Source organism: Myiozetetes cayanensis, unplaced genomic scaffold (genome assembly GCF_022539395.1).
Source record: "Myiozetetes cayanensis isolate MyiCay16 unplaced genomic scaffold, myiCay2020 scf6-25, whole genome shotgun sequence".
Lineage (NCBI taxonomy): Eukaryota > Metazoa > Chordata > Aves > Passeriformes > Tyrannidae > Myiozetetes > Myiozetetes cayanensis.
The window spans coordinates 8,043,615-8,305,262 of record NW_026087853.1 but is presented as its reverse complement, the minus strand read 5'-3'; the positions used below and the strand labels follow the sequence as shown (position 1 = coordinate 8,305,262).

Genomic DNA, 261,648 nt, shown 5'->3' with positions numbered 1-261,648 from the left:
CTTTATTCAGTACCAAACAGCACAAAGTCAAATTCAGCCTTGGCTCAAGAAAAAAAATAATCCATGGGATTCTACCTGATTATTCTGTGCAAGGAAAAAAGCCACCCTTGAGAGGATCCTGAATTTGCAGCACTGGTCAGAATCTCAGAGGGGCTGTGGTACCTTCCCAGGCTGGGTGTGCCCTTGGCACAGCAGCACTTGGTGTTGCAGTGAAGGCTGTGGTACAACATGGCAAGAGAGGCTCTGCCAGGAGCCTCCATGGGGGAGTCCCACATGTGGTATTTCAGGACTGCCTGTGGGGAGGGGGCTGAACCTGAACACAACATTTCCTCTGGTTTTGGCTCCAACACTTGGGTCTGGGATTTCTTACTTCCCTCAAAATACCTTTTGCAAGTGATTAAATACTGAAACAGCTCAAGGTTATGTCTTCTGAATGAATCAAAAAAAAAAAAAAAAAGGATTTATTTGATTTGCAACAGGGCAGGAATACTTGAATGGATGCCTACTTTTGTTTTATTAAACATCCAAAGCAGGAAAAAATTTTGAGTTAACCAAACTGCCTACAGACAGGCAGCAAAACTCACAGCAATATTGTTCTATTTCCCAGAGTTATTCACAATCTGTTGCAAACAACAACTGCTATGTCTCCACAATCATTTAACCTTCGGCCTTAGTGTGTGGATTTAAATGCCATTGTTTTAGTCACAAGAAGAAAAATTAATTGCATTGTTGCTGTTACAGCTGTATTTCTGGGAAAATGCTTGCATGGGGTGTACCAAACAGAATCCTCAAGTGAATATTATTTTCCACAGTTAAAAAAACCCTCCAAAACTTTAATACTATATGTAACTGCCCTTTCAACCTCTTATGAGTGAAGCAGCTTCTTTCTAATGCAGGTGGATAGAAGCCTGAAGGAGTTAAAAGTGCAAACACGAGGCTTACCTTTACATCCAATTACACTGGCATTGCAATATAAGGTTTAATATTGTCCACTTATATTTACTTACTTTAGAGATTTTCCTCTATTCCATAAAGGAGATGTTAGGAATAATTATGACAACTCCAACCATTTAGGAGGTGGTTTAGGAAGGATCCAAGTCTGGCTGCTGTGCTACTGGAAAAACTCCTAGGAGAGCAAATATGTACAAAGCACCTCAACCAACCCCAAGGGCATGCTCTGCCAGGGAGCAGTGTGACATGTGATTCCAGCTCTGGCCTCTGGAAAGGAATGTGGAGAAGTTTGCTTACCATGCCTCAGTTTCCCCTGCAGAAAAGCCTTATTTGGAAGCTGTTTTGTGCTTTCTAGATAAAGGAGAAAATCTGAATTAAAATCTACATGGCTTTTAAATCCCCCTAGGCAAAGAAATAGGATATTGTTCTGAAGAGCCAGCAGGATTGCTCAGATATTTGTTGAGAAAAGGGGAATATTTTATTGCCAGATCAGTGGAAATTTCAGTGCTTGGGAGATCTGTAAATCTCATTCAGAAATATGCCACTCTTGACAAAGAAATGAAGGGCCTTTCTCTACAGCCAGTAAATTTGGCAGCAACAACTCTGTTGATTTCAAATGCCCAATGAGCTCCTTATTGAGTCAGAGGTTTTGAAACACAGGCTATTGAGTCCTCATGGATTTTCCCTGGAAACTTCCCTCTGTGCCACTCACTAAGCCCAAATTTGCTTGGACACAAGAGGGTCATGCAGCAGGAGAGAGGCCAGGAACAGCTGGGGCAAACCTGAGGACCCACAAGGAAGTTCAAAACAGAAGAACTTCTTGGTGTCTAGCCTTCAAGACCTCCAACAGAAGTACTGCTTTCACAGTTTCCCAGGTGCTTTCCCCCAGTACTTTCTACCATCCAGTGATGCTGAATTCATGGGCAGCCTTTCCTGCTGAGTAAAAAGAGATACTCCAAGGCAGGTAGTCCTGGGGCAGGGCAGGTGTCTGGGCTGGGGTAAAACAACTGCATTGAAAAGGCACCCTGAGTAGTTTCACCAGGTCTAAACACGACGCCAGTACCATCGCGAGGGCCGGTTGGGATTTGTTCCCATCCAGTGACCTTTCCAGTGTTTCATTCCCTGATCTAAAATTAGGCCTCTCATCCCCTGTAAACAAGTCATGTGCCAGCAGGGCACAGCCATGTGCCTGGAGAGCACTAGTGAGGAGAGGCAGGTCCCAGCCCCAGCTTTTAAACATGGATGGGCACATTCCTCTCACACCACGGCCAGCAAGTGTGTGAGCAGCTCTGCTGACACGGCTTACGCAGCTCTGCCTGCCACAGGGCGGTTTGGGCAGTCCCAGGGTTCAGCTGAGCAGGTCAGGCTCCAGAGTTCAGAGCAGGTCTGTCAGGACACCCAGCCCCGTGCTGCACAGCACAGCTGTGCTCTCACATCTGGAAGCACCGAGCCACACTGCAGAGAACACGGATGTCCGATGCTGCCCCGGGTGTGCCTCCTTGCACCATTTCTTGTAGCTTCACTGGTGAGGCAGTTCCCTTTTGCCTTCCCTCAGCCCCTGGCTGTGCTGACCTCTGAAGGCACTCAAGTCAGAAGTGGCCCCATCTTAGTAACCCCTATTTAATGCAGGAGCACTGCAAGAAAAGCAGCATGCATCCTGTAGGAACACACACATGCACTTCTCTAGCTGCAGAGACCTTGTCCTTGTGTGTTCATGCTGAACCCCGAAGGCATTAGGAAGCTGTAATCAGAGAAGCAGTGTTAAATAAAGAAGCAAGAGTAAGCTGGGAAAAAGAAAGAACTACTGGGTAACAAGTGCTGGAGTATCTTAAAAACAGGGTGCTAAATGCAACGGTGCTTTTCTGTCAGAGGATCCCTGAGGCTTCTCCGAAGCAGCACTGCTTTCCAGAACATCTGTGCTACAGGCAGATGTGAATCCCCCACAATTTTCCCAGCCCAGCGCTCTTCCAGGTCTGATCTGAATGCCTTGTTTAGCCCCACCCCAGACCTGAGCCTTGTGCTGTGACCCTACAACATGCCCTTCATTTCCCAGTGGGAGTGGGAAAGCAGGGAAGTGTGAATTCCCACTCCACTGGAGTGAGTTGGACTCTGAGATGACTGGATTTCCACACTAGGAAAAACCACTTCTGGTTTCCTTCAGATGAGAAGGGAAAAGCTACACCCTTCCTTCAGCACCTGTTGTTCCTCCCCAGGTCACCGCATGGCAGATATTGAGGGTGCCCATCAGACTATAAGTAGCTCCAAGCACAGGAACAATATCCCTGCCTCCATTCTCTGGGGGAGGATGACTTGTCCCAGGCTATGAAGACTCCTGGCTGAAAGTCCAGAGGCAACAAACTGGGAATGGCTGGCTGCCACTCCTGTCGGGTCAAGAGGACTCTTCCAGCACGTGGTGTCTGCTGCCCACTGTGAACATGTCAGGGACAGCTGGGCCCAGGCAGAAATCTCTGATATGGATCCCTCCTCCTTCTTCATATCAGGTGGAGGGGGGCATGGCAACCACAGAAATGCACACCTCCCTTGCTCAAATACCAGGAGGGGGTTCCAGGGCAGCCTCAGGCACAGATGCCTCCTCCACCAGAATATCACAGGAAAGGTGTCATCAGCCTCAGCTATGGACCACTCCTCAAGCACAAATACCAGGATGGGGATGCAGACCATGCTTGCATACAAGCCCTTCCTTTGATGAAGATTTAGGACATTCCTGTCAGGTTTGAACTCCTGCCTTATTACTCAGACATGTAGGATCTCCAATGCCAAAAACAACCAAAATTGGGAGAGCTCTCTGTCTTTAGCTTGACTAGAGAGGGCAAAAGTATCATCACGTGGGGTTGGTACCACTAATAGTAAAGTTCTCAAATGAGTTCACACTTTTGAAGCTACCAAATCACAGCTTTGCAGCAGGTCAGACCTCTGACATCAACCTCCCTCAAAGGGACCTGGAAACTACTTGAAGAGGAAGAAAACAGAGCCAGAAGTCTGGCTGCTGGATCTACATGACCCTGGTTTTCCAATCTAACCCACACACTGAGAACATTTTCTGACTCTCTCAAGCACTAACTCAGGCAACCTCTGCTTGGGCTTGTGCCCCCCCAGCTCCAGGAGATGGCCCCCATATTCCCAGTAATAAGTGGCAGGGTAGTGTCTGCTTACCCAGAGGGTTGCTGCCAGCCACCTGCACCCAAAACTGCTGCTTTTCTACCCTGAAACATGCACAATTGGAACTACTTAGTACAAATAAGTTGAGCTCAAGGGAAGTTCCACAAGAAAATTGGTAGTTTCCCTGTCTGGTAATAAAGGTAATGAAAACAAGTTTGAACAGAAATCTCAAATATCGCTCAATGAGTAAGCATATTGAATTAATAGATTCCGGAAGGAAAACCTTTACCCTCGTAACAATCTGCTTCTTGACACACCGTTAGCTGGCAGTGAGGACAACAGCTTTTCAGCATCATGAAAGAAGAAATTAGGACTGCACTTTAAAAATAATCTCCTTATCAACACTTGTTTATTGCATCTTCATTTTTACAGGTAAGGAAATATTTCATTGTCTAGTGCAAAGAATTCACAGCTGTTTTTTCAGTAGAGACATATCCTATCTGTAGGCTCCTGCTCAGCTAAATTCGGATATTAGGATTGCTACCGAGATTGACTTTGATGCTGAATATAGAAAATGGGAATGATCCCATGCAAGTTCGATGTTCAAATGTAGGGAAGCATCTGCAGAACTAAGTTACAAATCTCTGAAATACATCTTGCTTATAAGTGTAAATTGCAGCTGAGAAATATATCACATATATTGGGAAAGTCAAGTGTAAAATTCGATTCCTCAAATTTGCAGACTTTAGATATCTCCTTAGATGGCACAAACTATAAACACAGAGTATCAGTGTAGCCCTATGCAATACATATGAGTAGTTCCAGAGCACAGAAAAATCCCTGCGCAGCACTGAAGATGTGCAGCCCAGTATAACTTGGTTACTCACTACCCAACATTATTTAGGTAAATACAAGATGCCTGTCTCAGAAATGAGGGTACATAGATAAGCAATGTCAGGCTGGTGTATCAGCAGAAGGTCCAAGTGCAGGGATGGGTTTGGTTTACGTAAATAGGGGCACCCAGAGGATGCCACCTAAGCTCCAGGTTTTTAGTTTAAGACCCAGTTACAAGATGCTCTTTGTTCCCCTGTCTGCTGGCTGAATTGCCCTGACCCCAATGAAGTTCACTTACAGCAGATAAAGGTGAGGCCCAGCAACAGAGCCCACTACCTGAATCTAATTTGGATCTCACATAAATCATTTCATACAAACATTTATCCAAGAAAGCAACCCAGGATGCCAACAGATTTGCAGCTACATTTGCTAACACCAGCTGAGCGTCAGACTCCCTTGGGCTTTCCCATATTGCTTGCTGCAGGAGTCTCCTACAGTCAGGGCCTCCAGTGCAAAGCTGGGGATGAGACATTGGCCTGAGAGAAATGCAAAGACCACTTGAATATTTAAAGAGAGGTTTCAGTGTGTCTGAGACACTTGTCCTTGAGCCACTTCCTGATGCAGATTCACAGCACACCTGGGATCACATAACTGAGGATCTGAGCAGTGAGCCAACCCCAGGTCCTCCCTGCATCCAGAACAGCATCCTCGGCTTTCAGACAGTCACAAACACTGCCTTTCCAGCCATGCCCAGAGCTATGTGTGTGTGTAACCCTCAGACAACACCAGCCTCCCTGGTTCCTCGCAGGGACCATATCCCTCAGCCTCCTGCACAAAAAGGTCACTGGATGCAGCACCAAGCTCACCTCCAGCTGCACTGTGCTGCCCCCAAACTGGCTCTAACTGCAGATGTCAAACCTTGCCTCCTTCTCTCCCCTTCACATTGGCATTGGAGGAGGTGATGAAACATAAAGTTACTGCACTCCAGGACCAAATCTCATGCTGTTTCACATTTCCAATGATTTTCAGACCGACGTGGCAACCCAGCATTTCTGTCCCATGACAGTGGTTGTTTCATGTCACTTGTTGTCAATTAGTAAGGGGACCCAACCCTGGGGCAATCCCAGAGGGGAACCCTCAGCCCAGCTCAGCCAAAGGCTGGCCTGAGATGAATCAGTGTTTTCCAGAGGCCGGAGATCATGGGTTTGCCCAACAGGGCGGCCCCTCTGTTTCTGCTTCCTGTTTTGGCAGGCATTGTTGGGGGTGAGGTTTTTCCCTGTTACTATGGACTTTTAGGGAAAAGAGTCCCTGAGAGGAAAGCAGCAGCCCCCGTGGGCAGGACGCAGGCCCAGTGGGCAGGAAGCATCTGCTCTCCAGCACTGTGCCAGCTCAACTGGGCGCCTCCTTCCAGCACAAACATTGGTCTCAGACCATGTCTGCTGCTGGGGGATGTCCCCACGCTGGACTGCGTAGATTTATATCCCCTCCAAAAGTTGTGCAGCTACACAGGTGGGGGCATTAGCAGCACCAGGAAAGCTCAGGGTTCACACTCAGCTTTAAATCTCAGGATCATTTTTTTACATTTTTCATTAGACCACAACTGTCCAATGTAAAACAGAAATCACCCCAGGCACAATAACCTGCTACTCTCCCTGCCCACTGCAGCTTCCCAGAAAAGGAGGGAGGAGGTAGGCTCTGCAAGACCACAATATTTTGATTTTGTGCCTGCAGGGCAACTGCTTCAGCCCAAATCTCATCCAGATGTTTGCTGAAGATGCTTCACATGAAGGCTAAGCAAGGGACAGCACAGCCCTCACAGCCTCCACAGACCCTCTGCAATAGTCCCACACAACCATTGCTGTCACCCAGACACGCCCTGGCTGCCCTCCAACCATCCCTGCTGTGGCAGCACACAACTTCCACAGTGTAACAGGCTCACCACAGCTCCATGGCCAGGGATGGAGGTTTCTAGACATCAAGAAGAGAAATCAGGAAAACAAACCCCAGAATCATAGAATAGTTTGTGTTGAAAGACATCTTTAAAGGTCATCTAGTCTAAACCACCTGCACTGAGCAGGAACATCTTCAACTCGATCATGTTGCTCAGAGTCCTGTTCAGCTTGACCTTGAATGTATCCAGGGATGGAGCAACTATCACCTCTCTGGGCAACCAGTGTTTTACCACCCTCATCATAAAACATGTCTCCCTTATCTATAATCTAAATTGACTCTTCTTCAGTTAAAAAACCACTATCCTTGTCCCATCACGAGGTCCTGCTGAAATGTTTGTCTCCTTCAAGTACTGACAGGCTCAGTAAGGTCACACACCCACAAGTGGAAGACTGAGTTTGGGAGATGTTGGGGTGAGGAAGGAAGCCATTCTCTCCCAGTACCTTCAGTACACAGCGCTGAAGGTTCTGGACAAGAATAATATCTTCTGGGAGTGGTGTGAGCCCTGCTCTGGGGAAGGTGTTTCACTGTGGCCACAGTGCAGGACCCAGATACAGGCAGCTGTACTTTCAGGCACACACCTCACTCCCACCAGCCTGCTGGTGGCAGGCAATGCCCTGCTCAGGGAGTAAAGCTTTCACAGAATCAATGAACATCCAGAATTAGAAGGGATCTACAGGGATCATCAAGTCCAACAGCTGGTTCTGCACTGGACAACCTCAAAAGTCACACCATGTGTCTGAGAGTATTGTCCAAAGGCTTCTTGAGATTTGGCAGGCTTGATGCCATGATCACATCCCAAGGGAGCCTGTTGCAGTGCCCTATCTGGGTGAAGAACCTTTCCCTTATATCCAATCTAAACCTCCCCTGACACAACTTCATGTCATTCCCTCAGGTTCTATCACTGGTCACCAGAGAGAAGAGATCTGTCCCTGCTCCTCCGCTTTTCCTTGTGAGAAGACTGCAGACCATGATGAGGTCTCCCCTCGGTGTCCTCTTCTCCAGGCTGAACAAGCCAAGTGACCTCAGCTACTCTCCATACAACTTCACTTCAAGGCCCTTCACCATCTTCGTTGCCCTCCTTTGGATGCTCTGTAATAGCTTAATGTTTTTCTTATATTGTGGTGCCTAGAGCTGCCCACAATATTCAAGATGAGGCTGTCCCAGTGCAGAGCAGAGTGGGACAATCCCCTCCCTCCACCAGCTGGTGATGCTTTGCCTGATGTCCCACAGGATATGGTTGGCCCTCCTGGCTGCCAGGGCACTGCTGACTCATATTTGACTTGTCACCGACCAGGACCCCCAGGTCCCATTCCTCATTCCCCAGTCTGTACATCCAGGGTTGACCATCCCAGATACAGAATATGGCACGTTCGGCGGCACCTGCTCAATCCCGAATGCGGAATTTCCAAGCCTACAACGGGACACATCGCACAGACAAAGCCCTCGGGGCAGCGAGCCCAAGGTGCCTGTGCCTCAATCACCGGTCTGTCAGGACAGGGCTCGGGGGTCAGTTCCTCTGCAGAGATCAACCCCCGGGGCAGCCATCCCCCGTCCGTGTCACCTTCCCCGCCGGAGGGGATTTCTCGGTTCCCTTTGGCTCGACCCACGGGCCGGGGGGGGCGTAGCCGGGAATTCCCGCTCGGTCCCGCCCCAAGCCCTTATAGCCGGGCTGCCCCGGCTCCGCTGCCAGCTCCGCCGACAGTACTGGTGACTCCAGCCCGCATCCAGCCCCGCATCCAGCCCCGCCGCCGCCCGGGAGCCGCCGCAGAGTAAGTCCTTCGTGCCAATTGCCCAGAGCTCGGGTCTTTCCCTTTCCCCGTGTCTCCCGCTTCTCCCGAGCCGGTGCCCGGCTCCCAGCTCGCCTGCTGCGAGTCTGGGGAGCTCCGGAGCTCTCTGCCGTTCCTGAGAGGGGGGGAACAAGTGGTAAAGGCTGGGTTCCCGGACACAGCAACAAGTTTCAGTCTCATCGGGTAGTTATCAGAATGGAGAATAAGTCGGACTGCTGTGAGAAGGACAGCAGCTCCAGGCACACCTCAGAGCTAGGCACCACAAGGGTATGTGTCTAGTAATTCCATTTTGACAGCTAGGTCTGATTTCTGTTGCTTCTCCCCAAAATTTCAGGGCACGGGCTGCAAGCGGCGACTAACTCCCCCACACTCCAACTCCTTCCCCAAAAATCTGGATGTAGGTCTTGGACACCCAAGACATCCTAAACCCATATCAGGCACTGGGATCTGGATCCAGCGTGGCATTTCCCACCTTCTCTTTGTTCAAAGGCAGTGGTTTTCTCCAAAACGACATAAAAGTAATTGGATTATGAGTCGCTCAGCCTGGCTGCACTGGAAAAACACCATTTCAGTGCCTGAATCCTGGATAGTCCAGGGCAGCCTGCATGGTCTGCGCCTTGCCAGGGTCAGTGTGCAAAGCTGGCACATTTCTGCATTGCCATGCTTTCCATTTTGTGACTGTAGTTTTTCCTAGTCAGGGAAGTACCACTGCCCCTAGGACCTGCCCTTTCCCTGAGCACTGAAAAACCTGGCAAAATTCCCTTCTATCCTTAGGCAGGAGCCCCATATCCACTGTGTCAGCTCCTTGGGCACAAATTGAAAGGTTCAACCCCAAGCTTAGGATCCTAGGTGTGTTTAAAGAAGGATTTCTTTTTGAGGCTGCCACTAATTAAGGAAGATACTTTCTGTGGTTGGAGCATACGGCTGATCTAGAAGCCATGGTCCCTCGCCGTCACACCCAAGTTCAGAGCAGAAAACCTGAAGAAACTCTCATTTTTCAAAGCATTCAGCTGCCTGTCCCCACCAAAGGACTTTGAGGCTTGCCAGTTCCAATTGAACCAATCAAACGGGAGCAGAGAGCTTTGGAAAACTCAGGTTTGGGTTTGCTTCAGTTGTGCTCTCTATAAAAAGATGCCTGAAAAGCCAAAGAATTTGAAAGTGCAGAGAGAGGCTCCCAGGGAATAATATGTGTGTTTCTTCTCAGTTACTCTTAGCTCAAGCAGTGAACTTTGCCAGCTCCAGGCCTGAAAGCAGGATTTGGCTTTGGGAACCGTAATATGAAAACAAAATTCCAGACAGCAGCAGCTGGTTTCTCTTTCAGAAGCAACAGTTTAAAATGATGCTGCCCAGACTTGAAGAAAGATGAAAAAGGAGGGTATTACAGTGCATTCTCTCTGTTTCTTCCCAATAACAATATCTGTATAATTTTATCTTTCTGTGTTTGAAAATTCTCACTAACAGCAGGAGATGCTGGTTTACAGAACCATTTTCAGTTGTGCTTCAGTAATTTAGGAAAACAAAATTCTCATCTAAAAATTACTTAGGCACAGCATAGCTATATCTGTACTATTCCCTAGACAGATGATAAAAAGTTTAATGCTGATTTAAAGCATCTCAGGCCAGGTGACATGCTGTGGGATACTCTGCCAGCTCTGCCACTGCCATTCCTCTGAGTCCCTCATCACCCCCAGCCCTATGGGGGTGCCCAGAACTGCTGAGGCACATGGACTGAGTCCCCTGGGAAGCTCTGCTCCTGCCTTGGCTTCTTTACTGGAGACATAAGTTTTATTCCCCCTCAGCTTTTGACTCCACTAAAAGCAGAGCGTGGCCACCCTCAGGATGGTGCTGGACTGCACTGTGTGGTGAGTGTCTCACGGGGGTCTGCAGACAGGAGCATGAATGTGAGCAGCACAGTGAAATGTCAAGGTGGGGCTCTGGGTGGCCCAGTTTGTTTATAGGCTGTGATTTCCCAGGCAGAGCCAAGTGGAAACCAGTGGTGTCTCCACTCAATCCACCTACCCAAAACTGTAGGAAAGAACCCCACCTCCTAGGAGGGCTTCCCAGCTTGTAAAGATTGGGGCTGGCATCTACATATACTCTTTGCTTTGAGTAATTATCAGCTTATATAGGAGTCACCACGTAGTCTGAGGTTCCCTAAACTCAGTGTCTGCACCACTCTGCTGCTTCAAAAGATGGTTTGACCCAGTAAAAATTTCTTGTGTGGGCAGGAGTGACCCAGCTTCCACAGGGAACAGGTCAGGAAGGAATGGCTGATGCAAATGCAGAGAATAAACTTTGTTAAACAACTCTGGATTTCTGGGAGGCTCTGGGAGAGTGGGGAATTTCCACTAAAATGAGAGATAAATCCTTCTGACCTAGGATGTCAGTCCGCTTGAGAGGACCAAAAATCCAAACAAATGTTTGTTAATACTGGCAGCAGCTCAGGAAAAAGAAGTTTAAAAAAAAAAAAAAAAAAAGGGATCAGCAAAAAATTTCAGAGTAGGGGTAATTAGTCAGTCTCTTCCCCAAGTCTCTCTGGCACGCCATGAACTACCCCTCACGAATGAGCTCGTTCCCAAGTGTGCTGCATGAAAGCTGTCTCCTTTGAGGAGGAAAAGGAGAAAATGGGAAGTCACTGTGCCAAGAGTCTGGCCTGGGTCCTTCTATGTCAGGGCTGTGCTTCAAGAGTTCCATTTTCCTTGCTGCCCACGCCAGAAAAGCTCTAACTCAGAGGCAGGTGCTCTGATCAGCATCCTGGGGAGAGCTCACTCTATCCCACTGCAGCTACACCAGCAGGCACAGCACCACTGTTCTGATGCTGCAGGACCTCTGTACAGCACAGCAGAGGATGCTGTGTAAGCTGTACTACTCTCTTCTGGCTGGAAATTGTAAGCTGAATATACTGTGTCAAAAATAATTGGAGCTAAAGACTCCCCTGGCACAAACCATAGTGCCACATAACAATTATGGCGATGATGATGATGATAACAGTAAATTAATAATAATAGTAAATTGGGAACAATGTCAACTCTTGACCTTAAATCATCACATTTCCCAAGACTTGAATTGGAGCTCTCTGCCTGGGAAGTGATTCAGCATTTCCCTGTTGTTAACTGCTGAAAGAGTTAGGAGCTTGCTGGAGTTTTAAGTCTTTGATTTGCGAGCAGAACACAGGCACAGAGGAGCAGCCCATGGCCCTCTGATCCAGAGCCAAGTTCTTAGTGTGTCCTGACTGCCACAGAGAGCAGGAGCAGATGCTGATGGAGGCAGAAGGTGCAGTGCTAACACAGCGTTTCCTGCCTGTGGCCCCCAGATGTAGCAAGCACCACCTCCTTTTATCTGAGTATTTCTTGTAGAAACTGTGGGGTTTTCTTCCATAAGAAAGTTTCCTATAGGAAGTTTCTTATAGGTGTTTCTTACAGTAAGTGCATGGCTATCTAACAATAAAGAGAAGAGGTGGAGGGAGGAGTTTCTGATACTTGCCATTAAGGCTGAGGCTGCATTTCAAGGCAAGAGTGGGAGCTGAGGTTTACTGCTGGTATTTCCTGCTGCAGATACAAACATAGGTCAACCAGCAGTGGCACTGATAATCACTGGGCAAGCATTCAAACTGGCCAAATGTGAGTGAGCATGGCAGCTATTGTGGCCTTGCTTAGATGCTTAAGGCTGTCTCTTTCAGATCTTTACCAGGACAAAGTTCTGACAGATGTTAAAAAGTTTTAACCAGCTTAATTTTTCTGTTATGGACTCTCTTTTGTGTAGTGTCACTTAAGTGGTTTTCAAAGATACATTGCATTCACCTTGGCATCGAAGAAGAGCCAAAGGTGTTTTGAAATCCTCCTTTCTGATCATCATTCATCAAAAGATCTTAGGTTTTTGGAAAGGGAGAGGTACTTTCTTTGGTTAGAAAACAAATAAAAAGGAACAATAAATGCTTTGTTTGAAATAATAAGAGACAGACAAAGAACTCGGCTGAGTCTGTGCTTGAAAAACAGGAAGGAAGGGATTTGGCAAAAATAATCTAAACACAGTGCTGTATTGGGAAATGCAGGATGGGAAAAGAGCCCTACAAAAACTAAGCAAGCCCAAATCACTTACAGACCATCCCTCTTGCCATGATTTTTTTTTCCCCAGTGGAAATGTGTCAAAAAGGAGCTCTTATACACTGTCTCTAGGATTCCAGTGGGGCATCCTGGAGTGAAATGCAAGGGGTTTCCTCCCTTCCCCCCTTCTCAGTACATGTGTTGAGCACAGCTTCAGCCATGGCACACTGCTGCTGGCACACTGAGATTAGCTCAGTTTGTTAAAGTGTGGTGCTAATCATGCCTGGGATGTGGTTCAATCCCATTATGGGCCATTCACTTGAAAACTGGAATTGATGATCTCTGATGGTCCTTTGTAACACAGAATATTCTATAATTTGTGTCTGCGGAGCTCTGGTGCTCAGGCCCCCTTTCCTTCTTCATTCAACTGGCCCTGGAGCACGAGGGCTCTGCTGAGCAGCCGCCTGACACCGAAACCTGAAGCCTCTGGCAGCCCCTGTCATCCCACCTGTCCATAGCAGCACCTGAGGTTCAGCTTTTCACTCTGCTGCAAGTCACAGAAAACCAGTTTAGCTGAGAACCACCCAGATCTTGCACACTACTCCCCTTAATCTCCTTCCCAAATGAGGTTTCATATTCGTTGTGTTTTAAAGGCAACAGCATTACTAATCCTGAACATGACCTGGCATCCAAAGCGGGGAGAAGGAAAGCTCTCAAGTGATACCAGGCTCTAACTGCACCCTGTACCTTCCAGCTGCTACCACTGACTTGCTGTTTCAAAGCTCTACAAGCTGCTGGGAGCCAGTAGGAGGAAACACAATTAAAATGAAAAGCCACAATCTTCCAACCAGTTTGCCTAGAAATAAGTGTCGTGGTTTGTATCAGTGTGATACATATCAACAGTATGAACTTAACAAGGGTATTTGTAGATCACCATTTTCTGGCCTTACAACTGAAGCCAAATTCTTCCTTTATTTAAAACCTAATTCTTCTGCCCTTACTCAGTACAAGTAAGCCCAAACTTTTGTGCCTGAGAGTTCTCCATACAGAAGTGTTCTGGTCTCCTAGAAAGTCACTTTATTTATTAGAATGTTATTAGAATAAGGATTGGAAACTATGAGTCACTTTATTTATTTGCAGTAATGACATAATTATAATCATTATACAGATTTTTATAGTTGTGCAAATAAATATTTAGCAATATATTACATTATACAGGAACATAACTTGAACTATGAATTCTGAAATTATGCTGTAACAATAACAAATTCCTGTTATTAATTATTTGTAGTGCAGGAGTGTTGGTGGTAGAGTGGGACAATGGCAGGATAATGTCTGTTTGAACAAAGCTAAACCACTCTGATCCTCATGCCTTGTTCCTGTTTTCCCTTAGCAGAGATCAGCAAAAAAAGGGCCTGAGGAAGGTAGGAATTGATCCCAATGCCATATAACAGTATGAGAGTTTTGTGGTTGCTCTGAAGAGGCACAGGACACTTGTCCTGCCCATCCACATTCACGTGCAGTATCCATGCTCACGTCCGTAGCTGTGGAAAGCTCTGCTCTCCTGTATCCTTACAAGCTCAAGGTTTCAAATGAGGCCATCTGAATCACCCTTAAAATGACTCTTTGATTTTCTCTAGGTTCTTTATTAGACCAGAGAGGTGCTTCCATTTGCTGAGTTACCTGGGGTGACATTGCTCAGGAGCTCCCCTGCAGAGCTGTGCTCCTTCCAGACGTGCAGCATTCTCCACATTGCCCACATGTATGCCTTGCCACACTGTTCCATGGAATTTTGCTGGCTAACTGTTAAAATCTGATCAACTCTTTTTCTGAAATTTACAGGCTAGAAGAAAAATGATGAAAATGTTACCCTTTTTCCAAAGTGGTCCTATTGGAATACGCCGTGGATCAGAGGGTTGCATTGGTCCAAATGGGCAGTTTGAAAACCCTTCTGCATCAGTAGCTGAGCAAGTCCCTGCCTGTTCTGAACCTTCTGTAGATGAGATCTGGTCCAGGAACCAGGAGAAGATGAGTGAAAGGCCAGAGGCAGCCTGCAGAGCTTCACGTGCCTCTTCCATCACGAGCAATGAGAGTTGCATCTCTGCTGGAGACAGCCCTGAAAAGGGAAGAGGAATAACGGGAATCCTTAGAAGTGCATTTAAGAAAATTAAAAAGACCAAGCCACCCAGTGGTAAGTGCTCTTCCATCCTCCTTGTGCCACTTCAAGGGCCATAGTTAGTTCTAGAGGGGCTGGTCAAGGTGGAGAATTGTCCCCTAGAGAAGCAAGGGCACCGATAGATTGAAGTGACTTTTCCAAGAAGCCTGGGAAAACACGGGCTGAGGGAGACATGACTTCCAGTTGTAGACCTTTGGTACCAAGGGCACAGTCCACTGGGATCTGTCAGTTTGCAGGTTTTCTGTCCAAAACTTGTTTCTACCTCTCATGGGGGCACAGAGTTCTGAGGGTGGATGAGAAACCAAGGCATACCTCTCAACTCTGTTTCTCCGTGAAATCACCACCCTGTGAAATCCCAGAATGGTTTGGATTGGAAGGGACCTTAAAAATCATCTATTTCCAACCCCTCTGCTCTCCCAGTCTCCTCTTCTTCCAGGGACAGGAGTAAGCATCACATGTAGGTCTTTCCTGGGATTGATATATGAACATAGAGTTTCTCCAGTTGCAGGCACTGGTCCTGCAGGATGCTTGGGGAGGCACTGAAATACCTGCTTAGAGAAATCCAGAATTGGAGAGGAAACTGTCCCTTGTTACCTCATTCATAAACTTTGCAAGCTGTACCTTAAAATAAGTTCATTTTGTAGCGCTGCCTCCTTTATTGTGGGGGTCTTACAAAGTCTTATTGTTTTAGTACAAATTATCTCATTTCCAGACAAGCCTTTACCTGTCTAATTGGTCTCTCCTTCTCCATGTGTCAAACGTTTCCCCTAACTGGTGGTTTTCCTTCTTGGCCTTGAATTTGCTGCTGAAAACAGGCCTTTTGTGCCTTTGTTCTTATCACGGCATTGCCCCATTCCGAGTGTCTGCAACCAGAACTGCAGAAAATATTTCAGATGAGGTACCACCAATGCCTGGTACAATATGTTACCATTTTTCTATCTCAGCTGGGTATTCCTCACTGGATTCATCCTGGGGTCATAACTGACATTTTCACCATCCCCTCCCAGTAACGATTTACAAATTCTCCAGGCATCTCTCTTCCTCCTCCATCTCAAGCTGATTCACATCCATCTTGAAGCAGAAAATCCTATTTGTTGCTAAGTAACTTTTGTTCTATTGGATTTGTATCTTGTAATTTGTGTTATTAAATGTCAGCCCATTTACTATTCAAGTTATCCCATTGTTCCTGTAAAATGCACCAAGCCCTCAGTTTCGATAATGTCTCTCTGTAATCAGAAGATGCCAGTAGGGCACTCCCAGCTTTTGTGCCACAGCCTCTAATGAGAATATGAAGTAATATGAGTTTCATGGATCATGTAAGCTTTCTCCACCCAGGGTCCTCCATGGAAACTTTACACACCTAACAAAACTTATTTTGGGATAACATTTCTCCAGTTTAACAAATAATTTCCCAAATCGCATTATCTCAAGCAACTGGCTGTAGTTCAGATAAGACACTTCAATTCTATCTATCTTGCCCGCTAAATGTGTCCTTCAAAACAATTTCACAGGTCAGGTTGTGCCAATCTATTTGTGGAAAAGCCATGTGGTGTTTCCTCTAGCACATCTTTTTTAGCTACATCTTTCCATCTACATTTTTTCTAAAGCCATGCTTCTGACAGGAGATCATATTAATGGGAAGGGGATAATCAATCAATCAATAAATAAATGTCTTCACAAAGCTAAATGCTGGAAAAATTTATAGGTATCTCATGAATAGCTCTCTACATGCAACACACTGGTGATGGGTGTTCCAATTGCCACTGCCCCAGTTAAAAGCAAGCTAGGAATAATCTGATCTTTAAATAAACAGATTCTCTATATGGTGAAGGAACCCAAGATCTAGCATTTTAGAAATATAAACATTTTTAAAAAGTATTCCAGAACTATGTTTTTTATAAAACAGAAATTTAAGTTTTCACTTGTGGGTAAAGAAAGGCTGTTCTTTTTTCACCAGTCAAACAAGTCATGGTTCTCCTTGGAGAGCAAAAGCTTTGTGATGCCACTCAGCATCTGATTGTCCTGGAGAAGAGCCTATCTAGCAAAAGTGAGGAGGGGCTGAACACCAGCCAGGAAGATATTGAGTCTGTCTACGAAATTCTGAAGCACAAAGTCTTCAGTGTCTTGAAAGACTCCATGCTGCTAGTGAAAACAAACCCAGACCTGCTGCAGCAGGCAGTGGAGGCTCTGAAAGAGCAGGAGAGAGAAGATCAGAACTACATGTCAGAGAATCCACCTGACCAAAATACGCAATTTAGACCTAGAAAATGGAAAGAGCTTTGGATGGCTACAGTAAAGGAGTCAGTAGAGGCTCGAATGAAAGACACAAGCCGTACTCCTATAAATGAGAACCTCTCTGCAGTTGGCCAAAACCTCCTGCACATGGGAAAGACAATGAAAGAAGATTTGACAGTGGTTGTAAAGTACATTAAGCAGCTTTATCCTCCCGAGTTTAACGTGTTCAGCGTATATGCAGAATTCTACCACAATTATTTTGCCTCCCAGGCAAAGAAAAGTGCTGAGTCTCATCTGGAAGACAAGGATATTTACCTTCTTCTCTCCTGGGTGCACAACTTTTATCCAAAGTAAGTGAGACTTTTACATGTGTTTATCCCAACACAGGTTCACTGGCTGCAAAACCAGGCATTTGCTGGATTTATGGATTACTATCACTGTGAGGCAGTCCAGTACCTGGCTAGGTTCTGGTATGACTGGTGATGTTCTGATTTACACTAGCTGGCCAGGACACCTGGAAGGGGCACACTCAAGACTGCTAGTCTGTAACTGAAGGGCTGATCCCACTGTACAGGCTTCTGGGCAACATACATGGATTTTTAGAGCTTTACTTGTGAGGTAAATTGGTCAGGTTGATTGCCTTGATATCTATTCCAGTTGCACATTTGAACTCACTGTTAGAGAATTTGGAAATTTCAGCTCTCTGGACCACAGGGAAGACAATAAATTGAACAACCTGAGGTACACTTATCCTGGGCATGGAGGATGTTGCTTAGGTATTACCCATAGTCTATGCTCTCCTCCCAGTTAGGAGACCCAGGCATGCACCCCTGAGAGAGGACATCATCAGCCAAGGGTCACCCTTCATCCTCACAAACCCTGTATGTTACAGAATTGAAAGTATTCCTTGTTGTGGCTTATAGTACTGGATGGAGAATTGAGGGCTCTTATTTCTTAGGTGAAAATCAGTAATGTTTCTTCTATTCTAAAGTCGTTCAACCTTCACCTCCATTTTTTTTCATTGATAGGATATAATGAGTCAGTGTTGATCCTGGAAATCTTCCAGAGCCAGTGTTATGCACTAGGTCAGGATATTCAGGCCCGAACCAGCATGTGTTTGGAAATCAGTAGCTGTGAGGAGGAGGGCTCAGCCAGAGCAGCGCAGCCCAGCACCGGGGACGGTGTTGGCCAGGGTAGCATTGTGGGGTGTTCCCAGAGGTCACATCCAGGTGTTCACTGAGGGATCACCTCTCTCCATGGCCAGCAGCAAAGGGAGCAATGAGGAGAAGGAGGAGGGCTGCACAACAGCCTGGCCCCAGCTTCTGTCGTACCAGAAATGGCCCGTGCGTGGGAAGCAGGGCAGTGTACCCCTGTGGAGCTGGGTGATGTGCAAACACGGGACCTGGGAGACGTTCAGGGTTTTTCTCTTTAGCTTCAGAAAGAGAGGCTGCTTCCACATCAGCTCCCACAAGTGTTGTCCTGAGCTCCCCAAGGCTGGCAGGTCTCTTTCCTCACAGCTGCTCAGGAGCAGCTGGCTCAGCCAGCACATGGTGGGAACATGACAGCAGGGTATGAAACCACCCACTGTGTTCCCAACCAGCCAGAAAGCACCAGCTTTTCATCTCCTCCTGTCTCTGTATGGATGGAGAGAAACCATGTTCAAGGGCTAGACCCTCCTGCTTGCTTCAGGTACCCCATGCCCACCAGAGCACAGTGAGTGGTGCTCAGGAATTCAGAAGACCATGACTCCCTTCCCAGGGTTGCTTGTGGTTCCACCCTCGCAGGTTCCACCCCTGGTACATATTCAGCTCCCCCAAGTCCTGGCCAGACAAAGGACAATGTAAGTTTCCATTTGTTTTTTTTCACTGATATCCTCAAAAAGCGTTAGTGATTTACATCAACAGCTGTCTTCAACTACACTGCCCTTGGAAAATGTGATTGTTTGGCTCTTTTCCTTCCAGAGATATGAGAAAAGATCATGCTTTAGCCAAGGAGCTGGATAAAGTTAAGCTTGGAAGCCTTTTGCCATCAAGTCTGAGCAAAGAGCTTGAAAAGAAATACCTTGACAGTGAAGAGGTAAGAATCTGTTCAGTCATCTCCTCTTCCCTTTACTGCTCCCATATGACTTCTTGGAGAAGCTGTGACTTGTCCTGCACACACAGTTCTCACCTGTAAACCATACACCCTACACGCCCTTCCAGAGAGAAGTAAAAGCTTTTGTTTGGTCAGCTTTCTGCTAGATGGGACTTGCAGAGCAAACTTCTGCTTAGCCCTGGGAGCCATCAGAAAAGAACTGTTCTGTTCTTGTAAACTGCATGGTAGGAAGGGGGGGGGGAATCCAACAACTGATCTTTATGGGCAACTTTCCAATTGCCTGTTAAACCTCCAGAGGGATTTTTAATCCCTCTCATAGTAATATCGAAAGGATCCCAAATTCCTCCTGGTCTCTGCAGAGATCCCAGACCATGGGTGAGTGCAAAGCATGGAGATCTGGTCTTGAAAAGTCTGCTCCTTTGATGTAGAATTTCTTGGTCTGCAGATGATAAAAGTGGCTCTGTTTTTTGTATCACTTAATAGAAACAAGAAGCAACTTCTACAGTACTCCCACAGCTCAGTGCTTTTGGCATTTGGGGCTGGAATTTCTGGAAAATGAGAAGACAAGTTCCAGGTTTAGATGTAGCTGTGATGGTTTGCATATGGGAGAGGTGGTGTGAGGTCTGCAAAGCCCATGAGCTAGGCACTGGGAGATCAGCAATATGTACCAGACACTGTGCAGACCATTTCCAAAGCCTCACTGCAGTGTGCACTCAGAGGGGTCAGAGCAGAGAAAACCTGAGAGCATTTCATTTCACTTTCCAGAGCTTGTAAGGCATCAGAAGTGCTCATGAAAAAGGATTGCAAAACCAGGTAGCACTAAGTGTGACACACAGGCGACGTGTGGTTGGGGGAATTCAGGCTCTGGCACGTGCAGCTGTCCGCAACCTTCCTACTCACCGCTCCCCTCCCTGCCCTCCTAATCCCCACTGATGTGGTGGGGTGATGGGCAGGGACATAGACCTCCATCTTCATTCCTACCTTGAAATACTCAGCTCACTGTTGCATTGGTGGATATTGTGAGGGGGTTGTCCTTGTTGCTGTTTTGTAGTGGTGGGTTAAGCATCTTGTAACAAGGAGCCTTTACTTCCCTGCCCGAGCCAAGGACAAAGTCTGCTGAGCCAGGCAAGAGGTGGGTGGGCAAGTAAGACCTGCATAGGGCAGGAGCTGCTGCATCCATGTTATGGTAAAGGCTGTTGTTCTTTCTTCCTTAAAGGTTACAGTCAAAAATTCTCTGAGCAAGTGTTTAGATAAAGAAATCCAAAGATGGAAAGAAGACAAAGAACCAGAGAAGCTAAATGGGCATTTTCAGAGTGAACTCCTAGGAATCTTTGTTATCCAGGTAATACAGAGCTATCTTAAAAATAAAGAATCTCATCCTTTACCTACTTGGGATTTGAGACCAACTGTGGTCAGTATGGGAAAGCAAAAGGCTAAGTCCCTTCTGTGGGGCAGTAGCAGAGATGGGTGGTACTGGAGAGCCCAAACCCCCATGGTCCAGCATGGCCCTGGTATATCCCATGCTGCAGGCAAACTCCTCTACAGGCAAAATGAGCAGGAATGCTGCCTTCATTCTCCCTGTGCAGTCTTTTCTGCATCCCCAGCAGCAGAGAGACAAAGGTTCCTTGCCAAGCAAGGAATCTGTTGCTTGCTCTCAGGGAGACTTTCACAGGCAGAGCTGCCCTTTTCCAAGCTCAACGCTCTCCCTCCTCTGCCTGCAGAGAATTAGTCAAGAGTATTTTTAAAAAACTAAACCTTTCATATGATGAGGTTGTTGTGATTAAGTTGTATTTTAATGCCATCATATGACATTCAAAAAAGAAAAAAAAAAAAGAAACAAGTGTAACTTTCTCTACTTCCTCAGCTACTTTACAGAGTTTCTTTCATGCTTCTTTCTTCTATGCCTCTCCCCATTTGAAAATTAAGTTCAAAACCAGCTTGAACCCACTAAGTGTAGCTGCTCTGTATGGTCCCTGGCTCAGTCACAGGGGGAGATGTGGGAGTGCTGGGTACAGTTACCTCAGTCAAGGATCTGCAGCCTCTTTGACCAGCCAACCTGGCTTTTCCAGAGCAGGCAGCATTTAATATGGGTCTTGCTTGTTCCTTCATTTTATAGAGCATCTACAGTGGCCAGAAGCGAGCCCAGGACATCAGCAGTGCTATAGGGGAGGAGCTGTCTCAGCGCCTGTTGAAGGAGCTGCCTGCCTTCCTGAGGAGGTGCGGTAAGGCAGCCGTGGGCAGCGGGGCTGGCAGAGACACCCGGGCACGCACTCACCCACCTCTCCTCTTCCCATCTCCCCTCCAGCTACAGGGATGCTTTCGAAGACTTTAAGGAGAAAAGTAAGAAGCACACACACTACAAGCCTATACTGATTGCAAATATAAACAACTGCTGGAATTTTAGGTAAGGGACCAAAAGAAAAAGTTTTCTCCTTCCTCTGCAGGCAACGTGTAATGGTGTGATAGAGGGGAGGTACTTCAGAATGAGCAGAGATAGATCCATCTGCCTGCAGAGGAAGGTTTGGAGACCTCTGAATTTCTCTATCATTTGAGGATATTCTGACATTGCTGATATTTCCTTGCAGAGAATATACAGAGAAAAACATGGCAGAAAAGGACGACAATAGGGCTGATATCCTCAGCATTCTTGGTGATATTGAAAACAGCGCCTTTGACGTGCTGCTTCAACAGCTGTTTGCCCAGCTGAAGGTACTGTTTCCATGCCCCACACCCTCCTGCCCCATGGCTCAGCTGGTGCCAGGGCAGGGCATGTTCTCCTGCTCTGCTATCTGTTCCTCACATCTCTGATTCAAATCAGCAAAGTTTAGAAGGCTCTGGGCCAGGGTACAGTGTCAGTCCCAACCCACACTGCTGCTGGAAAACTCCCACTAACCTCTCCTTGAGCTGGTCTTCAAGCCTGAAGGCAGAATGGGGCGCAGTGACACAGGCATGACTGTGCAGGTGACATAACTCGTGCTGATCGCATCTGAGACAACGGGCTGCAGGAGGGAGAGCCTCAGCCTGCAGCTGTTTACTCTCCAAACTGTAGGAAGCCATCACAAATGGCATAAACTGCAATTACACAGCTTTCGGCTTCTTCGTAAAGGTGGCCTAAAGGGCAAATTAGGCTTCTTCCTTTTTTTTTTTTTTTAGTGTATATAACACAAGCTTTTTAAGTTACACAATTTGGGTGGAGGGGAAGGAGGCGTAGGAGTTGGGAATGTTCAGCCACAATCCCTCCTGCTTTCTCTGTAGAGCCTTTTGGAATGCATGACAGAGCAAAGCTGCTTTACTTTTTTTTTTTTTTTTTAATGTTCATGTTTATTTACTGTGGCTGAGAAAAATTGAAAATGTCTCATAATGATTCATTTTTTCCCCCTGATGGTTCCATAATTCTCTAATCAGACAAGATGGTGTGGACAAAACATTAAAAATGTGGAAATAAAAAAGAACAACTCCAATGTGAGCCTTTTGAGCCTTTGGTCTTTTCCATCATGAGGAATCAAGAAGGGGACACAGTCCCCTCTTCCCCAGTGCCTGTAAGCCATTGTCACACACCCCTGCACAGGACTGCACGCTGCCCTCTCGCTATGTAGGATACTGTACATATAGAAATGCTAAATATAAATGTGCATAGGATTTGCTTTGGTGCAACTTAACAAATTTTCCTTTTTTCAGCCAATGTATAAGAAGTTCACAGAAAATAAGTGGGACTCCAGCAACGAAATTATGGATGAGATCATTAAAACCACCAGCAAACATATTTCAGATTTCCGGACATTAAGGGACCCTTTTTACCACGTAAGTCCAAGAGAAATACTGGAGGGATTCTGGGGTGCTGAGGCTGCATTTTCAGCTCTGATGCTCTGCGACTCAATTTGTCTTGACCAACACTGAGCTGGTGAGCCAGCCTGGCATCTGATTGCTGCTCAGGCAGCATGCAGTTTACCTAGATTAGGCATATAAATCTTACTCTTCTCTGACAGAAGCAGACTCCTGTAGCTCTGCTGCAGTGTTTGCAGAGGAAATCAACCCTGATGTAAAGAAAGTGCTTTAGAGACCACCCAGCATATGGCTTTATTTATGGATTTGGTTTAGCAGTCTTGAAACACAGATGCAGTTGCATGGTTCAGTCTCATTGCTCCTTTGATTGTCCTAAGGACTGGAGGATATGGATGCAACTGGAACAAATCCCTGATAACTGAGCCAGAACCACATCTTCAGTGGTGCTGGAGTATATATGAAACATGATTGTATAAAACAATATTTGATTTCCTGCCTTTGTCTTTTTAGTAGCCGAAACAAATTGATGATGTTTTGTGTATTAGAGAGAAGAACAGGAAGAGCAGCATGAATTCCTGTTTCTCTCTAATACTATTACCTCTCAAGCCCATGGAGATCTTTCCTTCACTTTAAACTCTTCCCAGAAGGAAACAACATTTGGAAATTCCCATAGTTCATTAGAGTACAAAGAAATTCTCGGCATCTAGGATGTGGCGTAACCAGCCTTGGGAGGCTGGCAACCAGCACTGTTCTGACATGTAATCAGCAGCAGGCACTGGTGGGGCACGTCTTAGAGCACCCAAGGTGATTTTGTCCCCCATCCAACCTCATGGTTTGTCTTGTCCCCAAGCACAAGAGAGATGGATGATTCCCTCCTCTCCTTCCCAACAGGCTATTGTTGAGAAGATCCACACTCGTTTGGTTAAAGAGTACATCGTGAGGCTGCTCAAGAGGAAAGTCAGCCTGAAAACTCCAGCACAGCAGCAAAATCTGGCCCAGCAGATCTCCAAGAATGCTGCTGACTTGGAAGCCTTCTGCATGAGCAATGTATGTGAGTGCTTGCTATGAACACAAGAGCACAGGGCATAGACACACTAAAAACCAAGGAAATCAATTTTCTGGGGCCACTCATTAACCTTTCCAACTCAGTTTAACTTCCTGGAAGCCAGGACCTTAGGCAGAAAGAGGTCTCCAAATGCCTACAGGCAGGAAGGCTCCCCTGACACCACCCTGCCCCTCCCTGGTTGGAGAGACAGGATTTCATCCTCCTTTGACCCACTGGCAGTTTCCTTTAGAACATTTATATTAATAGGACCAGAAGATGTACATAATCTTTTCAGGTTTCAGTGCAACTTCCGTGAAGTCTGGGTTTCGGCTGTGTTGTGATCCAGTTACTGAGATATGCCTCTGCCTGAATGAAGGTGCAAACAAGACCATATGCTGAAGTCAATAATACACAGTAAATGTGAGGTAGAGCAATAGAAAAAAATAGAAAAGAGTGGGGGGAGAGAGAGAAGGACAGACAGATCAAGCAGAAGATAGTCACCACTCATGGATGCAGTGCTGTCCCATTGGTCCCTCTTAACCCTGGGCTTCTCAGTGGTGGGGGTACCAGGGTCATTTTCTGGAGGTATCACCTGTATACCATCCAAGTTCCCGGTATCTACAGGGTAGTGGCAGATGCTGTTCCCAAAACTTGGGGTGATATGTGTATGAACAGTTGCTTCCTTTCCCACAGTTTGCCATAGTGGGAGTTTTTGTCCGGATACCTTAGGCAGGATGCGCTAACCAGATCTCCCCTCGCGAGGCCTCAAATTAGCACCTTCCTGTCATAATTGTCTCCTTCTGTGCTTATCTCAAGTTCCTACTGTGGTGGCTTATCTTATGGCAAGTTCCTTCAGTGGCCTTGACAGTGTTTTGAGACGGGCAACTGTGCTCTTTAAGTCCTTACAGATTCTTCCCCTCACCCCTGATTTCCCTCTCTCTGCTGCTTTTTAGTCAGGCAGAGGCTAAAGTAGGCAGCACAGGGTCTCTGGTACACCAGGGATTCCTCCACAGGAGCCGTGGCTGAACACCCCTCTTTGTCCTCTGAGATCACTTCCTTCCTTCCATGCCTCTAAATTTGCCCGAAAAAGAGCCTAAAAGCTAAGCCAAACCCAGTCCTCCACCACCCCTTGAGCGTTTAACTAGAGAAGGAACAAGCCCAAGCTTCACACAGTGTGGGTGGGAGGTCAGGCAGCTGCATCTTGGGAATTCCAATGGTCAGGAAAAAGGTCCAGCTGGGGCTTTTACCTGAGAGGGCAGGGAGTGGATTTTGGCAGTGCCTGGAGATGCTAAAGTCAGGGTTGTGTGCGGAGCTGGGAGAAAGCAGCACGTGGCAGTGCGTTACATTGCCTGTCAGACCCTGTGCACACACTGGGCAGTGGAGAAACCCAAAGAAAAGAAAACGTGGAGGGAGGGAAGAGCAGAGAGAATCTGTGGAGGTGGATGTGGAAATCTCAGTCGAATGGCAAACCCCACACCTCTTGTGTAAGAGGATTAAAAGCCATCAAAAAAGCTAACCCAATGTTTCCGTGGCTGGCCCACCCAGGCAAAAAAAAAAATCACTGAAAACAATTGAGAGACCTCAAATCACTGACATGTCCTATCTTGCCAGGAAACAGCCCCACGATGCCCTGCTAACCACTTTCTCTTCTCCAGGGATCTCAAGCTACGTGGCTGAATTCAGTGCTCCCCAAACTGGCTGAAATAATCCGACTTCAGGATTTAGGTGCTATTAAAATTGAAGTTGCAACACTCGCCACAACATACCCAGATATCCGGTAAGAGATGATAAAAGAGATTTGCTAATATTCTATGGAATTTTAATTGAGCCAGGAAACAGTCAAATAGGGATATAGGTGACATTTGTATAGCCTGAGCCTATGGAAATGGGTGGGGGCTGCCTGCCAGGCTGTGGCAATCCTGGTGCCAAATGGACAACAAAGGAAAATATGAATAAAAGCCTATTTACATATTCCAAATTCTGACCTCATTTTCTCCTTTGCCTTGGAGATTCCCTTCTCTACCCCAAACATCCCAGAATAGTGCTGGGTCTTGTGTAGGGCTGATCTGGGCCCCACCAGGAACCTCAGTGCCTGCTGCAGGGTGGGGGGCCGCATCCTGATGTGATGTGTGGAAGGAGATAACACCTGCCCCTTTCTCTTTCACAGCAAAAGGCACCTGGAAGCGTTCCTGCACATCAAAGCCAATTTGTCCCGCAGTGAACAAAAAAGCATCCTGGGCTACCTGGCAGACAACAAAGCCTCCACACCACCCAGGGCCACGCTCTTCTCCAGCATAAACGTGTCCTAGGCCAAGGCAACCCCTGCCACCACTTTGTGCTGGACTGTCAGGAGAGCCAGGGATGGAGACCGTCGCCTGGACCAATGCACAGCACACACTGACACCTTTTCCTATGGAAAGTGCTTTGTCTTAACCTGGTGCTCAGCACCTCTGTGGGAATCGTTGTTCTCCGTGTGGAGATGGGCGGAGGGTGCGCTCATGAGAGATGCAGTGCCCTCAAGAACTGGGGCTGCTCCTCACAGCAACCATGGATTCCCCCCAGAGTCTCCTTGGTGCCACCACGTTCTCTGCCTGGACACTGCCCTGGTGCTCTGACCTCCATTTACCTCTCAGGGTGCCACGAAGGCCGCGTTGCTGACTCCCCATCTAGCCCAGACCAAGCAGGCACCTCCTGTGTAGATTTTTTTGTCTTCTAAAGAAATGGAGGGAAACAAAAACTCAAGCCAAAATTCAGAGATGTTGGAAAAGTCCCATGTGAGCATGTTTGCACCCCATTTGCCTTCTCAGAGCCATGCAGGGCAGCTGTGTTAGGCTAAAGGGAGAGGTCCCAGGTTTCTGGTGAGGAGGAGCTGTGGTTCAGCCATGGAGGGCTCTTGTCATCCCCCCACACTCCTGGACCCAGGACTTAAGAGTGGCCACAGCTGCACACTCTGACTCAGCGGCACCACTGCCCAGGGGCATCAGGATTTCTGAACCGGCCCTGGAGAGCATGTGCTTCCTTCACCTCTGTGAGGTGGGACCACCAGACCCCCTGGCAGAGGACCCCTCTGCAGTGACCCCATGCAGTGCATGTGCACAGAGTGGCACCCTGCTAATTGAGGTTGGGAGCAAGCTGCCTGTTGCAATGGATTGTGTGGGCTTAGTATCTAGTGCATCTAGTAATGCACTTTGGATATTACCAAAGCCCTTCCTTTTCAAGGCGAGGACTTTTCCAGACCCTGTTAACAACACAGTCTTTGAATGGGGTGTGGAACTGGTCTCAAATGCCATCAAAATATACTGAGCACCCTGTTTGCAGTGCCATTCTCTTGCTGCTCTTTCCCCTCTTGATGTGAAAACACAAATGGGTCTCTTGTGAAACTGTGTTTTGTTTTTTTTAACAGCCCAGCTTTTCTGGGAAGCTAATCCCTTGCCAAAACAACAGTGTGTTTAGTTGGAGACCTTTCCCTTCTGTTTTTTTTTTTCTGTTTCAACTTTTGTACCAGTCTGTGAAAAGTCAGTCCGGAAGGAAGACGCATGATGACTGTGCAAACTATATCATGTATTTATATCCATATGCAGTATACCTACCACTGGTGTATTTTTGCACCCAATTTTATTTTTTTTCTCAGTTAGAGATATTAATTTGCAATGTTTATATTTAAACAGTATTCAAACTTGCTAGAAAGCTGACTCATTTATTCTGTCTCTGGCTGTTGCTTACCGTGCTGCCACATGTAGTTCTATGTCCTTCTTCGAAGGGCAGAGCCTTCCACTACTCCCAGCCTGCTCTGGTGAATATCACCCACTGGTTCCAAACAGGAAGAGTCTTGCTGGACTATAGAAAGGCTGGTAGAGGCACCCTCTGTGTGTACTGTGTATGGGTCTCACAGCCTGGCTTTCCTTGCTCTCTGGAGCAAGGGCTGCCATGTACACCGTGTTTGTGGTATCTGGTATAACAAGTCCCAAAATGTCAGCCTCTAAGCACTAGCACAGCCTCAATGTTGAACAATAAAAAGATATGCATTTGACATACCTCTCATCCTTACTGCTCTGGCGCTGCCTTCCTCCCTCTCTGTTGTCTCCTCCTGTTCATATGAGCCTTCAGGAGATGCAGCCCGTCAGGATTTGTCCCCAGCTCTCCCTGCTCACTCCCTTTTACCCTCCTCACAGTTGCTGTCAGCCCCATGGCATTGCTGCTGCCCCTGTGAGACAGACAGAGCACTGCAGGCTGCTCACTAGCAGTGGCCAGTGCCACAAGCTGGGAGAAGGAGTCCTTTGCCAACAGGTTTTGTGGCAAAATTGTAGCCTGAGTGAAGAACACTGTTTTGGTTTTAGTTTGCTGCCTGGTCACGGGCAGCACAAAACACTTTCCTCTCTCCTTACATAAACATACTCACACAAAACTCATTTAGACACATAATTAAAAAAATATTATTTTAACACTTAGCTACAGTTTAAAGCCAAATGCCAAAATGACTTCTGACAGTGCTGAGCACTCAAGACAACTGTCACCTATTGGGCAACATTTTCTTTCCCAATTAGTGAAAGGTCATTTCATTGCTATAAAAAAAAAATGGATTTTGATTTAGAGATCTGTTAAGGGCCTACAGAAATGCATAATAGAAGTATTGTGCTGATCTTTAAAAAAAAAAAATATATTCCAGCTAAGTAAGTGCTTGAAGGAAAACACTGTATCTATTTATATATCATAATTAGGATGGGTAGGAGAAAATCATTTTCATACACATTTCATAAGCCATATGGAACTGCACTGTGCAATTCTCCTCCTCCTCCTATAAACCCCCAGCTTTCGGCTCTAATGAGCCCAGGAAACTAATTTATTTATCTTCCCGTATGACTCAACATTTACAATGGCATTTGCTTATATTTGGCATATTACACATAGCCTAGTAGTTTCAGGACGTTGCATGAATGTCTTCTGATAACAGTGTTAGTTTAATATGATAAATAACACTCCTATAAACTAGGTAAAATTTTCTGAGGTCAGTGTGGCTGGATTCTCTTTATCATGCAACCTCTGCTGATGCTTATGCCTGCCTCTCCTTGAAGGCAGAGCAGATAGCCAAGATTAAAAAAAATAAAATCAGTTTTACAGAACAGTTAAGAAAGTTGGTTGCTGGGCATAGACAACTCTCCCAGCTGACTGTCATCAGTGCCACCAGGACATCAGCCTACAGCAGCCACTGAATTGGGCATGGGCTGAGCTCACACATGCACTCACACACACTACTGGCTCCCAACCCACCAGGCACTTCCATCATTTGGCAGCAGACTTGTAATTTTCAGTGCAAAAGACACAAGGACACAAACCACAGCAGAGGTGGATGGAGGCATTACTCACCTCCTTTACTCCCACAGGAGCCACCTGTGGTGTGCCAAGTCCCCATTGACACCCAGGGAACCTTTGCCCTTGCTCAGGGGAAGCCAAAACATCCAGAATGCTCACAGACTCCTCTCAGAGTGAGCAGGAGTGTTCTTTTAGAGCCTCTCTTCTGAGAAATTTTGCATTCTGCTGACCTGGAAATGAAGCTTTAAGAAACCAGAACACCTGCAATTCCTCCCCTTTGAGCCTGGGTCTTCTCTCTAGAATCCCTGAGAGATAACAGCACTAGACTAAAGGCCACAGGATTTATTGATGTGCTGATTTTGAGAGACACACTAAAGCAAAGAGCTTTGGTAGTTGAGCCTTCACAAATTCAGCCTGCATCTCCAGGTGGACAGTCCTGGCTTCAGTGACATGCACAGTGACATGCCTGGGTGACACAGTTGCTCACCCATGAATTGTTGTAAAGCAGGAGGAATACGTGCAATTACATCTTCACAAAGGATGTGGCAACAGTTTGCCAACATCCATTTTCAAATCTCATATTTAGCTTAGCTAGTATGAACTTTAATAGGAGAAAACCTGGAAACCTCAATCCACTGGGATGAGACCTGAAGCCTGGCAATGCATGGAGCATCCCAAAGGAAAGGTGCACCTGCAGTGAGTGGGACAGCAGAGCCTCCTTCCCCAGGGGAATTAGGGCACACAGGCTGCAGGTCCTGAATCTCCCAGGATGGTTTCACTTGCTGCCCCACCATCTGCCTCTGCTTCGTGCAGTTTGGGTCAAAAGCCAGTGCTGGGGAACAAATGGGCATGAGCCAACATCCCTGAGAATCAGGAAGGAAGAATATTTTGGGAATGGGCTAGAGGCCAGTGACCTTGAGCGTGACACCAGCAAAATCACATTTTGCCACGCTGTAGATTGAAAACCAGGAGAGTAATTTCTGCCTTCCTGCATGACTTAAAAGAGGAAGTGGCCAAACCACCCACACTGATATTCCTAAAACACAAAATAGCTCTTCTGTAGCCACAACAATAAAGATGGAAGTTAATGCTGGGGGATTTTGAGAATTACTCATCAGTGCAGGAACCACAGATTTCCCCCTTAGCAAAGATGCAAATCCACAGTGACAGGAAGGGAGGTGAATCCCACCTGAGAGGAAACCAGAGGAAATGTGATGGAGCAGAGGCACACATCAGGCTGTTCAGGTGATGTTACTAAAGGAAAGTTAATTGTGTTTTTCAAAGCAATACAAAGTTTTTTATGTTACTATGAAGTGAATGTTTGTACCTGCTGGACACAATCTCTCCTTTCTACCAGGGCTTTCTTTTTTCAAAATCATGTTTTAAAAATCCCTTTTGAACTGACCAGCTTGGAGACTTCCCTATAGAGCCATTTTTCTTTTGTCTGGGTCTTGTCCCCAGGTTTTCAGTTCCTTCTTTCACCTCTCCATAAGTCTCCTGATATCTCCCAACACTACCCAGTAGTCCCCTTGGACCATGTTCTCCCAATCTTCTCACCCTTCATCCACCAGATGGGACACAAAAAGGCACATTATGTACCAGCACCCAAAAAAAACCACCATTTGAGGTCGAGGAATTCATTGCTATTTATCCAAGTAGTTTTCATCCAAATAAGACAGAGCATTTGAGCTGTAATAACTCTCCTAATGGGCTAATAAAAGAGGAAAACTTATCACTTAGCAGAAAAGCTGAGCTCTCAAAAGTACTCATTAATGTTGGAACGGCTGTGAAGGGGAAAGATTAGCTCTGAAAGGGAGGAGGTTATAACAAGCTCCTACGTAGAACAATATTGGTCCTGGAGTCTTCCAGAGATTTTGAGTCCTATCCCAAAGGCTGGAGGCCAACCCCCAAGTCCCACTGGCAAGAGCAGAGCAGCCTGAGAGTTCAACCAAGCACAGAGTTTAGAGAAAATAGCAGGATAAAGTTAACAGTGCTGTGTGCTGGTTAACAGAGGGCTGTTGCTGCTCTTTGGTGTCATTGCAGTCCCTTTTACTTTACACCAAGGCTATAAGAAGTGGTGACAACCACCTGAGCTGTGGGGCAGGGACTGTTATCTTCATGTTCCTGCACAGCAGACCCCTTGTCTCTGGCAAGGTCCCAAATTCACTCACTGTGACACAGCCCCCCCACAATCTGCATGGGGTCTATGCAGACCCAAAAATGTTGGTTGAAGCTACCCACTCCCCCTATGGGGAGTGACAGAGGTATTTCCAATTCTCCAGAAGAAGCATCGAGCACAGCAGGATCCTGGCAGCCACCTGCTTGTGACAAGCTTGTGCAGACACTCCTGGACCACACCAGCCTTGAGGCCAGTATGTGTGACGGGAATGTCACCTGCAGAGGTCACACTTCATTCAGGGGTGTCATTGCTGTCCCACCTGGGCATGGGTGGTTTGCAGAAACCATCTCTGAGCAGCCTGGTGTCCATCCCTCAGGATGCTCAGGCATCATAGAATCACAGAATATCTTGAACTGGAAGGGACCCATCAGGATTATCAAGTCCAATTCCCTGCTCCTCACAGGACTACCTGAAACTAAACCATTTGACTAAGAGTATCATCCAGGTGCTTCGTGAACTCTTGGCAGGCTTGGTGCCATGACCACTTCCCTGGGGAACCTGTTCCAGTGACCAACCACCCTCTGGGTGAAGAATCTTCTCCTGACGTCCAACCTGAACATTCCCTGAAGCAGATGAGGAAAGGGCACCCTATTCCACCTCTGAGGGACCACAGGTCTAGGGTAACTAAAGAGAGGCAGGTAGGACCCACAGACCACTCCTGTGATCTCGTAGGGCAAAAAGACCCATAAAAGTTACTGGAAAAAGGGGGAAAATTTTTGCACACTTTGGGTGAGCTAGACCTGCTCCTGGAGGAACCTTGGCAGTTTGTAAAAGATATGACAGGTTAGATCTCCAGGTAAGTCCTTGACAAAACACAGTATGAGAAGTAATCCAGATAGCCTTTGATGTGTATCAGTAAGAGAAATATAGGAGGCTGCAGAAGTAGAGAGTGAAGGGGGAGAGCAGCCTTCAGGTACCCGCCATGCCTCTGGCTGTGCTCAAATATCTTCTGTTGGTCTTTGTTTAACTGCCCAGCTCAGCGTCCCTTTTCAGATCCATTAAAAATATCACCAAGACTAAAGTATTACTGTGGAATGCATGAACTGCCCAAGCTCCCATTTTTGTTTGATTTGATTTCTCTACGAAGCCTCTCTCGAAGAGCTCAGGTTGCATTTACTTGGGGAACATTTTGTCGGATCAGCACGTACAGCATGAAATCAATAGCGGCTTTTGAAGAAAGAGCAGATTCATCCGTCAACCAGAACAACCTCTCTAGCCAACTTTTCTTGGGCGGAAACCATGCTCAAGAAAAGGAAAAGTTCTACCTTCCTTCCATCTACCTCAAAACCTCACCCTCCACATTCCCTGTGGGCAAGGAGTAAAACCCCACCTCTCCATGTAACACTATCTCCGTATAAAACCCTTTTTCTGTACAAAATAACACTATATCTATCCAGGTATAATTTCTTGTGTCATTTTCTACTGTCTCATAAAAACAACTCTGTACTGCAAGCTTCAGCTTATTACTCAAAATGATACTAATTGCCCATTTTCATGCATTTCAATATAGCTTGACTTGAAAAGCAAATTTCTGCTTTCAGTTGTACATGAGAGATGCTTCCACATTAATATGCAAATTATCATGAAGAAAATCAATGCACAGCAGACTTCTGCAATCTGTTTACCTTTCTATACACAGAAAAAAATTCTTCATAGAGGTGTCTTCCAGACAGAAATGGAGGCAATAAAATTTATAGGCTTTTGAGAGCAGGAGGTGTGATGAATATATAGATCATTTCTTAATCAAAAGCTCCCGCATCACACATGCACACAGTGCCCCCACACAGATGCTACTACCATAGCAACTATTTTTCTTACAGACACTCTTCATCCAGCCTTTTGCCCAGTTTCAGCCCTTCGAAGAACAGGTTTTTGCAAATTCAGTATTTTTTCTCCTCAGAAGGTGGGCAAATCAGGGTATTTTTTTTTTGGCAACTCAAACTGTGAAGTCTGGGACTCGAGAGCTGCTTGTGCTGATGTGTGAAACTCCCTTCCTCTTCCCATGCTCTGCCACAGTGTGGGCTCAAATGGGTTTTGGTCATCATTACTTCTGTTAACCTTCTCTGCAAGGGAAACATCAGAAAATTCAGGCCATGCAAGTTCACAATGTTGTAGGAGCTTTACCATATTATGGCAGAAATACAAACAATGTGCAGAGGACTTCTCTGTCTTCTCCAGGTCTGTGAGCCACCACAAATCTGTGTTTCGGTTGTGCAATTCCCACCTAATGTATAAAGCAGTTCAATAATGACAAATCATCAGTCCTGAAATTCTGAATTCTCTGCATTCTGAAGCTTTTGGTATACATACATATCCCCCACCTCGCGGCATCTCATGGCCCCCAGAGAGACCAGGACGCCAGCAGCAAGCAGGGAGAGAGATTTATTGTTCTGGTAATTGCTTAAATAGCTCTTGGGGGAATTACAAAGTGACCATTAGGAGTCCAGGAGCTCTTACAAACAACCAATTACAAGAAAGGGTTAACAACCAATAGATGAGCTTCCAGTTATCTCTTAGACATTCCAAAGATACAGGTAAGGGATCTTGGAAAGGAGAAAGGTTTACACAGAGAGTTACACCACCATTTTGGAAGCATGTTCACTTTAACAACATTACAATTTCTACATCCTTTCATATACTGCAACAGTGCAAGAGGTGTTCTTTCTCTCTAGGACACGCTGAGGAGTCACCCCAGGGCCAGGGGCAATGTCACCTCTCCTGGCAGCAGAGCTGTTTGTCAGATAATTGTTCCATGAGGGAAGTTCCTGCCTACATACGTAAGGATGGGAGACAACCAGCGCTGCAGCCAAGTGGCTGTGCATCTCCTGGATAAGGAGGGAACAGGAAGAGTTCCCAGGAGGGAGGTGATACATGTCTGCATGTCCTGGGACAGTGTCACAGGAGGACAGCTGATCTATGGAAGGAAAGGGTGACCTAGCACCAGCACCAGGAAAGGGACCCAGAGCTGATCTGTGAGCAAAGCTCTTTAAATACTGGCTCTGTCAGAGGCTTCTCATGGGCACAAGCCAGAAAGCAGGAGCAGGAAGAGGAAGGAGGCCTTGCTGATGGAGAATTAGTGTAGGTGGTGACATTTGCCTGTCTTTCCTGCCTTCATTTACATCCCTCATGAGTATGTGCCATGGTGTTCTCAGGTGGAACAACAGATGGTGCACACCTGGCTGTGCTTTTGCTCCTACTTTCACCTGGCTTGGGTGGCTGCAGCACGAGGTGACCGGGTAGCAGTGGGCTATCACCAAAGACCATGGTATTCCGTCTCCAAAGACACAAAGAAACCACAGTCAGGGGCTGAAGCACCGTGACACAGCAGCCCAGCTCCCCCAAATACTCGTAGCCAAGGGCATGACATGTGAGCTCAGCAAAGACATCTCCTGGGTGCCTGGGGGGTGGGTCTCGTACACAGGCAGAGCCACAGGAGGGACATCAGAAGAGTGAGTGAAAGCCAGAGAGACACAGTCTTCAAGGTCAGAGGATGACCAGCCTAGGACATGTGGCTCTATATTTGGCAGTGACGCAATTAGCTACAAGCAAATACTCATTTTCCCTTGAACCATAGGCAGGGCAACGGCTGCCAAAGCTAACATGAGCACCATTAGTGACAGATGAGACATTGTCAATGTTCAGACCATCTGACTCTCCTGTGTTTTTGTGTTTCTGTTTCAGTTCCTTAATGCATTTTCATTTCTCTTGGAAAAAAAACAAGTGGAGAACAGGTTATTTCCCTCCCCCTATGTAGTACCAAGCATGCCAAGAAATGGTGTGGTGTATTCACACCCTGAGGCAGAGGTTTCTTTTTCCAGAAAGGATTTCTTTGTTGATGTGTAAAGCTTCAGTGCTCTCAGTTGCAGCTGTGTTGCACACAGAAGTCAGTCTGAGGCCAAAACTCTTTTGAGGGTGAAGATTCAGGCAGCAGTGTGTGCTGAGCCCAAATTTAGCTAAGCAGCAGGAGGAACATGGAGGAAGGCAGGCCCTACCCTGCCCTCCACTGGCCCTCCGCTGCAGGAACCACAGCCCTGCAGATACACCTTCCAGTCTGTAAGTGGCCAGTCCCACAAACAGCATCTTGTTCTAAACTCAGCCCCACCTTCAGTCACAGCATCCAGAAAACAGAGGCCCTTCTTGAGTTTCTTGCCCAAAGCTTTTTCCTAGCCCTGATTTTACCTGCCACCTGCCCAGATCAAAGCATTTTCTTTAAGGCAGAGGAGTGTGTTGCTCAGCATATGTCTGCTCTCCCATATTATCTGTCCTTCATCGAGTTGAATTAAAGTAGTGCCATTAATGAAGAACATCAAGCATCCCTTTTCACCTCTTATAGCCAGACCAAACTGTCTGAATGCTGCACATTATGAAGATCAGTTGAGAGGGGAGCAGAAAGGAGATGACCACAGAACAAAAGCCATGGGACAGAAAGGTCTCTGGTTTACACCAAGTTAGAAATATCTTAAGCTGTATCTGCTGGGGTCTCAAGGCACTGCTTCCCTGAAGCAGCTCAACATCCCTCACACCAGCAGCTGGATAATTGCTGTCCTCAGCCTCCCTCCAGCCTCTGTGGCATTGTGGGTGCTGTGTTTACCCTGCACAGAAGCAAGACAGATGGCAATTTCATCAGCCCAGGAATGCATATGCCCTCTCAGTCCTCGGTCTCAGTTTTCCTCTGCTCTCTCACTTTCCTTTCCTGTCCAACAGGCTCCTTAGCTGTATCTCTTTGGGGAAGAGGTTGTCGTGTGTGAGGCTGGCTTGGTCCCCAGCCAAACCCGCTTTCTGAACACTTTCCAAGTGGAGCTGTCAAGCGTCTCCGTCAGAGCAGTACACACAGATATCATCGTGCTCTGGTCCAGCTGACACAGACACAATTGTATGTCCACCAGGTCAGCCCACATCAAGCAAAAAAAATTAGGATATCAGGCATTATTTTTATTGGCTTTCCTCCACACAGTTGAATTGTGTTTGCTTCACTTCGGGTTTGTTTGCTTTAATTTGTCCTTCATTACAGGAAAGCACTGGCAAGAGAACTTTGAGCAATCTCAAGTCTCATTAATAATGGCTGGGACAAATAAAATGCAAACAGCCTGTATAGCTCAGTCAAAAACCTGCAAGTTTAGTTTATATAATACAGTCCATATTGTTACACTTATATTTGCTGTTAGCTACACAAATGATTTAGTGTATTTAGTGTCTTTTTTTTTTTTTTTTGCATAGATTTAAGCATACAGATAATTTGGACAGGACTGGCCTCAACATCCTTTGCTATGGTTTGCTGCCTGCTTCATACCTCCAGTACAAAGCCCTTGCCTGCTACCACTGCAATATGCTTCAGCTGGGAATGTAAGTGGAATCAAGTCAAGTCAAAAAATTCTTCAAGAAGTGGACAACACTTTTTTTCAGACCAAATGCACAGCAATAGCCCTGCAGAAATCACACTGTGCCCTGACTGACTTAAACTACACTGATGTTTCACTGGGAGAAGAGGTATTTGCCCTCATTTCTCCTTGGAACAAACATCTATCTAGATGGTCCCTTGTGCCCAGGATGACAGATCGGTGATGAGTATTTATTCTCTCTGTGCACTGGAGGAAAGAGCTGTGCTGCATTTTACAGACCAGATGATTTTACAACAAACAGATGTGACTGGCCCTGGGACACATGTTGTGGTCTTGCAGCAGATTACAGATTCAAGCCCAGGCCCAAAGGTCCCTGTGCATTCTTTGGCCATCAGACCAGCACAGATTTTCAATCAGGCTGAAGCAGTGAGTTTGGAAATGGAGAGAAGTCTCCCTCCCACCCTACCTTCTGATATCTACTGTGCAATATTTAGGGCACTGCGATGCAAAAGGCACCAGCAAGGAGATGCAAGCTGGCTCAGGAAATCCCTGGGGCCACCATGAATGGCTGGAGTTTGTTTGGTTTTTACTTTAACATTTGCAAAGCTGATGTGGCAGGGATAGCAGTGCACATGAGGAATGGACACCTCATGAATAGTGCAAACCAGTTTAATCACACTTCGTGGATGGTTTCAGCTGGAACATAGCCATTCCAGGACTCCCGTCAGACGATGCTGTTACCATATATTGCCACCATATATTGCCACCATCCCTGTTCATATCCTGCCCTCCAGCACCTCTATCATCATCTGTGGCCAGATGCATGACAGAATCTGTGTGCAAAATGAAGAGTCCACCTGAAAGAGCAGTATCTGCTCTGGCATGATCAGCCTCATCTCACTGCCCTTGCAGGAGGACATGCATTTCCTTCTGCACTTGCTGGCCCCCCCCCCACCACCAATGCACACTTGGGGCCAGTCTTCCCCCTTAAAAACAGTCATATCCAAGGAATAACAAAAACGATGGACACAGGAATCAGAAACGTAAAAAGGTCTTGCAATATCTCCTTAGCAGAGCGAGTCCACAGTTCTGCCACAACAGCTGACTTCCCCTGCACTTTCCCTGTGTCACTGATTTCTCAGTGGACAACTCCAAGTTCTCCTCCTTCTTGCACAGTTTGGTTTCACTTCTTCCACTTCTTTATCTGAAAGTTTCCAACCTTGAGCGAAGTCAGTGAACTCTTACCACAGGATTTAACAGCAGATTTTCCGTTCTCCCTGACCATGTCTGTTCATGTTGAGCTGGGGTGGCTGAGGTATCCCCTGTGCTGCTGGACACAAGCTCGGCCTACATCTCAATCAACACAGGTTAATTGGACACATGGGCCAGGAAATACACACCAGCTGTCTGTGCCTCCCTGCCGGTAAAGGACCAGGGTGTGGAAGGCCATTAGGTCAGGAAACACTGTCTTTTTCCTCAGATGGTTAGCTCCAGGAAGTCAATGTTTTGGGACAGAATTTTCTTCCCAGAGCTCTTTAGTGTATTCCAGTAAGGGGTTAGTCTTGCTGAGGCTGGGTATCACAGCCCTACAGGTTTTACTGTATTTGTAAATTAGCTTTTGCAGCCTGGAACAAGCAAGTTTTTAACTACCCTTCAGAAAGGAACGGGTAGGGAAAGTTCATCATATTCTTAGCCCAGGAGAACACACCAGCAAGCCAGGCTAGGCAATATGTGGAAGGAATAACCCAAACTCCACCCCATACCTCAGAGCAGCTGCCCACCTCCACGCCTGCCCAGGCCTCCCTGTCCCACGTAAAGAAACTACAGCTTTGAGACAATTTTTGGGGAGTTCATGGAAATCTGACAATTTAAATCCCTTTCCTGTATCCAGAGTTGTCTATGTCTTGCTCTGGAGGGTCTCCCTGGAACACAGGGACTTTGGACTGCTGTAAGCCAACAGCAGTCAGGGGCCAGCCCCACGCAGGACACACTAGGAGAGAATGACTGTCATGTGAATGGCATCCCCAAACACGTGCACTTCCTTCCACTCACAAATGGGTCATTTCCCCATCACAATGAAAATGATTGTTTTTACCCCTAAGTAATCCCAGAAAATAATCCAAGTAATTTCCTCAGTTGAGGAGGAAAGTTTCCATGTCTCCCTTCCACAGACACTCCTACTGTCTGCCACAATATAGCCCTCATATATTGACTTTCCAATTTTAAAAAAAGGATCTACAGCTGGGGCCCCTCTCTGTGCTCCCATCTTTAGCTTCAAATCCTGTTTGCTTGAAACTGAGTGAACAACCTCCAGGGTTATCAGAAGGAAGGAGGAATGCCATTGTCACGGGTGCCATGGACTCTCCCAGACCACATCTGGGACAACCCCGGTGTAAGGCAGCACCTTACACTCACCAGCAAGTCCCCATCTGCCTCTCTATGATTCTCATAAAGCAAAATACAAAACACTGGAGACAACAAGGAGGGACCCCTGTGCCTGAGATGCAAAGCTCAAATCTAATGTGTGGATGGAGAAAGAGCCGCGATGTGCTTGGAGAGACACATGTCAGAGCCACAGGAAACCTGGCAGATCTGTTTCTTTTTGCAGCAGATTCAAGTGGGAAGGACATAAAACTGTTGGGTGAGGCTTGGAGAAGCATGAAGCAGCAGTATCCCCTTTGCACCGTGGCCCCATGCCCAGAAAGTGCCCTTGACCGGGGCAGGGACAGGCAAGCTCCCTCCAGCTCAGGGTCTTTAGGGTGACAGGCACCCTACAGCAAGGGTAGCCATGGGGTGTCTTCAAATAACCTGGAAGACACCCACAGTTTCTGGGCCCCTCTGTGGCAATGGATTTACCCTATGTAGGATGGAAGAAGTCCTGTCAGAGATGGACTGGTGAAGGAAAAGAAGAAAACAGCTCAAATATTATAGAAACAGAAGGTTTTAGTGTTGTTTAAACAGATCTTAAAATGGCTTTTCTGTATTTTTGCAAAAGCCACTGCTTCTCCTTCCTGACACCCCCTGTAAAGAACCCTTATGCAGGAATGTCCTGGGAAGATATCCTGAGGTCTTCTCATTGGCCTTTGTTAACCCCTTTCTATTGGCTATTAACTCTTTACCTGATTGGGTTTTTCTGTAGTACCCTGACTCTGTAATTGGTTCTTTTTTAATCCCCCTGAAAGCCTTATAACACCCAGCCTCACAATAAACTCTCTCTTTCGTCTGTCCCTCAGCCATGGTTTGTGTGAGCCTCTTACGGGCTCATAGAGCCACAGCTAGGGGGGCAGTTGGGAGAGCATCACACCTCCAGAGAATGGCTTAACATCCAAGACCTGAAGGTGCCCCCTCCAAATCAGCCCTCATACCTCTCCCATCAGGTGTCACCAGCACCTGTCTCATGGTGAGGCACCAGGGAAGAACCAGCCCAACTTTGGACCTTGCCAACCCACAGGTGTTCTGGGAGGGGATGAGCAGGAGGGCACAGGGGAGAGGTTTGTAGCCTACTGAGGTTTCCAAATGGCATTTGGTAAGTTCTTGCCATGGGCTCAGAGAGAAACTGGGAAGAAATAGGATTAATGAGAAGTTCTCACAGGGACAAGTAACAGAGCAAAGATGGGAAATAAGGAGCAACTTTCATATTGTAGGGCTGTCCTCCCATGCAGGGTTGTGATGGGATCTCTGCAGAAACCTGGGTAAGGTGAACAGGCAGGTGGCAGCTGTTGCAGGTGACACCAAATGACTCATGGCTGTAAAGGTGACCTTATGGTGCTGAACAAGCAGGTGTTCAAGTGAGAGATTCATGATTTATGTTCAAGAGAAGAGATTTATGCAAAGGGCTGCAAAATTCTTGTTTTACATACAAAACAGGGGAGCCAAATGAGACCCTGGGCAGATGGCTCTGTGAAAATGTTACCTAATGCAAGGAAGAGAGAAGAAACCTCAAATTAATTGTGAGGAGTTAATAAGAGGGGAAAAAAGTGAACAAATCAGGAAGAGAAAATCATGCCATGATAAAAACTCTTGGCAGCCCCAACTCAAGAATTGTTCACCGTTTGGGTCCCTACACCTTAAAGAGATGCAAGCAGAGGAGAAGGTCCAGAGCAGAGACACAGCAGAGCTTCTGTATGAGCAGGGTAGGACTCCTCAGGCTGGAAACGGGTCAAGTGGGGATGAGAATTTGCAGAATAGTGGAGGACTAAAGACCGTGGAAAGAGGAAAACTGTCTCTTCCCACACATGAGGTGTCAGAGGAAGGCAGTAGGTGCACAGCCCAAAAAAAGAAAACTGAAGCTTTTTTTGCACAAGGTGTAATTAGGCTGCAGCAGCTCCTGCTGTAGGATTCTGTGGTTACTAAAAGCTCAGTTGTACACAGAATACAGCCAGTCAGGGAAGGAGAGGGGGCAAAAGAAACAAAACAACATCAAGGACTCATAAATCCACACACTGCTCTGGCTCAGGAAATGTGTAAACCACAAAGTTTGGGGTCTGGAAGAGTACAAGGGAGTGGATTATGCCTCTCCAACCACTCCTGCTTTCCCTGGGCATCTATCCTTGAGACTGTTGTGGAGAGGATGTTGGGCTGGAGAGGTGTTTGGCTTGACCCATGCAGTTATCCTGCACCCACTCCCAGACACCCCAAAATGTTTGAGGTTTGTGGATTGGGTCATTTGGCTCCATACTATATGAATTTTGTGTTTATTTGAATAATTTTGATGTAGTTCCCAGAGATTCAGGAGAAGCAGTCAGTGCTGCTATGAAAGGTCACACTCAGACTCTGCCAAACCTCAGTTGCACTCATTTTTGATTCCAAAAGCAGTGTGGGAAGTCAGATTGTTAAATCAGCCTTCTCATACTTCTTCCCAAAAAATATCTTCTGTTCTCTTTCTTCTTGTCACCCAGCAGAAAAACAAAACAAAGCTGATACTATGTTAAATATAGAAAATGTCTTTACAAGAGAGCATTTATAAGTTCTATAAATTGCATTTTTAAATTCTAGTCAACTTTACCTCATAAAAAACTCCCTAATCTTTTAACTCTGGAGTTCTGATTTTATGGGAGCCTGGAGCTCTGCCTCACATCCTTATGTGCAGCTGGGACATGTGTTTATGCTTTAGTCATGTCAACAAGAACAAACATCCCAAGCAAACATCACTTCTTAGTTCAATGACTTGAGAAAACAGGGCCTTGTGGGAAATTCCACCCTTGTCACGATCTCTTGGAAGGCCTTGCTTCCCAGGAAGCAATGCAGAAATGTAGGTCCTTGATGCCAACAGGCTACAGAATGGGAAGGACCATCCAGTGATCCAGGGAAATTCCCACTCTTCTACTCTGCTCTCATCTGGTCCCTGGCAGGGATTTTGCTTTCTCATCTGGTCCCTGGCAGGGACTTTTTCTTTCCCATCTGGTCCCATCCTGGCATGGTATGTGGTGACAAAAAATACTCCTGCCTTTGAGGAGATGCAAACCCCTCTAGTCAACTCTTAGTTATATTTTCCATCTCTTTGTTTGTCCTTTCTCCTAGTACAATAGGTCAATGTTACAAAATTACAGATGGATAGAAGTGTTCTTCACCCCAACCCTCCGCTCCATCAACCTCCCTGTTGCACCATGGTTGGGAACAAACTTTCCAGACAAAGTCTCCACAGAGCTTTCACCTCCTGTTTATTTTCAGGCAGGTGAGAAGTGATGCTCCATTACACATAAGCACTCAGACAAACTCTAAGTGAGTTTGGCATGGCAACAGGGCTCACAGGATGACACCAGTGCTAGAAGGGAGCTCTGCAGGCCTCCAGTTCACCTTCCCATCTGGAGCAGGACCACTGCCAATACTAGATCAGGTCATCCTATGGTTTGGCCTAGAGAAGTCTTGAAAAACCTCCAAGTGGAGAGTCTACCACCCCTTTGGGCTGCGTCATCTCCTGAGGAAGAAGTTTTCCTTGATGTTGAACCTGAACTTTCCAAACTACAGCTTGGGCCTGTTTTCCCTTAGTCTATCTCCTGCTGATACTGAGAAGAGTTTGACTCTGTTACCATCATAACCACCCTATCAAACTGTCCTTTATCTTCCTCTTTGTCAGGTTAAGCAAGCCCAGCTTCTCCAACCTCTGTTCACTGGCCACATGATCTAGACCCATCCTCTGGATCCTCTATTGACCACACATCCATTAGTGGGGCAAGTCTCTCCTGCCTGGAGGATTTCAGTGGAAATCCTTCTGGATAACAACTGTGTCTTTCCAAAACTGGTGGCTGTTGGAGAACAGTCTGCTGGTCCTGTCTCAAAGCCCCCTGACATCAGCTCCCAGCACAGTCCTGGCAGAGATGCTGGAGGTGTCAGCCCAGGCTGGAGGGCAGCCTTTGCTCTCAGTGTCCGAGAGCCAGCACCCTGGAGGTGCCCCAGGAGAACCTGGCCAGCACAGGAATTGTCCCCAGCCCTCACTAATGGCCAGGAGAGAGGTGCCCAGCTGCATCCCAGCTGAGGTGACAGGGGAATTTCATCGATACTGAAACCATAGGAGACCAGCATTGCGCAAAACATTCGAGCCTAACACAAACATCTCTGCTTTTATGAAAATCAGATAGTGTCTAAATGAACCCAGAGTGCTGTTCCTTTGGGGCAGCACTCTGTCATTTCTCCATGGATGGAGGAGCTGCTCTTTTTGAAGCCGCTGGGATCTGGATTTTCCAACCAAATGAGTAATGCCACGCTGTGCCTTTGTTGGTAGCTACAGCCCTGCTTTGACTCAGTCCTTAAAGCAAGCTGAAATATGAGCTTGTGTCATGTCTGGCAGCCTAGACAGTTTCCCGAGCCTTGAAGAGACACGTGATTTACCAGAATCTCTTCTTTTCCTGCATCCTTACACCCAGGCCAGCCCTTACATAAAGCCCTGGCATATTCCTGGTATAGAGGAGAGGGAAAACCCCAAACACACACGCAGCTCAGTCTCTGCTGAAAAACAGGACACACACAAGCCAGGCACCAGCTTGGGCTTGCCCACAGGACCTTGCAGTGAGACAGGACAGACAAACCCCCTGCACCTTCCCCCAGCTGGGACATGCCTGACAAAGCACGGCCGGGCATGCAGCAGCAGCACTGCAGCTTTGAAATGGAAACTGAGGCACAGCACTGAGTGTGGCAGCTCTTCCCAGGGCCATGTGCCTCAGTCTCCCCAGGCATGCTGCAGACTTTTCAGCCCAACACTCAGTTGCAGAAGTGATTTATCTGGAGTTCACCCACTCAGAGTGGTTCCCATTCCCAAAACAGCCCCGTGCTGGACAGAGGCCGGCAGCATCAAAGGCACCCATGTGTGTGAGGCAGCCTGGCTGCCTTCAGTCTCCAGGCTATCCACCTCCTCAAATCTGTTTTATCCCCTAGACTGCTATTCTGGAGAGACCACATTTTCCTTCCAGGGTCCTCCGCTCTGCTGTCATCCCCTTGACTCCTTCCAGAAATGTTTGACCTAGCTGCACCTGTGGGCTGCCCTGCTTCAACTCCAAGGATGCCTCTTGTGAGCCTGAAGCCTCCATGGATGCCTTGGGAAGTGCTCCTCAACCCTGCACTGAGTGTGCAGGGTGCAGTACTGCATTCCTGATCCCCTTCTTCATGGGTGGGAGAAAGGATCCAGCTCTGGGCAGAGGAAGATAAGACCAGCTATGGGGAGACCAGAGAAATGCTGGTTCTTGGGACAGGAGGAACTGGAACAATGAAGTCAGTGGGGCAGGCTGCAGCAGACACGGATACATCAGGAAAGGCGCCGGAGCAGGTCAGTCTAAGGGGAAAGAGGAATTTAGAGGAGGAGGCGGCTCCTCAGGACATAATATTAAAGGCATGAAGAAACCTCCCAGCGCAAGAGAAGAATGCGTTGCATGATGGCTATTCAGCTGAATCATAAATTGCTTTATCCCTTCAAGTTCAAGAAGGAATTACAGAAAGAAAACAAGCTATTTGAATTTCAGGAGATGACTGTAAAACTGTGGCACAGGCATCTGGGGGAGAAACTGGAAAGCTGAAGCAGAGATGCCGGTACCAAGGGATGAGGAAACACCAGGGGAACACAACTGCAAGTGCTCGGAGGCACATCTGCTCCAGCAGCAACCTTGGCTCAAGCAGCCTCTGTCATCCCCATCGCCACTTCCCCAACCCCCAAGAGCTGCACCAGGACTGGAGGGGGACACACACGCTGAGAGGGCTGCTTGTGCTGGTGATGCTGCCAAAAAGTAAATTAAATAAGATAATGCTAACAAACTGTGCATCCAACTGCAGCCTAAATAAACCAGAGGCTTCCAGAGGTGGATTTCATCCACCCAACATGGCCCAGCACGCTTGGAAAATTGATCAAAGCCATCCTACAGCCACCCACCACAATGGCCGAGAGGGAGGTGGCTCCCTGGGCAAGAGCAAGCAGTGTTGATCCTAAAAGAGAGGGAGGAATAAGACCTGGGCTTATTTGGCTTATATTGGTAGAATTAAAGAGTTTTAAGCATGAGAATGATACCAAGTCAATATACCAAGACTGTTTTAATCAAATTTTTTTCTGCATAAATCTATTTGTTTTTCTTCCATGGCAGGAGTTTCTCCTCCCTGAAAGCAGAGCAGCTGCAGATCACAGAATCATGGAATGGATAAGGTTGAAAGGGACCTCAAGAAGTCACCTAGTCTGACCTCCCTGCTCAGGCAGGGTCCCCAGGAGTATATTACTCATGTTTTTGTCTAGGTGGTTTTTGAAAATCTCCTGGGAAGAAGAATCCACAAACTCTCTGGGCAGCCTATTCCAGTGCTTAGTCACCCTCACGGTAAAGAGGCTCTTGCTCATAGTCAGGTGGGATGATTTGGATTGTTGACTTTAATAAGGCTCTTAACACTGTCTCAAGTACCTTTCATGTAAAGAAGAGAGGTAGGGATGGCTACTGGCCATGGCTTGGCACAGATCTGGGGACCACTGCACCTCCTTCTGGGCATACAAACCTCAAGTTGGGGGTCTGCTTTTGCAGGGCTTCTAGGATGCAGACACAGAACTGGGTAGAGATCCATGGCCAGAGCAAAACTGCTTGGGGTGTTGAGTACAAGTCCAGAGGAATCTGGTCTGAGCTGGCTTCACTAACGATTTGGATGCTGAAAAGCAAAGAATGCTTAGGAGAGATTCAGGGACTGCAAGTATGGTGGCCAGAGAGAGGGGACAGGAAAGAACAGTACAAACACAGGGAGGAAATTGACCATTCAGTAATGACTCTGCAAAAATTCAAACACTCTTGAGTATCAACAGGTCATGAAGAGGTTGTGTCAGCACATTGCTATGAAAAAGGGAGCCTCTAGCTGGAACTTGCAAAAAAGGGGTAACACTAGGACAACACAGAAAAAAACTCCTCTGCTCAAACTCAGCTCCTGTGCAATGTCCAATCTTGGCATTCCAGAGTCCAAAAGACAAGAAGAATAACTGACAGACTAGAATCGTAATGTCTGAGTAAGCATTGAAGGAACCAAGACAGATTAATTTAGGAAAGAAAGTAGGGCTAAACAAGATGTTGGCCCTCAAAGAGGTAAAAATTGCTTCTATAAAAGAAATGCAGTAGTGGGAAGGGAAGGCAAGGCAAAGCAGGAAGGCAAAGCAGTCTTCAGGGAAATTCAGCTCCACACTGGCTTTGATACCAAGCCCTGGTTTCATGACTGGGCAGTTCTTTCCTGATCAACCTCAGGAAACTGCTCACTCAATTCTTTCTCATATGTTGTGAATACACAAGGTTTGCTGACAGCTCCACATTCCTTCAGGGCCCTGCTTTTTAAATAGGCAATAGGGGAGGCAGTGCCAGAGCTCTGCTTCTCGATCCCCAATCTGCCTCGCAGGACATGGGCACTTGGCTCCTGCAGTCACTGTCACCTCTCTCCCCTCCCTGTGACAAATGTTGGATATGCAGAGATATTTCCCACTGTGCCCACAGTAGTCCCAGTCCATGTGGCTATCAGGCAGTCTTGGGAAAACATTTCAGGCGTGACTATTTTTGATTATGATCTTGCAGCCTGAGCTCCACCTGCCTGGACTTGTTTGATTTCAGAAGGAGCCAAGAAGTAGCATCTGACAAGGCAGTTACCAATGACCGTGCAGGCCATAAAACTGCAGGAAGCTCCCCATTAAATCCCCACCTGTCTGGGACAGCCTCTATAAAGAAACCACCAGAGGTTTGGGCTTCAACTTAGTGTACCCTGTTTCTCACGGCATTTCTGCCTTTGCAGTGCAGAGTCCTGCTAGAGGACTCCCCCCAGGACTGCAGCACCAGCAGCATCCGCCATGCACTGGGCAGGGGGCTGAGCCAGGGCCAAGGGACAACCAGGATAGCTGCAGCTCCAGGATGAACAAACACTGTTGCGGCTGAGCATTTTGGCTGCAGGGCTTTCCCCAGGGCAGGGAAGTAACAGGCTCCAGCTGGGAGCCTCTGGTGAGATTTGGCCAGCAGGTAGAGCAGGGATGGGCACAGCCCTGGGGCAGCACTTTTGCCAGGCTGAGGTCCCAGGGAGGAAGGATGAGTGAGCTGGTGGAAATTTTATGGGAGACTTAAGTGTCAGCACGACAGGAGAAGGGAGCACATCCACATGGCCCCTCCGCCATGGCACAGAGCTGCTCCCGGTGCTCAGCCCCGCCCTGTATTACCGGGGGTGGAGGGAGCGGGGTGATCCTGCCAGGGAGGGGCTTTGCAGCCCCCAGGGCTGGGGTTCCGCCCCAAGGCCCAGCTGGTGTTAGGGCAAGACTCAAGCGTGTATCGGTCTGGCGGTGTCCGACGAGGAGGCGGATTTGCCTCTGCAAGTGAGTCCAGCTCCTCTGTCCTGAGTTTTTAGGCTGGAAATCGGCGGGACTGGGCTTAAGAACATCAGATACCAATTGCCAGCTGGCGAGAGTCGGCACTGTTCCTGAGTCCGTGTTTGGGAGTAGACAGACACCCTCCCCATCTTAGCCCCGGGTGTCGGGCATCCCCCGCGGAGCACAGCCTTGAGCCCCCGTCTCGCCCTCCCGGGGGGACCCGCCCGCTCCCCGCCGCCCCACGCGTGGGCTCGGGTGTTTACCCCCATCTAGTGGTGGACCCCGGCTCCACACGGGCGCTCGGCAGAGAGGAGAGGGTATCCCGGGGATCCTCAGCTTGGCTTGGGCTGAGGCACTCAGACTCTCTCGCTGTTGAGGGGTCGAGGTGACACAGGCAGGGCTGGGGCTGGGGCTGCCCTGAGAGCGGCCCCTCTGCCGGGGGACCTGCTGCTGCAGTGCCAAGGGTCACATCAGACCCTATTGACAGCTGGATCAGTGACAGGGGAGGGGAGGCGGCAGCACCTCTGCCCAGGGTCGCACCTTGGCAGTGGAGATCTCCGTCTCTGTAATTCCCTTCGTGCTGCTGCTCCAAAGAAGACCCGGCAGAGCCCATCCCCTGTGGATCCCAACAAGCAGCCCAAGACCACATTCCAGGCACCTGTACCACCTGCCACTGACAATTCATCCTGAAAGGGCCATGAACCATGGCTATAATAAGGCCCCTGAGGCCATCCCCTCATGGGTTTGGGCTGAATCAGCCCTTCATCAGCAGTGCACACTCAGGGGTACACACTGTCAGGGAGGCCAGATGTCCAGCTGCCCCAGCAGCTGAGGTGTCTCTGAGGGCGGGCAGGCCACAGTACAGAGTGGAGGGATGGGCACTTTCCTGTCCCCTACTCTGCACAGGACCAAGCTGCAGACAAGTGCTGCACTTGTGGCTGTGTCCTGCCTGTTGCAGTGAGTGCTTCAGCCTCCTGCCCACGTACCATCACCGTCACCACAGCAGCACCAGGGCAGGCAGCAGCCCCCAGGCATCCAGCTCCACTGACAGACCAGCCCCACACAAACTTCTGGGTGTCTGGACCAAACAGCCCTGCCTGGAGCCGCAGAGGGGACACCCGTGAGAAGCTCAGACCTGAGAGGATGAGGGTGCCCTTGATGGCCACGGCCCAGTGCTGCACAGTGGCTGCCATCCACATCAGTACACTCCTGGTATGTTGTTACCTGTGGAGCAAGGGCAAGGCCACAGACATGTGTCAGGATTGCAAAATGCTGTCCTGTGCAGTGACAAAGCTTCCTCCACACTGATCTCTATGTGGGTGCTTCACAGCAGGCAGAGCACAGCCCTCAGCCTGTGCACAGAAGTGTTCTCCCCCTTCTCCACAGAGCTTTTAATGAAGAGCTCATGCTTAGCATCTACCCCAACTCCTTTCTGAGCTGCAGCACCTCAGCATGGGCTCATCCTTCCTGTTCTCAGACCCTCCTCTCTCTCCAAAGTTTGGTTCATGCCAAATGAGACCCCAGCAGACATGAACAAAGTGGGCCACAGACCACGTGGCAGCATCAGGAGCTGCAGCAAGTGTCTGGGAATGGAGATCTGGATCTTTCTCAGCAGTGGGCAGTATGGAAGTGAATAAAATTACATCATTCATCATAGTACAAGCCCATTTTGTTAGGCACAAAAGATCAGCATGGAGAAGTTTAGACTGTAGAATCCAGTGAAGGAAAAAAATCTGATACTCATTTGTGAACCAAGAGTTGCCTTTTATTTTTAACAAAACCCTGAAAGGATGTATGATATAACAAACCACTCCAGACAGTCTGCTCTTGCAAATACTTTGTCCCAGCTCTGAAAAAAGGGGTTTTCCCAGCAGCTTCTTTAAACCCAGTCCATTTATTTTAATTGCTGGCAGACTGGCATCCCTTTTAGAACAGACCATTGGGACAATATGCAATGGCCTTGCACAGGCTGCGTGAGCCAAGTTGGACGGGACAGGCAGGCACAGGCAGCACCACAACCCATGGAGTGGGCAACGGGACAGCTCAGGGAGGGCAGCTGGAATGAGGCTGAAAACCAGGAGACAGAGAGTCAGCAGACATGGAGCTCAGGGGGAGGGAATAGCACCAGAGCTCCTGAGAAGTAAAGAGGAGAGGCAAACCCATGCAGAACTGTTTATTTTGGCTGTTAATTTTCTGTCACACAGGTGGAACTGACCCCAACAGCCAATACAATGAAAGTGGTGGGGAGGCACCCAGGGGTGAGAGCAGAAACCTGTCTTCTGGTGCTCATATGGCCTTAGTTTAGATTCAACCAACTAAAACCTTATTCTAAAGCCCTTTACTCCACACAGCAGGAATCCTGGATGCTGTGGAGCAGGAAGAAATCAGGTTCTTGGGTCCTGGCTCTTCAGTGCTGCCTCCTGACCTCTCCTCTGGTCTCACAAGCTCCAGCAGTTTCTATAAAGCACAGGGCACATCCTGACAACTCTGTTCATCACTCTCTTTTGCAATCTTCCCATAAAACTGCTGGTTGTTTGGATGGAATAAACATCTACATGGTCTGTGCATCCTACTTACACCAGAATTCCCAACCTTTTGTTGTCCTGCAAGTCTCACACCCTGGTAAGGGGCCTCTCACAGCCCACAGAGCTGATAGGCCACGCAGGCATATTACCCTGTAATACCCCATAATAATAACACAAATAAGAAGTATAAAAGAGCCATCGCCCTCTTCATGTCCCGGTGCCACTAGATGGCACCAGTTGTGTACCCTTCCCAATCCGGGTGTCCCCAGGGCCACTGAGGGAACCTGGGGGGATCCAGCCCAGCCCATGCTACAGAGCCAGAGACTGCAGCACAGGCAGATGCCTCCTCCTCCTCCTCCTTTCCACACGGACCATGGGCTGCTGGGGTAAAGGAAGACATTTAAGACTTAAAATCAAACCTTCACTGTTGTGCTGGGGGGAATTACCTGTGATGGCTTTTGTCATGCTGCCTATCCCACACACGCCCTTCCCCACTCGTGGATTGGGCATCACTCCCAGCTGGGTGCTGGAGAGGAAACTCTCAAAGGTGGGTGAAAGTTATTCTGATCAATATTGGGATCAGTGGTTGAGCTTCCAGCACGGACAGGCTTCTCTTGGGAGGAGGGAGAAAAGGGAATAAAACACAATTTACCATATAATTTATAGTCAGCAAGTGGCTTGCCTTCCCTGAGGTCTCACAGTTTTAGGGATTGATTCTCCTCATGCACATTTGATATCCAGCAGAGCTCAGCATGTCCCAGAGTATTTATTACCTGCGTTTTTTACCATCAAGCCCTCCCTACCCTGTCACATCCTTGGCAAAGACACTAAGTAAAACCAGGAAAGCGCAGGTGGCACCTCAGCAAATGTCAGGTCTTTCCTCAGACCTTGCAGCATAATTAAGGAGCATCTGTTTTCTACTGTCTTCGGCATCGAGCACTGAAGGTGACCCTCAGAGACAGGAGCTCAAATGACAGGAGTGGCTGGCGAGGCTTTTCTGCACTTCAAAGCAGCCAGACAAACCCTGGCCCCAAGCAGTGTGGGGGACATGGGTAACAAATCATTGCTCACCACACAACCAGCCCAGTGCAGAGCCAGAGAGGTGATAGACAGAGCACAGCTCCCAAAAAAGCCAGAGCATTAAACCACCAAGAGCAACATGTAAGTCCTTGATGCCCACATCACCAAGGCTGGCACATCTGGATGACTGCTGAGCATAGCAGTGGCATGACCCTTGTGCCAAGGGGATCCCAGTGAAACCTTGGGTGCCAAAGGAATGGGAGGAGAACTTTATGCAGGGATTCTCTGAGTGCTGAGCTCTGAGCAACCCTGTCCTGCTGGCAGAGGTGGAGTCACTGGGTGCAGGGCTAAATGGGAGATACGCAGGACAGCTCCATGGTGGCCCTGGCAGGCTGATGGCAATGGCAGGACTGCCCCTGCCCACATCCCAAGGCCACAAGGTAATCCTGCAGAAGGACCCTGAGTGTGACCCTGCTTCCCAGCCCTCTGCAGAGAGCGGCACAAATCCCACACAAGCGCTTTAACCCCAGCCTAAGGTAAAGGCTAGAAAGTAGGAGGCTGGATCACTTAGGAAGGTCAGGTCACACAACAGAGTGGGTTAAAATCCCCCCAAACAAGGAAAATCCCTCATCCTCCTTCCCCACAGCCCTTCCTCCCCTCCCTGATCACCTCAGACAGTCCTAGGGAGTGACCCAGTGTCCCCTTGCCACAGCTTCCCCTCCTGGGGATCCACTAGGAAACTCCCCACACACCATCTGCTCTCCTCAGGTGACTCACGGGTGGCAGAGGACATCCTTCCCACACCATCTGCCTCCATGCCAGGCCACCTCTCCCCATCACTGCCCATGCCCCATCCCAGCCAACATCTCTGAGCCCTCTGGCTCTGGAAAACTTCACGTATGCCACCAGCACTAAGCCTCATGGACAAACTCAGGTCTTTATTTGGTCTCTCCATGACTGGATGCTACACACAGTGTGCAGAAGCTTGCTGCTACAAAGGGGTGTTTCTCCACACACAGCAGTGGCCAGCCCAGCGTCCCTCACAGCTCCCAGCTGCTGCTTCCAAGTGGAATATACCCTCGTCTGCCTGTGGATGTCAAATGGCAGAGACATACATAGACATTGACATGAACGTGGTCAGAGCCATCCACATGCTGTGGCATTATTTTTAGCCCGACGGTGACTGAAATGTCAGAGGGGATTTTATTTATTTTCTCTGGAAGGCTTGTTGCTTGAAATTGCCATAGGTAGAGGCTGACCCTGATCCTGCTGTCACAATAGGTTCTGTCATCCAGGTCTGTCACCCTTTCCCACCTTTGAAAAAATGTGCAATTTGTCAGGAGGGGAGGGTGACTGGCTCAGTGTGCCTGGCAGGGCTGGCACCCTTTGGAGGACAGGTGCCCACCCAGCCACACAGCCCAGCTGTGCCCACCTGTCCAGGCTGCAGCTTCCTCAGCTCCCCCAGCCTTCCCACATCCCAGGAAAGGTCTCACTGAAGCTGCAATGCACAGCTGTGAAATGTGAGGGACACCATGGCTGGCCTTTGGAGCAGCCTTGCAGTCAGGAAGGGCAGGCAGGCCACGGGACGCTCTCGCTGCCCTTTAGTGACGTGAGGGACGGAGTGTAACCATGCCAAGGTCTCATGGGGCCCTGAAAGCACACAGAGGACTCCCTGGAGACGGAGCAGCCTGTTCCTTCCTGCTTCTCTGCCACTCTCCCCACGCTCAGCACTGCACCAGGTGCAAAGCTGGTGACAATTACAAACCTGCCTGGCTCCTGAAGAGCTCACAGGACCCCGTCTGCCCCAGGACTCCGGGCAGAGAAGCTGCCCCTGAGCTGGGACATCTGTGCCCCTGGGATGGTGGCACAGCACCACAGAATGTGGCAGAACCACCAGGTCTGTGCTTTCCCAGGGTCCCAGGGCATGACACATTTGCTGCCTCACACATTGACAGGTTATGCATAAATTTTCCCCTTTACTTATTAGGGAAGGGCATTCGAGGGAGAATGGCAATTCAGGAAAACACTGGCACCTATGAGGTAGAGTTTTTTTGCTTGTTTACATTGTCAGAGAGGAGCAGTAACAGCCTATTTTCACACAATAGCAAAGGAGGGCCTTGAACCACATCCAGCTAGGAGGTTGTGACCAGTCCATAGATAACTGGGAAGAAAAGTCAGTGTTTTCCTGTCGGAACTGCCTATTTACATCTGAAAAAGCAGAGACCTTGCCCGGAGGCTCGGACAAACAACTCCTTTCACTGCCTGCTTCCCATGAGGCTTTCCCTCCCTCTCCAAGAGGAAATTTCCAGTAACTGAGGTATAAAAATGAATGCAAGACTGTGCTCTGGAGCCAACTGTAAAATTCATTCGGGAAGCGCTCCCCATCCCACAGCCCCCCCATGGCAGGCTGACCCCAAAATGGGTCACAGGCTTTGTGAGAGAGCAAAGAGGCAGCTCTGTCTGCACCCCACCTGCTGCAGGTCAGGCTTTGGGGGAGTGGATCAAGGTGCCCAGAGCAGCAGGCACCCCCAGCACAATGGGCTAGGCAAGGATTCCCTCAGAGGGTCCTTGGTCCCTCAGGAGGTTGCAGTGCTAGGACAACGCGTGCTGCAGCAGTCCCTGGTTTCACACGAGAGATTGCAGGAAACAAGGGATGGAAACAAAGAGAAATTTGGTGAGGGTGAACCTTCCCCCTTCACACATGCCACCATGCCACATCCTGAGAATAACCACTAGCACTCAGATAAGTGGCAATCTCCAGGAAATTTTGGAGCAATGTCTTTCTGCCATATCCCACCCATCTTCCTCCTGGACTTTGCATAGAAGATTAGGACTTGAGCCACGTGGTTTTCCTGCAAAAATGCAGGAATTGTGTCTTCCATAGCTGACAGGCTTCTCCATGCATCCAGCTGCATAGGTCCCTGATGCTTTCAAGGAGATGGGATTGCAGATGCTGCCACATGGGATTCTCACAGCAGGCCTGAGGGGAGGCAAGAAAAAAGCTGGGTAATAAAATACCACTTGTCAGAACATGGGTGAGAGTCAAACAGTTGGAAGATCCCTCCTATACACAGACTCTTGCATGGCAATGTGTCGACATTTACCTGCTGAAATTCTCCAGTTCCTGGGCTACACAGTCCATAGTCATGGGCAGCAACCCTGCTGCCTGCCCCATCTAGACAAACCTTCTCACTCCTCTTCTGGAAGGACATTTCATGATAACATGAAACAACCAAACCTAGTACTTTTTCCAAGTCCTCCCACTTCCATATACAGAAGGGACAAATGTGTTCCTGGTGAGGAGAAAGCCACTGGTTCTCAAAGTACCTACAGGTCACACCCCAGAGCATGGCAGCAAAATCCCAGGGCTGCAATGGAAGGAGGAAGGTGGCACATCCCATAATTTTAACATTTCTGGTATCCCTGAGCTCAGGTGAGGTGACCAACCTGTGCTACACATGTGCTTCCACTGCGGTGCAGACTCAGCCTGGTCTGCTGGGATCTGGGAGCCTATTTGCCCAGGGCATTTCAGCAAATAGGAGATTAAGTGACTTAGATTGTTTTAAAAACATGTTCCTGGATATCTTTACTAAAGCAAAGGTGACAGCATGGGTAATTTCTTTAAAGGAGGGTATAAAAATGGGTGGCTGATAGCCAGTTCATTGTATCAGAATCAGTTTTCATTAAGAAGGGGAAGCTTGTGTGCTTATTAATTGTTTCCCTAATTGCTTTCTCTCCCTGCTACCAGGACAGCCTGCTGTCTGCCTGTGCCTGGAGGCCCCAGGTCAGAGCCCTGCATAACTCATCCCTGATCTGCTATCATGGGTAACTATAAATAAACTGTGACACCTGAGAGCGTAGGAGGCGGAGAGGGACTGTGCTTCTCAACCTGAGATACTCAAACTAGTCAGCTTATCCAACAGAAGGTGACTGGTGGCAATCTGTAGATATTAAAGTGAGACTGACTATTTCTGATAGCCAAGGGATCTGACCCGGCCAAGATAAAACAAAATTCTCTGGCTCTGAGCTGCATAAATTTGGACTAAGAAGAAGTTGCTGATTATTCAAAGTGAAGAAAATATCTGCATTTTCTCCACTAGGAAGTATTTTAAAACCATGAGGAACTGCTCAGCTTTGAAACCTGCTGCAACTTACCCCTCCAAAAAATAAAAAACCCAGTTTGTGACTATGAAGGAGTCTCTTGGGAGACTGAAAGGCAATTGCAGGTGCTTCAAATGAGCATTGGCAACTCACACCAGGGGATTTAACACCTCCCAGTAACAGTCATCCCTCTGATTTAACTCTCCTCCCTTCTGCCACCAGCTGCTGCTGCCAGCATGGAGCGAGCACACTTCCCTCTGGTTTTCACAGCATGGCAGTCACTTACACAGGGCCAAGACTGGTTCAATTAATGTAGCTGTCATAGAGGGGGCAGGGGTGGGTGGGGCTCCCATATCCATCCCTCTGGCACCAGGGAAGCAGGAGGACCACTGAGAAGAAGATCCCTTGGTGTGCCCTACCAGGACGCATCAGCACTTGCCTGGAAGACCCTGTCCATGAAGAGGGTAAGAGCTGGGAGGGAGAGGATGCTGCAGAGAGACCTTGCTGCAGGAACACCCAGACAGGAGTGAAAGATGGGGAGGAAGAGCCCTGTCTTCTCCTCTGTCTCTTCTGTAACCTGAATCACAAATCTAAGCATTCAGCACCCTCCACTGCCTACAACACGATCCTCCATGACGTGGAAGTCTGCAGGTGGAGAGGGGTAAGTAGAGCCAGTGTATAGAGCAGTGAGGACCTTGGGGAGGTGCTGCTACAGCCATCATTGCTCCACTTCCCTGTAAGCAGGAATGCCTACACCTGTGCAGGTATTCACGTTACACATAAGCACACACACACCCCCTACCTTTGCTAACAGCAGAGGCAGCCACAGAGTCCATATCTTCCAGGTTTTACTTCTATATCTGCAAAAAGTAAGTTTGCTTCTGTTTCTGATTCCCTGCAATTATCTTCGAATGCCTTCAAGAGAGCAGTTCTGTCTTCTTGGCTGAGCGAGTCTTTGATGTCCAGCACCGCTCTCAGATGTTCCTTCCTTTCAAAAAGAGTAAGAGGGCAGGTCAGCAAATGGGTCAAGGAAAAAAACCTTTCCTTCCTATTACTCAGTTTTGCTGGACCAGACCAAAGACTGGAAGCTGCTGAGCTGCTTTCTGACGCCTGCTGGCTACCTAAGAAGGAGGAGGCTGTAACACAAGAGCTGCGTGGGATGTGGCTGAGCTCATGGGTCCCAAGCCCAGGGGCACACAGCATCCCTGTGAAGTTGTGGAAACCTTCTACTCAGGTTATTCCGAGAAAAAGATTTGTACCTACCATAATAGGTTTCAGATAACTCTGCATTTGACCATTTGGAAGCATTTTTTATATCTTTTCTCACCTCGAATGGCGCTAATTCTTGTTCACCTGGAAGGTTATAGGATTTTTGTTCTACAGAGCATTGCTTCTCTGAGCAGCACCATATTAGATATAAAGCAAATGTATCCAAGCCAAACAGTTCTAAACATACAGAAATCTGTTGTAATGAAGAACAGTACATCCACTCACACCAGAATGACCTCCTCTGAGAGCTGGGTCTTCTGAGTACTTCTTATGCCCTCTTCCTATACTATACATATACAACTACTTACATGTGTATGTATATACATAGTGAGAGAGTGAGAATTGCTATGCTGTATCAGATAAACAGCTTTTTAGCTCAATAGCATCTTCAAAAGTAGTAAATATTCAGGAAAAGAATACAGAGACCAGATGAAGCTTAACATGATCTCTCTTTGTCTTTCTCCTTTTTTTTTTCCCTTTGCTTCTGGCAGTCTACAACTTAGAGACTTCCCTTGCTGGGGGTTATGTCATGATTGTCATGTTGAATAGGCACTGAAATAATTATCTACCACGAATTGTCTGCTCCCCATTTGAAGCTATTCACACTTTTGGCCTTCACAGCATCCTGTGACAGAGAGCTCTTCACTGCAATCATGTTAGGTTGGAAAAACACAATCACTAGCACAGCACATCAGAAAAAAAGATAGATGTAATAAAACATAGACCTTGGAACAAATGCAGTTAGCTAAGATCTCAACCTTCCTATTAAAAGCTTGTTTCATTTCTGTTAACAGCTTCCTGTAAGAAATGGAAGTGTATATTCTTGCTGAATACACCTAGAATTTTGTGAAAATAGTTATACAAGGATTGGTAAGGTGTTGAAGCCAAAAGCCAAGTGCTTAGAAGTTATGAAATGTCTGAGTTAAGAATGTTCTTGAAACCTACATTTGACACACATGCCCCTGTAAATTCTCCATTCAGGTAGCGCTTTTCCACAGCATTTCTGCTTTGTTGACAGCCATTTCATCCATCATTCACCTTTACAGAAGTACATCTCAACCAGTTCATGTCTGGCTAAGTTATAAACCACGTTAATCAGCATCTGCAAAGAGGCAGCACCGAGTGCACTCAGAGGTGACCATTGTGCCCGGCCCAGCGCACTGCAAAAATTATCACAGGACTAATACTGCTGTAGGTTGTCTGGTGTCAGCTAATCATGCCAGAAGGTACAGAAGTCAGACCAACAAAAGACATTACCTGAGCTCAGGAAATTCTTTGAGAATGGGCAGAAGAGCTATTTTCATCCCCTCAGCATTGGAAGCTTGAATAAGTTCTAAAATTGCTTTTATGGGATCCTTGAGGGTACCAGCTGCAGGACCCTGAGGAGAGAAGCAAAGGTGTGTTCAGTGCAAGAGGAACAGCACACGATGTTAAGAGCTGCACTCATATCAGACTGGGTATCTCTCTGTGTGAGTTAGGAACTTTGCAGGACTGTCTGTGCATGTATAGAAACCTGTTTTGCCCCCAGGGCAGGAGAAGAGAAACTGGGGAGCAGTCATGGACTGCTTCCAGGGTGGCTGGGCAACTACCTTCAGCAGTGCAGAATCCCCTCCTGCATTTACTTTGGCAAAGGAAATGTACCTCATTTTTCCCTAAATTGCCTGTCCTTTCAAGACCATTTCATTCTTTGGGGAGTGTTTTGCTTCCAGAGGTAAGCACAGCCCTCTGCTTGGCCTACGTGAAAACAAGCTCTGTTGGCCAAACATGCTGGCATTTCTGCTGTCCCAAAGCAAGCCCAGGGACAGAAAAGAGACCTTAGGGAGAGGATGAGGGAACACAGATCCTCCAACAGAAAAAAGGGAAGCAGGGCTGGAGAGTGTAAATAATATGATATGGTTGGTAGATGCTGCATATGATCAGCTCCCTCTAACCTGGAGCACACAGGAGAAAAAAAACCCTCAGCAAAAACCATACCGCATTTTCAGCAAAGCTGGAGGAGCAGAATGCAGATGAACTGCCAAGAGAGAGCTTCAGATCTTGCTCACATTTTTCATCAGTGCAGTAATACAATTAAATTGCTTCCCTGAATTATTGATGCCACCACGTCAACAGAGACTCTGTGACAAAGCAAACCTGGAGAATGGGATGCCAAACTGGGGCAGGAGAAGCCCAGGTTCCCCTGATCTCCACAGGGCACTGGAAGCAGCAGGTCACATTCTCCACGCGGCACCTCCGCACCGAACATAAATTAAAAATAATAGTAATATTTGAAGACAGCCTTCCCCCTCTTCCTCTGCACTGCAGACACACAGCATGCCTAGCTCAGCTCAGTGCACAAGCTGTGCTCAGCTCCTGAGGCACCGGTACTGTACAGCTTCATACTTGGCAAGCTCACTATTACAAAATGCTAATTAATTTGAAGGCGTCAGATTTAGTTAAGCACTATATAGACAGGCAAGGTCAGAGGTAAACAGCCTGCAGTCTAAAAGGAAAAAAAAAAAAAGAGAGGTGTCTTGTCAGCAGTGTTTAAGTGCCTTTGACATGTACTGCTCTTAGGAGAGAAGGAAGGTGTTTTCTAATGTGTTTTGAGGATGGAGGGGAAGGAAGAGCCTGAAGAGAGGGCAGAGCAGGGCAGGGAGCAGGTGCAGCCTGTGCAGCAACTGCACGATAAATTCAGTCTGCAGCAGAGTACATATTTTGCATGCATAACCGTGTGCCTCATTCGACTGAGGATCAGCCTGTCCCCTGCAAATCGCTTATGCATTTCATTCCCAAGGTTTTCGGTGCTCCCACCTCAAGTAAGAAAGTGCACAGACTGGGGACACAGGGCTAATCAGATGCAGACTTTTTTCACCCAAGCTGAATGTAGGGTCTTAGTAGATAATTAGATTTCCTATATTTCCTCTGTGCTATAAAACCAGCTTTCTGGGTATATTACAGCCAAAGCTGATGCTGAGCACAGCATTACTGGTAAACTTCAGAGTTAAGATTAGAGAACCCTCCTGCTATTCCCTATAGCTTGATTGCTCAAAGCACTGCCTCATTTGTGATTGATCACTACAGGAGAGGTGGGTCTTCAGCTAAAAGCACTGTCAGCTTCCAGCTTTCCACCATGAAACTAGTGCATTAATTGTAATGGCTCTGAGAGGTTTTTAGAGAAGCCTATAGATGATCATTTTGATTTAATTTTATTATTTGTTGGACAAAGCAAGAATTGCTGACAAACTACTTCAGAGGACTCATCTGTGAGAAAATAGATTTTCAGTCCCTAGCACTTAAATTGACAAGTTGTGAGAATTACTCAGAATTTGTGAAATTATTAAAACCAGTATAGCCAAGGGGGTTTATAAGCTCTGTCACATCTGAGTCCTGTTACCAGACTGACTTTGCAACCAGTACCCCTGTGCTGCTCAGCCCAGCCTCTTACGAAGCACTGCGCTTGGGCACTCTCAGCCTGCACTTGCTAATGAGCCATGCCAGGGACATTGCACGGCAGTGATTCTCCAACTGGACCAGCTGCAGAGGGGATGCTGCTGCCGTTGCAGTCCTTGCCCTTGGGTAATCAAGGGACCCATGTGACAGCCTGGTGGCATCCACAGATGCCGTGTGTGGCACTGCCAATTACACCAGATTATGAATTGAGCAAAGAGGCTTTTTTGAGCTTCTGAAGCTGTTTCTGTAAATCAGACCTAGCACTTTTCCACAGGTTTACTTCAGAGGTGTGGCTCTGCTTTTACACCTAATCTATCCCTTCTGCAAGGCACCTTTACCTCCTAATGCTGTGACGTGTTAACGCTGCAGGAAGACTCGTTCCTCCCCACAGCTGTCACCAACCACAACAGCATCAACATGTTTTTGCCTGTGGGGAAATGCCACAGTGGGGGAAATGGCTCACACAGCCATCATCCCAGATCTGAGGGGCTGGGAAGGGCCTGGGGGTGGGAAGAGGCTGGATGGAGGGATAACAATGCACACCCCATGTCCAGGGAGGAGCAGCCATGAAGGGCAATCCATGGAGCAGGTAAAGATGTGGAGCAGCCACTTTGGTTCATCACTCCAGAGGCTCAAGGAAAGTGCTGCCCCTCCATGCCATGTACCCATGGCTTGCTGGGGGGAGCTGACATCTTTGGAGCTGTCTCACCAGCTCAGAAGAGCATGCCTCATTCTTATGTCAGTGGCAGGAGTGCAAAACTTGCCTCCTCCAGTCACACATTTCAAAACCATGAACTAACAGCTTCTGGCAGATCAGAAGGGCCGTCAGCACATCTGACTGTCATTTCTGTGAAGCTAGATACCCCTGCAGTAAAAATCTTAAGCTTTTTTTTGTTGCTTTCAGAGTCTTTTCCTCTGCTGGTACTGTTCTTGATGACAAGAGAGCAAAACTGTAACCATATCAAAGACTTACTAAGCACTCTTTAAAGATGGCTTGCATCATCTTATGATCTTCTTCTATCTTGTTGACAACCCTCCTCCTCTGCACAGAAGATGGTTTCCTGGGAGTGGTCAGGAGAGCCTGCACATATTCTGTAATAACAATGGCATTGACAGCCTGGACGAGAGCCTGTTCCAGAGCAAAGACACCCAGATTAACTTCCCTGGACTAAGCAAGGACCAAACCATACCTATAGGGCTCTGAGCAGTGTAGACAGTGGATATAGTGTCCATGCAGATGGCTGTCCCATCTCTTTGCTTAAGTATTCCTTTAAAATTCTTGGTCTAAACACGTGGAGTAGCTCCAAGCTGCATGCAGATGACATAAAAATTGATGGTAAGTGTGAAGTCATCCAAGCAAAAGCAATGGAACCAGTTACCTTAGCCAGAGGTCACTCACACTCCAGAGCTGCAGTGATACTTGGCATGGCTAACAAACACATCACCTGGTGAGAGCTTGGACTACAGGCAAAGCCAGACCCAGCCTCCCTGGAGCATCTACACTGGACACAGGGCCATACCCTTGGCAAACAGTTGTGGCTGGGCACAGGGAAGTCACCTGGATATCTCTCTCTCAGCCACCCTGAGAACTCCAGTGTGGAGGAACTCCAGTAGGCTGAGGAACTCCAGTGTGGAGGTCATGCAGTGCCTGAAAGGGCTGAAGAGCATTTCTGAGGGGAGAGGGGCTGCCGCACAGAAACCACATTTCATTAGCAATTGAAATCAGAGCAGTTTTAGGCTGCAGTCCAAAGGTACAGGAAATCCCCAGCCCTGTCCAGAACAGACAAAGCAAGAGACAGAGAGCTCTGGCACAGTGTTTTGCCACCAAGCTGCTGCTTGCCCCAGCACTAATGTGACATAATGTCCAGTGACAGGCTCTGAACAACAGCAGAATAGCTGCTATTTTTTATCTTCTATTACCTTTTTCCATATTGCAAAATGCTAACTAAAATCACTGTCAAAGGGACTGCAGACCTGGGAGCCAACTGCTTTGAGAGGGACATATGTGGCACAGGTAGCAGCAGCAAATCTAGCCTGAATAGAAAAGAGGGTTCCCCAGGTACCAATCTCATTGCTGAAGAGATGAAGTCAAAGGGTGTTGTAAGATCCTAGGCAAATTATTTAGGCTACTGTAAAGGTGAAAAATCTCAGGGTCTTTGTGATGTTTTTCTTTGTCAACCCTCTGTGTCCTTTAGGAATCTGGACCTTTCACCTCTCTGTGTCCTCTCTCCATCAAAGGGACAAATATTCCTTACAAACAAGGTTGAGCCACATTAGAAGCTGAGAAAGTTTCCAACATAATGGTATTGTGGCAATGGTAGGATCAGAGACAGCCAAATGCTCTCCCTTTGTATTTAGGAGGTACATTCAGTTTCCACATTTCTTCACTTGTGGGTTTCTCTGCTGTGATTACAGAAAGGTCTCAGGTGTCACTATCCAACTGTTGGATAGAGGAACTGGACTGAGACCACTAGATAGTTAAAAGCCCTTCTGACAACAGTCAAAACTGCAGTTTGGGTTAATGTTCAAATATTGTGCCATCCAGAGTTTCAAGGACTAGTTTTAGTGATTTCCTGAGTAACATCTTTTTCTCACTTTCTTACTGCTTTCTTACCTCGTACATATCTGTTTTTTTCTTCCCAAAGGCCAGAAAACTTTGCTTTAAGGATTCAAGAACGTGGTCAAAACCACTGTCACACTTTTTGAAGTGGTCCTTCAGTGTTCCCTGAGGAAAAGGCACAGACAGAGTCAAAGGGTGCACATGTAGAGACACCACAGTCAACAGACATGGATTATTGTGCATTTGCTCTTTCTGCTCTCAGAAACAGACTCCTCCACAAGCTGCAGCATCCTGTGCCTTTACTTCAAAGAAAAGCAAAACATGAAAGAAAGAAACAATTCAAACTCAGGAAGGATGTACGAAGTTCTTAAGCCCAAACCTGGAAGACTGAAAACCTGAGCCCCAGCTCTCCTGTTTCTTCCCAGGGTTGTCCAAGCTTCCTGTCAGAACCACCTCCAGTTCCCATCTCAATGTGTGGGCCCCTTGGGACAAGCTGGCAATGAGCTCTGGAGACCAAAACTGCCCAGTGCAGCCAGGGTTTCTTTTGTCATTTTCCTTTTATTGCCTCCAGGCTGCTCAAGAGAGCCTGTTCAGTGAACCTGAAGATGCTCAGGGGAGCTTCCCAAGGAAACACACACCACCACACACTGAGGAGCCTGCAACTGTGTGTTACCAAGACACAGAGCCCAGGACAGGAAGGGTGTCTGGGCTAATGGGCTGATACTGGCAAGAGTGAAGGGAGGGAAACTTATCTCAAGGGAGGGACATATTTGTGGTCAGTCTTCTCTGCCTCCTGACTACTCACCACAGCCTTGGGCTCTGTGAGTTATCACTTTCCTGAGAAGATGTCCAGCTGCTGGGGATGAATAGGTACTCAGTAAAATTCAACCCTTGGGGTCTGGATTCCTAGAGGCACCACAGGGTGCCTACTTGTAGCACAACAGCAACACTACAAACAGTGGAACTGGGATCCCAAAACTGGAAAAGTGAAGAATCTGTCCATACACAGATTCTGACAAAGCAGAGGAGCACTAGGGACTGGAAGATCAAACTATGGTTTCACCCTGTCCAAATCAGGATATGAGAGTGAAGAGCACATCTGCCCTACAGTCTTAAAATAGTCAGTGTTAAAAAATGTCTCCCCTACCTTGACTTTAGAAGTGATGGTCTGCAGAAAACACTCTGTAATGTCATCTTCCATCCTGTCTAGAAATCCATTTACCTTAACATCCTGGCCAGTGCTGGCACTGCAAATATATGTTAGCTTAAGCCAGACAGTCCTGTTAAAAAAAAAAAAAAAAAAAAGGAAAGTATAGATCAGATAAAATCAGGCTATTCTCTCAGATCAAAACTCTACCTATTACTGGGTAAGTAAATGGACATATGCTCAGGTTCAGGGCTAGCTCAGTGACCCACATTCATGCACCCATCTCTTGGATGGCTCTCATTAAGACACTGCCACAAGGACAGGAAACCTCAGTGCACACAAATGCCACTTGTACTCATCACTAGTGAGATCAGATCAGTAAAAATTCTAGTATTTTCAAAAATGAGTAGGCACGAAATGGCCTTGACAAACAGAGACTGGATGAGCATCCTGTGTGCCTCAGACAACCTACAAATACAAGGCAGTTATTTTCCATCAGAACAGTCTTCAAATCAGCAAATCCTGGTTAAAATTATCACCAACTTGAAAATAGACATTTTACATTCTGGAAAAATTCAGTGTACAACTTCAGTCTTAGGATCATTGTAAAGAGTTACATAAAAGAGACTCATAAGTATTCAGTCTGGGATCCAGCATCAGCAACATGCAAATACAACAAACAAAACAGCTACCTAGGCTCAACACAAGGCTCTGATGTCAAGTAATCACGATGCATATGCTGGATTTTGGCATTTTGCTGACTCCAGAGATCCCCAGATAACTTTACGCAGGAAAAAGTGAAGCAACTTTGTTTTCTCCATTGCTGCGAGTGCTTCTGAAATTAGCTCATAGGTGGAAACAGCCTCCTCCACCCTTCTGTGCTTTATTGCTTCCCTCCTTCCTAGCAACCCCAGGGAGAGCCTGGCATGGTCCATGGGGCTTCATTCAGCAGAGCACTGAAGCTTGTGCTTACCAAGTGCATTGGCACACACATCTCAGCACAATCTTTATAAGGCTTTCGTGCTGAAGAACGATCAGGCCAGTGAAAGGAACCATAGCACAACACGGACAGGGGTAGCCAGGATACTGCTCCCACATGTGACACAGCGCTGCTGCCAGCCTCCTGCTCAGTATACCATGGGTACCAGGAAGGGGGAGATAGTGGACCACCAGCTACAGCCCCTGCCCCTGCAGGGCCTGGGAGCAGGCAAGCAGTAGCAGCACAGCGCTGCCAGTGCAGCAGTCATGGCCCTCTGACCAAGGTCACAGCCCCCATCTGAGCCTCCCTCTCTCTGGAGCAGCCAGGGCACCTCTGAAAGGGTCTCGCTGGCAGCAGCTGGTTCCCTCTGTGCTTCAGGGTTGGTGTGCACAGGGTTGGATGCCCAGATCCAGCTGGAGGCAAGATTGGCCTCAGAGCAGATTCAGAAGGAGATCAGACAGCAGAAAACTCATTTTTCTCCCCAGGCTCTGGTTTCTAACCTTAGAAGGCAGCAATTCTCTAGGATTCGTAAGCTGCTGCAGATTGGTGGGTAGCCATCAAGCTGGAGAAAGCTTCTCACTTCATCTTCATAGCTAAATTAAAACAGGAAGACATATCTTTAATCTGGCATGCTCCATAATGCATCTGACAGCAGTAGCCTGTCAGCAAACTGGAGAAATACTCTGTGATTATTTGTCTTTTCACTGTGCGTTTTCACTCTGCAAGTGGGATCTACAGCATGACAAAGGCAGTCTCTGCCCTGCCCAGCTGCTGGGGAAGGAGAGCATAGGGATGGCACAAGGAGAGCCCTCGAGCTGCCCGAGTGCCACCGCTATGGACCAAGAGGCAGGAGGTTCATTTTACACCATTGCTGCTGCTGCAAAACCTGCTTCTGGGAAGCAGCTCAGGCTTTGCTGATGGAGCTGTGGAACAAAGACTCAGCATGTATGAATAACCCACAAAGTCTATCGGCTGCTTTGTTGCAGCTTCCGTCTCATGAGTGGCTCCCAGACAACTTTGTTTTACAGGAATTTCTTTTCTCTCATCGTGTGGAGGGCCAAGGATCTTAAATGAAACCTCCTTCTGAAACATTCACCTAGAACCAGCATTTTCTGGGTATACACAGGGCAAGAGATGCACAAGTACGAAAAGAAGACAAAGGGAGTCAGAAGAAGTGGTGAGAGGGCAGGAGATGAGAAGAAGACATTCATCCTCCTATGAAACCAGGACAGAGAAGAGCTCCTCATACCCCACGCGCACACACACACACCCATGGAGCCAGCAGGAACCACTGTGCCTGGGAAGCACAGCCAGGGTAGGAAGGGCCAAGCCTGGACAATGGCTACATGGCTGCCCCTCTTCCTGGCTGTGTTTAAGGTCTAAGTCTCTCCAGAACATCCTTCAAGGCTTTAACCCGTCCTGGATAGTCCAGATGCACTTTGTCCCCTCAGCTTTAACCTAACAGCAAATGCTGGCACATTGAACAGAAGTGAAGCTCTGTCTCTCCAGAGATAGTTTGACAGGAAACAGCCATCAAACTAAAGATCCAGGTGAATACAGCATCCCCAGTTGCTACATAAGGATTTCTTTCTTTTGAGCACTCAGGATGTTATCCAGGAGGAAAAGAAGCATCCTTCCTACCTCTCCAGGAACCTCAGGCACTCCTCCAGGCACACAGCTTCCACCTTCTCACTCAGGCTCTTGCTGACACGCCTGGCAGCCTCTGTCTTCTCTGTCAGTATCTGTGGATGTCAATGTGTGAGAGGAGGGCAGGCCAAAGCCATTTGTTCCCTATGCAGTTAACAGGAATACATCCCATCACTCACCTGCTCCAAATCCCTCTGCCCTCTGGGCAGCAACTTCTGCTTAAGTTTTGAGAACCCTTAAGGCTACAGTGGAAATAAAAGTATTTTTCAGGAGCCAGATTATAATGCCTGACCCTACATCTTTGCTACCATGCCTTTTGTTGTGGTCAGCAGGCTGGAGTCCAGGAGAAAGCCTTTCTCTGCAGATGTTCTCTGCTGGCAACACCCAGCCTGGTAGCTCAGCTCAAAGAAAGATCTGACATCTGCAGGAGCACCTGTGCTTCTACCTGACTCACCCTCACAGATAAATCTGCTAAAAAAGAGGTTAGGCAGCTGTAAATGTGTGCCCTGCCCCTCTGCCAGGGTCTCTACTAGGGATGTTTGAAGAGGGCACCTATCACCTTCCCAGCCACCACTGCTCACACCTGACACAGCAGCATGTGTTAAACCCTATGGCATTATATCCTGCCCCACTGACCCCAGCTGGGTGGCCCAGGTGTCTGCAGGAGGTGGGCTGTGCCAGACAGCTCGAAATTCACCCCATATCGGGCAGGCTTGAGCAGGTGGCAACTTAATGCTGCCCATTAGTTGCTCTGTGGAAACAAAAGCTTGCAAGGGAAGGAGAGCCAGATGGATAAAAGGAGACAGATGGCCTCATAGGCTGCGCTCTCCCAGTGCTCGTCATCCAGAGACAAAGGGTGGCTCACATCATGAATGGGTTTTTCCACTGCTCACAACAGATGTAAAAGCTCACCCAAAGGGACAGGATAAAATATGCCACCCCAAAGTGTCAGGAAGTCATGGCTGATGAGTTTTCATGACACCCTGTTCATTTTTTATCTGATCTTCAGTGTCAGCTTGTGAAAATTGAGGAGGCAGTAATTTCATAAGGGTTTCCTATTTATCCAGGCTTTTCCATCACCCACCCCAGAGCATTCAAACCTGTCAGTTTTATACACAACAGAGAAAACCACTCATGCTGAAGCATGGCCAGATGTTGCAGATATGAGGACCACAGGATTCAAACCAGACTTTGTCCTAATTCCTGTTAGAAACCTTTGCTCTCTAAGCCAGGAGCAGGAAAACAAATCAGCTTGGTGGCTAAAAGTCATCCTAAAACAGGTACATCACTGGGTACATCACTGCTCCACCATTCCAGGGGGCTCAAGGCAAGGCGAGGAGGAAACAGCCCCTGCTGTGAACTCTGCACTTGGTGTCTGGGTTTGAGTTGGGCCAGAAAAGCTAGTTTTTGCAAGCTAAAGCTGTGCTCACAAGGAAGGACAGCTGCTGTTGATCTGCAATGCCTCCAATGGGGTGCCTGAGCTTGTCTGCAGCCCCAAAGGACCATGGAGCTATTTTCCTCTTCCATGACCTGAAAGAGGACTGCCACTGGGGTGCTGCTAGTGGAGAAGAAAGATACAGTCGTGGCAGCCCAAATCCTACCCCTGATCTCCAGCATCACTTGAGCCTACATGTGAACTCCAGGATTTATTTTAATCCTTCTGCAGGTCTTGATCCAAATGCCCTCTGGCCATGTTATGTGCTGCTCTTAAATCAGCAGAGTGTGCTTCTGCAGTGCCCTTTGAGCACTCATCTTCACTGTGCTCTGCAGTGTCCCCTCTCACCGCCCAACCCACGAGGGCAGCAGTCGCAGCTGTACCCAGCACAGGAGCAGGGAGCAGCCTGTCTGCATTTGCGCTGCCAGATATGGGGCCCTGCCACAGCTTGGCAACCCTTGTTGCTTTTATAGAAGTGCTCTGCTCACACAGAGCAGAGGGGTTAACACACACCACGACTTTCCAGAACATTACAGGAAGATCCAGGTGCCTATATGAAAATGCAACTTCAGTTTGAATTAGCTAATCTCAGGCTCATTTTTATTTTAGTTAGTTTTTTTTCTTTGCCTATGCACAGAACAAAAACAGGTCTGGGAGCAAAGAGGCACAGTTTGAGTATGGCAGCTAACTTGCAAGCTTTTAACACATCCAGCTTAGCCCGAGACATGCAAAACTGGGTCTTCCCAAATACCCACATACTTGTGTGCAAAAACAGGACTGCCCCTGAGTGGGAGAGCTTTTTGTGGTTCCCCCCAGTTTACCTGAATGACTGCGGCATCTGTACAAGGGGGTTTCCCAATATCAAAGGCTTCTTTCAGGGCTTTCCCTACTTCTTTCTAAATATTAAAAGAAAAGAAAAGAAAAACGAACAGTTGAGATACAATGGCATTCATAATGAGTTAGGTTTCCCAGCCTCTCATTATGCGTTTGAGCTAGATGAATTTCTGCCTCTATTTTTTTTGGCTGTCTCATTTAACCCAAAGCCTGGCTACTTTCCATCTGACCTAATAACATTGTTCTGTTTTGTTCTACATTGTTTGTTTGAGTTTAAATGATTTGCAGCTTCCTTTCATCCCAGTGTCAGCTTGGGTTATCTACAGTCTTCCCTAGTTAGCTTAGCTCAAATGAAGGCGCCCACACAGCAAAACAACGCTTAGACACCCAACTCCATGCTGCCAGCTACTGTAGCTGAGATTTTCCACTCTCCCCAGCTCCAACCGGCACCCACACAAACCAGCCAGCACTAATTAAAAGCATTCCCTCGCTTGAGCCAGGGACTTGTGAGTGCAAAGAGGATTCGGGTTAGTGTTTAAAGCTACTGTCATGATGAGATGAGCCCCATGAGGCTGCACAATGGGAAATTTCCCAAGACTTGGCTGGTTTACAGTAGTTTGAATGGGCTGTAAAAACAAAACCAACACTGCAGAGAAAGGGCTTGTTGCTTAAAACATGATCTGACCTTTATAGAAGCTTTAAACTCAAAAGCCTGGCTCGTTTATTTATTCTTTCATTCCTGCATCTTCCTCCAAGGAATGTAAAGTCTGATCTTCCATTTTTTTCTTTGTTCTTTTCTGGCTGATGAATTAGGAAATTTGTGGCTGTCAACTGAAGAATTTCATCAAAAGTATATTTAAAACAACTGCTCTCCCATACTCACTGAAAAGTGTTAATCAAAGGCAAATAAGTAGTTGTAAACAACCCGAGAAAAATTCTTTTCCTCTAGAGTGTCATCACCTGACTGTGAGCAATTGTGTGAACACGATGTGCTGAGATAACACATCCCAGCCGAGTTGCACAAACACTTCCAGCCTGCCCCAGCTGCACACTAAAATGAACCAGCTTAAGCCAACATGAAGATCTTGCTCCCCAGTGGGACAAAGCATGGTTTAGTGAGTAACTGCAAGGCAATAGCCATGTTGAGCCATAGTACTTAGTTGCTTTGGGTCAGATGATGTGTCTGAATTAACACGAGCTTTTTTGTTTGTAGCTCTGCATTGATACCAGCACCTAAGGCACCAAGGCTCTGAGCTGGAGATGACCAGAATTTGTGCTGTAACAAACAAGCCCAGTTTCCTTCTTGTTCCTCTCTCTCTGGCCAAGATATGGCACTCCATATTGCAAAGCCTTAGATCCATGGATGGTCAGTCCACCTGTGCTGACTGCCCAGCCAACTGCTTCCTCTCAGAAAATGCAGAGGGCTGAGCTATATCTTGGGTCCCTCTTCTCTCTGGCTGCTGTTTTAAAACATGCAAGAACTTAACATCCTTGAGACCCCCACATTGCTATCAAGTGTGGTCCAAATTGGCTAAGATGGGTGGGAGTGCACTGCTGCTGACACACGGTCAGGAAAGTGGGCAGAATGACTGCACAGCCTTATTCGTTTGGGCAGCAGTAGGTCCTCAGCCCAAATTCTCCAAAGCACATGAACTGCTCAGTCCTCTATCTGTCTATTTGAAAAGACAGAGGTGTCAGAGGGGAGAAGACACAGACCCAAGTGATCCTTTGCAGGTCATTGTAAATCCTCCTCATTTTCCACCTGTCGGTATCGGAATGAATGCTGGCATCGTGCTGGAAGGTTTGCCTTCCACTCATGTCAGGTTCCCCAGTACAGCAGGGGCAGACGTGACAGACTGACCACCCAATCTATGGCACCATCATTTTCACTTCACCAACCTTGCAACCTCAAAAGCACAAAGCTCCCTTGGCCCTAGACATGTCCAGGCTGAAGGAATGCCACCTGCATGCAGAGCTGACCGAGTTCCCCACAGAGGTTTTTGCAAGTGGTTTTGAACCCCACATGGCACCTGAGCTCTCATCACCTTCAGATGCGGTCACAGTTCTCACCGCTCATTTCTGTTTAAAGTGCTTTTAGTATGCATAAGTATCAGGCTGGCACTCCCAGTGATAAGCCAGGTATTTAGAGGCAAAGCAGGCCAAGGCTTATTCTGGTCAGGCTCTTTTAATTTAGAAAAATTTAGTCATCCACCGAAGTGGCAAAACGCACAGCATGTGATTTAATCACAATTACATGTGATAATTGTTCAAACATAACTGACAGGAATTTTGCTCAATAGCAACTTGCTGTATATTTGGAATAATGAAGGGCTAGAGTATCCTGGAGCCAGAAACAGGGGGACAAAGCAGGTTTTATAAGCTATGCCACTGAGCTGAGTGAAGCGACATTCATAATTTTTCCATATGGAATCAGCTTATGTCCACTTAAGCTCATTAGCTTGAATCTGGAGCTGGTCCCAAGCTGGCCAGGTCTGAAATAAGCTGGGGCAATGCTGTGCTACACTCGCCAGCACTTCCAGCTCTGTTCTCTATGTATAATGCAGCACCGTGTAGAGCTGCAATGATTCCAGATCCAAGGTGGCATGAAAAAAAGCAGCCAGCTCAGGGTAGCATGGCACAAATGCTCGTAACCACTGCCACATTGAGGTGAACCTGCTCAGATCTTTGTGCATCACAAAAGCAGAAAGGCCATGGTTAAGCAAAAGCTTTCTCCAGCTATTATGCTAGAGGGAAATTAAAAAAAAAAAATTTTAAATTCTCTATCACTGTTAGTCAGCATCTTTGAGGGCTTGTCAATGACCCAGAGACGTGCTCTAAAATAACCTCAGTGGCATTACCCTGAGTAAAGTAATTTCCTTCATTGAAACAAGTGCTAAAAAAAGGCTTTAAGAACATGTGGTCTTTCCCAGGGTAATGATGAGAAACAGTCCATAAAGATGCCTAATGTTAAACACTGAAACCAGTAGGCTTTAAACATATTGTCACCAGCTGGCACTTCTACTCCCATGTTTGTGACTACTTTCGTGTTCTCCTTCAGGGATTAGGTCTTGAGGAAAATCTCTGCAATTTAGAGTACTTTCCCTGGGATGATTCAGCAGTTTACCATAGAATTTCCCCTCTGCTCCCCAGGGGCTGGTGAAAATGGAAAGCCAGAGATATGAGTGTGGTAACTCCTGCTGCTGCATTTCAGCTTCAGCTGAATATGAAAGGCCCCGCTGAGTTTTGCAAACAACATCGTTTCCTCTGGAATTCCCCGTTGCTACAACACATCTTCCCTGCTTCATTTGTATTCCACGTGTCTCAACAGAATTCTTCAAAGGCGGAGCTTAACTGAGAAAAGAACGCGGCACTGCAGCCCTAGGGCTGGCATCACCTGTGGGATCGCATGGCAGGATGCCCTGCTCCAGCCTTACAGGAGAGCTGCTGGCTGTGCACCAGCTGCTTGTTTCCTTGTGCTGAACTCTGGAAATAGTCTTTGCTATAACCTCAGCAGTGTCAATCCAGCAGGCTGGAGAGGGCTGTGAGGGGTCCACATACAGACAAACCCAGCAGCCTCAATATCCTGCACAGCTGTAAAAAACCCCAACCATTGCACACAATGGTCTCAGTAACAGAGAGAAGATTAACAGCATCCTGAAATGGCTCTCAATAAGGAAGTGAGCTTCACCCATAGTCTTCCTTTCCTCCAGATTCATGGGCTTCTAAGCAGAGCAGATTGCAACTCTGTAGAGGTGCAACAATGGGTTAAGAGAGATTTGCAAATGTCCCAGCATTTTCCCTGCTAAAGAACAAGGACATGGCTGCATCCCTTTGGCAACAGACAATCATGGATCTTCACACCTGGGCTCTGCAATGAAACTTGGTCAAGACCTCGGAGCTTACTCATAGCTAAGCAGAACTGGCTCAGCTTGCAAGGCAGCAGCTAATTTATAAGGGCACTTAAAATCATGGGAATGGAACAGGCAGGTTGGGGTAAAACCCTTGAGTTCTTACCTGTGTGAGTGCAAGTAACCTTTCCTCAGTCTTCAAAACAATCCACACAAGATACTGTCCATCAAGGGAAAGGTTGTGCTGGGGGATCTCGCAGGGTCTCAGACAGGCCTCGCTGCCACTGCATACAGAAACAAGAGCTCAGCCAGAGGGGCAGCTTCCCATGGGTCCACAGCCCATCACCTGCCTGGCACCCCCTGCTTGGTACCACAGCCTCATGGTAAGAAAACAGGGTGTCCTGCAAGAACCCAGCTGTATTTGCCATGTTTGGGCAGCCACACCATGTAGATGATCTTTGTCATGTCCTTTTGCCAGCTATTCTTACGTGCTGTTTCTTTTCCTTCTTCCTATATTTGCTGACCAAATTACACTTTTATTTTGTTGTTTCCTTCTCCCCTTCCCTCATTGCTCCTGCTGAATTCCTTTTTAGGCCTGGGCAGAGTCACCCAAGCACACTTGCACGAATGCACAATTTTACAAGTGTCACATATTCTGTCTGAGTGGAATAAAAAGCAGCTATATACCCAGACAACTGCATCTATGCATGAGCTTTCACTGAGGTTGTAACAGTATTCAGAGAGTAAAATTCAAATAGTTAAGGCTGGCACCTGTGCTCTTCTCATTTCCACTTTCTTCACTACCTCATGACTAATACAGTCACGTGCTGCTCTTGCTTAGTTGGTTTGCTTTTTGAAGGGATTCAGCATTTACATAATACATTTTTCCTATATTTGACTTTTCTTAATATACTTAAACATTTATATTTTCTTTATAAATTCAAATTACATAATTTTTTGCCTCCAATTGCATGCAAGTTTTCAATATTTCATCAATACATTACTCTAAAGCTTTACCATTTCAAAAGCAGCAGTCAAAGGGATGCATCCTAACCACTTCTCCCCTGTGTCAGACTATGGCCAATGTGTACCCACACAGTTTCCCTCCTTTGGGAGCTGGCTGGGGGAAGAGCCCACCTGATGAACGGCTCATCGGATAATCGAGGGTTTATAAGTGTAATTAATACAAGGATCAGAGAAGCTGTAGGCTTGGATGGAAGCAATCAAATAACCCCAAAGGGCTGAAAACTATTAGGGCATGAGCAGAGTGGAGCTGTCAAGTAGCAATGAAACCATGGACACGGAGAATCAAACACCACATCTACATAATAAATAATGGCCAGTCTTCGCGAGCGAAGATCCGGGGAAGGTCTTTACACCTTCCAGCCTGCGCATTGGATTTTTTAGGTGAGACACAGTGTGCGCGGAACTGAGCCCACCCTTTAATCCTAAGGTTCATCTGCCGGGGCCAAGCGAGCTTGGACGGTGGCAGCGAGGTCCTTAGGACGTAGGTGGGTTGCCTTTAAGGGCTGACGAGCCCCACCTACCCGGGAGTGGCCCTGACCGGGAATCGAACCCGGAGACCACATCTACAATACAAAAAGAAATCACAAGAAAGCTTTAGGCTTTGATGGCACCCACAGACTTTGAATTCACATTGGGCCAAAAGGTCCCAGATGTGCTATTCTTCAGATCATGGGGAAAACCACATCTGTTTTCCCAAAGTTGGGCAGGAATTTAATTATCTGCTACATGTTCTTCCTGTGATGCGAACACTAATGCAGGAAACACAGAAACAACTGGGCAAGCTACAAGCCCCATAAAGCAGCAATAAGGTCCAAGGACACAACAAGAGAAATTACCAGAGCACCATGCTGACAGAAAGGCTGGAGTAATTGAAGTATTATGGACCTTGCTAAAAAAGGCTTAACGAGAGGAAAGAAATTGTTCAGTAAAGTAGAAAACTGTGCAGGTCCAACAGGAGTCCAGTGGAGAAATACCTGCCTACCTCAGGTAAGCCCCTAAGCCTGCTACTAAGGATTTAGAAAAAGGCAGTACGGCAATGAAAAAAGGCTCTGATTCTGAGAGCACAGAAGATCAAAGAGGCAGTGGGCAAGCCTAAACTCAGCAACAATCCTGAACATTGCTGTGCTATCAGGAAGCAGGGATCGTGCTCAGAACTGAAGAACAGAGACATAAAAAAAATGTAGATAAAAAGTCCTTCAGACATACCTTTTGTATATTTTAAGGCCCCATTCATAAATTAAAAGACATTGGCTGAAGCTGAAATGGTTACTGTCAGTAAGCGTGGAAAGGTGAGAACACAAAGAGGCATGACAGCAGTGGGCGTAGGTGACGAGCAGTCCTGCTTCCTTGAAGACATCACTTCTGTGCTCCAGGCTGGGGAGAAATGTCATTTCCAGATGACTCAGATGCTGTTTTAGTGCAGTATCATCTGTGTTAGCAGAGGAACCAAACAGGGGAATCTGGGCTGTCACATACTGTATCAGTTTTTCCTCCAGATCTTTCCTCCAGAAGTTTGGACTCCAGGTGGAAACAGACTCCATTTCTTGGCTGTTGCCAAGCCACTCTGCTTCCTTCTGCTTCTGCCACTTCAGTGATTCCCCCACTGACTGCAATGGCTCCAGGAACATCCTACCACTTCCACTGAGAGCTTCTTCCACCACAGTCCACATTCGTTCAGCCAGTAGCGCATAAAGTGATTCAGACTTTCGCACACCATCATTTCCAGAATGCTTCAGATTATAAATATGATCACAAGCTTCCAAAAATTTTCCTTGCTCAATGCATCTGCAGATCGTTTCCTCTGCAACAGAGAAAGAACACAACTTGCTGTTTGTTCACTTGTCTATAGGACTCATTGCTTTAATATCCAAGTTATCAAGTATGTAGTTTATATGTATGTAGTTAAGATAAACTCACTTAAGGTCTAGCATTAGCACCTCTCAGTTTCTTCAAGACAAGCACTTTTTTCCCCTCTTTCTTTCTTTCTTTCATCCTTCCTCCTCCAGGCTAACCAAGCCTGCAGACTATTCTGCAGTTTTCAGAGAAATCATCCCAGAGACCTTCTCATGTGGGCTATGCAAGCTCATTAAAGACAATCTTTCCTTAAGGAATGCACCTTCTGTCCAGAAGAAAAACATTAGAGAAAGGACATCTTCTGAGTAAGTCAACAGTTGAAAGTCAAGCCTAGAAGGAATCCTCTGTCTCCTCTACAGAAAACTTTGGCAGGACCAAAGTGCTGCAAGCTCTCTTGGAAAGTCCCTCCCACCCGCTCAAGCCTGACATAGCTACACAGAGGGTGTCACTCCTGCCAGCGAGCTCTTGCCTTAGGCTGAGACTGCTCACTGCAGTCCAGGGCCCTCTCTTTATCAGGATGTTTTAACTAGATCAAATGATTAGGCATGCTATTTTGCCCAAAACTGAAACTTAGAAGGGGATTCCCATAACTGCCCGTGACCTCTGCATCTGCACGAAGCTGTGGTGACTGAGCCACTGCCCTAATCACCAGACACATCATCATCAAGGCATTATGGAACCTTAAAAGTTCAGAAGTTGGAAGGAGAAGTTTTTCATTGCTGCTTGTTTCTAAAATGTCTTACCCATCACATCCAGCCCACCGAAAAGAGTTAAATGTAAGCTCACAACAGTTGCACAGAGTGCATTTTACAGATGACAAAATTGAGCAACAAAGAGTTGGAAGTTGTCCAAAGGTGTCTGGAGCAGAGTCCAGAGTAAAAATCAAACTTGATGAAATGCAGGGAAATTTAGACAAAACCAGAAGCATTGGGACTCTGAAATAATTCAGGATACAGTTTTGGGTGTAGAGCAAAGAATGAAAAAGCATGAGCTTCCATTACTTTCACCTGAATCCTAACTTGCCTCTATGAAAAAATCTCATATGTGTAGTAAGAATTAAACCAAACAGGACTAGAGGGAGGAACATGAAAGGAACTGGAAAAGGGTTGATGCAAGGATCTTCAACAAAGCAATGGGCAAACTGTTCAGGAGCGGTCTACAAGCTGCACTCATCCTGCCTTGATACATGCAACACATAGGAAATGCTTAATTGGCACAACTAGCCCATGTACAACCCATCTGCCCCTCCCATCTGTGCAAGAACAGCACAGTCACACCAACAGAGTGTCACTCACACATACATCATCTTTCTCACAACACATATCAGGAGTCTTTGCAGGGAAAACGAAAACAGTAAAGAGAAACACTTTTGAGGCAAAATGAAATACACAGCTTTCCAGAGGAGCAAGAGTACAGTTCAGAAAGATCAAGAATTCAGGTGAAGGATGGGGAGGAGAAGAGTGTAAAGCACCTAATCCAGAAGCTGATGAAAACAAGAGCCTGCAGGGCTGAGTGAGGCAGGCAAGATCCAGGCCTGGACCCAAAGATAACTTCAAGGTTACCTGCAGGTGTTCCTCTCTCTGCTCTCTTCCTACTGGTTTGCTTCTTTAGCAAAGTCCCTGCCACATCCTCACCGCCAGCCTTCTTCATTGTCTCCTTCCCACCAACCACAGTCTTTAGCAATTTGCCTGCCAAGGTTTTCAGTGTCCCTTTCCTCTTTGCCTCCTGCTTCTTTCTCTCCTCATGTGTGGCCTTGGGCAGTATTCTTGCATTTTCCTCAGCCATTTTCTCCCCCTTGTTGCCTCCTCCCACGAAGGCTGCCCAGGAATGCTTTGTCTTCCTCATGATCCAAGCAGATTCACAGGCTTTCTGTCCAACTGGGAATACTATCAGAAGAAACCATCAGAAACACTTCTATGCAAGGTGATCTTAGCATCTGTTTCCCAGAAAAGTTCTCTCGTCTTCTGATTTTTTTTTCCTGTGCAGCTACAGTCTTCAGCTGCCTTTGAAGAAGTCTAACCTGGTTCCTGTTCGTGCCAAGTGAGGACATTTTTATAGGCTGCCAGCCCTCTTATGTAATCTCTCTCTCTTCCAGGAAAATAATGTCAAAAACCTCATACATAATCTAACCACAAGCAGTAGGGGAAAGCCAGTGGAATTTTTGGCATTTTCTAAATGACTAAAACATCCCTGCACTGCCAGTTGTTTTAATGACAATCCTATCAGTGTAAGGGAGTTGATTATTAACAGTTTCTATGAAGAACACACCCTTTTCCATCCACCCCACGTGCCCAGGCTGCACCTGAGCTTTTCTTTGGCAGAGAAATCGTGTTTGGATTTGGAGCCAATTTTTTCCCCACCTCCCAGCAAGCCTCGTGGTAGCCAACAGGGATGTAAAGCCCCAGAAAAAGGGCATTGGTTTCCACATTTTGACAGCACCATTCAGAGGAGATAAGAGTGATCTCAGCCTTCTGGAATGTGCAATATTCCAGCAACTATTATAAATTGTTTTATATTTTTAGACACACACATGGATATAAATGGCATAACGCTGCAGCAATCCACCATCAATGTGTGTGTGTCCATATGTGTAATGCACACACAGAGATCTGTTCACCAGCCAGTGCCCACAGTGAAGAAAAAGGAGATGTATGTCTGCTCAGCTGCTAAAGTGTCTGACCATAAACCTCAGGACAAATTCCTACATAGAAAGTATCCTTGAACTCCAGGAACTCATGTTTAAAATAGATTTTATAAAGTCTCTGCACTTCTGTGAGAAAGGCAATACACTCGGAGAGAAGCTGAAATGCTGTCCTTACCACTCTTCCCTTGCTAGAGAGTTGCAAACTGGGTTTAATTCTCCATTCCACTATTATAAAAATTAAACTGAGAACTTGAGGATTTTGATCAGCTGAGAACAGTTTGTATTAGTCATTACAAGCTGTAATTATTCAAAACCAAATACTATGCAAAAATTATTTTCAGGGTATGAATTTAAAGGATATTTTTTCCACAGCATCTAGATTATTCCAAACATGTGATATCATATTTCTGGATTTAATGCCTGCAGTATCTTCCAAAATTTTCTACATTTTCATGACAGTAAAATTCCACTAGTTTCCTACTTGGAAACCAAGTAAATGTTATGTTGTTCTGGCTCTTTTACTCAGTGCTTAATTCCACCAGCATGTTATCACAGAGCCATTTGATTCATTAGTAACAATAGGCAAGAGGACATAAATACATTTCATTTGGAAGGGCAAACAGAAATTCCAGCAGTGGTCATACATTTGAGCTGCTGCCAGTAGGAAATACTGAGGTTGCAAAACTCAGTGTTTTCCCAGGTTGTGAAAAAAGTTAAAAATCGAGAGACTTTACACACATTCCATTTTTACCTTAATTTTTAATCAGCTGAAGTTAAAATGTTTTGTTTAGAATATTATAGCTGCACAGTATATGAATACAAGATGGAGTGAAGGGGTCAGTACTGCAGAGATGCATTCCAGTCATGCTGAAACCCTTCGGCAATGTTTTCCCATGAAAATTCCAACACAACATGTTTATGTTTCACTTCATCAGCGTTTTTCCAGCCAGCCTGGCTCTAACAAAAAGCATTTCCCTAGACTTCTCTGTGGAAGGAAATTGGATGTCAAAGTGCCAGCCCTGAAGGCAAGATTCTCTGCAGTATACAGATTTTGAACACACAACAGTTGCAGATCGTGCCCTAAACTGTGGCAACATGATGTGTGGGAATTGCTGTGTTTTCCCAGAAAGCTTCTTTCAAGGGAATACAATATGAGCCTGAGGAAAGCAAGGAGTGAATGCACAGAGATGGATAGACTTCCCGAGGCTAGGAGCATCTCTTACTCCATGGACCACTGGATCCACTCAGTCAAGGCTTTGGCAAACATTCCATGAGATGAGAGTGCCCTCAGGTCACAGCCCACCCGAGCACTGCAGCACCAACAACCCAGAGGGTTGCTCTGTCCTACCTTCCCCTCTCTCACAAACCAGGACAACCAGTGTGTGAAGGCAAAGCAGGCCATAGCTTTGGGGAGCAGACAGCTGTGAGCATCCTTCCAAGGGACAGCAGCATGGGGATGGTCATTCTGACCAAGGGTGCTGAGCCCATCAGCAGCAGGAGATGATTCCCCATTCCCCTGGCTACAGTGGGAGTGGCAATCCATGGTCAGCCTCTCTGCATCCCCCTGCCCACAACTACTTTGGGTTGAAGGACAGTGTCACTGAGGGGAATGCACTGTACCAGGAGAGGACATGCCACAAAGGAGCTGCCCAAAAGCTACCAAGCAGTCTGCTTTCCTGAGTCCATGTGCCTTAATAGCACATGCAGGGTGCACAGGTCTCTCCCCTCTGTCTATAATGCTATTTTACTGCTCAGGCTGAAGTTCTGCAGCTAAAACATGGGGACCATTTGAATTTCTAGTAAAATCTTCCTCCACAGTGCTTCCATGAATGGTGTTATGCCTAAACAAGCAAAACTCCCAGGGAAGCTTCACCTTTACAGCAGAGGAGCTGAAAAGTGCCAAGATCAAACTAGAACAAAGGTCTTTCAAAGAGTTAACATAATGCAAAGAGTTAACATAATGCAAAGGGATTGTTTGCTTTCCAAACCTGTTGTTTTGGGCAGGGAAATCGAGGCACTGCCACATTTTATCTGCCCCTTTCGTGGGCTCTTGAGCTGCCCACCCAAGGGGAGACGTTTCATGGAAAGAAGGGCAGTAGGAAACCACTAGGACAAAGGACCAAGAACAAGCACAGTTCTGCTTCTGAACAAATTCCTTTGTCAGGTGTACCAAATTACTTCCTTCTTCCTCAAAAGCCACTTCTTGGAAGTCTGCCCCTCCTTCTTACTGGTGTTTCAATGCCTCTATTTATCCACAGTGGGATGTTCTCTAGCTGGGTCGTTCTTCTCCCTGCCCTGACCATTGCTATGCTCACTGTGAAAGAAAAGCAATTTGTCTCCCAGGGACATCCCCAGCATTTAGGACTTTTCCTCATTGCCCGGAGCTTCTGGAAAAGCCCACAGCCTCTCCACGTCACTATGACTCTGGTTTTTTATCTCAGAAAAACTGTACCTCCTTTGTCTTTGGGATCTTTCATTAAACAAGGGAATATATTGCATAATTTTTTATATTGCTTCTCTGTTGACTTAACTCTTTATCTTGCTGTTTCCCATTTCTTTTGCCTAGATAGATAAAATCTCTTCATAATAAGTGGACTGTGTGCCTGACTTGGACAATAGCTGTTTGGTCTGGATGCTAATCGGATGAAGTCAGACTATTAGCACTACAAATTAAATGACTTTGCAAGAGTCCAGTTACATTAATATTCCAATTCCAGCAATGCAGTGATGCCCCTGCTTGCTTTGCAGGGACGCTGCATGAATGCAGTCAGGCATGTACAATGGAAACTTTGTGCTCAGTAGCATCTGTTATAGGAAATACACTTGGCCCTAACAGGCAGGTGGATCTGCAGTATCTGGAGAGAGAGGTTTTTCATCTCCTCTTTGTTTCCAGAAGATGCTAGTACTCTCCACCACTTTGAACCAAAGGCATGAAAGATAGCAGAAAGGAATATAATTCTGATGATAAAACATGCAGAGTATGGCACAGAAAGATGTTGGTTCCCTAGGATATAAATCCATGCAAAACCACTCTGAGAAGCTAAGCTGTAGTCTGACAATGTGTTCCCCCACCCACACACAGCATCTTTGATTTCATCAGCAATCAAAGAACAGCCAGTCTCCATTCCAAGCAAGGTAGGCTTTTTGGAGAGAGAGAAAACAAAACAACAAAGAAACAAAACAAAAACACCTTCCCCTCTAGTTCGACATTGCAGCTGGCATTGCCATAATGGTCATATGCAAGAGGTGACTTTGTCAGTTGTGGACAATTAGCTATTATCCAGTGAAAGCATACATTCATTATTTTTTCCTAAGGATAACCCCCTTTCCTAAAGAAACAAGACAATGTAGCCACAGGTTGCAGGTATCTCTGTATTCATCTGATCCCCTCCCTGAAGGCACTTCAGTGGATTTTAAGTCAGTTTTAACTAATTTTAAAGCCAGTTTTAACCAAACTGACAGAAGGTGGCTGACAAAAACAGTACATCCTTACACACATCATGGACACACATATCTGAGAGGAGAGGGTAGACCTTCATTGCTCCTGCTGAGGAACAGAACATGGAATGAACTCAGCCTTTATTACTCATCAGAATCCACCTGGCAGCTCAATCTGAAAGTACACAAACATGGTTTCCCTGACTCTGTTGCTCACCAAATCTGCTGTTTACTCTCCAGCTAAGCCATGTGTGTGCAAGAGCAAACAAAGCAGCACAAATATTTAATACAGGCAGCTTTTCCTACAGCAACAGATGAAATGAAGTTGCTTCCCTGTTGTGGCTCCTGGCACCAGGCTGCACCCCCTCTCCTCCCTGAGATTTGTGCTACCCCAAACAGGCCACAGATCTATGATTTTGGAGCTAATTTGGAGCTGCCCTTCAGACACAGCTGAAGTAAAAAAGAAAGAAGGAATCTTGTTCCTTTCTCTTCTCAAGTGTGTTCACTTGAGTAGCTCTTCTCTCCTCAGCCACTGATTTTTATTCCATTTTGCAGAAATTAATCTGAGACTTCCGTCCTTCTCTGGGTTTGTCTGAAACTAGAGGAATTCAGTGTATGAGGGGAGGACAGAAAGATGGATTGACAGAGAGGCTGCATGGTCCCAGCAGTTCCAGCAACCACATTAAATTCCTAAGGACAAGAATTTAATACTGCCACCTTCCCCCGCCCTGAACACCGAAACATGTTTGGGTGTGATATAAAATTTGCACTGCCTCTGTTTTCCTTCTGATTGTGAGAACTCCATTCTGAAATGACCTCAATTTTCATTTAATTAGTAACCTACTTTGCTGATCCTTTAGAACATTTTTAGCTAATTCCTGTGGGTTTTGCCTAATTCTATTTTTTTGTTTTCAGTATTGCTTTAAGGAAGCCCCTTTTCACAACAACAATAGTAGTAATAATAAATAAATAAATCACAAAATCCCCAAGATTTTAAAGATAAACTGTAGAGAGTGAAGCAATAGGGATCTTTGAAGTGCCTCTAAAAATCCCTGCATTGAGAACATCATCATCCACATAGTAAGAGAAGAATAAAGCAAAACTTCCTGGAGTGGCAACTAGGTTTCAGTAAAGAAACTGGTATCAAGCTTGGAATTCCCACTTCCTGGTTTTGTCCCAGAGGCCTCCAGCAAGGACTGGATGCTGTATTAATTGCAACTTCCTTCTGTTTTCCTTCAGCATCAGTGGAAGAGGGAGAAAAATTTACCCATCAGACAGAGTACATAGTACACAATATAGACTGGCTTAAAAAAAGCTTCTCCAGAACACAGAAATGGGCAGTTAGGTTCAATCAAATGCTGAGGTAATAGAATATTTCAAAGCAAATTCGTTAGTTTTCACGTATGTTATGGACCTGAGGCCGAGTTTGGAGGTAGGTTATATTTATCAGTGGGGAGGCGCAGCAAGAGCTGCCAGCAGGAGGAGCGGGAGACAGCGTCCGTGCCCCTTCAGCTCTGCTGGGAGGCCAGGAGCTGGGGCTGCATTACTGGTGAGGAGGGGTGGGGGCTGCAGCCCTCAGCATGGCACTGGCACCTGAAGAGGGAGAGGAGGGGGCCCACAGACCCAGGTGGGAGAGAGGATGAAGCCGACAGGCTTGCCCCATGCACCCTGCTTTGGTAAAAGCCTGCCGATGCTTGCGGCAGTGTGGACTGGGCATGACGTCGAGATTCTGTGAAGATTTGAAGGCTGTTTTCCAATTTCTCCATAGACAACGACTTATCAGGGAAAGCAGCCAGCATGGAAAGCATGAGGGCTGGGAAGTGAGGCAGGCTGATGAAATCTGTGTTTGCCCAGGGCCTCTCAAGTCCTGCGTGGGCAGCAGCTGAAGAAGAGATACCACCTGACCTTGTTCCCCCTTCCATGTATAACTCTGTGTAAACAATGTAGGCAATATATACCCCCTGCCAAACTGCAGAGTATGCTCTGCCACAAAGGAGTTTGAAGGACAGATGACCCGGCCTCTCTGCCTCAAAAGGGATCAGAAAAATATGAAGATAAAACATCCCAAAGGCAGTTCTTCGCACCTGATCTCCTATCACTCAGGATCCACCCTTGTCGCTTCAGCATTCAGAAAGCCCAAATCCTGAACAGCAGCTGAGGGCAGTGCTTCTGCCACAGAAAACATCACAGTGCTGCAGGCTGCCACTCTGGTCGTGTCCCTGCAAGAACAGCCACCCAACAGCTTGATTTCTAATACTACAAGTTCTCTGAAGAGTTATCCAAGGAAGAATCAAAGGGTTGGTTTTCCAGAGAACATCTACAACTTCGATGCTGCTTGCTCTCCTAAAGATGGAAAGACCTTTTTAAAAAAATATATTATGGATATTGTTTGCTAGTGTGGTGAAGAATGCATTACCTCAACCACTACCATGTCTCATTTCAAGATGCTCCATGATTTTATCCAGATGGGCTTTTTTTGGAAAGCTTGTATTATGAATGTTCCATCTCCGGTTGGACAGACAAGCCTAAAATTTTATTTGAGTCTCTTAATTTTGGCTTAGATTGACAGGATTCCTCTGTGCATTTTTACATTGATTCTTTCCAGCAGTAAAAACTTTAAGTTCAACTTTGCAGGAAACTTCCTACACACATCTGTACCCACAACCCTACACAGAGCAGCATATGCAGAGATTTGGGACTGAAAATCCACATGACATCATTTGCATGTTTTTTCTGTTGCCACGAGAGGCCAGTGATTGTGTAAATTCCAGTCTCTAGTGTTTCACCTCCACTGTACTCCACAGGCGCATCTGCCAGACACCATCTGGAGGCTAAAAGTCATAACTACAAATTGGCTGCTGGGACATCCCAAGACTTCTCTGGCAGGAGCCAGGAATGTTTAAATATTAACAAAATATTGAAACTCAACCATTTCTCCACTTAAAATTCACCACAGATATCTCTGGGTACAATTTAAGGCAGGAATTCCCCATGCACCTGAAACGGCAGCTACTGGATGGGGTATATTGATATCTGAATATAGATAAATAAACAGATATTCAAATATATCAATATATTTATATATAATGTAGTAATAGATTGATATATTAATATAATCATAAATAAACAACACAACTCAGGGCCCTTATCTTCATTGCTGAATATGTTATTTAGGAGAAGAGGTAGGAGAAAAGGGATAAGCTTTTGTATAGACACCTAATCTTCAGAAATGCTCAGCACCAAGCATCTTCTGTTGTCTCTTCTGGACAGTCTGAGGAAGCTGATTCAGCCACTAGCCCTGGTAAAGCTCAGGATATCAAAGAGGATGTCAAATCACACTGTTAAAAGGCCAGTTTTAAAAGATTATTGCAATCTCTAAACATTGGAGCTAGATAGCTACAGTGAGGGACTTGCAAAAGGAACTCAAAGGCACCTACGAGAGAGCTAATCATCCTCTGAAACTGTTTCAGAAAAACACCCAGGGGAGGAACTCTGCATGAGCACAGAGAAGCATTAAATTTTTATCAGCATCAGTTCAGGCTGAATAAAGCAGGCCTCCCAAATACATGGTGATAAAACATTTACATTGCTTCACTGTGTTTTCCTCCAAAACCAGAAAAGCATTTAGAAGACACATGGCACTAGAAAAGTCATCACTGCTACATGATGTGGAAACTCCCTGAGAGTCTTCAACAGTTTCTGACCCATTCTTGTCTTACAGGAATGAAAGAAATATGAAGAAAGCAAGAGGCGGGCAAAAGCTTGGGGAGGGAGGTATCGGGAACAGGCAAGGTAAAGGAAAAGGAAGAGTATTTGTAATGCATTCATCTGCTGCCAGTATCAGGATGTATCTTATCTTTCCATTGCTTCCCACTTCTCAGCAAAGTGGAGGCAGTGCTATATAAAGATTCAGAGACATAACCCAGCTCCTGAGAGCTGCACAGCACCAGCTGCCAGCACATTGGCAGAGTTCCTCTGCCGCCTCCATTGCAACCGCTCTGCCACCATTCATCGCTCATAGCAAGTTTTTCCCTGCAAAGAAGAAAGATGTGGTCCTCAAGGAACCAAAATTAAGTAATTCCTAAGGATGTCTCTAAATTATCAAGCAAATTAAAAAAGGAATCACTATTTTTTTTCCCATCCTGAACAAGCATGTTATCTGCACTGTTCTGAACTTAGATCTCCAGCACATGTTACTTACCGGCTGTCAAGAGTCAAGACTCTTGAAAACTAATAAGAAGGGGCATTAAGACCACATTAAGGATTTAAGTAAGTGACTATTTCCTTTAGTTTCAAAGAGAATATTCAGCCTCTTAACCGTACACATCTGTTTAGTGAGCAGGAAATAGTGGTGCACAGTGGTGTTTGTATGCTCCATGACTACGTGACAACAAATGCCTTGGAATCAACAACATCTGAAAATCACACAAACTGCAGACCAAGTTAATACAGCTGATCTTGACACACCACAGAATCACTGGATTTTAAGGCAGCCGCCTTGGAGCTTGTTTGTTTAAATGACTGAGTCATTAATGGTATTTTCTGCACAAGGTTTTAATGTGGAGTTTCTAAGCCAAGTAATGGTTAAATGTTCACTGAGGTCTCCTTGGCTGTTACCACACTCTTCACAGTTCAGTATAGCTTAGGTGGGCAAAATGGGTCAAATGGCAACAAAAATATAAGCTGTCATGCTCAAAACCTGTTTTACATCAGAAAAAATATGACTGCACTGATTTTTTTGATGAGGATAAGAAGATGTACTGGGCACTCCCCAGGCCTGATTCCCACTAACCTCACCCTGCTTAACCATTTAGGTTTACACAAAGGGAAGCACAGAGAGCTGTGAAATACCTGCTGGATAGAAATGTCTATAGATCCCACTTTGTGCAAGTGGGACTTGAGTCCTTCATATCAGCAACTGCCTTCCCCCACCCTTTGCATGCGTAAACTGAGAAAAAGCATATTAACATTTTCTTTCCTCTTCCTTCCCAGTCTCAGGGGGGTCATCACACCCAGATAAACCAGGAACTCCAGGCTGGACTGTCATTTTACATAAAATATACAACACAAGAAATCTTCCGTGGTACAATTAGTTCCAAGAAGAAGCAGATGCATCTTGTGATTATTAATTTATTCTAATATTTTTGAAGGGAAGAGATGGGGAGAGGTATTGATATGTATGGCAGGTACTGACTGATATTTAAAACCTTTAGCATTACCATATGTGCCTGGAAATAACTGCCAGTGCTATTAGTTGCTGTCACTGATGACAGTATGTAAATGACTATCTAATCTGCATATACAATTAAATAATTAGATGCCATATGTATGGGCAATTATTTATAGGTCTGGAAACAGAGAAAAAGTTTTAATCCCTTCTTTATAATGTATGTTCTCAAGAATCAGATCCTCTTGACCATAGATACAGATCTTTGTTACTGAGTGCCCTACTGTAGGTTAAAAAAATAAATTGAAAAATCACAATTAATATCTCATAGTATTGATTTTTCCCCTGTGATACACTGCCTCTAGCCTGCTGGCAGGATGTTATAGCTGCTGTCCACAAAATGCCTGGCAACTTTTGGAGCTCACTATGAACAAAACAAGCCAGGACAGAACCCGTCCCACTGAAGGTCCATCCACTGCATTCAATGAAGGCTTGATCTATTCTTACGAACAGCTGACCTAGATTCTCTGCCTGAATGAGAGCATTTCCCAGCATCAAGGCTTCTCAGAGAGTTGGAAATTCATGTATCCCTTATCATGAGAGAAGGGGAAAAAAGCAGGAGGATATAATCTTAAGAGAAAGCAATGGCATGCGTTTGTCATAAAAGCTTTATCCGTATCCCCACAAAGCACTCCCCCGACACACTTCTGCTCTCATTTCAGAGTCTGGAAAGGATTGCAGCCCTCCTTTCAGCACACACAGCAGGCCAGGCAGCCCTGGCTCCACGGAGAGGCTGAGCTGTGCCAAAGCTGTGGGGGACACGGCTGCACAGCGGGGTGGCCAGCTTGCCACTCCGGAGCCACCCGCAGCTTTCCGGCAGCTCGGAGGCAGCTCCGGCCCGAGGCTGTGCTGGATCAAGGACTGCTGGTTCCCATCATGCCAGGAGGATATGATCCAGCGAGGTCTGCTGAGTCCCACACTGCCAGATTGTGGTGGGATCCAGCTGCAGACACAGTGCCCCTGGGAAGCTGGGGGGCCCCAACGAGGCTATGCTATGTCCTACTGGTGAGCCGTGCAGGACACTTCCCCATCTGCCAGTTCTCCAAGAGATGGGAAGTGCATCACGTGGCACTCAGTAATGTAAAGATGGTGGTATGTGGCTCAGAAGGACAGAAAGGTGGGTCAGCCCGGGAGCTTTTCTTCCTGCCTCTGCTACTGACGTCAGCTCCCTGAGATCCTATCAGGCCCCTCCATACACCCGGCTCAGTAACCTTGCATATTAACCAGTAATACTCACAAGACCAGTGATCTCCGAGGATGATCTCCAGGAAATCCAAGGATGTCCATTGCTGCGAGGGATGCCAGCTTGACACTAGCCCTTGAAGGCTGCTGTCCCTGTTGTCACTGGTGCTGAGCAGTTCCAGGTCAAGGCCAGCAACACCTGAGCAGCATCTCCTCAGGCAGGATGAGAAGGAGCTGGCAGGGAGGGGCAACTCTCTCATGTCCCCCAAGGTATAGCTCTTACCCCAGGGCTATGCTGCAGTTCTGACCACAGGGACAAGGATAGGAACACAGCCTGAGTCCCTGGGGCGGGCAGGAGCTGGGCAGTCAAGAGTGGTTTCTGTCAATACCAATATGTTTTGATCTGCCCCACGCATGAAGACAGAAAACTAAATTCATACACACAAATTCAGGTCCACTGATCATAGAGATATCCTACCCATTCTCCAGACATGAACAGCCTGGACTGAGGCTACAGAAGAGGATTTCTGCTCATGTGGACCCTCTCTGGCTGTACCACACAGGCATAACCCACACATCCAGCCCATGCAGATGGCAAGCAACTGCTGTGGGCCACGCTACCAGTGAGCATTGCCCTATCCCGTCTCCTCTGAAACCTGCAAAGGGGCCTGCCAAGAAGAGACTATATGTTTAACCACCTCTCAATTAAGATCTGGTTCAGTAAATGCAAACACTTCATCAGGACTCTAGGTTTTTCTAACCATCTTTTCTTTTTTTTTTTTTTTGCATGTGGACAACATGCAAACTTGGTCAGTATTATTCCTACCAAAACACTTGCTATGGATGTTATTTTTAGGAAACCATGTGATAGTCTGACTTTTATTTATGAGCACACAGAAAGATCCACTGTATATTTTTCTGTCTGTCTTATTGAGGGTAGTTTGTTTTTTTTAGTTCTTTGGGTAGATTTCTGGGATCTCGGGCTGACTTTTTAAAATGCAAAATCAGACTCAATCGAGAGACCTTGCAGGTCACATTCCTTAGCGGTCAACAAAGCAAAGCACAGGCAGCAGTGAGCAAATCAAACCAGACATGGGCACAGAGATACTATGAAAAGGCAAGACAGTGATATAGGTAACGAGACAAGGATATGGAGCACAGAAGATGCCAGGTGGCTATAGGAGATGGGAAATCAGGCAGAGTTTGAAGGATGATAGAAAACACAGATATTCACAACTCCTGAAGTTACCCAAGACCTCAGCAACCAGACAAAAGTCAGCAGAAAAGCCCAGTTCACCAATAGAAAACTTGTCCAGAGATTCAAGTTTATTTTCTGAGAGCTTTTTTTAACTCTTTGACACAAACAAAATAAATGGAGGCAATGCAATGCTGTACCAGATTTCATTCAGCAGGTTAGTTAGTGGTCACAAACCCAAAGGATATCCATAAGATAAACGAGTCAGGGTGGATCCCCATGACAGGGGGAGGCCCCTACAGCAAGGATCAAACAGAGACCCTCCATAAAGAGGTCTCTACCTTCTTGGCTTTCACCTGGTCTATCTGGGGAATCCAGTCTTTGCCCAGTGCTCAAGTCAAGCCCAGGCTCTTCAAATTGTGGGGATTTGAATCCTTTCACTAGCTGTACATGGCAAGAGGGAAGAAGTTTACATCTCTGTGGATAGCCCAGACAGCTTTTTTAAGCAGAAACTGCCCATAGGCATAGGCAGTGCCCTTCCTCTCAAGTGAATGCAGACATCTAAAATAGGCCAGTCAACCAGCATACCAGCACTGCCTAATTCTCTCCATCTGCAATAGAAGGAATTCAGAATGAGTAGCTCAGACATAGATATATCTATGTCAGAGCAGTGAACCACAGCCTTAATATCCAGAAATTAATGACAACAAAGAGTGTCAGAAACTGGTCTCCAGGCCTACAGGTCTTCTGACTTTCCACTCACATGAAAAAAACAGATGTATGGGGTCTGTGGGGGCACAGGGTCAGCTGTGTGGCTGATGAATCACTTGCAATGATGGGCTGCATATCTGGCAATGGAACCAGCAGAAGTTGCTTGCTAGGCCTTGTTATCTCAGCAGGAGGGAAGTTCCACATGGGAATCCTGCTTTCCCACCTCCCCAGGACATCACCACTAGCCCAAAGCTTCTGCACATCTGGGAAACACCCCTGTCTCTTGGCTTCAAAACTGAGCAGGAACATCAGAATTTGCTGCTGAAATGATGAAAGCATGGGGACAGGCTGCTCCTGCCACAGGGAAAGGAAGGGGTTGAGCTGGCTGGGAGAGCCTGGTGCTTGCTGATACCTTTTCTGCCTCTGTCTCTTCCTCTGCCCAGGATCTGCTGGCCCAGAACTAGGGTCCTTTTGGGGTCTCAAGTGCCTCTTTGGCAATCCACCAACACATTGCAGACACTCAAATTCAGAAAAGTTGTTTTCATGTCTCCTTTGTAATTGATCTCAAGCCCTGAAGCTCCCATGCCAGGATCCTGCCTCCCTGAGCTAACCGCTGCTATCGTCTAGGTATCTGCAAAAGGAAACGAGAACTTCAAAAGAAACAACACAGGCAGAGGCAAAGACAACCGGATCAGACCCAACTCAACTTCCAAACTACAAATAACACTGCTTTCTCCAGCAAGACCACGCTGCCACACAGCATTAGGTACACACTGCAGATGGAGCTACACAAACTACATCCTCCATGCAGGGCAGGCAACTGCAGATTCTCCTGCAAACAGAAACAGCACAAATGGACAGGGAAAGGGTAGGCCCTCTTACACATGGCACAGCATGAGAACTCAGCTCTGTGTTTAAGAGGCAGACAGTAAGAATGATATTCAGGGATGCCCAGGGGTGTTTTAAGAACATGAGACGTATCCTGCAATCTTGCGCAAATGGCGTGGGTGATACAAGCTGCCTGGAGGGTTAGCCATGTGCAACTGTGTCATCATCTAACAACGATATGTCACATGATACTAAGATTGCTCTCAGGAAAACCAGTGGTATGGAATAAACATCATGAAGACAGCTTCTTATACCCCAAATTTTCCTTTTTTTTCCCATCCTCCATGTAATACACACAGGTCACTTCTGTTACCTATAACCTGCAACACCTTGCATGTGATGTTGAACTGAATTTTCTATAACTAATTTTTTTTATCAATTAATGCATAAATAAAGTATAGTTCATCTGTCACTGACACATTTTCTATCTCATTTTTTAAAACCAGCAAGCTAATACTGCCTCAAAAAAGAACTGAAAGCAGCAATTATTCAGTGTACTCATTAGTAGGAAAATGGACTTCCAACCATTTCAGTTACCCTCCTGAAATTATGCAGTTAATGGTTGTTGCCAGATTCCCATTTAGCTCAATAGTCTCTTGTAACAGCAACAAACAATAGCATCTTCTTCATTTATCAGGCTTCCCATGTGACGGAGAACTCATGTTACAAAGGAAGGGCTGCACAATCACGCCTTACTAGCTCAAGGTACATGGGACTTTCACAGGTCCCTTAGAAATGTCAGTATACACAACACCCAGGAAAATTATGAGTGGCCCAAGAAAAACAGTCTGATCTTGGTAACAGAAGAAGTACTAATGAGTGCAGGACAATAGGCACAGGCAGGCAGGCCAACAAAAAGCAGAAGTGTAATGGGAACCAGGTTATCAGCTGAGCCGTAACACGAGAGCTGGTGCAGGTCTGCTCTGTTGCCCACCAGCACCATGCCCTGTGTCACTGAAGCTCATGGAGCTGCACAGAAGCTGAGGCTGCTGCAGAGGTTAGAAATGCAACTTCTCTGTTCCTGCTAAACAGAAAGAACCAGTCCTCACCTCCTCTCACAAATGTGATGTTCCCCTCCTGCTACGTTTCCTCATGGGAACGTGCATGTGTCATTCCAGTGCAGAGTTGCTGGGAGAGCAAATTCAAGGTCACATCAGACTCATTCTTTAAATATCCTTTTTTCTTTTTTTTTTACAAGCATGAAATGAAGACTTTGTGTCTTTTTCAGAGAGGGTGATGTTTTATTTAAAATGGCCTGCCAGTGCCATGAATTTTACATGACAGAAGCTCCATCCCACACATCTTTAAACCCTTCCTCGTTAGTCATCAGAGCTCTAATCCTTCATCCAGAAGATATGGCACATCCCACAAGGAGCCCTGGCACAGGGCCTGACTCATGTTTTTCACAGGCCTATTCTTCTCCCTACTGACCACCCCTGAAATACAATCTGCCCTGAAGCATCGCCTTAGAGGAGACTGATCTGCTGCACCAGCTCCTCCCCACGTGTCCCACAGAAATCCGCCCCACGCAGGCTGTTTGGAGATACACAGATGTGAGCAGAGAGCTGGCAGGTCTAGTAGAGCATCTTATCTGCTGCAAGGCCTCTGGAGGTCACAGATAAGCAAATTCAGGCAAGGGCAATGCTAAGGCCATAGATATACAAGCAAAACAAGACAGGCAGCAAATCAGACACATCTTCCCATGATTTTGGGTCTAGTGCAGGACTCAGTTGACGTCTGTGGTAACGGGTGTTCAGAAAGGCCAGCTTTTGCAGTAAAACAAATGTATTCAACTCTCAATTAGCCATGGAAGATTACTGGGCTTGGGGATTAACTAGACACTCCCTCCCCACAGCAACCATGGCTACACAACCACACCACCACACATGGGGAGCACAGGCTTCTGGGCCATGCCCCACTTTCACCCCAGCAGGTTAAAGCTGTCCCTGCTCAGCACAGAAACTGGAAGGTTTCTTACATGTCTTTCACATGCAGAATACCTGAATAAGTTCTTATCCCCTGACTGACGTATAGCCTGTAATAGCCAGGATCCAGTTTTATCCAGGTTACCCCAGCCCCACCTTTTCTTCAATGGCTGAAAGCTGACAATATTTAAATGAACCAGCCAACACTAAAACAAGGACACACCACGTAGTCTGCAAAAGCTGTCCCAAGCGTTAGGCAGCTGGTGTGCTGACACCGTTGCCTATGTGCTGAGTAATGATATCTCACTATTTCTTTGTGCTCCCTTACCCATCTCTTTCCATCTGTTGTTCTTGGCATCCACTTGGATCATATGCTGCTGAAAGGAGAGCTTTCTGTTAGCACCTAGGAGATAATCTGTGACAGGGCACCGCAAAATCAGTCTGATCAATTCACATGAGGAATTAGTGAACTGGAGTCGACGCTGTACAGGGACGTGTATATGAATGGGTTAAGGATGGTGTATCTGCATGGAAAATGTGACTCAGAAGTGTTACTAACACTATTCTTTCTTGTGTCCATAAACCTAAGTAAGAAATGGGAGACATGGAGTGGGTAGAAAAAGACAGCAGGCTGGCGGGCAAGCATCTCTCAAATACAAATGCACTAAATTACGGGTACACAGATCAGATGCTGAGAAGAGCAGAGCATTTGCAACTCCTACACACATTCCCATTTCTTGTCTTATAGCTATTAACTTTGCATGATTCTCTGTTTTGTTTTCGCCTCATTTTTCACACACATAGCCCAAGACTTGGATCTTATCTTCGTGTATCCCAGCGACTTCCTGGCACATCATGCGCATGCACAGCTACACCCACAGGTTGAGGCATCTCTTTCCCTGCCTTCTGTACATGATGATAGTGCAGCTATGCCGGTCACCAGGACAACAGTCACAGCCTGTCAAACTGATAAGAAGTTGGTTGGTTGGGTTCATGCTCTGAAAGAGAGAAAGACAGGGGCAATAAATGTAATACATGGCAGTGAACTGCAAATGACATTTGGTTTTCCCCTTAGGGAGCCGGAATGAGAACAAACATGAGAGTAACAAAGAAAGAAGAGAGTCTGAAGAAGCTTGCTGTTTAACTTTTAAAGCTGTACAGTTAATGGGAAATGGGAAAGATTCAAGGTTTGGAGCTCAGACATGGGGTTCATCTCTGCCCTCCCATGCAAAGGGAACAGTTTTGAACATACATAGTCAAAATTTCCAAAAGTAACCAAAACCAATGGGCTCAGAGGTTGTCACTGCTGGACACCAGAACAGTGGGCAACTAAAAGAAATAAGCATTTACATTACTAGAATTGCCTCTCACTAAAAGCAGCCAGGACTGCTAAAGAACTGGCTCAGGACAACACCCAGTCTCTCGGCTGGACATGAACACACTGCGGGAGGAGGAAGCTATGTCTTCCTGCAAAACAGCCCCACCAAACAGCACCAAGATGAATCCAGAATCAGGGCATGCCACTCAGGAAAACTATTTTGCCAAGCAGGCATTCAGTAGATAGGGAAGTCAAGTTGTAAATCCGAACTTTTGAATGCTGCCAAAGTTCAGGGAAGCACAGACATCATATCTCTCATGTTCAGTCTTACAGCTTCAAGGTCTACAGTCTAACCATTTTGTCAGTGCAGAAATAGATATGAAAGACAGTCTGAAAAGAAAACCAGTGGTAACTGGAATTGAAGTCCATTTTGTCATGTTTCCTATAGCTTATAGTAGGAGTAATGGTATAAACAGAATTAGTCAAAGCAGCAAAGCCTTCTCAGAACAAAAAGGAACTGTGCATATCCAAGCGAAATACAAGAATTCTGATAAGACTATCTCTCTAAAACTGATAAGAAACACTGTCCTGTCTTTTTGAGAGATACTCATGGACACACAGCAGAGTTTCCACCAGAGCAAGACTTGCATTAGCTGTGTTCAAACAAAGGTCTGGAAACACAGGTCACACTGGTCAATCTCTAATCTAAATGGGAACAGGGAAGCAATACAAACACCATCATGTTGTATGACATGGGATCAGGCAGACAACAGCCAGGGATAAAGGGGTAGGTGATGGTTAAAGGTCTCCTCCCCACCTTTGCTCCCCACTCCTTCCCAAACACAGGTGAAGAGCTTGAGTCTCTGCATCCTGTGCCTCAGCTGTGATTCAGCAGTGAATTCTCTTGATAGAAAGGTGCCCCAGCATTCAGACACCATCTCCATTCCCTAGCCTGCACATTAGGGAGAGGGGAACTGCAAACCAGCTGCACAAATATCTCTGTTTGGCTAGGGATGAGATACACACTATGGTACAACACATTCGAGGTCTTTCTAAGCACAACAAAGCAATGCCAAAAAAACCAGAAAAATGTCATCAAGGCCATACAGTTGGATTTCTTGCATTTGTTGTGCATCTCACTCAAATCAGGCAGACATAACGCAGGGAGACAAAGAGGCCTTTCTCAGCAAACAGCGTGGTGTGCACTGCTGGGTCACCTCAGGCGGCTGTCTGTCTGCTCAGTTCCCTTTACCCTGTTTTGATTGTAGCTGCATCCTTTCTGTATCAAGATGTGGATACCTAATGCACGCTCACCTCTGCCCCCAGCTACACACTGTTTCTGCTTAGCTAATGCTTTTCTTGGCAGGCTCAGCCAGGCAAGTCAGAGTTCAGCTTGCACCCCGGTCAGCTGAAGCACAGATGACTGGCTCTGGGAAATGCTGCAGAGACATGGCCAAAATGAACTGAAGTCGCTTACAAGGAACTGCAAATTGCCCTGTGTTGGTACTCAGCCAGTTTGATTCTGGCCCATGACCGGGCATCCAGCCACAGCCAAAGGACAAATCAACAGGAGTTTCTGCTGGGACATATTATGAGGAGATTTTTCAAAGCAGGATTTAAGAACAGAATACTGTCTGTCCATGCCTTAGCAGCATGGAAGCACAATGACAGGCCCTCTAAAAACGTTTAAATGCAGTTAATGTAAGTGAGAAATGGACAAGATAAAAGACACAGAACAAGAGTTAAAACATATGGCTTTTCATAGCTCTGGCACAGCTCTCCCATGCAAGTGATCCATGCCAAGACTTCAAAAGTGCTCAGAGCAAATGGCTGAAGCCTAGTTGGTCCTGAGTAAAGCTTACGAATTTGACTTCATTTTATCTGATATTTTATTTATTTGTTGAGAAGCAGTCATTAATTATTGCCCGATGAAAGAGACCACTGTGGGAAACCCATGATTAGTAACTCTCCTTTGTTTCACGTGTTCTCATTAGCAGGTATTTTTGCAAGAATATATTGCACAGCCTCTTGTGCAACAGCCCTGTGCAGAGTTCACAGATGCAGGGAGACAGACCTCCCCAACACCGATCACATCTTCCAAAGACCTCTCAGCCGATATACGTAGGTTGGAATCACTACAGCACACACAGCACTATTTGCAGACCTGGAGCACAAACAGGCAAAAATCAGGCAAATCTACCACAACCTGAAGTTAAACTACAGAGCTGCCTCTTTAGGACCTTTGCCAGGGTAAGAGAAGACCTGAGTGGTTTACTCCATAGCAGGGGACAAGGAGGTTTGTGCTGACTCTCAAGCAACCTAACCAGCAGGCTGGGACTTGGCAGCCCACCACGACTTTGCCTGCATCCCTGCTGCTCCAGGAACAGAGTAAGCAGTGAATGATCTGCCTGCACAAACCACAGTATATGTCTCCCATGCACCAGAATTAGCACAGTGCCAACCAGGGGCAGGGGCCAAACTATTCACCCTCCTGCCTACCTGAATGTTTTTCAGGGCACAGAACGCAGTGGCTCAGGACTCTCTGCAGAGAAAGCAGTGGGACTCCCTCGCATCTATGAGAGGAGAAATTTCAGGCTTCATCTGTATGACTCAGCTGTTTACTGTTAGTCTCTGTGGGAGCAGTGGTGGCACTGAGATTCACAATTCACTGTCAGTAAAATAAAAAGAAGTTTTTTCTAGCCTGTGCTAGTAAACATCCTTTAGAGCACATAGACTCACACAGAGACTTACCCTCACAGCAGACAGAACAAACCATCAAAACCCTTGTCACAGCATCCCTTGTCTCAGTGCACCAGGAAAAAGAAAAGCAAGCAGGGAAAATAAGGGCTTTCTTTAGCCACAGTAGGTGCAACTAATCAAAAGAATTGAACACCTGCAAATTAAAAATAACCATTTATGAGCTATCTTTGAAGACAGAACTATTATATCTATATGGCCATAAGTGCACAGAGCCATTACCAGGAAAGATGCCTCAGAAGTAAAGTCTCTGAGTTAAACTGGCACATTATCCACTGGTATAAAATACTGCATCTCCATGGACTTTAACGATCTCACATACATTTACATATGACCTTCTAGATGGCACCTGCTCTCACACACCCTCCCTAACTTCAGCTAGAACAGAGAATTCATCCATCACCTGATCATCCATTAATCTGTCAAATGTGCAAACAATCAGAAACGAGAGGAGCTGTGTATTTATTACGCATTTCTGAATAAGTCATGCCAAATATCTAGGACAAACATACATTAAGCCCTACAGAACCCTCTGAAAGCTTTTTGCCTGCTGCAGGCAACAACGAAAAAGTAACATGATAGAAAAGGAACAGTAAATCATTCATGAGAATGATTAAAACAAACTGTGGGTGAGGTGCAACAAAACAACACTAAAAACAGCCAGCATATTCTTCAAGTAGCTCATCTTTTAGAGGGTCAAGTGGTTGTGAGGAACTTTCAGAAGTACTACTTTGTTCTTTACTGCAAAGAAGACATACCAGATATAAAATCCATGGAGAACTGTACAACCAGAACTTACAGCTTATTCAGGTGCCCCATGACTACATCAGGCACTGAAGCAAAAATGTTACTGTACTTGAAATTACTTGTGCAAATAAGGCTTAAGAAAAAGGCATGTTAAGGACACTGGTGAAATAGGTATAAATTAGACTCCCAAGTGCTGAATAATGCCTTGTACCAGTGAATCTCACATGTACACAATCATTTTGGAATTCTAAAATCAAGTTCTGAAAAAATTACAGTGCCAAAATATTTACAACTACCAAATAATGTAATTCAGTTGTTGGTGCCATAGTTTCCTAGGTGAGCGTGGTAGCCACAAATCATGTCATCATTAGCATCTTTTTTAGATCACTTCAGCTCTATGAAAAGGCTTCTTTCAGGAAAGCTTATTTCCTAAGACTAAGTAAAAAGCTCAAAAACAATCAGTGTGGATAAGATTCTTTGTTCTTCAAATAACACCCTTGAGCTTCAAGGGAAAATTCAGCATACATTATGCCTTTGAGCCTTCATTGGCCCAACTGTATGTCTTAGAGCTTTAGTAAAAATGTTCTGGAACAGTTCAAGGCAGTAAAATCCTTGTCAGAAAGTTCTGCCTTCAGTGTCTCCTGGGTCATTCTCAAAAACAGAAGTCTAGATTAGGTCAATAAAATCATGCTAGATTTTACAGTCAACACCATGCTTGACCTGGATTCCTATTCAAGGATATTTTTTGCCTCATTTCTTAAACAAGTAAGATTCATGCAATGGTGGCACGTGTTCGTGTGTGTGCAGGCACCTGCCTATCTCTTCAGCCCCATTTACCTGTTCCTGAACCCACTAGATAATTCCAAATACAGTGACATTCATGAGTAGAGTGAGACATTATTAGTGCTTCTAGTCAGCTTTTATTAGGCATCAAAGAATCCCTGGGGGTCAAAAGCAGACCTAATTTATTACTCCACCCTTGGAAACCATGCGTGTTATCAGCTACTTTAACGTTGCTACTAGTCTATGTAATACCCTAAGCATACATAACACTTGGCATGTGCAAACCACAGGACAAAGTTTCTGCCTCTATTTTCATATTTTAAGTACCACTCCCCCTGCCTTGTTTTTCAGTTTGGCAAATAATTTACTTTAGTAATACAAATATTTGAGCTGAAAGCCACCAGAGCATTCAAAGACTTTGGCACTGCACCCCAGTCATGTATTATTTGCTTCATTACAAAAGGTAATCCCTGTGTTTTTATTAGGAAGCTCACACCAGCTGTTCTCGGGCTGATGGCAAAATACACCAAACAAGCAGCAAATTCTCAATCATGATGTACAAATTCAACATTATCCACTACAAGACCTCTAGTTCCCTGAAAAATACCTTCAATGTTGCAAGAGAGGCAACTCTTTAGGGATTTAAAATCAGACTTTGGAGGTAAAAAAACCACGTTTTCTGTCTGTTTCCAAAAGCACAGCTCTGCCCTTCCAGGCAAGCAGCACCTTCAAAGGTTTTGTTTTGGAGAATATGAAGATTTTCCTTTGCCTTCAAAACAAGCTTTTCCTTTGCTTTCAGCACAAGCATCAGGAATACCTTTCCCTCTTCTAGATCTGCCAACAGAAGCACAAACATCATGCCTGGGTTGGCCTCAGTACCGCCTCCAAACACCAGCCCTCCCAGCAATGCCCTTGTATTGCTCTAAAGCAAAGAAACTCCTCCATGCTCAAATGAGCAGAACAGATGAGCTAAATATGCTGCAACCAGCAGTGCAGACCCCTAAAAACAAGCTCAGCAGCCACGTTTATGCTCACAGGAAAAGGGCTTTGAGAGCACTTAAGATCTTCAAGGTCTCCCCAGACTGGGAGGAAGTTTGAAGATGGGGTCTCAGTACCAGGGGCCACCACACCTTCCACTTAGGAAAAGTAGAAAGCCAATAGGTAACTCTAAACACTCATTACTTTTTTTTACTACTTAGAGTTAACATCTGCTGGGAAATCAATACTGATAATCACAGCACTGGTTGCCAGACCATCAGAAGCCAAAGGAAAAGGATGAAAGACGATTAATCTGTGGAGGTGTTGGCAAAGCACATGACAGCTGCAGAGGACCTGAGCAATTTCTGTAATGAAATGGAAATGAAAGTGTAAATTGCTAAAACAGTACTGGAAGAGAGATTTAACTTAACACACAGGCAGATTCTGATGTCTAAAGCCCGGCTATGACAAGTAGCAGGGAAATGTAAATACAGCGGGTACTAATGGGCATAATGAACAGGCAGGTAGCTTTGACAGCATGTTCTCAGCTGGAAGCTATATTCCCAGGGACTTCTTATCTTCCACATCCACTTCTTTCAGCAACCATATAAATGTAGCAGGCAGATTTGCCAACCACAAGCATGCGAGTGCTGCATAATGCTATTGGTTGCCAGTTAGGCCCACAGCCAAAGCTGCTGTCTGGACAAACCGAGAAAACCTGGCTTCCCTGATTCCTATCGCCAGCACATCCACCTACTGCTGAGACACACAGAGAAAAGACAGGTCTGCAAGGCAGGGACTTCACCGCTATCAAACACTAGTTTATATTCTGCAGAGAAGCTGTTTGCCTCTCCTTGCTGAGGCAACTCCCTTACATAGGCAGGCAAACGCTGGAAGAGAAGGAGGGAGGGCAGAGGGAACCTCACTGTGTCTATTGAGGACAACAAGAGATTTGGGGCAAAGCTTGCCTCGTGCTGTCAGCTGAGAGTGAGTGCATTCAGGGCACTCACCCAAACACTAGCTAGGAGATTTTAGCATTTCTGCATAGTAAAGCAATAAAAACAACTATCGTAAATAATGGCTACATGTGTATCTAACATAATACACTTGCTCTCTTCTTTTTCTCTATTTACTAACTCCTGAACTAACACTAATAGCTAACAAGAATGATGGTGTTACAGAGCATGGAAAGAAAAGCATTTCAAGAAATGATTCTCCTCAAGATGACTGAGGTGCTGAACAGCAGTGGCTGTGGAGCTCCTGAACAGCAAACCCAGAATTAACCTCTGTCCTTGTGACTGATCAATGTCCAGTGTAAATCCCAATGGATTTTGGACCCACCCTTTCCTAAATGTTGCATATTTCAACCTGGTATGTAAATAATTAAACTTTCCCTACACATTGCCAGGATAAGAAGAGGAAAGCCTATTGCTATTCCACATAATTATAGATAATCTTGACCCTCCTCCCATCTCCTGAAATTACTCAAATTACAGCTCAAACTGTGAAGATGGCACAACAGGGAATCCCTTACTCAGATGCTAAGGGTTCCTTGCCTGCACTGGGCAAAACAAGAGCTCTGAACCAGCCCCTGGGAAATAACACATACAGCTTACAGCAGAGACAAAACATTCTCCAAGGCCAAGGTTACTGAACGGGGTACTGGATTGGCCAGCCACATCACTGAGAGAGGGCAAACTCAAGGAGGAAACCACAGACAGGACACAAAGCTGCCAATCAGAGATACAAAGACGTGTGATTACAACACAAATTTTTTAAAATTTTAAATCTATTAAGATTTTTGATAGAATTTTATTTTGCTTCATTATCACAGGCATTGATTGTTATTTCTAATAAAAACTAACTAAGACAACATAGAACAAACTTAAGATTATTCAAGGCTGAATGAAGCAATAACAAAACATTTCTGTGATAAGGAAATGCACCCTAAGGTCCACTGTGGAAAACTTTCTATTCTCAGACACTAAACCACTTGCAAAACCTGACTTACTAATGCCATTTCAAACATCATGACTACAAAAGTATATATAAAACCTGCTTAGTTTCTACCAATAAAATGTAAACCACACACGTGGTCTGCATTTTGAAGGTCACACAAGCAATGTGAACTATGAACTTCAGGATTCATAAAACCATGATATTTTAAAGTGGGAAGAGAGAAAAGATTTTTCTGTCTTGTCCAAGCCATGAAATATTAAACTGAACAAATTGTAAATATTAAGATTCAGTAAAAAATATTTGAGATCTGACATTTAATACTAATGAATTTCCTATTGAGAAAAAAATCAACAACTAGGCACCAAGAAGTCATTAATCCACTATTTTGGTCTTGTTTGTATAATCTAGGAGAATGTCATATGACTTCACCTGGATTGAGCCTGCTTTTTGCAGAAGAAATACCATCTTAAAAGGTACCTCTTTAACTAAATTATGTCAATTTATACAATAAATATATATAAAAATCTCTATATTTCTAATTGTAACTATTCAGTTATTCGTTATGTAAAATAGCACCAAATGCAGGGTCTCTTTTCCTTTAGCAGTTCACTAAAGTGGTGTTGGCAGCAGTATGCTTTAACACTTGTAATTTATTAACCCCCTAGGTGTTGTAAAACAGAGCTAAAGCCACAGACAGGAGGTATTTAGCAAGTTATATGGGCAGCATATTTTTACAGCAAAGGATTTCCTGCTGTGCTTTTCTTGCCTCCAACTTTTTTATTACTTTTTTCCCCTCAAGGTATTTTTGGAGATGCTTCAATATTTTGCCCTGACACTCTTGCTCACGTTTCAGAAAATGTTGCTGTGCGTTTATCAAGGAGATAAATAACATATCCCAAAGAATTTTTTAACTTTTTCAAACTCAGACAGTGAAGTCCAAGACAAAGTCACACAATGGACTCTGCCTCCCTAGAAGTGTTCAGGGTCAGGCTGGATGGGACTTTGAGCAACCTGGTCTGGTAGAAGGTGTATCTGCCCATAGAGGGGGTGTAGAACTGGATGATCTTTAAGGTCCCTTCCAACCCAAAGCATTCTATGATGCTTTACAGGACAGTGTCCTGGCTACAAAGACCAGCTATCCCAAATGCTAAAAGGAGACATGTAACGAGGGCAGCTGCAATCACATAAGAGGGTCTTGTTAGAAAGCACCGAGATGAGCACATTTATGTCCATTGCTCCAGCTGAGAGAACAAGATCTTTTCTTGTTGTGTGCCACTGGAAGTGTCCAGAACGATACCCCAGCTTTTGTGATTTCTGTTTATCAGTCACCTTGATATTTGAATGCAGTTCTTCTGCATATCAGATCAAAAATGTTCCAAGATGAACTTGAGCAGGAGGGGTGTTTCCATTGATCACATCGATGTGATATCAAAGTCAGCCAGGAAATCTATGCTTCAAAACTGCTTCAGGCAGGAAGAGACTTAGAGTATATAACATTATCTAATGTCACTACTAGTTTTATTATTGCTCCCTCTCTTTTCCTCTATACACCCACAGAGCTATTACAACATTATTCAGTAAGACAGTGACAGGAACCGAGGAGCCTTGTTCTGTTGGGAAGTGTTTAAATGGGTAAGAGAGCTGCTTCACCAATCAATTCATAAAGTCAGGAAAAAGTTCTTCGCCACTTGAACATTATTGACTATCTAAAATACCCAAAATATGTAGTTCTTGTGATACTGCAAGAGCGCAGATGGAAGAAGATGGGAATGGGTAACAGGGACGAAAGGGCCAAAGTTTCCTGCTTTTTATGTGAATGTAAATCCAAACACGCATTTCACCCAGAGTCCCAATTCAGCTACATAGGGCTGGCTTTATACACTTTATATATGACACTTTATATAAAGAATAGGGTACGTGCACAAAATTGTGTCATCCTTCGTGAGGCAGCCCAGGCACTCAGAGCCACCCATCGCCGAGTCTTTATGACACTGAAGTTAAATAACAGGCTCTTCCCCGCACCCTGAAAGAGCCGGATGTACAGGAAAAACACAACTTATTCAGAAGTTTAATTGCTTTAAATCATTTGTGACATAGTTACAGTGATGTCAAGCATTCGCTCACTGCCCTGCAGGCAGCCGGTCGCCTCCCCGGCAGGGAGGGCAGCCCTGAGGGGCAGCCGAGGACGGCGAAGACTCTCGGCACACGGGGCAGTGCGGTGGGGCCTGGGAGCCCTCTCAGTCCCTCAGAAGCCCCCTCAGAAGCCCCATGATCCCCCTGACCCCTCAGCCCCGGCCCAGCCCCGGTCCCTCCTCACGGACTCAGCCCGCGCAACCCCCCCTTCCTCTCGCGAGACGCGGCCGCTGTTGACGCGATGTCCTTTGGGGCACTGGCAGGGGGGAGGGCGGAGGGGGCGGGACGCGAAGCCAGGGCTGTCTTGATTGATGGCGGTTTCGGCCAATAGACAGTGGGAGCGGCGAGGTCCCAGCCAATAGCTCCGCTCCGAGGCCAGCGGGGAGCCAATGGCGGCGCCGGTGGGCGGGGCGCGCCGCTGGCTGATTGATCCCAGCGCTGGCGTTGTTCAGTCGGAGCGAGAACATTCTAGAGGTGAGTACGGGGCAGCCATTGCCGGGTCCCGTCCGCCGCCCCCTCCTGCCTCGGCTGCGCACCGCCGCCGCCTCTCCCTCCCCCCTTTCCCTCTTCTCCCCCCTCCTCCTCCTCCCTCTCCCTCACAGCTGCCGCCGCTAACGATGCCTCTGATTGTGTCTTGCCCGCAGATTGCCCGGCGCCGCTCTCCCTGCTGATACCGCCAGCCCCAGGACGCCGGGACCCGGAGGCTGCGGCGTCCGCCTCCGCCTCCCTCTCCGCCTGGATATAAGCGCCCCTTCGGCCCTGTTCTCCTCGCACAATCGGCTTCGTCGCAGCCCGGGGCGAGCAGCGTTGGGTTTATGTCTTTATTGGACGAAAACGGTGAGTGTTAATACTGGCGTAGGGCGGGCGAAGGCAGCGGTGTGAGGCTGGGGGGAGCAGTTTGGACTGTACTGGGCTGGGCTGGGGCCTCAGGTTGTCCGTAAACGGCGGATAATGGGGAGAGGCTTTTGTGTAACGAAGCGCCCGGGACCTTGACTAGAGGGGGGAGAGAAGCAGCGGGGTGGGGGGGGAACAATTAGGAAAAAAAAAAAAAAAAGCTAACAAACAAACCTGAAAGCGCTAGAGCTTCACTTCCCGGTTTTGTTTGTTTTGTGAGGCTTCTTTGGGGTTTCCTTTTTTTTTTTTAGTTATTTATTTATTTTCGTGCCGCCGCCATGCGACGAGACAAGATGGCGGCGGCGGGGCCGCGCCTCCCGCGCTGTGAGGGGAGGGGGGGGGCGGTGGCGCAGCTCCCGCGCGCCGCGGGGGTGCTCCGTGCGATGGGCGCATGCGCGGCCGGGGGTCACCCCCACCCCACCTCCGCAGTGTCTCCCGGCGCTGACTCAGTGCTTTAATTGCTGCATTTATGACTCATCACGAGCGGGGCGGGGACGCGGCGCTGGTGCGGCAAGGGAGCGGGGCTCGCCTTCCCGCTCCTCGCTCTCTGCGCGGCACATGGCGGGGAGGTGGTGCTTGGGATGAGGTGTCCTGAGGACCAGGAGAGGGAGCTTCAGCCTGCGGCAGACAAAAGCGGTGATCTGGAAGGAGGGGAAGCGCCGCGCTCCTTCTGGGTGCTCGGTCACCGGTATAGCTGCTGCTGCAAACGCGTGGTCAGGCTGCGCGGTGGCTCGTTTTAGACATCCCTGGGGAAGGAAGCCTCGCGTTGGAAACGGAATCCGCGGTGTACTTTTTGCTGAGGAAGGGTAAAACTGCGTCTGCGCTAATGTAGAACACGAGGCTTATCCAAGTCTATCTGCTTTTGTGTAAAGAATTTATAAACCTGACCGGAGGGACTCGGATCATGTTGCATCATAGATGTGCTCTTATGCGTGAATACTAAGAAGGCTACTTTAATGTGTCAGCGCTTCTGCCATTAATGATAACAACATGATGACGTGTCAGAGTAGCCATGCTCTGTAGTCAGGGTTGCCTGTGTAGTCAGCCAGTTGTGGCTTAAGTACTCTTAGATCTGATTATAGAGGCACATACTAATTTAAATATGTAAATACTCCTTAAGGCAACATTAATAATAGGATTCATCCTCCTTCCCCTTCCTCCCCCTCCCCTTCCCACAAGAAAAAAATCATCTGGAAAAGCTGCTGCACTGCTCTGTACCTCTGCATTGCTAGGCTTTCTACAGTGAAGCAACTTCTGTCAGACTTTATCAGGCTTATTGTTAAGTCAGAACTCAACAGAAGCTGCTCTGAGAATCCATAAGTGAGAGGGAGAATTACGTAATTTTCAACTCTTTTCCACTCCGATCCAAAAACTGGTAAGCCACATGAAAACTATAATGGGCTTCAGATTGCTGCTGCTTCATCTTACTGATACTTCTCAACATCATGATAGACTTCAGTTGGTGTGATAGGTTCATGCTATGCTGTGGAATTTGAATCTGATTTCCAGATCTTTCTCCTGATTTTCCTCTGCCCTGCCACATGGTGCAAGATTCGTGGGTCTCCATAATAAAACAAGCAGTGTGCCCTTCCTTACTGATCCCAGAACTGCTGCATGAGTTAATTGTACAGAAAATAGTCTTAAGTTGTTCATTAGTTTTTGGAGAGTAAGAGAGGGTGAAAAGCTTTGTAGGTGTATTTAAGGATAAGTTACTTAGCAGTCCAATCCAAGGTTGCTGTGTTCAGTTCCATAGTTTGAAGAAAGTTAGAGCATAAAGAATGTCCTTCCCTTTTTTTCACCCTAAATATAATCCATTAGGTAGGTTTGTAACAAGAGCAAATTGATGCACGTTAAACTAAAATGAATTCTTTGTTCTGTTTCTTAACACTTGCAGAGCTGTTGCGCAGCCACTGGTACCTGTATTGGGGAAACATAGCATACAAGCAAGAACCTTACAGCCTCAGTGGCGAAAATTTTTTCATGTCAGAGACCGAGAACTCTTGCAGTCGTTTATGTCATCCCGTCTTCTCCAGACAGAAGATACCAAAAAACTGCAATCAAAGATCTCTTCATCTTATTGATAAAGCTACTAATAAGGCAAAATGTCTGTCAACGTCAACCGCAGTGTTTCAGATCAGTTCTATCGCTACAAAATGCCCCGTCTGATTGCCAAGGTAACTTCTTAAGCGTTAGTGGGAAGCACTCTGCTTGCTCTCCTGAGAGAGAAAGAGGTGTGAGATGATGATAATGCTTGGCCTCTCAAAAGGCGAGGACGATGTGGGCTCCTTTCTGTCCAGACTAAGGAGCTGCAGTTCTGAGCAGAATTCCAGTGTAGTTAAATGGGGAATACACACTGGGTTTGGCTGTTGCAGTCACTTGACTTAAAACACTATTTGTTTTCCTTAGGTGGAGGGCAAAGGAAATGGAATAAAGACGGTTATAGTCAACATGGTTGACGTTGCAAAGGCGCTTAATCGGCCTCCAACGTGTAAGTAGTGTGGAGTGACACAGCATTTTGTAATGCTATTGTGTTTGAAGTGGTAGTGTGACGTAGCTAATATAGCATTAGTACTGTTCTTTAAAGATTGGTAAGAAAGAAATGTGATGATCTCAGGGTGAAATAACAGAAAGCAATAGCGTATTTACTGGCTGTTTAAAAATCACATTGAAGATAAAAGGGAGGTGGTGTTTACTGTGCTTTGTCTACAGATCCTACCAAATTTTTTGGTTGTGAGCTGGGAGCACAGACCCAGTTTGATGTTAAGAATGACCGTTACATTGTCAATGGATCTCATGAGGCGAATAAGCTGCAAGACATGTTGGATGGATTCATTAAAAAATTTGTTCTCTGTCCTGAGTGTGAGAATCCTGAAACTGATCTGGTGAGTGCTCTCTTGTCTGTATCAATGGTGACACTATGGAAACACTTCATTAGATGTTTGTGCAAGTGGTGCAAAGTTTAAAGCTGACTTGAATCTGAAAAGAAAATGCAGTACAAACACACTTGCACCCTTTGGGAAAGTTTTAAATCTATAAGAGTTCAAAACTGCTTAGCTAAATTGCTGCTACTTAACTTCTGCCTTAGTCCTGTGGAGATGATAATGTAAAAGTCAGGTTTAGGCTTTAGTGCATAACTGTTTTGTAAATGAAATGTTAACTGAAGATTGTTCTCTGTTTTTTGCAGCATGTCAATCCTAAGAAACAAACTATAGGTAACTCTTGCAAAGCCTGTGGCTATCGAGGCATGCTTGACACAAACCATAAACTCTGCACGTTCATTCTCAAAAACCCACCTGGTAAGTGCCTTTCTTTACTTGCTGGGAGTAAAGAGAACTTCTGTGTGAGTGCTGCTAATAAAGAACAAAAACAAATAGCTCACAGCTAGTTGAAGTGTAAAAAGGCTCCAGTCTACTCCTAGACTATATTTGGGGATCAGGATGGAGGAGTTGTGCTCGGTCTTTTCCCTCATCATCCTGTGTCCTCCCAAGTAGAACTATTTGTGAAGAGCTGGATTTGCCTGTGGAGGACAACTTAGGATCAATAGCTCATGGCAGTTGTGAAGTAAAAGAGTAGGAAGTAAACCCAGTAATGTCCTATGCAAGCAACACTCTGTAGTAAGCATCTAGTTGCCTGCTGCAATTTAAGCTTGCTAAAATAGAAAAGTCTAACCTATTCCAGGGGTCTCTGCTTTGTGAGGCCACCTGTTATATAGACTTGGACAATGTTGGTGAGAAACAAGACTTTGACTGGAACCAGGGTTTTCCCTACCACATGTACATCTGCCCTGGGTGTATTTGGGGATGAGTGCTATACATAACTTGCTGCTAATGAATCCCATGAAACCCCCACGTGGGGATTTGGCAGAGGTGCAGGGACTTTGTAGCCTGCTCTAGTTCATATAACAAACATTAAAATTCACTTGCAGAAAGTGGTGACACTGGTACAGGAAAGAAAGAAAAGGAGAAGAAGAACAGAAAAGGCAAGGACAAAGAGAATGGTTCTGTGTCCAGCAATGAGACACTTCCGCCCCCACCACCAGAGGAGATTACTCCTCCACAGGTTGTGGTAAGTAGAAGGGAAAGTGGGGAGATAAGGCTGTGTGGTGTCTTGTTCTGATTTAAAACTTCAAAATCACTGGCATTCCCTGCTGATCAACATTGCTCCAGAAGCTCTTACTGTCCCCAGAACTTAAATGTTGAAATATATAGAGTGGTAAAACTGCACTTGAAGTAACCCTAGAGAGGCTTATAAACTAATGTCTAGCTTCTAGCTTCCAGTACTTTTATCCTATATTTGCCCTTTCTCTGTTATCTTTGACTTGCAAATTGTACTCTGAACCTTTCTTTAGGTTTGTAAAAATGCTTTCAAGTTGGTATCATTTCTACCTTCGCCTGTTACTAAGCCTGCACTAATATTATGAATCTTTCACTTTACTTCTGTGTTTTAGGAGGAGGAGGATGATGATGACTGGGGTGAGGACACAACAGAAGAGGCCCAGAGGCGTAGAATGGATGAAATCAGTGACCATGCAAAGAACCTCACGCTTAGTGAAGACTTGGAAAGAACCGTGGAGGAGAGAGTCAACATACTGTTTGATTTTGTGAAGGTAACTATTCTCTGGTTGTTTGCATTAGTGGTATAAAATGTTTGTAAGGAAACTTAGAACAATGTCTTCAAGCTTCTACCAAAACACTGTTTCTGCCAGCGGTGTGAAGGGAAGGGTGCAAAGAGTGTTGACACAGACCTCAAGTGGCGTTAAAATGTTTCTCTCTGTACTCATTTCCCTGTAGAAAAAGAAGGAAGAAGGTGTCATTGATACTTCGGACAAAGACATTGTAGCAGAAGCAGAGAGACTGGATGTAAAGGCTATGGGCCCACTAGTTCTCACTGAAGTCCTTTTTGACGAAAAGATACGTGAACAAATAAGAAAATACAGACGTCACTTCCTTCGTGTAAGCAATTCCTTCTTCTGCACTCACTGTTCTGAGTGTTTTACAGCAACTGCTTGGTACTGTGGGGAAGAAGACTTACTATAGTGTTTGGGCTTTTAAGCTGCTCCTTACCTGGGGAGAACTGCTGGGAGGGATAGTATGAGCTGCTCTAAACCTTGTAATTCAAGGTTCTAAAAATTAAAAAAGCTAATTGAATCACTTTTGCTTTTATCACAACTCTAGTTCTGCCACAACAACAAGAAAGCTCAGAGGTACCTTCTCCATGGCTTTGAGTGTGTGGTAGCCATGCATCAGTCTCAGCTTATTTCGAAAATACCACATATTTTGAAGGAAATGTATGATGCAGATCTTCTGGAAGAAGAAGTCATCCTTAGCTGGGCAGAAAAGGTAAAGGGTGGTGTGTTACGTACCTGAATCTGGCTATTGCATCTGGCTTCACTGCTCTGGTGTAACAGCTTGTGCAGAGAGAAACCTTTCCAAATATGGGCTGTTTGAGGCAGTGGGTGAGGTTGGAGTTCCAAGCTGGGTTCTTGCTGTGTTTAGGTATGGTCTGGTGTAAACTCCCTCAGTGTTCAACCAAACTCTGTGTCTTTCAGGCCTCAAAGAAATACGTTTCAAAGGAGCTTGCCAAAGAAATTCGTGTCAAAGCAGAACCATTTATTAAATGGCTAAAGGAAGCTGAAGAAGAATCTTCCGGTAATGAAGAAGAGGATGAAGATGAAAACATAGAGGTATGAAAGGCCTGTTCATTGCTAACAGCTCCTAGGTTGCACTGTTCCTGCGTTTCTAAGTCTTGTAAACCTTTTCCTGGTCCAATTTGAAATAGCTTCCTTGATGTGTTACTGTGCACATTGGGAACTGGAGGGACACTCCATTCTTAAGGCTTGGTCAGAGCATTCTTGCTACACTATCACTAAGAGCATTTGGATAGCCCAGGACTGTCACTCTGGAAGGGTACGGTCCCTTGCACAGTAGCAGCTCATGTAGTAGTAGAAGGTTGGCAGGAGGAATTGTGCAAAAAGCTTCATGTTTTGGATGAGTTAGTGGGGGTGTGTTTGTTACAAAAGCTGAAAGAATAACTGACCATTTTCCTCACAGTTTAGGCTCAGTTAAAGACTGTAAGTTATACTCCAGGTGGCTGTGGGTGGGACAGGTTTTGCATGTGGGGGGTTTGGTTGTTCTCCTGCCAGTACTGCACACTTCTCTTCTTGGGTATGAGGTCCTGCTTCCTGCAGATGCACATGCACAGCTCTGCCTTACAGAGCAGCGTGTTAAGTGGGTCATGGCCATGGACAGGAGGGGTGGTTGGGCGGGCAGGTCTTACAGTTAGTCCAGTGCTTGGTGTCAGTTGGTGCCGTAGTAAAAGCAAGTGTCTTGTCTCCACAGGTGGTGTACTCTACAACTGCCAGTGTACCTAAAGTTGAAACTGTGAAGCCTGCAAACAATAAAGATGACGATATTGATATTGATGCCATTTAAAGTGATGCAACATAGCTTCCAGCATAGTAATGCAAACTTCTCTGCATTTTCTGCCAGAAGTGTGATTTGTATGTGCACAAGCTGAAATGGCTTAACATCCTGCTACTCTTTGTACTCTAAAATGTATCTTTTTACTGTGACTGGTCTTGTGTAACTAAGCCTAATACCAAGGAGTCAGCACGTCAGTGAACTGATCTAGTTTGCAACTGGCATGTTCTATTTTGTTTTTCTAACTTGTGTTGGACACATACTTGGAGCACATTTATACAGTTGTGGAAATAAAGGATTTGGTTTTGGTCAATCTTCATTTGTGACTCGACCCCCTTATTGCTTTTCCAAGTAAGTATTTACACAGCTCGCTGAAACCTGCAAAGTTGGAGACACAACGACACTCTTGAATGAGACAGGAAAAAAAACCCTTAGCCTGGAGGCTGTTCCAGCACTGGAGATTTGAAACCTGGGCAAGAAGGAGGTGTTGAGTAATCTACAGTGTGTGGCTGCCAGCTTCTTAAAAGACAAGTCAGCTGTCTGCATTCTGATCCTTGCAGGCATTTTTTCTTAAAAAAATTCCACTGGTGTTCACTGCAGAAGTTATGTTTTGGTTTGGTTGGGTTTTTTTTCCTTCCCTGGGGTTTTCAGCAGCTCCAACTACAGGACTAGAGCTGTGGAGCTGGTACTGCTGTGATTGGTGTGCGCTGGCACCAAACGGTCAGGGTCACTGTGGCACAGGCGTGTCCTGCTCCAGCCTGAACGGGGGACAGGGTGAGATCTGGTCCCCTGAGTGCAGAAGTCCCCAAAGCTCACCTGCTTATCTCTGGAAGTGAGTGTCCTAAAGGCCAGTGTTGAGGAATGGGATTCTTCTAGAAACAGGATAAAGAGAAACCCAGTCCTTTGAAATCAGGAAACAAGTGTGACATGATATGTGACAGATTTTGGCCTAAGAGTAGGTCGGGTCAGGGTTTTTGTTGCCCTGAGCTCTCTGCTCTGGAACATCAAGAGTGGCAAGAGAGTGACTGGGTTTACTTTTGATGGTCTCTTACTGGATTCAGTATGAGCAGTTCTGAGAGGTCAAGGCTCCAGTGCACAGTGAGCTGCTTTTTCTAGTTAAATAGTTTTAGCAGAACTTTAAATCGGACAAAGGTGAGGATTGTGTTTGGATGGTTACATCAGGGGTGGCTCGAGCTGCAGGTTCTGTTCTGTGGTGGGGGGTGTAAGTCCAGGAACTCATGTTGTGTGTGGTCCTGGCAGTGAGCTGTCACTTGGCAGTAGCACATGTGGCAAACTACTAGAAAGATGGAGTGAAACCATTTGACAGTGCCCATTTGTTTAAGGTGGAGGTTTATTGCAGTAGTACAAAACCACAATTACAGGCTTTATTCTTGGCTTCTTCTATCTAAAAGAAAATCTGTTCACCACGGTGTTTAAGCTGGTGTCAATTCTCATGCATGTTGGAAAGATCCCTGTGTGCCCTCTCGGGAATACACCTCTTCCTCCTGGTGCAGGCACACACCTTCATGTAGCTGTTGCAAGCACATCCTGGGAAGTGTTTGCCTGCCAGGCTGGAAGGTTGAGATCCTCTGAAAAAAGTCCCAGCTGAACACAGTGTGGCTGTTAGAAAGCTGATGATTTTGGCTGGTACTGCTATAGAAAAGTCCCTGGGCTGGGATTTAGTCGCATGGTAGCAGGGTGGGTTGGTGATGTGGGCATGAAACATCTCAAATTGTGCCTCCCTGGTACCTGTTGCAGTGGGAGGTGGGTGCTTGTACATTAGGCTTCTTTTATGGGTAGGAGTTTGAGTTGTTGCTTTTCTGAGCAGAGTTCTTGCTTGCGACACAGTTGAGGTACCGTTTTGGGGGTGGTCACTCCCATTTTAGAGCAGACTTGAACGTAATTGTAGGCTGCCACCAATGGGGATAATCTCTGAGGTTTTGTTTGGTTCCCACCACTCTACCCTCCAAGATGTACAGACCAGCAAGACAGACCTGTTCCTTCCAGTAGGGAAACTAGGAAATAAATCCACCCGAAAATGTTTTTCATAGGATCGGTGAACTGGTGATGCCATAGCAAAGCTATATGATAGTAGATTTGGAGCAAACATGATGGGAGCAGGCAGGGAGTAAAAGTATTCTTGTGTGTAATGACCCACAGGTGGATCAGATTAAGCATATTACAAAGTGGTACCTGAATTTCAGACACCGTGGAGGCTTCTAAAAGCAGCAAGGCCATCACTGTGGAATTCATGGTCCTGAGTTATGCTTCTCACCCTATTTTCACATGCACATTGCTGTTTTCTGTCTCAGATCATTAACTGATGAGTCCACCAGCTAATAAAAATTGACCATTTGTCTTGTATTTCTTCAGGGAAGGAGGAAGTCTGACTTAGAAGTTTCATGAGCCTTTAAATGTATTGCCACTGCTATCTGATGAAAAGTAATATGTACATCTTCAAAAGGCAGCCTGGATTTTAGATGCACTCTGCTCCAGGCTTCAAAGAGACTCCTGGCACCCAGAGAGGAAACAGCGTTGGGTGGTTTCCCTCACTTCGTGTTGTACAGTCTGTTTGAAAGCCTCAGTGTAAACGCTGCCATTTGGCAGGTGGAGGGTCTAGCGGCAGGTCCATTATCCTTGGCTTTGCAAACCCTCATCTCCCTGCAGGAGCCTCCAGCCTCCGGCAGCGGCTCCTCGTCATCCAGCATGACGGGAGCTGCTCAGCTGATGGCTTTGCTCAGGGCAGCATCACCAGTGGATGAAGGGGGCTCAGAGGCTTCAAATGTGGTTTGAAATCCTGACTGTTGTGCACGTAAGAATTAAAGTTGCCTGGTTTTACTTTTGTCAGTGAAAGCCTGAAAGTTGTCATCAGGCCAGTGCTTCCCCAGCTGGATGTCGTAGGACACGTTATATATGCTCTTTGCTCCTCAAAATGCACAGCTCAGGCTTGGAGGAAGGCACTAAGTAAAGATAAGGAAAAGGGATTTGAAGGAATTGCAGTAGGAAGAAGGAACGTGCCGAATGCTTTTTGTTTCCCTTGCTGTGGTAGCAGCTTCCCCTCCAGCGTAACCACGATGTGATGCTCCCAGAGGTCAATGCTCCCCGAGGTTGTCTCTGTAGGATCGTTTGTGTGAGGCGTTACCATGAGGCTGTCATTCCTCTCTGCTAAGATCTTCCCCATTCCTTGGGTTAAGAGGGTTGCCAGAAGTTCCAAATCTCCACCAAATCAAACAGCTCAGTTGATTTGTTGCTGTCCAGATGTACCACAGAGATAAAAGTATTGATTTATAACTCTAATAAATAATGCTTAGCATGTGGGTGTATTCCAGTTGTGCAAGTTCTGAACCTTGGTGTCTGAAAAGAAGATGTGCCACTGAAAAGTACTTAATGTAGTGAACTGTAACGGAGCTGTGCTTTCATTTGTGGGCTGCTACAGGGTAGTAATGAAGATCACAGGAACTCTGGGCTCCCCGTGAAAGCAGTGAAGGGAAATGGCAAGGAGAGATGGAGCAAAAGCAGCTGACCCACCAATTAGTCTTCCAAATCATGGCAGCTGTTTTCTTCTCAAACCAGTAACTCCAGAAAGCCTCAGAGGGCTGTTGCTGAGGATTGACTCCTTGGCATTCGGTAACACCACTGAACCGTGAAGATGTGGATCAGAAAACTCAGAAGTGAAGACAACAAAAAGCAGCTTGAAAACAATGCTCTTTTAAGCCTTGTATATGAAATACTGTTTGCATGCTTAAATTTCAGCTTGTTGGAGCCACTCAGATTACTTACGTGCTTGACAGGCTCCTGGCATTGTCCATGTTTTTCACTTTGATGACAATCATTTGCTGCCACGGAGGTGTCAGAGTTCGTCTTCTGACCTGGAAGTGGAGAGGAGCTGTTCTGGGGCCACCGAGCAGCTTTCCCAGGATGTCACTTCCTTACCTAGTGCAGACCAACACCAGGGTATCTCCACAGCTTCCATAGAGCTGTTGCAGCTGACATCCATCAAGGACATGGCCCCAGCACTCAGGTGATACTGCTTTTAATTTAGTAAAATTCTAAAACTCCTCAATTTTTTTCAGAGCAAAAGGAAAAACATCTTCAGTGTTTTGGGTTAGGAATGCAGTAAAACAGGTTCACCCCATCATTGTAAGTGAAACAGAGGGAACTGTTTAAAACAAAAAAGCATTCTAAGCCATCTTTTCCTGAAGTCAGTTTTTCTACTTGCACGTGCCTCAGACTCATTGCTTGCTCAATATCTGAGGCTCTTCAGTGTTTTCAGCCACAGCAAAAAGCAGAGTCCAGGGTTTCTGTGAATGGGATGCCATTAACTCCCAGTGCTGGCCAAGTAGATCAGCTGTGAAGGATCAGGTCCAGAGTGAAGCCAGGAAGTTGGGTCAGTAAGGCAAGGCTGGGATCAGCAAGGCCCATGGCTGGGAGGGGGTGCACAAGCTTTTTGAGGGCCCCCAGGTAAGTGCCGAGGTGGGGAGGGCTCCAGGCAGCTTCTCCCAGGACTTTCTCACACTGGTCTTTCCACTTGGCTCAGCTCCAAGGTCACTTGGCTGCACCATATCGGAGCTGACCTCGAACACAGGCAGCCCCGCACCTGCGAGGAGGGGAAGGAGGTTGCAGAGCCTGTTCCTGCTCCCAGGATGCTGACATCTCCTGAGGCTGGAGCTGGAGAGTGCTGTTTTTTGTAGTGGTAATCTCACCCCATTACCGTGGTGTTGGAGCTGTTTTCTGCATAGTCTTTTCTTTCTCAGGTGGGGAAAGAGGTGATGCAAAGGAGAGCTTTGGTCCGAGAACCATAGGCACTTCAGCCGTGCATTGCAAGTAAGTGAAGTACCACCACCAGGAACAGATCAGCAGGAGGCTTGTGTGGGTGTTTTATTATTCTCTGTGAATTTTTGCTTTATACTGGTTTTTTATATTTATTTGATATTAATAAACCCCAGATAACTGCACTGACGTCAATGGAGTTTGCCTTTGTATCTGTGCAATTAAGGTAGACACCTGACATCTTTAAAAGAAACATGAGGAAAGTATATTTCCCCCAGAGAATGCCATCCCTGTGTTGCCAGGGAATTGTTAATAAATTATTTATTAATTGTCACTCTTATGGACAAAATTACAGATATACAATAGTGAACAGAGTAGTTCCCGTAGGAAAAGACTAAATAAAGAAGGAAAATACTAAATAAAGAGATTTAAGGATTATTCATATGGTCTCTGAGGCTGGGAAATTCAGATTTTAAGTCTTCCATCTCCTGCTTCCTTTGTTCCTTCAGCACGTGCTTGTATTCTGTATTAAAAGCCAGAGAAGCTGGTAGTCCCAGCTGAATGTGCTGTGGGGCTTGGGATGGTTGTGAATGGACAGGCACACTCAGGGGGGAAGTGGGAAGCAGGAGCACAGCTGCAACGACAGGAAAATACTGCTCTCTTTGGGGGAAGGAATGGGATTTTAAACAATCTTTTTTAGATTTTTATTTATCAGCTGACAGGAGTTTAATACACGAGTTTGCATTCTCCATTCCTTCTCCATGAACAGGATTAGCTGGATTTTAGTTTCTGTTTATTCTGCTGAAAGACTCCTATATAAGGTCCAGAATGCAGAAGGGGTAATTTTAAGGAAAAAACTCCTTGACTGTCAGGTGGACTTTTGCCTAAATCCAAAGAATCAGTTTAGACAAGATGAATGGTGTGGTAACTGCATCCACTGAGGCTGCTGTCAGGAGCACACCACCTCCAGAACAGCAAAACCCCTGCTTAGGTGGAGCAGTAAGGAAAAATGGAAGGGAAACCTCTTTGTAAGAAAAGCAGGCTGGATCCTACCTAATGGAAATCACAAAAGAACACCTTCACCTTGCAGCCAAATGGAGGTGCCAAAGTTTTTAGCAAGTAGCAAACCTTGCTGAAGCTGAGTCTGGGGATGAAAAAATTCGCCATAAAAAGCAGTAAATATGTTGGCAGAACTAATCAACTGTGTGTTCCTTGTGCTGATTGAGATGGAGGGGCGATAAGTCCTGCTAACCAGCTTCTGGTCAATATTTGTGCCAGAAGATGGGAATTTGACTTTGGCAAAAAAAAAAAAAAAAAAAAAGCCGTAGGAAGCAAGAAGTGCTCATGAAGCCCCTGGAGCTGTGCAGATGGGTAACCAGCCTCGGTGAACACCCTCACTCATGAGGACCTGGAGGTGCTCTCAGCTTTGCATGGCCAGGGTTGGGTGCCCGGGGGAAACATCCGCTCTGAAGCCATCCCTTGGAGAGGGCAGGAGAGAGACACAAGGGAGGTCAGGCTCAGCACCACGGGCATGGCTGGCTGCATCCTGCTCCAGGTCAGGGAGAGGGAAGCCAGGAAGTGGAGGTGGCTGTGGCATGTAGGTGGTGAGGAGTGAGAGGTGATCAGGGAGGCCTTCCTGTTTGGTAACACCAACAGGCTTGTCCTGGGCGAGGGGGTGGTTTTATCTGAATCATCGTAGGGGAACTGAGTGTTCCTGGTGGGAGGAAAAGTGGGAGAGCAGGTACCTGTCTGCTGTGAGAGCCTTTCTGGGGGCGTTCAGGGATGTGCACTGAGGAGCTGTGGAGCTTCACAAGCGCAAGGCACTAACTGCTGCAATGTCTTTTTTTTTTTTTTTTACAGTCTTTTGTGATATTGTCGCTGCCTTTGTTCCTTTTTTTTTTTTTTTTTCTTTTCAGCACTGTGGGGTGGGACTGGGAGAAAGAAGCAGCAGTATCACTAATACCAGAAAACCTGTTCTGCAGGAAAACCTGCAGATGTGTGCAGGATGGGGAAGGAGCGGCTGCACTCATGACCCAACCTGTCCTGCACACAGCAGGCCGGAGGGTGATGGGGGATGACAGGCTCCTTCCTCTGCCCTCTCCCTTTCCCAGACACCCATTCTCAGCCCTGGATCAGAGAGGCTGGATGCTGTTCAGGGCTGACTTAGTATAACCTGCAAGGAGCTGCTGGAGGGGAGGTCTCCTCCTGGACTACTCTCCCTTAGTCCTGCTCCATGGGACTTGCAGTGCTTCAGTGTTAAAAAGCCTCTGCCCTGGTGCGGGGCTGGTCAGCCGTGGGGGTTTGGTGTCTGTCCCAGAGACGCCTGCAAGCTGTCAGAGGGCTGACATCGCGGAGAACTCCGTGCCCTGCGGACCTTCTCTGGGCGTCAGACAAGCCACCAGTGCTGGGAATTTTCCATGACCCACTTTTCCTCCCTGAATTCTGTTTCTTGACAGCAGCAAACAGTCATTTCCCACCACCGTCCCCAGGCTGCAGGGGGAGATCCCGGCCGGGACTGGCCCTGCTCCCTCCAACGGGAGAAGCACCCGCGCACGGCCCCTCTGCGGCGCCCGGGGACACGGCCCGGGAGGGCGATGGGAAGGGCAGAGGGGCAGGTTCTGACCCGCCGCAAAGCCTGGGTGCCACCTCTAACCCCGAGCACGGGGGGGTTGGCATCGTTTGGGCAGGAACGACTGCGGGGTCCTGGTGGGATCGGGCTGGGGGAGCTGGGGCCGGGCGCTGGATGAGTGCGGGGACCCGTTCGGGAATGAGGGGGTCCCGGGAATGCGGGGTCCCGGGAATGCGGGGTCCCGGGAATGCGGGGTCCCGGCGAGGAAGCCCAAAGTGGCCGCCGGGGGGAGCCCGTGCGCCGGCCCGGCCCGGAGCGGCCCCGGGCGGGGATGGAGACGGGGGGGAACGGGCAGGGGAGATGAAGAAAGCATAAAACAAAACAACCCCTCCCTCGAAAAAAAAAAAAAAGCAAAGAAAAAATAAAAACTGGGAGGGGGAAGGAATAAAATAAAAGCTGGGGGCGGGGAGGGAAGAAAGAGGAAAAAAAGACAAAGAGAAAAGAAAAGAAAAGAAAAGAAAAGAAAAGAAAAGAAAAGAAAAGAAAAGAAAAGAAAAGAAAAGAAAAGAAAAGAAAAGAAAAGAAAAGAAAAGAAAAGAAAAGAAAAGAAAGAAAAAGACACAAAAAAGAAAAAAACATCAAAATCCTCTCTACTCCCTCCAATTTTCACACTCCTGAAGACCTACCAGGATTGATTGTCTCTCTCTCAACACCCACTTTTTTGCATTGCATTTTGCTCATTTATTAGGAATAAGTGTAAAATTCTCTTTGTTGAATGGAAAGGGGATTCCCAGCCTCACACCTGCCACCGATGGCAGCCTCCATGGGAAGTGGGATCACAATCACAGGAGCCTTGGGACAGGGAGGTGGCACAGTGGCCACCTTGTCACCCTCTGCCCTAGGGTGGCCCTGTCATTGCAGTGATGGAGATGTCTCTCTAAAAGGAAACAGCAGGGAGCAGTGTGATAGGGCAGGGCGGTGGGAGTGGAGGAAAAATGCTGTTCTGAAACTACTGTCAAGAAAATGTTTGAGAGAGAGATGGAGAGCTGCAGTCACTTCTCCATCACACACAGTCCATAGGTATATAGTAAATCCATGTTACACCCAGGGAGGACTTGCTTTTTTATATCTTCCAGCCTGTGTCATCAGGATGTTCTTAGAACCCTGGTCCATGTAACCTCAGTGCACTTTCTTTGAGGGCAAACTGATGCCCTTGGTGTTGGAGGAAATATTCAGGCCTGGAGAAAATATTCAAGCCTGCTTACCCTTGGCAACATTTTTACCTGCAGGAACAGCTACCTCGTCTTCACACCTCTGTGTTACCTGACTCTGTTCCCAGGTAACACAGCTTTTGAATGAGCCATTTCACCAGCAGCACTCGCCCAAATGTCGTGTGAGGAGATCCTGCACCCTCAGCCAGGTGCTGCTTTGGCCACACGGGTGCCTGCTCTGTCCTGCCGTTGATCTTGGGTGTTCACCCTTCCTCCTCCAGCACGGGATGTGTGCTGGGAGGAAGAAGGTCCCCTCTTATGCACCAGTGACTCACCAGGCAGCACCCTGCTGCTCCATGGTCTCCCCTCCATCTGCATTCCTGGCACCAGGGATGGTGTAATTAAACACCTCCAAAGAGCTGTGTAAGCACGGGGGTACCCAGAGCCACAGGGAGCCCCAGAGAAAATAAAACTAATGGCAACACCATCCGGCTCCTGCCAAGCAGTGTGATAGGATGAGTCTGAGAATCTGTTTTTTGGTTTTCTTCATTTTCCTGTGATGTTATTTTGCTGTGATCACATTGCTCACAGCAAAATCTAAATGAAAAGCACAGTGGTAACAGCATCAGCTCTGCAGGAAGAGAGAGCTCCCTACATGATCCTGCCTGAAGCTGCTCCTGGGAAGCAGGGTTGAGCATCCTGGCTTTGCCTGGGCAGTGAGGGGGGTGGTGCAGGGTGGTGGATGGGTTGATGGAGGCTGAGCTGTCCAAAATCTGGCTGGTGTCGTCTGGCTGCATCCATGTAGCTCTGCCAGGCACGGTGGACAGGCTGACCAAGCCATCATCCAAAAAGCAGCTGCAAATCATCACTGGGTGCAAATCCACTTTTCCTGATAAACAAAGACACCAGAGGGGTTTAGGTGTTTTTACAAAAGATTTTTCTTTCCCCATCTTCCTAACTTCTTCAAAGACAAGCACAGCCTGCTTGTGGGAAAGCTTTAAGGTGACTGCCAGACAAGGGAACTTCTGGCCTTGCAGGTGTCAGAGAAGCAAAAACCTGATTGTCTCACTCAGATTTGGGAAATTTTAATGCATTTTGTGCTCCTCTTGCTTGACACCTGCAAGATCAGATGCCTGGGGAAAGGATGCTTGGGCCCAAGTCTCTCCATGGGACCAGTCAGACACCACAGGCAAAAAGACAGGTGAGTCATCATCCTGGATCGGTGTTCCAGGACTCTCTGTCACACTCTCCCCCCAGGAGGGACCAGCCAGACCCTACAAATCTCAAGGTGGCCCTCATGTTTCTAAGAAGTAGAGGGGTTTTTGCCAAATGGTGAGTAGGATGAGAGCTGGGTCTCTGCCTCCCTATTTTCTTGTTTCTGACCTCTGAAACATTAAACCCAGGTCAGGGCATTAAACCACCCTTTGTTCAGGCTTTCCCAGGCAGGTATTTCTCTGTGCTGGGCTGCTGACAGAGATGGCAGATTCCCCCTCCCTGCTTTTTCCCCCACCTCCCCAGTCTTTGATCCCAGCAGCTCTGGAAACTAAGCTTTGAAAGTACAGTCATTTCATGGATGTGTTGATTAGGAAATGAAATTCCAAGAAGCAAATGACAACCCAGCTGCACTGTCTGACTCTACAAGGCTGGAGCTCCCCACCAGGAAATGTATTCTCATATTTTTTTGACACATCCAGGGTGTTGTATCATTAATAAAAAATGCAGACAGAACTTCTTAAGAGAAAATTACTTCCAAAAAAAAAAGCCTTTTTTTTTTCCTAGTTTTTCCTGTGAATCTGTAGGCTTCCTTGAAGACAGCTCAGTTTTTTCTGCTTTTTGCAGAGCAAAATGAAGCATAGGTTTACCCTGGAACAGTCTCTTCTGGGCATACAGAAAGACCCCAGAGACTTGTCTCCCCTAGCAGGCTGTTAATCAAGGTTTCCAGTTTCATAGGAAAATGGTTTTAATGGGGGACAGAGGGAGGGATGTGGGCCTTCATGGTTAATTCTGCAGAAAAACAACTCCAGCCTTGCAGTACTGTCAGGACTGAATTCTGCCTAGTCCATCCAGCTGGAATGGGGAGAGATCTAGCTGATGTGGCTGCCTCCACAGCAGCTGCAATGCCATACAGGGACTCCAACTAAGTGTTTTTTATTTAAACACCCCAAACTCCATCTCTGAAAAACAAGCTTTCCCCCCTTCTCTCTTGCATTAATAGCACTGTACTTTTTTTTAGTGTCCCTCACACTATTCAGTGTATATCAGCCCGGGGTGGGAGGGTGCTTTGGGACTGATTCATCTCATTTTTGGTGCTGAGGAAGCAGAGATTGCCCTCAGCAGAGGATAAGCTTGGGCAGTCTTGTACTCCAAGCTTAGGACAAGTGGGATGCCAGATGTGCCCTGCTTGGCTAGTTCCCAGTGCTGCAGCAGGAACCTGCCAGCCCTCTCTGGACAATACTCTGGTCCACATCACGGAGAACAAAATTTGGAATATGTTCTCATTTCTGGAAACTGCCATTTCCTTGGAGGCTTGATGTCTTGGCATCAACCTGAAGACATCTGTGGGGTGGGTCAGAGTCCTCTATGCACTGCTGTGGGTGCATTGCTCAGTGCCCAGGGAGCCCCAGCATGGCCCTAGCAGAACCCCCTGCAGCTCAGAGTCATCACACCCAGCAGAGCCCCAGGCTGCTGTGCAGGCACTCACCTGTGCAAGGAAGCAAACCCAGAAATGTTTGGGTGGTGGATGCAGACAAGGCGAGCTCAGCAGCTTAGCAGAGTGCCCAGGACAGCCAACAAGGGTGGTGGTTGAGACCCGGATGATTTGGTTCCAAAGGGGGTTCAAAGAGCTCCTTTGGGGCTCCTCAAGGTTCCTCAAGGCTCACAGAACTACTGTAGGAGGGAAAAACCTGAATGGAGCTATGCCCGTGTGGGGCGGCCGTGGATGGGGCTGAGGGAGGGTTCACACCCGCTGGAGGGTCACAGCTGCAGCAGAGGATGGACTTCATGGGTACCTTAATTCACTTAATGTTTAAAGTTTAGTGGAAGGCTGTTAAAGAAGGTTTGAAGAGAAAATGAGATATTTGGAAGAACCTTTCTTCAAGGTAGAAACACCTCTGTAGGAGGAAGATTTGCTGGGAGACTCGGCAAGTCTCCACCAAAGGAGCAATCAGTCTCTGGTTGGCACTGCGATGTGAAAATGCTGTAAAGGGCCTCCCCATACAAGGCGGATCATTTTTTCCTGGATGCAAGGAGGGGAGAAGAGCCAGGGAAGCAATTCAAAGAAAACCTGTCAAAGCAAGAAGCCAGGAAAAGAAGCTTTACAGAAGTGCTTTGAATGGCTGCACATGCTCTGACAGAGGATGTATTAGAGCCAGAGAGGTTAGAGCATGCATGATGAGAGACAATGCTGGCCTAGACATGAAGGATCTTATCCTACTCTTCTATAGCCAGCATACCCAAAAATACCCAAGCAGACAGGGTCTGACTTCCAACCATTAGGAACAGAGGTTGATGCCAGCAGCCTTTATCCCTGTAGACCTTCTTTCCCCAGCACACAATGGGTAAAACTATTTCTCTCTCAATGAGTTGCCTCTCTTCCCTGGGTGCTGTTTAAAAGTCACTCAAAAAAGCATTAAAAACGCATCAGACCCTACATCTGTAGCTTGTTCTGTACAAGACACCCTGTTGGGAAGGGAGTTTTCCTGGTGACTGCAGGAAACCCATTTTGTGCTCCCCAGCCCTCATGCTGCAGCAGCCCCTCTCCCTCCTACTGCTCCCGGGTGTGGAGGCACTCCTGCAATGCCAGAGGCTCATCCTCCTGCACTGAGGGGGGATACAGGCAGAAGTGGGGCGGGAGGTGGGGATGTAGTGTGGACACAGGGTGGAAAAAGGCTGAGCAGCCCCAACCATGACTGCATTCCCTTGTGGTATGAGGCTGTTCTGATCCCTCCTGTTGGTTGCTTTCCCCCATCCCCATCCTATCCCCATCCCCACAAAGAGCAGCTTGCAGGTGACATCCTTGACACCTCCAGCTGTCTCTCTGCACATCGCAGCTTTTCATCTCTGGCAGCTAATAGCAGCGCGCTGGGGGAAGGGAACATATGCCAAAGCAGCTCATCTAAGACACCTTCTTACTAATCACATTACCTGCCCCCCTAGCAAGAGACAGGGTTTGATATGTGGCCAGAGTGGTGACCAGAATCATCTCTGCTCTCTCCACACTCCAGGGGTGCTTTTGCCTCTGTGGGGGTGGCAGGACTGGGGACAGAGCACCCCTGTTGGGAGGGATAACAGGGAAGGTACAGTCTGGAGGCTGCCAGGAGCGTGTGCTTCTGCCAGCAGTCCATACAGGAGTAGGCAGGGTAGGCAGCTGCTGTGCAGCACAGCGGTGCTGGAACAAAGGTAGAGGCTGAATTGACCTGCAGAAAGAACCACCCTCCATCAGTGCTGCCTGCAGAGTGTTTGCTGCGAGTAACAACTGAATCACGACAGCCTGGAGCAATTAGAGGGTATGAAGCTCGGGCTCAGTTCAGCTGCAGGGAATCTCCATCCCTTCTTTCCAAAGGACACTGTTTGTAGATCTGAGGAGCTCTGGTGCTGTCCTTATTCATGATGTATCCTGCTAATGGCTGACCCTACACAGTGAATGCAGGTGTCAGTGATGTGTGGTTCACACAGCAGCAGCAAGGTGATGGCTTTGCCCTTCAGAGGGGAGAAGGTATGCTAGTACCCTAGTCCTCTTCCAGAGGAGGGGAGTAGCCCAAAGGAGGGTTAGAAACTGAGCTGCCAGGTGATGCTGCCATCATCTCCAGGTCCCGTCTACTCCCCACTGCTTCCTTCAGGAGCTCAACTGCATCCTACCACAGCTGTGACTTCAAATGGAGCTGGCTGAGTGTCTGGAGCTGGTGTCCAGAGCCTTGGCTGCAGGGATGTGGCAGTGACAGGCCCTGAAGTGAAGTGATGGGGCTGCATGTGGGGGTTGGCTTTTTATGTCTGGGATTCCTGAAACCCCTGCCAACAGCAAATGCTCTCACCTTTGCATGCTTGGAGCTCTCTGGGGACTGTGTCCCACCAGACCAGTTATTACAGGGGCTGTCCCCTTCCCTACTCTCCTTGCCACTACCCCATTCATTGGCCAGAGAGGAGGCACAGGCACGCGCATGTTTCAGTATGTGTCTCTTTTTAATGCACTTATTTTTAGCTTGTTTTTGTGGCCCGTAGAGGATTCCACAGGAAATCCTGCAGCCATGGGATCATGAAAAGCTCAGGTTCCCGATTGTGTTACATACGTTAACAGAGATGTGATCTATACGGGGTTTTTTAAAAAGCAGCTATAAATACTTCCTCCAGCTGCACCAATATCCCCTCGTCCCTCTTCCCTCCACGGCACCTGTTGACACTCATGTACCCAGTTAAGATTAGCTGCTTCACAGGGAAGGGAAGCCCTGACTCTGGAGCCATCCCTCCCTGCCCTGTTGCAGCAGCACCTGGCCAGCCCATTTCGGGACACGCCTTAGGCTGTCAAAATTTGCACAACCCTGAAGGGCCAGTTCCACTGACGTGTCTGCTCGGCCCAGTGTGGGGCAAGAGATCCAGGAACCAGCCCCACATGGTGGCACTTTGCCATCTGAGCCTCAGGTAGCTACAGCCTCCTGGCCAGGCAGCCCCACCACAGCCCTGCTTCCTTCCTAAGCCCAGGCTGGCCCGGGAAGGAGGGATGCTCGGGGCTGGTGTGCACAGGCACGTTTCTTTTTGCAGCCGTGGGGTGTGCTGCCAAGTGCATCATTTCCCTCCAGCTGTGGAAGCAGATGGCTCTTTTGCAGGACTCCTTCAGGCTCACCAGAATGAGAAATGCCTGCAGGGTTGGCCTGTGTTGGTGAAATATGGAGATATGCATGTATGGATCTGGGTTCACAGCATGCAAGTGTGGGGGAGACGTTTGGGTTCTTTTGGCTAGTAGAAGGGTTTTTCACCTTTGGGAGGTGGCTCTCAATCTCCTCGCTGTCTTTGAGCATTGTGGGGGAAAGATGTTGCAGCCTCCAAGCTCAATCCTGAAAAGCTCTTCCATGGAGAGAACACCCCAGCGAGGTGAGAGGGAGCTGTGCCAGGGGCCGGTCCTTGATTCCCTGCAAAGATGCCAGCCCGTGCCGGTGTCCATGGTGGACACTGCTTGGCAAAGTCCAGCTCTGAGCTGTGCCCCTGCTCTTCCCAGCCCATGTGTTGTCACTCTTGGCTGCTGGAGTCAGTCCCTGGCAGTGCTGGTTGCCTCCAGAGCAGCCGTGCTCTGCTGCTCCGCAGGAAGCCTCAGCCAGCCAGGGGAGCCTCAACCATAATAAAACAGTTGCAGGCAGAGCTCCCCTTCTGCACTGGGAGGGAAGCCAAGACTTCCTTAGAAGTTTGTTTATGCAGAAATTATCTGAATCATGACGAGAGATTCCTTTCTCCCCTACACAAGAAGCACCCTGTCATTCTCTCCTGCTCCTCTCCCAACATCCATGGGTGTCTGGTTCACCTCCACCAACACAACTCAGCCTCGGCAGGGACAGGACTTGGACCCAGGCTTTCCACTCCCTTGGAGAGCTGGAATCATGATGCAAAAGGTTGCATTTCTGCTGGTGGAAAAGTGTGACCAGCCCAGCAAGAGCTCTTCATACACCTTGCATCTGCTTAGCCTGCTAGTTTGGGATCAGGTTGCTGATGGGAGCTGGCATCCTGCTGGTCCAGGTGAACGCCATAACCCTTCACACTCCTCTGATCCTGGATTTGCCTGAAGATTCCATCCTGGAGCAAGAAGAAACATCTGATTAAACTTTAGCTGAACTTGAAACATCAGCTGCACTGTACAAGAAGATGCAGGAAATAGAAGATGCATTCAGTTCAAAGTAAAGCAAGCAGAAATTTACCCCATCACTTGGAAACTCTTCTGATCCCCACCTACACTCTCCTAAACTACACCTCTGAGTGTGCCACACTCCTAGGCTGGAAGCTGGGTTGCATCACATCCCTCTTTGCCAGTGTGCAGGGTGGACCATGAGGTAAGTGAAGCCCTTCTGCCCAGGTAGACCCTCCTGAGTTCCTGTCGTGGGTCCTGTACAAGGGGTTTCAGATGCATGTTCTCAGCCCTGGTGTTGCTGTACTCCAGCAGATCCAGCAGCCTGTACAGATGGGATGGCAGAAATCCAAGGAAAGGCTTATGATACCAGCTCAGAGAAGAGCACAGAGGGAGAAGTGGGATTACACAGGCTCAGCTGATGAAGGAGAAGGCGAAGTCCTGGGTCAGAAGCAGCGGATAGTGGGTTTGAAGGTAAATTCACTCTGTTTATGGAGATCTCAAGTTCAGACACAAAACAGCACAGTGAAGCCCATCCTGGAGGAGCTGTTGTCACACACTACAAGACACACGAGAGGTGCCCTGGTCCTACGACTTCCCAGGACCTTCTGGATCTGGACAAAGTCTTGGTAGAAGGATCGAATGTAAGGAGGGGAGGAAGAGGAACAGCAGTATTTTCTTTCTTCTGCCCTGCTCCTCCCAGGCTGTCGCTTTGTCAGGGCTCCTGACAACCCTTTCAGATGAAGTGCACTCCAAAAATGTATGCTGGGGTTATGTAAGACTCCGGTACCTTTGGTGACTCACACGTCTTGTCCTAACACGCCGTTCCCCACAGCCATTGTGTAACCTCACCGGGAAAGCACGGGGTGGACAGCCCTGGGGATGGGGAGCTGACATGGGGATGGGAAGCCATGGCCCTGGGGGATTTCTCAGTGTATCTACTGAAGAACCATCCCATACTTCTTGCACTGGGAGAGGAAGGAGTTCTGCCGCAGCACTGATCCTGGAAGGATGGCCAGGGAAATAAAAATACGAGATTCATCAGACTAGAAAATTTGTGGTTGGCATCCAAACCTATGGTTTTCCCTGTTGTGTGCTTGTAGTGAAAGGACTGCTAGTGCTTGTAATGAAAGGGCTCGTTGGTAGGAGGGCAGGAAAGGGGATATCTTCTTCCCTCAGACAGGGAGCCATTCTCTCCCCATGAAGGAGCCTGAGTTTTCTCTTGTGTAAGCATGGAAACATTGGGATAGGATTTGCAGGCAGCAGTGGAAATACTGGCTGTCCCTCTGACACAAAAGGAGGATCAGGCCTTTGAGGAGCTGCTGGAGCTTGCAGTGGATGTGTGGGCAGGGCAAGAGGCAGCGAGGGGTGCAAGCACCCAGGGGCAGCAGCAGCACTGGGAGTGGGGGGAACATTCCTGGCAGTGGGGTGTGAACAGAACAGTCCAAAGGTATCAGGATGGATAAGCCCCTGGGAACAAATGGCGTGTGGCTGTGTCTCAGTGCAAGACGCTGCGAAGGTGAGGGGGTAAGCTGTGTACTGGCAAGTGGTCTGCCCTGGGCTCCTTGCAGACAGGTCCAGTCTGCCACGATTTGCCATCTCCTGGGACAGCATCCCAGAGGCACAGAGCACAGCAAGGGCCAGCAGAGCAGAGGGACCTCATGCAGGCCTCATCTTCCCTCCTATTCAGAGCCTGAGCTGCTGGAAGGACACAAGTCTCATCTGGGCAGCTGTACCTCGGCATTTTGTGTGACTGTGGTTTGGTTTGGTTTTTCACCCTCCCATATTCTGTGCTCCAATGCGTGTGCCACGAATCAGGCTCAAAAATCTCAGCCCCTCAAGGCAGCAGAGTTGCCGTTGATGTGGGCATGTTGGAGGAAGACAAAAAAACTGGCAAGTCAGCAGCAAATCTCTGCTTCTCTGAACTCACACTGCTGAGGAGGTTTGGACCTCATCCTGCCCTGCACTCGTGTCTCTCAAAATCAGAGGCAATGAATAGCACACTGCAGGTTTGGGAGCTGCCTTGTGACTTCAGGGCCAGCTCATCAGTTGGGACAAGTCAGGGTAGCTGCATTGAGGCAGTCCAGATGAGCAGATATTTTCCTGACATCTTGCCAGTCCTTGATTTCTGTCCAGGACTCCACACCTACCCCAGCCTACCTTCTGGTGCAAAAGTGCTGGGTTTGAATCATGCAAAGGATTTTGAGCCTGGCTCATTAGCTGAACTGAAAAATAGAATTAATGAAAACTCTTCTTGTTCAGCCAAGGATCTAGTTCCCACTGTTTTGTAGCTCTGCAATAGAGCGATAACATATTGGAACTGAGTCTTAGCTTCAGGACTCCACTTTTAGACTTGTATAAAATCACAGTAACACAGGCATCAGACTCATTATTTATGATACAGTTATAAATTACACAATTTTGCCCCCTCAGTCCATAGCTAGAAATCACCACTTCCCACATGCAGCATATGCAATGCTTTATTTTTAAAAAATAACTTCCATCTTTCTAAAGAGTAAAGGCAGAGCAAAAAGACGGATTAATGTGACCTATCATTAAGTTACAAAATACTCACAAAACCATGCATGGATTCAGCTTCCTCGGGAAAGAGGGCAACTGTAAAGGGATTTCAGAGCCAGCGCCTTGTCTGGTGGAAGGCAGAAGCCCCTGATTTCAGCAGGAACTTCTGTTGCCAAATGCAGAGCTGCTTCCCGGAACCGGCTCACCACGAAGCCCAGCACTGGTGGTGTTGAAGGACACTCATGAGAAGCAAGCCAATTATTTTCCCAGATTAATAAGGCAGAATGGTCCACAAGTCGTGTTCTAATAGCCACCAGGAATCAAGCCTGCAGGAACATGCCCTGCCTTTGCCAGCCAGCCTTGCAGGCTGCTCGGGCACAGGATGTCTCTGCCGACTGGCAGCGCTTCCTGCTGTCACCGTGGCCTGGCAGTTCTTACTGTAAACCTGTTCCAGACTTATTTTGCCAGGCTATAACCACCCGGGCAGGCCTCGGACGTGCCAGCTGCCTGCCAGGCTGGAGATCTCAGTCAAGGTAGTTGGGCAAGGGGGAGGCTGGGAGATGACACAGTTTGTCCCTGACCTTTTGGGAAAGCTCTGGGGTGAAGAGGTAAAGAGAAGAGATGTGGGTACCCTGGGGACAGAGGGGAAGAGCCTGAAGTGGGATGGGATGGATGAGGAGAGGCAAGTTGGGATAAGGAGCTGGGGGAAAGGAATAGATGGACCTCAGAGGACATGGGACAGAAGGAAAGGAGTCCCTCCTCCCCTTTAGGATGTATCCCCTGGAATGCATGAGATGAACAGCAGATTCCCATCTGTATTTCTCCTCCATCATCAGTTAACACCTTCTGGTCTCACATCATTTGACACATCGTGGATGGCAGCCTTCCACTGGGACAAATGCTTTGTTAGATCCCATCACACTTCTGCCTGGTGGCCTCTGCACTCAGGCTCTGCTGCTGTCCCTGCCACCATGGTGGGCCTGCTGGGGACCTCCAGTGTGAGCTTTGCTATAACCTGGGCGTGCCCCCACAGAACTGAGCGTGTGTGCAAGTGACCTTCCGAGAGCTGAAGTTACACAGCTCCGGGGTCAGGAGACGCCGAGCAAAGGCTGCCTCTGCAGGTTTCCCATTTTACTGCTTCCTCAAGGCTCCCCACCCAGGCTCATCTCTGTGTACAACATGGAGGGTTCCCACTGGCAGAACAACGCCTAAGCAACAATCCTGCTTGGAGAGATACCTGAGGCAGCCCTGTGCAAGCCCTAAAGCAGCTTAGCTGCTCGGCTTAGGGGAAACCAGCCCGCTCTGCCGTGCTAATATTGCTCTTGGTAGAGATACCTGCTCTAACCCAGCTAACCCAGCAAAGGGGATTCCTCTCCCACACACAGCTCTGCTCCGGGGGCAGGTCCTGTACAGCAGGGGCCTCTGGAAAGGCAGCATGCAGTGCTGTAATTAAAGCCTGGATCCTAATGTGCAAGTACAGAGAGGCCACATGCTGGCTGATTTTCTTTGTAGCTTGAATAGCGTTTCTTTAATGTAGGTGGGTTGTTTTTTTGGTTGGAGGGTTTTTTTTTCTGTGAGTGTGAGAAACATAAATAGGCCTTCATCTTTTATGCATTTTCTTGTGCCTTCCAGACCCAGAGCTCCTCTCCATCATTTGACATCATTCCTTGTTTTGAAAGACGCACTTACTAGAAAAAGATATAAGGGTGTTTTCATTGCAGTACATCACATTCACATACATAAAATATTAAAAGCAATATAGCTGAACCCAAAAACAACGCAGCACTTTAGAAAATAGTATTAGTCTTTTCCCTAGGTGTTAGAGAATGAGGGAAGTCCTACTCTGTTAGACATCCCAGACCCCCATGGATTCCCAAGGGGAGTGTTTGTCACACTGAGAGACACTGGAAGAGTCTGTTATGAGGGCAGTAGAAGGTTTCCTGCTATACATGTATGCACACACAGAGGGATATAAATACATGTTTGTGTGTGTGTGGCTGCTTACATAGCATTTGTCAGCATTGCCAAGGTGCACTGGCTGTGCCTACCCCACTCCACTGTCTCCAGAGGAGAGTGCATTTCCCAAGTCTTCTTCCAGTCTGTGATGGGTCTTTTCAGAGAAGCCCTGAGAGAGATCCTGAAGTTCAAGGGCACAGTGTCATGGAGGAGGCTATGGGACATGGCAGCGAATGGCAAATGTAGCTCAGTGGAAACAATACATTTTCCACTAATAGGCAGCCCCACTAAAGGAGCCCTATAATGTCCTCCAAACATCCTCACTCATCTCACTGCAGTCAGACTTTGGCCCAGGTGAGCCCAGGCTGCAGGTGATGCCGTGGACCTTCGGCAGTGTCACTTGGGAACAAGTGCCCTAGCAGGTCATCTGTCTTATATAAGAAGGCAGAATAATTTTCCTCCTCTTAAAGGGTGTCCTAGAGGCTCAACCCCACAATAACTAAGAGCAATATTCACTGAAGCCAGGTAGTATTAGGAAACAACAACTCAAACCATCAGGATCACAACCAGCATGGGACCTAATGTGTCCTCTCAGTGTGCTCCTCCTTGTGAGAGGAGCGGATTCACTCAAAAGAAAAATTCTCCCAGGTTTAGTGTCTGCATGTTTTTCCAGCTGCTAGCTCTTTCCCCATCCCTCAGATCCATGTGCTTTTCCAGTCTGTCAGTTCTTCCTTCATGTCCACATACGTCTTCCCCTTCTCCTCTCTCCCTGGGAAGACTCAAGCAACCCACCCAGCCCCTCCAATGCCATCCTTCACTTCCCCTTCCAGGGCAAGGCATCAGGAACCAGCATTGTTCCTGTCTCCCTGCCTCCTGGGATTGAAACCATATCGTCTGCTAATGTAGACACATAGAACATGCTTTCAGTAAATGCTGTTCGAAAAACAGGAGCATTTACTGAACCTTTAAAAATCTGCAAAGTCCTCTCCATTCTGTTACCTTCCAGAGGGAGAAATCGTCCCTTTTTCCAATCTGCCCTTTTTTCTTTCTCTTTTTGCCCTTTCAAGTAATAGAAAAGTTTTATATTAATAATTATCGGTGGCTCCTTTTCATGGGTATTTGATTCCATATTGCTGCTAGAAAAAAAAGTATAAATATATAAGGTTCCTAAAGCATTCAACGTCATACTCCCACATTTCTCTCCAATATTATCCTGCTTTTCAAAATCAGACTGAAAAATCTATAATTATTGTGAAAGTTTTAAAACAAATTTAAAGGGCCCACTCTTCGAAGTTCAGGTGGTTCAAGCTTCAGTAGCCACCAAAGAAAGTAAAACCAGAACCAACAGAAAATATGAAAATCCTTTTACGGGCAGAAAATTTTAATGGGAGAAATGTTAAAGGTGTTAATAGTACCAATGCCATATTCAGCATCTCCTATAAATGGGGAAGGGAATGTTACTGTTGGCAACCCTAGGCAATGACAGGAAGTATTTATTAGCTCAACGGGATCCTATATTTGCAAGGGTAGATCCTGCCAGCAAGAATTATCACTCCGTTGACAGACTAGCTAAGGGGCCAGGGAGAAGGTAGGTGGCAAAGTGGGCACTCATTGAGGGCAGGGGATTGGTGCAGCACCTCCAAAAAGCAGCATTCCCCAGGCCAGAGGGTTCCTCAGAGCCTCCCCTGCTCTGAGCAGCTCTGCTCAGAGGGCATTTTTATGAATGGTGAAAGGAGACTTTGGTCCAACAAGTCCCAGGAGAAGCAGCGGGCTGAAAGAGAGAAGGGCAAAAGGGAATAAAAGCAATGAATGGTGATTAATGTCATATAGTTGCAGCTAGATGCTTGCCTGTAAATCATGTGGTGCTATGTAACGTGTGAAAAGAAAACCAATGCAAGCTATTCAAAGGGAAACTCTGTGACACATGGAGAAAACTCTTCAGCTGTAGGCTGCAGGCTCAGTTTTCTCCACCGAGAATACCTGCAGCATGCATGGACTTCACTGCCAACGGGGACTGCTCGTTTATTACGTTTATACAGCACTTGAAGCAGGTCCTACAGACCTCTGTGATTCACACAGACCGCAGACCTAATCCCGAAAAGTTCATTGTCATCAGTGAAAAAAAGGCTAAGCTGTGACTGGCACTCTTGGCCAGGAAGAAGCAGAGTTGGTGCCCTAACTATTTTGGGACAAAGACATCCTGTTCCTCCAACGCCTGAGCTGGAAGTACATCTTTCCCACCAGGAAGCGCCAGCCAGGCTGGCTGCAGGAGCAGTCAGGGGGAACCTGACCCTCACCAGCAACTTCACATACCTGTTCAGATAAATACAGATGCAGATGAATAAAGGACTTGAGTTTATTATTTGTGTGTGTTAGAAATTATGAAAGTCCTAAGTACTGCTTTTTTGATAATATTAAAACATTCCTTCTAAATCATTTTGCACTTCTATGTATCTTGAAAACTGTCCTGCACTTAGATGATAAAACATCCCCTCTCTCTCCAAATGTGTTTTTATCTTCTTGTGTGAGGTGAATTATAATCAGGACTGGGGCAACAGCGCACTAATCTGATATTTTTCCAGTTCAGTTTGAAGCTATTGACCTTCTACCCTTTGTAGCCAAAATACTAAGCTATGATATTAAAAACTCAGGATAAACATGCAAATAAAATATTTCTTCACATGCTTTTGCAAATATGGTTTATGACTGTGTAATTAATTCTTTGTTTAATCCCCCCTTGTTTCAGTAGCACATATAATGTGGTTGACTTTGTCTGGGTAATTATCAAGGATGCCTTCAACACATAAGCACAGCACTACAGCTGCATGTGATATCCAGTAACTTTTTGGACAGTGGGAAGCTCCAAAGGAAAGCAGTTGTTTGGGAAAAGTTTTGGAAAAGGTAGAGAAAAGGATCTAAGTATTTATAGGCCTGTCTCCTGACACAAGTCCTGGCAGTATAATGGAATGACTCATATGGATCTAGATTAACAAAGAATTAAGGGAAGAAAATACAATTAATGCCAATCAACAGGAGTTTATGGGAAGAGACCCTTTCAAACTGACTTGTTATCTTTCACCAAGGAGATTGTAAGGCTGAGTGATAAATGTAACGAAGCTGATGTAAAACACTAAGACTTCTTTGAGGCCTTCAACTTGTTGCAGCAGGACATGCTGGTTAAGAAACTAGAACAATACAAACCCAACATGACACATATAAATTAGGTTGTCTACCTAATCATCCCTTAGACACCACTGTGGGTTCCTGGAAGGGTGCTTGGGGCACTGTGAGCAGCAGGCACTGCTCCCTGGGTGCCACCCCAGGACCTTTGGCTCAGTGTCCCACTCCAACCATTTATTCAGCCCTCAGTCCTTTCACTCTTTCATTCTTTCCCTTTGCTTGCTGGCAGACCCCAATAATCAGTTGGTTTTGTTCTCAGAGTTCTTTTTCTCTCGGAGTTGTTTTTTTTTCTCAGAGTTGGTTTTTTCCCCTCTAGCCCTTTCCCACCCTGGGATGGCCGACACATTGTGTGAATTTTCAAGGTGGCAATTACTTAACAATTTTCTAACATCAGAAAAGTGCAATATGGTCCTGTAACCCTGCACAATCGGTTCTTCATCTTTACCAATTGATATTTTATCAAGAACTGTAAAGAAATGAAAGGATTACTGATAAGGTTTGCCGATGACACCAAGACGGAGGGAAAAGGTGGAAATTAAAGGGATGTGTCATCAGTGCAGAGCAAACCAGTTTGCAAAATTGCATTCAGGTGAACAATACACGTTTGAGTATGATCAAAGTTAAAAATCGTACTTGTAGGAACAATAATTTCAAGATAGGGGATATGCATATACAGGGGAAGGGCCAGAGGTACTGAAAAGGGCACGAGACACAGCTGAACATGAGTTTCCAGAGTTCAGAGTTACAGTATCTGAGAGGGCTAAGCAGATTCTTAGGCATCGGCATGGGCAAAATAAGCTACGTCATGTCTGTATTTGGGTTTCATGTTATTACAGCTGGAAAACCATGTTCACATCTGGTATCCACAGCAGAAACCAACAGATAAGGTAGAGATGAATCAGAGAAAACATGCACACTAGTACTCTACAAATTGGAATAGGATGCCTTTTGGTGACAGATCCCAAGATTTCAATCTCTTCAGTCTCTTAAAGAGATGGATGTGGGCTGAGCTGAGTCCTGGCTGAGAGTAAAAGTCTGATCATCCATGAGACAAAAGCAGGAAAGATCCCATAGCTGGAAGCTGTCATTAGCAGCCATATCCAGAGCAGAAGCAAACATTTCTAAAAGTGTGGGGAAACAATCACATGGACAGTCTTTCTGGATTGCTCACAGATCCTTGCCTCAGGCAATGTTTAAACAAAAGATAGGATCTAAATCAAACACAAGTTACTTCAGGGAAATCCACACATAGGGACTTAAGGGCTTGGTTCTGCCAAAGCTTTGGAGACTGTATGAGCAACAACCTGGGTCTTCACTGAAAGTACCTTCAGAGACTACTGAGGTCCAAGTTTGGACCTGAACACACCTTCTTGTATTAACGAAGTGGATTTACACGTGGATTTGGGTATATACCAAGCTGCCTGTGCAGACACACTTAGAGGTCTCTGGAGAACACAGGATTCTTCTCAGAGAAGCTCAGGGAAGGTTATAACCAATAGGAATGGTGACTGAAGGTGCAAATGGTTGTTAAACGCAGGAGCTGTCAGTTGGATGCAAGATGCTCCAGGGTTGGAGACAGAGAAGAAAGCTCCTCTAACAACTCCTTGGCAAGTCTCTCCAAGAAAAACCCAGCTTTTGGGGCTTATCATGGGCCCTGGGAATTTCAACCAAGCTGTGTACTTTCCATTAATTAGCCTGTAGACAATTTTAGATGTTCCTTTTTCGAACAAGCGTGGGCTATACCATTTTTAGATAACCTGTGCCCAAAATACTTGGAATTTATTTCACTGCTACAAAACAATTACTTCCCACTAACACTTGGGCACACCGATTATTAATTCACATTTGAAAACGCTGTGTGTGCTAGAGTCATCTATTCTTTTCTCATCACTGTGAATGGAGTCTTTGATACAGTACCAACCACATAGGAAATGGTGTAGGAGCCACAGTAACATGCCTGACTTAAGATGGCAAAGGTACTACTTTGTTGGGGTCATGCACTTATAGGAATGGAAGAGGTTTGCTATGAAACACCTATTTCAGCGCCCACCATGCAGAGTCAAATTCAGAGCTAGGAACACCACAACTGGCTCCTTGTCCTTTGCACTGCTTTTGTGACCCACGTGGCGTCAGAGTTATGGAAAGCTAAGGAGGTATTTTCAATTTTCTCACTTCTCTAAACACTGACCTTGTGCCAGCCCATGAGAGCAATGCTCTCCCCCGGCTCTCCGGAGCACTGCGATTCTGTCCCGGAGCTACGATCCATACAGGCATTTGCGTCAAATGGTGGTGGAATTAGTGCAGTTCAGGCACTTGATAGCGATCCCATCATGAAGGTTCACGTGTCATGCACCACACCATATGGCTCTGCAGGCAAAGCACAGCGTGCTTGGCCTTACAGGCAAGGAATTAAATGAGGCGTGAAGCTCACGAACCACCACTGCTCGCTCCTGTTTGCTCACGTCCCAGCCCAGAGCCTGAACCTCTCCGATACCTGAGCACTGCAGAACAGTCGCCCCGCCACGGCCACTCTGCTGTCCCCAGCGACTTGCCCTTCTCCTGGATGGATCATAGGAAGAAGTCAACACGCCCAAAATCTTCTCCCACCTTTCAGATATGGACATGAAGCTGAGGAGGAAGATCTTTTTTCTTTCCATTGTTTTCTCTGCCACCAACACCACATTTCACCCTGGCCTTGCTGCGAGTTGCACTTGGGCCTCATTATAACTGAGCAGGGACTATTGATTCACGTTGCAGACAGTAATCATTCCTTTTCTATCAATAGCTTTGTCGCTGACATTTTAAAAATCACACACTTCTTCCTACCATAAAACACTGTTAAGATTATGTATTCTCTGGAAGTTAAGATTTTAAAACCAAACAGAAGTAATTATTTTAAACACAAGGAATTACTTCAGTTTTGAAGACAACACTGATGAGGAAACAGTCCTGGAAATCTTCCACTGCATGGGATTACCTTAGAATAAGAAAAAAACCAAGGCATTGGAATAAGAATGAATAATACTGGTTACTTCCCTGTGGATGTAACATAATTTAGGATGTGTTTTGCAAAGGCTTAAGTTAAAAACAAAAAGTTGTATCAGGGCTAATGATTATCAGTCTAAACTGGAATTTTTGTATAAACTAAAATGATTTAATATCTGGGCAGATTCTTAGATGGTAATGACTGTCATAGCTGCAGTGCACAACAAGGCAGCTATAACAATTACATTAGCTGATTCTCTGCTTGTCTCTAACAACTGATTTCTTTCAGTCCCCAGCCTTGAAGGTGAGATGAGGGGAATACAAATTCCTCAGTAAGTTCTGCATTTTTAATCCTTCTTCCAGAATTAAGACTCAAAACCCGTGCATATGAATACATTAAAATTAATCCTCAAGTTTTGGCCAGCAATTATAATCAATTCCAACATGTTTTGCTCTGATCACAAATGCTGTTAAAGTTAGGGTCTACTCTGTCTTTGCAGTGCAGTGTTAAGAGGTTCTTTGTGTGGGTTTTAATGTCTGGAAGAAAAAATTCTAAACACTTCACCATGATGATGTCGTTCTGTATCATATTGTTTTCTGTGTGTGGTGACAGCCAAAAGAGTGACACAAAAAAGGCACCTTAACTAGCAGATCTGCTTCCTGTATGTCTTTGAGTCATACTCTCCAACTCTACTGGCAAAAACAAGCCTTTTCTACTGTTAGCACTGTAGCCAGAACAGCTCAAAGCGCAAATTGCAGCCTACTCCGGATAATATACAAACACTGTCATTTAAGTCCCCCTTATGAAATCACTGTCACTATCACAAGAACTAGAAAGCATAATATGATTATCAGACTGCTTTCTGAGTTTTCAGAACATTTAGATAGGAAAAAAATCACCTTCTGATTCGTGAATGCCACTTAAGTAGTACCTTATAATATGCAAAATACTTATGGGCAACAAAGAAATAGGAAACCCATGCAATCAGCTTTTTACTATGGCCCAGTTTCTAAGGAAATGAATACTCTTTGAAATTAACTCATCTGTTTAAATGAGAGAAACAGAATATAGCAACAATGAAATATAGAAGAAAGTACCTGCTATGCCATTTTCATTCCCTGTGCAAGTTTTGCTACAGAAAAAAAACACAGAAAAACCAGCGCTAATCAATGTTTCCACTTAATGGCAATAAAACAGCAAAATCAGCTACTGTTACTTTTGTGGTCTCAAGCAATTATTCAAAAGTTCTTATTTCAAAATCACTTTGCCAATCAGAAACACGACTCTGAAAGACACACAGCCCTTCTCTACAACTCCTCTTCCCCCTGCACCCTTTCCCCAGCCTCTTTTAATTTGGACTGCAAGTATTAAATGTTGGCTTTATCCAGGGTGATAGCAGAACTCCTGCTGTATCAACAGGCCCAGGATTTTCACCTGACTTTCCACCACCGTACATTTCAGGTTTTATTGGAGTGACTACTTACTTCCATGGGGCAGCAATGCAAGTACATAAAACACAATGCCTAGCTAAGTTTAATGCCTCTTCACGCCTGTGCACAGAACTTCCACAGATCTGTTTTGCCAAGGCTCAGGACAGGCACACTCACAGGTGCAAACAGCATTACAGAGCTCAGTTTGCTGCTCACGTGCTGTGAATGACTCCCTAGCTCCAACACGGGCAGTTCAGCCTTCTCGTGCTGGCTGGAGTGCCCATGAGTGCAGGGTGAGAGCACTGGGTAACAACACAAGGAAACATCTGCCTATTTTTTTCCCTTTTTCTGACTCTGATGTAAGTCAGTTACAATTTTTTACAAACACATTGTAAAGAACATATTCTACCGGCAACAGAAAAGAAAAAGATGAAGAAGCAACCCTGTGGCAAAAGGGGAGTCAGGAGATCCGGATACGGACAAATCCCACTCCCCACTCCATGCAAAGGGTCCCGCCTGCTTCCCAGGGAGAGCAACTCCACTACAAGTGTGTATCATCTGAGCAAACAGGCACATGGATGTGCATGTACACACAGAAATACAGATCATTTCCACAAGAGGTGAGTCCTCAAATCCAAAATTCCTGTCATTAATACAGAGCAAGGCATTAGCTTAACGTGAGAGCAAGGAAGGAAGATCTGCAGGTCAGGTGTTGTGGAGCATTTTGTAGTCCTGATGATGAAGTAACAGACATGTAACTTATTTAATGGGTAGTGTTCAAAGGCTATCTTTCCGTGCTTGTGTCTCTAAAAGCAAGGAAAATATTACCTACATCGTAGGATGGATTTCAGGGCAAGGCTAGTAAATATTTATGAGAGCCATAAAGTTTGTCAGATAAACTACACTTCAGAAAGACAAAATGTTACTGCTAGGCTGCCAGATCCACAGAGATGCCAAGTTTCTACAAATCTCACCAGATCCAGCATTTTTTTTCTACAGAGGTTCATATTTTCTCTGAAAAAAAAATCAGAAATAGATTTGGTTTTAAACCACCTACACACTGAATATACAGAAGTTATTTCTCTTTCTTATTTTTCATTCATAATTAGATCTACTCATGACTATAACAAGATCTTCCTTGTACACTTATAAATAATTGTGCAGAGTAACTAGTGGATATACAAAGGATGTTTTGATAGCCTAGGCTCCTCCACCAGGCAAGACAAGCATCACACTGGTATGAAAACACAGTGCTGTAACACTGCATGGGTACCTGACTGCACCAGGTAAGATCTGCCAGCAACAGCCTCAGATCCTGCCAGGTGTGAGCTCCCTTCTGTACCACACACCATCCTACGGGCTGGGAAAGCCCAAGAAAAGGGAGGACATGCTTTGGCAGGACTGAACCCTGCACACGGCTGTACAGCAGACATATTTCTAGAGTACCCATGTCAGTGTCCCTGTCCCTGTCCGTGAGTGGGCAGTGGGATCTGCCCCTTTCCCTGACTGGACTTCCCCAGGGAGGAGATGCTGCCACTTCTCCTGCCACTCTCAGCAGTTTCACCCCACGGTGCTTCCCAATATCGGAGCTCCCTGTCCTGTCTCACACTGCGCCTCCTCTCACATGGGGGTTCTGCAGCTCCCTGAGGGCCTGTTTATAGAATCATAGAATATTAAGGGGTTGGAATGGGTATTAAAGTTCATCTAGTCCCAAACCTCGGCCGTGGGCAGGGAGACCTGCCACTAGACCACTAGGTTGCTCAAGGCCTTATCCAACCTGGCCTTGAACACTTACAGGGATGGGGCATCCACAGCTTCTCTGGACAAGCTGTGTCAGTGCCTCACCATCCTCATGGTAAAGAACTTCTATATTATCTAACCTAGGTTTCCCCTCTTTCAATGTGTGCCTATTACTCCTTGTCCTATGACTACAGTTCCTGACAAAGAGTCCCTCTCAAGCTTCCCTGTGGGCTCCCTTCGGATACTGGAAGGTTGCTACGAGGAAAACCTTTCTCTTCTCCAGGCTGAACGGCCCCAACTTCCTCAGCCTGTCTTCGTAGGGGATGTGCACCAATCGTCTTACCAACTTCGTGGCCCCCTCTGGACTTGCTCCCACAGTTCTATGGCCTGCTTATGTTGGGGACACCAGAACCGTACACAGTGCTCCGGGTGGGGTCTCACAAGAAGACGAGGAGCGCTCCAAGCCGCGGGGGCTGCTCCGATCCCGGGAGGACGGCGGGGTCGCCACGGGGGCAGGGACTGAGTCCCGGGAGGGCAGGAGCCGATCCCCATAGGGATCAGGGGCCGATTCTGGGGACTGCGGGGTTGGCACAGGGGCAGGGGCCGATCCCGGGAGGGCAGGAGCCGCTCCCCATAGCGTTCGAGGCCGATCCCCCGGGGACTGCGGGGTTGGCACAGGGGCAGGAGCCGATCCCGGGAGGGCAGGAGCCGATCTCCATAGGGATCAGGGGCCGATCCCCCGGGGCCTGCGGGGTTGGCACAGGGGCAGGAGCCGATCCCCATAGGGATCAGGGGCCGATCCCCCGGGGACTGCGGGGTTGGCACAGGGGCAGGGGCCGATCCCCAGGAGGGCAGGGCCGGTGCCGGCCCCGCGGCCCCCGCACACGCCGGGCGGGGGGCGGGACCTTCCGGTTCATGTCGGCGCTGGGCTGGCGCGGAGGAGCTGCGCGGCCATCTTGGCTCGTCCGGGAGCGGCGGCGGGGCGGGCGGGGGGCAGGCAGGGAAGGAGGGAGCGGCGGGCGGGCACCGAACCACCCGGCACCCACCCAGCGTCCGCAGCCCGCGGGGCGCCGGCCTGCTTGGAGCCTGGCGAGGGCGGCGATGCGAGCGGCGGCGCGGTGAAGCGGGGCCGCGGCGGGGGAAGGAGAGGGCAGCCCCCCGGGCGGCGGGCCTGCGCTAGCCGTGCCCCGGCGGCGGCGGCGAGAAACCGGGCTGCGCGGCGTCCCCGCTGCCGCCTCCTCCCCGCCCGCCCTGCGCTCACCCCCTCCCCCCCGGAGCCGCTCCCTCGCCGCCTCCCTTCCCTCGGCTCCATCCCTTCCCCCGGCTGCATCTCCTCCCCGCTGGATGAGGCGCCCCCCTCCCCGCTGCTGACCCCCGCGGACCCCGGCTGTAGGATGAGCCCGCGGGACTCGGAGGGGGCGAGGCCGCTCCGCTCCCCGAGGAGGATCTAGTGGGGGGGCACCGACGCGACGCCGCCCCCCCGCCAAGCACCTTGTCCTTCATGGTGGCTCCCTGCGACCACCATCTCGGAGCAGACGCGCAGCCCGGGGCCCGTGTGTGTGTCTGTGCGCGCCGCCGCCGCGGCCGCCCGAGTGAGGGAAAATGTCCACTCGGACTCCATTGCCCACGGTGAACGAGCGCGACACCGAGAACGTGAGTACCGCGGCCGCGGGGGACCCTCCGCTCCGCACCGCACCGCACCCCGCCCGGCCCCGCACCGCGCCCGCCCGGCCCGGGGGGCATCGCCCCGCGGGGCGCTGTCATGGACCTCCCGCCGCCTGTGCCCTGCCCAGATCACCGATGTGTTCGGAATCGATTATTTTTTAACCCCTTTCACAGCGCGGTTCGCATGTTCCGTGGCATTTGCGGGCATCCCTTCCCTTCCCCCCCGCCTTCCCCAGCCCCAACCCCGGTGTCCCCTCTTTAATTCCCCTTCTGCTATTCGAGTATCTCCGGGTGGCGGGGATCGGGCTGGTTATGTCGGTGGCGGGGATCGGCTGTGGAGAGGGGGGTTCTGGGGGGCTGCTGCCTTCTCCTAATATGCAAACTTGCAGCTAAAGCAGCCGAATAAACCTCTGGTAAACAGATGGGAATAATTCAGCTCGGGTAGGGGTGGGCTAGGTGACCTAGATAATAGGCCTCTTCCCTGCTTAATTTGCAGGGTTCTCGGTGGTAATGACGCTGTTAGGCTAGTCACCTGTTCAGATGACATTAAAAGGGTTTCTTTATTGGAATTACCTTCCGCACAAGGGAGCCTTTTCCTTCCCTCCCCCCCCTCCCGTTTTTTTTGTTTGGTGTTGTTTTTTGGGTTTTTTACCTTGACAAAGCTAAGGTTTAGGAATTGACACTTTATTTACGAGATTAAATCAGACAGTGTATTAACAATCACAAAGGTCGTATGCTAAAGGAAGAAAGAAAAAAAAAAAAGTAGTCCTACCACATGAGCATATAGCCACAAACGAAGCTCGGTAAGGAGACTCCCTTTCTGCAGATAGGAACTGTATTTCTTCCAAGTTAAAACTTACTTGATCCTGGTGTATCCTGTCTAACCATTTTTTCTGCATAGGCTCTGACATGTCCCCAGATGATAAACAGAAGGGAGTTGTCACTCACTGTAGTCTAAAATGAGTAGATTGGTGAACTTTGTGTTTGGCTTTTTGTAAAGGCTATGTGATATTCTTCACAAGGCAGATGCTAAGCTTGACAGAGGAGGCTTTTTTTTTTTTTTTTTTTTTTGGACAGGTTTCTTATGTTTTGGACTGGCATAAAAGGTGGAAACTTTGGTTAAAGATCAGGAAAAACTGTTGGATTGTTCCAGACCATAAATAGTCCGAGAAAAGTGATGGTAGCCCCATTGTTTAAAACAAGACCAGACAAAGCGTTAGAAAACATGCTGCATGGAACAATTACTGCATTACTAGGGATTTAGATTTTATTGACATAATAGGCACTTCTAACTTCTGTGATCTTTATTTGTTTTAGCACTACATGCAACCTGCAGGCTAAGGGCTGTATTGAGCAAAAAGCCAACTAAGCATATTTGGTTGTAAAATCTCAATGAGCTTCCTGTCTTGTGGAAGAAAATAATTAAAATATTATGCGGCCCTTCCTATGCCATGGGGAGAGTCGAAGTTGAAACATACTCTACAAAATACTATACAGAGTTTATTTGGATAATTGTTTTAGTCTGTAAGCAGACCTGACTGAGGTTTTCAAGCTCCATGTGAGTGTGTGGAGGCCACACAGTAAATCATTTTAGAAAGCGTTCAGATGAGATTCCCCAGTTAATTCAAATTCTAGTGTGGATAATCTAATGGTGGAAAGACTTATTATGTGCTTGAGGAAACATAATTATTCACAAGCTGTGTGTTCTAGCACTTGAAGTCAGATTTTACATGTCTTCCACTTAAGGCACCTTATTCTCACTTCAGAATATTGGTCTAACACTTCTCTTTAGTAATCTTCATAATTTAACATCCATAGATTGTGTTGCTTGCAGATGAACTGCCTTAGGTTTAGGTTAAGGCATATTTTTCAAGTGCTGTAATCTGTGCTGGTGACCACAGAAATACCTGTAGGTAGTGATATTGACAGGGAGTGATTAATCTGAGTACTCAACAAATCCATTGAACCAAGGCCCATAATATGCAACAGCATATCCCTCAGGAAGCTCTCTCAGATATCGTGGGCATCAGTTATCTAGAAATTTTCTAAACCATGTGCTGTTCAACCTTGCTTAAAACTAAGTTTAAATGTGACATTTAGTCTGTCTGAATTACCCCTACGGCTGTGAACAGGCCAGGTCTCTTTTGATACCAAATGTGATGACTTTGTTACTTCATCTTAACTGTTCATCCACCCCAAATCTGAGCGTGTTGTTCATCCACCCCAAATCTGAGCGGCAGGTAAATTGAGCCCTTGATTCTCGTTCACATAAGAGAGGTCTAATTAGTTAATATTCAGAGGAGTCTTTGAAGCGGCTTAGGAGGTGCCAAGGTATTCAGCTAGCCTTTGGGCCATGGTTGCGGACCCCATTTACTGCCTTCTCTGCTTGGAAGGCTACCACTGCTGACAAAGGCTTGGCTGGTGTTGGATCTGATTGAAGCATGCTGATCATAGCTTATCCATGCCTATACTTGCAATTTTGAAAATGAAGTTAGCCTCCAGAATGACAGTGAGCGTAAATTATCATTGTCTGTGCTTGCAATTAACCACGTTGAGCAGTTGGCAACTCCTGTTGAATAAGAAAGGTCTAATTGTCAGTACTTGGTGTTTGTTTTTTTTTCTTCTTTCTAAGGGTTTTTATCAAGACATGTACTGCTGAAGTGGAAATACTGTCACAGTGACTTTCCCCAAAAGCTACTCAGAGCTATCAAGGCTTTGGTGCCTTTGAGATTAAAGAATTTGGCTCCGAGTCACCTGGTTTTGAGAGGAAAGGCATCCCAGATGATCTGTGATCATAGGAACTTCACACTTGGACAGTTGGAAGCTGGCTGTTGGCCTGCGATGAGCTGGCTTCTCACCGCAGAGATAGAGCAGCTCCTCTCTGGCCATGTCTTGTGCAGCAGTGGCTGCCAGCTGCTGAGGGGGTGCAGAAGTGCATGAGAGGATTAGATCTTTTCTGTCTTCCTCAGAAATATGTCCTGCATGTGAGAGAAAAAGCACAAGAGAGAGAGCAGAGACCTCCTTCATCCAAACCTGGGAGACAGGGTAGATGCAGAAGAAGGACTTTAGATGACAGAGGAATGAGTAAACCTGTTCTACTAGTGATGAGAAGGGAGGGAGAGAAGATGGAGGAGAAGTGTGGAAACACAAAGGGAAAGGAAAATAGATGGTGGAAAACAAAAGATAAGAAGAGGCACAGGGGAATGTGCATGTGGCAGGATGGAGGACAAGCAGTGACAAAGAAATAGGAGCAGAAGGAGCAAGATTGTGAGGAGTAGGACAACTATTCATTAAAAAAAAATATTCAGGGAGTGGGAAGATGGTAGCAAACTATAGATAGAAACAAGGAAATACAGGTTCTATGGAGGTTGGAAGATTTTTGTTTTTCAGGAGTGTGAAACAGAAAAGAAAAACCTTGGACTAAACTGTTTAATTAAAACCTTCATGTTCATTGCACAGCTGTGTTTTTTTGGGGGCAGAAAAGGTAACTGCTTTGAATGTGTCAATTCTGCAGGCCAATCTGAATTAAAAATTTAGGTAATTTAAGGAAAAGCAAGACTAAAATATACTCTCATCTCCATGACTGTGCCTAATGTGAAAAATTTGCTATTGAAAAATGCCAGCATGATGGCAACTGTGCTTGCACAAGACTATACAAAAGGATTCTGTGCAGCAGAAGTATCACTTTCTCTTTTTTTTTTTAATTTAAAAAGGTTTAGTAAAGGCAGCCTTAGGTGCAAAAATGTAATTTTAAGATACTGTGAAGGTTAGTGCAGTATATCTTGGTTTATTACCAATTAACTATGAAGTGCATTAGAGCATTTGCAGACAATATGCAGGCTTGCATTGTTCTATATATTATTTATCAGTCTTCTCCTATTACAAATATATCTGTAATTGGAATGCTTTCTTCCGTAGCATGAAATCCTGTGTGTTTTTTTAAAAGAAGGGGCTGAGAAGGGAAGTGTTTCTGTGGCCAAAAGTTCTGATAGATTTTCTTCTACAGGACCATCTGCATTTTTCCATATTTTTTACCAGTTCTAATAAATATTCTGGTTTGAATTAAATCAGGTGAAAGTGGCAAAATAACTAGAAACAAAAAATATTCTAGGAATTCAATTGGGATGTGTTTTATTCGTTCCAACCTTTCACAGACTAGGAAAATGCTTTTTTTGGGTGCATTTCTTACTGCCTGGGGTGCCTGGTAGGCCTGGTCCTGTGTTTGTACTCAAAAAATACCTAGTGGTGTTGCATGACATTGCGAGTCACTGGCTGCTAGTATTTTCACATTTTAAAGTGGGCAGTTTCATTCTTCAGCTGTGCTAAACAGCCTGTGCTGAGGTGTTTAATCACTTGGTTTCAGTCAGCTCGAACTGATGGGAGGCTGCTGGGGGCATCAGCCTCAGCTACCTCTTCCCACCCGCGGTTTGTGCCGGCACTGATTACTGTGGGGCTGCCTGACGGGTCTGGTCAGCTCTGATCTGACTGAAATAAACCCTTAAGAAAAGGTGGGTTTATCCCCATTCTGTGTGGCTTCAGATAACTGACACAGAGGAGAATGGGAGTGTCCAGTTCAGGTGGGGGAGGGTTAGAAATGCTTCTTACTATTTTTGTTTTGGTTTAAATTAAGGCAGTTGTGGCACAACTCGAGTTACCTTAGCCCTCCCTAGAGTGCTGTTCTACAACTACAGGCAGATATAGAAGTACAATGATGCCTCTTTCACCAATTGTGTTCTGCTCCTGGAAAAATCTTTTTTTTTTCTCTTCCCTTTTTTCCATTATTTCAGTAATTCAGAATAGCTAGGCTGCAAGACCTTACTCCAGAGGTTGTTAAAAAGTCAGGCTTAGTTCATTAGCACCACTGAATGTGACTTTTATGGTAGTCACATTTAGAAGTAGCAGTCTGAAAAACAGAACACAACTACAGAAATTATTGAAAGAAGATAAACAAAAGGAAACAGGTGAGTTGTACCCACTCACCTGGTATCCTTACCTGCTCAATTCTCCATTTTAGTTCCAGTCAAAAGACATATTCCTGTTGATGTAAGCAGACAGTTCCTGTTGACAACATGTCTCAGGTGACTCAAGTCAAAGGAATTCTAAGAGTGGAGGCATTTGTCTCCCCAGATCTCCATTTCATATGATATATAAGTAGCATGTGTCTGCAGCTTCCTCTTCTCAGTCAAGTAATGCTGCCTCATGGATGTCAGCCAGATCAAAAATGGAGGTCACCTTTTTTTTTTTTTAGGCTCATGGCTTATCAAGGTTGACTCTTCTTAGTGTGGAGATCATCTGCCACTAAAAATCTCTAGAAAATATGGTAAAGAGATGCTTACTGCTCTTAAAATACAAACCTGAAAGATAGTGATTGTACCTGTGGTAATGCTCCAATCAGCCTCCTGGATGAAACCCTTGAGTTAAGACAAATTTTTGGCCCATAAAGCAGCAGGTTGTTGAGCTCTGTGTGTGTATTATATGTATATATATACATATAAACAGAAACTGACTTTCAAGTAAAATTTGTTCTTTCAGGGTTAAAGCCTAAACAAAGTTTTCTGTCTGCAAGCTCTATATAGTCTTTGAAAACCAACTGTGAGGTTTTGGTGCCTTTTTTTTTTTTTTTTTTTTTTTTGTTTAGGATGTAATTACTGACAGTGATGATTCTGGAAACAACTTAGTTGGCAGTATTGTTGATGAAGAACAGAATATGGTTGGCTCTTCAGCTATTATTCCCCAGGCTGATGTCAATAAATATCCATTTTAATCATCAGTAAAGAAACTTTTGGCTGGAAAGATATGATGAGTGTCAGATCTTGATAATGTGAAGAAACAAAAGAGCTTTTAAAGAGCTTTTCTAACCGGCACCAGACTTATCTTTTTGATTATATAAGCAGGATTTCTTCACTGTTGTGTTGTTCAGTGCTAATCATGGAATTACAGATTCACTCTCTTTCATATGCTCTATAGAGTACAAACCAAATGATGTCAAACATGTCACAGAGTCTGTAGAGGTTTTACGTGGAAGGGACCCTCTGTGTCTGCAGAGGGGAGCATCCTTCCCTCACTGAAGGCCTAATGCTTGGTTGTTGGCACTGTCTGACTCTGATCTTCAGGGCAGTGGTGCACTTGTCACTAGCAATTCCCACTGCAGTTCCGCCACTGGTCAGTGGCTGGAATTGTGAGTGTGCGAGTGTTGCTTTGGGTAGCAATGCTCCCTCTGCCAGGTGAAAGTGTCCTGTGTCTGTACTGTCCATCTTCATCAGGCTGCTCGGTTTGACCTGCAGCTGTTGTGTCCTGTTTTTTTCCTTTATTTCACCTTCCCTGATGAGGTTTGGAAGAATTAGGAATGTGTATCAAAAAGGTATAGCTTGTGTGTGCTAAAGACTATTTACTCCTCAGGTTCTCCCTTTAAACTGATTGTTTGACAGATACAACCTAATTAAACTAGCCACTCGTTTTCATGAAGTGTCATACCAGTTACATGAATAAATACTATGACAGGCACAATAAAACCTTCCCCTTTTGACAGTGGAACATCCAAGTTATTGTTTTCTCTCCCTTAACATCTATGTTATATTTCTGTTGTCTCCCTTGCTGAATTCTGACACTTTCAGTTGTTCCACTCGATCACAGCATCCATACTGGTAGGGCTGTAGCCCACTTCAGTGATTAAGTCTGCCCTCATGGATTGATAACTTTAGTGCCACATTGGGTAGCATTTTTCTTTGTGGGAGAGCATTTAAAATTTTGTGAGATGGAAGCCATGACTGTTTACCCTTAAGATTGATTATGTAGCAAGCTAGTCTAAAAACTACCTTTTAATTATATGTGCTGGAACCAAATAATTGGGTATGCAGACATCAACATCTGCATACTAGGTCTGACAAAATCCTCCTTGCTCCATGTCCTGATTTGTGCCCTGGTCAGTGGTAGGAGGGAAGTAAAATCAGGACAAGGACAGGCCATCTTCCCCTTATGTGTTCCTGTTTTATCTTCAAGGAAAATAATGCAGTATTTTATAGTATAGGTTGACTTAGGAATTCCCAGAGCAGTAACTGGTGTATAAACAATTGTGGTTGAGTGTTTGCTGTGACACCTCTTGGTGGTTGCCAGAAATGTAAGTCTCTGTTTTGACTTTCCAGTAGAATTCCTTCGTCAGCAGTCGCAGGATGCCCTGCTGTTCTGTTTCAGGGATATCTCTGCTCAATAAGATGCTACCTCTGTGAATATCCTTAGGGGTACCTTTTTTCTCTTACAATGAGTAGTACTCAGCAGTCTGTGTGTTCTTTAAAGACTTTAATGATAAATGGGAAGTAAAATTCAACACACTGTTGGGAAGGGCTGTAATGAAATTTTGTCTTTGCATGTTTAGTTTAAAATATTTTTTAATTTTTAAAAAACTATGGTATGTTTTCCTGATAAGTTTTTCTATAAATAAGAGTGCAGTTGGGGAGTGCACAGCCAGAAATTACCATCTATTTATATACTGTGTGCCCAGGTTAAGGTAATGAAGCAGTTTAGTCTCAAATGTTCATCGTGTCCTGGAATGCTTATATTATTAACGTTTTAAGGTATAGGTTTTAAGTACAGTTTTTTCTTACTATAATTAAAAATGCTGAATTGAGTGAGGCTATCATGATTGTTACTAGTCTGACAGCTTTCCAAGAAATTTTATAATATCACTTCGCAGTATTTCATACAGAGATGAGGTAACAACTAAGGTAATAAACATTCCTAGATATTTTTGTAAGATTAAACTTTATTAGTTCATTTTGGCTGATGAGAAGGTAGTTTTCCCTATTGTATTAAAAATACTTTAAAAAAAAAAAAAGTTGATGCCATTTGTCCTCCCTGTTTTAGAAAGTGTTTCCTACTTTCTGTAAATAAACATGGATTTTTTTGCAGGTCTTGGATATTCTGATTTCTTACTGTTTTTCAACGTTTCAAATGGATATCAGATTCTGTCTCTTTCAGGTTTTTCTCAACTGTTGGCATCTTCTTAAGCAGTTCAAGAACTTTGATACTAGTCATCCTCTGCCCTGTGTGTTTCTAATGCTCTGAATGACAAGATACCTGAAATCATAAAGATACAGGATAAAACTAACACCTACCGAAATGATTTCAGTTGTCAACACCTTCATACTTCATTTGCTTTTTTACTTTTTTTCCTTTTCTTTTTCTTTCTCTTCATGCTAATCATTTTCTGGCTATGAAAGGATGTCGGCTCATCATTGGGGGAAGGCTTTTGCGAAAAGGTGGGTTTTGTGTTGTGTTCCAAATGTAGTTGGTCTTAGGTTCAATCCCTCCCTCGCAGTAAGGACTCCCACAAATGGAGATGTTTTACTCCTGTTTCCTTCTGGGTTGAGTAATAACAGGGTGGAGCTGGGAGGTGGGGAGGAGAATGTTTTGTTTTTATGAGAAGGGTTGTCTTGTTGGCTTGAAAATGGATAGTGAAAAACAACAAACCACCCTTTAAAGTATTTAAGAGACCTTGAAATGAAACCGGATGCACGCCAAGATGTGGAAGAAAGTGCATTCTTGTCTTGAGTGGATTTCAGGGGACCTTTTAAAAGAGGCGGTGACTGGCTAACCTGAAGTCACATGAAGTACTCAATCTCATTGATTTGGTCCCCCATCTACAGCATAATGGTCTTGCTTTGTGTAGAGACAAATATTTTGGGAATCACTCAGCCATGGTGAGTGTCATGAGTGAGTGTTATTCTTATGCAGAATGCACCTCCAGGAGATACAGCTCACCTACCACAATGTATGGAAACTTATTACAAATAAACACGTGCTCGTTTTGAATGTTATGTTTTTTAAGACAAACCCCACATCTTCTTGAAGTCAAATAAATGTGAACCTGGGAAAGAAGTGTGAAACTGAACAGAGTTTTTGGGGGTCAGTGCAGTGAGGGAGGCAAAATCAACAGAGTTGAGGGTCTACCTGGGAAAAGACAAATGACCTGCATCTCAACTTGGAGAGTAGAGGATGCTATTACTGTTTCTCCAGGCTGTGAGTGCTGCTGTTAATCTGTTTGCTGAGGAAACTGCCCAGGGAAGTACCCGAGTATAGACAGGTGCTATACAAGCCAATGTGTGATTTTAAGTTCTCCTGGACCCACCTGTATTTTGCTTTGTGCCTACACCATTTAGCTTCCCATCTACCTATCACAGCTTCTTGAAAATTATTTGGTTGGGAGAAACACTTTCACTCAGTTTTGAGTTTATGTTCTTCTTCCTTCATTTCCATATGCAAAAGAAAATCCATGTTGAAATGGAGAATGTGTTTTCTATGGTTTTTAGAAAACTTGGGGTTCTGTTCAATATAATAATATGTCTGACAGAAGAAGGACTTGCTGATAGATTTATTTATGTGAAGTGAAATAAAGTCCAAATTAGATATGGTTACAAATGGCTGGATTTCTACAGAGTGAAACACAATCATGAGCAAGTCCGTTGGAGAGAACTGAACTGCTTGGGAACGCACAGCTTGATACTCAAAAACCACAGCTCAAAAAGGTCATATTCTTGAAAAGAATTAATCTGGGTTAGGGTGGAAATGCAAACCTCCATACAAGGAGATTGTGCTCAGTTTATCAGAGCTAGTCCAAATGAGTTCACAGCTGTCAATTCTACCCTTTAAGTGCAAAGCTAGGAAGCATGGAGAAGAAAAATTATAGGTCACAAGAAGTCATTTCTCAACAGAGGACAGTGAAGCTCTCAAGATGTATTAACTGGGTGGTTTACTATGTGGAATACAGTTTGTTAGTATAACAATTTTTCTTTTGCCTGATATTGTTTATATAAAGTTGGATAAGACTAAGATCAGTTCTGAATAACTTGTGCTCAGGTCCTCTGGTTTGGGAATAGGTGGTACCTGATGCCCACATCTCAACAGCCTCATAGGCTAGCTCAGGACTAACATGATGTATCAGTCCAAGCACAAGACAATGCAGATGCAGATACTCTGTTTTCAGAGCGAGTTGTGTGGTTCAAAAGCAACCTGTTCGTTGAACCTGTCTGCTGGAGAGCCTAAGCTAACAAGCCCTGCTGGGAGGCAGGCTGGCTCCTGCTAAAACCAGCTCCTGCACCTGTGCAAGTGCCTGGGTGTGGAAGGGCTTTAGTCTGAATAGTTCTGATACACTTCTTTTCCCAAGGAGTTATCAACTCAGTGTAGTGCAGAGTAAGAAGTACAGTTGTATTCCTGGGATGCTGTACTTGAACTGAAATGAGCCTCTAATATATCCAAGAAATAACCTCGTGGCCCTGTACGGAACATCCCGGTCTATGAGCACGGCAGGTAGCAATGCAGGAGGATGTTAGCATCTAGCATCAGCAGTTGCTGCTTTTTTTCTACCTGGTCTGAATAATTTGATACTAGAAGGTATGAAAGGAGCTGACAGAGAAGTTCTCTGCAATGTGTATTGCAAGGTTTGTTAGAAGTCAAAGTTTGGGGAAGTGTAGGGATTTGACATGGTATTGCCAATACACTCAGTTACTAAGATGGCCTGAACAACCAGCACCAGCCTGACATTAAGGACATGCAAAATACTGAAATTGTTGATACAGGATTTCACTGGCTTTAGTAGTTCCTTCAGCTGGTGACTACTCTTGTTCTTCCTCTCCTTGAGAACTACTGATTCGTAAGCACCCAATTGTTGTAGGTCTCAAAATATTATTGAGAACACTGAATTGTTATCAAGACTTAAATTTTTAGTGGATATTGTTACAGATGTGCTTCTTGTTCTTGTGCCAGTTATTAGTGGTTGGGAAGGAATGTTTACTCCTGCTCCTGAAAACTAGGATACAGATTGCTAGAATATGAAATAGGGCAGGATGGGCAAATCATTAGGAACATTTAGTATCCTGCATGAAAGGAAACTGTGTTTCACTTCAGCCAAATGTGCAATCATGCATGTAAGGATCCAGGAGTGAAAGTCATGTTGTGGTAAGGGAATGGGAAGCAATAACTCCTGAAGACTTAGGATCAGTGTTTGGTGGTCAGTTACAGATGGTTTTCTGCCGAGAGGGTTAGTTCTACCCATGTAAAATCAGTCGGGTGTTGAAGAGAAGGTGCAGTCTCTGGGTTTAGTCCTACTGCACCTACTGTTGGTATGGCATGTCCATCTCTAGCGTAAGCCCCACAAAAAGATGTTTGAAAAATAGTAGAGAGTTCTGAACGCAGGTACAGGAAATGTTTCCTTGTCTTTAATCATTCTTACAGCAGCACGTTTAGGGAGCTCAATGTACTTCACTTATTAAAGTGAAGGGGTATTGTGGTCATAGAAAATAAGTACCTATATGGGAAATACAAATCTGGTGGCAATGCACTAACCAGGGCAGTAAGGAGAAGCTAAAGCCAGATTGATTAGTAAAACATTATATACACCACAGTGTGTGTGTTTTTTGAAACAATAACTATTTAAACAGTCTTACAGGAGTTGCCATAGACTTCTCTCAGTAGTACTTCTTAGATGAAATGAATGTGTTTTTAAAAGTAATTTGATCACAGCTGCTGCACTCAAGTTAACAAACCAGGGAACCTAAGATGCCAGAGTATATGGTCACAGGGTTACATCAGGTTATTAAATAGAGTGTGAACTTGCCAAGTGTCATGCAAGCACGGATTTGTTCATTTGTGCCTGTACCATGGTTGTTAGCTCTTGAGGTATGATCTCATCTTCATGCTACAATGATTTTCAGACTAAATGTTTCTGTATGCCAGTTCCTTGGTTGTCCCCATTGGGTTTCAGCAAGAGGAGGAGGAGTAGAAGAGCAAGATCTGGGGTTTCTGGGTTGACTCTGAATTTATTGCATCATCTGTGGTGGAGCCAGATATTTGTTCCATGTTTGCAGGATGCTGAGTATTTCTAATACTTTAATTAGTGAAGTTGGTGTATAGGCCTCAACCATGATTTAAGGACATAAGGAGACCTGCTTTTTCATAAACAGGCTGTGAGGAAATGAAAAAATACTTTAATCTTAACCATGTGATTTAATGAATAAAGATTAGTATAGGTATGATATATACCCATTTATTTTTGCAATTAATAGCTGTTCTGGGAAACTGAGTGAAAGGAACTTAACAGATTGCAGACAGTGTCTCAGATCTCTGTAACTGGTTCTCAGCCTGTCAGTGTCTGAGATTTCTGTACTTTAGGTAAGATTTCTTTCCTCCTTCTACAAGCTGTCCTGGGTATTTTCAGTTGTGGTTTTGTAGGAACAAAAGTATAGTACAAGAGTTTTTTCTAATAAAAAAAACCCCTTTTATTAGATTTTCAGTAGTATTAAGTTGTCCAGTAAGGGTTAACATTTTGTGCTCTTCTTGGTAAAGCTTATCTTTTGTGTTTCTTCTCCAAAGGCTTTCCTACACTAGTTAGGACAGTAGTGCAAATGGGAAATAATATCAAACACCTCCATGTTTTGTAACTGATTTGGCAGTCCACTTAAGTTCCTAAAAGTGCTCGACTGCTGCTGCAGTTGGGGTGATGCTCCACTTGGTTTTTACCAGGTGATGAAATGGATATTGTGTTACCAACTGGGAACGTCTTTATTGCCCCCATCAGGGCAAAGTTCAGTGTGAACCTAAAGTTTGAGCTGGATCATTTGAGGATTTCCCCAAAGGCCTTGCTAATGCTTTTGAATGTTGTGTGCTTGTCATCATTGGTGTGTTTGGTCTGTATTTCTCAGCCTTATTACCTGCGTGTGTTTTTGTTGCAGCACACGTCCCATGGAGACGGACGGCAGGAAGTTTCCTCCCGAACTGGGCGCTCTGGAGCTCGCTGCAGGAACTCCATAGCCTCCTGTGCGGATGAGCAGCCGCACATTGGAAATTACAGACTCCTTAAAACCATTGGAAAGGGGAATTTTGCAAAGGTGAAACTGGCAAGGCACATCCTAACTGGCAGAGAGGTAAGGTGTAACGGGTGTAAAGAGCAATGAATTGCTGTAGGTGGGCAGGTTCTCTAAGAGTTAAAATCATCTCAAGTTGATGAACATAGAGTACATTTTGCTAGAGATATTGCTACTGATGTAGAAAAAAGTGGAAATTGAGAACTGTAATTTTTAGTGATTATGACAATGTTTAGTAATGATTCTCTTGAAAATGTTCTGTTGAATTTGTATTTTTCACAAGTCCCTGTCCAGCTGAATTGTGTTAAAGTTTGCTACTTGTATTCTTGGCTAAATTCTCCATTTTCAAAAAAGAGATGAATATACAGCAACTAAAAAAACTTGCTGGAAATTGCTGGAAAGACTTCCTCTTGGTGTCTCTATGCTGCACAGTCCAGGGCTATATTCAAGGGGAAGTCAGGAATGAGAACTAAATATCATCTTGATTACAGTGCAAGTAGCCCAAATGCAGTATTTTCTCGACCAAAGCAATGTGTCTCCCAGGAGTTCTGCTGGTGTCTGTAGTGCTGGGCAGCTTTGGGAAGATGCTCAGAAATTTGTTCAGAGACAGTTTATGTGTCTCACTCAGTGTGTGTGGTATAGACAAGCTTTCTCTGTTATCTCCTTATAGTGTCTAACTCAACTCCATAATTAGTTTCTGCATGCCATTGCAATGTAATTAACCATTTGGGCTTAATGGTGTTTCTGATTTGGTGAGCTATAGCCCTGTTTGCTTGTTACAAGAGGGTGTTTCTTGGTACTATTTTATTAATAGCAACTCTTAAGTACTAAAAGAGGGAGAAACACCTTGCTGACCTTTTCTTGCGAAAGCTGTCTAATGAAGTAAATGTTTACTGATACCGGCAAGGGCTTTTACAGAAAGCTATGTGGCTGACTGCAGTGCTTTAAGGGAATTTCTCTTTTCTGGACTAGTGCAGAGTTCAGTAGCACGAGGAAGAACAGAGGGACATGGTTTTGCAAGAGCTGTTGAGAGGGATTTTAAAATTTTTTTTTTGGTAAGTTGACAGTTCCAGTTGTCTTCTGATGTTAAAGTCAGTGCTCATTTGTAGAGAAAGCTTTTGGTTAATTGCTTTCCTTTAAGTCCCCTCCTCTTTCTACTGAAACTTAAAATGGGGCATGCAAGTACTTGGTTAGTATTTCTTTGCTATTATTATTGGTGTAGAACTTGGAGATAAGATATCATGTGACACTTTGCAAAAACTGAAGTACATTTTCCTTTAAGTGCACATAACTGTGCTGAATGAACTCTGATTCGTTATTTTTATTTGAAATTTCAACACGGAAAAGGAACAGTGTAAAATCTTTGCCTGCATTTGGAAAGATTCGAGTGCTAGGTTTCTTTAACTCTCATGGACTTGATATCATTTGGTCAATTCAGACCATAAAAACTTTTCAGGATGTGGCCATTGGTCCTGGTTACCTAGAATGAGTGTCATTCCTTAGAAGGGAAGAATTAAGCTAGTTTTGTAGGAATATCTTCAAGGTATTTTAAACTTTTTTTTTTTCTTAAGAGGGAAATGAGTAAAGTTTCTTTTCTTGCTAGATGAACTGCACAATGTTGATAATAAATACATGTTTCAGATGTCTATGACCAGAATTGTTCACAGTGTTCTGGATAGCAATTTCCCCAGTGTTGTTACTTCACCCTTGCCCTTACAGAAGTATTTATCTGATCCATCTTTAGATTGTGGTAACCTTTTTTATGGCTGCTAAATTGATGGGTTTTGCTTGTGATCAACACCACCTTGTACTTCACTGAATCTCGCTTTCATTGCTAACTCATCTCCAAGGTTGTTTAAATCAGTTTTCCATTTTATTTGGTGGTACCTCTTAACTTCTTCAACAGACTTAATCATTATGGTTTGACATCCTGTGCCAAGGTCACTGATACAGATATTAAACAAGATTGGTCCCAAGTCTTGTCCTTGAAAAACTCTTACTCATTTATTTCCAACCTGATATCTCTTTAGCCATCTTTTTTAGGGGAAAAAAAAAAAAAAAACCAACTCTGTGCCCTTTTCAGCTTATCTAGTTCAAAAATTTCCATGCATGCTCCTAGATGAGGCTTTACAACAGTCCAGGTAATCATATCTTATGTTTTTCCGTAGGGCACAGTTAACTGTAGGAAAATATGTTGCATTTAACCCTTCTGTCCATTTCCCTGTTTTTTTTCCTGGTAATGTTGAGCTCAAGAATTTTATTGGAAATTGGAGAAAAAACAGTTAAGTCTGATCATTTCTGAACCCTGCTCTGCCATTTTCTTGGTAGATGGTAGAAATCTGTGCTGCAAGAAGGCTTTTTAAAAATTTTTTTCTTCCTTAGACCTGCTACTCTTAAGAATTCCGGGGCAATGTTCTCAGTGTGGCCTTAGCCAGGCAGCACTCATCTTCTTGAATTTGTGATTTCCTGCTTTACACACTCATTCCTGCTGCCTGTCCTTTGTTCCTATTCTTTTTTCCATCTTACATACCAAAACCTAAGCTGAGTGATTAGTTTTGGGAGTCACACTTTAATGATTTTTCCTCTCTGCTGTCTCCTTGCTGTATTTGAACCCCACTTATCTTCTCCTTGTTATCTGCGTGGCTCTGTTCTTAATGTTCTTAATGTTCTTTTAAGTGTCCGGGTCAGTTTCGCTTTATGGCAATTCCTTCTTTATATCTCTGCACTGATTAACTTCCAAATCTTGAGGCAGATCAGCACTTTTCTGTCACTTCCTGGGAGGAGGAGATGTTTGTTCAAGCATTCTTCTAGGGCAGTTGCTCATCTCCTTGCATCTGGAGTCCTTCCCTGTGAATTTTCCTGTTGCTTGAGATGCAGATTTCATGTTTCCAGTTGGAGTAAGTTCCAGGACTCTTTGATATTTCCATCTTCAGTGTGTCTGCAGGATGTGTGATGAGAGCCCAGCCTCAAATTACAGAAAAGGGGAAATGTTGAGCCCTTCAGGGGATGATCAGAACATCAGCCTAACTTGAGGGGGTTGAATTGTCCTGCAAGGAGTGTGTGGCCTTCAGGTCAGAGTTTCACTGCATTAGAACTGGTGTTTGGAAACACACTCCTTTGAGATCCTCTGCCTAGGAGAGTGTTATTTGTAGTCTGTCTGCCCTTTCCAAACCACGAATCTTCATTGTCAATCTGCTTTCGTTCACTCTTGGACTGTAATCCATGTATTTTCTGTTGTAGTTTTATCGAAGGGTGTTTCCTCTGACAAGTTTCCCATACTTGCCAAAATTAATCTAAAAGATAAAACTACCTTTTGCTGTTACTGAGTAGCCAAAATTATTATGGATCCTTCTGTTCATTAAAGGCATGTGTTCAGTTAGTAGCCAAGGAGTTAAGTTTCCCAGTGAGGCAGAATTCTTTCAGGATCCAAGTCTGACTCCAAGGAATCTGTTGTCATCTTTTTTCTGTTCTTCTCTTGGAAAAAGTGAATTTTAGGAGGGGGAAAGCATTCTGAATGGTAGCAGTTTAGGCAATTTGCTCAGTGTTCCCAACTTCTGATTGTTTTAACTCCCTCATTCAAATCATGTAGGAGGAATTTTTTAAGTCATGTTATTGTGAATGGTGAAGGCAAAGTTAATTTTAATTCTACTAACCATTTCACACAGAGTATCATGGCTAATGCAGCAGTGTAATAGTGTAGGTGGACTTGCATTCCTCCAGCATTGACCATAGCACACAGTGTTTGAAACTGTTCCAGATTCACGTCATGTAAAGAGAGGAAAGTTTCTGCTTGGGAAGGCAATTGGATGTTTTATTAACTGTTCTTAGTGAAATGGAGGATTTTCTTTCTCTGGCTCATCAGAGCTATTCTTGAGGGCAGGCTCCCTTTGCCTGTGGAGACCTTATCAAGGCACCTGAAACTGCTCCCTGTTCTGATGATGGATTCAAGCTCTCAGAGGCCATGTTAACACATTGTACTCTTAGTGTTCATGTGGATAGCAATTCGCTAAATTCACCCTGCCTTTAAGGCTATAATTCGTGCAGGGAACAGGCCTGAGAGTCTGTCTTTTGGAAAACTGAGTTGTGCACCTTCCCTGTATCTCCAGGACTGAATTTGTTTGACATCGTGAGAGACCTCTCTGATCATCTGGCACCAGTGCACAGTGGGGAGGTGAGCTGGTTTTGCAGAAACCCACTACCTTAAGACTTCGTGGGTTGAAACAAGTTTATATCTTTTAAGATTGACCAGAATGGTACAGCCCAGGACACAAATGCAACTTTTTCTGAGTGGAATGCACTTACCAAGTGAACAGCCATCTTCTGTGACATGGGTAGTCTTGGGACACTGGGCCACTTTCAGATAACATTATCTGCTGTTGACAAAAGGCAGTGGTCACTCTACATCCAGCATGGATTTATAAGAGACTGCAGGAAGCAAATAACTTTGAACTATTGTCAGAAAGTTAACAACAGGCATAAAAGCAGAGATAACAATCTTTCATGGTTTCGTACACAACTGCTAATATAAAAATACCTATTGCTTAATGTGTTTCTCTCTTGTTTGTATTTTTGAAGTGATTTCTCAAGGTTTTGCAATGGAATTTTGCCTCAGGAAATAGTGATCTTTAATATCGGTAGCCTGCCTTAGAAGAAAATACTCCCCAAAGTAAAAGCATTCTTAGATGGCTGTTTTGTTATGTTTTATCTTACATCTAGAAGGGCCCAAAATAAGTCTTGAATATCAGTTTCAGAAAACGTGTACATTATATAATTCCATGAAGCACCCACCAAGCGTCGAACACCCTCTTACCTTCTCCATCATGATGATCCATCCCTGTGTTTTTGCACTTGACTGTAGGGATATGGATTTGCTTTGATGTAAGATATTCTTTGTTCCATATGGTGCCGATCCCAAGTTAATGAGGTGACAAAGATAGCATGAAGCAATTCAGGGAAATGGGAGCTGTGGCTTGGGAAGGAGCAGCATGTACTGTTTGAGCCAAAAATTGAGTTGGAAGCCCTTGCTTTGCACCAGTGAGGTATTATAATCAGCTGAGTTGCAGCATCTTGCTTCTTGAGAGGCACCATCTCCTTGGCTTCTGTGGAACTTCTTCTGGTATGTGTAGTCTTTAATTTAGAAAGGAAAAATACCAATTGGCATGTAATTCTAGAAAGATTCCCATTTCTGTTCTAACTCATCCAGTATCCAAACTGCGTTGCACTGAAGTTTCTCTTGCCTATTCATTACTTCAAATCTTCAGGTTCTGACTAGTTACCTTGTTACTGAATTTCTCTTTTGCTTATTTTGTGACATTTTTATTTTGTTCTTTAATAATTCTATTCAGTATTTTCTGAAAAAGATGAGAACCAGTAAAGGAATGTACTTGCCCAAATTGTTGTACTACAACCAGTGGGTTTTTTGTTGATGCACAATTGATACTTTTTTTCATATCCATCAGGAAGCAAATTGACACAAATATTTAGTGAATTTCCAAAGATGAGCTTAGTTCCTGCCAAATTTGTGTGGAATTGCTTTAAATTTGCTCTGAAATCTCTTGTTTTTAGAAACTGCCAGTGCCCAGTCACTACTGTGTACTCTGTTGTGTAATTATACTGTGTAAATATTATCTGTAGGCACACTGCTCTCTATAGGGGCACTGTCTGGTGTTGGAGCTTCCACTGTCATAAGTGTGGTGGACTTAATGTCAAGTGAAAAACTCAGTGAGCTTCTCGTCTTAATGTGCTTAACATACCAGGGTTTTTCCTCTCTCCTGTTTTTAGTTTAAATACAAGTACATAATTTGCTGAAGGAACTTAAGAGTTTTCTATGTAATTTTCATGTTTTACATTTCTGTTACTGGATTTGAGCATGTTGTAATAATGTGGTGTTGTTCCTGTGGAAAATACTGATCACAGACTCTTCCTTTAGGTTGCCATAAAAATAATTGACAAAACACAGCTGAACCCAACTAGTCTACAAAAGGTATGTTTTTACATTTTATCTTTCAACTGTATTATAATTTGTTTCTCCTCACCACCTCCTTCCATTAACCCTGAATGCCTGTGCTGGAGAATTCGAAGCATTGCATACCTTGCACACATCTGACTACTGTATTTAATAACTAGTTTTGTAACAGATATTTTTGACAGCCCTGCAGTTGTTCAAGCTGAACTCATACAGAGCTGTAAACTGAGAAAACAGTGGTATTAGCCACTTCCTTTGTCTCCCAAGCTTAGCTGACTCTGTAGAGAGGACGTTTGTGGTTTGGTGTCGTGCCCCCATGTCTCCTTCATGCCGGTCACTTTGTTAAACTTAGAAAGGCAAAGCTTATGTCCTGTCCTCTTAAGCCGGCCTTGAAAATACTGCCTGTGGACTGAAGGCCAGGCTTCAGTCTGTGCCTCTCGCATAATTTGCAGCAGGAGAGGTGATGCAGTTTTGTGAAACAAATTGGGGCATGACTGGTTTCTTCCCTCTAGCTTCAAATGTTTAATGTGCTGTAACAGTTGTGTTGCCTTATCTGTTTTAGTACAGAGCGATAAACCCTGCTCTTTCATCAAGCAAACCAGTCTGTTTTGGAGTGTGTGCAGGAAGTACATTTAAATGTTACTTTTATGTGGGACTTTTCTAGCTTTGTCCTTTTAAGTGCTGTAGTCAAAGGCTTTTTGTTTACTTTTGAGTACTTAGATAAAAAAACTCCTTGCAATATTTCTGTTTGAACAAGAGAATACCCATGATTGAACTAGTGTAACTAGAGTAAATTGGAGAATATACCCATTTGTATTTTATGCAAATACTAAAAAGATCAGGTGACTAGATGTTTTTATCAAGATTAATGGTGCAGAAGTAAATTGGAAAAACACACAAGTTCATATATGGTTTGTTTGAGAGGCAAACAATAACCTATAGAAGAAAGGGTCCATGTTCTGAGCAGGTAGCAACTTCCTACTGACTCTGTGGACTGGGTAAAAGTGGATAATGCGGTTCCAGTTTTCTTGGAATTTTTCTCAGCTTAATCCCTGAGGTTGTTGGTGGTTTCTGGGTAAGCAGGGCGGAAATAAAATGTAAATTAGGTAATATGATGGATTAGATAAAGTTGATTTGTGTGTCAGATCTGCACAACTTGGAATACCTGAAAAAGTTGTTAAATGCTTGAAGCACTTGAAAGATAAACAAAAGCTATGTGATACCAAGGGGAGGCATCAGCACATGGGAAGAACGGTCAGAGAGAAGTAGAGAGGCCTTGTTCACAGGCAAAAATGTGAGATCATAATTGTTCAGATGATGTTATTTGAGGTTGGGTTGTAATGCGAGTTTGATCTCTCATTGGGGTACAATGCAAACCATGTTACAAATCAGAGGTGTTCAGTTGGTAAAGCTACAGGCTGGAAGTGTGCATGATGGTCCTTTGATTCCTGGGTTTCCACCAGACCAGCTCTGTCCACTCATGTCTCCATCTCTGTCATTTCAGTGCCGTAGCCTGGGTGCGTTTGGAGCCAACTGCAGTTGGCTCCAAACGCACCCAGGCTACGGCACTGAACTGAGAACTCTGATATTGCACGACCCGTAGATGCAGGGGAGGCTGAGATGGAAGTGCTTCTGACCTTGCAGTTCTGGAGGGAGCGATAAAATATTTGAGGTATGGTGGGGAGGGAAGGGCTGTGCCGAGAGAGGAGGGTGTGGCGTGCAGCGTCTCAGCTGCGGTGTAGCTGCATACCCGAGTCATCCGTAGGTGGGGGAGACAAATGGTGATTAGGGCTGCCAGTTCTGATTTCTTTGTGTTACATCTTCCACATCGATACTTCAGCTGCCAGGAAGAAGTTAACCTTGTTAAGGACTTGCTTTGCTTTCCGGAGCAGTAATTCGTGGTATGCCCTCGCTGCAGCCTTGACAGCTCGATACTGAGTAGCAGCTCTTCAGAAGGGTCGGGTTTCTGCCTGCTGCTGAGGAAGTCTGTGGCAGCCACATGCAGCTACTCTTTACTGTTGTTTTAGGACCTAATTGCTGCTCTGCTACTCTTGCTTAGTGAAGAGGAAACTGTAACCGGTACTTCCCTGCTTTGAAAGAAAAGGGAATTCTTAGAGCTTTTTTCCCATGCTGGTGGTGTTAGTCATAACCACTGTTCTCCACAAATGGACTTGTGTACCCAGTTCCAGTGAATATCAGTCTCACTGGAAACAAATGCTGATGCTACAGTAGTTCACTTCCTCCTAGCCAAAAAAAATGGTTTGTTTGGTTTTTTTTTCCCTTTTGAATTAGCAATGCCATTATATGCAAGGTGTTTTTTTTTTTACCAAGCCCATGTAGTAGCACTAAATCACTTCCCGTGTTCCTTTTTTAGAACTTGGCTCCTCAGCCAAATATTTTTGTTCATTATGTGCAGATGTTTTGCCACTTGTTTGGGCCATACTTTTTGTTGATGCATTTTAGAGTTCTTATACATTAATTTTAATGTGGACCATGGGCTTTCTTACTTTGGGTCAATCACTGTTTTAAAAACTGCAAGAAAAGGATGAGAATTTAAAATGCTCAGGCTTTTCTGCTTATAACGAGTATCCTTTTCTGTTTTCAAGTTGCAATTAGTTTGGGGCAAATTAATTTTGTAATTTTGGATTGTATAAAGGCTTTTTGCTTGAGGCTCTTCATTATATGTAGGACATATTTCAGTGAAGCAATTACCAGGAGAAGCCTAATACACATGTCAAACTTTGGCTGGCTTGGGACAGCATCTTGGGAAAAGCCCCTCCTTTGAGGAGAAGGCAGCTGGGGGAGGTTGGTGCTCTGCAGCTGATGACTGTACTGATTTGCTCTTTAGCAAACTTTTTTCATGTTTTTAAAATATTTTGCTGCTGAAAATCTTGCAGTAACTGTTGCAGGAACACTTCTAATCTGTCTTTTGCTGTGTTCAAAGAAAGTTGACCTAAGAGAACCAGCTTCCATTGCTGGCTTGCTGGGCGTTTTTTTATTCAGTTTGTTGGCAGCAGCATTAATTAAATGCGATTCTTTCCCTGTATCTGACATGGCTTACAGTCAAAGGACTGGACCACAACAAAGCTGAAAGCCATTTGTTTGGCAGACAAAGATGTTTGTCTTTGCCTGGAAACATTTGTAGAGCTCCTGTTGACGGAAAAGGAGCTGTTCTACAAGCTGGGAGTAGTTTTTAATCTTGGTATTAGAAATTAAACTGTTGAGAACTGGTTTCTGTTTTTTGTATGCCTTTATAGTCTCATCAGAACAAGTAAGTTTCTAAAACTAAGAAAATAATTTTCTCTATTGAGAACCTTCATGTTACATCTGCTGATATTATACCTTGTTCTTTGTTCCTGTGACAGGGAACCTCAGAGGTGTGAGGTTTTATCATACCTGGCTTCTGCAGTGAATTTTACTGTGTGGTGATAGTTACTATTTCATTTGCTCTAATTTGATTCATATAGTATTTGGGGGGAATGAAATCTGTGAAACTTCTATTCAGCATACTGTGTGAAAGTTGTCATATTTCTCTATCCTAGAAGTAGACTATAATGTATAATACAATGTCAGGCATTTGTAGATGTCCTTGTGGAAGTTACTATCTGTGTCAAAATGCTACATATAACAGTTAAACTGACAAACAGTGCACAATCTGAAGTGCATTTATATAACCAAAATTATAATAAAAGAATTTTATTAGTTTAGGTAGCAGTTGTATCCTTTTCTCAACTATTTTTATTTTTAATTTCCTCTGAGACAAAAACAGTCTTTTTTAAAAAGAGCTTATTTCCAGTCACCCACTTCAACAAATGGCTCATAATGTAGAATCTGGCTTTTTACATGCTGTATTTTAGTTAGTAATGCAGAGTAGTCGTCTTGTGGACGAATGTTTTGATGAGTCTGACCCATAGGCTTTATCTTGAATATTGGGGGTGGAAGGTGTCAGATATCAATTTGGAATGAATTAAGCAAAGTGTCTTCAAAACTGCAGAACCTGATCAGAGGCTTTCAGTTAGATAAGCTGTGATTAAACGTGTTAATGGAGAATTCAGAATACATTATGCACCAGTTCAGCTGAACTGAATGAAGAACAAGAAAAAAATAGCTATAGATCAAACTGCTGTTAAATTTCTGAAGATCAGTAGAAAGGTGATGTTGTCTACCTTCTCTGATTACATATGAAAAAGCCCCAGAAATAACATAGTTTAAAAAAATAAAAGAAGGCAATTTTACCTCTCTGGAGGATAAAAAAAATATGCCTGCGTAGGTTTTGAAACTGTTTTATATGGCCAATAATGTACTTGATCAATCAACCCTGGTTGCATTTAAGCAGCTTGATTTATTTAAAACCCACCCCTTGCATTTTCTTTTATGAAAAGTCACAAAGGCACAAGGATTTTGTTTTGTTCATTCTTTGGTTGTTTTTTGTTTGTTTCCAATGTTTCACCTTTTTTTTTTTTCTTGCTTTTATTGAGTAAATACACCTACAGATTTGAGTTGCTGGTAATCCATGTAGACATATTAAATGTCTTCACTTTATCTGAAATCTGACCTGAGGCATATCTTGCAGCAGCACTTTTTCTTCCTTACTGTTAATGACAATGCTGCTACCCTTTATTTACAAAACTCCTGGTTTTTTTCCCATGTCTGCATTCCCTTGGAGCTGTGGACTTATGTTCTGCTTCAGTCTCTTTACATTAAGTTCAAAATGATCTATTAGGTTGCTGGTATTCCTGTAGAAATTTGTGTTGGATTTCTCATAAAACCTCTTGATTACTCCTACTTTTTGAAGCATGCTGTTAGAAAATAATTGATGTTTAAGAACATCAGCCCTCTGGAGCCTTGGGCTGGCATGGAAGGAGATGCAGAGGAAGAACAGCTACACACTCGACTGCCATATAGGGTGCTGCATAAAAAGGGAATTATTTGGTTTTTTGAATACAGTGGTATTTGTACTTCAAGCTTTTTATGATAATATTTTATCTTGGAACTACTTTTAATTCATTTACTATTAAGAAGCTTCATTAAAAACCATGCTTTACATTGCAGTAACAACACCTGTGGCATTTTTAGTATTACAGTTGCAAGTTTACATGTATCTTAAAATTCTCTTTTGGAGAAGAGTTTTGAGGCTTGCAAATGAGTAACAACTGCTCAGTAATAGTCTTTACCTTCATTTGTAGTTTTAAGTGTCACTCTCCTATTGTTCAGTTGCAGGAGGACAGAGTTTACTCTGTGACAGGCAAAGTTGAAATCTTCAGAAGTAGTTAGTTACTCAAGCAAAACCCTCTTCACATGGCCATTGGCATAGGGGGGAAGGACAGACACAGGGCATGGGACATGACAAGATCCTTACAATCGGTGTGCTGTCTCTGGATTCAGAACAGTGGATGTAATGTCATGCTGCAGCTTGAAATGGGCAGCTGTCCCTCACCACCCATCCTGCCAAAATGGATGTGCTGGGGTGGGCTAGAGAGTGCTTTTGTGTGGGGGAGTTGTGTGTCTTGTGGGATTTTTCTGTTAAATTAATTCCTAGAGCTTGTGGGTCAGTCTGGGTTAACACCAGCGCTTGCATAAAGGGAAGCAGCACGATGAGGTCAGGAAAACACCGTTTGTGTTCTGCCCTATTAATTTTGGCAAGTACATTCATCGCATTGCACTGGCCAGGCAGGCTTGGAGACTGGATGTCTGGCAGTGAGTCAGAGGAGCTGTGCTGGCAGACCCAGGACTAGATGCTGCTGTCCCTCAGTCGCCTTGCAGGAATGCTTCTGAAGGGCCGAGGGGTGGCCTTGTCTTCCCGTCTCTCCTTAAAACTTGCTCCTTGCTGGTGTACTCAGATAACACGCTTCCAAGCAGCTGGCGTTTCACCGGTGAGCTGCTGTTGTAGCACAGCAACTCCTTGGCTGTAACGAAGTTCTGAAGAGTGCTGAATTCATACTAGTAATGTACTGCAGTGGTCTTGTAAAGATGTTCAGGTGGGGGTTCACAAAACTTTGGAAACCGTACTTTCTGTGAAGGGAGTGAAGGATCTGTGAGGTGTACTGGTCAGCAAGGAACTGCATGGGCTCACACTGGTCTTGTGGCCCCAAAAGTGTGCAAACCACAGAGCTAAGGTCACTTTCCTGAGCTATCTGGAGTCCTCTGTGGGTATTTTCAAGTTTTTGAGGGTTGATTTTTTGGGAGGAGTGTTAAAGAAGCATCCACATAATTCTTCCCTCCATTAAGAACTTCTTTCATGGACTTCATAGAAATGTTAATAATGTTTACCCTTTGTGTTTAAATAACTATATCAGAATCATCAGTCTTCAGGAAAAATGGCTGTTTGTTACCAATTTTAGTAACTTACTTCATGTTTTATGTTTATTTCAGCTCTTTAGAGAAGTAAGAATAATGAAGATTCTAAATCATCCAAATATAGGTACCTTGTTTCTTTCTCATAATTTCCAACTGGAGAAATTTTAGCTTTTTCATTGTTAAAATGGTTGTGGTATGAGTTTAAAATATTATTTTGCATTAGGGTGTCAATATTCTGTAAAATAGCAATAATAAATACTGTTTCAGAGCTGTGTTTTTACAAAAAAAAAAAAAACCCAACAAACATTTTGGTCCCTTTGCACAAAACTTTTGCATAGCTAACTGATAGTTCTGCTCCTTTTGAGTATGATATTGGCTCTTACTGAATTCAGACTCTCATTAAAAGTAAGCACATACACCAAAGTCAAGAAGCGGTTGAGAATTTGTTCAAGATTGTACATCTAAATGATGTAGTGCTGTTACAGGACTGTCAGCAAACTGACTGATAACTGATTTGTCACCCTGTATGCCAGTTCAGTGCATAGAAATGGCTATTGTTGATGCTCAAATATGTGGAAGTTCTGCTTACTTTAGTTGCTTTCCCATGTAGCAGAAGCAAAGTATTGTTTCTTGAGAATACGTTGTTCTGTACGAGCTGACCAAATATGTTCTAGTACTTTCTGTCTAGGAACATTTGACAGAAATAACTTCTTTAGAATAAAGAGTTTGATACCGTCAAGTGGCAAGCAAATAGTTTGGGGTATTTTTCTCTGACAGAATTCTCTGTAGGGCTAACATAATATTTGTGCAGCTAGTTAACTGATAAATAAATGTCTTTCTTTTCCAGTGAAGCTATTTGAAGTCATTGAAACTGAAAAAACTCTCTATTTAATAATGGAATATGCAAGTGGGGGTAAGTACCTCTCTGCTGTGGTGACACATGTAAACAAATTGCCAAGTTAGGGAAAGTACTTGTTTTCTTTAAAGTTTTGCTTGCTTTTTCAGCAAATCTTTATCAAAGTAGTGTAAGACATTAAGGAAAATATTTAATAGTCTTTGAGACTTCTTTGGTCAATATAAGTATAAGTTATGAAACCAGCTTCTAAACTTACTATGACTTAGTAACAATTTCTTTTTTTGAGTTTTCATAACTTAAATTTAATGGGAGTCTTTTTTTCGGACATCAGTTGTTCCTGTCCATAACAAATATTGACCTGCTCAATTATTGTATTCAGTTCCCTACTTCTGGCGTCCTATTTTATATAAGATAATTGGTAAAAACATGTTCAGATGAAACATTTCTGTGTTTCTTTAACTGCTGCTTTCAAAGCATAAGTGCTGCGACTTCTGTTTTTAGATGTTGATAACATCTTACATATCTTAATCACAGACCTTCTACTGTCAAGAATTGTTAGGTTTAGCCTCATGCCATTTTAAGAGAAACTTAAACATTTTTCCTGATTGTAGAGGGGATGGAAAAATGCACATTATGCAACGACAGATATTTTCACCAAAGGTAAAATTAAGTTACTTAGGCTTAAGTTACTCTTTGCTAGGTAAAACCTCATAGCACTCCATTTGTCAGTGACCCTTTAGCATCAGCATCTGGGAATCTTAAATAGTTGAGGCTTTTCTTTAGTTTTAGGAGGGAGATATAGAGACTTTTTTTCAGGGAAAATTAGCATTGAATTCAGACTCTGACACTGGATTACATGAAGTTTAATGAATTACTACAAATAAAACCAGATTCTCTACCTGCCTGTGTTTTCTTCTGGCAGTTCCCTAAATGCTCAGCCAAGATTAGCCTAAACAGGAGCAGAGTGGGCATGATATCATTAAAATATTGGCTGGTACAGGTGTTTGGGAAAGCATCTCTGTGCTGTTTGATGATTGTAGACAAAAGTGAAGTCCTGTTGCCATCTAGTGATTATCTTCTAGGAGGTAGAAAGGCCAGTGGTTCTCTAAAGCAGTGAAGATCTTTCTTAGGATGGTAAGGGAAAGATACATACTGTGCTGGTCTAAAAGACCAAGAGCAGTACATTTTGATGTACCAGGCTGTGCAAGACAGGAATGGCTGGTAATCTCAATGGCAGGCTTCAGTTTCCCGTATTTTCTCTTTATCAAGGTACAGGTCATCATGATGCACATGAACTCTGCCTGCAGGATGAAAGAAACTATTGCTGCAGCTGCAACACTTCACATAAATTGGGGATAATTCTCTGGTGTGTTTTTCCCTGAATTATGAAGAAGTGTTCAGGTTTGCTGCTTCAAGGCTTTTAAGAAACAGCTGTGAAATACAACTGAGAGTTATCTGAGTTGAGTATTAAATAATACACCACAGAGGGAAGTAAGGCTATTTTGTAGGAAATCCTCACATTCCCTCAGATGCCTCAATTGTTGCTTTTCTTGCTGCATGACTGGGTTTTTTTATTGTGATTTGGTGGAGTTGCTTCTTGTAAAAAATGAATGTGAAGTTACTCAGCTCTTCCCGTGCTGTCTACAAAACAGTGTTTTCGTGCTTAGTAGAGAATATTTAAATATTGGATCCACTTCTGAAATTCTTACGATTTTTACATGTTAGCAAGGAATTTTTAAAACTGCCTGTTAGTCTGTGTTTGTAGTTCTTATGTACAAGGCTGTTGACTTCTAGTAATGAAAGTCTCCCAAGCTTTCACAAACAGTCAGTGTTTCATGGGCCAGTTGGCCTGCACCTATAGCTCAGACATTTTAGTCTATGTTGATGTGCTGTAAAATGACTGCATGGATTAAAGGGGGGAAAAAACCAAAACACAGCAGATCTTTAGTAAACTTTAGTTATCCACAGCCATACAACAGTGGGTTTGTTCAGGAGTAGTCCTTCTCAGTGTATTTTACGGGTCTGATGGTTGTATGATGGATTAAGTCCGTGGCAGTGTGTCCTACGATGCTCATTGTTGTGACCTTCCTTGTGGGTATCTTTTCCAAGCCTAGGTTAAACCTGAGATTTCTGATTTTGTTTAGAACAATTTTATGTGTGAGGACAAATTAAAATTCTGGTGTTGGTATGAGGGTATTTACAAATATCATCAGATGTTCTAATATTTTAAACTTTTTTTTTTTTTCCAATGAGTCAAAAGAAACCCTTGTGAGAAAGTCTGTGAAGGGGTACATGTCATCTTTGTTTACAAAACAGAAGTATGCTGCTCTGTTTCTGTCCTAAGTAATTGGAAGGAAATGGTTTCCTTTGTCTATATCCAGTCACTCATTACTTTCTTGTAAAAGAGATGATGGTGTAGTAAATTGCACAGCAGTTGTGCCTCGATCTCTTAAGCTATCCTGCAATCATAAACTTGAAGTACAATCGTTCCAGTGAAGCTGCTGTGGGCAACTGCTGGAGAGGAATTTCTACATTCTGAAATTGGCACTAATGTATCTCATTATTGAATTGTAGGGGAAGTGTTTGACTATCTGGTTGCACATGGAAGAATGAAGGAAAAGGAGGCTAGAGCTAAATTTAGACAGGTATGTATAACATTCCTATATGTCAGCTTTCCCCCCGCCCCTGTTTTTGCTGAAATGAGTAAAACAGCTGTCCTTTGCATTTGACTTCCAGCAGTGTTCAGCATGTTGTGGACTTGGAGCTCTGAGTGAGAAAAAACTTAGGTGTCAGTAGTACCTTGGAGTCAGTAGCCCGTTCAGTGGTGCTGGTTTCCTTAGTGCTGAGCGCCAGGGCGTCCAGGAGTGCCAGAACACGGAGACTGCTTCATCTGGAAGTGTATTCCATTCCAAAATGCATTTCCTCTGGGTTGATTTTGTATGTCCTTAGCTCAGCAGGTTTGTAGCATTTTGGAAGTTATTCAAATGTAGCAGGCTACAAACAGGCCAGTTTCAAAACACAGACGGTGCGAGTGACAGGGGTCTGGTCACATCCATCTGCTAACGTGAGAAGATGCTGTTGAGTAGTTGTTCTGAAAAGTCATAGAAAAGTAATTTTCTAGGCTTTGTTAGTTAGGCTTTCTTTATGATGGATAAGCTAGCCCTGCCAAAATGTTGGAATTTCATTGATCTGTGAAAGGCATTTCCATTCCACAGGAACGCAGTACTGAACATAACCAGATATTTTGACATAACTTCTCAAAATCCAAATGTTTGCTCTTGTAGCATCTAAAGTTTCATTTGCAGATCTGACTGGTCTGGTACGCTTGTTTTCTACTCCTATGTAGAATTTGTAAATGTCTGTGTTATTTCCATCCCTTTGGTCACTTGGATAATCTAGGTAATAATGTGAAAAGTAAAAAGTATCAAAATTATGCTCCAGCTTAATGACACTTTAAAATAACAAGTAGAGACGAAAGTGTTATTGAATGATCTGTAGGGGTTTTAAACTGGTGAATTGTGGCAGTGATGTGTCATCCAGTTTCCCTGTTGGAAGGGACATGTCTTAAGTGTAGCCATACATAGAAGAAATTTGATGTGAGACTTCCAGGAAATTAATTAATGACTTTCACAAAATGCTTTGTAAAGAAAACTTCTACACTTCTCTAGCATGGTTACTGTGACTGAAAAGAACAAATTGGGTACTAGGGAACTGTGCCACAAATGTTTTGCTCCCTCTGTCTCATATAGTAAGAATTATGTGAGAGAAATGTAAGCAACAAGCTTAAAAGTAGCAATGAAAGTAAAAAAACCGAAATGTATTAACCCAGCATAAGGAGGCAACAGAAGCGTTTCTATGAAATCCTTGTTCATGTGTTTTCTCTCCTCTCCTTAAATCTTGTATGTACCCTTTTTTATCTTCTGGGGAAAAAAAAACACACCAAAATCACCACCACCAAACAAACACAACAACCCAAAAAGCTGCAGACTTCGTATCCCCAGAAGTAATTTTTGATTACTGGAGTTACAGAGCTTAATAGTAAGGAAAACTTTTCTTACTCTTTAGCAAAGTCTTACATGTCTTTTTAAAGCTGTTTCCTTCCCTTTCACATTCTGGCAGATAGAGAACTTTCCTTTGAGGTGGAGGGTTTCTGGTATGTGTTTCTGTGCTGTGTTGGAGTAGATGTTACGGGATGTGGAGCAGTCGTTCCCACTTCAGCCATCTCTTCTAAATCCCAGACTGTTGCCTTTCTCTTTGTAGGGTGACTTGAAGAGCTTCAGAGTAACTTGAGAGGATTGATTGTTCTCTCTCAGATGTGAATATTGAAAATTTCTACTGATACAGTTCTCTGCTCTTGCTCCTCAGTTTCTTTTATCAGGAGCTGTGTGGAAAAAGATCTTGCAGTAATTACATAGAAATTGCATGTTTGTTCACCAAATACCTATTTTTTTCTAACAATTTGACTCCCCTTTAAATGAAAACTTACGGAAACAGGTCAAACATGTTTTACAGGTACACTTAGTGCTTAATTTTATGGGATAATGTGGGTAGTACAGGATATGTGTACCTTCATTTTTCAAAAAGAAATGTGAAGGGAAAGAATTTAAAAGGGAGTTAACCTACTGAGCTGGGTATTTGTCCCATCAAGAGCTGATTTTTTTTTGTACTTCAGATACTCAGCTTTTTTTTTTTTTTTTTTTTTTTTGGTGGGTTTGTTTTTTTTTTCCTTCAGTAGAATAAATGCTATTTGTAAAGATATATAAGTGACTTCACTTGTATGCACTGAAATACACAGTTTTTTCTTCTAAGTCTCCTGGCACAGGCAGCTGTGCTCTGTCGTCCCTCAGCAGCTGACTTCCTGGCTGCTGAGCTCAACCAGTTTTAGAGGACCTTGATCTCAAAGATGGGAGGTTCTTGAAAGCTTCAAAAGCCTCAGTTCCTGAGGAAAAAAAGAGAACCCTAGAAATGAGCTGAGGAGAGAAATTGTAGCACAAGCTGATTGTGCTTTGCTAGAGGGAAGAGCATTCGTGTAGGATGAAAGTCAGGTAACTTTGATCAGAGCTTGGCATTTATTAGATGCTGAAACTCAGGCTGAGGGACAGTGTCAAAGGAAATTAGATCTTGCTGGGTTCACGGGTCATAAAACTATTCATTTCACCTTACTGTAGTCCTGGAATAGCTTCGTATCGCTTTTAGCCATTGTTGGAGGAAGAATGCACTCTGCAGACCTTTTATCTGATGCAGTGCAGCTGTTCTCTGTTACATAGAGACTTATGACATAATAGGCGTTTATTTTTTTAAATTTGTTAACTGGTTTAACAGACGGTGGCTCTTTTTAAACTGAAGAAACAGTTGTGCCCCGGTGTTGAGCTTAGTTCTTACAATAGGTTGTATTATATCTTGTTTTCACATCATGTTTCTTCTTTCAGTAGATGTGATTTCTGGATCAAACACTTGTGTTTTGTCTGAAAAGACACTTCCTCTCTAGCAGGCAAAGAGCAGAATTCGGTTAATCTCCCTTCTTTGCTTGTTAAAAAAAAATGCAATTTCTAGTCATTTTGTTAAATATAGTAAGGTTTTTAGCTGGAAAAAAAATAATGTAAAAGACAGTAATCACATTATTCCAGTCGCACTTGACAAGGAACACATGAGAAGTTACAGCTCTAAAAATACAACTCTGCCATATAGTTCTCCATTTCAAACTCCTTCTGTGTAGCCATGTATGAGAAATTCAAATCCAGAATGTTTTGCATTCTTAATGTTACCTTGTTCTTCCCCTTTACAGGCTTTCAAGTAGTTCTGGTTCAGTCTCATCCTTTTTCCATAGAAAAATCTGATGCAGGGCAGGGGATCTCCTTAAATTCATGTGTATTAATTCCTTCTCTTTTCTGCAGCCAGTTAGATCTGACCTTCTTCAGTCTTCCCACTGTTTTCCTGCAGAAGTAGTTTAGAATTCTTAATGCTGGTAGATGTTAGGACAGATCTTGGGAAATAAAATATCCACAAAATACATCTTACTTTTATGTTCCAATAAAGAACCAGAATACACCTGCCAGTGTGAAAGGGACGTTGAGAGGTCATTCATCTATCCTTTTGTCATTTAATCCTTAAAAAAGATGGTTTCTCTGCCTAGAGATAACTTGTTCTAACTTGTTCTTAAAAACCTGTGTTTATACAGATTTTTGGAATGCCTCCTATTTCACTGTTCCAGTTGTTACCTCTAACAAAAAGCTCAGATGTTTCTTCCCCTCTTCTCACCTGCCAAGTATCAGAAAATTCCTCACACTCAAGTGGGTTGGGAGTGAGGGACTGTCAATGGAAACAGTGATGGAAAGTAGAAGAAAAGGGAGTCAGCCTGGTGCAGCCATGCTTTATGCTATTTTTCATTCAGTTATGACTACTGTTCTTCAATTATTAATGTCATACACATTGCATTATTTCGCTTCCATGTGGATTGCACTCACTTCTGCAGTCTCTGTGCCATCCTGTTGCAATGCATAGTTCAAAAGCATCTCCAGAGGAGACTACTGATTGATCATCTGCTCAACCTTCCGCTCTTAGGCAGTCACAATAAAAGCAGTTCAGCAGTGAGTGGTATAGTGCTGTGTCTCTGCAGTCCTGAATAAAGCTTGAGGTGTTTGTCATGCTGTCAGCCTTGGGAGCCTCTCCAGAGTGAGCTTGTGACTGGCACTAGGGTAATGGTAGCAGAGAGAAAAGGAAAGGAAACAAAAAGGATGGTACAAGTGGCGTGGGAGCACTTTGGCAGTTTCAGTATCTGTAAAAAGCTGAACTTGGAGTCTGAAAGTGGGAACCAGTACATACAGAAACAAGCAAAACCAAAATGAAAGTGTAGGGAATGGAAATAGTACTTCAGCTTTTCATAGACTGCTTGTTTTCTAGGGTGGCATTTTGCACATGTGTGATTCAGTAACACAGGGCACAAAGATCCTATTGGTACTTATGTTTCAAATATAAAATTTACTGGTACATCAGTTCTTTGGCCTACCGAGAACCTTATTTTCATCTGCTCTGAATACTGAGGGAGATAACCTTTGTTCCTTAGCAGAACAGGAGGATCCTTGCACTAAGCTGGGTGATCTGATCATGAGTTATTTTTTGTAACAGTAATGCTATGTCATCTTTCTGCATTGGAAATCTTAATCTTGAATGGAGGCTGAAGATACATTTATTTGAACATAGTTATTATTTTTGTGTGCAGTTCCACTTATTTTAAGAAGTCGTAACATCTGCCTCGATTCTCACCATGTATGCATGATAAATAAAATGCACTTGACTGCATTTGTGATAATGTAAGAATAATACTTTATCCAAGTTTTCCATACATGCAGAGTTCTGCAGCAATGCATATGACTTAAGAAGCAAAGTACTGTGACACTGCACTGAGTAAACAGCTTATATAGTTTGCTATATAAAGCAGGAAAACCATGATGATATTCAGAAATTATCCCATGGCACTTGAGAGACATAGAGAGTTTTTTCCATTGAGTTTACTACTCTTCTATGGTGTACAAAATACAATAAATTGTATGCACTGTATGCACAGCAGATCTCTGTCAGATGTGTAGTTGCTTTTCACTGCATAAGTTTTGACAAACAGGCTGTTTCCCAGTAGTTCTTCCAGTAGCTAAAGCCCATTTCTTACCCTTTTCTCTCTGTGGTGTGGCATGAAAAATCACCTTTGGAGAAGGCCTGGAAAACATCAGTCTAGGGGGAAAGCTTTTATAGCTGTATACAGTATTGGAATGGAAATACTTCGGTAACCTTTCTGAAAGTCATTGCTTCTACTGGTCTATAATTAGCCACACAGGAAAAACAAAATCCTCGTTCAAGTATAGGAGAAAACAAATAGATCAAATAACAAACACCCAAGTTATTTAGCAGCTTTTCCCCAAATATGCTGGCCACTGTAGTAGTTGGTTTTGTAGCTCTGAGTGAATAAGTACGTGTCAACTTCAGTAAATAATGTTGAAATCTTTGATTATATGTCCTGTTTCTTTGAGATGACACTTACATAATTTGGCTTGTTTTCTATCCAGATAGTATCTGCAGTGCAGTATTGCCATCAAAAGCATATTGTTCATAGAGATCTCAAGGTGAGTAGGAAAAAGTGGGTGCAGTGTATGTATGGCAACTTCTGTACCTGTGGGTGTGATCTTGATTGTGCCAATAAAATGTAGTGTATACTAAGCTTTCTGATTTATTTATTTATTTGTTTGCACGTGTTATAACAAGTTTTGAGAACTATTTACAGTTTAGAACCATTTCAAATGAAGAGGATTTATAAGGCTTTTAAATACAGAAATTTAATGGCTGCTGAAAGATAACCTCTCACCCTGTAGTGACATTCAGATCTGATGCAGGTCAGTGTTAGCTGAGAAGTCTTTTTTTTTTTTTTTAAGGTAATTTGATAGAGATATGACAAGTTTTAGTCTCAGAATGAATTACCAGTAGTGATGATGAAACTGAAGTATGGCTTCTTTGTAGCTTGGCACAAAGTGTCATATGCCTTCTTTAAACTGTGCCTTTTTATATTAATAGTGCTGCTACATAATTTGTTCAACTCTTTACAAGCTTTGTAACTTAAAAAAAAAAAAAAAAGGCAAAAACCAACACAAAAAAAAAAAAAAAAAAACACTTGAAAAAACTTAAAGGTTATGTTTATTACCAAACTATTACAGGAATGTCACATGCCATAAAATATAGATAGTGAGACTATATTTTGTTTTCATCTGAATAGATCAAAATTTAAGATGCATTTCTGTGGAGAAAAAAAAAATAGATGGTAATAAGTTCTCAGGTAGGATAACAGCTCCCATAGTCTGAAGCCATTGTAGAGAGATTTTTAAAATGGGGATATGCAAATGATAGACTAAAGCATACCTAAACACCTTGGAAGGAAGGGAATGTTAATAGGTATTTCAACTTCTTGCCTTTTAAGAATGAGAACAAACAATAGCATTCTGAATCAAGTATTTTATTCATCTTACAAAGCATTCTTTCTCTTCCAGGCTGAAAATCTATTGCTAGATGCAGATATGAACATTAAAATAGCTGACTTTGGTTTTAGCAATGAGTTTACAGTCGGAAATAAACTGGACACCTTTTGTGGCAGCCCACCATATGCTGCTCCAGAGCTCTTTCAAGGGAAGAAATACGATGGACCTGAAGTAGATGTTTGGAGTTTAGGTGTTATTCTTTATACCCTCGTGAGTGGATCTCTTCCCTTCGATGGACAGAACTTAAAGGTGCTTTTTTTGTAGAATATGCTGGGCATGATTATCGAATATTTTAAGTGATTTGCTGCTTACAACTTACTGTCTGTTCTTCTGTTACCAAGGAACTTAGAGAAAGAGTGCTAAGGGGGAAATACAGGATTCCTTTCTACATGTCCACAGACTGTGAAAACCTCCTCAAACGTTTCCTGGTGCTAAACCCAACAAAAAGAGGCACTCTAGAGGTAATGGCACAAATAAGGTGCATCAGAAAGCTGGACGTCATATTTTGCAAACTGTATTTTTGAGCTGTAACTTATTGCCTACTGTCTGAATAGTGTGTTTGGAGTGGGTGCAGGAGGTGTGATGGTTGACTAAGGCACATGACTCCTTTTAAAGGCGTTGTTTACTGGGGTTATACCACACCTGACTCCACAGTTACTTTAAAAATGAACATGTCACCACGTTTCCTGTGTTATATATTTCCTGATGATTACCTTGTGGATTCCTGCATTAATGGAAGATCCACCAGGACATTTTCCTTGTTTTTCCACATTTTCAAATGCGAACTGGAGGTGTTGGCTGCTGTGGCTGCCTTTCCCCTGCCTTTTGTGCCATTACGGAGGAGAAAAGCAATATTGTTTTGGCCTTCCATGGACCTATTAGACTTGTCAGAGTTGTCTCTGCTCCTGGTCCATGGTACAGGCTTTTGGCTTCCACCTGTGGGCTAAAATACATTAAGTGGGAAGCAGCTTGGCTTGATGTGTGTAGTTGATTCTCATCACTGGAGCAAAGCAAAACTGAGTTGGTGCTGGGAATGTTCTGGAAAAGAAAAAAACTAGGAAAGACCTTAGTGTTTGGTGGATGGGGTAGTTGTTCTTCCCACAGCTTATTTTCTTTGCTGGTAAGTGTATTGTAGTAACAAAACCTTTTCTTTCATAGCAAATCATGAAGGACAGGTGGATCAATGCAGGGCATGAGGAGGATGAACTTAAACCTTTTGTTGAACCAGAACTAGACATCTCGGACCAGAAAAGAATAGGTAATCAAGTATTTTCCACAGTATGATATTGTTTGCCTGATGCAGGAGGGTTTTTTTTCTCCTCCATCACTGTATTTGTTTGCCACTTGGAAAAAGTAACTAGTCTTTTAATGCTATTATTTCATCAGGTTTACTTTCTCAAACTGAATAATTTCTGTAAATGTTCCTTGCTTTCTCTTAAATGCTCAACCAGCCTGAACATCAGAGTTTCTGTTACTTAGAGAATGTGTGTTTGTTTTCAGATATTATGGTAGGAATGGGATATTCTCAAGAAGAAATTCAAGAATCCCTTAGTAAAATGAAGTACGATGAAATAACAGCTACGTACTTACTGCTAGGAAGGAAGTCGTCAGAGGTAAGTACCAGTCTTAAAATTGCAAAGAAACAGTTCAGAAAGTGTCCTTAGCAAAGTTAGAAGCAAAAATTAAGTCAGTAACTATAGGCATTGCATTCCTGCATAAAAGTCCATTACATGTAAAGTCACGTTATTCTAATCATCAGCAGTCAAAATGATGCTGTGTTTGTTCTCACCCTGATCATGAGTCAGTAAACTCTTGACTTTAGTCTCCCCAAAACTGCCCTGTTTGCTCAGCAGTTACTCCTCTGAAGGATTTTGTTGTAGTTACTGTCCTGTCTAGTCTAGGAGCTTAAGTGTGAACATGCCGGCTCTAACTGTTTTAAGAGAGCCAAGGAGCAGGATGATCAACCTCAAAAAGTTCTTGCACCGTAGTTTACCTTTCCATATGATGCTGAGAGGGCTTGGTATCAGTAAGCTGCTCTTGGTTCCTCTGTTAGAGGTATTGGTGTGTATCCTCTTTTTGTGTTAAAATATTGAGAGAACTCTGAGGAAAGAGTACTGAAAATACAGATGGATTTTCTTTTATCTGGTATCCTTTGAGGTCCTGCAAATTCCACTGATTTTCTCCAAAGACAGTTGCGTAACAACCTAAGAGAAGGTGGGACCTCTAAGTAACTACCTGTGCCCCTCTAAATTTCCCATGTAGCCGGGCCGTCTTCTCTGTTCCTGCTCCCATAACGTGATAGATGTTTTAATTTGTTTTGTTTGAACTCCTTGTTTCAATATTCTCATTTTTGTTGTAGTTGGATGCAAGTGATTCAAGCTCCAGCAGCAATCTTTCACTTGCCAAAGTTAGGCCAAGTAGTGATCTTAATAATAGCACTGGACAATCTCCTCATCACAAAGTTCAGAGAAGCATATCTTCTAGCCAGAAGCAGCGGCGGTACAGTGATCACGGTGAGCATTTCTCATTTTCAGTGTAGCAGACAATAGTGACTTCCAGTTCTGCTGGGTTTCTGGATTTGTCTCCACTCCTCCAAGTGTAAGGAGGATGACAACAGTGTAGTTCACAGCATGGTGGTTAAATGCTTTACTAAATAACTAATTTTTTTTTTTAACTGGTTTTGTTATATAGCCTTCAGAAGCAGCTTCTAGAGGAATGCTGAATACACAGTATTAATTCCCTTATTCTGCCTTGTGTTGTCCCTTACATTCCTGACCGTGCTGGGAAAATCTTGTTACACAAATTGAAGGGAATGTTGCAACCCCCTTTTTCATGAAAAGCACAGCTCTCCTCCCCCATGCTCTTGTATGTCTGTTCAGCTTTTGTTTTCTTTTGACACTAGTAGGTCAGCTTGTGTCTAAAACTTGAAGAAATGTCAGTTTGCCAATATTTCTTGTTTCCTGTTTCCTGAGGGTCACTTGATTGTCCTACAGGAATTAAATTTGTTAAGAACAATGACTCAGACAAACTTACAATTCTTCTGCTCAATGAGAGTGCAATTTAGTAGAATAGGGTTTTCTAAATATCTTAAACATCTTCCTGCTCAGACACTTAACTCATAAAAGTAGTCTCAGTTTAGGTCTATTTTGAAATAACCTCAAGTGCATTTAGAGGTTGCTTTCCTTGGGGAGTCTCCTGGGATGACAGTTACTGTGGGTTTTGATGCTTTTAAAACAAGTTTTAGTCATATATTACATATATGTAAATATGTATTTATACGTAGTTTTTTTATGTCTGTGTATATACATACACTTTTTGATTAACTCTTATTAAAACACTAACTGCAAAGTTGATGTAACTTGATGTATTCTCTTCAGAGGTGTAATTGAGGCATCAGAAAACACAATCCTGACAACCCCACAGGCTTTTTCCAGTGTCCAGGAATCTATTAAAACAAGAGGGAGCTTGAGACTATTGAAGGGGCTGCCTCATTCCATTCTCAGGTGTGCTGGAGCAGTTTTCTGTTCCTGGCACACCCGAGGAGGCTGGTGGGGAACTGCTGCCACTTCTGGGACATTCCAAGAGCACAGTTCAACAGCCATTAGTGCTGGTCCGGGGTGATGTCGGCAGGTACCTGTCTGAGGAGCCCTGTTTTATCAGAAATTGGCTTGAACAGCATGTACCAGCTTTGTGCTAGTGAAGGATGGTCTGGTTTGAATGAGTCAGTTACTTGTTAAGTGTCTTTAAGATGACTCTAAGGGGTTTTTCTAGTAAGCCAAACCATGAAATATGTAATTCTTTCATGAAATTCATAATTCTTTCATGGAAAACAAGTAATATCTTCACCTAGAAAGGTTTTTATTTTTTACTATATTTTACTGTCTCCTGAAATACATTCAGTAATTTAAATAATTACCTTCTTGCAACTCTGATTCCCAGTGTTAACTATGTTGATTCTCATGTGTGAATACATTTCCATTGCGGTGAAAAATACTGGACTTCTGAGGAGAAAAATCCTTTTCCTGTTTCTTTTGTTTGTTTTTTAAGCTGGACCATCCATCCCCTCAGTAGTGGCATATCCCAAAAGAAGCCAAACTAGTACTACAGACAGTGACCTCAAAGAGGAAGGAATTCAGGCAAGAAAATCCAGCAGTAGTGCTGTTGCAGGAAGAGGAATTGCACCAGCTAGTCCAATGCTTGGAAATGCCAGCAATCCCAATAAAGCTGATATTCCTGAACGTAAGAAAAGTTCGGCTGTTCCTAGTGTAAGTAGAAATGTTTATTTATCAAAACCTTGCTTTTTTTTTTTTTGGATGGGTAAAAACCTGTGATTTATCAGTGATGCTGATCTTACCTACCTTTACTTTTGGTGAATAGAAAGTATCTCGTACTGTTGCATTTTTTCCCCCCTGCAGTTAGTCAGCTACTCAAGTTACCTCATAGTCAATATTCATAATTAGTACTAGTAGCTCTTAGTGACAGACATCATTTGGGTATTGAAAAGAAAAGTAGTTACATTATTCCTGGTATCACCAGCTACTCTTCTGTGGCCTTCCTACAGAAGAGTGAAATCTTCTGCACAGAGATTTTGTTACCCTGTTTTACAGTTTCAGGTGTATAAGGAGCCACAAATCTTTGTCTCCAAGCAAGTCATAGTTATGTTTATTAAGATTATCAAATGTAGTTCTAAAAACTGTTCAAAGGTGCATTTCAGCCTGTATTCAGAAGTACTGTGCTTGAGTTTTGTCTTTGTGGGCTTCCCCTGCCTGCCTCTAAACCACAACAAGAAAGACACACTAAGGTGCAAAACTAGTGAATTTACATGGTCGAGCAGCGGGCAGGGTGCCAAAAGAAAGAAGATCCTTTGTTCAGCTTGGCTTTAGCTTGTGTACTCTCTGGTCCCTCCATCTGAGGCAAGGTTGGAAATCTGTTCTCGCATAATAAAACTTGAGTCTTGTAGCATTTAATTTCTAAAAATTTAGGATTTTGTTTTGAAAAACTTCCTTCTTTTCTAAAGAAAAGATTCCCAGTCCTTTAATCAGCTCGTAGTGGAGTGATTTTTTTTTTTTTTTAAACTTATCCCACAAAACTGTCATATTTGGTCATAATACTCAGCACCAGTGCTTAGAACAGATGAGAGCAGAACCTCCTGAGCTCACAGCTTTTTGACAGTCTGAAGCAAAAGAAGTAAAATAAGACTTGTTTCACTTTATTGGCTCTGTATTGTCCGTTGGCTCAGTGGCTAACAGTGACTTGGCTCAAGACTTCCAGCCCAAGAGATTCTTTGGAAAAACACATCTACTGTAGCAGCTGTTATTCATTAAAGTGAAAAAGAACTTGGGATTTTGGGGGGGACCCTTTTCTGATTTTTGTGGTCCCCTGCACTTTTTCTTCATTCTTGATCAGTCCAGAAACCATTCAGGTTTGTTTTTTTCTTACATGGCAGTTCTTAGCTACTGAATCTCAAAACTGTAGATAATCAAATCACTTTTGTCCTACCACTTCATGTTATGTGGTGCCTTTTTCAAAAGCTTTGTGTCATGGTTATGACATATTTTACATTCGTTATCTTTTCATCTGCTATTCTTTGATGCTCCTAAATCCTGGAGATTTATTCCAGTAGTCTTATTCCAAATTTCTTAACTACTCTACCTGAAATAATATTTGAACTCATAACCGTAGGATGCTTCTCTGACTTGGTGTGCAACTGATCCTTTACAAGCAGCGATACAAGGTGGTGAACGTGGAATGAGACTTATGATGTCACTCAATAATTAGTGTTTAAAATTGTCTGTGTTTATAGCTCTTCATGTCAGACAGTGCAACTCTTTTTTTTTTTTTTCCCTACTGAAGATGTGTCTTTGGCTTTCTGCTGTTCAAGGTGAAGGGAAGCACTGCCTTTTTACAGTTCCTGCATCTGATTAGGAAGTTTTATTTCTTACAGTATTGACATACTTCTAGAAGGAAAAAAAGTTACTGGAGTTATCATATTGTCCTGAAGTTGAAAAAAGTTTGAGGTGAAGAGAGTTTGTATTCTCACGGAACACTGAAGTCCTAAAATCTGTAATAAGGTGAAAAAACACTGAAAAGACAGAAAAATATTTTATAAAAACAATTATTACTTCAAGAGAACAACAAAAGCAGCAGAGCCAGTCCTTGCTGGAGACCCTTGGTCAGTTGGGTGCTGCTCTTGTTAAATAATAAAGCTTATAAGCATGCACTTAAGGTTAAGAATTGTGGTTGTAGCTAAGTGATAGTTAAGTCTGGGCTTGAATTGAAGTAAGGGGCTCCAAGCTGTACTTCTAAAGTTGACAGAGCATTTAAACTCTCATAAACTAAATAGTTCTGCAAGCTGAACAAGTGCACACCAAAAATCTTCAAGCTCATTGTGCAAATATCAAATTAGAAACAAAAACCTGCTACAGGGCTTGCATAATTAGCAGCAACTAGTAACTCCTTGTTTAAATAATTCCTTGTTCATTACTCACAGCTTTGGATTTTTCTTCAGTGTTGTAATAAGTCTACCACAGAACCCTTAGTACAGCTTCAAGAAAACTGGAAGAGGAGAATAACTGGTACATTTGGAAAATCATTTAGGACCAAATACAATACTGATGCTCTTAAGTAAATAGACTGGTTCACTGTTGTAAATCAGAAGCTGTTTTTTTGAAAGTTTTTCGTCAGTCCTTGCCCTGGTGTCTCTTAATGGGAAAACAGCCTGCCTAAGCAGTGCACACAAGACTCTCTCTAGGAAAAGAGGAGGACTCTGTAGCACAAACTCATCCTTTGTGCTGTGATTGGACCTTGTGCATATGCTCACAAGTCTCAACATGTGCTTTTGCAGTGTCAGCACCTCCTGCAAAGAAGGCAGACAGTACCACGAGGATGAACTTAGGCAGCTAACCCTGACCCTAGGGGTTGTCATTCCATCAGGGAGCAGGGTGCTGTTGATACCAGTTTCCTGTACTGTGCACCTGTGCCATTTAGTCATGTCCAGAGATTAGCAGTCTGAAGATTGGCTGACCAAAAAGTCGCAGCTGAAGAGCTTCCTTGACGAATCGTGAAAGGTCATACGCTAAAAACTGTAAAGGCCCTGACTGTTCTTGCTAAAACTGAAATTCAAAACCTTGAGAGGCTTAAATCTCTCCTCTCGACCTCTGAAATCTGAGCCAAACAGGAAAAAAATGTATACTGATCCTTCCATCTTCAGATTTTAGAATGAACAGAAGTTCATCCTTTACAGTCCTCCAGTTTCAGATGTGAAAACCAAATCTTGTCCACTCCCAGACCTGAAAATGCATAGTCTTTAAGGTTTGGTCCAGCACAGAGATTACTGTTCTTGTCTTTCCAGATGTGCAACATCACGGTGCATTGTAATGTAATGTGGTGTCAAGGGAAACAAAGCATTATTGGATATTCCAGGTGCTCCGTTCTCTGATACGTTAAGGAACACAAAACAAAATGATCTACAAATACCAGTGTGCAATACTTAACTGTACCATTGGTTTGCAAGGCCTCCACAAAGTGTCCTGCACAGCGTGACCTCCCAAGAGCACATAAACAAAACTTCACCTTAGGTGCACAGCTTTCATTGCTATTAACTTTAGTAAAGAGAGGGAAGTTTGCACAGTGACAAATGTCAGGGGGAAGTAGAAGAATCAATAGGGTTTTTTAAAAAAAAACAATTAAACATGTATGAAGACAAGGTGTATGTAAGGACTAAAGTACAACGAAAGGGCTGGGAGGACTTATGATGCTTGGCACATGCCTTTCCCTAAGGAACATCACTGAAGAATCCTTGAGAACCCTTCAGATAGCTACATCCATCTTCTGATTTAATTAATACTTCTGCTAATCTAAAGTACTGTTGATATTCTTTGTACTTTTTAACACCAGGAGGCTGCACACTTCACTGTTGCATTTTAATTTGTACATTTACATAAAAAGATGTATAACAAACAGGTCAGCAGTCTCTCAGGCAAGATGGCTTCATTGTTAAATCTGCAGCTCAGAGATTCTGTTGCTTGAGACCCCTTGGATAGCAAATATTTTGCCTTAAGGCACTGGAGGAGCTTTTGCTGGTTGTTGAGAATACTCCACTTTAACAGTTTTGTTTCAGGTTCGGAAACAAAAAAGGTTTGGCTACTCTCCCTTTGTGCTTGAACTAGTTTTTCCTTTCTTTTTTTTTTTTTTCAATCCTTCTTCCCATGACTCTCCGTGACCGTTTATGCGAAACCTTTTCTTAATGCTATTTTTAAAATCCGCTGAATTTCCCTTGTCTGTCATAGCATAATTCTTCAAAGAACTCCAAAAGGTTAGTTGAGCATGAAGTCCCCTGCCTGACTCTTGGTGGCCATCCTTACTCAACATGTGCTTATCCAGGTGCTGACCAGTCGTTCCCTTAAGTTGGCCTCCTCCAAGACTTTCCCCAGCAGTGATGTTTAAAGTTAATAGCCTATTTTGCTTCCTGCTTTGCCCCGTGATCCTTTTCTTTAAAGAAAACTTTTAAAGGTTTTTTTCCACTTTCCAACCATATGCAGTTTCCTGTGTCTTGTTCTTGGGGTGGGGAGAAAAAAATACAAGGCTTGCCGGCTTTTACTTCCCCTACAACCCGGGGGTGCATGTTTGTCTGGACCACCATGCTTTTCCCACAGTAATTGCATCTAACTCTTTATAATTCTGTTATCTGTGAATTGCCTGTAGCTTCTCAGTCGTTCCTGGAAAATTGACCGCCAACTTGGGCATATCTCCACCCTCTTTCTCTGTAAAGACAGAGGCAAAGTAATTCTATTTCTTTTCTCCCCTCTAAAGTAAGGTCTGTAGTTTAAGTTCCCCTGATTCTCTTGTCCTCAATGTATTATGCTTGTATTTAAATGTATATTTTTAAAAATGTCTTACTGAAATTCTCTGCAACTTGTCTCTTATTCTTCCCTGTTTTTAAAACTTGTCTAATGTTTTATAGTATCTTAATAATTAATAGTCCATGTTTACCTTCCCACTGAATTTTACCACATTTGTTTGTTAAGTCTTTGCTTTTCCTATCTTGTTTAAGGGTTATGATTTTAACTTAATGGAAAATTCTGCAAGCTACAAGTGGTAAAGTATTTCAAAAATAGGCTATAAATATACAGGCTATCCAGATGTAGATGAATGCTGTATATGCTGAGAATTCGTAATTCAGAACATTGGTACTTAAAAACCTTAAGCAGTATTAATTTTGAGCCATCAATATGAAATACAAGAGCAACTTGTTTTGAATTATTTTTTCTGATTGCATTATTCCTTAAAAATAGTAGATGGTGTTTGTATATTAATTTATTTAGTCATTGTCAGTTTTATAACTGTATAGAACTAGGATTAAGTAAAAACAACCTTTGATTATATGTTGACTTAACCCCAGAATCTTGTGGGGAATAACAAGCCTGTGTTTTTTAATTGTAGAATAATACTGCCCCTGGAGCAATGACACGGCGCAACACATATGTTTGTAGTGAAAGAACCACTGCTGATAGGCATTCAGTGATACAAAATGGCAAGGAGAACAGGTATATGAAATGTCTTCCTATGGTGTATGTCCCTTGTCTTCACATTTCCAAAAAAATTGTAATGCCTAATTTGAAAATCAGTAATATTCTAATGTAATTCTTAATGAAAGGTGAGTACAGATCTTCGGTTATGGAGCACCTGTAAGTATGTTGGGGTTTGGTTTCTTTTCTGTACTTAATTTGTATACTCTTCATAATTAGAATGTAAGAGGAAATTTCTATTTTCTGGTTAAATACATGAAATATTTGTAACAGCCTTCATCTTAAATCTGTTGTGAACTCCAGTGACCAAACAACATTGGCTTGCAGAAAAACTTGTTTAGTGCCAGACCACAAAGTCCTTCTCTCTTGAGCCATTCTCTTTTTACATTTCAGTCTAAACTGTGCTTCATTAAGATTATTTTGAATACCATTTTTGCTATAAAGTCTCAGGGAGAAGTTACATTTTTGTCTGAGCAAAGATGAAACAGCAATAGGCAATTTGTCTTGGACTGATGGCATTCCTTACTCTCATACTCTGATAGTCTGGTTGCTTCCCAGCATTTACAGAACTCATCTTGAGGAGGGAAGCAGCTATCTCTGTATTCTGAGTGAAAACATTAGAGAAATAACAAATTTCTTCTTACTGTCATGAATGAAAGCCTGATTAGAGCATGCAATGGAATTGGAGTTACCCACTTCATGTGTTGGCACCATAGTCACATCTAGTGCCATCCTGTGAAGACTGAGAAGAGCTGTCAGAAATAATATAATAGTGAATGTAGATATTAGGTATAGGGTGACAGTGTATACCACCACATTTCTTGGCTGGCAGAGGTATTTTAAGTTCCAACCCTTCTTCTCAGAATTTTGCTGTTGTCAAAAGCTGGTAGCAGTTAAATAGTTCACCATTGCCAGGAGAGGGTCTGGATAGCTGATACTTAATAAAAATGCTTAAGCTTGGAGGAATGTGTACCCCTCTCCTACTCTTCCCAATTTTCTCCACTCCTTCCTAATTTTATGATATTTTGCAAAGAGTGGGAGGAAAACACCTTTTTTTCTAAGTTGTGTTGAAGTTGGTGAAAGATCTGCCATTCTCTGCACAAAATTTTCCCCCTCCTCCTTTTGGCAGTTTACAAGGAAGAGTGGCAAAGTTATGACACTGAGTGGAAGGTCTGTCTGTCCCCTGTTTGATTCCTGGAGCCTAGGGATAAAGACCATGATTTTGACCCTGTCGCTTCCTCCTAACTTTCTGCAAACGGAAAGTGATTAAGGAAAAAGTCAAGTTTAAGTTTGAAGACTGCCAAAAGTCTAGTTGGGCCAGCTGGGCCTGCAGTCAACTGTCTTGTGAAGTGCAGCACAGCTCTTTGGTACTGTCTCTCAGTGTGTCTGTCTCAGCCTTCACTGGTTACTCCTTGTTAATATTAAAAAGTTTGCTTAGATTAAAGTTCGCTATCCTTTCTTTGGTTTGATATCATAATAGCTTTTTTCTTTCCAAATGCTCTTTGAAAAATGAATCTTTCTGTCCAAAAGAGTTTTGATCATTTTTTATTACCTGATTTGTTTATTTAATATAATTTTTGTTCATCCTTAAACTAATATATTTGTAATACCTTGTCCACAATTTCTTTATTACATTTTTTAAAGTTACTAGGTATCGTTTACTAGGAGTGCTTGAAATTCAGATGTCCCCTTAATTAACAAGTAACTTCATACTCATAAGGAACTGTCTTTTGAATTTTTTCCCCAACTTTGAGTTTCTCAGCAAACTGATGTCTTTCTGGTTTGTCATATATGGACATTAATCTCAAAGTTAACATTGAGTAGCACTTGGCAATTATATCAGTAGTATTTTATATCCAAATTGGTTATTCTTGTGTAATTTACCTTTTATTGTCAATATGATATTTAAACATCATTTGCTTTTCCTACAAATTAGCCTTATTTGGGTTATTTGAAATGTCTGAGAATTTATACCTATATGTATTTTTATATATTCATTGTCAGGTAAAAAATAACTTACAGCTTTTATCATGTATGTTTGATTACAACATTCATTACTCTTCAAAGAGGGTTAAAAAGAGAAAAGGTAATGGCAATGCTTTGCTAATTGTATTACAGTTGGAGACCGGTTATTGTCTGAAATGCTTTAGTACTAAACTGCATGTTCATTTTGGCACAGTTTCAGAATTACTGTGATTTGGCACAGAATTCACAATTTATGTCTGAATATATTTTGTTGCTGTAACTGGGTAAAGCATTGACTGGTCACATGAAATGCAGGGGCCTTTAATGCAGGCTAAATCAACATGGCTATTGATGGGACTGGCTCTTCAGAATGAATCTCTAATGTTATTGTACTCTCGGCTTGGCAGAAACTAACTTTAGAAACTTGTTCTTTTTTTCTTCTGTGAAGCAAGATCTGAAGTAGAACCTGGGCTTTGTACAAATCCAAGGGTTGGTTAAAAATTATTTCTGTGCTTTTGAAATGTCTATTGGTGGCAAATGTTGCAGGCAGGAGTAATTGCTGTAACTGATTTGTTACAGATTGGAGTTTAGATTTTCCATAGCCAGTCAGATACTGACTGTGACGCAGTCAAAACTTGGGAGACTTACCCTAAAAGGCAAGATACACACGCTTAAAGTCTCTATTTTTTCTATAGAGAAATTAAGATGTTGCTTGTTCTGTTTTTATCTTGCACATTAAATTCTGAGAAGGCACTGTTTTTGAAAGTATGGAAACTCCGAAGAATCGATAGTCAGCAAGTACATATGATGTCGGAGAAAGTAGTCTTGAAAACCCCATGCCAGACTGGTAGAAGCAACGAGTTTTTAAGTCTCACATCTCTAACACATTGTGTGGCTGACACAGTCATTCTGCTGGAGATGATTCTTCTGGCTTTCCTCCAAAGCCTGAGCATTAATTAACGCACTTGGGGACTCATGAAACACTCTTCATAATGATAGGCAATTGCTTTAAATCATTTGTAACACAAATGATTTACAACAGCTTCAGATTTTTAATAAGCCTTGGCACTAATTGGTGATTGTTAGCTCAGTGTTCCTGTGTTCCCAGGCTAGTAATCCAAGGAAGCTGATTTCTAGAAAAGCACCAGAGGAAAAGGTATAAATGTTTTAATATGTGCTCTGGTCCCTTATTGATACTTTTAGATGTCACATCTTTGGAGGCAGCTGACTAAATAAAACTTGGGTCTAATGTGTTGTAAAACTAGAATCTTTCTTTTCTATCTTTTGCAGCAAATAGAGAGGAAAGGAGCTAGGAGTTCTTGAGAGGCTAGTGACCAATTATTTGGGGAGTACTTGACTTCAGGGTATTAGTTTTGAGATGAATGTTCATTTTCTTACAATTTCTTAATACCCTGGGGTAATTTAAATGCTGGGCTGTGTCGAAGGCTTCATTGTAAGTAGTGCTTGTAGTTGGCATCCTGATGGATTTAGCATTGCAAAACGATGCATGCATGACTCACATTAAGTTTTCTAGATCCTGAGAAGTTAAAAACAAACCAAAGCCAAGTATATTTTGCTAACCATCGTAGTGAGCCATTCAGGAGTCTGAGCTGTGTGGTGCTTTGTACCAGTGTTTTGGGAGCTGAGCCTGAGAAGTGGGTCAGCTGACACTTGTAGCTGGACTAGCATTCACCTCTCCAAAGTCTGACATACCACAGTTAGATAATGGGACTTGAGTTTCAGTGCATCTCACCATGAAGTAACTTGTAAGTGAACATGCAGTGTCAAGAAACTGTCGCTGACAATTACTGATTCCTTAACCTCGAGCAATATTTCTGAATTACAGTTGCCTTACTTTTAAAGCAAACTTCAGATGAATGATGTATGGTAGTGTGGTCTGAAGGGCCCAAAATATCTTGTGACTTCTCACCTTTCTCCTATCCTTATCATTGCTAGACAAGGTGAAGGCTGCAAGGATTATTTTGGCCCAAAGAAAGAAAAATATTTCATGCCCCTGTTTTATCATATTGTACAGCTGGCAGCCTACTGACCATTCTACTAAGACAGTGCTGTATATATCTTCCTTCAAAGCCTGAATAGTAATTTGGAGAATTTAATGTTTGTGACCAAGCAATATGAGATGCTTCTCAACAGTCACATCTCTTTCTTCAGGCAACAACAGGTGTATTCATTGCCTACTGCATGTACAGGTTGATGATTACTAGTAGCCTTTTCCATTTGGCCTCTCTGGAGCTGTTAAAGGTCATTATGTTTTTGGTTTCAGTTGTACCTGTGAAGTCCCTCAGTTATCAGATGTAGATTTGACAGCTTGCCCACCTTACACTAATTTCTTTTTAACACGGTTACATTCTGAAAACAAAGGATTTCAGTGCAGTAATGGAGCTAACATCAGTCTTTTGGAAAGTGCATTTGGTGGGGGTTTTAATGCATTGTTTACTGTTAAGACCAATACAAGTCACATCAGTGTTTTGGCACAGAATTCTGAGTTATTCAGGTTCTATACATCAAGGAGGGTGTCACTGCAAACTAACACTAATGGTAAGAGCATGGTCACTTCATAGATGTCAAGTGCTATAGTAAAGATGCTTTTTAAGGGAAGTGTAGGGTAGTTACTGCTGTTTACGTAGAAGAGGGCTATTAGAGTTCGTGTTCTTTGATAAACCAGTTAATAGAAGGAAAAGTTTGCTTTTTTTTTTCTATGCAGTAGTTTGTTGTTGGTCCATCATGCTCTTCTTTCTGCCTCTGCCTGAACCCAAACCCCCTCGCAGCCTGACAGAAATGTTCGCTTACGCAGCTAGCCCTGCTTCAGTTTGTACTACATCCTTCTCCAGTGTTCGGCTGCGACATCAGAAGTCGATGTCCATGTCAGCCTCTGTGCACACGAAGATGATGTTGCCTCCAATAGACAATGGCGCAGATAACTTCAGGCCTATGTAAGAACCTGAAATCGTTGTGAAACTAACTTATACCCACTGCTTCTTAACTTTGTGCTGTGGAATTTTAGTCCTAGATTGTTCTAGTATATATTGCCCACAAGATGTGTGTTTCCTCATTTTTTTAGTCTTGTTTACATTTGTCTTGTGGTGTGTCAGGCTGTCTGTGACATAATCCTGCAATAGTGAACCTTAATTTTTTTCCTATTGTTAGGAATATTGGACATTCCCTATTGTCAAAGTTTGTGGGAGACTTTAACTGTGTATCCTGAAGGACTTCGCTACTTGGAGCGGTTTGCTTGTAGAGAATTTTGTGTAGGATACTTTCAAATTAGCAAGACTTTCAAAGATGTATGTATATACAGAATGTGGAGGGAGAGACATTAAAGTTACCTATTGCTTCTCTTTCCTGGGAGGAAACTTTTACTGGTCTATTCTTTTATCAGTCTTCTCAGTGAAACGTTGTATGCCTGGTTGATCTGGTCTTTTCCAGGATACTCCTGTTGCACTTTTCTGCCTATGTGGGTTTCTGTTTCGGCAGCCTTTTAATCCTAACTTCTTACAAGTTTTGATTCCATACAGTGCTGTAATAATGTTGGTATTTCCAACCCTGGCCTATATAAAAGTGTCTGCTTATGCTTTACTGTAGAACGTAGTGTTTTGTGTCTCCTGCTGAACCGTAGTGCTTCTGTAAAGACGTTCTAGCATTGTTTTCTTGTTTTCTGCCCTAGCGCTATTCCCGATCAAAGAACTCCCGTTGCTTCAACTCACAGCATTAGCAGTGCAACCACACCTGATCGTATTCGTTTCCCCAGAGGAACGGCCAGTCGGAGCACGTTCCACGGCCAGCTCCGAGAGCGGCGCACCGCGACCTACAACGGGCCGCCCGCCTCCCCCAGTCTGTCCCACGAGGCGACACCACTCTCACAGACTCGAACCAGGGGCTCCACTAATCTGTTTAGTAAACTAACTTCAAAACTAACAAGAAGGTAAGCCTCGTAAAACAGCAGTGCAACATTCCCTTTTCTTTTTCTCTTCTGTTTGTTTTTATAGTAGAAATTCCTAGTAGCTCAGTGCTTAGGTGGTTTTGTCCACATTCTCTGATAAGTGGCTTAATTTCTGCAACTTAAAATGCACTTGCTTATGATTTTTTTGTAGTTCTTTGTTACAGAAGCCATTTGTTTTTAGCAGTTGAATCAAATGGGATTAAAGAAGTTTGGTCTGGGCTGTGTCTTCTGTGCTCTTCAGCCTCATGTCATGAATGCTGCAGAGATGAAACATTTCAGCTCAGTTGAAAAGCTGCTCACTGACTGTGTGGTCCATCAGTAGATGGCATAAACTAGGATCCCAGTCTCAATGTTTAATGTAGCGTTAGAAGCTCAGACTGTGTTTCCCAGTCACTCTGTCAGTGTTTCCAGAATAACCTTGCTGGCAACACACAAACAGAAATATTACAGGTGAAAGGGTAGCAGCAGGAGGCAAAAGCTTCTACTGGCAGTAGTGCTATCATAGGCCATTTTAAAATTGGCAGTACTAGGGTTTCAGTCTAGGCAGAAATCTGATCAAACCTTGAAAACCTATTGCTGTTTTGACCTTTAGTTCATGTGCAGATTCTGGGTTTGGTGTAAAGGTGTTTTGCTCTAGCCAAAGCCTTGCTTAAGCAGGTGTTGCCCCTATGCTAACTGTTCATATTCTAATTGGACTTCTAATTCTAAATCCATACATGATTTAAATTGATTCCTACAAACCCAAAATTAAACCCACCTTTTTTCCTTCTGTATTTAAAACCCACCAGTTCACATACCACTCTTATATCTACAACTTGTGTTTGTAGAACTAAAGTCTTATTTATCTTTGCTTTAAGATAATCACCAAAATTTTGTATCCTCCTTATGATGTGAAGTTTTTTGGACAATATTATTCAGATCTTGGCCTGCTAGCTTTTGTTTTAGGCTTATACCACATGAGCACCAAGCCATTTCCTTCCTGTGTGTTTTATGACTATAGATGACTCCCTCTTTGTAGTCTCCCATTCCTACAGTAATGCTAAGCCAAACTCCAGTTTTTCACAAATGGGTGATTTCAGTTTAGAGTGAATTTCTTTAAACATTTAGAAATTGTTTCTGCGAAGAACAAAAACATGACAGTCTAGTAAGTGTTTTAATCTGTTCAGTTTTCTGCCAGGTATCACTTCCCTGGGAAATCCTATGCTTTAGGAAATTGGGTTTGGGTTTTTTCCCCTTATTTTTCTGCTGAGAGAGAGAAGCTTTATTTGAATATTTTTAATAGTTAAGTAATCTGCTTTATATCAAGTGAAGTCTTAATCAGACACATCCTTTTGTCACTTCTTTCCTTCTGTAGTTTTGTTTGTAATATCCTTACTTAATTTTCCATTTGACATTCCAAATGTGGACACTCAAACTGTGAACATGCAAACTTTTCACTCAGTTGTTTAGGCAGCATTCAAACTTCTATCGTTACCTCCAAGTTTCAGCTTTTGCAGTGCAGTGTGGTTTTCTTGAAGAAGTTTTCCACACAGCTTTTGACAGTCGTTTGAATTCCATCTGGACTTGATTAAATAACATGCAGTTGTAACACAATAGCACTGTTACAGATGGTTGGTTTGCACTTGGAGGACCTCCTACAGCTGGGGCTCTGTTATACTTGGTGCTGTACAGACTACTAAGGAGGTGGATAGTGCCAATCAAAGGACAGGGTTATATTTCTTCTCTTTAAGTAATTTTTTAAGCATTAAAACTTGTTAGTTTACTCTAGCGTTCTCTATGGGTAATCAGAATTCTTTTGATTATGAACTGCTTATATTCTGTGTAGGCAGTTGTTACAGCTTGTGCCACTAAATTAGCTAAATATTTAAAGCAGTTTTGGGCACAACATAGCTGACCTGGTGTTATAAAGGAAGGAAGAAACCTAACTCTGAAGATAATCAAGATCTAGATGCTGTAGAGTTACTGATTTTTGTTTCTATGGGAAATATATGAAGAAAATCCAAACATATTTTTATGTGACCTTGCAGATTTTGAGCTTTAAAGTGTTTTGACACCAGTACATATTTTCATAATACATAAATTCATAATAAGTACTGGTGACATATTTCCCTGAAAAATTTGGAAGTAGCAGTGCCAAGAGTTTGACTCTTCAGACCCTAAATCATCTGCCTAATCTGAGAATGTATTGAAGTGTAATATAATTGTGCGTTTAAAATGAGATTTTTTTTGCATGCTTCACTCTAAATGCCTTCTTCAATTTATTTTGTACAACATTTTTTGTTAATCATTATTTTGGCTTAATTTCTTTTAGAAACATGTCATTCAGGTTTATCAAAAGGTAGGATTTATTTATATTTAAAAAAAAGTGGCTCCTGCAATTAACAACAGATTTGGCTTTTCTAGCCTTGGTTTTTCTGAAAACTAAATTTCCTGCTGAGAACTAAATACTTTCTTTCTTCAGAGGAAAGCATAGAATAAATCCATTAACTCATGATGATACTTAAGAATCTGTGGCACCTGTATAACAAGATGCTAAGCATGCCTTGTGAATTCTTCTTTCTGTGATAGAGTTGGTAGTGCCAAAGTAATTCTGTTCTCTGTACTAATACACTTAGCATGCTTATGTTTGAAGAATGAGGTGTTTGATAACAATGATGAAAGTATAAACAAAACATAAGGTTACAACCAAATAAAGGTAAGTGATGTTAAATTTACATTATCTTTGTTTTATGATGTTTAAGAAAAAATAAGATTTGAAGTGTTGTCTGCAGCTGATACAATAGGAAGCAAACTGAGCATAGTTGTGAATTGAATGGTTTTGTGTGGAAGATTGAATGAAGATGCAATGGCTGTGTATTTGTTTTAAAATGGGGTGCATTTGCTGAAGTGAATTGCAGCTGAAGTGCAAAGAGAGCACTTCAATTCTAAACAAAAAGTACTTCTATGCAAATTTATTAACAGAAGGGAAAAGCCCAAAAGTCTGAATCACATTTCAAGTCCAAAGGATTTAATTTAGTTTTGCAATCTGGAAATGAATCAGGCTGCTATATATCTTGTTAATCCATTATGATTCATGAATGTCAGTTATACAATTTTGATGTTCAGGTAAATTTTCCAATAGAATTTTGTGATAGCCTGTTTAGTTGTATCGTATTCTGGAGCTTCTTAAAGGGTGGTACTTCCAATTTCCTACTACTGATCAAAAGTAGGGAGATGGGGCCAAAAATCAGACATCTGCTTTAACTTTCAAAATACAGAGCTATGCATGTGACTGTAATTTGACGTTTTTCAAGGAAATACTTAGTTTAGAGGGAGGCCTGAGATGTGTAAATTACTGCCTAAATTTTGATTTTTAATATACAGTCCGAGGCTAAAGGTACCCTATCTAATTAAATGACTAAATTCCATGCCATGGTAATAATAATCAGTGCTCTTCCAAACGTGACTGTGTTTAAAGTTGGTTGAGTTGGTTGGCATTGTCACAGCTGACTTGAGGAAAAGGAACATGGAACAACTGTTAGTTAAGGAAAGAAAGCATCCAACACAGCACACAGATGAAACTGAGCAGTGGCAATGGTTTTACCTCATCGTGCATCATGAGCTGTGGGGTGCAAACCACTTTATTAGAGCTTTTGTCTCCTTCTGTAGTCACATTGCTTTTAAAACAAAGGATTGCCATCTGTGCAACTCTCCACAACTGGATGCATCTAAGTTTGTTAAACTGCTGCTCCAAAGAAAGCTGGGAAATGCTAATAGGAATACAGTTTTAAACTAGAAGGTTACTGTTCAAATTTGAGACTCAAGGTAATTTTTAGATAACTTAAAAATTTCCTTTGACTGGAGGCTAGGAGTCTTAGACCAGTGCGGAAACAGCTGCTACAGCTTCCATGAATGTCTTTGAATAAGAGATTTGCCAAATCTTACACCACCTACACAGGACCAGACTGTGCTTTTTAAATTCTGTTTTAAGTGGGCATGGTGTCCCTCCATACCTGATCTGTATGCAGGTACAAAACCTGAAAATTTGGGGGTTTTGCCAATTTTTTTCTTGCTGTATGTGCTATGGCTCTTTCCCAGGATCACTGCATTTGATACTGAAAGAACTACTGTAACCAACTAGCACATATACAGAGTACCACAACATCAGTTCTACGAAGCTGAATAAAAGTAGATAATCAGTCATTTGTTGTTAAACTGAGTTTTATTATTGTATTCAGTACACAGATACATATATATATATATGTATATGTATGTATATCTTGTACTATGCACTGTCATTGCCAATCTGCATATTGTGGAAGTCTAACTTTTTTTCTGACAGCGAAATGACTCAATGTTCTGGATTTTATTGCGGCATCATTTCTCCATTTTCATAAACTGATCTTATTTTATCATCTTGCACTTCCTGTTGGTTTTCTGTAGACAGTTTTCTTTGTATTTATTTGGATTTTTAAAACTGAATATACAAAGATGTAAAGAACAGGAAACACAGCGTAACTCAGGACAGATGTGTGGAACCAGTCTGATTTGTGAAAGCCTTTCACAAACCATAAGGGAGATAATGTGCAGGTATTGCGTGACAGATAAGAACATAACTTGCTCATGTATTTGTTCCAGTCTCGAGACCAAAGGAGCATCTTGGTCCATAAAATCAATTTATGTAAAAACACAAGCAAAAGCAGAAAATTTAGAACACAAACTAACACAGTTGTGAAGATTGTATTAGCAGTGAGGAGGCCTCAGGGCTGCATCTCACTTACAGACCCATGGAAACAATACTGGCAATACAGTAAGTGACTGTTCCCAAAGCACCAGTGCTGGGCTGTAGAACTGGACTGTAACTGTGTCCATGGTGAAGGAAGGAGAGACTGGCACAGCTCTCCAAAGCTTGGCATCATCCAGAGCTCATATTGGAGGGTGCGCGTCACTGAATGCAGTTGGTCGTGCTCAGTGAATGGAACATTGCTGCATGGAAAAACTGAACAAAGTCAGGATTCTCTGAGAGGCTTCCATGAAAGGGTGTTTATTATGTCAAAGTGGCAGGTATATTATAAATAATGACCTTTCTTAGATTTAAAGTACAGTGGTTGACAAACGGAGCAATCTGGCTTAATTTCAGCCTGAAAAGGGTGTCAGAACATCATTAGAGATTTTTCCTTACAGACTTCTCTGGACAGATTCCAGTAACAGTAAGACTATTCATTGTTGGGGAAACTGGTTATGCTCCTATTTTCTACAACCTTCGGCAAGTGTCAGAGCAAAACACAAAAAAACCCCACAAAAATCCATAAATGTTTGCAGCTCTTAAACAAAGCTGCCATCTTCCACTTTGTAGGAACAGAGGAGGCTCTTTAAAGTTCAAGTACTCCCCCAATTTTCCAGCTGAGAAGTGTTTTTGAACTTGATTGCTTTGCCCAGTAAAACAGTCATTTGAAAGGTGTGGTTCTGTTCAGTTGGTACATGTGATGGTTCTCTCCTACCTACCCTTTTTCCTGTCCTGTAGAGTTGCTGTAGAGGGTGATTTCTTGGGTATACAGACATGAAAAATCTTTTTCCACCTTCCCATGAAAATAACTACAATAGCTGCCCACTTTGAAGCTCTAGAATTAGCCAAGGACTTACCAATTGTCAGTCATCTTACAAGGCTGATCCCTCACAGCAGCCCTCAAAAGGAAGGAAAGGAGGAAATTAAGCCTTGTAACACCCCACACACCTGATAAAAATACCACTGTGCATCAAAAAATAAGCTTACTGTCTTAGATTCCTATCCCTAGACACCTGTCAGCCAAACTGCTGTGATAATTTGCATTATTCAGGGAAGCCAAGTACTACCTTAGATAGTCTCGATAAGAGCATTGTACAGGCAGCATCCTTCCAAGCAGAATTAACACTGATATGTCAAACCATGCTACTGCAATAATGGGAAGGTAGAGGGAGGCAATTTTCCCCTCAGTTCTTCTTGATCCTGGGTGTTTAAAAAATGGCAGCGATCTGCAATGTAGCTTTAAGCAATGCAAGAAGACAGAAAGCTTAAGCTTGATCTTGGGTGTGGAAGATGCATCAGTGTGGGAATTAATAAGATGGAGTTACCACAACTTGAGAAATCTTGGATTTATGTCTTACATTTTTGTTAAAATGTATATGCATCTTCTTTTGCATTAAGGTATTTTGGTATTGTTTAAACACCTCAGATCTGATGTGCATGCAGATACACAGGGTGATCAGACTTGTCTGTAAATAGGTTTGTTTTTTTCAAATAGATATTTTATTCCCAGATAAAACTTTTAACTTTCATTAGCCTGAAAATAATTGGGAGTTATTTCTCTTTTAGGAGTTACTTACTGAGTAATACAATCACTACAGTATGCTTTGTAACTTTAGTTTCACATTTTCTGCTTTTAGAACCTCAGCTTTATTCAGTGAGTTCTGCAGATTTAATATATAAACATACACTGTTAAAATTATATATGGTAGTTTTAAAAATAGTTCATAGACTCCCATTTGGTTTGACAAGATGTTATATTCTGAGTTTGGCCTAACCTACAAAGTTCTTTACATCTTTGTTGATTTGTATTTTAACACACCTTTTGTATGATTGCAGTATCTTTTAGCAGCTACTCAGATATTGTATATTGTAGTGTAAGATTTGTCTTCTCTTTCCCACTTCCTTTTGCTTCTGCATTCTTTTCAATGAGGCTCCCGACTGAATATGAGAGGAACGGGAGATTTGAGGGCTCAAGGTGAGGGTAAAATTTTTGTTCAAAATGTTACTTAGGTGAGTTTGAACCTTTCTCCCCTTGATTATGTGGCATAGTGGCTTCAGGCAGCAGCTTGTGTTTCGTGTTAAGTCATTGAAACTAAACAAAGAAGCATTTCTGTCTGCGAAACAGCTATTAAAGCACTGACTGACTTGGTTCTAAACTTTCATCTTTCCTGTTTCCTTTTCCCATGTGTGGGTTTTTGGTTTTTGGGGTGTTTTTTTTTTTTTTGCATTTTAGTCATTGTAATTTGCTGTTGTCGTGTAGATGTCTAGATAACTGGTCTCTAGTGAGGCTGCAAATGTGTGGAATAACCACTGAAAGGTGGCAAGATATTTCTCATCTCCAAAATCAGAGATAGTTAAATATTTTTCACGTTATACTCTTCATCCAAAATTAACATATCAAAAAATACTAGAAATTATTGAACTTTGTGCTGGTTTTGCCAACTGCTGATTTCAAGTAGAAAAAGCTTTCAAAAATAAAATTAGCATTAAATAAAAGTTGGGTTTTCCCCTGGCCCCTTACAGCCTTATTAAGTTAAAACCTTAAAACAAAATACTCTTTAATTTGCTTGATGAATTTTGTAACATCTGGCAAATCACAGAGCTGGATTTGACAGCGTACTCCTATGACTCTCAGAGTCACTGGAAGTCTTTTGATAGAAGACAAATTATGAAAGATGTTATCTTTAAGAAATATATGTATTTAGTTGTGGCCTTGCTATCACTTTTTATTTAACTTTTTCATAATTGCCTGCTTAATGGTATTGGAGGAAAAACACTGTGTAACCAGAAATTCATTGCCAACTGTTATAAAGAGCAGCTTGCCTTAATATTGTGAATTGAACTTGGAGGCTCAGCTTGAGACTTCAACTGCATGGGTTGGGGTCAGTTAGGTTAGCTATTTTCAGGAAATAGTTAAGTATGACAGGTTATTTAAATTTGAAGAGGCAACTGATAGCGTACAAATATTCATAGAGTAAATCTGTATTTTTTTCCCTGGAGGTCCAGATGTAGTTCCTTATTCTTTAGCTGCATGACCACTGATTTTAATTTAAGGTAGAAGAATGATTGTAAACTAGAAATTTCTGGAACGTTTCTTTCCTTTGTCCTGTATGATTTTATTTACCCTTACCAAAGGAAAGGCTTTTTTATTAAAAAAAAAAAAATGGTTGCAGACTTGGGAAGCACAGGCTCAATATTTTGTGCTTCATCTCTTAAAACTGTCACCATCTTCTCAAACAACATCAAGGTGTCCAATAGCGATTTCCAACTCCTCTTCCTGCACATCAGCCTCAGAGGCACTTCACTGCAAAGCTTGTAACCACAAAAGATTCCATCACTTTACCTCTGTCAGTCATTGGTATTTAAGAAATTACTGACCAACTTCAGATGAAGCATCTCATCACCACTGAAGGCAAGCACAGTATCCTGCAGTGTCTGGGTCTCTAGGGATCATCTCAAACACACCAGCACAGGAAGGCCAGAGTGTAACTGAACCAGTCCAAACCTGGGGCTGCGTGTTGACCCTGGGGCAGCAGGTTGGTGCCTCTGGTCCTGCCGTCCTTCCTCCTGCTTCCAACCAACTACTGTGGGACTCTCTGGGCCCTCCCAGTGCTTGGTCTCCGAGCTGCTGCACAGGAGGAGGTGCAGAGGAACCCCCAGCACTTTTCTGCACGGGCTCACCCTGGCACTGGCACTCTCTGAGCACCCTTTTGTCACAAGTAGCTGTTGTTTGAATGTTCCAGAAACTTCTAGGACAGAGCTGATGTTCCAGCTGTCCACGTGGCCCAAGAATAGGGTTTTGAGCAGAACCTGCCTTAAAATCAAGTCATGGGTGATGCATGTAATTCTGCCTCCAGAAGGTCATTCTTGTCATGCTCCTGAATCCAGTGACTTCCAGTTGTCACACATTGTGCCAAACCTTGGTTTCAGCCCCAGCAGCTAATGCTTTACCCTGACTGTGTGTGTACAGGCAGCTGGGAACGTGGGGCTTGGCTGGGAGCTGGAGCCTCCAGATGCTGCTCTAATACCAGTAGTGTGTGTTGAGTGTTAGTTTGCTTCACTAATGTGACCCGTGGGGGAGGTGGCTGGTCCTGCTCACTCATAAATTCCTGTCTTTCAGCCGCAATGTAGCTGTGGATCAGAAGGATGAGAACAAGGAAGCCAAGCCTCGGTCGCTACGTTTTACCTGGAGCATGAAAACCACCAGCTCCATGGATCCCAATGACATGATGAGGGAAATACGAAAGGTCCTGGATGCCAATAATTGTGACTATGAACAAAGAGAGCGTTTCTTGCTTTTCTGTGTCCATGGAGATGGGCATGCGGAAAACCTTGTACAGTGGGAGATGGAGGTGTGTAAACTGCCAAGACTGTCCCTGAATGGAGTTCGCTTTAAGCGGATATCGGGAACATCCATAGCTTTCAAAAACATTGCTTCCAAAATTGCCAATGAATTAAAGCTGTAACAAGAAAAATAGTTAAGTTGTAAATTAGTTAGCAATTTCAAGTGTTTTTGAGAATTCCGATGGAAATGTATAGAATAACATTTAGGCAATAACTTCTGCATCCTTCTGAATAGTGATATTAAAAAAAAAAGCTGCTGAGCTGGGAGGGAGAGTTGGACTTTTTTATAAGTGCACTACAGCATTAAAGTTGCCTACTATGTAAAATATTACCCCTTCTGCTTTATTTCCATTGCTCTTTGACAACAAATTGAAACACAGAATATATTCATTTAAATATGCCTCCTGTTTGTGTGGATGTGTGAATGTACAGTATGTGTGTAATATATAAAGTATTCTATGTAAACAATTCATTTACGACATCGAGCTGTACCAGTACCTCTTTTTGGGCTAATTTTGGTGCTAAAAATTGAAATGGCCAAGGAGGAAACACTTGAGTTAATATTTAAAATGATTGAAGCGATAACCAGTAAATGCAGGTTTACAGTTCACTGCTGTGTTAAGGAAAAAAAAAAAAGTGTGTGAAGGGTTTGGATTTACGGTTGTGAACATGATTAGTCCTGTTTTCTAACTAGATCTCATGAGATTATTAAAAATTCACTTTTACTGAGTAAGTCTTGCATTATATTTTGCCCACCTATTTATTATTTAAGTCTGAATCAAATTTTAATAATGTAGTTAATTTGTGCATTAATATTTGGGTAAACTCTTCCATTCTTCTGCTTCTGCTAAACTACTAAAATTGTATCTTTGTCCTTTTGGCTTATGGGTATTGATCGCAGCTAAGAACACTTCTCTGTTGTTCCACGGTTCCCCTAGGGAACTGGGCAGTCTAAAAGGAGGTGCTAATTGCTGACTAGTTACTTTCTTTCAGAGCAAGTTTTCCAGTTAGACTAGGTCAGACTGATACAAAGCACAAAGGGACTCTCAAATAAAGGCCGTACTTCACTGCAAGCTGCCATATCCCAGTTGGTGCCGCTCTGAGGTCTCGCTGCAGGTAGGGCAGTGCTGTCCCTTCGTCCTGGGTGCACACAGCATTGAAACCCAAAAGTGGGAATCAAATTGGCCACTGATCTCCTGTGTTGTAATGTCCCAACTTGCTGAACTATAGCCATAGGCAGTAGCAGTTAAAACTTCTCCTTGCAGCTCCCTTCCGGCGTGCTTCCCCTTGGCTCCGGTTGTATTGCTTTTGATGGCTCTGTGCCAGTTGTGTCTCTGGCTCCTGCTGCCGAGAGAATCCTCTGCTAAAGTGCAATGTGGAAACCCGCCCTTGATGAACCCTCTGATGGCCAACTAGCTTTCGGTAGGACGTGAAGCTGCTCTGGGATAGTCCCCACGTTTTAACCATCTCTGCGGTGAGCCGGATCTGAGTTTGCAGACTCAGAGATTTCTTCATGCACTGTTTCCTACTGATACTCAGTTTATTTCATCGAGGACTTGTGTAGATAATATCCTGCATTATCTACTTGACTTTTTGTATTAATGTTTTGTGGTTATATTTCAGTGAAGCACTTAAGCATGTACTTAACATGTGCTTTAAACTGGAGCCTAAATTTGCATTTTAAATTTGCAGTGAGCTAATAGTTACTCATAGTACACAGTTCAGATTTGACCCGAGGTGGAAATGCAAAGTCCTTAATATTTTGCAAGTTAGTTCTTGTGATCTGTAGTCTGTGAAGGCAGCAGACTTCCCCTCTCTTTCCCCCTAAGCATTGATATTGATTATGCTAGTTTAAAGGGTAATCATAGTTGTTAAATGTAGTAAATACTCCTGAATTTACATTTTATTCTCTGTATATTCTGTATCATGCCATGGCTTGAGAACTCCAGGTGCTACCGGAGTTCAGTTGGCTTTCAGTGCTCTGCCCGTGCCTGTGCTGCTCAGTATGGTTTTTTCCATGAAAACTCCATTTTGTAATAGCAATAAGACATTTCAGGGCAGTCATTGTACTTTCTCAGGTGAATGGTCACCTACCCTTTCACTTCCTACGTTTTAAGCACTCCTCCAAATGTATTTTTTCACCCGGCAGTGCACTTTGTTGTCTGAACTGAAAAAGTGTTCTGATAAATGATGTAAATCTGTATTCGATGGAAGTTCCAAAAGGTTTCATATTAAATGTTTTCTGAAATCCTCTCTTCCTACTTCACCTGTTAAGTATGTAAGTGTTTCTAAAAAAAAGTGCACCACTATCATTCTTTGGATATTTAAAGTTTGTACTTCGGTATTTTTTTCTTAAGGTGTTCTCAAAAGGTTCTTTCAGGGTAAATCTTTATTTGAGGTATTAAAAAAATCACTGATTATAATCAGAAAGAGATTTTTAACACCTTCCTTCCCAAATGCCTTGTAAAATTACTGAGTTGCAAGAATATACCCTTGTTTCTTTAGCACACTGCATGCTTGGTGTTCCAGCCTCTGGGAGTTGCCTGGGAAGGAAAAGTGCTTTCTTCAGCTCTCCAAACCAAAGACGAACTGCTTCCCAAACACAGGCCTTTTACCTGTTCATATTCCCTGGGAATCTGTGTAAGTTTGCAGGCACTGCCACTGGTAAGGACTCTGCAGAACCACAGCTGGTTTTCCTCTTCTTAAAAGGCAGGTTTTAAAAATAATCAGAGGTCATTGTGTGGTGAGGAGGTAGCAGGAGGCCTGGGTGTTTTGGGACACATGAATAGCAACCAAGAAGTGTTTTTATGTAATGACATGAATGTTGCTGTGGAATGTGTGGTCCAAGTGGTGTTGGGGGGTGTTTGTAATGGGCTCCTGACTAAAGGTTTGCATCGCTGAAACCCGTGTCATCCAGCTCTGAGGGTGTCTTTTGATTACTGGGTCTGGCAGAGAAAAATGTCTTACAGTTTGGGTTGCAGGAGTTTACTGCATTAAATAAAAATGTTTAAAGATACATACATAAAATAAATACCTGAACACTGAGCATGAACAAACAAGTCGAGATACCCTTTTTCTTATGCAAACCTTCCCTGTACTTAGGGTTTATAAAACACTTCAGTCTGTTTGACCTCTTGACAAGGTCTGAGGTCCTCGACCATGTTGAGAAGAAGTAGAGAGAGGAACAGCTACTCCTGTTGTCTAAGTGTTTTGCACTCTACTTCTACTCAAGATACAGCATCTGGTCCAATCTTTGTGAGTTGAAAGATTTTTAGTACAAATTTGGGCACAGTTAACCTCTTTCTCTTGTATTACAGTGAGGTTTCAAGATAACATATAGTGAGATACTGTATCCTAATTTTTTAATTACAGCATTTCATGTCAAGGTAAATTAGATTTTTTTTTTTTAAATACATGAAATTAGGATCCATATGTTTATGTTGCAGAAATTAAATGTGAGGTTCAGGAGTCCTTCTAGTCATATGGAAAGATTGTAGCAGATCTGGAATTTAAATAGAGATCTCTCCAGTTCATTTAAAAGCTCAGCTATACATGGGTCCGTTGGGATAATGCTTTTAATCAGTATTTCCCACAGCTGCTGTGTCATGGACCATGTTGTGGATTGCAATTTAATTAGGACTGCAGCCAACCCAGAGCCATTTTCTCTGTAAGCCCTGGTCTGGAGCAGCAGTTTGTACACGGCCTCTTTGAGTTAAAACCTGCTTGGTTGGGGTGGTCTCTGTGCCTGAAGGGCTCGGGTACCTCCCTGGGTATGGGCAGAGGTGTCTGTGAACTGGTGTCACTCTGTGTTTCAGGGATGGCCTGGTTGGGTGTTTCTTGCTGTACAGTCTGTTATCAGCTATCCAAGACCACATCTTTTCTTTGTAACCTAAAGAGTTAAACATTTAGAGAATCTCATAGTAGATGGTATTTCTGCTATGGGGGTCGGGGGGGGTGGTGTCATACTAATGTGAATTTTGTTTCTAATTTACAGTGCAAATCTTCAAGAATAAATATGGATTTGGAAAGCTGATACCGCTGTAAATTAACATTTAATATTAAACATGTAGACTTGCAACTGTCCATACACCCTCATTTCTGTAAGTTTTCATAGAAAAGCCCTGGAGCTTTCCAGTAAAGACAGGCTCATGTTACTACAGATCACTGGTGCTGCCAGTTAAACCCCTGATCTGACAGTCTGACCAAGTGTGGTTGTGAAAATTCCGCCTTTGACTGGAGTTTTTCCCTCCAGTAGCAGTGAGGTGTTTCACTGATTTCACCACTGACCATTACTCCATTGCTTCAGAGAATAAACTGTTATCCAGCAGGAAGGGGCGTGAGCTTTGGATAAAACTCAACCTAGTGCAATTAATAAGAATTTTTAGAAGTTGATCAGAGTCCTGCGTTACAACAGCAGTAAATGCTTAGAGAAAAGCAAGAAAAAGGCGGATAGAGTAATTGCTCTGTGTGTGTGTGTGCTCCTTATTTCTGGCAAAATTAAGGGCAGAAAAGGGCAAACCAGTAAACTTAGAGAAATTCATGGTCTTCATGCTCCTGTTTCTGCCATTCTGTTCTTAGTGCACTGCTAGGTACTGCCTCCAAGCAGAGGGGCTGGATAAAACGAGCAAAACCGTGGAGGAACAGTCTTCACCACTCAGTGCTTCTGAAGCTGAAACAGTTTGAAGCAAGAGAATTTGAAAGACCCTGAACTTCTAGCCTTCTAAGAACGTTTTAACCTTTGGTACAAACAGCGGTCTCTTGCTCCAGCAATAACTGAAAACAGAAGGGCGTCAATACCAACGCTATGAATCCTGTGAGTATCTGTGCACAGAGGGCAAATTTTAGGGCATTAATTGTTAGTTGTTGGGGAGTTCACCTTCACCTACAAGTGCCATTAACACCTTGTAGTAGTTGTGACTTGGCAGGTAAGATGTTTGTTGCAGGGGAAAAAAAAACGCTTTTGCTTGGTTTTTGCTTACGTGTGTTGAGGACTTGGAACCAAGTATTCCAACTCGGATGTAAAATCCATGCGGAGTGGCCATGGTTATGGTTGCTGTGGGAACCACAGCATGGAATTTCAAGGCATAGAAATGTTGCAGTTCTTATTCCATTAATACCCTTATGTTACCGTTTAACATCCTTACAAAATTCAGGGCATAAAACCAAAATATTCGCACAGTTTGTGTTTCCTTGTAATTGCTGATCACGCTGAATGTATTGGGCAAATAAAATCAGATAACAAAGTACCTCTCCATGAAAAGAATTCTGTTGAAACACGGGGATGCAAAATCAGAAAGTAAAATGCTGCTGGTGTTACAATCAAAGAGTTTTCAATCATTTGCCTGTCTTGAGGTAAAGTCCTGTTTCCTTGGCGGTGTCTCTTACCAAGACCTCAGCTCATTGTGAGCACTGTAACCAGCAACGAACAGCAAAGTTTCTAAGCATGGAATTATTTCCTCCCCTGGCTTACCCAGCCAAAAGGCATGAAATGAAGTGCTTTCACACGTGTTTCCACACAGATGGGAAAAACACTGCCTGACGGGAGCTTGGAGGCGTTGTTACAATTGTCCTGTGTCTGTGGTGCCCAGAGGAGCAGGAGCAGGGGCTGGTGGTGTGTGGGGCACCCGCTGGAACGCTGGGGGTTGCCCAGGGGGTGGATGGGTGGATAGTCCCTTCTGTAGGCAAGGCGAGCTGCAGAGAGACGCTGCAGTGTCTGTGATGGCCACAGGATGTCTCTCAAATGCAGAAACAGCTCTGGCTGGGGTTCATTTCGAGTGTTTTTAGAGAAGAGTTCCCAGGATCGCTCTCTCCATGTGATTCCACATCAGTTATCAGTGCTACCATCCCCTCGGACAACTTGGACTTGAAAGCATTAGGGAGGAAAATGGCCCACAAGATATTGATGGAAGTTGTGTATTTTTCTCCTTGAAATATACTCTTACTGCTGTATTTCATTTTTCATTGTTTTCTTGCTTTTGGAGCTGAGGTGTAGTTTCAATGGGCTTTACCTTTGCCGTGGAAAACCTGTAGGGCTGCAAAACCCTTTTCCACTTCTTTGTTCAAGCCTTGTTCAGTCTCCTTTCCTAGAAAATGACCATGTCAGGCAGTATGCTCTTCTGCTGAGAAGGGCAAAAGTCATATTGAACATCTAAATTCATTTTCAGCTCATTTTACGAGTAAGAATCTTTGTTTTCCTGCTTGGAAATTCAATTACTAAAGCTATTTTGCCGTTTATCCTTTAGTAACTGGTCTAATCAAGGTTGTAAATTGCAGCCAGCCTTTTCTAAAATAATCTGGGATCACTTGCCATTTATATTCCACTGTATTAGCAGCTCTCTAAAGCTTTATGCCTGGCATTTTCCATGCCTGCAGTCTGTTTTATTCTTCAAACACATCGTGTCGCTTGTTCTTCAAATAATCAAGAAGTGAAACTTCCTTATTTGCTCAGGGTCTTTTTTTCAAATCACATGTTTTGCTCCAGCTTTCACTGGCATTGTAATCCAAGTTTTGCTGTTGGGGAATTAATAGTGGCTGGTACTAATATTTATCGCTGGGATGTTTGGATTTAGTGAGTGGAAATGGAGGAGCTGTTTATTTCGGTTGATCTCAGGCTTTTCCGTGGTTTTTCTGTGAAGGAGCCTTGTGTCTCATCCCCTCCTCCTGCTGCTGCTGAGCCCTTTTCTGAGCCTCCCAAGGCAATGCCTGGAGCGTTGGGAGTCACGGAGTGCACAGCGCTCGCCGCTCCGTGTGTGACTGTGGTGGGAGCAGCAAAAGCTGAGCTTCGCTGTTGGGAAGTTCTGTTCCTCGTCACCGGTCTGGGAGCAGCCACCAGAGCAAATTCGTTAGGTCATATGTATTTTAGTGGTTTTATCTAACTGACCCCTTGATGAACCTCTTTATCCCTGGCTTTTAAAACTTGCTGCTTTTTCCGTATCTCCAGAGACAAGGCTTGGCTGAACCCTTCTGGCTGAACACTTGGAGCTAAGTCTCGCTTCAAGGGACAGTCCCTTTTTGAGGTCTCCCATGGTGTCAGAGCTCCATGAGTCTTTCCAGGCCAGATCTATGAGTGCCCTTTAGCTTGGGAAAGAGTACAAGTGCTCCAGGGTCCCTGAAGCATCTCCATGCTGGTCTGTGGTACAGAGCATGGCAAGTGCAGTGAGACCTCTTTGATGTTCACTTGCTGAAGTGAATCTTCAGACCTGGAGAACAGTTTAGCTCAGTTAAGGCTGAGGCTGTAATGAATGGTTGAATTTAGAGCAATCCCTAGAATAGGAGGATGAGAGTCATCAGTTCTGAATGACTTCAGTTCCTGGGTGTTTTCCAGGCCTCCCCTTAGGGAATCAAAGACCTCACCAGAATGCTCTGCACACGTGGGGGCCTGCACAGTGGTGGGCAACGTGTACATCAACAGAACAGCCCAGCAAAGGACTGTGGGGGCTCTTCAGGGACCAGCCTTGCCCTCAGTGTGAGGACACTGTAAGCAGGAGGAAAAGCTTGTCCTGGCCATGTTGCTGTAGGAAACCACTCCTGTTTTTCACCCCTGTGGCCCTTTGGCTCTGCTTAGGAGACATCAAAAGGAGTATTGCAGGACTTGAGCCTGGGGCTCAGCACACCATTTCCCCTATCATCTCACACTCTGTTGGAGCAAACAGCTCTTGGGGTGAAGCTGCAGCCCACAGGGCCTGCAGGGAGAGGCCTCTTCCTCTTCTGAGCTCTGTGTTCAGGGGACGAGCAGGGAGGTTTCTCTCTGACCTGACCAGTCCGCTTTGCTCGCTTGCAGGTTCCACAGCTACAGGCAGGGCAGGCTGAGCCCAAGTGCTCACACACAGTGTGTGGCTACGTAAGGCTTGTTCACTGAGAAACCAGCCCCAAACCTGTGACAGTTCCCAGCAGAGGCCTGAGCTGCCCATCAAGAGGCAGCTCCCCTTAAAAGGTCGCTTTCCAGGCAGAGCTGCGCTCGGAGTGAATCGTGGTGGAATAGGGATGAATTCTGCTGTGCTCAAAGGGGGAGCTGAGCTCTGGTTTGTGCTTCTGAGAGCTTGGCTAACTTAAAATACCGAAGACTCTTCTCCAGTTTTCTTTCTGCCTCTGACATGATGAGCTTGGTGTGCGAGGGTGGGCGTTGCATGATGTAAAATAGTGAGGAAAAGAATTGTCTTGTACCCCGCTTAATTCTGCTGAAGAAGCAGGGAAATGTGGAACCACCTTTGCAAAGCAGTAGAAGTAAAGGCAGTGACAAAAGCATTTGTCAAGGATAAAAATAAAGCAGAGGGATAAGAGCCAAGGTTTATGGGGACACACGCTGTTTATTTAACCAGCATCCAGCATTTCTCATTAACTTGTTGTTACCTCTATCTTACCCTCCCCTTCTGTCCTCCGACAACATGTGAGAATAAAGAATGTTTCATCCTTGCCTTTTTTTTTGTCACTCAGATGATGCCTTTTCCCAGTTTTCTGTCTTGGAAGCAGTAGCGTTCCACATTTCATTGCAAAGCTGAGTTTCATTGATCTAGCAGCAGAGCACAGGGAAAGCAGGGGATGCAAACAAGTTCCTAAATTTGGACTGAACCAAAGATAGACATGCTACTAAATGAAAAACCAAAAACCTGGAAGTAAAGCTTTGGATCAGCACAGCCTTGCATTGAAATTTGTGGTTATGCTGATTGCACCTGTTACACTGGCTGTGCTACAGGATTTTCTGGACGCCTCACAGCCAGGCTCTAGGGTGTGGAAGTGTAGAACAGAAGAGGAGGTACCCTCAGTCCCCACGGTGACTACCTAGGCTGGTATGACATACAAGCTGAGAACTAAGCCTCAGTCTCTTCTTAAAGGGATGCCTGACACCCACCCTGGCTGCAGAGCACCCTCCAGCCTGGCTTCTGGAGCAAGAGCAAAGGGCTGAGGCAAAAAAAGCAGGTTTTCCTGACAATCTATGGATGCCCTGTCTCTAGAACTGTTCAAGGCCATGCTCGATGGGGCTTTTGAGCAGCCTGGTCTACTGGAAGGTGTTCCTGCCTATGGCAGGGAGGTTGGACCTGGATGATCTAAGGTCCCTTCCAACCCAAACTGTTCTGTAATTCTATAAGCAGCCTCTTCAGCTCACAGACTCTCTTTGTGTAGCTTGGGAGGACTTCCCCAGCTCCCTGTTTCTCCAGTGAGCAGCTCGGGCCCATTTAGAAATCTCTGTTTGTGCAAAGAGTCTGTGGCCACCAGCAAATCTGGGCTCCCAAACCAGTTCTTCAGTCTGTAGCTGCCAGTGCCTGTGTGGTGCTGCACAATTTGCTGTTGAGCCTGAAGGGCAGGCAGCCTCCTCTCCTCGCCTTTCTGGGGCGGACAGCAAAGGAAATGAGGTGTTAAACCCAGTAGGAGCTAGAACACAGCCCTGCTCAGCCTTGATGCCATTGGAGACAAAAAGGCCTGCCAGCAATCCCACTCACCAGCTGCCGTGTGGAAAATCCTGGAGTGTGCTGAGAGTCAGGAAAAGGTACTAAAATCTGCCTTTGTGAGTGACGGAGGTCCCTAACTAGGCCATGTCCTGGAGCAGGAGACTGAGCAAAAGTGGGGGCGAGTCTAGAGGAGGAAAGGCTGGAGTGATCTGATCTCAGCTTCTATTTTCAAGCAGATGCAATAGATCACTGGCTTTGAAAAGGGAGTAGCAGCAGTTCCTTCCTGTGGCACACTTCTCCCAGGATTGGGCCAGTTTTTAGGGCAGCCACTTGTTCCTCCTCCCAGTGCTTATGAGAGGGACACCAGTGCCTGGCCCCAGTGGTCAGCACTGCTACCTACCCACAGCAAGAGTCTGGCCTGCCAGGTATGGGGGAGTACCCACAAGAAATAAGATCACCCATTGGCACCTCCTTCTCTGGATGTGGTTTTTGACAGAAGAGCACCCTGATCTGCTGCTGTCTTACTCTGTGTCACAGAGCCCTGGCTGGCAGGGGTGGGTGCTACCCTGGGACAGGGGCGAGCTGGGGATAGAAGGACAAAACTCTGATCATAGCAAAGAGTCTCATCCTATCTCAGCTAGTTTCATTTCTCTATTCTGGTCTGAATCCAGGCTGGGTTGGGGCCAGGACGCTTCTTAGCCCTGGTTTCTTGTTTAGTTGCTAGACCAACTTCTCCTTTGGCTGGCTGGGTGCTCTTCTGCTGCCCTCCCATGTGGCTGAGACTGGCCCCTGTGCAAAAGAGGAAGGAAAGGTCCTGATCTCACACAGGGGGAGTGGTGCAGCTTGTGCAAGTGTCTGTCACAAGGCAGGAAGAGTAGGAGTCAGACTTTCCCAAGCCTGGAGTTGGATCTCTTTCTGGCCGCTGCGATGAGTGTGGGTAGGCTGAAGTGTAGGACAACAAAAGCTCTCTGTTGGTAGATGTAAGTGGAGTAGTTTGAGAACATCCCAAATTTTCTTCTTGGCTAAGTGAAGCAGTAATTTTTCACAATGCTGTGAGAACTTCCCTGGGATTTTCTCTCACGGAGAAGAGAAAAGAAAGGGATTTGCAGTATGCAAAGAGGACCTTCGAGCTTGTTTTATAGTCATAAGGCTCAGCAAAGAACTAGGAAGAGACACAATACCACAGCCTCGTGGCTATTTGTCCTGTGTACAAGCTGCTGCTGACCTTCCTGGAGGTCCTAAATATTCAATCAACTCAGATTGTCAGCCACTGCTGTCTCTGGGGAGGTAGAAAGTCTCTCGAATACTCTCTGTAAGGAGCTGGTGTCTGTCTGAAGGCACTGAGAAGGGTTGTGTATCTCCTTGACAGCCCTGGCCACAGCCAAAGTGTCTCCACCTGCATCAGCTGCACCTGAGATATCCTGTGCATGTCCCAGGGAGGGAGCTGGGGGATGCATGCTGAAGTCTCCCTGTTTGGATGACTGTGACCATCTCACCGCCACCACTGAAGGAAGCGGCGAGCTGCTCTGAGGATGCCTTAGCCTGCAGCAATCCAGAGAAATCTCGAGCGTTGGCTGTTGGTTAAGCTGTCCTATGCTTGAATTCAATAAAAGCTCTCTCCCTTGGCAAAGAAGTGAAGCCACCTCTGATTCAGTGCTAGCCAGGGGCATCACCCCTTCCCCTCCTGCCCCAGCCCAGGCTGTTCCCAGGCTGGCTGCCAGGACTCCATCCCTCCTGCCATGGCCATGGTCCTGCTCTCTTGGGCAGCTCCTCCCTACCTGTGACGTGCTGCAGGCATTGTCCCTGGGGAATCCAAAGGAAGGAGCACTTGTCACCAGGAAGGACAGGTCTGTCAGGCGCCTTTTGAAGCCTCAGAGCCCTGGGAGTGGGCAGGGCTGAAGTAATGTGTTCTCAGAGCAAGAACACGCCAGAAGTCTGGAGGAAAAACAGTTATGGAAATAACAGTGGCAATCAGAATAGGTGGGATCGAACTCAACACAAAGACAACACGTCAGCTGAAGCAGGCATCTGTTTCCGTGGAAAAAGTCATCTGCTCCTGTGATGAGCCTGCACCCCTCCTTGCCTTTGGGGAGCTGGGAGGAGGAGAAGACAGGAGGGGTGGGGGTGGCTCCGTGCACTGGTGGCCAGACCTAGTGGTGCCTGAGCTTAAGGTAGAGCTCAATGCCTTGGTGTGCATGTAGGGAAAAGCTAGGGAGCCCTTGTCGCCTCTCACTGCTCCCAGAAACATCACCTGCAGCTTTTCTGAACCTCAGTGGGATGAACACATCAGCAATGCTTTACAGGAAACATCATGTCAGGTTTGGCCCTGTTCAGCTTGGTCGACTCTGAGGTGACATTTTGTGACCATTTGTGGCTTAAAACAAGTCAGTCCCAAATTGCAGTAACTTCTTGTGGCCCTGGGTCTGTGGACTGCAGATGGATGGTCTGGAAATACAGCTCCAAAAGTGAGTGGAGTCCCGTCCACAGCCTGCTGCTGTGGGGTCAGCCTGCGTTTGGAGAGCGATGCAGTTGGAAGTCACCAAGTCCTGGTCAGTGAAGGGCTGTGCCCTGCCTGCTGGCACTGTTCTGTCGTGGCAGCCTTCACTGCCTGCCAAGTGTCCTTGAGCCTGGCCCAGACCCAGCTGGGTGCTGGGGGTCCCAGTGGGGGGTGCGCTGGTGTGCTGTGACCCCGTCACTGTCCACAGGACACTCCCCTGGTGCCAGATCCTTGGGTCTGGGGGTTGCTCACCTGGCCTGTCACCCCTGTGGGGGGAGGGGGGGTTGTCCTGCAGGACCCCAAGGAGCTGGTGCCATGTCCCCCTCTCTCTGGCCAGTGTTCTTATCACCTGCAGAGTGACATTCAGGCTCACAGAGCATCGCTCAGGCCTGTGGGTTTTGCAAGCCCAGGCTGGTGTGGGTCCGTCCCAGGGCAGGGCAGGGGATGCAGCCCCATGGAAGCACCACACACGCAGTGGGATGGGGGCTCAGCTCCTGGGACCCATCAGCTCTGCCGCAAGCAGCCCTGGCTGTAACAGCAGCACCCTGCTCTGTCCCACTTCTGCACTCTTCACAAAAACATGGGCATCCCCAAAAACAGGCCTGATGTCCTAATGACACTTGCCAAGGATTTTTGCTGGGCTGCAGCTTCCAGCCTGCATAAGCATCAGCCCAGCTGGAGATTAAACAATCTCCTTTAATAGGAACAGACAGGCGCCCGTTTCCAGCGCAGGGAGAAGAGAGCACTCCCCATTCAGCGCTCGCACGCAGGCAGCGGGGCCGCAGTGGGACTGGGATGCCCTGATTTGGAAGTCTCTTGCTCGACCCAGCGACTCGAAAGGTGGCTGTTTCCTGCGCATGGGCCAAGGGAGGCTTTTTATTTAGAAGATTCTTCGCCTGCTCAGTGTAGAGGGGAAGTCAAAAGATACCAGCTCGTGCTCCAGGCCCCCGCCGACTGTGACTTTGACCTACAGCAGACACAGGAGCTACCACCAGCTTGCCAGAGCCTCGTGGGCTGGGGCCTGCTGGCACTGCCATTTATGGGGCTCCAGCCCTCGCCCTGATTAGATAGTGCTCACCCAGCAGAGGGGCAGCTCCCCCTGCTCTACCCACGGCACTGCCCTGCTCCTCCCTGGGAAGGGGCTGCCCGAACGCTCGTCTGCGTAAACAGGAGCTGCCTTTAAAAATAAACTGAGAAAACAGCCAGGCTGGAGGGCATGGCTCCCGTTTCCATGAGAACAAGGGAATACAGCCTGCCAGGGCAGCTCAGCTCTGGCCTTGGCTTTCTGACCCTGCTTTCGCCCTGCAAGAAGGTTTCTCCCCAGCTTTTCCCTGCTTTTCCCACTTTTCCTTACTGGGGCTCCTTTGGTTGGATCCTTGCTGTGGTCCCTGCTCTGTGCAGCTACTCCTGCTGCCCCCAAGCCCTCTGAGCCTTCCTGGGGCAGCAAAACTCCATCCTGCCACTACCAACACCCCAGGGCACAGTAGACAAGGGGTCCCACACACCAAAATGGCCTGAACTTGGAGGACAAAGCCCAGCACCTGAAAAAATGAGCCTGGGGACCGCAGACCAGGATTTGGCCACATATATTGCAGGGTGTTATTGCTGTCAGCACTTGGCTTGGCACAAGAGTCTGACCCAAGCTGGGGTGGAAGGTGATGACCCCTTTAGTGCCCTCCCCATGCTGGTGGGACATGACTTGTGGAAGGCACCAGGGTCTCCAGCTGCACATGGACCAGAAGGCTCTTCACCTCCAATAATGTGCTTTTTACAGTCTTTTCCATTCCCAAGAGAAATTCTGCAAGAATTTTCTATTTCTGCAGGAAAGGCAGCAGGGAGAGGAAAGGTTGAACTCTCTTGAGACCTTTGTGCTTTATTTTTACTTTTGTTGTTGGGTTTTTTAATCTTGAGGAAGGAACAGACTAAAAGGGGCATAAATAAAATCCAGCTCGTTGGGACAAAAATACTTGGTTGAAATCCTCGCCCAGCGCTGTGAGTAAGTTTGTACATGGGAGAGACACTCAGGCAGAGGAGGATTCTGCATCTCAAACCAGGATCTTTTACCTTTTCTTCTGAAAAGGTGTTCCATCTGGAGAAGAAGAAAAGTGACCAGGTTAACCCTCACCTCTGAAGAGCATGAGTGGCACAGCAGAGGATCTTGTCCAAGAGCCCCGTTGGCCACCCTGTCCCCAGCCTCAGTCAAGCAGCTGTGAAATGGGGCTAATGATGCTCTCCAAGGGCCAGTTAAAAGCTTGAATGATGCTTTTCTAAATGCAGCATCATAGAAGCACAGTTAGCATCAGGCCTGGCATAAGCTGAGGGAGTGATCCTATTTTCTTTTGCAATCCAGACTTTGGGGGTTTCACTGTTGCTGATGTCCCCAAAGCCCAGCCCTGGAGGTTTCCTTCACCTGGGTCAGCATCATGTCCCCTCACCTGAGGGTGTGGCAGGAGGCTTTTCTATCTTGGAGAGGAAATGCTGTCAAGCTTTCATCTGCTTGTAAAACATCCTTTATCTGCATGCTTCATGCAAAGTGTGAGAGCCATCGCTCAAAATAAATATATTCATATCTAATTTTCTTGTGTTACAAGAGCCCCAGTCCTCGTGTGGCTTGGCAATAGTCTCTCACCACAGGTTACCCTTTCTGAGAGGATCATTTCCAAGTCCCAAAACGTCTTCCACAACAGCTTATTCGGACACTGCAGCCCCTCAGCCACTCCCTGTGTCCTGGGTGCCAGTGTGAGCCGCGGCCGGATCGCTGCCGCCATCCAGTTCCCTCTGCCAGCTCCCCAGGGGTTTCTCAGTGGGGTGGAAGGACAAGACAGAACATGTTGGGAAATAGCAAAAGAGAGAATTATGCCAAGTTCAAAGATTAGTGGTTGGCTTATTAGGTTTTCCCCTAAGCTCAGTATTAAGTAATGCTAAATGACCCACACAGAAATCAGAAGGGAGGATTAATAAAGTTTAATGGTGGAGGTTTGTGTTTGGAAGTGTCATGGGACTAAGCACTGGCTTAGTGGGTTCTTCCCTCCTCGCTGGTACTCATTGGAAGACGTTTCTTAGTATCTTAAAATTTCTTTTAAAAAAGGGTTTTACTTCACTTCCTTGTTTTATGAGTCTTTTTAATAAGTGTTCCCATGCCCATTCAGCCTCAAATATCTCTTGGATTTATAACTGCATTTCACTGTTTCTCCATATCTTTTTGATGTATTTATTCTAAATCTCTTCTAGGTAATGTAATCTGTGGTTTTGGTGGTCCCTGCTCAGGGCTGGCTTTAATTGGAAGTGAATAAACTGAGCGGGAAGGCACATCAGGTGGGCACTTAAACAACTCCTGTAGAAGATGGTGGTTCTCCAGAGGAGTTGTTCTTGGTGGAGGCTTCACTCTTGAGCTAAGCTGTAGGAAAAGAAATCTCAATGTGGCCATGTCAATGGCAATGAAAACTCTCTCGAAAGAGAATGAGAGTGTACAGGTATCCCAGGAAAGGCTGAATGAGTACACAGACTATCCACAAAGACATGTCATTGCTGGCTTTGGCACTGATTATATAAAAGTATTTGGAAAAGACACCGTGGCCATCTGCCTCTTCAGCTGACCCACTGGTTGGTGTCATTTCTCATAAATACTGCTCCAGGGCCAATCTTTATTCCTTTTAAGGAAAAACAAAACACAACTTCAGTCTGCTTTTAAAGCTGCATTTTATACCATATGCAAGGGTTTTCCCAGCTACCCGAGTCAATTCAAAGGCACTGCCAGGGGAAACAGTAGGAGGCTACAGGGAGGGGACATCCTGGTCCCCCCAGGAGAGGACCTTTCCAACAGTGGGGTAGCAGCCCAGGGCTGCATCCCAAAACATGCAATCCTGTTGCCTGTGTGAGGACACAAGTGGCCACCAGCCACAAAATGGTGCTGAGCATCTGCGACTGCCAGCTGGGAGACAGGCTGGATGCTGTAGGGGTGGCTCATGGGGCCAGACTGATGATTCCCAGTGGGTCTGGGGCCTGGTTTTGTCCAAGATTTAGGTTACTGCCAGGAAGTGAGGCACATGAACCAGGACAGAGTCCCGTGCTGCCACAAGGGCCCTTCCCCTCTGACATACCCAGAAAACAGCCCCCCATGCCAACAGCACAGAGAAAACACAATGATGTTTCCAGGCTGGTCAGTCCCTGCTTGCTGGCTCAGCCTCGTGCCCAGGTGAACCCTTGGCCCTGCCCCACCTCAGAGCACCCCACAGAATGAGTGGGAGCGGTGGGATGGCCGGCAGTGATTTACAGCAGCTGCTGCATTGGGTGCCTCTCACACAGCCCTGCCCAGAGCTGGCTGGTGCAGCCCCTGCTGCCTCCCCTCCCACAGCTGATCATGAACCTGGCTCGCTTCCACTTCATGCTGTCAGGAGGTGTTCTGCAGTGAGAAATGGTCTGTGTTGTCACCAGTGGCCAGGGACACAGCCCCTTGGAACAGTGGGGAGGTGCAGCCATCCCCAGCAGTTATCTCCTGCTGCTGGGATAGGGCTTCACAGAGAGCTGAGGGAAGTGGGAAGGACGGACATTCTGGGATGTTGTGAGAGCTAGTATGGGCTGGAGATCAGCCTCTGGAGAGCCACAGGCAGAATGGGGAGGTGCCCAAGCACCTGGTGGACACAGAAGCTGAGCACAGGTGCAGCTGGACACACTGCAGCCCCTGCACACATGTCCGTGCATGCCCAGCCCTGCATTCCCTCCTCAGCTCTCCTCTGGCCTCCAGGACAGCTGTAAGAAACCCTCAAGCCTCTCCCGAAGCTCTCAGCAATGGGAAACAGCTGAGCTGTTGCTTCCCACCCCCTAGGCAAGTGCAAGGTTTGGGTCACTGCTGGGGCAGGGCCCCTTCCCAGGCTGCAGCCACCCCTTAAGGGGAGCAGAGAGCACCCTGTGCCACCCACCAGACCCAGGAGGGGAAGGGGTGCTGGCAGCAGCCTGTCCCCTTGGCTGAGCGGGGGAAAGGGAGGACATCCAGAGTCAGAGGGAAGGAGGTAAGGCACTCATTCCAGCTCTGGGAAAAGAGCATCCTCAGGAGCTCAACAATGTTTCCCCTTAAAGTAATGACTTTCTTAAAATAAAATAAATAAATAAATAAATAAATAAATAAAAGAAGCCAGCCATCACTGTCCCGTGGTGAAGAGCTGACACTCTGGGGCCATGAGTGCTCCTGTTCATCATAATCCTCTTCTCATGCACATTCCCACAAGTATTTCTGGAGCCATCTCTCCCCAGACAAGTCCCAGCTCGGAGGCTGTTGCAGCAACGATCCCAGCCGATGGTATCCCGATGGCCTTTGCTCAACACAGCCCACTTATGGAACAACACAGTTCCACAGCTGCTCTCAGTGTCCATTCCCACCAGAGACCTCTCCTCTCCTGCCCGCATGGACACCATCAGTCCCTCACTCCCAACACAGCCTCTGGATCGGCACCAGCACTGGGATGGCTCTGCCGGCTTCCTGGTAGTGGCAGGTGTGCTGTGCCCAGCAGCCTGGGAACAACGTCATCCCGAGCAGTGATTAGTGATGATTCAGGGGATTTCACCACAGCGTGGAGGGAGACCGGCCAGCGTCTGTGGGCAAACTGCAAGGACTTAGTGAAACACCAGCCTTCCTGCCCGAAATGACTTCACCACTTGTGCCCCAAAGCCATCTCGTTTGCATCTTGCTGCCTCCAGCCTGTCCCTGGCCAGCTGGGTCAGCGTAGCAGGAGAAATCACCCCTTGTGCCAGTGCCCAGCCTCCATCAGCTCCCATGGGCAGAGCCGGCACTAGACCTGAACCTGCCGCTGCTTTTCCCTCCAGCTTCGCTGCGGTTTGGACGTGCAGCAGCACTTGAACTGCAAACAGACACTATTTACACCCCATCAAACCTGTCCTCAGAGTACGTGCTCACTGCCCTGCCCAGCCAGGCTAAAGAACATGGGGCTTCAGGTGAGTTTGTTTCCCAGGTCATCCATTCCTAAGTAATCCAGGAAAGCCACCCTGTGCTCGAGTACCACCATCAAACACCAGCACAGTAAGTCACTGCAAAAATATAAGATGACACTTCCAAGGTCTCCTCAGCACAGGTTATTCTCAGTTTCACTCTCTGGTCATCAATAATGGATGTGGAAAAAGCAACCAGACTGCAGCCAAACCTCACACCCACCTGCACTAAACACAGGGAGAAGCTGAGGTCCTTCTGTCAAATGAAACTTCAGTTCTGGTTTTATTCTCAGATTGCATCATAGAAAGCTCAGGGTTGCCCATTCTGTATTTTTAGCTGAACTTTTCACATTCATTAAAAACTTCAATGTTCACATTTTTCTACCCGTTTTCCTGGGTGTTGAGCATGAGGCATTTTGGCCTTTGAAAGTTTAATTCACACAGATATACACACACATGCATATATATACATATAAAAATAAATATGTATATATAAATGGTTTCTCACAGTCTTACTCACTGGCTGGAGGAGAAAAACAAAGATGTTCGGTAGGTTTGGATGCATCTCTCTGTTTATTTTTACCCTGTCTGATACTGCAGATTTTCCCTGGTAATTGTCGATCACAGGCTGAGCCCACACTGCCAGTTTAATCACTAGACCTGCTCTGTGGGTGTAGCAAGGTAGGACATCTCACCTGGTGCACTCAGCCTGGCTCTGGGCAGCGTTTGGACAAAAAAACCCCAACAAAACAGACGGTCTTCCAAAAGGCAGGGGATGCACAGTGGTTCATGCACCAACACCTCGGGCAGCCCTCGCCACTGGCAGCCAGGGAGGTGCTGGTGGGCTGGAAGTCCAGGGCCTGTTCCCTTGAACTGGAGTTGCTCAGGCGCTTGTGTGATTTCCTAACATGTTAAAAACAGGAGAAGAGGGTCAAGTTCTGATTAGCCTCTCATCTCAGCATCTCACACTAAGGGGGGTCATTCATCACTGGGCTGGGCTCACCCTCCACTGGGGTCAGCTGAAACCTGGTGAAACCCTATAATGGTGGGGAAGTGCCCTGTCCTGCTGGTGGAGGGCTGGAGAAAATGGTCACGAGGGCTATTTCCAGCTTTGTAACTACGTCTTTTTAGGAGAGGTGGGAAGGCAGACTAGCCAGAGGAACATGTAGGAGCCAAAGGAGCCTGCTGGCCTGCTGCTACCCCAGGGGAAAAGCAAACAGGAGATGAAAAGGCTGTGATGCTGTCTCCATCCTCAGAAGACAGCCCTGCCTCCCATGCTACCACATTTTTTGTGTGTGGGCGGGTGGGTGGAGAGAAAAGAAAAAAAAAAAAATTCACTCCAACTCTTCTGCTCAACCTATTCCATGTTGCGTAAAAGTATGATTGTGCTCATCTGAGGACAGGCTGGAGCCTAAACCCTCCCAGGTCTGTGCTGGAGTCATTAGGCAATAGCACCTTCCTTTTCCTTCTTGGCCCAGAAACAGATCCTGGGCAAAATGGAGAGCTGGAGGAAAGCATTGCCCTGCCCTCGGCTGTGGTTGGAGCTGAGCCGAGAGGAGCCAAACAAGGATCCTCTGCAGAGGGCAGGATTCGAGCAGGAGCCTCCTGTGCCCCAGGCAGGGATCTCACCAGGCATCCAGCAGGTAAAACCACCTTGCTCCAGCCCTTGTTTTTGTGAGAGAGGAGTCACATGGTTTGGTCACCTCATCTCAGGAAGCAGGAGCCTCCTTGGAGCACCCGGACCTGCCCGTGAAGCAGCGGCTCTGTCCCCTCGCTTGGCCAGAGGCACGAGGGAGCATGCAGGGAGCTTCACCACTTTGCTGAGGCCTGGGAGCCTCCCACACCATGGCAGGGTGCCCAGGGCTGGTGCCATGGTGCTGAGCTTTACCACCATCCCTCCTGTGGCTGAGTCCACAAGGGGGTGAGAAACCATGAATCATTTTCCAGCAGATAGCACGGAAGTGGGATACAGAGCATTTATGGGCAGTCTGCTGCCAATAAATGTAACATGAGAGGTAAATGGTTTCCCCAGCAGCTTGATCTTTTGATCAAGGACCCTGGGGTGCCAGCAGGCAGCGTGCTGCTGTGCCACACGTGCCCAGAGGGAAGGGGACTGGCCGACTGACCGCTACCAGCACAGACATTGCCTGGTGCTGGCCCCACACACCAGCCAGGGCTGGGCAGCCGCTCCCTGAGGGAAGCAGGAGGAAAAGACAATGACAAACAGAAATTCCCCTTGGAAACGTTATAAAAGTGGTGCATGTCTTGCAGCACCTCAGACAACCTGCCAGCCAAGAGGGCAATGTGACGAGGGGCTTACAATCTGTGGGTGAGAGAAGCCCAGCTAAAAACCATGGGAAAAGCCTGGAGATGGCCCCAGGGGCTCCCAGCCCCTGTCCTCCCCCAGCCTGCACCCACACACCTCCAGCAGTGCTGGGGAAAACAGAGCAGCCTGTGCACCGCCCCAGGCCTGGTGAGGAATGACGCCACCCCTGCAGGGTGTGACAGCAGCATGAGCCAGACGGGTCCTTCACAAAACCTATGGGACACAGGTGGCTCCATCAGCAAGACAAATTGCAGTTCCCCCGTACAAAGCACAGCAGTGACCAGGAACCCCTGTCCCACGGCATCACCTGGCATCATTTTGGGTGCCCGAGGAACAAGCGAGCGGCTGCTCCATACAGGCCACAATGGGCACCCAGGGCACGACGGTGAGTAATGGCAAGATCCAAACCAAAGCTTTTAAGGCAAAGGGGTGGGAGGTTTAATTTCTCTCTTGATCAGAGGTTTTCAGCAAGTCCCAGCTGGGGAAGGCCGCTGTGTCCGGCCTTTTGGCACGACACATTCTTTCTCTGGAATATTTTCAACTGCTTTGTACAAGCTGCAACAAAAGCATGGTCCTGTTATTCCTCACGGTAGCAACAGGAGGGAACACAGCAAAGGTGGTGGGTGGGAAAGAAAACCAATTAAAAGGAAGTATTTTCTAGTTGGATGCAAGCACTAAAGACTGGCTTGTTGCTTTGACCACAGTGTTTTAGCAGGCTACAGGCTACAGGTGCTGCTTCAGACTGCAGGGACTCAGGGGCTAAAAGGAGACAGATGGAGCAGCTCCCGAGGGCTGAGAACATAGGAGAAACAAGGTACATAGAGAGAGAAATGTTTTTATTAGTCCAGCTGATATAGCTAGAAAAAAATAGACAAGTTTTCAGGCATCTCCTTCCATCAGGTAATTGCTGTGAGTGCAGTAACGACGCCGTGTTGAGGAGAGGCACCACTAAATGAACATTCTCTGATTACAAGAAGCAAAACCAGCTATTTGCCAAGCGTCTGTGAACAGTGACATGAAGCACAGCATGGGGGATCTAAAGAATATACAGAACCAACCGGTTGTCCCTTACACCATTTTCTCTTCCCTGCTCCCACAAGCTTCGTACAGAAAAATCCCTGTGCTGATTAACTCAAATACAGGAACACCCAGCACAGAACAAAACTCTTACATATGATCTCCTCTCCCCCACCCAGTTAAATTTGAAACACATAGAAAGCTGTATTAAAAGGAAAAAAAAAATCTGATCAGAGATGTTCACTCAGCCTTTTCTCACCAAAATTAAATTAGCTTTACCCCAGCTGGAGTCATCTCTTCAGCTAAGTGACAGCCTGCAATCACAGCCTTAGAAATATCACAGCCTTTACAAAAGAAAGCTTCAGTTATCTACGCAAACCTATATAAAGCCACACGCCGTGGAGCTCTGCATCAACCTTTCATCATGCTCCCTCTATCAAAGCTGGGGTTTAGCTGTGGGTAGAGCTATTGAGCAGGTGCATCTGCATGAGCTGCAAAGGCTGCTGCTTCCAAGGGTATGATGCTCATAGTTATCAATATTTCTGAAAATGTTGCTCTTGTAGGTTAATAATGTGATGCTTCCACACCGCAAGCACACATGTACAGCCATTCTGGAGAACAGACCTACTTGATGCAACACTCCAAGATCACACCCAGAGAACACTCTGAGCTTGCAAGCCAGACAGAGTTTGGAAAAGAAAACCAGCTTACCATGTTTTAATTGACTATACTGCTCATTTTTAGGTTCATGGGACAATGGGTGCATGGGCCAACAAAAGTCAGCTGAAGAAAGCTAATTATCTGCTGTTTTCCTGTAACTGGCAGCTTCTAGCCCCCATCTCTTCCCTGGCTGAGCTGAAATCACTTACAGAGAAGCATGGCTTTAATTAATCTAGATTTCACCTCACTCCCAAGTCTCAGAAGAGCAATTGGTTGTTTACATCACCTCTCTGCACAGCCTGAGACTGAAGACAATCCTCTTCCCACAAACTAGCTCAGGGTCAATAGTATTACAGGCTGAAGTCTGACCTCAAAGCAGTGCTCAGTAGCCCCAGGAGGAGCCATCTGAGAACAGCAGCCCTCTGCACCCAGCCCTGCCTCCCCTCCCTCACAGGAGTCAGCCTGGCTTGCTGTACTCAGGATAATGACAGTTTACAGTTGGCAGGAGCAGATGCACAAGTCAAAGCCTTGGAGGTAGGGCACGTTCGCAGTGACTCATATTTAACACTAGTTCTCAAATTTACAGCAACTACAATCAAGTTAAAGGTTCAACTTTTGCTTTAACAACATTCCAACTCAGGTGGTCTGCAGCAGCACAGCCAGGAAGATGTGCTTGCACACAAAACCAGCCCATCTAGCCTAACTATGAAAACCAAGTCACTTAAATCTCAAGGACATTCAGTTAACATATCTAAGACATCTCAGGCCAAACAATAGTTTATTTCATTTTGAGCAACATCTCAGCCATCAAAAAAATAAACTCTAACACAGATGGATGGAAGACTTCTCTACAGTGTAACTAAGTGGGCTCTGACCCCAAGGGTTTGAATTGGAGTGACATTTTATTATTCATCCAATAAGTTAGGAAGCATGAGAATAAAGTGCTTTATTTCTGAGCTGGCATGAGGTCATCAATGGACTGGCCTTTTTCAAGGCGTTTTTCCATTTCAATGAGCAGCTTCACACCATCCACCACCATCTGCACCAGCTCCACCTCAGAGAAGCCAAGACGATCGGCATTGGAGACATCAAACACTCCTCCAACAGCAGCTGTGTCCACACCACCTGCAGCAAGAGATTTAGTTAGAACACTGACACCCCAGACAGGGCAGGTGAGTGCCTGTCTTCCCTCACCAGCTGGAGGTGGGGACACAGCAAGATGATTCTCTACAAGCTGCCACTGGTGCCACCTCCTATGTGCAGGGAGATGAAGCCACATGTGATTGCCAACCTGAACCAAAGACCTTGCCACTAGGCCAGGTCTTTATTCTTTTGACCCATGAGCAAGCTAACCCATGGCCAGAAATAACTTCTGGTTAGGAGATAGCTCCAGTGGGTAAATCAGGATTCCCATCCCTGCTTACAGTGCAAACAGCTGCCACCAAGTCTATCTTATCTGGTGCTCAGAATGTCATAGGAAATAACCATAGAGCCACCCACAGCAGTGTAAGCAGAGCACTGATATCCCCAACTCCTCCCATAAACAATTTTAAGGCTTTGTTCTCTCCACATGCATTACAAAGGAACATTTTGGATAGGCTGACAGGCAATGACAATGCGAACAAGGCATGGCTCTGGCTGTAGCCAGGCTTCTGATGGTGTCTTAGGGCACACTGACCCGGCCATCAGTGTATCAACTCTCACCTGTGCCTCGTTTCTGCAGCCTAAGCCTCTTGAGGACTTCTCCGAACTTCTCATGTTTCCCAAGGTGTGGCAGCTTGATGTGCACACCGGCACGGAGCCCTGTTCCCAGGTTGGATGGGCAGGTCAGGATGTAGCCCAAGTGTGGATTCCACATGAACTCATAGTTTTTGGCCTTGAAGAGAGTTTCTATCTATAAATAGAAAGAATGAATGTTTAGAGATTGTTCTCTGCATGAAGGATGTAGGACATCCATTAGTGCTCATTTACAGCTTCAGTCACCTAGCAACAGCCACAACACTTGGAAGAGCTATTTCAGTCACACAAGCCCCCTCCATTTGGAAAAAAGGGCCACCAACAAGGGGCTTTAAGGCCTTAATCTTGGTCCTGATGGTGAGACAGGCTAAGTTTAAAAGCTACACTTCTTACGTCACTATCTCTTGGGAAGTTTGATTTAGTACATGTCAAGCTGACACATCTCTTAGGATCAGGAAAGGGGCTGGTAAAGCTGAAGTTCATATCAAAACTAGGAGAGAACAGCCTAGAAACTGCAGTCCAGCTTTGCCCATCCTCATTCAAGTAATTTCTCCTCCCACCCAAGGTGTCTCAAAGCTTTAGAGAACTATGGAGAATTTCTTTAAAAAACATTTTAGACATTTGGATAAGGGTGCCACCACATCAGAGATGTAGTCTAGATTTCATAGCCACAAGGCTTTTTACCAATACAGGTGTTTCAGAGCCCTCACAGCTCTGGACCTCATCAGGATTTTTCCAGAGATCCAGGCTATGAAACAGAACCATGCAGGACTCGGGAGGGGACTTGAAGAAGTTTGCATTTCAGCTCTAACTAGAGAACCAAGTACCAGCTCAGGCAATATTGATTTACCTTTGTTAGCCCAGTACAGAAGCGACGAAATACTTCCTTCATGTTGCCACCTTTTTGCATGGAAATAACTCTGAGGTGATCCTCCTCATTGATCCAAACAAGGAAGGTCTTGTTATCATTGTGCCTAGGGGACAAAGCAAAAGAATCGTTGTCTTCCCACCTCTCATTTTGAAGAGCAACAAATTGCTCATCACTGCAGCTTTTATTTCAAGAGGCTCACTTAATTGCTTCATCAAAGAAATGGATCTTACTTCTTTTGTCTGTGCAGGATCTGAGTTAAGCTGGTAGTTGTTACCCTGCTCTTTACAAGAGATAGTCAGAATTGGCCTTTATCTAAACAGGTCAAAGTAACAACATGGTATTACCTTTTCTTACAGTATCAAACCCTAAAATCCCCTCATCCCCCTAGCTCACTTGTGGCCCCATTTTACAAATTTAAGCCATTTCATCTGCTCAGCAGTTTGCAGAAGGGTGACCAGTAAGTACAGACTCTGAGGCAGCCCTGTAGAGTGATGTCCCTAAGGCCACGTTGACCATGTGTAACAAAGCTTTTTTTTATCAGAACTGTCAGATTCTGTTAAATTGCACTTTGTATCTTATTTTCACTATTAACTTTTGATCAGGGCTCTTCAGAGATGCTATAAAAACCTCTGAACAATGAGCCCCTCTTGTCCCAGCTTGCAGCTGACAGCAAGTACTCTCACCAACGATATTTATCATGCTGGTAATTTCTGAACTTGATTAGGATCAAAAATTAGCTAGTACCCGAGGAAAGTTATTTATGCAGACAACACTAAGACATTACACTTCAAGCCTGTAGATTAGTCATGCTCAGATGACAGCGCTATCTGGTGCTGGCAATCTGCAGGTAGATGATGCAATCTTAAAGGTGACCTACAGAAACAACGCGTGCTTCCTCTGGGTTGTACTGAAACAGCTGCAGTAATAAGACTGGAGCATTCCTGCTGATGAAAACCTAGCCCTTAGCTTACAAGGGAGCAAGTTAATTATGCTGCAGAAGCTCCTGAGATGCAGAGTTCTATGTAGGTGACCTACATCTAACAAGCAGAATCCTTCCATACCTCTGCATCAGTCGACTCCTGTCACTGAGTCTCTGGGGACAGGGGGAAATCTTATCACTAATACAGGTAAAGTCATACTAGCCCAGCACCACTGAGTTTCTGCAAGCAGAAGTCATGAGACTCCAAGGGAATCACTATGCATCCAGGATCAACTCTGAGCTAAGACACCGCTATGGTTTGTACCACAAGTTACTCTCAACTCCTGGACAAGAGCTGAGTGCAGTGGTACATCTGCTCCATTAGAAGTGATTTACTTTCATAAACTGATTCAATTTTTCTCTGGTGCTTCACTAACCTGTGCTGGATGGCCAGGCTTTGGTTTCAGGTTAGCCAAGCTGGCTTGTTCCTACCAGCACAATAACACCTGTGCAAATTCTGCTGGTTAAGCTGCAACTTTCCCCAGAGGACACCACAAAAGTTTCTCATCAGATTCAGTATTACAAGTTGAAGCTGCTGTTCAGCCCAACAGTACCAGTCACCACCAAAACTACAATATTTTTTCCACAGGAATCTCATAAGACTCCTTTATTCCAGACATACTCACCAGATGCCCCTCGCATCAGGCCAGTCTCGTGCCATCCCAGATGCCAACAGAAGAGGAGAAACTGGCTTGTCAAACAAGAAGTGGTCATCAATCAGCTGCTGCTGCTCTGCATCAGTCATGTTCCTCAGAGCATAGTACTTTCCCTTGAGATCACCGTCCAGACTACCCAGAGCTGAAAGAGAGAGGCACTTTCAGGATGGGACCAAAGGTGTTAGACATTCCCAGCACTTTACAGACCACACACACAGTTTGGCAATGTCTGATCTGCTGCGTTTGGTTCCTCCCTTGCTTTCATCTGCAACGGCAATGCCTCTGTGGCACTGCAGAACTTGAGGCAGTATCAGATGATTTGTCTGCACCTTCCAGGCTTATACAAGTAGCCTTTGTTCCCTTACATGCGGTATAGAATCATTACTGCTGCAGAACTTACAAGTGGACTGCTTTCTTCCAAGGAGAACCAAGGTCATGAATATAACAAATAGTATTATTCTAGTCAAGGACTATTACCCTGCCCTTGAGAGGTTTTGGAACAACCACACTCCCAGCCTCCAGAACTGCACCTTAAGCATACCATCATTCTTTCACTTAATGGCATTGGAAGGCAATAGAGAAAACTTCCAGCTGAGGAGTTTCACTGAAAACTAGGACTTAGTTTTCAGCTGCAGATTTGGAGCAGGACTACACCTCTAAGCAAGCTGAGCATTAATGAAAGTCAATTAAAAGCAGCCACAGAATACTGCACACCCATGACTCAAGCTCTGCAGTTGCCACATAACCTGTTACATTTCAGGTTTGAGCCCTGATGAACCAACTTCTTTCACCACACACACAGACAAAAGCTTTTGAGATCAGCAAAGGTCAACTTCACACAGCCCAATTTCCCTCTGACATGTGCTTTTGCTCTCAGCTACACACAGTAATGCTGAGGCAACGCTAACGCAATGAGCCTTTTCCAGGGAAGGCTCCATGTTCAGACCAAGTATCCCAGGAGGCGGCTTTTGCAAACTGCCTCCATTTTCAAACTGCAGAGAACAGCTCTTGTGCAAGGGACAGAAGTATTTCCCGGATGCACCCAGTTCTCACTTACCTTCAACAGAGAGCTTCTCAATAGCCCGCCTCTCTCCTCGACTACAGTGCGGGGGAAGACAGAATCCACGGATGCTTCTCCCAGTTCTGACACGGGAACTTAGCACGTAATTGGGATCCAGGTCATCACCTCCCTACAACATTAGGAAACCAGTGAGTACAACCCTGTCACCAAGATACCTCCCCTAAATACACGTAGCTCCCATACATCTGAACGCGCACCTTACACTCGAGTATTGACTACTTGGTCTGTAAGATGGTGTCTTACTTCAGGACTATTTCCTTCAGCATTAGATCAAGTATGTGTGACACAACCCTTGTTTAGAGGTCAAGGGTACAGCTACTAAGTTGTCCTAAAAGACAGGGATACCATCAGTTTTATGTCCATTTCAGACTACAGTCTGGGTTTCTGTTACCACTTCAGATCTGCAATCTAGAAGTATCATGAGGCAAACAATTCTTTAGGTAGGTGTTTACTCTTGCAAACAAAACTTATTCATCACTGTTCTCCAAAGTTTCTTATTTTCAGTATGACCTATGGCAAGTTCATCAACATGCCATTAGGAACTCCTACAGTTTACACTAACATTTGAAATCAATAAACCAGGCAGAAATCCTTATACCTAGCCATAATGTCTATTCTATAGTATGATACCATCAGCTGATATTTCAGATACAAGATCAGATAGCAGGAAGTGCTTAATTTTTATGACAGTCCATGACTCCTAGGACACTGTTGTTTAGGCTTGACTTCTACAGCCCACAGTTCATGGAAATACATAAAGAAGGTGTTTGGCACAACCTGTGCCGCAGCAGCACCTGAGGCAAGCTCCTGCTGCATGCCAGCTGCCTGGTTCTACCAGCCACTGACATCCTACAGCAGCAAACTCTCCAGTTTGCCTGCATCAGACTCACAGCCCATGTGTCTGTGCTCAGTGAAAGCGAGGGGACAGAGCCTGAACAACCATTTTAGGCAGCTGCCAACAACTTTACTGTCCTCAGACCAGTAACCTGTAATTGATCAGAAGTTTATACCTGCAGGTTATCAGCATTCAGGTCAGTCTTGTGTTGATCACTTGGTTTGTAGCCACCATGCCTGTCTTCAATAACTGGATCAAAGAGCTCCTTAAACACTTCATAGGATTCTTCATCACCAGCCACACATCCTACTGTCATTATGAAGGGATGGCCTGAAGTGGTAATAAAGTCAGAAGAGCTAAGTTTGGGTGACGTTTGGCTGTATTCCAACGCAGCACTAACCAGGCAAGTTCTTTAGTGGCAAGTCTAGTCACTTAGAAATTCATTCTTACATAAAAACATTTGGAAAGACCCTACATTTTGCACTTCATCCAGTTAATCAAATGCAGTGCTATGGAAACCCATAGCTGTTGTCATTAAACCATGCTCCTTTGTCAAGCTTGGTTTAGGACAAATTTGCACAGCACATCTAATTTCACTAGCTAATTTAGATCACTGGATAGATCTTTATGTCTAAACAATCATGCTTTGCTGTAAGCAAGCATGCTTCGCTTTTTTGCTCCTTCTGCTACAGAGCTACATTTCTGTAGTCTGCTCATAAATACCACCTCCACAAGATTAGTTTTAAGTCACCATAATCAAAAGCACCAGTTACTTCAGCTGGTTCACACGGAATATTCTCAACGCGTTTTACCAGGATTATCAACCCCAGTCTGAATGACATCATCCAGGGTGAAGCCACTGGGCGTGACTCTGTCTCTCAGTTTCGTGTATAAATCCAGGGTTAGAACTTTGGCCATGTGGTTGTTGTGGGTGCTCAGGTCCGGGTACTCCTCATCAGGAGGCAGTCTCTGATTATTTAGTTGGGCCATTTTGATATTGCTAGAGTAAAAATAAATACTGTAATGTTAACATGTAAACACATCTGCTCCCCCTTTTTCATAGAAGTGCTAGAGAACATCACGTAACCAGTTTGGAATAAGAATAGACCAGGACAGCCAGGTAAGCCAACATTTTCCCCACCCCCTCTCTGGTTGCATTATAATTAGAATGCATTTAGTCTGAGGTTTAGTTTTGGGTTTTTTGGCTTTTTTCTTTTTCTTCAGATTTAAAGTATTTAGCAGAGTAGTTACATAATTGAAGTGTCTGGGAATTGATACGTCAGATCACAGCACGGAACATGGCTTGAAGGAGCACAGCCTCTTAATAAGGCCATGCCTTTAGAGCAGTCTCTCAATGCTTTGCAAGATTTGCCCCTCAGTAGCTCAAGAGTTTTGGGTGCCGTTGTTAAGAAGCACTTCCAGTCAGGAGGGAGAACAGATCATTATGCAGATCTAACGGTCCCATTACCTGGGTTGTCAACCCCAGTCTGGATGCAGTCATCCAGGGTAAATCCACTGGGGGTCTGTTTATCTCTCAATTTCTTGTACAGGTCCAGGGTCAGCACCTTGGCCATGTGATTGTTGTGAGCTTTCAGGTCAGGGTACTCCTCATCAGGTTTGAACTTCATCTTCAGGAGGTTGTGGCTGTTTGAGAAGGGCATGGCTGACCCTACCGCAGTCACTAGGGGAGAAAGAGGGGAAGCCTATCACAGGGGGCTTGGCAGCCTCCGAACCGCCCGGGGGAACGCCAGGCACCCAGGCAAGGTCACCTTGGCTCGTGTTCCACCCGCGCCTTTCACACCTTTGCTGCTACACCACTTTCCACAAGCGCGAGGAAGGAGGAAAGAACCGAAGTTCTTCACCTCCACCAACCTTGCCCTGTCCTCACCATCCTGGCCGCAGGCAGGGGCTCTCCCGCCTCCCGGGGCACCGCCCGGGTGAGGGGACGCCCCCAAGGTCGGCCGGAGTGGCCGCGGCAGCGCCGGGCACACCCCGCGGGTGGCTCCGGGGCGGGGGGAGCGGCCGGGCGGCCGCGGGGCAGAGCGGGGCTCGGCCCCGCCGGGACGCCGGTCCAGCGGCAGGTGAGCGGGGCGGCTCCGCTGCGCCCTCGGAGCGCGGCCGCGCCTCCTCCCAGCGCTGCAGGGCAGGGGGTCCCGAGCAGCGGCAGCGCCCGCCGAGCAACGGCTGCAACCCGGCCGGGGAGCGGAGGGGCGGGCGGTGTCCGACAAGCCCTTACACAACAGACGGCTCCCTGGGGGGACCTGGACGGGGCGAGCATATGTAACTACCCTGCTAAATACCGGGTTAATCTGGTTTTAAAGCGGGGCCAGCCCGGTGAGCACCTGCGTCGCGCCCCGCGCCCCGGCTGCGCCGCTGCCCCGCGCCGCCCCCCGCTCCCCTCCTCAGCCGGACCGGCTCCACCCCATACAGCGGGGGGAATAAAAAAAAAAAAAAAAAAAAAAAAAAAAAAAAAAGAGAGAGAAAAAACGAGGGGCGAAAAACCAAAAATAAAAAATACAAAAAAAAAATATGGAAATCCCTTGTCTGAAGGCTGCATAATGGCTCGGCTGCCCCGGTACTTACCGAGGGCTCCGCAGCTATAGCAAGGATGTCCGCGCTGCTCCGCGCCCCGTGCCGCCCAAGCTGGAGTGGAGCCCCGGGACTGCCGTTGCGCCCCTTTTATATAGAGCGCTAACCGCCGCCCCATTGGCCGTTATTTATAGCCCATTCATTCCATTGGGCCGCGCGCCGGAGGGTGGGGCCGCCGCGCCGCCGCCGGCCGGTCCCGCGCCCGCCGCCATTTTGGTCGGCGTTGGGGAGGCCGCGCGGGGGCGGCGGGGCCCCCTGGGGCCGCCCGCGCAGCCCTGAGGTGGCCGCGCCGCCCCCGCTGAGCGCGGACGGGTGAGCAGAATCGCACCTCCCTGCGCCAGCGTGCACCAACACGGCCCGCTGCCACGAGTATGGGCTCTTCACACCTCGGTCGGGGATTCAGCCGCGGGTGTGATAACGTGCCGTCCCAAAAACGAGGGTTATGTAATGTCAGCGCTGGCCGTAACTGTCAGTAACTGCCCCTGAGGCGGGCGCGGATGTGGCGCCCAGCCCCCGGCAGCCGGCTCTGCCGCGGGAGGACCTGCACCTCGCCTCCAGCAACCTGCAAAGCCGTGGGCTCGTTCTACACTTCAGTGTGAAAGGAAGTAGGGTGGTTGTGTAAAGCACAGCGGGTGCTCTGCTTGTCATGTGCCAAAAAAGAAATCTTAAGCTTTTATTGGAGAGTGGGTGATTTCCTGCTAAAGATGGGCACGGGAACTCTGGGATCTGACCCATCTAAAGCTCACCTGAAATTCGCAAAAATAGTGACTTCCACTGGTCTCTTTGCCAGCAGGTTTGTCTCAAAGCTAAGATGCAGCTGACAATCCTGTTTGCAGAAATAAATACATTAACAGTGTGAATGACTGTCTTGATCTGACTTTCACCTTTACATACTAGTATCTTTATCTTTCTCTGACATGTGTTTCTCACAGCAGAACCCATGTTTATTATCCTCCTGTCCAAACAGAGTGTACTTATCCACATGAATGCAGATCTGAATCCCACAGCTGCCTTCCTTGACACAAGTTGTGAATGTCAGGAGACATCACCTAAAACTCTTTCCCTACCCCAATCCTTTCAGCACCACAACCAGTACCCTCACCTTAACAACAAGAAGTGAGTGCACTGTACAGAACTGCTTAGGTTTTAAAAATAATAACGTACATATAGAAGAAATCATTGCAAAATAAAAAGCCGAGACTGCCTGAAATAAAAATATACTGGGTTTGGCTGCCATCCAGATTTCTGAGTTATTCCAGGTCTGGTAGAGTGAGATGCTGAATATACAGACCTCCAGGAGAAGCCGAGGGCTCAGCATCTGTACAAGTCCGGTCTCTTATCTTCCGGATCAAAGAACAAATCCTCTCTCTAGGACTGCTCTGCACTTTTAACCTCACAGAATCTTCCCCTACGTATTGCTAGTTTCACACAACGCTCACGCTTCAGAATAGTGTAAATTGCAAGTAATGCCATGGCTAAACAAGTATTAAATGAATGTAACTGTAAAATTGTACCCAGAGTCCTCAATAAATTAAAATATAAATATAATATTGCTGGATTACCTCAGCTGAAAACATAATTCCGATTGTGGATTTTTTTAATGTAGAACATGTATTTTTTTTATATTTTATTTGAAATGGAAATAAAACTAAAACCATTTTCTTAAATTACACCATATTTTTATGGTGGTGTTCTTCATAAAAAGAAAAAAAATTAAGCATATCAGGGTAGGTTCTGAAGGATCCTTTCATCTTATTCCATAATCTATTGCCACACGAACAAAGAAGCAATCAACTGTTCTGTAATGTAATTGTTCAGTAGATTTGTGAAGTCAAGGTCACCAAGATCCAAAATCCAAGGATCTATTTCTATTCATTGGATATGCTCTTTCCCTCCCCGTCTTGCAGAACAGGGAACACCAGTCATTATAAGCAGGTAGTAGGTCTCAGTGTGCCATACATTACAGCACTTCCAACACAAACAGACACCTGTTTTTCACAGAACTTTGGTTCGAGAAGCAGAAATGGAAAGAAAGTCACGGGTGCAAACCCACTAAAATATGTTCAATTTTTATGTTTAATAAACAGTGCACTCTCTACCCCTTTTCCCTCACCCCTACTTGACAAATTTCTAGCGTGCAGTAAGTCAGAAGTGGTTGGGTTTTACTCAGACAGCATTTTAAGATTTGCTGAAAGCTGTGTGTAAATTGGATCCTACCTTTGTCACAGCATCCCATGCCAGCTTCCCTGGTGACTTAATTACAGATTCTGTGCTGTGTGTCAACAGCCTCTGATCACCCACTCTATCTGCCTCATCTGCTGGGAAACACTTGCTTTGGATAAGCCTGTATGGCCTGTTAGACTGTGATAAAGGCACCAATACTCACTTTCCGTGCTGGGATGGTATCTTAGCGAATACTGACTTATACATGTTGAGTTCTGCAGCTCAGGATGGAAAGGTGGGGTGATTACTCCAGAGATCTCTGCACTGAGCTTTAACAATGAAGAATTAAGGGAAGTTAATCATGGGCCATGCAGCTAACTTCCTAAGAGGCTTAATTATAAATGTTGTGCAGTGTACAATTGCATGAGGGGATGGGTGCTGGCTAGTGAATGTGTCTTCTGAAATTACTGGATGTAAGACAAAGCAGAAGATTAAGGGGATAAACATTTTCTTGAAAATGTAGAAGAATATTCCAAATTAGGAAACAGCAAGAGAGAGTAGTTTGCTATAGGCAACTGAATTGTTTCCAGTTCCTAACTGACAACTCAATACCACTTGAAAATTAAACATAACACTCATGTAATAGTAAATTAAAGAAATTGGTTATAGTTGCATCTGCTTAACTTGTCAAGAGAAACTTCTCTTCCCATTTATATTTATCACTTAAAATATATTTGCCTAGTTATTATCCTTGGTGTACTTTTTCTCACTTCTTAGGCAGTCTGTTGAAAATTACTGATAGTTTCCAGTGAGCTGAGGGCCTGTGGAAACTAAGAGTTGCTAAGTGTCTCAATCTTGCATACAGTCAGGCCCACAGTGATCTGAACATCAGCTCGTCACGGGAAAGAAAGGACATGAGAACATAAACAATGACAAATATAACCAATGACACTAAAAATGTCAGAAAATTTAACAAAGTGGGTGCAAATATAAAGGCACAGTAGAGCCATGATTGCCAGTCAGAAAAACAGCTGAGTAGGAGTTTGCAGTTTAAGAAACCTCTGAAACTGCATACATTATGTTTAGATTAGATGGAGGAGAGTTTCATAACTAACAAAGACTACTGCAATTATGCTATGGGTAGGTCAACACCATAACAAAAAATATGTTCTCACTGGAGGTAATGGGAAAAAAATCCCCTTTACTTGATGGAACCACACAAATTAAAAAGTCACAGCTCATCATCTAAACAGATCTCCGTTACTGTGGTCGTGATTGTGAAAGGATTACTTTCTCCATTATTGTGTATTACAGGTTACTGGTGAATGCAGCACAGTACAGAGCGTTATCTGATTTAGCCGGGAACACTACCTGCACGTCCAGGGTGATTCACATGCTCTCTGCTATGCCCATACCCCTCCTATGCCAGGTGGCCTGGGCTTGTTGTGAGCAGAAGATGAGGCAATACTCTCCTCCTTTGCTTCTCCTTGCCTCCTGATTACATCCCCCGTACCACCAGGGCACACAGGGCTCTCCACATCACTTCAATCCTAAACATGAGACACAAGTAGGAGTTAGTACCATGCTGTTAGGGGGTTAGATAACGATTCTGCTGCTTCTGAGCCCACATTGTGGTTTCTCCTGCAGCCTTATGAAACCCCTGTGAAGAGCTCGGTTGGCCTTGAGCTGCCTTTCCCCGAGTAGGCTGCCCTGGGGGAGGGCAGGTGGAACTTTCTGGAAGCTCTTGGCTCGGGTATGCTGATGGTGAAGGCAGAGCCATTCCCTGGGGAAGGGGCTTCAGCCCTCCTGGTGGTGGTCCTCGAGATTCCTCACGCATTTGGTGGGTGAGGAACGCGAGTTCCCACTGGGGCCGCCAGTCCCCATCATGGCTTTTCACAGTGACCCACCGGGACCCCTCAAGTTTCACAGAGAGGGCAGCTGCCCGAGGCAGGAGCACCTCAGCCGGCTCATCGAGGGGTGCCTGGGGGGCTGCTGAGAGCAGTCAGTGACAGTCCCCCCTCCTCAGGTTTCCAGCAAGGAGCGCTAAGAGGACAAGGCAGGGGAGGTCAGCAGGGCAGAGGGGGACGGGCGCCTCGATGGGACCGTGGGCATGGCAGGTTGAGGGAGACAGGCGACTGAGTGGGGCTGAGGGGGACAGGTGCCTCGATGGGACTGTGGGCTGGGCAGGTTGAGGAGGACGGGCGACAAAATGGTACTGTGGGCACGGCGGGCTGAGGGGGACGGGCGCCTCGACGGTGCTGAGGGACTGGGTGGCGAGAACACGGCCTGACCGCGCCGAGCACAGACGGCAGCGACCCCCCGGCTGCAGGCAGGGCTGGCGGGGGCGGAGGCGGCGGGAGCGTCAGCAGCCTGCGACCGGGGAGGAAGGAGGCGCTGGGCGGGCTCCGCGTGTGAGGAGAGCCAGGCCGGGCCGGGCCGGGCCTGGGGAGGTAACGCCTTGGGGAGCGGGCACAGCCGGCGGCTGCCGGGGGGACAGGGGCGCTGGGGCGAGGGCAGTCCCGCCCCCCGCGGAGCCGTCACGGGTTAACGCTGCTCTGCCGCAGGCTAATCCCGCCTCTGACCCCTTCCCTGCGCCGTCCGTGCTTCTCACCCCTCTCCCGCACCACATACCGCATTAAATCCTTCGGGCCCGGAGCAGCCGTGAGGTTCCCTGGTCCGCTGGGACGGGCTGATGCGCAGCCGGGGAGCGGGAGGCGGCTGAGGGGGCCCCTGGCACCGGAGTCACCTCTCGGAGCGCGGGCAGGGAGCGATTCACCAGCCCGGGGGGGCGAGGGGGCTGTGCCTGCCTCCTCCTCCTCCTCTTCCTTCTCTTGGGGACGTTCCCCTGCCCCCGTGCCAAGCTGCCAGGCTGCAGGACGGGGAAGAGCCAGCCTGCCAGGTTCTTGTGGCAGCTGGTCAGGGGGAAGGAGAGGTGTACCCGGGCTGTGGTTGAAGGGAGCACAGTTGTGTCAGTGGTTTAATTTGTGAGGCTGCGAGGCATCGCCTGGGTCGTTGGGTTTTAGGTCGCTGCAGCCACGGCAAGGCCACGGAAAAGTCCTGACCCCACGGCAAGCGGCACCGCCTCGCCTTCCCACCACTGCCATTCCCACCACTGCCATTCCCACCACTGCCATTCCCACCATTGCCATCCCCCTGCTCCCATTCCCGCCGGTGCCATTCCCCCCCCCTACTGCCATTCCCCCCCACTTGGCAGCACCGTGTGGCAACAGCGATGCTGCTCCAATCCTCCACGTGCTGCCCAGGGAAGAAATATAACAGTGCGGGAGCCTCTGCACTGGGAGGGAGTGGAAAATATTTCAAGTGTTTGTAGCTCAACTCTGCTCCGTGCCATGGGGGGAGGGGAGGCAAAGAAACTTCCAAGCCTCCTCACAGATGCCAATTTTACCCCAGGTGCATGAGTATAATGTGCCAGGTAGAGGTCTGAGCCTGAGAGATGTGTCACTTGGGATGTCAATGTGCACTGACATGGACTGGACTTTCCAGACTTTCTGGACTTAGTGGTTTTGAAGGTCTCTTCCAACCTTGATGATTCTTTGATTCACTGCTGTGACAATCAGCTGTGGTAAGTGTAGCGGCTCAAAGGAAGGCAAAGAAACTAGGAGCCAGTTTGGGTGATCAAAGGGAGATCTCTGTGTCCCTACAGACTTGCTGCAGGAATGTTGCTTTTGCACATGGGTGTAACTGCAGTAAATATTGTGAAAGAAATGGACTACAGTGGAGATCCTTTCAAATGGCACTGTTCTGAGAGCTGAAAACTGCACTGCATTAATAGTATCTAGAATGAGAACTATAGGTATCATTTATGAACAATTAAGACATGAATGTAATCAGAAGGTGCAAGCTATCAAACACAGCGTTTGTGCTATCTCACAACATCCTGTATGTATACATTTCTGAATTCATTCTTACTATTTCACCATATGTCCAGACAGGCCTGTTCTGCTTTGGCATCTGAACATCTTACACAATAATCGTGTCACGAGCTTTGGAAGTTTTGCCCACGAGCACATCCGTTTATCAGCATCAGTGTTACAAATGTAGCTGCTTAACAGCAAATTTTGCTACATGGAGTTCTGGTCAACAAAGCCAGACTACGGTTCTAGAACTGAAAGTTTTTAATTATAATGATGACGCAGGACCAAGCTGGTACACTTTCAGTACAAAAGTGCTGGAATCAAATTATTATTTTGAAACTAAAAGTTATGCTGTTTTTGATTGTGTTGTGGAAGAAGTAGCGGAAATTTAACTTTCAAAGCCTTCTGTCAAAGGCTTTAATTTCTTACTTTGGAATCACCATTACTTCCTTAAAAAATTAATTCCACAAACTGGTCAACCTGCAGCTTAGATATTTAGTTGCATTATCTGAAAAACAATGCCAGATTTCACTGTAAGGTGCCTTCTGATTTCTAGGTTGTCTACTCAAAGGCAGCAAAAGTTAATTGTAATTCTCTAAACAGCTCTGAGACCATGGGGCTGAAGTGATAAAACTGTTTGCATTAGCTTGCAAATGTTTTACATTTAGCTGCAGCCCAGATCGCTTCCCAGACAATTACTTGGCACCCCCAATGGCAAATTAAAGGCCACAATATTCTTTTTTCCCATGTAGTTAGTCGAATTTATGCATAAATTAATGCAGATACTGCAGATAACTGCGTTTATCCAATCTCTAAACCTCCAGTTGGAGAACTTTCAAGTAAACTTTGGTTAGTGGTCTTAATAACTAGTGATTTATGTCCAGGCAAGTAGCAGTATGTCTTTATGTTGTAAAATCACCAAGAAATAAGCAAGAAAATGGGAATAAAAGTTACTACTTAATAACGTGCTCTGAGTGCTCATGAACTGAAACTGGATAAAATGCTGAAATTGGTACTAATTGCACTAATTGTACAAGTTTCACAGTAGCATTTTGGAGCAGGCTGAGAAATAACAATGTATTTCCCAATTTTTCTTAAAAATGTACCATAAACCAGGAAAAATACTGGTTATATTCAAGTCTGTGGGATTTTCCATTGGTTTTAATTGGATCAAGAGTGCAGCAGGGGGGCAGGTCTCTGAACCTCCTGGAGTTCTCTTGCTAACATCTTATTTGCACAGTGTGGTTTTGTTCTGTATTGGGGAAAATAAAATTACTTTCAGATCCTGCGAAACTCTCCTGACCTGTTTATTCTTTTCTAGGTGACAGTCACCAGCCCACAGCTGTCACAATGAGTTTTATTGAATATGGAGACACCATAAAGGATGGTGACACAGCTATTGTGTTCTTGGGCCACGAATCCATGTTTCCTGTGAAAGTCCAGCATGGCACTGTAACACAGACTAAGTACGGGGTCATCAGGCACTCCACGGACCTCATAGGCAAGAAGTACGGCTCCAAAGTGACCTGCAGTAAGGGAGGATGGGTGTTCATTCTTCATCCAACTCCAGAACTGTGGACCATGAATCTCCCTCACAGGACACAGATTCTGTATTCCACTGACATCTCTATAATCACCATGATGTTAGAACTGAAGCCAGGCTCCATAGTATGTGAATCAGGTAATAATTACTATGTTGAAATGCTTTATTAAGAACTAACACCAACACTTTCATGAAAAAAACCAGTCTTTTCTTTCTGTTTTGCTAAAATCGCTCTTTTTCCTGCTGTGGTACAATTTTCCCAGCCTACACGTTGAATGATTCTGTTTCGTGTGCACGTGTTGCCAGCTGCTGTTTCTTCAACAAGCGATGCCACCTCAGTAAGCTGGCCTCCTATATCTGAGCACGTGTTTGAGTAATTCATCTGTTTAGAACAAATATGGACACGTTTTCATTTCCGTTTTCTAAAACTGCTGTTCAGTACTTTAAAACGTTTTTAAATGCATGATTTGAATCAAATTTCGAGGTTTGAATCTGCAGTTTCAGAGAACGTAGTTGAGATAACCTTGTGGAAGAGATTCTGATGATAGGGTGTCGAACTAATAAAGGAAGTAAATTGGCAGTGTTTATGTGAAATGATACCATGTAAGTTTTCTCTTCCCAAGTGTGATCTACTTGTACCACCACAACTATGTGCAAAATCACTGATATAGATACAATGGATGATGTGTTCTTCACATGGATTTGTTTTGTTTCAAAACTCGGTTTAATTCATTACAGCTTTCGTGATTTTGCTTAATTTGGAAGTAAGGAGTGAAATTTTACATAAATAGATATTTTCCTAGTTACATAGAGTTTATAATAATGTCTTCATAACTTTATTACTTCAGGCAGTATAAAGCTATAAAGCTTCCTTGATTTGAGTGCATTTCTGTAGTTTGAAAAAATATGAAATGAGGTAGTTTGTCCTTTTTTTTTTTTTCTGGCTGTTTCCTTTGAGTGTTTTTATGAAGCGGTTTCATACACTTCCCTTTGAAGCATAGATATGGCAAAGGATCAGCATGACAGGACTGTGATACACTGTACTTTCTTGCATTTAACGTTTCCTGTTCCCAGTCAAGCATAATTTTGGGCAGCTTTTCAGGCATAATGACCACTTATCTCTGCATCCAGTTGCACCCATTAAGAACCAGTATATTGAGCTGGTTGCTGTGCAGCAGCACTTGAAACAGGCAAAGCCATGTGCAGAAGCCTCTGATACTGTGAAAATATTTGGGTCCTTTGAGTTTGTAATTTGGTTTGTAGAACAATCAGGCGTTTTTAGGTTTGTCATGGCGAGTAGCTTCATCAGGGAGCTCTTCACCTCTTTCCCTCCCTGCTATGTTTAGACAGGATGGGAAAAAAACCCACCACAAATTAGTTGGGCGAGGGAGAGATTTGAATTGTTCCACGTCCTGCTCTCTTGGAATAGTGAAATGTACAGAGCAGTACTTAAAATGTTTTCAGTAATTTCAAAGGTGCCTAGAGAGAATGAAAATGTTTGGTCACTTGTTTATCTAAAGAGCTAAGAAATGGAAACACTTGATGATTTCCAAAGATGTTACAAGTCAAAAATCATAACCACAAACAATTCTTTTTGCTAATGGGAAGCTGCCCCCAGGTTTATTTTAATGCCTGTGCTATCAATATATTGCAATGTCAGCTTTCCAGGAAAAGTGAACAGTTTTACTGCTGAAGTTGTGTTGGTGTTGCTTGAAAGGCTCACTGTTCAGAAAGAAAGGAAGTACTGCATGAAATCTGTCTGGTTAACCTTGAAGCGAGAGATCTTACTGCAGATTTGCTCTGAATTACGAATTTTACAGGCGTTGACAACCGGAGCCTCCAGTGTGGTGATGTAATCTACTTTGGTGCCATCCTAAATTAGGTGGTATTTAGTGATCCAAAATCATTAGTTCTCAATTAACCTCATGTGTACTACACAGAAGCAGCCCAGTGGCCGTGAGTAGAAACAAGACAGGAAGTCTGGTCTAGCAATGACACTCGAGTCTGCTTCCTGCTGCTGCTGGTTATAGATGTGTTTTGAGCATTAATTAGGATGGGGGTATGTCTTTTTTATTATTTGGAGTTGAACATAAACACAGAGTTGCTGTATGTTCTGGCAAAGCAAGCTCTGTAAAGAGGCCGGGCTCCTTTCCTCTTGTCTTACTGATTGGACTGTGGAATTGTGCCCTGCATTTACACAGTGCAGGCAAAGCAGAACTGTGGATTAGTCTCCACAACTGTGTGAAGAAAGGATCGAAAAAGTAAGATGGAATACCCTCTGTGTCGTGTTGTAATGCTGTGAATACGAGTATAAATGATCTTTTGTATGTGATCATAAAAATGGAGTACAATAACCAGAAGGCTTAATTTTATATCACTTGCATTGTACAGTTTAAATTGATTAGTCATGATTTGTCATAAGAGATACAAACATATTAATACAGTTTTTACTATTTTTAATAATCTTTAATAAACACATAAAGAGCAAGCTTGTCAGCAGTACATGCATAATTAAAATGATCCAGGCATACTCAATCAGGGAACTCTGCATCTGCCTGATGTTTCATTACGGAGGTGTAGGAATATGATCCTTTTTCTGTCTTCTGCTGATTTCTAATTTATAAAGGTATTTTAAGATTTTAAAAATGTTAGCATTAATGTTGGAGCTGAGATCTGTTGAAAGCATTGCTCCCTGGTCTGAGGAATTCCCTGCTTGGATACCGTTTTTAGCAGCCTGATCTTCTCAGAATTAAAGAATATTCAGGGAGCTGCTTAAATACCTGCTGTAAGTGGCCCAATAGTGTGAAAGTTTAATTCTTTTCAGGTAGCTCTGATCCAGTTTGTGTTCACTGCATGTGCAACAACTGTCTAGATAAAGGAATAAGCTGAATCTTTTTTTTTTTTTGTGTCACCCCACTCTCCAAAACTAATCTTGATGTCAGTTTCCCAGGTAAGGCTGCCTGCAGTATAACAACTCCGTTTGTCAATAGATTTACGTTTATTTTTATACTATGTTGGAACCAATATGAAACCTTTCAGATATTTTTTCCAAACAAAAGTGTGTTTTTCTTTCTAGTCTCCACAGATGGAGGCTTTTTTACTTTCCAGTCTCTCTGGTGAGACCTAAACAAGTGTCTGTCCTAACCCTCAGAATTACTGAGGGTTACCCTCAGAATTACACAGTACAGCACTGTGAAACCTCATTTAATCTGATAAATCTCAGAAATATTTTGGCTTTGATGGAGCATAGTATTTAGACGAAATGTAATTTAGTTAAAACTACTTTAACCACCATCCCAGTGATCCTTCAGCATTCAGCAAAATCAGGCTCACATGAGCAAAAATGTTAATTGGATCTTTTTGTTTCCCTTCAGCTAAATCCCAAATTAAAAATTGCTAAACCCTATTCATTGCCACACAGCAATGGGTTTCTGAGCTCATGAACTGAATTTCTGAAGGCTGAGAACAGTGTTCTGGGTCCTCATGGTTTCTCAGTGAAGGGGTAATGAGAGCTGCTACCCAGCCTTACCCTAGAGCCTCTTAAAAACAATTATGAAATTTCCAAACTCACAGCCGGGGTATAGATTTTGTTAAGGGTACACTCATAAAAAATTAGTGAGGACTTAATGATTCATGGACACTTAATAAATCATTAATAGTTTATTGTGGAGTCCCAGCAAGTCATCTGTCTGCGTATGACTCTTCTGAAGTGCTTATAGACTTTTTGACAAATCCTACTCATGTCTTTACAATTTTTGTGCCATAAGTATATGTGAACTGTTTGCAGCTCTGTCTTTAGTGTGAAGTATAGACCAAAATTTGGAAGTATTTGATTCTGGAATGGGCTCATACTAATTAATGTCTGTGTTTCATAATGTCTCCCTTATCTACCTCTTAGCAGCTGTTCAGGTTAGAGTGAGAGAATTAGAAAACCTCATCCTTGCATAGCACCTCTTGAAGAATTAGAAAGGCCTCATCAACACAACTGTCACAACTGGTAGGACAAGGGGTAATGGGCTTTAAGCTGAAAGAGGGCAGGTTTAGATTGGATATTAGGAAGAAACTCTTTACTGTGAGGGTGGTGAGACACCGGCACAGGTTGCCCAGAGAAGCTGTGGATGCCCCATCCCTGGAAGTGTTGAAGCCCAGGTTGGGTGAGGGAGGTTTAAGCATTCTGGTCTAGTGAAAGGTGGCCTGCCCATGGCAGGTGTGCAGGAACTAGAGAATCTTTAAGATGTCTTTCAACCCAAACCATTCTATGATTCTGTGATGATTTCATGAACCAAAAGTGATTACATGAGGCATCACTGTAATGTATTCAGACTTGTGGCTGTCATGCAGCTCATGCGGAATGCTGTCCATACCCTGAAGTGTTGGTTTCCAGACTTTCTGGGCTCACTTTCATCTTGTAATTTCACCTGACCAACCAGGCTCGCTTCTCATGCATCTCTGAACTTAACCATATTATATCCATTGTGTAGAAGACTCTTGAATCGCTAGGGAAATATTAGTTCTTAAATCCTTTTGTAGGCAGTGCCAGCCTACAAACTTCCCTACTATCCTTTTCTCAACTTCTCAGTCTGGTCAGTGAGCAGTGGCCCTCTCTGACCTCCAGCCTGCTGCCTAAAATTCCTGCTTCAGCATGGTGTCCTCAACAGGTAGGCAGGAGAGCGAGCTAATCTTCTGTAAAGGGAAATTCTTGACTTTAAGGGAACTTTCTGATTTGCTGTTTTCTCTTTAAGCCACCAGTTCATCTCCTTGATATTCTCTCCCTCCCTCTCTCTTCCTCTCTGTCCCTGCTCCTGCTGTGTTTGAGCTCTGGCACCATGATCTGTGCCCTTGACTATCTTCGCAGTAGGATCTTTGGGTTAATTTCCATCTGATGCTTAATATCTCTTCATATATTCATTGAAAGTCATTAATGATTTTTGATTACATGTCATGTACAGTGAGCAGTCTTCCTCTGTTAGTGTTTCTTGACAGATTTTAGTTGTGGAGTGTTAGCTCTGTCTAAAGATTAATTTTCCCTTGGTTTTGAGGCTCCTTCCGTTCTCATGGCTGACTCATGACCCATCTTACAATTTGCCAGGCTCTAAGTGTCGTAGCTAGGAGACAAACACAGCAACACTGTCATTGTTTTGTTGTATTTACTCATTTCAGAATATCTTAGGTAGCCAAATTTTGCATCAGAAGCTTTAGTTCTATTAAAATGTTACTAGATATTGTAGAGTCCCAGAATTAAATAACACACTGTATTCTTTTCTCTTTGCCTGTTTCCCCACAATATGAATCTATGTATGCACTTAAGAGCTTATTCAGCTTTATTCCAAAATGATTTTGCTTATGCACTGTAAACATCTATAGATCTTAAATCACAATTTGTAGTTCTTTTTTTAAAAGACGTTCCCCTGATGAGAAATTTCTAGGGAAGACAAGCCAAGCGATAGCCTGCAAAGAGAAAATGTGGTGGAACACAGAATCAGGTCACTTATGTTTATGGCATGGATGGGATTCCAGGAGATTAGAAAAATATCCCTTTGCAATAAGAAAAGCAGACTAAACAGAAAACAGTGTAAAAATGTGTACTCTGTAGTCTGTATCAGTCAAGCACTGTGATCGATGTGCTGAGCTAGAGTGTTTCATCTAGGTGTCTTCACTCTAGGATTGAAGTCCTTCTAAAACTGCAGTGTTTTCCTTGTCTTGGAAGAGGGCAGAAACACTCCCTGAGCTTAAATGTGTTGGAGAAGGAGAAGGGCATGTGCTTGAGCCCAAGAAGGGCTACATCAGTGTGCAGGGTCATTAGCCACCTAAACCATGTGGGTGTAACAGAGGATCTTAATTCCTGCCTTTGGACTGAGAGGGACCACATTCCAAGTCTGCACGCTGATCCCCTGCACAGTGCCACCTCCTCAGATCTTGAGCTTGGAGTGTGGCATATTGGGGACCCTGCGGTGTCTCATTAATGCCTGCAATGCAGATGTCTGCTCTTTGGCTCAGATGTTTGAGATCACAGAGTTGTCTATGAAAGAGCATCACGTTTTCCAAGTGAAAGTTAGCAATGACACAAGTGCTCACCTAAGTGAGCTCTAAAGCTCATTTTAGCACTGCTAAGAATGTCTTTGGTACAGTTTGAATTGTCACTGTTTTACCTTTCTTCTGTAGAGTCCATTCATGATTGATATGCAGTAGTTACATGGGCATTGTCCTGTGGTAGAGAGCAGTCTTCAAGGCTATTTATAGTGCAGGCTGTCAGAAAGGGAGCATCATGGTGTAAAAGTTATAAACTGTATTGTTCTAGCTGTCTTACATTCTGCTTCTAGGTCAAATGAGGAACACAGGCATTTCACTGCACCTGTATGCGAATAAAAATCTATTGAAGTTCTTCCAGTTCTTATGTTGCCTCTTCTGATGTGAAATAGTAATTTTTGACATTCAGGTTTTTGCTTTATTTGTATACAGGCAATTCAGCTATGATATCTCTGGTTTGGTAGCATTCTAGTACATGTCTTCAGTAGTACTCCTTTCTGCTGTCCTGACTGATTAGAATACTTTCATTTCTAAAGGAAACTGGTACCAGGCTAGAACTTAGTGAAAACTGGTGCCTAAGACTCTTTGAGTTATTTTGCTGAATACTGCATTTTTTTTAGTAGTGATTTCAAAATAAGGACAAAGAGAAATTGAAAATTAATTGAGAAGGTGGTGGGAGGACAGAAATGTTGAACATTGCAGATTTGCAGGGAAGAAGGTGAACTTAAACATTCATTTCCCCTTCTACAACATCACAGAAACATAGGGTTGAACCCCTGACCTCTGTAGACAGTACTGATCGGGCCTTGGGGCATGTGGTGGGTCTGGACTTACGCCAGACTCCCATGTTATTAATGGATCACATCAAGTGTGGAGAACTATCAGGCACGTGAGAGTAGAGGGTCATAACCGTTTCACAGGTCTGGGTTCAGAATCTGTCATGTCTTCAAGAGGAGATTCGACAACGGTGTGTAATCCTTAACCATCTTGTTCGTTGTTTTCAGCGGTTTTGAAGGTGTTGTTACAGAGAAGGCAGGCAGCATCATCAGAAATACTCTCATTAAGGATGTTAACGTGATAGAATTTGATATGTTAAAATGTGATACATATCTATTGTTCTCATGTTTGCAGTAGCCAGTCAACAATAAATAATTTCTGGCAACCTTTTTTAACAAAAGCTCTGCTGTAATACACCTGCAAGTGGTGACTTCCAGGCAGTCCAGGGTTTGGCTTGGAGTGTTTGTAAATAAAAAAAGGAATATCAGAAAAGGAGACAAAAAATCTTAATGGGTTTTCCTATGAAGGAGACAAACCCTATTTTCTGTGGTGTTTTTAAGAGCAGACTTAAAAGGAAAGTGATTAAAAATGTAAAAGAATATGAACAAGGAAACTGGATACATGCACAAGCTGCCTCTCTCTTCTGCTTACAGCCCAGCTGTGCTGACAGGCCTTCTGTTCACTCCTCTAGATTAGCAGAGAGAGATGGAGAAAGTGTGCAGCATTACCCATTTGAGAGGTAAAGTAATTAAATTCCCTCATTTTACAATAGTTCTCAGTTGTGTAATCCTCCCTTATGGCATTAAATGTAAAGGCAGAATTTCAGCCTTTAGCACTCTGTGCACAACAGTTCCCTGCTTTTGTCATTTAAAAAAAATCAATGGAATGCTGTTTTTTCTCTATGCACATATATCATGGAGTCTTCTCAGCTGCATGGCTACTGTGCTCCTTTTGACCAGGGAAAAGTTTAGGTTCACATTTAAGAGCCTACAAGTGCCCTGACTGGATAGTTTTTTATGTGAGCACATGTAAATATGTTTTGGTTTTCGTTTGCTTTATTTCGGTATTGGCACAAATGCCTGGATTTTCACTTTAATAAATGCATGTGTCACAGTTTCTCTCTTCCCTCGGACCTCTCTGAAGCCAGTGCTGAAATCCGTAGGTCCTTCCTCCCCCTCTAATCTGCCCTGCTAAAGCTGGGTGTGGGGGGGCCAGTCTGCCCACTGGGGTCAGAGCCCTCCCAGAGGGAAGCAGAGGAGCAGAGCCAATTCCATGGTGGAGTTGGTTGATCCGGTGGCAAACTTGGGCCCTGAGCTCTGTTTACAGTCTGAAGGGCTCCCCTTTCAGAGCTGTCGGATTAAATACAGTGCCACCACGGTGTTTCTCCCCTTGTGTGACTAGAGGGCAAGAACCTTGGATCTGTCAGTGAACTTGGACTTCCTGTATGATTATAGAAAGCACTGCTCCAATTAAGCAGCTGTACCAGCCCCTGTGCCCCCTAATTAATTTCCTTTCTGAGCTGCTGTACGTCAGATTCTGTCCCTTATAAGTGTTTTAAGAGTTATGTTAGTTGAAAGAACTTGCTTCAGGCTGAAATTTAGCCTGAACAGCCATTGAAGATGGCTAGAAATAGATCTTTCTACAGGAGAAATGTGTTCCAAGCACAGAATTATGAATCAGTAAACACAGATAATTTGCTGTGGGTTTTTGAATTGGGTTGGTTGTGGGGTTTTGAATTTGGAGGGTTGCTCTGCTAAATGCCACTTGAGTGAGTAATTTGCAATGGGAATTGGTATATGGGTGTTTTCTTCAGTGAAAATGTTCGTTATTAGTCATTCATCTGTTTAATATGCCAATGGATCATTTAAAAGAATTATGCTAAATTATGAAACCAAAACAAGGAAAAATCTATGCCTTGTTAGTCCCTATTTGTACATGGTAAATGCAGTTACCTACAGTTTTAGGTTTGTGATGGATCTCATTACAGTAAGTGAAGATTGTGTAGGTGTGTATGTCTGTATGTGACACGTGAGGGCAGGTATTTGGTCAGTGTGGCTGCAAGGAGCCAAGAGGCCTTAGATTTGCATAATTTCAGTGGGAGTTGAGGATATCTCTTAAGAGGTCTGGGCAAAGCAAACTCTATATCCTGTAGGCCATTTGTTTGCATGGATATTAATAGGCTTTTCAAGCACGAACCCTGGCCAAAATCTTTTCTTTGTTTAATGAAGTGTAAGATTTTGAAAATACTTCAAAATTTGCCTTAATCTCTTTTCACCCTAGAAGAGCCTGGTGCTTTGAAAAAAACCCCAACTCTCCAGTTAATTTCCCTGAATTTTTCCTGTTGCATTTACTTCCTCCCGCTCTCTTGTGGCAGTTCTTAAAGCTATAGCTGACCCTTGGCATTAATTTTTTACTCCAGGGAGATAAGAGAAGTCCTGAGTTTGCCAGATTTTTAATGCATGCTTTGAGGACCCTGAAGACTGTTTCCTAGGCTGCTTAGTCCCTCTCTCCTTGTGAAGGAAGGACTATTCTCTTGCAGTATCCAAACCAGTGGTTTCCGTTCATTTAGGTTTTGAATAAGTGTTCCAAGGGGAGGACTAATGGAGAAGACTTGTGTTCTGATGTTTGGCATTGCCAAAAGGCGTTTCATGAGTTGTTTGTCTTTTCTAGGTACGGGCAGTGGATCCCTCTCCCATGCTCTGATCCGGACAGTGGCTCCCACAGGACACCTGTACACGGTGGAGTTCCACCAGCAAAGGGCCGAGAAGGCGCGGGAGGAGTTTCAGGAGCACGGGGTGGATCACCTGGTCACCGTGACCAACCAGGATGTCTGCAAAAACGGGTTTGGTGTCTCAAACATTGCGGACGCAGTGTTCCTAGATATTCCGTCTCCATGGGAAGCCATTGGACATGCAAAGTCAGCGTTAAAAGCTGAAGGTAACTGCATTTATCCCTTTCTGTTCAGGAAGCACCGTGCGCACACACATCTCTGCCTTTGAGCCATACGCTAGATCTGCTCCCTTCCATTGTGTGATCACTGTTCTCAAATGTCAAAGTCTCTAGGCATTTTTCTGAGGCTGAAAAACCTTCAAAAGGCATCTTCAATTTACAGTGGAAGATTTGAAAGGAGAAGAACAATTTTTTTCCTACAGGCCTGTGTGAGCTGTCACAATTAGCATGGGCAGTTTATAAAAAAACCCTTTGAACCTTTGTCAAGTGCATTTTGCTAGATCTGAGGTGTGTGGGAAGCAGAAGTAACAATAAATGCTGAAAGCAAATTTCTTGGGCAATTCAGTGGAAAGGTGTTTGTATAAAAGGTGTTCAGCCTCAGTTCACATCAATCATTGCAGATTTGTGCCTATTTAACAGAGCACCCCATTGGTAATGTTAAAAAAAATGTGGTTACACTTAAATATGCTTGCCAGTTTCTGCCCTGAATCTTTGCGGTTGGAGCGAGTGAGAAGTTTGCCGTTGGATGCAGTGGGATTGGAACATAAAGGCTGTTCCAGCTTATGCCAGTTATTCTGGGATGGTGACAGCGAGTGAGAACTGCTGTGGAGGTTTTGCACCAATTTCACCACTTTATTATGAATCTTTTCCCTATTGAAAAATAACCTTCAGTGAATAAATAATTCTTTTATCCTGGAATAAGTTTTCCCCTACTTAGTGTTATACTAGTGTGGGTCTTAACTAACCTGTGCCAAATTGCTTCCACCTACAAAAGGGACTTTTCTAATCAAGAGAGTGCTGAACAGTGCCCATGCTGGGATGTGAGTTTAGTAAAGCTAGATTGTGTGCCAAGGCCCAGTTCTTTGTTAAAATATGTAATCATGGGCCTGACTTCCAATGAATTGCTGAGTCTTCATGAAATCACAGGATTTAAGCTTTATCTTAAGGGTCATTGAATGTGCACTACCTTGCTGAGTCAGGACCAACCCCACTGTTAGGCTACCTCAGTTACCACTGAAAATTTTCTAGAAAGCTTTCTAATCCCAACGTAACACACACTTTCTTTAAAGGTAGAGTAAGTCTTGTTAGCATGCTGTACCTGCAGTGGTTACAGCTCAATTTGTAGCAGCTTTCCAGTATGTCCTGGGGTAAAAAAAAAATCACTGCACTGTACGATGCCCTTCCCATGCTCAAATTATCTAATCTAGTGAGCACAACACTCAGCTGACTTCCCAGCTTGGAAGGCGCTGCATTGCGCAGACCAATTTGAATTATTTAAGTGGTGCATGCTTAGAATACTAAGCAGGGCTGCTTGAACAGTTCCAAGTTTTGAATCCTTGTATTACTACAGCCTTTAAAATCCTAGAAAAGGTATTACAGTCCCAAACTGGCCATACCATCTGGCAGTACTTTTCTGTGCTATGCTAAACGGTTACATCTGCTTAGGCAGTATAAATAATACTTCAAAATCCCACATTTTGTGTTTGTGAAGTGTCGTCATGCACTTTCTGAACCACTCAAAAGGCGAAGTTGCTGATCCTTGCTGCAGTTTTTGCTGCAAACAGCCACCTGTGTCTGAGATCTGGTACTGGTCTAAGGCTCATCTTTTGGGCTTAGTACCTGACTGACTGGGGGCATATTTTTTTTTATTTTCCATATAAACAAAAGCTGTTTTTCTTTTCCATATAAGATATAATTGATTGCAGTAGTAATATGTGCAAACATGCATACTTTTCTGTTTTATTCCAAATCATGCAGGCAGTTTTGTTGAGAACTTTTTACTGCTGTAAAATCTAAAATATAGCAGGTTATCTGTAACTGCTTCCTTTTCCCTACCACAGACAGATAATTTTACAGTGCTCCTTTGTTTGTTTTCAAATAGTTAAAGCTTTCTGCAGTAAGAACAGTCTGTGCACATACTGCTGTTATTCAACCCGAGGGTTAGTGCAGTGATAAAACATCACTGGAGAAAATGAGTCCTGCCACTCTTTTCTCTCAGATCTGGACAGGGTCACATTCGAACCATTCACACTGTGGGTTTTGTTGTGATGTGCCATGCAAATATCACAGCTGTACTGCCAGACAATGGTAATTTAGTACCTAAAGTCTTAAGATATTTTGAATGAAATCAGAGCTAAGCAAATTCAATATATAGCATTAGCTAGTCTCTAAAACCACAATACTCATGGTAGAGTTCAGCTGAGACAGTATGTAAGAGAGAGTTCTTAACCTTAACAAAACCTTATCAAATCAGTGGTTTCTCTCCCACTTAAGCTCAAGGTCCTGAGTAGTTGCAGCTCCTAGTAGGCTGAGTGTTAATGATCCTCTTTACAGAGTACATTTATCACTCACTGTGCCTTGCAGTATGCTGTAAATACACTACTTACGGCAGCTTGGCCTCCCATTTAAAGCGGTGCCAACCTCTGAAGAGCTGAAAGAATAAAAAATGGCACAGTAGGTTTGTGACTAGAAGGTTCTTGTCCTCTGGTGGTGCACTCTGCCAACGCTCAGGTTTGCATCTCAGCTGCATCCTTTGTGGTGATTTCACCAGTCATACTTCCAGCAGAAATGCTGCTTGTAATACCTTTCAGGCACTGCTGCACTGCAGAACCTGCTTTCATTTCCAGACCTGCACTGTTTTTCTTTTGCAGCATCTGCTGATTAATGCTCTTCTGTAATCGTAGCTGCTGTTCCCGATATCTGACCTTGGTGGTTTTTGCAAAGTTGCTATTAACCCCTTCAGGCTAAATTTTTAAAAATCAAGAAAATGAGAAAAACTGTGAGGTAACAAAAATACCCTCAATATTCTATAGTTCTTAAATGCCCTGAAACTTTTGACTCACAGTCATCTCACAGCTGAATACTGTAATGCTTTGAATATAATTCTGCACCCACCTACTCTACCCTCATAAATACTGTCTATTTCTTCCCAGGCTGTGGAAAATGAGGGAGAAACTGACTGGTACAATACTTATCATACAGATTTTAAATTTTCAGGTAGGGGGATGGAAAAATACAGCCATATATTAGGTTGGATTGGCCTCTTGCATTTTAAGTTGGTCCTTGGTGGTGTTTAACAGTCTGAGTCACAAAATTATTAAAACCACCCTTCTTTTATTGCCTTTGTTTCTTTAAAAATTTTACTCTTAAATTCAGACTTTCTGTTCCCTTTGAGTATCATAAGGCCTCTAAATTATGAGATTGTCAAATTCTGATCCTTGGGATACCACCTGAATCAGGCAACATGGTGCTGTCAGTTTTCCCCTCCTCCCTCCAAAACTCTGCAGGTAATGTTACCTTTAAACATCTCCCTGTTTGACCTCTGCATTTCCTGCTGTGACAGAAGCCCTTCAGCAATACTCTGAGGTAGTATAGATGATTTTAATTTCCAAAGTCCTGTATTTGTTTTGTTTGTACACAAGGGACAGGTCTAGTTTGCATTTTTCTCCCTTGGCATAGCCATTGATTGTTGTCCTAACCTGCCAGGTTTAGTTATTGCAGAGGCTGTATAGGAGCATAAATAATATCTCATCCTCCCAGTTGCCTGTGGTGCAGGTAAGGCATTGCCTGGTTTAGCTAGTTTCAGTTTTCATTTGGACTTGCTTCCTTCCTCCCCTGGGATTTCAGAGAATACCATGTCCATGTAGAAAGTCTCACTGGCTATTTTTCTTACGCTCCAGAGGTTGTTCATGGTCCCAGTTTTAAACCACCCAGGTGTGGCTTTGAGGATGCAGCTGCAATCCGTGGCCACAACTCTCACACCTGTGGTGTCTGAACAGGGAGTACCCCAGGATGAATCACACTGAGAAGGGGCAGTGACATCAAGGCTGATGTTGTTTGGGGTCATGCTACCTCAGGAACACATAGGGAATGTGTTGGGGCAGGAAGAGGAGCCTGACAGTCTGGCATGCTTTCATCTTGACACCCATGCAAGTGGTACAGTGGTTGGTAGCACCACTTCTCATGTCCCCAGGATATTGTTTTGGAACCAATGGATGAAGCAATAAATGCCTGCTAAAATATCAGCACCAGCCTTTGCTTGTGTAGCACCTACTTGAAGGAGAATTAACTCAAGGGGAGATTAAAGATCCACAAACTAACTTTAAATTGCAGCATATCTTCTCAACATTGAGAGGCCATCTGGTCTAGTGCAAAGCTGCCCCACTAGGATCCAGGACCTGGTGCTAACCCACAAAACAGCTTCCTCTGTTTCCCAAGCACTGGTTGTTTGCTGAGCCAGCCCAGTTGTTGTATCTCATGTGAGGGCATCACCCTGGCTTGGGTCTGTCAGGGATCGGTAGGTCATGTGCACACAGTGGGCCTGGCCTGAAGTGATTCTTCCACATGTAGAGTCAAGCAGAAGGATTCCTGCATCAAAATCCACACTGTGGAAAAACAGCCAAAGCTACTGGCTTTTACACGGTTTGTAAGAAGTAGTTTGGGATTAAAGGATACTTAAAGGAAGTTGTTAGGTTTTCTTCCCCAGTTTTGAGCCAACTGATATTTAAATTTCCTTGTTGCATACTTCTTCCAGCCCATAATAATGAGCAGGAATAAATTTCTTTTGGATGAGGCACCTACAAATGCAGGGGTTAAGGTCACATTTGCAGAAAATCACATCAAGCTCCTATTAATGAGCTGGCAAGTGATTTGGAGAAAATTCTCTTTTCTGAATCAAGAAATATCTTTTCATTTCTTTCAGCAGCCAAATCCTCTAATTTCACTTGTCAGGGAAGCTACATCAAATCGCCCACGAGCACACGCACTTAAAGGACATTCTGTCCCCTTTTACAGAGGCAATATTTTTAGTGTCCTACTAGCACAGAGTAAATGCCACAGTGATGCTGCTCGGTGACTCTCCTGCCTCGCCCCTACACAGTGATAATGCCCGAGTGATTTTTTGTTTTCCTTCCTTGAGATCTTTGTAATGTAATCTTCCAGTTAGGACAGTGCAGCCAAGTCCCAAAACCCAGAGCTGTGTTCTTTTACCAGAGGTAAAAATGCTGTGTTTGTATTCCTTACATCACAGAATCATCTCTAAAATTACTGGCCCTTTTCCCTGAAACTTAACGGTGCTGCACTACATGTGTTCTTTTTGCATCTCCTGAATAATACTGGGATGATGAAAAAACCACAGCACGTGTGACATATAACCTACAGAAGTGAGAGCACATTGCTTGGACACGTTTTCTGTACCATAAGCATGCACTGCGGTTCTTGTTAATTGGGTAGCACTGAGATTTTCCATTCTTGAAACCAAGTGCAGTTATTAGCTAAATAGAACTGGTAGAGGTATTAGTCCTTGCTCAGACAAACCAGAAACAAAATCGTGTGTTGGGAGTTGCTCAGGAATACTCTGGGAACTGCCCTTGAAGCAAATTTTGAGGCACTGGCCTCTTGTAGAGTTGCAGTGGTGTGTCCCTCGATTTCCAGTTAGATCCTGTCTGTTAAAATGCACAGTGCTATGTGGATGGAAATCTTATCTTTAATTTGCCCCTTCCCTTAAGCTCTTTTTTCTGATCATTCCAGTCTGAATCGTACTTCAGTTTTCGTATCCTCTCGACCCTGTTGCTGGTTATAATGACTGCCAGGACTGTGTGGGCTTGTTCCAGCCTATGAATTTGGGACATTTAACCTCTCCATTAAATGCTTCAAACTAACTCACTCCCTGTAAAATTGAAGGTAGAAAAAAACTTAAGTCTTTCATAGAGTCTCATTATTCTCTTCTCCTCAACTGTAACACTTGTCAGATGCATTATACATGAATAAACACATTTTTAGACAGCTCTTCAGATCAAAAAGCTCACACAGCTTCCCAATGTGAACAGGATTAATCTCTCATAATTACTATATCAATTTATGATGACACACAGATCTCATTAACCAAATTTAGGAACGGGAGCTCTCCTAAAAGGAGAGCTCTGAAAGAACACAAATGCAATTTGTACAATAAAGTTTCCGTTCAGATGTTTTCACTGCTCACTAGTCTAGTCCAACCCCTTGTGATCCACAGACAGAGCAGGGTGCCCCAGTGAGCCAGTGGAGAGGGAGGGAGTACATGTCTTTTCTTCATTCACTAAGGAATCCTTGGCATGGCAAGACAAAGCAATGCATATTCAAGTCCTTTAAGCTCTGAAAGCCTCTTGGTGTCTGAAGGACAAGAGGGCTCTCAAAGAATCTGAGAACTGTGAATGCTGAAGTCTAGATTTATATCTGTTTGGTGATTGTGACAGAAGGGGTGTTGCCTAGCTGGTAATCCCCGGGGTACAGAGGGCAGCCCACAGTGTGGAGAATTTAGAAGCATCTGGCCTGTTGAAGATGACAATGTCTCTGCTCCTAGGACAGATGAGCATGTCCTTCTGCATGTCTTCTACTTTTTTTGCTGGTCTAAACACACCATAGCAGTTGAAACTTCCCAAGTGTTTCTATTTTAGACAGCCTCATGCAGTCTGGAACTGCAGTTTCAATTTTGCCTTCCAACCTTCTGCTAATTGTAGCTTTCCAGTCTTCTCTTAATATCTGATTAATCAAACAAGTCCAGACTGCAAGTCAGATCTGGCCTGCCTGATGGTGTGTACAGGAAAAAGCAGAGGGGACCCCTCTCCCACTTGTTAGGATCTGTAGGGATAGACGCTTGGTGAGTTTGCTTCTAAGCTATTTGTAGGTGTATTTATTTGGAGGGGATGTATAAAAATATCCAGAACAATAGCTATGAAAGGAGAAGAAACAAAATTGGCAGAACTGCTAAAACCCACTGGATGGGTTACGTGGGATACCAGCAGTTCCACTGTTTTCTCACTCTTCCTACCTGAGAAGCTTCCAGCAGCGCAGTAAGTCAAGTATTTTTCACACTTCCCCTCTGGATATTGGCTATTGCAAGCAAGAACTTTCTTCCCATCCAAACAGCTTTGAGGCCTGTTTTCTGTAACCCTACTTCCCCCAGCAGTTGGGAGGAGGCAGGCTGATAAATCTTCACCAACTTTGGTGTTGACAGTGCTGTGCTCAGCTGACCACCCCGAGGCACAAGGACGGGTGCTCTGCCTTTAACTGAAGGCTTGACAAGAACTGTAGGTGGCTTTGCAGCTTGTATGGCAACAGCTGTGTGCAGGCTTCTGAGTTTTTGACTGTAAATCTAGAGCATGTGAATTAAAAAGCCTAAACAGATCTTAAAACCCTTGGAGTCAGAATAAATAAGAACAGACTTAACTGTAAATGTGAATATAATTCGCTTTTTTATTGCAATATAAAACACCAAAACCAAAAAGCCTGAATGAAACAGTAGTAAGTCTCTGGGCACTCTGCAAATTCTTGCTTTGCAGACAAAGAGTTATTGTGATCTGACATTTAGCTAAGTTAGACATTTGCTCAGTTCCCTACACAATAAGAATATAAAATCTTTTCTTTATTACAAATGTGCTTCATAGTAGCTTTCTAATTATGTAACAGAACTTTTTTACTTAGCTTTTCTGTTTTACATCTACAGACATGGTGGAAGTGTGTAGTGCTTTGGCCAGAAAAGATTAGCTGTCTGACTGGGAAACATTTTTCTAGTGCTGGCCATCCTGATGAACACACAAATCTAATTTCATGGGAGCTAACGGACTGGGTGCGCAGTTAAATCAGCATCCACAGACTTGGTTAATAAAGTCACATACCAGCATTAATTTTCCAGGTGATTATTAGATTTGGGTCTTAATTGTCACTCCAGGGAATTACTTGTCCAGGGTGCTTTGTTCGGAAGATCCATGATAAGAACCCCTTGCTGCGGAGACTTTATTTGAGGACTAAAATTAAATCCTACTTAGTGTATGGTGGATTAATGATTGTGGAAAGTGTTCTTCCCCAGGCAGTACCCAGCACATCATTGCTGCACAGTAACTAGAGTGCTACAGTGATGCTTTCAGACCTGATGCTTTCTTTTTTTAGAGATCTGACTTGAGAAATGAAAATGAAAAAAAAAAACGGGAGTTTGAGATAAAGCAGGCTTCGTGTAGTCCCAGCATAGCCTCTATTTTTAGCGGGATGCTTTGCTCTGACTTGCACGGGTTCTTTAACTACTTAGACAACTGGTGTTGGAAAGCTTGAGTGGATGAGCCTGGGACAGGACTGGGAGGGAATGCAAATCAGGTCAGCAGGCATTTTCACCTAGTTGTAATAAGTAAAACAATAGCTGAAGCTGCATTGCCCAGTGTTCCTTCCTCCCGCACAAAAGCTTTTCAGGAAGGGCAGTTGCCTTGGGGGACACTGTGTCCTGGGTGAAAGCACATGCCCTGGCTTTATGGCAGACAGTGTCCTTATAATTCTTTGATCTGATTTGGCTGTGGCTTTTTGGAGTAAATCTGAATCATTCTATTCTCAGCTGCTAAGGTGACATTGTAGCACTTAGAAAGGTGTAAGGGGCCTATTAATACTCTGTATTTAGAATCAAAAATCAGAACTGTGCCCAGACAAGGAGACAAGCGTTAAGTTTGTCACTTAAAAGTCCTGTCCTAGAGTTTTACAGCATTTGCTGTAAGCCTGCCCGATGTGATATCCAGTAAGCTTTAATGCTCAGGAGAGATGCTAGTCAGCTTGACTAAAAGGGTAAAGCCTTAACAGCACTCCATCTATGGCCTGGAGAGATCACTTTATTCTGCACACGCACGCCATCATTCCCAAATAAACACAGCCGCTTTTGTCAGGGGGTGTGTGCACGCGCGCTTGTACTCGAGTGAAGGCAGCGCTGTACAGTGTGTGGAGAATGACTTCTGGCTTTGTGTACGTGCCAGCTTCGCTTTGCTGCTTCGGTCCAGAACTGTGGACGGTGATTCCAAAAGAGTCACTGCTCTAAAGGGATCAACTTTTAACGGTTTTACTGTGAACAAATGTGGTGGGCAACACTGGAAGACAAATGAATTTGCTGTTGTGGTTTTTAAAGGGTCTGATTTAAAGGGTTTGATTTTGTGCTGACACTTTAAACCTGCCGAGTTGCCTCATGGAGATTTTCTTGAGGAATGTTTTCACTTTGTCTGTATAACAGTAATTCTGTTGACATTTGGGAGACATTGGAAAAAGATTAAAAGTGTGTAGTTTGGGGTTTTTCCCTCTTTTCCACCACCTGTCTTATTTTGCAGGTGGCCGCATCTGCTCCTTCTCCCCCTGCATCGAACAAGTTCAAAGAACCTGCCTAGCCATGGAAGAATATGGTTTTACAGAGATTAACACCTTGGAAATTCTGCTCCGAGTCTACAATGTAAGGACAATTAGCTTGCAAATCCCTGACCTTGGAAAAGCAGCTGAGGATAATTCTGGCGCTGGCTTTGACAGCAGCAACCCATCAAACCAAGGTAGCCCCAGTGCTAATCTGCAGCAAGGGACTGTGCAGTTCAAAAGTGGCGTGCCACTGAGGGAGATGGTGGGGCACACTGGGTACCTGACCTTTGCCACCAAGAGCCTGGTTTAGTACACACTCAGTTTGTGCCGTCTGGAGTGGGTTCTGTGCGCATTCTGTTTTCATGGCGCTTTTCTGTAAGGCATCCAAATTTTTACTTGTCAGGGAATTCCATATATAGTCAGATTTAGTTGGAATATGCTTTGTTTAAATAGCACACAAGCGTTAACCAGAGCAGCATCAAGGGAATGTTGAAATTCTGGAATGGTGCTCCACTTGCTGTCAGAAAGAAGATAAATTAATAGTGAATGGCCATTCACTGGAATGAGCAGAATAAAGATTTCTTCCGATAAGAAAGCAAAACAACATACAAATTGCAAAGAAGTTGGATTTTTTCCTCCATTTTTTTCCTGAATTACTTTCCCTGGTTTATGGGGTTTATTTTTTCCTAGCACCACTAGACACTTTGTTTTTTTAACTTTTCTAGTGTCTGTGTTGCTCTTAAGAATGTGAAAGTACCTACTTCCTCCATTTTAGATAAGACATTTACAAGATTACAGGGTTGCCAGCACAACTGTTCACAGAATTAGTGTTTCCTTGGAATAGTGTTTGGGAGGATTATTGGCAGCGCTCAGGAACACAACCTCTTACTCCATTCCAGACTGGCATTTGCAAATCATTTCAATTACACAGAGGTCAAAGAACTGTGGTAATTAATGGATTTAGTTTAAATTGGTATATTGTGCTCATCAGTTTGTAATAGAAATTTGAACCTGGATCCATACTGTCATTTTCTAATGGAACATCCACTTTTATAGTTGATGAATCCACTGTGAAAATTCACTGAACAGCTGGTTAATATTATCTGAACACCTCTTTGTAAGTGGCTGAGGTTCCATTTGCTTGGTGGTTTATTTGCATTATGGTGTATTGTTTTCCTGCAGCTGAATGACAGAAAGATTGCTTTTGGCAGGATTTCTGTCTCCAGATTGCATCAATAATGCATACTTAGTAAAATCCTCAAACAGCCTTATTAATTAAGTTTTCAGATCATTTAGTCTTTGGTCTTCCATACAGAGCTGGTGGGTGTGATGAACTGTTTGAATGCTGGATCACATTTTGTATTTATAGATTAAAATAATTATGCAAATTTATTAAGTTCCTTCTTTATTTTATTTTTAATAGTAAAGTCGCAGATATTTCTATTCCAACCACTAGTGCTGTCACTCAAAGGGTTTAGCTGTTCTTTGCCTTTGGTACCTGAACATATTTATTGCTGTGTAAGAGAAACAGCCATTCATAAACTGCTGCCTGAACATTTAACCTGATATCCCTCCCCCATTCTTGACAAAAATAAACAAAGCTAAGCTTTTAACGTGTTATAGCAGAACGCTAATCCGTAACGGTTTAAAGAAAGCTCAACCGATCACGACAGCAAAGATAAACTGCTGAGCAGATTAAAGGCAGAAAGCAATTCTGTTGAACTAAATCAGTTATGTAAGTTGGCCTGCAACTGCAGCATTTCTCCCTAAATTATGTGAAAGTTCCCTTTCTGCCTCTTCAAACGTTCTCCAGGCACATGCAGTAAGCTGCTAACACTGTGTGTGGGGTTTGGTGACTGTGTTATAATGACATGTGTGTGCATACGCACGTTTGTGTGTGCTGGAATCACCACAGGAACACGGCTGAGGTACTGACAGACACCAGAAGAGAGGATGGGGAAATACAGCCTTAATGCCACAAGGCTGTCCTTAACTTTCTTCAGGGTGATTCTCAATATTCACTAACAAGTGGGATCCCCAAGCTTCTCCAGGGATAATTCCAGCCCTAAACTTGATACTTTTTTCCTGACAGACCTTATTTTAAAATAATGTAACATTTAAACAGGATTAAAAAGGAGCTAAGTCATATTTCTATCCTACAAATAGACATGGAATGGAAATACCAATGTGTCTTCATGGAGTTTGAAACAAGGCTGATGCCTTTTTGCCTACAAAGCCCAATTCAAAACTCCTTGAAATAAACCGTTGACTTTGCTTGGTCCCTTATTGATTTGATCCCTGCTGAGGAAGGGCAAGCATTGCGTAACAGGAGAAGGATTTAATTTCTGCCTTTGCAATATTAAAAAGGCTTCTGTGTTTTTGTTGCCGATGGCAGCCATGGCCAGCAGCTCAGCACCTCTTCCTGCTGTTGGTTTGTTGTCAGGGTCACAGGGAGGATCCCACACTGTCCAGCATGGGTGGTACTGTGCTGCCAAACCTCCCACTGTTTAATGCTGCTTGTGGTCACCTGTGTTCTGCATTCTGGCCACATTCCCTGCTAAAAGTGGTAAATCAGAAATGTGGGTCTTTCCTGCCATGCTGCGGGACATGTGCTTGGGCCACACTTCCAGAGACTCATTTCTCTTTTTAACACATTTTGGCCTTCTCCAGTCTGGAACAAAACACCTCCCCTTCCTGCCCTGACAGAGTTCAGGTGGCAGCTTGTGCTTTGTCGCTGCTGCTGTGCACGTGGATCCCTCAGTCCTTGTGGACAAGCACTAGGACACAGCTCTGCCCGACAGCCAGGTCCCGCTCTGCTCCGTGCCCTGAAAGCTGGCATGGAGAGCAGTCTGTGACATCTTGCAGGCTGCAAGGCACACAGCAGTGACTAAGAGGAGGCTTGTGAAACGCTAAGAGCTCTGCTGCTGTTTTTACCTGTGCCTTAATTAAAGCATCGCAGATCTGTATCTCACTGTGGTCGTTTTCTGCCTACCTGCGAGCACAACACTCTCCTCTGAAGAAGAGGTGATCATAAATCCTGCTTGAGAACCTTAAAGGGATAAAGTAGCAAAAATGCCAGGAACTCACTTTTCTGCTTAATTTCCTGCTCTGCCTTCTCCTTAGGTACTTTGGGATACGTGATGGTGAGGAGATGGTTCTTCCTGGGAAGAGTTCCAGGGATGAGGGTTCTGGTTCATGCTTGCTCCCTTGAGAGCACATCTGTGCTCCATTAGTCCTGGTGAACAGGATGAGTGCGGAAGTCATGGTGACCTAGAGAGGAGGGGGGCCCAGAGATGCAGCGATGTGTTTGTGAATACGGGTGCTCGTGGAGCAGGGTCTGCACCATTCCGGTGCAGGAGCGCTCTGAGCAGCCTGTGTGTCCCTGCCTGACCAGGTCCTTTCTGGACAGAGCCTGGAGAACTGTGTCCTCCTGGGCTGCAGTTCAGCGGTGTTGGGTGCTCCCAGCTCACCTCTGTGCCAGTGGGAGCAGCGCAGCCTCAGAGAAGGAGGGTTGGGAAATGTCTGGGCTCTCGGAGACCATGGCTGGGCTCCCTCTTGGCTTCTGCTTGCACAAGTATGAGAGAGGCACGATAAGAGCAAAGTGGGAGAGTCAGCATTGCATAACCATGATGTTACACCAAAGGTACGTGCAGCTGTGACCAGTCAAAGGGGGTTGCTCTAGTACCAGAAA

General features: G+C 44.8%; 6 protein-coding genes and 1 non-coding gene across 31 annotated transcripts; 5 read left to right on the top strand and 2 right to left on the bottom strand.

Moving 5' to 3' along the window:
- The first annotated feature begins 8,565 nt into the window (after positions 1–8,565).
- Positions 8,566–28,051, top strand: TNFAIP2 (TNF alpha induced protein 2). The gene is made up of 12 exons (XM_050336477.1): positions 8,566–8,627; positions 14,531–14,879; positions 16,822–17,449; positions 19,061–19,175; positions 20,410–20,535; positions 21,310–21,410; positions 21,499–21,597; positions 21,779–21,902; positions 22,872–22,994; positions 23,868–24,023; positions 25,677–25,798; positions 26,189–28,051. The coding sequence occupies exons 2-12, from the start codon at positions 14,543–14,545 to the stop codon at positions 26,328–26,330; spliced, it is 2,073 nt and encodes a 690-aa protein (XP_050192434.1). The 5' UTR covers positions 8,566–8,627; positions 14,531–14,542; the 3' UTR covers positions 26,331–28,051.
- Positions 28,052–49,387: 21,336 nt separating this feature from the next.
- LOC126651015 (uncharacterized) lies at positions 49,388–77,336 on the bottom strand. 5 transcript variants are annotated; one of them, XM_050336480.1, is made up of 13 exons: positions 76,875–77,336; positions 74,935–75,259; positions 74,665–74,832; positions 72,599–72,716; positions 68,572–68,646; positions 66,310–66,410; positions 65,169–65,261; positions 63,690–63,822; positions 62,597–62,707; positions 60,956–61,111; positions 57,808–57,929; positions 56,084–56,269; positions 49,388–54,160 (listed from the first exon to the last, which is right to left on the bottom strand). In XM_050336480.1, the coding sequence occupies exons 1-12, from the start codon at positions 77,155–77,157 to the stop codon at positions 56,089–56,091; spliced, it is 1,866 nt and encodes a 621-aa protein (XP_050192437.1). In that variant the 5' UTR covers positions 77,158–77,336; the 3' UTR covers positions 49,388–54,160; positions 56,084–56,088. The 5 variants fall into 5 exon arrangements, with proteins under 5 accessions (XP_050192437.1, XP_050192435.1, XP_050192438.1 ...); XM_050336478.1 differs by having other exon boundaries at positions 74,665–75,259; XM_050336481.1 differs by lacking the exon at positions 60,956–61,111 and having other exon boundaries at positions 74,665–75,259.
- A 26,139-nt stretch (positions 77,337–103,475) lies between these two features.
- On the top strand, positions 103,476–110,829 carry EIF5 (eukaryotic translation initiation factor 5). 2 transcript variants are annotated; one of them, XM_050335628.1, is made up of 12 exons: positions 103,476–103,671; positions 103,842–104,034; positions 105,986–106,265; positions 106,498–106,579; positions 106,801–106,973; positions 107,276–107,387; positions 108,017–108,156; positions 108,539–108,697; positions 108,882–109,043; positions 109,266–109,430; positions 109,640–109,774; positions 110,430–110,829. In XM_050335628.1, the coding sequence occupies exons 3-12, from the start codon at positions 106,194–106,196 to the stop codon at positions 110,520–110,522; spliced, it is 1,293 nt and encodes a 430-aa protein (XP_050191585.1). In that variant the 5' UTR covers positions 103,476–103,671; positions 103,842–104,034; positions 105,986–106,193; the 3' UTR covers positions 110,523–110,829. The 2 variants fall into 2 exon arrangements, with proteins under 2 accessions (XP_050191585.1, XP_050191584.1); XM_050335627.1 differs by lacking the exon at positions 103,476–103,671 and having other exon boundaries at positions 103,784–104,034.
- LOC126651391 (small nucleolar RNA SNORA28) lies at positions 107,691–107,814 on the top strand. The gene has a single exon (XR_007631672.1). It is a non-coding gene; the product is annotated as a small nucleolar RNA SNORA28 (small nucleolar RNA).
- Positions 110,830–140,717: 29,888 nt separating the features above from the next.
- Positions 140,718–203,167, top strand: MARK3 (microtubule affinity regulating kinase 3). 17 transcript variants are annotated; one of them, XM_050337234.1, is made up of 20 exons: positions 140,718–141,351; positions 149,580–149,618; positions 154,086–154,277; positions 160,147–160,200; positions 166,555–166,603; positions 167,327–167,392; positions 169,910–169,980; positions 175,393–175,449; positions 176,365–176,601; positions 176,694–176,813; positions 177,511–177,610; positions 177,853–177,965; positions 178,712–178,865; positions 180,400–180,617; positions 185,794–185,897; positions 190,697–190,798; positions 191,614–191,787; positions 194,117–194,143; positions 198,501–198,545; positions 200,691–203,167. In XM_050337234.1, exons 1-20 carry the CDS (start codon positions 141,301–141,303, stop codon positions 201,034–201,036), a joined length of 2,319 nt encoding a protein of 772 aa, XP_050193191.1. In that variant the 5' UTR covers positions 140,718–141,300; the 3' UTR covers positions 201,037–203,167. The 17 variants fall into 17 exon arrangements, with proteins under 17 accessions (XP_050193191.1, XP_050193190.1, XP_050193188.1 ...); XM_050337233.1 differs by having other exon boundaries at positions 190,634–190,798; XM_050337231.1 differs by having other exon boundaries at positions 140,720–141,351; positions 191,530–191,787.
- An 18,718-nt stretch (positions 203,168–221,885) lies between these two features.
- Positions 221,886–231,624, bottom strand: CKB (creatine kinase B). Of its 3 annotated transcripts, none has more exons than XM_050334825.1 (8): positions 231,486–231,621; positions 229,715–229,902; positions 229,078–229,232; positions 228,044–228,176; positions 226,957–227,128; positions 225,331–225,454; positions 224,448–224,637; positions 221,886–223,868 (listed from the first exon to the last, which is right to left on the bottom strand). In XM_050334825.1, exons 2-8 carry the CDS (start codon positions 229,890–229,892, stop codon positions 223,690–223,692), a joined length of 1,131 nt encoding a protein of 376 aa, XP_050190782.1. In that variant the 5' UTR covers positions 229,893–229,902; positions 231,486–231,621; the 3' UTR covers positions 221,886–223,689. The 3 variants fall into 3 exon arrangements, with proteins under 3 accessions (XP_050190782.1, XP_050190781.1, XP_050190784.1); XM_050334824.1 differs by lacking the exon at positions 229,715–229,902 and adding an exon at positions 230,371–230,583 and having other exon boundaries at positions 231,486–231,613; XM_050334827.1 differs by lacking the exon at positions 229,715–229,902 and having other exon boundaries at positions 231,486–231,624.
- Positions 231,625–236,018: 4,394 nt separating this feature from the next.
- TRMT61A (tRNA methyltransferase 61A) lies at positions 236,019–259,349 on the top strand. 2 transcript variants are annotated; one of them, XM_050334828.1, is made up of 5 exons: positions 236,031–236,104; positions 237,066–237,237; positions 238,851–239,210; positions 248,547–248,813; positions 257,939–259,349. In XM_050334828.1, exons 3-5 carry the CDS (start codon positions 238,880–238,882, stop codon positions 258,265–258,267), a joined length of 927 nt encoding a protein of 308 aa, XP_050190785.1. In that variant the 5' UTR covers positions 236,031–236,104; positions 237,066–237,237; positions 238,851–238,879; the 3' UTR covers positions 258,268–259,349. The 2 variants fall into 2 exon arrangements, with proteins under 2 accessions (XP_050190786.1, XP_050190785.1); XM_050334829.1 differs by lacking the exon at positions 237,066–237,237 and having other exon boundaries at positions 236,019–236,104.
- The last annotated feature ends 2,299 nt before the right edge of the window (positions 259,350–261,648 follow it).

Bases quoted from the DNA above. Each gene is read 5' to 3' on its own strand.
- LOC126651015 (XM_050336478.1), bottom strand. From the start codon at position 77,157: ATGAGGAAGACAAAGCATTCCTGGGCAGCCTTCGTGGGAGGAGGCAAC. The intron at 65,262-66,309 runs GTAGGAAGGATG...GTTTTAATTTAG, and splicing joins TGCCTGAGGTTCCTGGAGAG to CTATGAAGATGAAGTGAGAA. The intron at 63,823-65,168 runs GTTAGAAACCAG...TTTTTTTAACAG, and splicing joins GAGAATTGCTGCCTTCTAAG to GACTGTCTGGCTTAAGCTAA.
- TRMT61A (XM_050334829.1), top strand. From the start codon at position 238,880: ATGAGTTTTATTGAATATGGAGACACCATAAAGGATGGTGACACAGCT. The intron at 239,211-248,546 runs GTAATAATTACT...TGTCTTTTCTAG, and splicing joins CTCCATAGTATGTGAATCAG to GTACGGGCAGTGGATCCCTC. The intron at 248,814-257,938 runs GTAACTGCATTT...CTTATTTTGCAG, and splicing joins GTCAGCGTTAAAAGCTGAAG to GTGGCCGCATCTGCTCCTTC.
- CKB (XM_050334824.1), bottom strand. From the start codon at position 231,609: ATGGGGCGGCGGTTAGCGCTCTATATAAAAGGGGCGCAACGGCAGTCC. The intron at 230,584-231,485 runs GTAAGTACCGGG...TTTCTCCCCTAG, and splicing joins CTATAGCTGCGGAGCCCTCG to TGACTGCGGTAGGGTCAGCC. The intron at 223,869-224,447 runs GTGAGAGTTGAT...CTCTTGCTGCAG, and splicing joins GCTGCAGAAACGAGGCACAG to GTGGTGTGGACACAGCTGCT.
- TNFAIP2 (XM_050336477.1), top strand. From the start codon at position 14,543: ATGATGAAAATGTTACCCTTTTTCCAAAGTGGTCCTATTGGAATACGC. The intron at 14,880-16,821 runs GTAAGTGCTCTT...TTTTTTCACCAG, and splicing joins AAAGACCAAGCCACCCAGTG to TCAAACAAGTCATGGTTCTC. The intron at 21,411-21,498 runs GTGCGGTAAGGC...TCTCCCCTCCAG, and splicing joins CTGCCTGCCTTCCTGAGGAG to CTACAGGGATGCTTTCGAAG.
- MARK3 (XM_050337227.1), top strand. From the start codon at position 141,301: ATGTCCACTCGGACTCCATTGCCCACGGTGAACGAGCGCGACACCGAG. The intron at 141,352-149,579 runs GTGAGTACCGCG...TGGCTATGAAAG, and splicing joins ACGAGCGCGACACCGAGAAC to GATGTCGGCTCATCATTGGG. The intron at 194,144-198,500 runs GTAGGATTTATT...CTTTTCAATGAG, and splicing joins TCATTCAGGTTTATCAAAAG to GCTCCCGACTGAATATGAGA.
- EIF5 (XM_050335628.1), top strand. From the start codon at position 106,194: ATGTCTGTCAACGTCAACCGCAGTGTTTCAGATCAGTTCTATCGCTAC. The intron at 107,388-108,016 runs GTAAGTGCCTTT...ATTCACTTGCAG, and splicing joins CATTCTCAAAAACCCACCTG to AAAGTGGTGACACTGGTACA. The intron at 108,157-108,538 runs GTAAGTAGAAGG...TCTGTGTTTTAG, and splicing joins TTACTCCTCCACAGGTTGTG to GAGGAGGAGGATGATGATGA.